Source organism: Nilaparvata lugens, chromosome 5 (assembly GCF_014356525.2).
Source record: "Nilaparvata lugens isolate BPH chromosome 5, ASM1435652v1, whole genome shotgun sequence".
Taxonomy (NCBI): Eukaryota; Metazoa; Arthropoda; class Insecta; order Hemiptera; family Delphacidae; genus Nilaparvata; species Nilaparvata lugens.
The window spans coordinates 21,031,372-21,319,729 of NC_052508.1; the positions used below are offsets into that span (position 1 = coordinate 21,031,372).

Genomic DNA, 288,358 nt, shown 5'->3' on the forward strand with positions numbered 1-288,358 from the left:
TCTGTACCCAACACTTTACCAGGAACAAACTTCATTCCAACCTGATAATATTTGTTTCTATGAGCTTCAAACACGGCTTTTTCTACAGGATATGTTTTCAGAATCCTGTAGAAGTCAGTGGCTTTGATAACAAGCGTCTCAACTATGGTGACCGCTGATACTGCCACTGCTTGTTGCGAGTGTTCACAATCATGCAGATTTCCGAAAAATGCGCCTTTCTCCAGATAGGATGTTCGTCTTTTCATTGTACTCATACAAACAATGCCATCAACCAAAACATAAACATCTCCATGTACAAATCCTTCAATCAATATTTGAGTGCCTTTATTGAAAATCTTTATTTTTGATTCAAAAACTATACTTCTGATGAATGAGTTACTTGATGAAGTGAACACTGAATTGAATTTCATACATGGTCCATAAATTTGAAACATAATATCTCCTTGTAATAGGTCATTCAGTGTGGCCTTGAATAACTCTTCAGGAATTTCACCTCTGTGTTGCTGCCAACTTGACATGAAATGAAGTCGAAATTCATGTTGTAAATCGTCTGGAGCACCGACTCTACTCAGAAACAGCATGGCTGTGTTCACATCTTGTTTGAAGCGATGATTTTCATTTTGCAAGTAAGCAAGAGCGCTCAGTTGACAAGTGATATACAACACTATAGCCATCCCGGTATAAGAAACTGTTATAGTGAACCAGCCTGTTATGTCACATTGCTCGCAGAAATGTATAAAGTTCACTTGCGTCAAAAGTGTGGTAACGAAAAATATAGCATTGAGGTAAATCACGACTGGAGTGACAACACTTCCCAAAATATCCCACTTCCATTCAACTTCCTCACACCTGATGCCTCTTACATAGTATTGGGCTCTTGATAAATATATGTCATCATTTATCTCTTGGCAAAGAATAGACACCCAACAAGATGCTAGGGTATTTATTATAATCATTAGTGCGAGATAATATTTTAGAGCTTTTGGTCGCAAATCAATTTTTAATTTACTGCCTGCAATATAGTCCAAAAGACTAAATAGTCGATGAATTTGTAGGATTCGATTGAATTGTAACATAGTTACGTAATTTTCATCAACAAGATGTCCAAGTAGTTTTTCGAATGGAAAACATGCAAACATGTCAAGAGGAAAACTAGTTTTTGCATAATTTATGAAAGTGTAGAGAGGATGAGTAACGAGGATACCATCCTTGTTGTAAAATGCAACATGGAAACGAAAGTATATGTCAGCATAAGCAAATAAATCTAGTATATCATAGGCCAAATCAATGTCATGTGTGAATTTCCATGTTATAACTCCTCTCTGAGGAAAAACAAGGCTGCAGATGAGAGCAAGACAAGACCTGAAAATCTCCATTGCCCATATGAGTCTCCCTGTTGGCAGAATAGCTATTCGCAAAAGGAAGTATGAAAGGAAGACAGCTGCTCTACCTGCCTTGAAAATTGGATCGAAAAACTCTTTTTCTTCTTTAGATCCCACAACTAGATTGAAACCAAAATAATAGAAAGATTTACTCTTTGGTATATCACTTACCTTGAAAGTATCTCTTCCCTCAATGATGGGCAAATCAACAAGTGGCAAACAATGTTCTTTAGTTGCCTGTATCTGATCTTTGTAGTCAGGGAAATCTTCAAGTATGGTGAAAAAATCGTTCTTGTCTAAATATAATATTTCACAGTAAGTCATTGATCGAACACTTTGAAGCATTGGTATGCCAAGCAACATTTCTAAACCACCAAACTCATAGCCTGGACCTTTGGTGCTTTTTACCACTCCAATTTCTGTATCAATCAATTCACAATAACCTCTGTGGATTATGTACATATATGGACAGAAAACACCACTGAAGCATACAAATTCTTGAGGTTGCAAGATTATCTGTTTTAGTTTTGACACAATCTTTTGGTGGAATTTTTTGTCTGTATCATGAAAAATTGAACACTCACTTAAAAGTTCTCCCCATAGAGAGAGTTTCAAATCTTGGTTCAAAGCTTCTCCAATTCCTTGAAAATCTGATTCACCTTTCAAATAAACTCCACTGTTCTCAACCTGCTTCAAAAGATCCAATCTTCTCAATATTCTATTGTGAAGATTAGATTCAAGTTTATAATTTCTTGATAAGTGTACCAATGTGTACATTTTCTCATACAGATCTCTTTTTGCTATCAGCAATAAATAAGCAAGAATGCTTAGAAATGCAACAAAAAAATTAACAGCAAATAAGCAAGCTAAATTTATAAAAAGAACGAATACGTGCTCATTACGTGTGAAAGGGATGTATCTATCACCACTTGAACCAAACGAGAGTCTTGTCAATATGAAAAACATTGTTGACACAAGAAAAATTGAATCAGTTGACTCTCCAATGTGCACTCCAGCAATTTTTACCCACATGCCTCTTGGGTCACATTTCGTTCTGCTTTCACATGAAAGCATAATAAGCACAACACTGCAATACCACAAAAATGTTGCAATGTAGAACAAAGAAGACATTGTGTACAGCAGCACTCTATAACGAGGTAGTTTGATTATTCTGTCATTGAAAAACTGAACAATACGCCATGCACGTAGCAGATGATTGAATTGTAAGAATCCGTAAATTATTTTTTCATCATCAGCACTTACAAAAAAAATCTGGTATAAATTGAGTGGTATACTGCCCATAACATCAGCCAAAAATGTTTTTGTAGTCAAGCGATAACACAAAATATCCTTGAATGATTTCAAATCCTTATCAGGTGTGAATACAGCAAATGTACATTGTGCAAATAAATCACATATAAATATGATTTCTATGATTCCACAGAGAATTTCAGAGCTTATGTCCGCATGATCCTCTAGTATGTAAAGAGGAACATAGACTACATAAATTGAAATCAATATGAATATCATATTATTCCAAACAGTTATAAATGGTGATCGTGGATGCAATATAGGGGGGAAATCTTGACTCATGAATGTAATATCATCTCGTATGCGTTCAGTATTCTCCGATATGACAAACATATTCAGATAATTTGAATCAGAACTCATGTATTTCTGAATTTCCTGCTCAGCTTTTGAAGTTTTGAAGAACAGATCTTCATAGCTTAAATGGCAGGCAGGTCTCTTATGTATTGACTTGTTTGACACTCGAGCAAGACGTTTTATTTTTTTTAATGAATTGAACTCTTCATGACCTTTTGCATTTGAATAGTAATCAGAATTTTCAATAAGCTTTAGACCATAATCTAGCTGTGCTCTTCTCTTTCTCTCAATAATCTCTTCTCTGATCTCTTTATAATGTGTTGCGAAATCGACTTTTAGTCTGTCAAAACGCTTTCTATGTAGGACTAGAAGTTGACAGTGTGTAGCACATACTACACGGCAGCTACTTCTGTATTGAAATACAATGGATGCCTCGCCCAAGCATGTACCCGGAAATAGAGATAGAATGGGAGTTGAGCTATCAAAGCACGACATTATTTGGATAATTCCTTTCTCCAAATAAATGAAAACTTCTTTTACTTTTCCTTTTGAAAAAAGGATATGGCCAGGAAAATGGAATTCAGTTTTCATATTGAGTGCAACAGCTGACAGGAATGAAGGATCTTTTTGCTTAAATATGTGAGAATGTCTAAAAGCTGGAGCATAGATCTTGAAAGTATAGATTCTGTAAAGTGATGTTGGAAGCAACCGTTTCATCTGTAAATCGACAACTGTACCTTCTTTCTTGTTAGAATCTTTGTAATACAATTCAATTCTTTCAATTATATTTCTATCTCCGTTCATCACCTTTAGCCTTGAACAGAGTGATTCCATTCTAATAGTTGATAAAAGAGTATCAAGTTTCATCTCCAATAATGTGACGACGAATAGGCTTGTCATAATTAAAGTAAAAACCAATGCTGTATACATGTATAGCTCCATAACTAACTGCAGACTCAAACGAGAATCTTGTAGAGCAGCCTGCCCTCTCAACAAGAAGCAGTTGGTTACCAAGTAAAAACACATCAACGAAACATCTCCAAGATTTCGCATAGGCCAGCTCAAAAATACTGTGTTTTCAATCATTGGAACCAAATAAGAGATCTGATCCTCTATGGATCCAGGACTATACTTTCTATTGATAATGGCCTTGAAGAGGAAACATGCGAAAATTGTACAAATCATAAGAATGAAGCTGAAGAACATTGTCACACAAACATAAATGTTCAAGTAAATAGAGTGAATTAAGTATGAGAAAATAGAGCTTACTTTGAGCAGCCTTAACATTATTAACAGTTCAAGGTATTTAAATGTATTATTAGTTGAATCGTTCATAGATTTTTCAAAAGCCTCATTCTCTGGTATGAATAAAATATTGAAAATTGTCAAAAACATAATAATGAAATAAGATTTTTTTACTTTACTATAAGGCATTGTTACTCTATGATTTTCGCAGTATCTGTGCAACAGAAGAAGGATATAATCCAGCCAGAATATTATCTCACTGAAATAAGTAAAGATTTTTTCACTTGTAAAGCTACTAATGCTATAAGGTGACACGCCTTCAAAACTTGACCATGAAAACACTATTTCATACAGAGTCAGTACGGTTTTAGTCATTATTGATACAGCAAGAACTATCTGCCACCGGAAATAAAAAGGTATAAACATGACGTCCCTAAAATTGAGTGCTTTTTCTTTGTAATTGTCTTTGAATAAGTCAAGCTCACCAACTGTGGACCGACTGCGGCTCATCCTTTGTCTTTTCGGATCAGATTTTTTTCTTTTAAAATTAACCATTTTTATAAACTAATCTATGAAATAATTCTGATTTGAATAAAGGACAAATTGACTTGAAAGACTTTTCACACACAAAATACACCAATTAATGACTAATGTTTGTTTGTTACTTGTGATGAACATATGATCCTACTTTTATACAAACAACCAAATCTAAATTGTAACATGAATAATATAGGTAGCCTACTGTGGTAAAGTTATTTGAACATAATAGGTACGACAAATTTCAATTTAAATTTGAATTCTTTATTGCCAAAATTTAACAACGTAACAAATCAAAGGTTAATAAATCAAACACTTATCACAAGAAAATAAAATTAAATTATAAAAAAATATTAATAAGTAGTATAAATATCATGAACAACCTGTATGTCCATCAAATATTATGGGCGATGTAGCCTATAACTTGAAATTTTATTAAACGTGAAACCAAGGTGATTAGAAAATATTTTAATAATTTTTTTTGATGGAGACAACAGGTTTTCCCTTACGGTATATGTATCATAATTAAAAAGAAGTAATATTTGCATAAACCTCTCATTTACTTTAATCTTCACTGCCACTTTCTACACTGTATTTCACTATTAACTAATTTCAATAAAAATAATAATAATTAATTTTCTATTAAAAATATTAAAACTCCTTTCGATTTTATGAACGTTTTCCATTGAACACCTGTAAAGGAAGTCATATTATATTATAAACATGCTCAATGTAGTGATCTTGCAAACATAATGTAAGAAATTTATCGTTGGTACTAAAAAATACTTATTAAGAAATTCTAAAAGCATTCCAAACTATAATATACTAAACTTTATATTGTAACTGTAATATTTATACCAATTCTTAGTTGTAATTTATAATTTTATCTCAAACTTTTACAATAATTCTATACAACATTCAAAGCCGAGACTTACCACTAAACGTTAACTAGTAGATAGAAGACAGTTTAAGCTGTCTAACTTATAGGGTTGGTTTATCTATCTACCTTGGACAGTCTGAGGTCTGAGCCCCATATGTACCATATCTCAGTTTAAACGGAGTTAAATCAGCTATATTGGTTTAAACATGGAATGAAACACATCACAATAAATGCGACCATATAGCTACGATTAAGTTTTCTTATTATTATTCTCGTAGTTTAGCGTTGAATGCCGATATGCAGTGCATATGACGATGTGTCTCCCTGCCGAGTTCCAACATGCAAGAGAAAGGAAATGCTTCCAAAAACGAAAAGTTTTTAATCATTTAACATTTGTGTTTCAATTTTTATTATTTACGCCCAATCCAGTAGAAAATCACAAATACACATAATTATATAGGATTTATAAGTAGGTAATAGATCAAACATGTATAAGATCTGTTCGTCTTGTAGTACTTAACGAACTAGAATGCAATAAGTATTTAACAACAGCCTGAAAGACGCTCATACCTTGGCTTCTTGACTTCTTCAACCTTGATAATATAATTTGAGGATTTCCATGGAAGAAGTTGAAAGAGAAGACAGAAGACATGCCAAACTCGACGCCTGAAAGCCATAACCAGCAACCCGCTTTACAGGTGGGCCTGTAAGGTTCTCTTCACATGAGCTATGCTGCACTGAAAAAATCTGGTGTGGCGCATCACACAACTTTCCTTGCCGTTATGAAAATTGATCACCTGACGCTAGTGTTCATGCGCATCTCAAGTCTACTATTCAAAGATCCAAGCCAGCTAGTGACAGGACGATAATGCTGGAGACACACGAAGTCTGCTATCTCTTCATAGTGAATGATTTAATAGAATTAAACAGTTGCCAACAGTTTGCAATTGCTATAATAGGATTTTCTCGAATTTCGAGCTTATTTTGAATTTTAGGTGAAAATGTTACTGAACATTAATTGTAGAGATTTTTATGCTCAATCTTTTCCACTTGGAATTTTTTGTTTAGATTGTATCTGAAGCCTGATAATTGGGGATCAAAAATCAAACTTTGCATAGATGGGGTGGAGCTCCTAGAATTTTTAGAGCTTATCAATGACTATTTTAGGAATGAATTTGATCAAAATCGTTGGAGCCGTTTTCGAGAAAATCGCGAAAAACCCTGTTTTTACAACATTTTTGCCATTTTATCCGCCATCTTGAATTGCATTAGATCGAAATTGTTCGTGTCGGATCCTTATATAGTAAGGACCTTGAGTTCCAAATTTCAAGTCATTCCGTCAATATTGGGAGATGAGATATCGTGTACACAGACGCACATACACACACACACACACACACACACACACACACACACACACACACACACACACACACACACACACAGACCAATACCCAAAAACCACTTTTTTGGACTCAGGGGACCCTGAAACGTATAGAAATTGGGGTACCTTAATTTTTTTCGGAAAACAATACTTTCCTTATGGTACCTATGGTAATAGGGCAAGGAAAGTAAAAAATATGTCTTCAGAAGACAGTTTTGAAAAGACGGCTTCTCTGATTGGTTCTCGTGGAATTAACCACGTCTAAAATTTAACCGGCTTTTGTGCAACCGGCACATATAGTCTTCCTATCTCCCAATATTGTAAGCTACGCTATGCTGATGTGAATGTGACGGATTCGTAGCTTGGATTTCACATTGGAAGATAGGACGTATAGATAGCGTAGATAAATGTGAAGAGATTCCCATTTTCCATTTTCCACCGCCTTCTATAATAGTTAGGCTGTGATTCAAGCCATCACCCACGGTATATCTGATATAATATTATTAATTGTTGATTCTTGTTAATGAAATGATCAATCACATTCAATTTGTCAGAAAAATAATATTCCATTTACATGATCCCAATTTATGAATGATTATGATTGAGATGAAATATTTTTCTTGTTCATTAAATTTCTTTACATCCAAAAAAGATTTGGCTACCGTACGGAGCTACGACCTAAAGAAAAGGATTGACTTTTTTGAGAGATTTTTTTGTCCAATGACAGAGACAAAAGTAGCAAACTGACTCAAAGGTTATAGTTACTGACTTAATAGCCTGAATCTCACCATAGCACTAGTGTGTCAACGTACAATCGGTAATTCTCATTTGAAGAATAATAAAGGTAAAAAATCCTAAACTTGTCGTGAAATGTCTCTTCATCAAACTCCAATAATAAACAATTCCATGGGTAAACACTATTGAACTACTATTTCCAATTAAAATGCTTCATTTTACATAGGGTATTCTTAAGTTTACCTATGAATAGTTTGTTGTAAATAAGAAATTTGTATTTGAGATTCAATTTTTAGGCAATTTCATCTCCTACAATCTCTCAGTTATAAATGAATTGTTCAAACCTCAAAAATCTTAGGATAACTAGTTAAAAAAACAGTTGAATAGTTGATCAATTATTCCTGTCCACTCCCTGGTGGACAGTGGATTCCTGTCCACTCTCTGTTAGTTTTCGGGTAACACAGGGTTCAATACTGGGGCCAATCATGTTCATCGTGATGATCAACGACCTGGATGACAATGGTGAAACTCTCCTGTTTGCTGATGATACATCATTGCTGTCATCTGGTATTGACCTTCAGTGGGTGTTGGAGAGGTTGGCAGAGCATCTGCGATCATAGTTCCTGGTGAATCGTATCCAGCTAAATTGGAGCAAGACACAAAAATCATCTACAGTTTGTCGCGAAGTCTGCCTCATAATCCTGTGAAGCTGATATATTGGCTTTATATTGGATTCAGAACTCAGCTGGGCCAGCCACACCCAACAAATCACCAAGAGACTGTCTCGAATCTGTTTCAATCTGCTTAAGCTGAGGGGACATGATTGTCTGGTCATGGTGTATCATGCACTTTTCCACTGTCATTCATCTCCTACGGTCTACTCTTGTGGGGTCATTCAGCCAAGGTCGTAGACATACTGAAGCTGTAAAAAAACGGGCTGCAAGGAGCATTACTGCAAGCGAACATCATGCTCATTGCAAGCTCATTTTTTTAAGCTGAATATACTAACAGTATTCAGCCACTTCCTCCTCTGCCTTATGTACGCCAAGAAAAATCAACAAAATTTGTTGACTCGGACTGATGTGCATCACCACAACACAACATTAGGCACCGAGATCTGTTTAATGTCACCAGAGTGTGCCTCCAGTGATTGTGGGTCTGCTATATAGGGGTACGCAACTAGGTGTCACCCTCACTACTTGACACCCCGACTATTTGTCCACTTTTAAAACCGGTTTCTAGGGGACAAGTAGACGTGAGCCATACCCGTCTCCTTGTCTCCTTTCTGAGGAGATGACAACTAGTCGGGGGGACACCCTGTCGCAAGGGTGCGAGGTGTCAAGTTGTCATTTATGGTCATGACTAGTTAGCACCTTTGGTCCAGTAGGTGTCAAGTAGTCGGGGGGACAACTAGACAACAATGGCATATTTTTACGAGGGTACAAGTAGTTGTCTATGGCCAAAATGACCAGGTGTCAAGTAGTCGGGGTGACGACTAGACGGCTACCCCTATATAGGAGTTCAGCACTATGCTACATAAACAGCACCTACAACAACCTATCCCCTCGACTCCACTCCACAAGAAATCACCATTCCAGCTGGCTCTCCATTTGAAAGTTGGAAAATGAAGCCTAACTGTCAAGTTCTATATGAAAAGGCATCAAGATTCCTAATTTTGATATGAGATATATAATAAGACCTCATATAATACCTCAGTTGATAACCAGACTGAAAAGCTTCATCTGCTGTATCATTGATAGATGAAAATTATTGGACTGTCCTAGCATTAGGCTCAATTTACTCGTAAACAGTGCGTCTGACGGGAAAATATAACTGAACAAAATGTGTTTAGAATTGTGTTCTACATCTGGTTCAGTCATCAAAAGGGCTCATCATTCATTTTTTTCTGTTTTCAACCAACTCTGAAAAATTCGTCCTAGAAATAGACAGCGAATATCTCCCGAACCGTGCGTTTGACGGGAAAATGTTACTGAACCGAAAGTGCTTAGAATTTAATTCTTCATCATAAACAGTGATGAAAATTGCATGATCCCTCCTCCCTATGCCGCGGGGATGTAAGTTGTGCCAACTGGTGCTCTGTAGGTGACAAGGGGTAGCCGTCTAGTTGTCACCCCGACTACTTGACACCTGGTCATTTTGACCATAGGCGACTACTTGTACCCTCGTAAAAATATGCCATTACCGTCAAGTTGTCCCCCCGACTACTTGACACCTACTGGACCAAAGGTGCCAACTAGTCATGACCGTAAACGACAACTTGACGCACCCTCGCGACAGAGTGTCCCCTTGACTAGTTGACACCTCCTTAGAAAGGAGACAAGTAGACGGGGATGGCTCAGGTCTACATGACACCTTGCACGCTGGCATCAAGTTGTCACCCCGACCACTTGTCACCTACAGAGCACCAGTTGGCACGACTTACACCCCCGCGGCGTAGAGAGGAGGGATCAAGCAATTTTTATTACTGGTTATGATGTAGAATTGAATTCCAAGCACTTTTGGTTCAGTAACATTTTCCCGTCAAACACACGGTACGGGAGATATTTGCCGTCTTTGCTATTTTTAGGATAAATTTTTTTGAGTTGGTTGAAAACAGAAAAAATGAATAATAAGCCCTTTTGATGACTGAACCAGATGTAGAACACAATTCTAAACACATTTTGTTCAGTTATATTTTCCCATCAGACGCACCACACCGATTACGAGTAAATTGAGCCTAATGCTAGGACAGTCAAATTTTCTTTCATCAATGAATTATATGGCAGATGAATCTATCAGTCTGGTTATCAACTGAGGTATTACATAAAGTCTGGTAATTAATATGTGGATAAATAATAATTATTTATACACACTTGCGCTCAGATTGCAATCAGACCATAAGAAGCCCAATGAGAATCTTCAAGTTGTGTCTGTGTCTTCTACACTCACAGACACTGTTCAAACAAATTTTATGAGTATGATTATTAAAAAGAGTAGCGTTTAAAGATGTGTCATATAAAAATGAAACTGGTTTAAAGTTTATTGATTACTCAAGATTACAAATAACTTGGCACTAATGCTAGACAAATATTTTGAGGCTCTTTCAACATCCAGTCTGTTTCTATACTTATTCTTGATTGCACCATGGTTGCATAACCATGAAGAGCCAGCCGGAATGGTGATTTCTTGTGGAGTGGAGTCGAGAGGATAGGTTTTCATGACCGTAGATGACTACTTGTGCCACTGCCGTCAAGTTGTCCCCCCGACTACTTGACACTTACTGAACCGGAGGTGTCAACTAGTCCTGACCATAAACGACAACTTGACACCTCGCACCCTTACGACATGGTGTCCCCCCGACTAGTTATCACCTTCTCAGAAAGGATACAACTAGACGGGTATGGCTCACGTCTACTTCTCCCCTAAAAACCGGTTTTAAAAGGGGACAACTAGTCGGGGTGTCAAGTAGTCGGGGTGGCACCTAGTCGCGTACCCGTGACAAGTAGTCAGGGTGACACCTTGATGCCAGCGTGCAAGGTGTCATGTAGACGTGAGCCATCCCCGTCTACTTGTCTCCTTTCTAAGGAGGTGACAACTAGTCAAGGGGTCACCCTGACGCGAGGGTGCAAGGTGCCAAGTTGTCGTTTACAGTCATGACTAGTTAGCACCTTTGGTCCAGTAGGTGTCAAGTAGTCGGGGGGACAACTTGACGGCAATGGCATATTTTTACGAGGGTACAAGTAGTCGCCTATGGCCAAAATGACCAGGTGTCAAGTAGTCGGGGTGACGACTAGACGGCTACCCCTATATAGGAGTTCAGCACTATGCTACATAAACAGGCTGCCTGCAGGAGTGAAGCAGTTGGATCTTAGCGTGTTTAAGACCGGTTTGCTGAGAACCAGGGCTTATTATGACGTCCAGGAATTTCTGAATGATGACCTGCCTCAAATGATATCAGGCTAAAGTGCCATCAAGTTGAAGAGCAGGGCCTTGCTCTTCATTTTAATGAATTTAAATTTTTTAATGTTAATTTTCGTTTAGAATTTGATCACTGCCATCTTGATTAATAATTGTTTTCAATTTTTGTTTTTGTTTTTTATTATGACATGACGCCATCAATCCTACAAGTGTGGGTAATGAATGAAGAAGAAGTTATAAGGTAATTTCAATTTTTTAATGTTAATTTTCGTTTAGAATTTGATCACTGTCATCTTGATTAACAATTGTTTTCAATTTCGTTTTTGTTTTTATTATGACATGACGCCATCGATCCTACAAGTGTGGGTAATGGATGAAGAAGAAGGTATAAAGTATAATTCTATCTTTAAGTGGTATACAACCTTTTTAACAAGATCAATCATTCAATATTACATTAGATATACTGGAATTAGCACTCTTCTATAAAAGGCAGAGATAAGGCAAACAATCGGTAACGCTGTGGTTCTATCTTTTCCACTAACATTATAACTTTGACCTCACTATTATGTCAAGAGCCTTGAACCAATCGTACAACTCGTAAACAGTTAATCTCCAGTCGAGCAATTCATATTTTTGAAAACTAGGTGAATCGATATGGGTTGAGCTCACCAACTGATTCTAATCAACATTATCATTATGATAGAAAAACAAAAATAATAGTTAATCACTATAAGTGTATGGTAATTCCTCCAATAAAGTTGAAGATCTGGGTATTCTCAGAAAAAATTTTGAAATAAATATATTATCTTGAGTGCTAATATTTTGAGTAGACCTCTCTATGTATCCATCAGCTGAAACGCGTCCATGTTAATATATCTATACATAAAAAAACAACAGTGCAATGTCAATAAGTCACTGGTCACTGTGATTAAGGTTAGAGAATACTTGATACTTATGATATCAATAGTTTACTGATTAGAATTTTTCTAAATAGGCTACAATCACTTGCTAATGAAGCTGCATTGTATAAGACTTAACCAAGTGCTTGACATTTTTTTTGTATATTATTTTATCTAGTAAGATACCTGAAAAGTGACCATTACTTCAAGTGCAAAAGTAATTATTTAATTTTTGTTTTTCTCCAAAAATTTATTTAACAATATCAGTGATGACGAAAACAGCATTGATTGTTGTGACAAGGCCACATGCAGTCTTACAATATCTCCCAAAAATTAAAAATTGTATAAAAAACAATCTTTACATATTCTTGCTTCCTGAGAACAAGTTGGCAATGACAAGTAACCAAACTAGAAAACTAGGCAGTGGAGCAAGATTTGCACCTTCAATCATCCAGCTCTATAAAGATACCTTACAATTTAATTTAGATGTACGGATTCTCCTTTCTGGTCTCCGTGAATCATTAGTTCCTAAAATTGCTACAAGCAAACGTGTTGAAGTGGTTTATATGGACTCAAATTTAAACAAAGACAAACAAGGTTTACTCTCAACGCTTATAACAAACAAATCCTTGGACTGTGATTTCATTACTACAAGTGAGATGGAGGATGATAGTAATAGACAGAATTACCAAACAACTGAATCATTGAAAGTTTATAATAATGTTGTTCTTGGAGGAACTTTTGATAGACTCCATACAGGTCATAAAATCCTTCTTAGTGAGGCAGTTCTACATTGCCAAAAGAAAATAACAGTTGGTGTTACAGACTCAGAGATGCTCAAAAGTAAGTAGCTATCATTTTTGTTTTGCAAAATTGTCAGATTCCTAGTAGTTCTCTATATTTCTAATCCTCGATAATTTTTATTAGGTTATATTGAACTCAATATCAGCTATTTTTGAGTTTTGAATTTAAAATCAATTTTCAAGTCAGTTACTTAGGCTATAATAAATCATTCATGCAATAATAGTTACCATTTCCATGTTATTTTTCATATTCTGAACTATGAACTGCATCTCATGTAGCTTCTGCATATTAACTGAAAATGACGGTCCCTATCAGGCGCGGTTCGCCTCAATTGCCCCCCTCCTACTTTTCCAAAAAGTGTTTGAAAAAAATGTTGTGGGTGCAGAAATAAGTAGCCTATCATGACCTTGGCATTTGAATGAACAAATCTAAAAATTTGATTAATATTATGTTATGTTTGTAGAGACGGATTCAAGGATCCAAAGGTTCAGAGAACCCCACACGTCAAACGGAGGTTATTGTGTGTCCCAAGCACTTTGGTTGTGCAAACCAAACCCTGTGTCCTTTACAAGCTCCAGAAGTTTTTCCCTATACTAACATCTCATTCATCACCTGTTTGCTTGCAGCCAAACTGACCGCTTCTCCTTGTCCCTAGTTTCTCGCAATCCGGTGCAATGCTTGGCATTCTCTTTAGACTGATTGATCCTCGAGACCTACGTGAGTTCCACTCCCTGCTTCATTGTAGGTCCTTCCGCTGAGGGGTCGCCAAATTGCCTCCAGGGCGCCTGGCCACCCTTGACTCAGTCTCTTGACCCACATTTGTGCCTGGAGTTTCACCCATCTCTGGTCTCTTGGTTTTTTCTTTTTGCCCCTCCGAAACTTGACTTCTTGATTTCTTCTCCTAAGAAATGATGCCTGAATTGCCGCCTTTCTTTGAGCAGTGGTGAGGTTTGGTCTCTCCACCCGTAATCTGCTCGGTTGCTCTAATGCATCCTCATGCATTCCTGCAGATTCTTGTTTTTCTGGACTTTTGAGAAGTTCATCCTCCCTCTCCAGTTAGAATAGTGTGATTGAGCTTGAGTCATCCATGTCGTGATCAGTAGAAGCTTTCTCAATATTGATAGCCTCTACATAAGAGTGCAACGAAACCTCCTGTGGACCCCACCTGGACGATCACCTCAATTTCCCCCCCACAGGTCAGAGTCCTGGATCCGCGCATAGCGGACATTGCCTCTTTTCATCAACAGGGCGATAGACTATTAGGAGTGAATTTGTGTGCACTGTTCAAGTGTCTACATGCGGAAATATTGGCATTATTAATGCAAAAAATGATTTGCATGACCACAAGGTTCGAGATAGTGAGGTTTCGTATATAAGACATTCTGCTTTTGTACAGATAACAGTTATATGTTTCATGGCCTGGTCATTTCGATTATCAATAGCGACTGCCAGTTCGGTCATCTGTTGGGTTATCGGTTTTATAATATTACTGACTTCCAAGGTCATACACCACTGTTATTTTTATTTGGTTTTTAAACTTATTTGGCTTTGCTCTGGTATTGATTAAGAGGAAGGTAATAATGCTCAGCCCCTGAGCATTTTGAAGATCCACAAAATCTAAAAAGCTTTCGGAAGCTTTCACCTACTTACGCGTACTCGGAAAGGCGATGTTATATTAAAGTCTTCTCTCAAGTCTCAAACTCACCTTCCTAAAAAGAAGAATATCTGGGAGGAAATGACAGTGATCGTAAAATATGTCTATAATTATGTAAATTTAATGTAGAAAATTTATGCGTCACGAAGAATTTCTACCTTATAATTATTTACTATTTCAAGGATTTTTAACGCTGTCTTCTACTATTTCAACATACCAGTTTCCATTATTAGATTGATAGATCAAAAAATATTTAAGGTTATTATCTTGTTGCCTTCAAATAGTGAATAATGTTTTGCTCAACCAAATAATGTATGGTGAAATGATTTTCATGCATTCCTAGAGTTGATACTTTCCTACTCCAAGTTATTCGTGATTTACTTCATGCATTAGTCAACCAGTGGAAATGAAATTAATCAACACCAAAGTATGAAATAAACGTTTTAAATTATTGTGATGTGTCATGATGGTCTTTCACAACCTTGGCTATTTTTTGATTTACTGAACTGTATAGTTCCGACTATGAAATTAAATCACTTCATTTTTTAAAGAATGTGCCATTACCTATAATTTATTCGAAATTTTAGAGAATTTCATTCGTCAATTTATTGTACTGTGCGTGTTCGTATTTATCCTATTTTGTGTCAGTTGTACATTTCTCTCTCAAGACCAAAAATTTCATTTTCTAGCAAAAAAACTATGGGAACTGATAGAGCCCACCGAAGTGAGGATTAAAAATGTGCGTGAGTTCCTGCAAGAGATTGAACCACGATTAGAATATGAAGTTGTGTCCATCAGCGATATGTATGGACCAACCAAGGATGATCCCACCTTCGAGGTACTTATTCACATAAATATCTCATCATTTTTCTCATTTGTTTGTTGGGCTGTTGATTTAAAATTGAAAATATGGTTTCCATACGGTGTCGACACGAAATTGAAGATTACAAGGCTTGTTAACCAAAATGCCAAACTTTAGCATGGTAGCCTATTAGGAAACTCAAGACATGTTTTTCATGTTAAATGGCCAATCTAATCACATTTTTATCATGATTGTTTCTCTTTAGTTCCATGTGATTCTTCATTATCAACCAAATTAAAATATTTTCAATGAATTTATAGAATGTATTAATTTTTCTCTACAAGACTACTTGATAATACTATTATATAATTTATAGTAACTTAGATTGCGTCTAGTATGATCATAGTCGATTTCTTCTTGTCACTCGTATCATACCACTGTCACTTCAAAAAAATTAATTTTTTCTCTAAATTTTCATCTCTAGCCTATGCACAGGCCACAGTTGCTCATATACCCTTGTAGCCTACTATTATTTCATTTGGTAAACGGACTGTGATAACGTCTGAAACATTAACGCGGTCAGAGTAGCTGTTGCACGGTCTCCACGACGTTCAGTAGCGAAATGTGCTTTTGCGCTAGCCATTTCTGATCGAAGTGTACGATGAATTCTTCATTCCGACCTGAAATTCCATCCGTATAAGATGATGTTAGTAACTAAATGCAAATGATTGGGCACATCGCAAAGCCGCTTGCGAGATCATTCTCGAAGATGTTCACCAGGATACCATTATCCTTTCAAGTGACGAGGCACATTTTCATCCGTCGAGATTTGTGAATAAACAAAATTACCGTTATTGGGCAGCCAACAATCCACAGAACTAAAGGAAGTAGGAAAGGAACGAATTCAACGAGAAATTGGAGTAAAGGAAGCACTCCACAAGTGATGATTGAGTGAGCAATGGCAAATTTTAGAATAAGGTGGTTAAGTGAGTGTGTGAGAAGTAACGGAGGACATAATCTTCAAATAAAAAAATGTGTGAGTGATCTATGTAATTCATTGTAAATTGCAAAATGTTATCTTTAATTTGATATATCACATGTTTTAATTGTATGAAACATACTTTGATTATTAACCCTAAAAAATCTTCAGGTTTTTATGCCGGACTCTGTACTTGCTGTATCATTGAATAAGCGAGGGTTTTATGGTATAGTTTTGATTTGATTGAATTTTGCAGATGATAGTGGTGAGTGCTGAGACTGTGCGTGGAAGTGCAAAGGTGAACGAAGTGCGCGTGCAGAATGGTCTGAACCAGTTAGAAGTGCACAGTGTTCCTCTTCTGCCTGAAAACCACAAAGATGATGAAATTGAAGAAGATAAAGTCAGTTCTGGAAACAACCGGTTGAGGCTTCTTGGCACCATACTTCAGCCACCGCTGGTTAGTACGCCTACATTCACCATTTTCTACCAAACAATTAATACATATGTTTTAAAGAAATTCCAGACTCCTGACGTTGTCTTTAACTATTGCAATTTTGAACGATAAGAAAATATTTATTTATTATTATTAGAAAGTCGTTCACCAACAGTTCATTGGTTCAAAAAATCTCAATTTCACTCTTGTGATTGTCAGATGAACTCCAACCATTAAAGATACAGTTGATATGTTTAGAAATGATTGTTTTATTAATTGTATATCATTTATCGTACAAATTTCAAATCGGGACAGAATTGGAATTGATATCTTACTATAATGGAACTGATATATTCATCTTTTCAAATGTTGTAGGTACTATTCAAAGTAGAAAAATAACAACCGGTAATCATACAAATACAAAAGACAATACAAGCAAGAGCATTTTGCATTTTATTTATTATTTTTGTTATGAAATAAGAGTGTAATAGCAATTAATTAATAAAACTAATCACAACATTGTTTCTTGAAAACAAATAAGAATGTATGAGGAAATCCAATATTCACTTCTAACGTTTGTATGAGTCTGGTTGAAGCTAATTTAAAACTGATTAAGTCTACATTTATTTACTTCTTATTGATGTATCACTTCATCTAAAAAACAAATAAATTTTTAACTAGTTTATTTCTATTGTATAAAATAAAACTTTATGTTTTTATATAAAAATTTGTGAAATTACAACTTATTTCTTGGAGTGCATTGCAAAGAATTGTCGCCTTAGAACTTGACCAACTCTTCTGCAAATTATCTTGATTCACATTGAATTGAATAATTCAATAATTTTATTGAACTGCATTTCAGCAAAGGCCAAATCTATCTGTGAAGCCTTACATAATTGGTCTAACCGGCGGCATAGCTAGCGGGAAAACTGCTGTGTCAGAATATCTACAAACGTTGGGTGCTCATGTTATCAATGCCGATAAGCTTGGTCATGAAGTCTATCAAGTTGGCAAACCTGCTTATCAGAACATCCTAACAGAATTCGGTGATTCGGTGTGCTGCGATGATGGCAGTATTAACAGGTCTGCCCTGGGATCAATTGTTTTTGAAGATAAGGTTTGTTTAAAAATTATCATGGATCAAATAAATTAAGCTGTTTGTTTCATCCAAGAAATTATTATAAAGCATTACTATATTGGATTACAGGATATCTATTGTATTTAGTTCAGGAAACCGTTAGAAATACGAGGGTTATCTAGAGTGCTCTACATAGTCGTCATATGAATTGCGACATTTGTCATAGCGATTCACCAGCTTTAATATACCCTCGTCGTATTCTTCTGCCGCCAGTTCATTTAGCCATCGATTCACGGCATCTTTAAGTTCGTCATCACCCGCGAATTGCTTACCTCCCAAAAATTCTTTCAATTTGCCAAACAAATGGTAATCTGAAGGTGCTAAATCTGGACTGTATGGTGGGTGACTGAAAATTTCCCATCCAAATCTGTTCAGTAAATCGAGCGTCTTACCAGCCACATGTGGGCGAGCATTATCGTGCAACAGTATGATGCCGTCGGTAAGTCGTCCGCGGCGGCGATTCTGAATGGCACGCCGTAACTTGAAGAGTGTTTCACAGTAATATTCTGCATTTACAGTCGTTCCGCGTGGCGTAAAGTCAATCAATATAATGCCAAATCGACCCCAAAATACCGTGGCCATCAATTTCCTTCCAAACGGCAGTGGCTTGATCTTTTTTGGTTTCGTTGGTGACTGAGGATGACGCCATTCACATGATTGCCGTTTTCTTTCTGGCGTGTAATAAGAAATCCAGGTTTCATCGCCGGTAACTATTGAATTAAGGAATTCATCACCATTTTCTTTGTAGCGCATTAGGAATTCCAAAGCAGATCCCATTCGGATTTGTTTGTGACGTTCCGATAACGCGTTCGGCACCCAACGCGCACAAACTTTTCTGAAGCCTAAATGGTCATGCACAATGCGACCAATAACAGCTCTTGAAACACCAGGGAAAATACGGGTCAATTCAGATATTGTCACGCGACGATTGTTTTTGATTTCTTCATCGACCTTTTTCAACAAGTCCTCGTTGATTATTGAGGGCCTCCCGGAACGTTCTTCATCATGCACGTTAACTATCTTATTTCTAAACCTTTCACACCATTTTCGAACGTTTCTTTCATTCATTACATTTTCACCGTACACAGTAACCAACTGCCTATGAATTTCGACCGGTTTAACGTTTTGATGGTTTAAAAAACGTATCACTCGACGAATTTCACAATCGGCGGCAACATCAATTGTCTCATTCATTTCTAAACGCTATAACTGAAACGTAAATAAAGATAGAACAACGCGACAAATGGCAGACAACAATGCAGTGTGTATATTACGAGACTGGATTCAGCCGACACAGGTTAGCCAACCTCACGGCAAGAAATTTCCCAACGGTCTTTACTTTAGAGATAACATCTCGTATGTTAATTGATATTGACATAAAAATATAGTTCTTCTATAATAAAAATCGTATTAATGAACAGGTATTCAAGATTATTTAAAAATCTCATAAACAGTTAATGAATAGAAAATAGTGATAGTTGAAAATAAATTAATGAGTTATTCAGGATCTCAAATTCTTTACAACAAATCAAACTAAATTCAACCGCATGAATTTTCTATAACTTGAGTGATAAAAATTATGTGGAAAATGAATCTAGTAAGGCCATAATTATCTAATATTTGTCTTGAATGGCAAAGATCACATTAATGTTATTAATATTTATTGATTTCTCTACATATTCAGTCTTCCTTAAAAATAATTAGCCATTCCACAAAACATTTGCCTTCAGATCAAACAACAAACTGAATGTCAAATACTATTTTCTTTTTGTTTAATTATAAAAATAATCAATAGAAATTCATTGAAACCCTATTAAAATTATTATTTTACTTTTTTCACAGGATAAATTATTAAAATTGAACTCAATAGTCTGGCCAGCAATCAGGGATCTTCTCAATGAAAGGATAAAACACTTTGTGGAGAACCATGGCACGCATAATATTATCGTGTTTGAAGCTGCGTTATTGTTGCAAGCAAAATGGGATGATTGCTGCCATGAGGTCTGGACTTGTATTGTTCCACCAGAAGAGGTCAGTAGATAAGTTGATCAATAATAGATACTCCAGATAAATAGCTAGTAATGCTAGTAACAGCTAGTAATTATGTAGGCCTCCTATTGATAAATTTACTAATTTTGACGTCAAAAAAAGGTTGTTTGATATAGATTTTCCATTCTTAAAATATATCAGCAAATCTATATAAATTCAGATTGATTTCTACAATTATGCAGGTTTGATGCCTAGTGAGATCAGACTCCCCATTTTGAAAAATATGTTCGTTTCGTTTTAAAAGAATAACAATGGAAATGATGAAAATAATCCAAAAATAACCAATATAGGCCTACTTAACCAACGGGTACTGGTTTATCCATTTAAAATCTATTGAGTTGCCCTTTTTCCGTAAAGGGCGACAGAATGCATTTACGATATGATGCATAGATATGAGCTTAGCAAGCTTAGCCCATCTTGTGTGAAACTGCCTAACCCTGAGTTGAGAGCCCAGCCATCTCGGGGCTTTAGACCACTACCTCCGTTAACTGAGGAGGTAATGGTTAGACAGACTGGCATCCTCACAGCGAAACTTGCTTCATTCGACAACATTATTATTGAGTAGTCCTGAAAGAGTAATCTTACTTATAAAAAAATTTACTGAATGGTAATTAAAGCTTTTTATCCATTGTAAAATTCTATTGTGTTTCTAATTTATTCAATCGTATGATTTTCATTGTGAATTGTGAGTCAAGTAAGCTTCATACACAGTTATATCAAACTCACTAGATCGGTGAGGTGTTATCAAAATGTTTAGTATTCTGTAAAATATTAGTTGTGAATAATATATTTAACCTTCTCCCACATTATATCAAATCCATAGATAGCAAAAGCTTGTTAATTTAAAAATCGAACACTATCTATTAAAAAACCTTATTATACAATCTCAGAATTTGTTGAACATACTTTCCAATAAGATAAGGCCTATTAAGGTTCAGGTACTATGATCACTTGATCATACTTTGCTCACTCCAGCAAACCACATGGGTGAAGCACCAATATGACAATTCACCAGTCATTAAACTGTGGCGAAGAATAAACTGAACTAAACTGGGCTTAACTATCTTATGGCTCAGATAGAATAGATAGATACATGCGCGTAGTACTCTGGCTGGATGGGTGACCTTTTGAAGCGACTCTAAATATAAGATTTCATGAGGTTGGTTGACCACTTAAAGCTTTCGGTCTTCTGACCACTCATATTAAATATCTTTCCTACGGTATAACCTATGCGCAAAACTTGAGTTTATAAGCTAAAATAACCAATAAATGTAATTATGTTGTCTGATGGTTGAACTTTAATGCTTTGTTGTAGCTCAGGCATTATAAAAATCATTCATTAGTCGTAAATTTAGTGGATTGTAGTGAGTTTATAACTATGTTTGGATGTTTTCAGCCTGTATAAAGATTAACGAAGTTTTACTTGAATGAAGATCCAACAAATATTTGAAATGATTCACCAATTATTATTCACTTTTTTTATGAAAACATGGAACCAGACAGGATTTCTCCAAAAACTTGCTTCTATAACACAATAAAATTACAATGATTTGTTATACATAACAAAGAATTGAAATGCTTTTGAAAATTAGAATATTATACAAAAAAGGAAATATGTAGAATATTACTACCACACTACAAGTTGCAATACTGCAATAAATTTAGATAAACGACAAGGAAAAGAAACAAAAGAAAATCGTTTTAAAGGTATGTATGAAGTAGGTATCAAATTACGGAAGGTGACTTGCATGCTTAACTGTATTAGAAACACAATAATTATTACAGTTGAGCATGCAAGTCACCTTTTTTAAGTTTATACCTACTTCATAAAAATATACCTTTATACGTTTTTTTTAAGATAATTGACTAATTAATGTTTTCAGGCGATTGAACGAATGGCAAAGAGAGATGGCCTGAGTGAAGAGAGAGCGAGACAACGTCTGGACTCGCAAATGAGCAACGTGGAGCAAGTGAGAGCGGCCAACGTGGTGTTCTGCACTCTGTGGACGAAGGCCTACACGAGGAAACAGGTCGATCGCGCCTGGATCGAGCTCCAACAGCGGCTTCCATTTACAAACACTGCACAAGATGACGACCACAACAGCTGACGGTTACAGATCATTTGTAAATAGATAGAAACAGGGTTGATAGTAAGGTCACATAGGCAGTCAACTATCGTAGATCTTCGCAGTAAAATGGGTTAAAAGAAGAATAATAGGAGGTGACCAGACGTGCTGTAAATACACTCACTTCCTGGCAGTAATATCATACATTATATTCATTTCACTGCGAAAATCTGCTACAGTTTTTTGTCCGTCTGGCCATATCCTAAAGCGGCCTCCATACATGCATTAGGCCAGCCAAAACGTAATGTTTCATCGGACATTTTCGACTGACAGGCGAACAGTGTAACAGTTGATCTTCAAGAGCACACAAACTACTGCAGACCTTCGTCGGAAGCTGCTGCTACTAACCTTCAGGTTTTCAACTGTACAATCGTATCATACTTGTGGACCGTTTAGTTATTGGTCAGCTTAATTGACCTCGCAATATAAGGTCAAGTCACTTAGTTCCGTGCTGAGTAATATGTGACTGTGCGCAGCTTTGGTGTGTAGGGTGTTGTGTCGGAGAAGTGGTGGAAGAATGTTGAAAGTCCACACATAGATTTGTATCCATTGTATTTGTAGCTACACTACTTAGAGACTTGCCAGGAGTGTGGTAAGTAAAAACAGCCCATGAAAGACAAACTCAATAACGCCTCGATTATCGTGCAGTTCGATATTGTGTTTCGGAGCGCGCTCCTTAGTGGCCCGTTATTGAGCCTATTAATGCGTGCCTGGGGCCGTTTAAATGTAACCGAAGTGGAAATGACCCATAAAAGATGGAAAATCCTATATAAAAGCACACTGAGAGCAGGTTCTTTTCATCACAATGTTGTTTGGTGTTATTGGAAAGAGTCAATTAATATGTAAAAATTTCTCATTAATATTTTAATTCCGTCTGTGCCAAGTCAGGGTAATTCTTAACAAGCACTTACATAAGTGCGGGACACTAACCTGGAATTTTAATTCACTATCAATAGGATCTCTGGGTTTTTCAAGACTAATCTGCATATTCCCTATACTGCATATAAGTACTCATTGAAAAGTAATAAAGCAACCCGTTCCAGATTCGACATTGATCCTCACCACGTTCACAACGCCGTTAACTAGAAAAAAAGTTCCAAATATGGAATGATGTGAGTACTAGCTACAATCCGTTAAGATCCTTTTCTCACAAAGACAACTTTATAAATGAACATTTCTGATAGTAACTACAAAGTTGTCATCATTAAAAAAAAAAAAAAACTAAGAATTTGCATAGTTACTTGTGTGCCATGCTTAGTCGAGTGGGTACCAATAATTAATATTAAACACTATTTGGAGGTTTTTGTTCTATAGCTACTAGTAGTCTATGGGAGGAACTCTTCGCAATGGACATAAATAAAAATTTCACTTGTGATTTGGGACCGTTTGATTGGTAATTTGCTAGTCAACTCTCCACGTACTAAATTTTGCATGTATAAAATGTATCGTAGCTATTAATCCGCATTGTATTGTATTTGAGGGAAACAACATTTTTTGTAAATTTAAGAGAACCATAACGTTCAAATTTTCTCAAGAAATGTATAGCATTAGGGGTAGAATGCCATAATATTGATGTAATGTTCAATATATTGCACTGTGAATTCGTTGTTAGTATTTTCAAATTTTTATACATTATGTTGAAAAATATAAATGGTTTATTGGATTGGCGTGTGATGTTTCTATTCCAATGTAGAACTTTTTCCCTCTTCATTTATGAAGATGTATGATTCATTTTCAATTTTTGACGGCTAAATCAGACTAAAAACATGGTTAAAAAACCTGCACAAAGAGTCTTGAGTTGTTCCGAATTAGTTTTTTTAACTTTTTTAACCTCCGATTGGCCTTATAGGTCACAAGGTAGTGAAAAAATAGCCGCCTAGGAAATTAATTCCCTACATGCTACATTTTTCATGCAATGATTTTGGAGTATTGGACAGCTCAAATACAACAAGGGTGCAGGGTGCCCTAAAAACCTCTTATTCTCGGTTCCTTTCCCAGTTTTCTGCAATTTTCGCCAAATCAAGCCATCGGACAGAAAAAATCACTGTCTCCTTTCTTTAGGTGATAAAATATCGATAAAAATGAAATAATTCAGAGCTCTCTATCTTGATTGAGTGTTGAGTTATTATTTTTCAAAAAAGAGCCAAATTTACAGAAAAATCGAACTTTGGAAGGATTTTTGTTTTCAATCAACTATATCTTCCGATTTTTACTATCTAAATTTATGATTCAAAATATGAATTCAAATATTTTTTATTCCTTTTCAAGTATGAAGCAAACTCAATATTACGGAATTCCTCCACAAAGACTAATCGTCTGCGTGTGGATGAGATTTCCATAGACAACACAAGGAATCACAAAAATAAAATAATTACAATCGAAAAATAATAATGTGTTGGATACAAATTCAAATAATAATAAAATAAGAAATAAAAAATAATAATTGATAAATAAAAAAAATATTAAGTGAAATTTAGAATGATTATATTTTTTATGCAGGCTAAGAAATGAAACACTCATAATCCCAGGGAATGAAGAATGCAGTGAGTTCGCATCCTACAATATTGTGTTTTATAATTTGATGAATTGATAAAGAAGAAAAATGAAATTAATATAATGAATATTTTAATAGTTCTGACTTTGCATGGGCAAGTTATCGAATATAACGTGAGCGGAGCAGGGCTTCGGCTGCCTTCCAGCCAATGTGATACAGCCACCTGTCCACGCCCCTTCAGTACACGGCTAGACTGTATACCTCCGCCTCTCTTATTTCATTCGGCAAGTTTATATATAAAATCCGAGCCAGGTATAATATTATTATTAGCGCATGGCAAACACATAGACACACACATACACACACATGAATTCACAAAAATATGCAGGTCTTTGACCTTTGTCAGCTTGAAAAATATATATATAAAACAAAATAAAACCATCTATCTAGATTATAGAATACAAACAAAAAATATATGACAAAGAAAAGTCTATATATGCACAAGGAAATAGGAAATAATCAAGTCAAACTTGAATGTCCAGGTTGGTTATGTAGGCTATTGCTTGTGGAGAAGCTGCTATAAAATCATCTGAACCGCCCTGATAGGCTCGAATAGCACAATGCCGGATGATATGATTCATTGTTTGTCTAGCCTCTCCACAATCACAATCAGGGGAGGGCAATCTACCCCAGTTACTAAGAGATGCTCTACATCTTCCGTGCCCAGTTCTAATCCTGTTGAGTGCTGTCAATGTTCGCCTTGGCAGATCAAACCCAGCCACACTCCTCCCAACAGAATACCTCAGACTAACACTGAGAGGTGCTCTATCCATCCACTCCTCCTCCCAGCTATCAGCAACAGAGAAATTCTCACGTTCTAGCTGCTCAGCCAAGCGCATGGGAGGGCGCCTTGACCTCAGCCTGTTACCGAGCTCCAGAAGATCTCTGTGGATTGGGAGTGCTCTGTTTTTATCTTATTATACTCACGAACAAGAGCAAAAGATCTTCGCAGCCCTGGTGGAGCAATGTTGCTGAGAACTGGCAGCCAATATGTGGGGGTGGTTCTAATGGTCCCAGAAATAAGTCGCATGGAATTATTCAGCTGAGTGTTGACTCTATTCACCCCTGTGGGTAGGGGGAAAAAGTAGAGTCGAACAAGGTAGACTCAGTACTCAAGTTAAAGGGAAGAATTCACCCACAGTATCTTCTGCTTGTTGTAAGAGGGCGACTAAAAGGGGACCCTCTTCTTCCAGAGCCCTTACTCCCACTCCCCTCTTCTTCTTCAACATGCTCTGGATCTTAATCTCTTTGGAATGAACGGTTTGACACACTGAACATGTTGCAAAATACATCTGGGCCTAATTTTTTGCTCTACAAACCGAGACCAGGTAAACCGTTCTATCTCAAATATATTTACATGTACATCAGATAGCAAATTTCCTTGCATTTGACCTGTTAGTTTCCATGAGACCACTTGGTGGTAGCCCTACTATTACTTTAATGGACATCAAGTACTGAAAATCGTGCAGATTAACTGGTCAATCACAATCAAGATTGTAGGACATTTGAAAAGTAGTTACTAGTTATATGGTGTATTATAATACACAATTTTGAAGCTTTTGAAACAAGCTTACAACTTTATCAGGAACTTTTTTTCGAAAAACGGAAATAGATTACCCTATACGATAAAATTTTAATATTGACTATTCAACATCAATGAAGATATTCATCATCTATTTATCCTTGGAACGATGAAATTGAATTTGATTCGTTATCTTTATTTGGATTTGGTGAACTTACAAGATATGAAATTGAACAAATGTTATTATTTTTTTAAAAATTGATTGTTCACAACGCCGTTAACTATAATAAAAAAATTGTTAAACTACCTCTACCATATCAAGTTACTGAATGAGGACTTCAATCCTCTATATATTCATTTATTTCAAAGACAACATTGTTATATGTAAAGCAAGAAGACAACAATAGAGTGAAGAGAACTATACAGTTCGGAAAGTGTAATAGCCAGTGTTTTTTGCAACAAAAAATGCCCAGTAAATTTCTCTATATCTATTACCTTTGCTTTCTTGATAAATATAGCCTATGAACTTTTCCATATTTTTTTAAAACGCCAATAACTAGAAAACTATCAGAATCGTATTCCAAGGAAATGGTTGAAAAGAGGAAAACATTTCCATAACAATCATACGGTACTTTGAAATTTCACTTTTTTAACTTTGAGCGCTCATAAAAAGTTCAAAAATGTTGAACAAATGAACATATTATATGAGTATTATTGGAAATTTCTTCTTCTTTCCAACCATATCCTTAGAAATTAATTTTGGCGGATTGTTGCCAAATTATTGGCGTTTTTCAATAATCTATACCTATATCTTGACAACTGAGGTTGATATAGTCTAATAAAATTTTACTTTACAAATTTCATGTGGAATCCATGAATCTCCGACCATTACACTTCACACCTTTTGTGGGACACTTTTTATAAGAATTTGCATAGCGTTGAATTATTATAGGTGTAACTTTCTGAGTAGATCTAGGCTACCAAAAAGATAACAAATACGATCCTTTTGACCAGACTACTTATACTGTCCTTTTAGGAAAATATTGACCAATGACACATTGGTCATTTGTGCCCTCATAGTTGCAAGATTTTTAAATCAATGATAATAAATGTAATTGATAATAAAAAGGATATAAGTTTTAAGAAAAATTTAACAGTCCAGGCAATCTGTTTATCAATTTTTCAGAAAATCCCTAAACAGATAAAATGTTCCCCAATTTATTCATTCCAGCTAATAAAAATTTTAATCTATAATACCAACATACTAATTTGAAATAAACGTGTTAAAACTTATTTATTTATTATATCGTTAAATAAAGAGAACATATGAAGCATTCAAACTCTGAGTGCCGGTTGCACAAAAGCCGGTTAAAGAGGTTGGTTCTTTAATCAAGATTAAAATTTAACCGGATTTTTTGCAACCGGGCCTGAGTAGCTTTTTTGAAAATACGACTTCTCTGATTGGTTCTCGTGGAATATTAATCACGGTTAAAATTTAACCGGTTTTTTGCTCCCGGGCCTGAATTATTTTTGTAATTTCCCGGGAATTGACATTGGAAGGCAGTGGATTGTCGGCACAGCCATTATGATTATTTGAGATTCTGGCTGAGTGTGGCTGTGGCCCTGTGGCTGAGCTGAGTTGCGTTTGCATGCGTTGATTGCGTTCTTCGTTTGTAAATTGCTTGTGAATTGTAAAATTGTCAAGTAGCCTAAATGCTGCTTGGATTTTTGTATTTGTTGTTTGTAACTCAATAACTTTTGCTTATTCTTAAATTAAAAACTTTTTGTGATGGGCTCTGGCAAAAAACATAAGAAGGAATCGAAAAAGAAGAAACACCGTGATCGATCTTCTTCAGTAGAGAGGGAAAAACATCGTCATCACAAACGACACCACAAGAAAAAAGACAAGCATTTAAAAGAACGAGATGAATCAGCAGAAGATAGTGATGGTAAGCTTGAATATATAATTTTAATTTTTCTATCATTCTGGTACAAAAAAATAATTTTTCCGTTGTAATAGCATGATTTGATACTATGGTCGTTTGTTGAACATAACCTCAAACCTTGAAATTTCACAATGATATTATTCAAATTAATTTGTTTTCACGCTATTTTCATTTCAATTAATTTGAGTAAGTTGAGCATCTTATTTCACTATAGTAAATGGATTCATTTATTATTCTGTAGAAGAATGTTCAATAGGATGTAGGTGGTGATTGGACGCTGGATCTCCACTTTTAAAATTAAAAATTTTGTTTAATGTAGGCCTTTTAGGTAGGCTAGTTAGGCACTGTTAGCAAGGGAAAGAAGTATAGAACAGGTTCAGGTGGAGTGTGAGACTCCTTGCTGTAGCTAAATGCTGGTTTAGAAAAAATAGGCTTCAGTTGAACGAGGATAAGACACAGCCTAATCATGTATACTTATTAAAAATATATTAGTCCTGTCATTACATGCTCACTTAAATTACTTGGATTCTGGATAGATCCCAATCTAACATGAAACAAGCATAATAATACTGTTGTGTCACAAGATTTTCAGTCACTTACCTTTTAAGAAAATTTATGACTTCTAAAAAGTCCCTTTGGTTACCGCCTACTATAGCCTATTCCATAGTCATGTAAACTATGAAAGTCTTCTGTGTGCTCATGCAGCAGGGACGAGAAGAATGTTGCTGCTGCAAAAGAAGGAATTTTGTCATCTGTGTAAAGAATTAAGCACTACAGACTAATATTCTCGGCTCTTAACATATTAACCGTCTACAGTCATTATGTATTTGATTCCCTTGTGCATGTAAAGGAAAACATTGGAAGGTATGAACAAATAAATATGTGTGACTCAACACCACCACCAAGATCCTCAACGGCAACGTAGCGGTAATAAGTAATAATAATGCATACTGTTCGCGGATGACAACAATTATGACATAATTTACATTGTAAAGAAGAAGTTTAAGCGACCAGGTTCACATAAGAAATGAAATTCTTACCCAGGATGCAAAGGGATGGTTCCTGACGAAGCGGAAACCTAATAAGGACAAACCCCATATTTCTCATTTTATAATTGAAATAGTGAAAATGAGCCAGTAAAATTATTGGGATTCTAGATTGACAAGAAGTTGAAATGGAACACACACATCACAAAACTGTCAAGGGTACTTAAGAAAACTGAGATAGACCTATGTGGTGACAATGGAATATTTTCTGACAGCATAACATTTATTGTTTAATAGCCATATAGCTTAACCTACGGAATTTTTGATTCGGAGACATGCTTCGACTGCCTCAGACGTGTTGCTGGTTCAAAAAATGGCAATCAGGATTATCACTTCTCGGACCGCCTTGAACACTTGAGGCCACTCTTCAGAAAACTGAAAATCCTGACAATATTCAGCCAGTTCATCTATATTTTAATATATTTTGTAAAATACAAAGTAGACAGTCTGAAGAAAAGGTGCATGTTCTCCAAACTCGAGGTGCAGGGAATTTAGATATACCCCGTAGCAGATTGACTGAAACTCAGACAAGCTTCCATTTAGCAGCATTTGAATTGTTCAATCAGCTCCCCAAGTTTGCAAAGGATGCTAGAAAAAAGATGTTCAAACGCATTATAAAGGAGGAACTCTTCACTGAGAGGCGGTCCATCTCTTCACTGGCTTAACTGGAGGATGAGCCTTTATTCTCCAATTAGATCCACTGCCATACCAGAGTCTGAGGAGAGGTATCCCAAGATTCCCTGACACAGTCTTATCTGGTTTTCCCAGCCAACGACGAAGATATCAAGTACCACTAGGCTATATACTGTAGGTGTAATTGACTATTTCAAACACTGTTATAATAGTGCGATTACTATTTTTGTTAGATCGTTTGTTGAACTGACTGAAATGTCTAAAATTTGCAGTAGCCTATTAGTAAGTAGGCTACGTTAGTGTTAATTGTAATTTATCCAATAATAATTTGAATCTTCCGGATTTTTAACCAACGCTGAAAATGAATGATTTTTAAACTAGCTTGTAACTAGTTTAACTTGTAAATTTGCTTGATGGATTATTAAACTGTACTTGAGTTCACAAATTATTACTGTATAACTTATTCATTGTAAGAAAATGTACCTATGAAAAGATTAATAAAATTGTATTAGAAATCAAGTTTGGTCATTTTATTTGAGAGTTTATGCTTGGCTCATGACAGAAATGATATAAACAATAAATGATCTTGTATTAAATACAGAAATACGTGGATTTGGATTGATATGCCAAAAACACAACGTTTTTAAGGATCAATGATAAAAAGTATGAATGATTAAGTGATTATTTAATTATGTTTAACAACATCATAAACAATGGCCGTTTTCACACTTACCGATTTCTCGACTACATGGCACGACAGGAAACTCACCAATTGGATTATTGGGTTGGCGTATTGAGAATAAAATGATCGGAGAGCTTCCTGCCGTGCCGTTTCATGTAGTCAAGAAATCGGTAAGTGTGAAAATAGCCATCAGTTTATGGTGTTGTTGAACATAATCAAATAATCACTTGATCATTCATACTTAGGCCTAGTATTATTAATCTTTGAAAATGTTGTGTTTTTGGCATATCCAAGTATTTCTGTATTTAATAGAAGATAATCTATTGTTTATAACATTAATGTCATGAGCCAAGCATAAACTCTCAAATCGAATGGTTATCCTTCTTGAAAAATAAAGATTTGATGAATTAAAGAGTACTGGGTCGATTTCTCTGTGTAATTCACATTCTGTATTTGTTAAGATGGAATCCCACATATTAGTATCAGTGAACAAGGTATCGTACAGCTTTATTCAGTGTTATTCAAAAGTTGCAACGCAAGTAACTAAAGATCTGCTCTATGACTTGACTTGGTACTGAATCAAATAGATAGGAATTTGGATAAGGAAATTGACTTGTTGAAGTGAATCGTTTGCTATAATTAAAAAATGGGTATCCTATGGTAAATATAAATAAAAGTAGAGTACAATTTGTTCGCTGAAATTAACCTCCAGAGGTTGTAATTTGCTATCCTCAAATAACAAATGTCAAACATAAAATCATTCTATCAATCTCGCTTATTTAGCTCTAAACGAATTTCAGCTGAAAACTACTTGCTTGATGAGTTATTGTCCTTTCCACTGAAATCGAGTAGGAGGTATTAATAATGCCACATAGTATTGCAAGTTGAAATCTAGCTCAAATCAACATTGAATGCATATTGTTAGATGGTAATATCAGTCCCAAATTAGTGTGTAGTGATGCTCCCTCTATAAACGTCATTCTTCATTATTGACTTGATACACTCATTCTTTGTCAAGACCAGCGGAGCAGGATAGGTTGTGTCAAAAATGAACAAACTTTTCTTGAGTTGTGTCATGTCTTTAAACTTGAGTTTTAAAGATTGCATGATGACTGTGACTTTGAAGAACCCATGTAACTCATAGAAAGGGGTTTCTCAAGTCAACACTTCAACTTTACCCTTAATGCCTGGGTACTGAAGGCTGTTAACTGTCTAGGCAGCTTTTTAATTTGTTTTAGAGCCCTAGTAGGAAATGATTCTCTTGTCCTACTCAGTCGGCAATAAGGCAAGTCGATCATGCAAGCACTCTGTGTGTTATGAGTATGTCAGCCTCTCCTCAAGTTGTCTTGTCAAAATTTACCTTGACATGCAGAACACTTGAATATAACTACTTGAAATTATGCATTATTCAATTTAAGATGAAGAGCGGTCTGCAGTGATGAAGATAACCAACCACTGGAGGTGATGATGCGGACAGCTCTCTTCTGCATTATAAAACTTTTTGGCAATCAGATGCATGACCCCAAAGCTGCAGCCCATACCTTCAACCACAAATATAATTTAATGGAATATTTTAATATAGAAATATTACATCGAGTTCTGACTTGTATGATCTATGATTAATCTACAGTATAGGATTTAGTTGTATTGTAATTTGAGCTCTATAATCTGGCTGCGGTTTTGTCCGTTTTTCAGAGTTTGTCTGAAGTGCACCGCCAGTCAGCCAGAGGGGACAAAGAGGTACAGTATTCCACCAGCTTCCTGGCATTATCTCAATGGAAAACACTACCTTATTCTATTCATCCCATTCATACTGAGCTATTGGTATTGAATAAAATTAGAACCGATAGTTAAATTGGAAAATATAATTTTCTCAGATTTGGTTGTATGGTTGGAGTCCATCATAGATATTACTATGAAAAATTTATCGTTGACGAGCATATTTCAATGAATATGATGTTCTTCAATATTTGTAACTATTAAATGAATTCAATCGTAATGATAGGCACTGTTGTTTTCAAATTGCATTATTATTGAATTTAAAATACTATCGGATATAAACAAATGTCGTCTGATCTTTCAAATACGAATTCATACTTCATAAGCTTTAAATCATATTATGTTATACATTCTAGAATACATTAGATAACATTATACCCGTCAATGAATCATGGAAAATTTTCATGTCCTCTTGTTTTCATGAGGTGTTACAGTAGTTGAGGCCGTTGCTGCTAGGGTTAGTTGTATCAAATACTCCAGATATTTCAAAACAACCAATAAAATGGATAGGATGAGCTTGTTTTTTCACATAATTCTTCAATGGTTAGATAAATATATAGGTATTTTCTTGATAATAGCATGCTTTGCTATGACATTCTTTTTTTATTTTTAATATAATAAAAAATATAGAAGTAACTGTTGAAGCTATTGTGATTGAGAAGTTTGACCTGGACTGAGAACTGGAGAAATTCATCACATGAGATGATGATTCAACTGCACTTGTCCTTTTCTAAGTTTTGGAGACTGTTTCCTTTATTTCCTAGATGGCGTAATTGAATAACTAGTTCACCATCATGAAATGGCTGGATTAAAGCTTTTCTAAGAGTACAAAATAAATTTCAATATCCAGCTTATGCCGTTTGTTAATTTCGTGATTTTTCATTTGCACTAGTGTATAGGCTGTGAGTTATAACATGAACCTCAACCCCTCAAACGGCGGAGGAGTGGCTAGCTTGGTAGGGATATTGGGGTGAGAATGTCTCTCTTAAACATCTTCTCCTCTCACTCTGCATTCATACGATCAGTATAGAAATTGTTGGAAGTGAGGGTACCGGCTGGCGAGAGAAAACTGACCAAACTCTTCCCCCACCCTAAAAAATGCAGAGTTCATGTGGTGAGAGTCGAAGGTTCATAACTCACTGCCTAGAACTACATGAACCTGAATGAGACGATAAGTTAGATGTGAACGTAGAGGCTCATAATCAGAATCTTGAGCTTTGTACTGGCATATCTTGTAATGTACTGGCATAGAACGCTGTTGATCCGTTGTAGTGGGCATAGTTGTTATTTTACGTGCCTGGCATGGTCTGACACGGTCCGTGTCTGGTACGTTCTAGTGGGTACGAACCTTAATGAATCTTTGCCATTGTTTGCTCGCACGCTTACAGGAGCTATTCTTTAAGTTCCACTTCCAATTTCAAGGTATTGATGTCTTCTTATTCCAATATTTCCTCAGTTTGTATGAAGATACCTATGTTTGAAGTTATCCAAGTCATAACTTGATTGATTGGAATAGAGTGGATCTTAGATAATACGACATGGATAATAAACACTTCAACGCTCTTCAATTCGGCCTAAACCACAGAGTTGTAGTCTGTAAGTAGTCTCAAACTGAGAACAACCGGATGAGTTCTTCATCTATCTTGATCAAGAGCTATCACCTGAGAGCCATCTTAAATCCTTACAAAATGCATCTTCAGTTCCTTATCCAACTGACAATGTCCTAACCAGTATTTATTGATGTGCTATCTGCACAGATTTATTATGCAGCATGAACACTGTCTGTCAAATCGTCATTTGCAATCAAGAAAAGCAAAGGTCTAAAAATAAGTCCCTGAGAACTCTAATTCAACCTATTAGTTTCTATTAAAATAAGGCACTAGGCGTTACTGTGACACTCATTACACTAGTGAAACACCACTGGGGTCTGAGAATCATTGAACCGAAATTATACCAACATTGTAACCTAGTGTGATCAAGGTACTCATATTAAATATATTATTATATCGGTTCAAGCTCCGTTGTATCAAAGTCTAAATCGCGTTTCGTGACTCGAACATTTGGTGTGCTTGTATGTCCACTCACTTTTAGAAATATATTAGATATCTATATAATAAGAGAGAGTAGGGTTGTGTTTGCTCGCATCAAAACATGTCAACTTGTGGATTGCATACCGAAAAAACGGGAATGATTCAGATCTCCAAATTTTGCACATAGATTCTAAAAATATCAATCTCGAAGCCCAAATTTTCATTTTCCTTCTAGATTTTTGAGAAGTAGCCTAATGTTCAAATTTCATTTATGCGATATGAAGTTCCATCGGGCATACATTGTTGTAAAATCTGTTTGTATATAAGGAAAGAGGTTATAACATTGTTACTAGACATTAAATTTTGAACGGAGACGCGTTGTAGTGGTAGAGTACTCAACTTCGGAGCGAATGTTTCTCGGATCGAATTCCGATTCTACCATTTTTTTCTTTTCAATTTTTTATCTCGAAACGTATAATCATGAATTATTTTTTTGAAAGAAGTGTTTTCATTATGATTGAACTTGGATTTCATCAAATAATTATTTCATGTAAAATTTTGCAACCAGTACAAATGAAATGGACATGGGCTTCATGCTGTATCATTTGAATTCATAAGTAAAACATGAATAAATCAGAATAAAATTAGTAATAATTTACATTCTTCAGTTATAATGTACCGTACTATCAGACACGAATTCGGAGTGAAACCAATATTGTAGGTATTTTGTTTGGAATTGGGGAAACGAAAGACTGCCTGATTCAAATTGAGAAGGATCTAATCGATACTAAAATTGGTGTATTGAAAGCAATTAATATAATACGGTGAGGTTTTCAAGTATCATGTCTTCTTCAGTTATCTATAATATAATAATGGAAAGGATTGGCTTATACACGTACGGGATAGGAAATACATCAATGACGCATCATCTTGTATGAACTACTGGACCGATTAACTTGAAAATTTGCATATAGATTCATAATTTACCGAGGCCTATTTTAGATTCTTCAAAATTTCAGTAGGTCAAGTTTTCAGTTGTCAAGTTTTTAATTAGACCCTTGCGGAGCATGGGTTACCTTCTAGTTTAAATATACACAGGGTGATTCAAAATGAATGTCCCAATTTCAAAAAATTATACTTATATATAAAAAAACGAAGCACACAAATCAATTCCATATCAAATTACTCACAGAAGAATCAAGTTTATGGTGGTGTAGTAGAAGTGTTCTTTGTGTCCTCTTTTTGAGGCTTGGATGACATCTACAAAAAAGTAGGGTCTACACACCATGGCTTGTGAAAATGTACAGAAAATGTTCACTTAGGCGAATATCGTTCATAGTGAACAGTTCGATGAGGGGGTTCAGTTCACCATGTACGGATATTATGCCGATTGACTTTACCGCTTACATGAAACATTGCATCATTGCTATGCACGTGATTTGCTCAAAGTGACGCTTTCTGTGCAATTTTACAAGATATATGGTTTTTGGACTCTACTTTTTACTTTCCTTGCCCTATTACCATAGGTAAGGAAAGTAATGCTATCCGAAAAAAAAATTAAGGTACCCCAATTTCTAAATTTCTATACGTTTCAAGGTCCCCTGAGTCCAAAAAAGTGGTTTTTGGGTATTGGTCTGTGTGTGTGTGTGTGTGATTGTGTGTGTGTGTGATTGTGTGTGTGTGTGTGTGTGTGTGTGTGTGTGTGTGTGTGTGTATGAGTGTATGTGCGTCTGTGTACACGATATCTCATCTCTCAATTAATGGAATGACTTGGAATTTGGAACGTAAGGTCCTTACAATATAAGGATCCGCACGAACAATTTCGATCAAATGCGATTGAAGATGGCGGCTAAAATGGCGAAAATTTTGTCAAAAACAGGGTTTTTCGCGATTTTCTCGAAAACGGCTCCAACGATTTTGATAAGTTATACCTGAAATAGTCATCGATAAGCTCTTATCAACTGCCACAAGTCCCATATCTGTAAAAATTTCAGGAGCTCCGCCCCATCTATGCAAAGTTTGATTTTAGATTCTCAATTATCAGGCTTCAGATATTTTATTTTATTTAAACAAAAAATTTCGAGTGGAATAGATTGAGCATGAGAATCTCTACAATTAATGTTCAGTAACATTTTCACCTAAAATTAAAAATAAGCTCGAAATTCGAGAGAATGTGATTATCCAATTGCAAACTGTTGGCAACTGTTGATTCTATTAAATGATTCACTATAAAGAGATAGCAGACCTCGTGTGTCTCCAGCGTTATTGCCCTGTCACCAGCTGGCTCGAATCTTTGAATAGTAGACTTGAGATGCGCGGGAACACTAGCGTCAGGTGATCAATTTTCATAACGGCAAGGAAAGTTGTGTGAGTGCGCCACACCAGATTTTTTGTAGATGTCGTCCGAGCCCTAGAAGGAGCGCACATGGGACACTTATAATACACCATCATAAACTTGATGCTTCTGTGATTAATTTGATGTGAGATTGGTTTTTGAGCATAGTTTGTTTTTTAATAAAAATATTGAAGTTTGAAATATTGAGAAATCAATATTGAATCACTCTGTATTTAAACTAAAATATTAAGGGACATTCTGTATTACTAGAATAAAACTTTTATTAAAATACCTCGTATGACAAAATCATGGGAACTCAATTGAATCCTCCACTTATAAGCTGGCCACTGACGAGTGACGAGCCTTTTATTCAGCCAACTCGCCATCCTGAATGTCCTTCAATTGGACATATATTGATGAGAATAAGGCAATCTGAGGACATTGTGTGTGGCCTGGAACGCTCGTCAGTTGCCAGCTATTAATTTAAAAAATTGTGATTTTTTTGATAATTTTATCATAAAGAAAAGATACCGTTAGGAAGATTTCCCATTGGATAGGCATAGCCCCGCTGCTCCTGGTTTGAATGTTATTTCAAATTAGTCACGTAGTTCTGTTAGTTCAAGCTAAGAGGTGCTATAGTCTCGCCGTTAAAACACTGCCTATAAAGCAGGCCATTAACTATCCAATTTGTTGTACAACTTGTGGTCCAACATACAATGTTGTATCTGACATCGTACGTGAATGGGATGGTTGGAAGTCTAGTCGGACAAGTTGAAAACTAGAAATCCAACACAAAGGTCCGGCATTCGACTAGCTTTTGTTTTCCATCGACTAGAGTGCAGTTTTTTCACCATTCACGCTCTGAAGTGTTCTCCTACTTCAGTCAAGTGACTAGATCCGAAAAGATCCGACTAGTAGTCTAACAAGTGGTCCAACAAGTTAAATAACAAATCGGATAGTGAGAGGCATGCTCAACTGTTGAAAATTCCGTTCTCACTCGTTATAACGGGTATAATAATACTACTTTTGAGTGACCCGGCTGGCTCTGGTCTAGTGTCAGAGTGTTGAGGTCGCACCTGATCAATTACAGGGCTTGATCACAGGTCACCTAACGACTGTTATTAGTCTCGTTAACATTGTGGCAAACTTCCTATTCCTGTAAGTTTATTGTATCATTGTAGACATTATGTTTTGAAGGATCTATTATTAGTTAAGATGTATGATGATTGATATAAGCATGACCATTTGAATAGTGCGTCGATATGTGTGTTGGAATGGAATAACAGTTTGTTGTGTGATTGTTTCAGATGACGTCATCATTGTGCCGCCTCCGCCGAAGATATCGCGGCAGATGTCGCCGCCCCCGCCGCCCACCATCTCGGCGGACGACACGCCGCCAGCGCCACCGCCACCCATGGTCTCCTCGGCTGCCGCCTCCGCCGCCTCCTCGGCCGAGCAGAGTCTGTCGATCGCTGAGACCAACAAGCTGCGTGCCAAGCTCGGCCTTAAGCCACTAGCCGTTGGCCCCGCCCAGCCTGTAGCCCCAGCCAATCGGAAGCCCGCCTCTCAGCTCATGTCTGGCACCGATATGGGCGAGTTTGTGCACAGGCCAGCAGGTACGCCTAAGCTTTCCACATTCACACCATCTAATGGGGCTGATGATATTATGTCATTATTGTTTAATTTTTTCAACTCATCGTTATTAAATACACCTTTGCGAACTATATTGAAATTTGAGCTAGTATCGATGGTAATTGATAAACCAGGAAGTACCAGTTTTACAACACTAAACAGGAGAATAGTAGGATTACTTTATAATAATTATTTTAAATATCCAATGAAACCAGTATAAAGGACTTCTGCCACTGCAAATATGGACCGAAGAACTAAATAGCAGAAGTAAATTTGAAGAATGAAACTGTACAAAAAAAGAATAGTAGGAGTTGGAGGAAGAAAATAACTAATCAGTTGCTGCTAATATAATATGCTAGTGTCAACTAGTTTTGTGTTCGAAATTCATTAAGGACTACTGGTTTAGTCGGGTAATAGTGTTTTGCCTTAGCAGATTCAATTCAATTCATTTATTTCTTCTTCGATGATACAAACATGTTTGAATAATATTAATTAGATATAACATACAGAGAATGAATATTCTTCACATGGGCTATAGTGTCTGTGTGCGAAGAAGAGTCTGGGTCGATTTATCTTATTTGTGTAGAGCAAGTAACCTAATTAAAAAATGTAATTACTAAAAAATTATGGAATTATAAAATATATAGCAAAGAAGAAATTAGGTTGAAGTCAATAAGATAAATGTATAAAAAACAAAAAAAAGCAAAACGTTTTATAACTTTGGAGTAAAAAATGGAATGAAAAATTCAATTTTATTTGTTTTATGGATAGATATTATAATGTAAATAATCCAGTAGCTAGAATAATCATAACTCTATTAAGTTGATTATAAGATATTTGTTAGAAATTAATACTCTAAATGGATGTATGCTTGACATTTAATTGAAATACCTTTTCATAATAATCATGTTCACAGATAATATTGCTGCCAAATTGAAAGCTGAAAAACTAAAAGCAAAGCTAACCGAGAAAAAGGAGAGGAGGGCCATCGAGAATAAATTATCCAAAGTTAAAAAGCTCGCTGATGATAGTGACGATGATGATACATCGGCCTGGATTCTGAAATCCAGAAAAATTGAGGAGGAGAGAAAGAAAGCTGAAAAGAAGGTTAGTCATTAATGGTTATTATGTTGATGACTCTTATTGTAAACTTTGCTAGTAAACTCATCTTGTGATATCATGAGATTAGCTATTGCAGAGGAATGGACAGATAAATTTAGTGGAGGCCTGCCGACGATGCGTACAATAATACTCCCGAATTATCCCGATAAAACTATCAAGTACAGATTTTTTATAGAAAATTGTCATATTCAATATTAACATTGATAATGCAAACGAAGAAAGTTTAAAATTGTATTAATAAAAGCATTGAATTTCTTAAATATTGGGAAAAAACGAATATGGAAGTGGTATTATTAGAACAACTACGGAATAGTTTTGGGTTAAGCCTGTTGTTCCTTCTCAATCATATTTATATGATTTGTGATTGTATCTACGAATAAATAAATACATTTGAATTAGGTGGGAAGACGCAGACTATCTGTACACCAGAGGTCGTTTTTCACGAGTAGACTAAGGGCAAGTATATATTAGGCGTTTTCAGAGTCGGCAGGGCAGGAAGCTCTCCGATTGGATTGCCTAATAAGGTCTCGCTCTAAACCAATTACTCCTTTTGAGGATGTCAGAGGCATTCTGCCGTCCTCGAAAAATATTTTCATTAGTTTTCAAAGTAAGAACGGATCAAAACTAGATGATTTTATTAGATTACAGGTCGAATCTACTTCTAACGATTTTTCCAATTATTATAGCTCATACCTTCCGAGTAATATTTAATACTATTCGAGTAATAAAGCACTACTACTTTGAATAATTTCCGCTTTTATAATGCTGCATATACATTTGGCCATTATTTATTCAAAGTGTACCAGCTTCTTGTTTGTAGGCCTAACTGATTTTCATCTACGTCACTCAACTGCAATATTATTGTTAATATTTTGTATTCTTTGTGTTATAGGCAAAGGAACTCGATGATATGGATGCGGTGTTTGGAATTGGAGAGTTGGTTGAAGATGAAATAAGGAATGAGAAGAAGATTGCCTACACCAATAAGGACTTAAGAGGACTGAAAGTTGAGCACGATATTGTAAGTTATTTTTTCAGTTTTTAATAGAACCGTAGTTGATAATGTTTGTCTCTAGCAGTTTACTGGCAGACCCATACTTTTTCGGCCCTGTTTAGTCTTGAAAATTTTCGATTTTACAAGTCACCAGTTTTATGATCCAATTGCTTAATCAATCTTTCGATCTTCGTTTGGTTTTTGATTTTGAGAAAACAACCAAATTATAAGTTCATAAGTCACAATAAACTTAGAATATTAAGTTACAGTGAACTGACTACCCCTAATACTGTCACCTCGTGATCTGACCCTCGACTTGATCAAGTCCGGGTTTTTGGGTGGAGCTTTCACCCATGTAGAGTACAAACTACGTTGGTATAAAGAAGGTTTGGAACAAGTGTCACTGGGGATGAAAATAAAACTACTGGTTGAGAACCAGTGTTGATTGAGGTATAGTTAATATAGTTAATTATATAGACATAGTTAGAGTTGTCAACCTCTCATTCGCAACCCAATATTTTTCCAAAAACTAATAAAGCCTGATTATTGAAGTTTATAAAGATTCATAAAGGTTTTCTGCGCAAACCACATGAAAATATCGATCAAATATGGAAAATGTAATGGATGTCTTTAGTTTCTCAAAGGACTTCTAAAATTTAGGATTCTCACGATAAAATAATTCTCGAATACATCAAATAGGAAACTATATTTTATTTTTCTAGATTTTTTGTTATTTTCTTCATCATCTTTTGGAAACACGATCAACAAAAACAGTTATTACAAATTTGAACAGTTTTGATAAGTTTCGTGAAATGTTTCATCTGTAATCAAATCGTATCATTTGTCTTTATAAATCTAAATAATCTGTTTTATTAATTCGTTTTTCATTGAGGGGGTTCAAGGAAATTGGTTAAATCAAATTTCGAGTTGTTGCATGTTTTGTGGGATCTACGTAATACTGTAATCCTTTATAATATTTTCAAGCTTAAGCCGCCACTAATTTTTTTCTCTCTTCTCCGTATCTCCCTTTTCTCCTCAACGGTAGCGATTATATATTCTATCCAGCGCTTTGTCGACACTATTCGATCCATGACTCTTAACTGGATGCTTTTTCTGATCGCAGGAGAGATTCACAGAAGGCAGAGAAGTAGTTCTGACTTTGAAAGACAGAGGCGTGCTGGACGAAGATGGTGATACTCTGGTGAACGTGAATATGCTGGATGACGAGCACTATCGCAAGAACATCGAGAACCGCAAGAAGAACCCTTTCGACTACAATGCGCTGGACGACGCTGAGGAGGACATGGATGTGGAGGGCAGCAGAGTGCTCACCAAGTATGACGAGGAAATCGACGGCGCTAAAAAGCAGAGCTTCACTTTGGGTCAGTGTTCATCACCTCTATTCTAGGTCGACTTATCTATCAGTATAATATCAACTCAATAGTTTTGAAAAGTTTTTAAATATTCATCAACACAGACTAATAAGTCCATTTGAAGTATATATTCTGTTACAATGTGGTGAGAAAATACAATATTGAAATTGTCTTCCTTCGAAGTCATTTTTCAATAATTTTCAACCAAATCTGAACGTCAAATCGAGTGGTATGGTTTCTCATGGTTCTCAAGTAGTTTCATTATCATAGCTCACAAGCTAATAAAACAAGCTTTATTTGGAATATAATTTTTTTACACTTTGTAAAAGAATGTAGTGAGGTAGATAAATAATAAAAATATTTATTTATACAATAAGCACATTATCAAAATGATAAGGAGAGGAAAAATAAGGTAACCTTGCTATTCCTCTCCCAAATTTAGATAACACATAGTCCGAAATAGGTTAAGTCTTGTAGTTCTTCAATTCACAAAATTTTCAGTACTCAAGTATTTTCACAAAGCATATCCGTAGTAGTCATATCTTTGCAAACTGGTGTTTATGTATTTAATCATGTATAAAAAAACCGTTTAAACTAAAGAACAAAAAGCAGTAATTTTTGTGTTCCGATAAGGTTTGAAGTTTTACTAAGCTAAAATTATTATTCTTTGATGTAGCTAATTCACGATATATTGTAGTTATCTATGAAAAACTTTTATTTGAAATATTTCAAGTTGTAAGTTCTAAGCTTTGCTGACAAAGAAGTCCTTTTCGCATTATTTGAACTGTTATAATTGAATTTATTATTAAATGAACATTCTTTTTATAGGAGTGGATGAAGTGAGAAGAAAGAAATTCATAAAACAAAAGCTGGAAATGGGCAAGAAACTGGTGTCACTGGACATGCCTGCTCCACAACTTGCCTCCGAATACTACACTGATGAAGAATTAATCAAGTTCAAGAAACCAAAGAAAAAGGTAAATGAATGATTTTCTCATATTCTTAGCTTATTTTCTTAGTAAAGCTGTTGCATTCCAAGCAAATCAGTCACGGTTTTTGATATCTTTCAAATATTAATATTTTTCCATTTTTGATATCAATCTCATATCCGTTTAAAAAATATATAATGCCAAGTTTCATAATTTTCCAATATCACAAGTTCCGTTTTTCCAGACTTGGTTATATATACTATATTGCAAGTTTTTAAGATTTTTTATTATTCCTCTCTCTCTCTCTCTCTCTCTCTCTCTCTCTCTCTCTCTCTCTCTCTCTCTCTCTCCTTTAAATTGTTATTGGTTCAATCTCTTATCTTCCCACATTATTTTAATGTATTGTAATTCTGTTCTCAACGATATGAAAGTCACTCTGAATGATAAACTACAGCGTTGCCAAAATTATTGTCTACGTTTCGTCTACTCTCTTTTACGTCATGAACGTTGAACCACCCCTGCCCACATTGCCAGTTCAACTTTGAAGCTTCCCGAACAAAGACGTTTTCGAATAGTCAAGCTTGTTAGAGATATCTTGAAATACGGAAATCCGAACTATTTCAAAGATGATTTCAAATTTGTTTCTGAAGGTAGGAGGATAGATGCTTCACATACTAGAACCGGAGGAAGTACTTTAAGGATACCCATCCATCGAACCACTATTTTCACAAAATCCTTTTTAGTCAGTGCCTGTCGTGCATGGAATGCACTTCCTGTTTCTATCAGGTCCATCGAGAGCCGAGCAAGCTTAATCCTGACTTTAAAAAAACATCTTTTGGAACAAATAACTGAAACTGTCCGGCCCTAGAACGATCACATGACAACCATCCCTCACTCATTCCACCAATACAAAACTATAAACCTGTTATAGAATATACCGGGTGATTACAAATGAAATAGACAACTTCAATAGCCTGTACAAAATTAAACTGGTGTATTTCAACATAGTAAGTGATATAGGTTTGTAGGGAATTTCTTAAAGTTTATGTTGGTAGAACTGTTGCTGGCTATTGTTGGCTGCTCCGTGTTACAACAGCCAGTTTAGTTTAGCAATATGGCCGCTACTCAAGTTGAGAAAGCTTATTGTGTTCTTGAATTAGCCAAAACAAACTCTGTTACTGTTGTGCAGCGTCATTTCAGAACAAAATACGGTAAACCACCACCAACAAGGCAATCAATTTATGACTGGTATGAACGTTTTGAAAGCAGTGGATGTGTGTAAGAAGAAGAGTACTGGAAGACCTTCTGTTACAGAAGAAAAAATTGATAGTGTTCGTGATGTTTTTGTACGAAGTCCAGGAAAATCGACTAGATCAGCGAGTTTAGAATTGCAAATTCCTCAACCTACTGTGTGGAAAATTCTGCGGAAACGTTTGAAAATGACACCTTATAAATTGCAGTTAGTACAAAGTTAAAGTTGTACGTAAAAATTTTTGTCAAGAGATGCAACATTGTCTTGAAAATGACGACACATTGTTTAATCGCCTAATTTTCAGTGATGAATGCACTTTTCACATTAGTGGAAAAGTTAACAGACATAATGTACGAGTATGGGGAACAGAAAACCCAAGAGAGACTGTACAGCATATACGCGATTCTCCTAAAGTGAACGTGTTTTGCGCTTTATCTTGTGAAAAGGTTTACGGGCCTTTCTTCTTCCAAGAACCATCAGTAACCGGAAGAATTTATCTGGACATGTTAACCGAATGGTTAATGCCTCAACTCCATGAAGATAGTTGTAACTTCATTTTTGTACAAGATGGAGCTCCGCCTCACTGGTACTCAGACGTCAGAGGGTATCTGGATGAACATCTTCCTAGACGATGGATCGGAAAACGTTGTGTTTCAGCCGTGGCCACCTCGTAGTCCGGACCTAACGCCCTGCCACTTTTTCTTGTGGGGCTATGTAAAAGACAGAGTTTTCGTACCACCGCTTCCTGTTGATATCGATGATCTTAAACAACGAATCACAAATGCTCTTGCTACAGCTAGCCGTGAGATGCTTAGTCGTGTGTGGTCAGAATTTGACTACCGTGTTGATATCTGTCGTGTTGCAAATGGTGCACACATTGAACATCTGTAAATTTTCAATAAAAACTTCAAGAATTCTTCTATGTAATCATGTAAGTAATGATCTAAACTTTTAAATAATAAATTCTCTACAAGCTATTCAAACTGTCTATTTCATTTGTAATCACCCGGTATAAACTCATGTTATTTTAATTATCCACTGCATACTGCCGTATATTACTGAAAGTTGATTACCCTGATTGATCTACTTTCAGCCTACTCCATTTTATTAATCAATGATTTGATCTTATCAACCTATATAATTATTTTACTTTATTAATTTTCTGGTTTTTTTTCTCTTAAATATTCATATTAATTAAAACTTTTACAATATTTAAATTAATAAATAACCCTTAGTTTAATTAATGAAATTAACGTTTTGGTAGAGTGTTAGTGGGAAGGATATTTTTAATATTCCTTCTGAAGAATGGACATTGATATGTCCAAAGCTCCGTCAATTTATGTAGATGCATAACAATATAATTATCTATAGTTATTATATCACAAATTGCTTTTTCCTACAGTTACGTTGAAAAGTGGCCATTGCTGCACTGATTACAGAACGCAAAGAATCACTTTTCCGCTCTAGTGCGGGAAAATTTTTCTGCACTCCAGATTTGCAACATGGCAACGCAAAATAGTTAGTAGGTTATATGGAGCACCAGTGCAGCAAAATCAAAATTAAGTTGGTAACTGTGACTGGTGCACGTTATAAGAATCTTGATGGGGTGGACAACAGTGGATGACAGCAGTTGACAGCACACAGCCGACCTCCCCCCCCCCCCCGCCATTCAAACACACAAACTACATTCTATTTTTATGTCTTCTCTGTATAGGGCTACTTGTAATATAAATATAAAGCAAATAAAAATCTCAGTACCCTTTTTTTGAAATATTTTATCAAGAATCTTCCAGTAGTACGGTATTTATTTATTTACTTCATATCACTTGAAAATGGCATAAATGTCCGAAACATGTTGTGATAAAATATTTCAAAAAAGGGTACTGAGATTTTTATTTTCTTTATATTACATTCTATTTTATTTATTAATAATAAAATTACACAGATTTACATTTGATGGATTTCAGGCAATTTTACCCATAATTACCCACTTTTCATATTCAATGGTAACTGTAGGAAAAACTTAATGTGAAATACGTGCGCAAAGTTCCTTTGCTGCACTCCTCGTGCCGCCTACAGCTCGGGCGTAAACGTTTCTTTCGGTGCAGCAAACTGTCACTTTGCGCACTAGTTGCACAGATAACTATTTCATATCATATACAGTTCAATAATTATTTTCTTAGTCTATATTATGTAAATTCATCTATAATTTTGCTGTATTGTAAGCTATTGTATATTAGTGTATAAGCCAGTATATATTGTAATCTACATAAATAAAGTACTCAATCAATCTCTCTCTCTCTCTCTTGTAAAATTATAAAGGGAATGGAAAGGGATCCATTTATTTAAACTTTCAAAGACTAGAATTCATTTATGAGTCTATTTTAGAACTGCTTTATTTTAAAATTGGAAAGTTTTTATTAAACATTGTTGCAAGGCTGAAACCGATCGCCACATTTTCATACATTACTATTTAAAAATCATCCATGGCAGAATATGAAAAATTACAGAGTTGTTTTGAAAATATTCATTATTGAATTGCATTGAATTGATGATGATTCAATCATATTTTTTAAAATTTAAAAGATAAAGTCTTAAATAAAAAATGAATTATGTAAAATGAAATGATGATAAATATCATTAATCAGATCATCATAAACTTGTATCCACGCCAGCTTATCTTGTAGTCTATACGAACATGTTAATAACAAAATAATTCATGTAAATGTTCTGGACTGTATTTAATAATGTGACTTGTCATATTCTAGGTACATGCATGACTTGAATAAATGAAATAAAATAATATTACCTTTTCAATGTAATTATTTGCACAGGTGAGAAAACTGAGAGAAAAGAAGAAAATTCTGAAAGCAGACGACCTTCTGCCAGTGGAGGAGGAAGGAAGGCCCCCTGTCAAGTCTGACCCTGACGAATGGGATGTCCTGCCGAGATCTCCAATCAAGGTCGAGCCCGATGACATGGACATTGATGATCCCTGTAAGAATCCCTTGGTTGCAGTGCAACGACACATTTTCCTCAAAACATTTATTATTTTCCATATTGAGGTGGCATTTCAATTATTCTAGTAATGTACAACTCAACTCTACTCAAAATCACTCTGTTATTTTCCACATAATTACAAATTTTCATCGTAATTGTTACCAAATAATCATTCTAAAAACATATTTCAAAAAAATTACAGTCATTAGTATATTGTTGAATTGCTTTTATAATAGCTCATATTATTGTGCCATGATAATTCATGATTCCAGCAATAGATTATTTTGACTTATAAATATAAAAATTGTTCATATTTATAAAGTTTTGAATAAAACTATAAACATTTATTAAATCGGCCTGATTCAAAAAAATGTAATATGAGGCCTAAATATACTAAAAAGAAAAAAGCGCTAGCCTGTAAATGATGTAATTGTTGATGTACTAAGATGTTATCAATTCAAAGAAGATATAACTTCAACAATTTCCAATAAATAATAAAAGTAATATGTGTTCGCAGATCCTGAAGAAGACCTTTCAAGTGTCAAGATAGAAGCTGATGATTCTGAACTGGAAATCGCTTTGAGGAAAGCGCGGAAGCTGAAGCAAAAGGAAGCTTTGGATATGAAATCTAGCGTTGAAAAAGTATGTATTAACGTATTTTGTATGTGGCAAAATCATGCAATTATAAATATAAAACTTCCATCCTTATTACCTGAAAAATGAAAATTGTGTGAAAAATTATTCATCCAATGTTAATTTATTAATATATCTATCAACGTGAACAAATGCAATAATATTCATGTTATATAATGTTTTATTATTTGTGAAGATTGATTTTTTCATAGCAAATTTTAAAAAAATCATAAAATGAAACAAGAGAGTATTGTTTCGGTTATGTGATAATCTGTGTTCAGTATGTATTACGTACAAACCGTTATTTTGTCTTTGTATCGATTACCTTGAAATTGTAATTTTTTGTAAAATAATGGTGTTTGGCGTTGTTGTAGATCGTGGAAAGGGTGAAGACTGAGAGCGGCGATGATTCAGGCATTGGTGGGGCAATAGTGCTCAACTCTACTGCTGAATTCTGTCGAACTCTAGGAGACATACCTACCTATGGCCTTGCTGGCAACCGTGATGAGGAGGCTGAAGAAATATTGGTAACAATAATAATTATACATATAAACAATTTTCAATATTCTCTTATAATTAATGATATATATGGATATATGGAGGGCATTGATATTATTCATAAGGAATACTGCCAGTTCTCACTAAAGAGCAAACTGTCAGCATTGGTAAGATGGGAAACATTGATCTCATTTATAATAATCACGCATAATTATTATAAAAACAATTTTTGTGTAGAACATTTATTATAGGTCTATATATAGCCTAATGAAAACACCATAATGAATTGACCATTATTGCTCTCTTAAAAAAACACAATTCAAAATAAAATCGTATGTAGATTAAATATAATGGCATTTATAGCTAATGCTTTATCATGGTAAACCATAGTCCAATTCCAGACTAATAATGAGGCTTATAGGCATCTTTGTATGATGTTCAATTTATTTCATTCATGAAACCAATAATACAAAAACTTGTTAGTTTATTTAATTTAATAAATTGTTAAAATAGAATGAATATAAATAGTTTCAATAGAATTGACAGATAATGTACTGTAATCGAAATATTATTCTCAAAATGTGTTCTATTCAATTTATTGTGTATCCATTATTACGTTGCATTTGGTTTTACTATTATTTTAGTATTCATTCGTTCATTCATTTCATTGCAGGATTTTGATAAAGAGCTGTTGGACTCCAAATCAAAGTTTGATGAACAGAAAAACTCTGATCGCGGTGGCTGGAACGATGTCGAAATGGGTGAGTATTGCTTTATTGTAGTGTTCCAAAGTAACATCCTTATAAGTGTTACATTATTATTGATGTTGAACGTTACTTCGTTATAACAACGAACTCTCAATCAGTTGTTGAGTCATTCAGTTGTTTAGTTTGTATTCACACCAAAACATCTGTGGGCCGACAGAGCTATTTTCGCTCTGTTCTCAGTTGCACTTTGATTCCAAAATTTTCAATTATTACATTTTTTTTAGCAAAGGCGAGTCAAATTATTCATTTCAAGGCGCTGAATCCGAAACTGAAATTAGAATTTTCCTATCTTCATTTTTACGTGATTTAGGTTTTTGATGAGAGATCTTTAACGAAAGCGTCCGCTCGGATGCCTGGAGAAAATCGCTACCAGAGCGATTCGAAAACATTTGCATACGAGCAGAGTTTTCTTAGAACGTCGGCTGGCAGATACACAGATGTCGGTGTGAACACCTGCATTGTTTAAGCCGGCGACAGATATTTTTATATCCATCCAACCACAGACTGCAGATTTTGGTCTGAACATTACTTTATACTGTTACGCTTCAATCGGTCATCTATCGATTTTGGCAAAACATTTACAATATTTTTTCCAACTCTTAAGTTATTATCACCTCTATATTATTATTAGAAATGGAACTATCATCGATGCTATCGATTGGAATTGTTCGCAAAACAAAATCTTGCTCTTCTACGGATCAGCCATTCCCAGTTCAATAATGTCTAGTTTTTCGATGGAGGTTCGGTAGAAGAAGGTTTACATTCGAGGAAATATAACTTTCCCCATAAAATTGAAAACTCACTGTTGAATTAATTCATTGTTGATATCGTGCAGATTACTGCAAACCTTTTGAAGAAATTTGTCGACTGTTCAAGAAATATAGTATTGATACAATATTTTAATTTGACTAAATTATCTGCTTTTAGACGATGGCACGCCAAAAACAACGCCATATGAAGCGCCTATTCTGGACGCCGAGCCAGACCTAGGTAAGGGGGTGGCGGGGGCGCTACGGCTGGCCGTTAGCAAGGGCTACCTCGAAAAGGAGACGACCAACCGCCCTTCGGCCTCCAGATTCGCCCACCTCCAGGCGCAGAACTACTCCATTGAGGACAAGACGCATGTGTAAGTATGCTTACAACTGTACTATCAACCCTATTAACCACGACACTGATATTAGGCATTTTTTGTCAACCATAAACCCTTTCAATCACGATACTGATAACGGCATTTTTTATTAACTATCAACCACAACACTGACATTAGGTTCAAGATTTCACTCTCTCATGTTAAGAGCATCTCGTTGTTCGTAGAACACCAAATGCTTATTGGTGTTGTACCGTTCAATGAATTTTACGTTCATAAACCAGCATAGGCAATCGTCAAGGTTTGTACTATACACCCGTACAGTATAATAATGGTGTGTTACAAGTATATCAATCAGTTTTTGAAAAATCATTCTTAAAACTATTAAGGCTTATTGGTCTCATTCATGTTAACCTGACATATAGAAATGTTACTGCTTAAATTTATCTAGAGAAACTTCCCATAAAATCATTGAATGCAGTGGGATTCTTTTGTGGAAAATTCACTTATTTTTAAAAAATATTGCTGTCTAGTCTTGGGACCAATAAGCAAAATTGATGCAACCTAACTTATAGAATATATTTATATAAAATTCAGTGAAAATCTAACTAGAATTCTTTCTGCTAATGATAGCTATTATGTACACATATTAACTGACGGCTACTAAAACTGATTCTCTCTCATTCACATTGAACAACTGCTCTGCTTCTTTGCTTGAAATAATTTACACTACTCTTATTTATATGGCTTCCTCCTTTTAAACCTCCGCATCAATCCTCCATTGTCTAGCAGCTAGATTGTCTTAACGTTGTTGTATTGGTGGCTCCTGCTACCTGAGTTTAGTTGTTAGTAGTACTAGGTTAGCCTTTTGATAACTATAGAATAACTATTGTTATTGTTTGTATGCACTGCACAGGGAGGATGACAAGTTTGGTCGTCGAGAAAGGTACTGTGGTCCGACCAGTGATTTCAAAGAGAAGGACAATTACAAGCCAAACGTCAAGCTGGATTACATTGACGACGATGGCCATCTTCTTTGTGCAAAGGAAGCCTTCAGGTCAGTTGCACTGCACTAGATGCAAATATAGCTACTTTTACCATATTTTTAATGTAATTTACTGAGTTTTTTATTATAACTTAATATAGTTCATCACTCATGGCTTGTTTTTAAAAATGTCTTCAGTGTTCAATTAACTAAATACTAATAGAAGATAATATTAAAGACACCCAACAACACCATGATAAAACTTTATATCATTTATTAGGATTGACTTGTGGGCAGTACATTTCAATTCATATAATCGACTTTTACATTTAACATATTAGTCGTATAATTTATATTCTAATGAATTATATTTTATACAGATAAGCTAATATATTACATTATCATCTTATTATATTAAGCAAGCAATTTCTTTATGTCTGTTTATATTTTTTTATCTGGTTATTTTTATATTTTTATATCTGGTTATTTATGGCCAACGGATCTCGAAAACGGCTCTAACGATTTTCACGAAATTTGGAACATAGTAGGTTTATGATATACAAATTTGATTGCACTAGGCTTCATCCTTGGGAAAACTCGCTGAACGACATTAAAACGATAATTCATCCTTGGCTGAAACATCTGAGACTTTTGTTGTCTGTGGATAGTAAAAAGTGAGAGTGATTCTGTGGAAAATTAAAATATCGCATCCCCGAAATTCATAAGCTGACGTATAGCCAGCTGTAAAATATAAACACGATCATTTTTGAGAATTGCGTTCTGTTTATATCAATAAATAAAAATAACGAGCGAAGCTCGGTGCCCCGATTTTGATGAGTTATGGGAATAAACATTCCTGATGAATCAAACTGCAATAAACGTACAGGATTATTCAAATATTCCAAAGTAATTCGTAGAGATTTTAAAAATTATTAAAATGTTAGTAAATGAGTAATTTTGATTCCAGGTACTTATCTCACAAATTCCATGGAAAAGGGCCTGGAAAGAATAAGGTTGAGAAGCGGATGAAGAAGAATGAACAAGAAGTCGTAAGTATATATTTTAGTTTTTAGTCAACTAGAAATTTATTCAGTTTTGCGACCAGTTTCCGGAATGGTCACAATCCTCAACGGGCATCATATTCTAAAATTATTTTGATTTCTGCATTCTTATATCCTCTTCTCAGTAGTGTTTTCAATTTTTTAAAATTGATTTCCTTTCCTCGGGCAACATTACACCTACATATACATTGATAAGGTTGTCAATATGTGTAAGCTGTTAACATGTAATCGCAAATATCTTGTCGCTAGTCTTCCAATAAAATATGTGCATCTGGTCATGATTGAAGGATTTGAAGTTATGTTTATTCTCCTTTAAAATATAACACTCATTCTCAAACGTCTCACATATAATATTAAATGCAAATTATAAGAAACAGATACGGATGTACATGAATTGTGTTACTTTGTCCTCAAATTTAGTTATAATAATATTTAGGTTTAATGAGGCCCTTACTATTATCCAGCTTTTTTGAAATTTTTTTAGCATGTTATTCTATTCAAAAGTCATTTTATGTTGGATTGAAGGTCAAGTAAGCTTCATTATATGTTAACAATCTCAATCATGATAGAGGCCTAAGAAACCATTTTTTTATACCCGAAATTTTTTTAGCATGTTATTCTATTCAAAAGTCCTTTTATGTTGTATTGAAGGTCAAGTAAGCTTCATTATACGTTAACAATCTCAATCATGATTGAGGTCTACGAAACTATTTTTTTATACCTGTTATCAAAGAATGTTGATGTATATGCTATAGTTTATTATTCAATTTAGGTAATTAGTTGAATTTTATCTGATATTAGTTAATTTCATTAAGTTGATAATTATTCTCTTATTAACATTTTCTGGATTTCGCTGAAGTGTATTTTCAAAGTGCTATATAATCCTTTGTTTTTGAGGTATCTGGTTGGTCCAACTGTGTTTTCTACCTGCAGGTAGACAATGCAACAAATTGATGGGATCGAAAATGATTGTTCTATTGTTTATGAAGGTGGCAATATTTCTCCTTCATCCTTTTTCTATTGTTCTATAATAGTTGGAAAGTTTGACCATTTTCTTGATTTTGAGCCTTCCTTGTTGCTGTTGACTATAGAGCGTTCGTTTCGGAGTAGATATTTTGTGGACCCATGAGACGTCCGTACCGGTCATATTATTCAACCCCGTACTGGCCGGTATAAAACTGCTATGAAATTACACTACAAACTCTCATTACACCACAAAATTCTTATTTCGAATCAAACCTTGAGTTTCAGTTACCTAGTATAGTTCATTTGACGAGAAAATAAAGTAAAAGTATTGAGAAACCATACTCTCTAGAGATCTATCTGTCTACGGCACACAGATAATGTTTTACTTTTATCATAGACAGTAGACACACACACTCATAATTGTTTTCTTTTACCATAGACAGATAGACCTCTACAGAGTATGATTTCTCAATGATTTTACTTTATCTTCTCTTCAAATGAACTACAGATAGGTTAGTAGGTAGTTGAACGTCTCATACTTCTCACCGACATGATTCTGAGCCAAATAATTCTCTGGATAAAATGATCTTACTTTTGCTATATTTTCACCCATATAGTAGCTGAAATGTATCAAAATGATAAATGAGATAAGCCTACTATGAATATTGATAGCTTAATGTTGTGATTAAGGCCCGCTTTCCCCATATTACGCTTACAGTCATCACTGATGCAGAATCAACTCAAAAGCATAGTTACTAATCGTCATATTCATAATATTTATATATAATTATATTTAGTTTCGTAAGCTGTGTAATTTCGTAGCAGTGATTAAAGGTAGATAAAGGGGGGCTTTGTAATATTACACTTGTAATAATTATTATCATAGTCATCAAACTCCTAAATCCATAGGTCCACTTGCCAATACGCATTTGTAGCCTAGTACTCCACATTACTCCAAATTATGCTCTCTTTAGATGACAAATCACCTTTGGGTCCAACTTTCATACTAGCCACCAACAATGGGCATTCATAGACCTAGGAACAATGAACCTTTCCAACAACATGTTGCCCTGTCCACTACAGGTAGAAAATAAACTTGGACCCATCACAGACCTTGAAGCCAATCCTTTTTTCAAAACTGATAAATCCAGTTTTTGGATTTACAGTAGTGAATGAATTTAATTGAATTTTCTGTTTTTAGTTGATGAAGCAAATGAGCTCAACTGATACGCCATTAGGAACGTTGAATATGCTGCAACAAAAGCAAAAGGAAACCCAGTCTGCTTTTGTCGTACTCAGCGGCAGCAAACATAATCAAACACCGTAAGTATAGTAATCACAATTTTAGTTTTAGACTCCAAGTTTTACTTTTTTAAGTATAAACTAATGAAGGCGCGAGTAGTTGCTGGTTTACGTAGTCGTTGGAATACCGACTGAGTCGTATTTGAGATTAACTCTTGACGCATTACCCCGCGTCCACCACCCTAAGTGCCCCCTCTTACAGCTGTTGCACTGAACCATTGTTGCACAATAATCCATGTGTATGTATTGTGATCTGCTGCCACGTCATTATGGAATGGAACATAATGACTTCCCATATTTGCTACTTGTTGAGGATGAAATTAGGGGTCAGCCCTCTCTTTCATTTGACGCAAGGTCTATAAAATACAGGTCATGACACAATCCCGTGATGCATTGCAAAATCGCCATTTTATGGGTTATCAGTTCACCAATTTTCAAATTTATCAGCTGTTATCATTATAGATTGAACAACATGATGTGTTATATTGTTCAAGGGATATTGCTTGGCTTTGAATTGTAAAATAAATAATTGTTCTGACAGAATAATAATATTTAGATTCCAACTAGGAACTGAATTGTTGATTTTTAGATTTGATTGATCGGGAACTTAAAACTCTTTTTGAAGTTGGTCTCACATATTATTTCTGTCTTGTCCCAATGTCTTATGAATCATAATCCTTAATTTACAAGAATAAGAACAATTTTTGATAATAAATGAATGAATAATTGAAGCATTTATTATTGAAATATCATTATTTAAAAATTGAATACCTGAATTTACATATTATCTGAACTAGAATATTGTTTTTAAAATGCATAATTTTGTTAAGAGCAAATTGAATTAGATTGGATTTTCAAATGTACCGCCATAAAGACCCCATAAGATGGCCGCTCCATAAGGAACACGAGTGTCATGACCTGTATTTATAGACCTTGACTTGACGTTCAAATAGTCGGATCTTCTAAGTAACCCATTATGGTCTGATCACAATGGTAGAAGTTGACTGCTGGTCTCAAATTGGCAGTTTTCAACCATGCCCAAGTTGAATTTTGGAGACTATCTGCTTTTGTCAAATATGCTGCTTGGATTGATTGTATTTTATTTATTTATTTTTTGTTGCAGTGCTACGATTTCAAAAACAAAGATTTGAATATCTCAACCAATCTCAGGTGGTGATCACTGAATCTAGAAGCAATAACGGTGAAGGCAGAATGATATCCTCTCCATTCATTCTATGTGATGAGGAGATACACAGGTTGTCAAACACCAAGGAAAACTAAAATACTCATTTTAAATATTTATAATGTAAGCATCCCAGTTATAATATTTTAATTATCAATGTTTAGTTCATATAGATAAAAATAAATAACTGTACATAACCGAAACATCTACATTTTATTCAGCGGTACCCCAGTATTCGAGTCCATTGAATACTGAGTTGAATCTTTCCATTAAATACTGACGATTTTTTGAGTCCATTTAATGTGATGTCAGGCTATCCATAAAATAATATTTCCAAGATATTCGTTTTTTTAAAGAATTGATTGGCTGTTGTAAAGTTTTGCTGACCGATGTGCTACAATAACATCAATATGGATATATTTTTATTTGATTTGAAGCACCATTTTTTAATAGGTTTTGTCTGAGAAAGTGTATTCAGAATGAATTGTATTCAATTTGTAGTTCATCGGGAGGATCTGAAATCTATAGAGTCTAAATTCAAGAACTGCCTTGAATTTCAGATGTTCATTTTTATCTCTTTCTCTTGAGTATTTTCCAATGGGTCGCTTCACTCGTCACGCTAACTTAGTCTAGCTTGTTCAAGTTAAATTGAGTTGATAAAGCGACATCGATATCTACGATCTCTCAAGTTTATCCTTGAAAATCTTTTTCATAAAATACTTGGCTCTTATTAGTAATCTTTCTTATAGGATATGTGGGTAAATATAATTTTCTGAAATCAAGATAATTGAAATTCTTTTTATTATCTCAACAAAGTATGCGTGTATACTATAAAAATATTGGTAACAATTTAAAGCAAAACAATAATAATTCATAAATCACTTTTCAATTCGTGAAAAGTGCACCATTAATCTTATTTTAATATTATCACAGTCAGCAACTCAGATTGATGTTAAATAATTGATTTCTGGTGTTACCATAAGTACGAATATTTAAAGGAAAAGTCATTGCTTCTTGACTAGCAATCTATGGCCTTGTTTTAGATTAGGCATGCTTTGATTTTTCATCTGTTTTTTAAATGCGTCAATACTAAAACTACCCGTTCATTAAATCCCATTTTCATCAGTCTTTAAACTTCCTCTGGAATCTTCCTTGACCCTGGAAAAGAAAAATTGTTTAATGGTAAATTATTCTTACACTTTTCCGCGATAGTAAGTTTTTACAATTAGGAGAAAAGTTTTACAATTATTGAAAAAATCTACAAATTCTAACTAGCCTAGCTGAAGAAAATTACTTCCCAAATCTTATGATAATTAATCATTAAAGAGTACCTACTCATGCATTTTCTTAATAATTGAAAGTTGATAGAAAAACTTACTAAGTCTGGCATTGTTAAGATCATGTCGAATATTAAGATACGTTTAGACGTATATTATACAAGTATGAAGGAGTAGCTTGCGATAGAAGTTTAAAATAACATTCATGCAGCTCTTGTCCTCACAGTATTCTATAAAAATCTGCCAGAATTCATGCTTAATTGAAAACATTTGAAATTGGGAACTACCTTTGTGATATCCTTTGAAAATGAGAACATTTTTTATAAATTCTGTAAAATTGCCAACGGATGGAAAAGTACTCATTACTGATCAAACATCTTCGAACTTATAATCTGTCAGAATTAATTAATCTTGAACTTGATATAGTTAGCATATTATCAGCTATTACGAAATATTTTTTAAAAGCTTGGAAATTTTGTTGAAAACTCAAATGTCTCTGTGAGTATGACGTATATGGTTTAGTATTAGGTGGAGTTGAATAACCACGAATATGTTCTCAGAACACATTAATTAAACTTAATTCAAGCTCCTGGTGAGAATAATTTGAAGAATCATATGTTTAGAGTTCAAAATTAGATTAGTATGGCTTTTTGTTGGTGGGTTGTCCATTACAGGAAGGTCAATAATATCATGTGCAAGCCACAATTCTTACCATATTTGTGTGTTGTTTGAGGGGGATTGTGTTGAGTATGGTAAAGTTGAAGGAGGTTGTCAGTGGCGACAAGTATGCGCTTGGCGTCCCAACCAGCAGACGGCGAGCGTCGCTCGTAAGCATCCATCAGAGCGCGAGTGCGCGACTCGAGAAATGGCGGAACGTCGATCGGCAAAAATTGTTTGATGAAGTGCTGACCAGCGCGCCAAATGTTCAATCGCTCATTGTAGCCACTGCATGTTCTGTTAACACAGCTCACTCCATCTATAACTGTTCAAACAAATAATAATATGTTTATGTGATATAGGATTCAATCCTCTCTTATTCATGACTAATGTAATTTATTGTGAAATTCATCAAAATACGGTATGGAAAACGTGATTATTTGAGGTGTAGTCACAGTGACAATAATATACTATATTAAAATATTTTTATTCTAAGAAAAGTATTATTCTAAGAAATACTTTTATTTTATTAAGAAAAAAATTAATTTGCACTCATCTCACAAAGTTTGATATGATCTCTTTTTGATTCTTATTCCTGAACATGGAAAATTTCACTTCATGAAATCGTTTACTATCAGTCTTTATAAGAAGGATCCCACAAAAACAAAACGTACATTGTGATAATTATTTCACTTTTTGTGTAGTTGAGAAGTTGATATTGTGGTAATTATTCATATTGAATGAAAAAGACTAAGAAATTGTCAAAAAACCACAGATTTTGACAATTCAAACTTTTTGAAAACCAAAATCTGTGGATTTTTTTACTATTTCTTAGTCTTTCATTCAATATGATAATTATTTATTCAGCTACGATCAAATAGTGACGGTCAACCTCATGGATACTCTCAACAGAATATGATCTGGAAGTGTGGGTGTAGCCTACGAGAATTCTTCAGAATTCCTCTAAAGGATCCGACCACGTTGGGCCACCATGTTGGATCCACGCTCCGGCTGGTTAGTCCAACATCCCCCACTCACGTTCCAAATCGAACTTGACTAGGCTGCTGACCTTGAGGTCGGACAAGTCAGGGGAACAGATCACAGACTTGTCTGACAGCATTCGCCCCGTCGAATTAATTCACCTCAAGTTGGACAAAATATCGGATGGCCCTCTTTAGAATATCGTAGACTACGGTGCGGGTAATTGCATGTGCATTGCTCACCTGTGTTGTTGTCGGAGCGAATGTGACACTCGTTGTCTCTTGAGCAGTGTGGTTCGGCCATGCCAACATCGTCGACGTCGGACAGTTTGAGCGAATCGTCGACCAGAACGAATTGCTGTCTGCGGAGATCGTTCATTGCCAGCGAGCCGAGTGGGGAGTGTGCTAGCCGCACTAGCATTTCTGCTATACTTTTCGCCAGCTACAGTTTGAATTGTTTACAATAACGGAAAGTAAATTATGCCAGTTACGAAAAAAGGTTGCATTCTTCACAATAGAGGGGAAAAATCTTGATATTCATCAACTTTCCCCATGGATGCTTAAGAGATTTAACTCAGAAAAAAATCCAAAAACGAAAAGTACTTCACTTTAAAAAAACGGCTTTGCCACTGATTTCGTATTTTCTAACAACTTTATTAATTTAATAATTTTCAATTCATGAATTTAATAATCGCCGTCTTTTAGTTCTAGAAGAATGGACATGATTTAATGCATACTTCATAGATAAAATAGTTATGGTTTATTTAGTCTTCCATCTTCTTTTTTCATTTTACCTGCTTCATTGATTGTATTTTGTCTCAATAATAATAATAATATTCATAATATAATATCAATAAATTCATTGATTTTGTCATAAATTTGACAATGATTAGTTTCAATGCATTGAATTTGCTTTTGAATTTTGAACTCATTGAATTGAAGTATCGTTTTACATTGTATGAAATGTGTATAGTAAGTTATTGTATGATTTTCCATAAAAATTCAATTGACATGTCTTGATTTTCTTATTGATTACACTCACTGCTATCAAGACTCATTTGTGTATTAGGCTACATTGTATAGTATACACAACATATATTGTAAACTTTTTATAATATTATTTTAACAGTATTTTTTTAGTGATTTATATTATCACGTATGCTTATAAGCCTTTGGTATTTTTCTGTAAGTTGTGTAATTCTGAATGATTAAATAATTAAATAAAATATCATACACCATCCATTTTTGGTACTGGTAAAATGTGATGTGATCATTTTTTTATTCTTCAACTAACCTTCAGTCTTTTTATCCACGGTAAACGTAGGAGTTGTACTGTATCTAACGGTTCGCCAAGTTCAGTCATCACAATTACGGGCCCCGAAGCATCTGGTACACATGCGCCTAGAACCTAAACAAATAAAATTAACTATTATTTTCTGTTAAGTAATAATACCTTCAATTTTTGTGCATTGAGGCAAAAATATACTTACAGTAGAACTTCGATAGCTCGACCTGAATATTAATCGTTTAATATTATTATATTCGTAGACCCCTTATATTCGTTATTCTTCAGAATTCGTGGTGGAAGCTCGGTCCCTTGAAAAAACTCTATAATTTGTAGTAAGGCATTGTATTTTGGTCCCCTCGATAATTCATAATAAAATAGAGCGCTCCCTTTTCGTCAACCTCTATAATTCGTAGTTTTGTATTCCAGAACTCTTCACAACTCGTATTTTCTGGATTTTCCTATACACCATGGAATGGGAAGTTAATAATTACAGTACGGTACTATGCTATCGCTTACTAATTCTCCAGACATTACATCATTCTGGTTTATGTTCGGCATACAGACTGCCAGACGAAATTATATTGTCTACTGACATGGTAGGCTATTCGGTTCAATTCAGTACAGTAGGCCTATTGGAAGTCAGCGTGAAGAATTCATTTGTGAATGTTAGTTATTGAGTAGTTCTGTGTGCTAGCCTACCAGAAATTAATACCATGTGAGCAATTAAAAATTTCAAATCGGACAAAATTGAATAATTGAACCTGTCAATAACTCAGTGCGTTTTTCACTTGAAATTTATAAAATATGTCAATATTTCTTGAAAATGTCAAATTTCTAATTCTAAGGTTACAAGTGTATTCATATTTTTCCATTGCTATCAATAAAATTTGTGGTTGCTTATCAAATATTCAGCATTCTGCTATAATTCAAATGATTTCTTCATCATCCATAATCAGTCTCCTCCACCTCCTTCTCCTCATCCTACCATTCCTTAATCGTAGCCTCAATTATTTACACCCTCCATGATTCGTAGAAAACGCTTGATCCTGTCAACTACAAATTAAAGTGGTTCTACTGTATTCAACAAAGTGCATATTCTTTAGTTGACCACAACCATTACCTCGGTTATAATAATAGATAATAGGCTTACATAGTTTTATACTTTGGTTAGTTATAACGTTTTTTTGTTATGATGATTTTTAAATGGTGTTTCTAACATCATTCCAGTGAAATTCACTAATTCTATTGAAGTTAAATTTCAATTCCATTGAATTTGCTGAACCACTTCGGCTCAATAACAGTTTATTTCAAGTAAAGCTAATTCAGCAATCGAGCTACCTTTGCGTTCATCATAATGTGTCTTCGCCAAGTTTTTAATGAGTTCATTCTTAGTTCAAACACCACTCTGATTCAGTTCCGTTAAAACTGCTCAATTGTTTTTTTTTTTTTGGCTACCGTATTTCATAAGCATTCCATGACCCCTATGTTATTGTCTACTTTTTAATATTGTGGTACCTATGTGGTTTGTATTAGGTTGAACACTTGAATATGCAAAATTATTTTAGCCTATTTATTTTTACAAAAAAACAGATCGGAAGAGAAAAACAAAGTATTGTGGTTTCAAATACTGAAAATAATTTTACATGCCTATTTGGGAATGGGAGGGCTGCGCCCAAGAGTATCAATGGACGAGCCGCCACTGCCTTGTATACTATTTCTCTCCCAAATTCAGATAACATTAAGAATATCGAAATAGGGTTATGTCTTTCAGGTTTTCAATTTACTATTGTACCTGAATGAAGCTGTGATGGGGAGCTAGCTGTATGAGAATGGCGACCTCTTTGATGATCTTGTTTGCAGCCCGCCGATAGCACTCGGCCGAAGTCGGTCTTTGCCACTGGGCGGCTTCATGCGGCCCTCTACCCAGGCACTGCATCATGTCCCTGCCGTGCATGTTCACCGTTTTGATGGCGACCGCCTGGCCTCGCAGCACCGCCCTGTACACTGCCTTCGTCCACCCGTAGGCCACCGATTGCACCTCCAGCATGTCTTGCAGCGACGAACAGTCCAGTTTTGATCCATCCTGCAGTGCACTCCACCTGCTAACATATTAAACATGGGTTTCACATCTCAAGTTTATGCTAGAGAGGATTTAGATCATTGTTATACTTTATTCTGTCTCATTATTGCAACTCTCTCTATCTGTATTTTCGTATTGCAAGAACCCTACCAAGTGGACTTTGTGAGAAATGTTGTACTTCACTCGTTTATGTGGACTATGTAAATGAAATTGTTGTATATGTTATGTGAGAAACACTTCCTCTACCTAATCTTTGAAAACATTAAGAATGAATGATATGAAATTTACAAAGAAATGTATTATTGTGTAACCTGGCTGGCTCAGGTCTGGAGTCAGAGTCTTCAGGTCGCACCTGATCGATTTCGAGCTTCTGTAATGACCTCACGACGAATAAGATTTAAAGTCTTCTAATTGGAAACGAACAAACGTGGGATCTATTAAAGAACATCATAAATAAATAAATAAAAGCCAAAAAATTGTATTAGCGGACAAAATATTTATTACAAGGAGAGAAAAAATAGAATCTATATCCCTATATAGGGATTCCCCCCCCCCGAAATATTAAGATGACCTACCCCCATCACAATAAAAAGATAATTTATTCTTAATTAAGTAGTCTTTCTATAGTTTCTATAGTTTCCCGGGGGGAGGGGGGCGACCAGATCTTTTTTCTGGAGGGTATACCGCCCTATACCCCCCGGTGGTTATCTGCCCCCGATATGAAATCCTGGAACTACCACTTGATACTAGGGATTCCAAGAGATAGAGATGATAATTATATAGGTACCAATAATGGTGTAACAACCAAAACTAGTCTTTTAAGTACCTACCTGTAACAATTCCAAGTCTTGTTTTTTTAAACTGATGGCTAATTTAATTTTTATTGAATAATAACTCAAGTAGGCCTAACGTATAGGTAGTGAATATAGAACTACCTGTCAGATTTGCTGAGGAAAGAGTCTAGTGTTGGCCACTCAGAACTTTCGGCTGAAAAGTAAGTCCGAGGAGAGAATGAAGTCGATCTGTGCCTGAGTAGGACGACGCCGGCGACCGCGAACAGGCAGACATAGGCCAAGCAGAAAAGTCGCAGGCCAGTCGAACACACGCGGTCGACGCATCTCCAACGGCGCATCGATTACAACGAAAACTGCTCAACTCATCGCGATGACGTCATTGCCAATCGATATACACCCTTCACTCTAACCCCCGATGAGAAACACAAATTACGGACGAAATATCACTGTCACTTCATTGATGAACTAAATAGCTATATAGTAGGTAAATTAATATCACTATAACTCTATTATACTATGATAAACATCACTGTTTTTGTAGTATAATTGCTTCAAACATTCTTATCACAATGACAGTTTCACAAAAAATGTTCCTAAATAATACTTTCTCGATTGAAAACATTTCGCATGCGAACGATACTTTAGCTGCCTTAAAAGATTACCAGTGTCTTAGCTGTCAACTGAATCCCGGTGAAATATAAACTGAACCCGGTTTCAAGTATCTATAGCATACTGTCGTTTGAAAACAGCGGGAGTGCAATGGTGGGGTGAGACAAGGACAGAATGATAAGAATTGCCGCTGCACCCTACTGATGTCGCGACCTTGATCAAGCCATGATCACATCACGAATGTATCACCACTATCAACAGCGAGAACAAAAACTCGTCTCTGCCACTACTGTACAGTACTGTTGTTTACTTTATGTAACCATGTTGTGTACGCATGCTTTTCTTTTTGTACCAACTGCGACTGCGTAGCAATCATCATCATCATCATCATCATCATCATCATCTCTTCATCCTCGCATCAGCAGCAACGGACTCACGACTCTCAAGAGTTCAGCAACAAGTACCAGTATGTTACCTTCTTTGTTCCTTATTCATGCTTGCAAAAAGAACAAAAAAGACGGCCAGCCTATCGTTTTCACGTCCCACCTTCCTAGCCACAAAACGACGACATAACATCCTGTGTGGCTCTCCCATAGTAGATAAGATCAGGGTAGCATAAATTACCTAACTAGTGTCTTCGAGAAGTTTAAAACGTGGGACACACCTTTTCCAAAAAAACTAAACCAATACCTATGATACAAGCGGTATATTGATGCTTGAGAATTCAAAGAGGTGTCTTCAATTATTTTAAAAATAGAATACAGTTTGAACTGATTGCCAAAATTGTCTTCTTTTCTCTTTTAAATTATATTGGGACAAAAAATCATGCGCCTTCCACTACCGTTGGAAGGGTAACCGCTTGAGCCAACTCCTCTGAATTTGATTCATATGAGTTGTAGAATAGCTTCCCTGTGTTTCGGAACCCACCTAAAACTGTAGATTTATCTCTCATGATTATCCGCCTCATTACCCACGTACAAGCCTACTGGAGCTCATGTGGGCATCACACTAAGCAAAAAAAAAATGCAATTTTCTCTGACGTAGCCTACCGGTACTGACAGGTACATGACCTATCAGGTAGGACTACTGTGTAGGATTGTAAAAACCTTGAATTGTTTTCTTATACATTATATTATTTTGTTAGTTTTTATTAGTCTATTAGTTGAAATTCTTCATTGTTTTGTGTTTTATTTGACTTTGATTTCCTCCTTTCCTATTCTACCCTTAATTCTTTTTCCTTCCTTATCTCTCTGGAAAATTTCAGTCTCGAGTTTCGAGAAGAAAAATGTTGGAGAATATAATAATGTTAAAAATAAATATATACGTACGGTACGGCCCTAAAGAGATTGATTGATTGGTTATATTCCTTTATTAGGCGGACTTAGTACTTCAGGACCTCACTGCTCCAACTATAAATTTTCCCTTATAGTTTTTTTAATGTAGATGATGCCCACATGAGCTTGTGCTTGGGTAATGGGAAGTGCGAGGGTGATTTATGAGATGATCAAACGTCCATACCATTCCATGGGATTCGAACCCGCGACCAGGTAGCACTAACAGACTGAAGGATTCAAAGCCTTAGTCGACTGGGCTATCCTCACCGGCATCAGAATATCATTAGTCATCATATAACATCATCATTACACTATTACATAATGTGTAGAGGCTATTGTAATACATTTTATTCTTTTTCATATTTTCTTCTCTAATTCAAAATCCTAAGTTTGAATTTTGAACTTAATATTTCTTCTAAAAATATTATAGTACGGTACCATACTTAAAATTGGTTAATTTTCTATCCAGTGATGAATTTCAAAACAGGCAAATGTGCAAATGAATAATATGATCAAACCAAAAAGCTTTTAAAAATCTGAGGAATTGCATAATCATTCATGACTGGCACATGTTACTTATTGCACTGAGGTCCTGTTGATTTATTTTGAAATTGGAAAAAATCTACTACTTTATGAGTATGGTAATAATAATCATAATTAAGAGATAGGTTTTCTGCCCTTCTGTTGAAATCTGACAAAAAATGATCCCCTAAAATATAGTAGTATAATATTATGTCTTCATTTCTATAACATACTAAGGTGCGTACAGACTTTCGCTTTGCTCCGCCGCAATGGAACGTCACTCGAGCAGATCGATTGATGATCGACCGGGGAGCAAGAGTGGAACGCGAGAAGAGCTAACATCTCCCGTAACGTTCATGATCGGAGCGAAGGCGGAGCGTGTTGGAGGCGCGTATATCTGTACGCACCTCTATATATTTTTTGTGTTAGGGCTAAACGCCTCTCCATCATAATGTATTGCATAAATTGGATAATATATGACAACTATTATTAAGTTATATATTTCATTTCATTTATTTATCGTCACATTACATCAATTTTTGAGTAACACTCATTTGACTGGTGACATGTCAATACTAGAACAAAAAATTATATTTAAAAGACTTACCTAGTTCTAACTTCTTGAAAGTAGAATAAATAAATACACTCTATGATGTATCTCATCATATTAAGTCTAGGTATAATATTAGACCTATTGTAACATACCTAATATATGTTTTAAAATAACAATAACTCTCATATAAGTTTACATTATATTTATATCATGCACCTGCTACTCCCGTTGGACGGGTTGCCACTGCAGAGCTGATCCACTAAACATCATATACAAGTCTAGAAATTATTGCTTTGTTGGTTCCACACTCAACTAAGCTGTAGTATTGCGGTGATTCCAATACGCAGTTATTCCTCATAACCACCGATCAATGCAGTGGGTATGGTGGTATACTGTCATACCATACTTAGCATTTTAGCCCCCTGTGGGTTGGGGGAGCTTTGAGTCGATCATTGTACTTAAGAATGTGTTGAAAAACAGAATTCACCCACAGTATCCATGCTTGTCGTAGGAGACGACCTCAAGGCAACTCCAGAAGTTGCCTTGCCTTCAAACCCACGGGATCTGCCCCATCAGGGCAGTTTCGGAGGGGCAAAAAGATAAACCCAAGAGACCAGAGATGGGTGAAACTCCAAGCACAAATGTGGGTCAAGAGGCTAAGTCGAGGGTGGCCAGGTGCCCTAGAGGCAATTTGGCGGCCCCTCCTTCAGTGGAAGGACCTACAAAGAAGCCAGGAGTGGAACTCACGTAGGTCACGAGTTTGTGGGCACAAATGTGGGTCAAGAGGCTGAGTTGAGGGTGTCCTACCCTTCCTCAGCGGTAGGACCTTCAAAGAAGGCCAGGAGTTGAACTCACGTAGGTCACAAGGACTAATCAGTCTGAAGAAACTGCCATGCATAGCACAATGGATTGCAACAATCAACCGGGTGATGAATGGGATGTTAGTTTAGGGAAAAAAGTCGGTATATGGGCGAAAGTTTTACATGACAACGACTTGAGTGGTAAAATAATTTTAATGTGAATATTCATTCGTATAGTAGGAAGAAGGATGAAATAATAGTAACAATTTAAAACATTTATTTATACAAAGAATTATATTTAAAACATTAATTTATACAAAGAATCTCGCACTGAACCACAACATTGTGATTACTACAACATAACCTATTCACTTATGCATGATTATGTGATTATGCATTATTGTGATTACTACAACATAACCTATTCACTTATTCACCTAAGCAGGTGCAGTCGCAGGAGATTGCTTGCGGCGCCTGCGTTTCACTCTCTCTCCAGGTGAATGCCTTAGGATTGCTGCTGCGTTGCTCGCCACTGCTCCTATTCTCGTGCTCTTTCCAGACTACCGTGAAACGAAACGAATGCTCTCATTGTGAGCGCATAACGTGGGAACGTAATGCAGTCAGTTTCTTGAAGTGTCACCCGGCAAACCAATTTATAAGATGTTGTCACGTCAAAACTCTTGTAAAGAACACAGGTATTGGTTTGCCTAACTAACATACTACTTGGGAACACAATAAGCTTTGGTTGACGTGTGGGGTTTTTTGAACCTTTGGATCCTTGAATCCGTCCCTTCAAAACAATAAACAATACCATACTTCCCATCACCCATTGACAAGTCTGGAGATTATGTGGATATCTTTACCAGGGGAAAAATAAATAAGACGGTTTTAGAATCACTTTCTATTTTAAGAAGCTGGAAATTATTTCTCTCCTGATCCTTATATTTTGGAATGTAATAGTCTGTTTAGAAAGAATGGAAATTTCATTTGAGGCTCTTCAATACTATTATTTGTATGAAACTTGGGGTCGTCGCCAGCATCAGAGTTCAGGAATGATCAGTTTAGCGTATTTTTGGGAGATAATTTTAGCGTAGCGTAGAGACTAAAGACTTTAAAGATGCTTATCTCTTTAGAGGTCAAAGACCTTATCTCTTTAAAGTCTTTGGTAGAGACTTTTACGGCTCAGGTTGCAAACATAATGGAACGACTAATCAGTACTTTCTATATACCTTGCTGTATATGGAAGGTCCTGGTCTAATGCACTGTACCTTCAATGGTGGCGCACACAGGCCAAAAAGAAATTCTGAAAAGAGCCATTGAAACACTTAGTGACTTGTCTGTAGCTGCTCACACTAAACGCAACCAGCAGTGCAAGCTATTTTCAAATTTTGATTCTCATCTGCGCGCTTGGTTATGCATGACCACGTGATCTAATGTGATTATACATACCTTCAAACACTCTCAAACTTGACTACCTACCTTTTTTATTCCGCATTCATATTGTCAATTTTTAAGTAGGTATGTATTCAAAACATTAATGTTTGGTCAAAATGCATGACGTAGAATCCATTATTCAATTTCATGTAAATTTGTATAATGGTGTAAACTGAACAAAGACTTAACAAACCATTGATGAGAAAATTACTTATAAATTAATAGGAAAAAGATCTTCTGGAATATTGATCAATTCCATCTTCTAAGAATATCAAGGCTATTAATATTGTAAAGATGTTTTTTTTTGTTCGATAATCGAACCACTCTATTAACTTACTTCTCTATGCAATATACGTAATCAAAACATAACCTCTTTTTCATTTTCAGATTTCAGATCACTGATCAACGTAAACAGTGCAGTGAATTATTATCTTTATTGTTAGTTTATTTTATTGTATTATTCAAAGTCTACTTAATTCTTGTAATTTCTCTAAATTAATTCTCATTTTCTAATTATTCATAAAAGTTCCCTTTACTTGATTATTGTTTTTAGTAATAGTACCACGTGCGTTATAAGGTAATGTCAAACTCAAAATACATTATTTCTTTGTAAGTAGTTGGCCAAGAATTTTCATACAGTAAGCTAGGGAATGAAATTTTCAATATAATGAAGTTATTCCCATTCTAATAATTTTAAATTCAGTAATTTGTATGATTTTTGTAAATTATTCTACCATTTGAAATGAATACGACAGTTTGTTATTTCCTAACCTCGAATTTATTATTAGTATTACCGGTAAGACAATATTTTACTTTTTTGGAAAAGTTTCAAAATTGATTATTGCAATCCTATAATCACATTGTGATATATATTTTTCATTCTTTTTATCTAAAATTAACCAATGAATGTGAATGGATGTAAAATGAGATTTCACTGATTATGATGTACTGTCTGCTAACTACCCTTTTTGTACTCAACTTCACAGTCTTGAATAATTGAAGGTATTACAGAATAAATTTAATTGTGTCAGCGACTATTGATTATTCATTATGCTTTATATTTCGTTATTTTCTTTACCTACATTTATTTGTTGTTACACATAGGCCCTATTTATAAAAGTGTTTTCTGTAAGTATTGAAGATAAATTTGATTTGATTCTATACGGCCTTGAACTATATGTGTTAATAGATCCGCTGAGAGTAATAGGCGCTCCCTATAATAGACCATGCATTCCTATAGTTGGGCCTACCTATATCGTTCCATGATTTTGATGACTCCTTTTTTCAGATACTTTATTTGAGTATTCAACTTGTCTCAAATCCGGCTAGGAAAAGGTGCAGTGGTAGTAAGCTTTTGAAATACCTTTAAGCGCTGTCTACACGTACAGCCTATCTTCAGTCCTGCTTGATCATGCCAGATTTTACAAATGACATTTACGTGTGAATAGATGATTTGGCATGAGTAAAATCAGATTTCACATGCAGAAGGACTGCATGTTGTTGATGGACTGTTCTATTTTTAAATTTTCATTTAAATGAACGAGGTTTTAAATAGATGTTTTATTCAAACTTTTATTTGGCATCGGTGCCATGTTAGAAATGAATAGAGCTATCGGCATCGTCTTATAACAGAGAAGGGTAGGAAACCAATTTTATTTAATCAGGTGCCAACTTCATAATGTGAATATTACTATATACGTTGCTGTGACCAATTTGAATTAAAAACGCGATATTCAAGGTAGGTGCCCAGGGCTAGGGAGGTACCCAGATCTAGGGAGGTTAGCTGGGGCCTCCAGGGAGGGCAGCTTCATCTACAAACGAATATGCACTTGTAACGCAGCTATAGTCTGTGTAAAATAAGTTGAGACTTCATCCATCCGAAGAAATTATAGAGTTGCAAATTCGTGTAAAATTGCAACTTTCTTAAATTTCCAATTCAATGTCAGAATTGGGTGTAGAATATCATCCCCGATATCCCAATAGTGCTAAACAAGTTTCATGGTTGAAGAATTAAAAGGGAATTCAACTTTTATGATAAAATTGTTAACATTGCGAAGATTTGTTTTTCTTTTGAATATCACTTCTCTCAGAATCATGGGGCGTCGTAATGCATAGTAATTTTATATCAAATTAACGGGTAGAATGTCTCCTTTCTATTGGTCTCTGGATCATTTTTTCCGACCTATAGTAACTTACTTACTTGATACTTGTAGTTATCCCACTGGAAACGCTGCTGCGTTGTGGTCGTCACTCTGTAGATACTCTTCTACCGAGTAGTATGGATTGGCTAACAGATAGCTCTTGAATGCTTTCTTGAATCTGTCCTCTCTCTCTCTCTCTCTCTCTCACTCTCTCTCTCTCTAGCTCTTGAATGCTTTCTTGAATTTGTCCTCTCTCTCTCTTTTGAGCTGAGGAATTCAGGTCCATTCCTGGCTAGCGTTGATGTCACCTGCTCCACGTGGATCATCCGTGTTTGGCGAGTGTTATACTGATGGATTTCCTCATTCCTCACAAACAATTCAGGCTTCCTTTTCACCATCATGGCCGATTCCAGAATGAACATTGCTCGCTTTTGTAATAGAAAAATTCTTTTGGTCAGTGTGCTTCCACCCCACACTGTTATGCCAAAGCTCATAATACTGCTGAAGCATCCGTAGTAAACCTTCATCAAACCGTCAATTTAACTGATACATTTTCAATATGCTGATGCCATCGAAGGTTGCTATTTATTGTGATTCCTAGGTATTTTGTGGATTCACCTACTAGATTACTACCGCCGTCCAGTTAAAGCAGTGGTGAGTGGTCAGGTTTATTTCGATTGTAGAACTGAACTATATTTGTTTTGCCTTTATTTAGTAATAATTGATTACTTGCGCACCATTCCTGCATTTGTTGCAACCCTCTTTGCGTTCTATTTCTAAGCTGTTCTTCAGTTTGATCCTGGATCAGGTGGCTTACATCATCAGCAAACATCCATATCCTTCCTTCCGTAATTGATTCTGGTAGGTCATTTACATAGAGAAGAAATAACACTGGCCCCAAATTCGAACTCGTGAACTTTTGATGGACTCATGCGCTTGAAACATCCAAGGTTTTAGAAATATATTGTTTAGTCAAGCCATCCATACTAGTATGCCTCACACAGATCGCTTATTTTCTGTTCGATAGATAAGTTATAATCCACTTTAATGCCATACCTTCCACGCCCAGAGCCCAGAGTCTGCAGCTTTTTTATCAACTTCTTATGAGGGCGAGGGATAAGATCAAAGGCCTTTGTCATGTCGTAAAATACGCACATTGATTCTCCCTTAGTATTTAAATATTGTAAATGTTGATCAACAGTTCAAAGACTGCGTCTGATCTTGACCGGCCTTCTCTAAATCCAAACTGTTGAGAAGTAAATATATTGTTTCTCGCAATAAAGATAGAAAGTCTTTTCAGAAATATAATTTCAATAATCTTTGAAAATACACTTTGCACTGCAACAGATCTGTAGTTTCTAACATTATTTGTTTCACTATTTTTAGGAATTGGTACAACCTTTGATATCTTTACTTGTCCTGGAAATACCCCAGTCTCAAAGGATTTATTTATAATCATAGTTAGAGGCTTGTCGATTATATGTTTGCAGTGTTTAAGCAGACTACAAGGTATTTCATCTATTCCAGCACCCGTCCTCGTACCAACCTCGTCAATAATCTCTCTTACCTCCCTCTCAGTAGCAGGCCACAGAATCATACTCTTCCCACCACCACAACAGATCCCATCTCCCCCATCATCGTCATCATCAGTTATTTTTCAATTATTGATTATGTTCGTCATTGTCGAGATATTTTGAGCAGAAAACATGAAATTTTCGACATGCTAGTTTCAAAAGATTTAGTAGGTGGTGAAAGCAAGAAAGTTTCTCGGAAATATTTGAATTTATTTTTCCAATTGTCAAACGTACTCGGAAGAACGTATTTTGGCTCTCAGGAGTTTCAAAGTCAAGGATAGCGGCTGAATGGTGTGTCTCCATAATGCTATCAATAGCTGGGATCAACAAATTCAAAATACAGAACGATTGAATAATTCAGCAACTGCAAGCCAGATGATTAACCTATTATATTAAGCGAGCAATTTCTGTAATTATATATCTGGTTATTTATGATTAATGGATCTCGAAAACGGCTCTAACGATTTTCACGAAATTTGGAACATAGTAGGTTTATGATATAAAGATTCGATTGCACTAAGTCTCATCCTTGAGAAAACTCGCTGAACGACATTAAAAGGATCATTCATCCTTGGCTGGAACAGCTGTGGATAGTAAAAAGTGAGTGAGCGAGTGAGTATGTGAAAAAATTCATAAGATGACATATAGCCAGCTGTGAAATATGAACACGATCATTTTAGAGAATTGTGTTCTGTTTATCAATAAATAAAAATAACGAGCGAAGCTCGGTGCCCCGATATTAAATAGGTAGTAAAAATTACTAATCCAAACAGTGTTTCATTACAGCCTTTCTGGAGGCAATCAGCTGCTTGCGTTTGAAATAATTCAGTCAAATAATCTTGTAAATTGCCAGCCTTCAGAATAAAATCTGGTACACAATGCATACCATGCAGCCGCTCTTCTAAATTTAAAATTCATTGGAGACCAAAAAACGATCTTCCGACTACTTTTGACAATTGAAAAAATAATTTCAATTATTTCTGAGAAACTTTCTCACTTTCACCACCCACTTATCTTTCGAAACAAAAAAGTTTCCAGCCTGTCGAAAATTTCATGTTTTCTGCTCGAAATATCTCGACATTGACGAACATAATCATTAATTAAAAAAAAAAAAAACACTTTTTTGGACTCAGGGGACCTTGAAACGTATAGAAATTTAGAAATTAGGGTACCTTAATTTTTTCGGAAAGCAATACTTTCCTTACCTATGGTAATAGGGCAAGGAAAGTAAAAAAATAACTATAGGTCGGATAAAAATGATCCAGAGACCAATAGAAAGGAGACATTCTCCCCGTTAATCTCATATAAAATTATTACGCATTACGACGCCCCATGATTCTGAGAGAAGTGATATTCAAAAGAAAAACAAATCTTCGCGATTTTTCCAATTTTATCATAAAGTTAAATTCCCTTTTAATTCTTCAACCCTGAAACTTTTTTAGCACTACTAGGATATCGGGGATGATATTCTACACTCAATTCTAACGTTGAATTGGAAATTTGAGAAAGTTGCAATTTTACACGAATTGGCAACCCTGTAATTTCTTCGGATGGAGGGCCAAGTCTCAACTTATTTTACACAAACTATAGCCTATGAAGTATTCACAAAACTTGATAAGCCCAACCAACCATATCAGACTAAACAGTCAGATGATTCAATGATTCAACTGGTTGGCCATGGCTCAATGCAATTTCCTCTCCAAATATTTTTTTTATGGGTATTGGGGATGATAAGGAGGAATTCAATTTTGAACATCATCTCAATTATGAGATGAACTTTTTCAACTTTTTCAACATTCATGACTGCATCCATAATATAGCGGACACATTGTTGCTCAGAAGACCCAGACACATTTCTCCTTGACAATACTACTGAATAAATTTTACTTTGACGGTTGATTGAAGGCAGTAAAGATCGTTACACAGCCTATACATGTAGCAACATTTCCTCTGATATTTACCAAATCATTAAGATAGCTAGATTTTTTCTATATAGCAGAGAACATTATTTTTATATAGCCGTGCTATATAGCTTGGCTACATCCCAAATGTCTTTCTGCTTCATAGTGTAATCGCGGCTTCAGTTTTTAATAATCCGATGAAATATTGAATAACAGCGGTGACTATTCATTATTGACATGAAAGTGTATTTATGCATATATTCTCATTTGGTATAGATTGGTTTTAAGATTTTCCTTTAAAGTAATTTTACAAAAAGTTAACTCGTAGTCATAATCATGTTCCCCATAAGTTACAATAATTTATGGATATAGAGCTATCAACATGAATGTTGTATTTTTTACAGGATTCATTGAGCGAATATTAAGGACTTTTTGTCGAATCAATCTTAATTTGGACAAAATGGAGGATGACTTTGTTGGTGATTGGACGGAAATCAATTCACATATAGAAATAGCAAGATGCTCTTATGGAGATATGTTACATGACACAGAAAGGGTGAGTAATATCTTTAAAATACAGTAGGCCTATATGTAATAAGTGTATGTAAAACGAAGGTGTAAAAACCTATTCAAGGTATATGAGTTCCTAATTATTTTTATGATGATTGCAATACACGTAGGCCATATATGCCGTTCTATCACACAGAAAAGCCTCAGCATCGATTCAACAAATTCAAATGAGACAAGCACATTAATCTATCAATTACCTGAATCAGGAAACTTCTCTACAAATTCTATAATTTCCGTAAAATCCTCAACCATGAGACATTAAAAACTGTTTATTTTTCATTAGTGCAATCATTTTTAAGATACGTCATAATTATCTGGGGAGTTACGAATTTTATACATGTTGAACCTCTCTATAGACTTCTAAAACGAATACTAAAAATAATAGGTTTTAAAGCGAATCAATTCTCCACGAACATTCTTTACAAGGACAGTAAAGTACTAAGTGTAAGACAACTCTACATCCAGGCTATCATAACCATCAAACAAGGCAGAGAAACACGAATTTAATAGGACCAAGGATGAACACTACATTTGGGCAAAGAAACTACATATATTTATGACCAAAATTTACAATTCAATACCAAGTAACATTAGGGAAGAATTCAATAGACACAAGTTCAAGAAAAGTATATTTTCCTCGTTAGTTGATATTGGAGTAGAAAATTGTGAAAATTTAGTTAGACTGTAAATATCTAAACTATTCATTCTTCATTCTTTGCCTTTAATAGTTTTTCATTTTTTTAATCAACTTTCTAATTATTATCCTTAATAGAACATTAATAGTTATTATCACTAATTTCATAATTTTGTTTATATTATCAATTTTTACTAATGTCAATAAAAAAACTTCAATCCTATTGCCTAATTGCTATTTCAATCACTAATTGATAACTTCATAAGTTATATTTGAAATTAGATGATTTCGGATTAAACTCTTTCTTTATTTTAAATTAATTGTAATATTAATAGCTGGCCTCTACATCACCCCTCACATCCAAACGGTCCACCACATAGCGCCTACCTCGCCTAGTGACGTAGCATAATAACTATGCTAAGGCCTTTTCTTGCAAAAGAACGGCACATATGGCCTTGATGTATTGCAATCGTCATAAAAATAATTTGGAACTCATATATTACATTTTGAGCGGGTTTTTATACCTTCGTTATACATACACTTTGTTACTGTATTAACTATAGGCCTATTAGTATTCGCTAGTTATTTTTATCTTTATATTTTTTATCTGCTTTAAGTAGTGTATACCATATATGTATGTTTTATATAAATACATGGAATATCCCCATCTTTAATACCAATTAATTTTCATAAATTCACTAGAGAATTAGTTTTGAGCTAAGCATTGGATTTTCCCGATTATCGGATATATTTTATGTAAATGAATAATTCGATTGTTTATTATTAACTTCATCATAAATTCAATGGCGTCTTAATATGCTATTTTTGAAGGATTAATTTATCTCACTAAACTCATTTCAGTTTCATACCTAATTTCTCACTAATTCTTTTCATACCTCACATTTTTAATATTTCATGAACAATCTTTGATTCTAGATTTAATTTTTTTTTGAGTTTATACTTGATGTCGTCGTCCCTGAATTTATTTAGGCTAAGTAAATAATATAATGTATTCATCTGTATAGATGGATTAATGTGAAATATGTTTTATGAATAATGCTTGTGAATTCATGAAGTTGATAGCCTTACCAACGGCGTTGTTTGAAGTTTAAGTTTATTTTTAAATCAACCATTTAAATTTTTGGAATTAACATAGTAGTTTCTATTATTTTTTGTAATTGATCTTGATAATGAATGATTACATTTAATCTTTGTCCACAGAACAACTTGTACTACAAAGCACTTGTTTTGGCTATTAAAAAGATCCACTCGGAAGGAAGAAAAGCAAATGTATTGGACATTGGAACTGGCACAGGGTTATTATCGATGATGGCTGCCACCATTGGAGCCGATACCATCACTGCATGTGAGGTGAGAGAGACAATGTCATAACAGTGACATAGAGAAAACATACACGATAGAAAGTAGACTTACTTGCGTTTCTCTATATATAGTAGGAGCTACATCTAGCGTCAATTGTCACCAATGTGAGACAATGTCATACATCACATTGATCCACGTAATTCTTATTAAAAGTAAATTGGATGCTGAAACGTGAAATCAATCACTTAACGTAGCTGAAAACTGAAAGTTATGCTAAAAGGCTAAACCATATTAAGCGTTTTTCGGGCATTTTTAGAGTTGGCAGGACAGGAAGCTCTCCGATTGGCTGATTGGTTGGTGCCTGAAAAACCCGCATAATATGGTCTCGCCCTTTGACAGTGGCGCATTCTATCGTAGAATACTGTACTTAGTATGTCGTTGACAAGTTAAAAATGGTTTCTAATCACAGATTTTTTTATGAAAATAAAACATGAGGTCCTATTCCTCATTCAAATTGCTCGGTTTGAATAATACTATCAAAGATTTACAGTAAATTGGGAATTATGGAAAAAATTGACACTATTGTTGTTGCTTGTGTGTTTCAGGGTTGTGTACCAATGGCAGGATGTGCTCGTAAAGTGATCAAAGAAAATAATCTTGAAGATAAGATAAAAGTTGTTCCAAAACATTCAACTGATCTGAAAGTCGGTCCAGGAAAAGATATGCCTCAAAGGGCCAATATCCTGGTTACTGAAGTATTCGATTCAGATTTCATCGGTGATGGAGCCATCAGTACTTTCAAACATGCTCACAAAGAACTGTTGGAGGTATGTAGTTCAATACTTACCCTACCTTAGGCTACTTGAACTAAACAACCTACTAATCTAATTACTCAATTATCTATTCCGCTTTCTAAACTTCATCGATTATTACAGATTGTCTTCTAGCTTAACTGTACATTTTGAGCATACTTTTATGCCATCCATTAAATTTTTTGCTTAAACTATATTTTGGCCATAAAGCCGAATAAATTACTCCGTTTCAACGATATTTATTAGATGCAAACAAGACTTATCGCTTAATTTGTTGCTAATATTCAACAATTGACAATATATAGTGTTGTTCAAGTTCTAAATAGTGTTTTTGGTTTATCGGTCGAAATTTTCAGTTTATTAATGGCACCTTCACACTCTAAACAAGTCGCTTGTGAAGCGGCTCTCTCGTTCGTCGTCATTAGTACGCACTTGACAAGAGTATGGAAGCAGCATTAGAGTTTGGACTTTCTGAATATTTTCTCGTTGATTTCATTCAATTCAAATGTTTTTACTAATTAGCCTATTCGTAGATTAAAGATGTATGTTTCGTTTTCTTATTGAATGTATATCGATCAATCGAATGGGAGTGCCTCAGACTGCGAATTTCAATTTGTCTAGTGTATGAACACAACCTAAAAGGTTCTGTTCAATTACGTTTTAAAGATGAAAAGAAAGGTTAGGGAGGTTAGGTTTTGGCTCTGAAATGGCAATATGTTAATATTATTTGAAATGTGTGAATCATTTTATATAATAAACTCAAATAACGAAAAGCTGAACCACTCGCACTTCCAAATGACACCCAATCGAATACATTACCAATATTTTATTATGTGACACATAACCAATATTGTTGGACAGTCTATATTTAGACTGTTGTATTGATTCGAATAGGAACCATTTAGGGATGTGTAAGGGTTCGGCCACACTGAGAGCCATCTGCCATCCTATAGGTTGTTCAATGTATTTAGGTATTAAAGAGCGATTCAAGATATAGCCTAAATAGAGAATAGGATCTCAGATCGCTATTTGTGTGGACGGCACCTGAATTATTGATTAAATTATAGATAAATAAATATTCAGGAATGACTGTATTTGGGAGTAGATTTGGGTTTGATTATTCTTTTGTAGTGATTTTATTCGTTCTTCCCATCAGTCAGAATTGATTCTTGTGATCAATTGTTTTGATACAAGCCCATTACAATATTGTTTTGAAATGTTATTATACATTAATGCATATCATAAAATGCCAGTATTGAAATGCTGTATTATTTTTGTGATTGCAGAAAGACTGCATCGTGATTCCCTGTTCAGGCCGAGTGTACGCTCAGGTTGTGGAAAGCACACTGGCTCGCCGCTGGAACAAACTGGACAATGTCAGCATCAGCAACGGCACACAAATTGAAATGTCAGCCACACTGAACAGCTGTCCGGGCTCCATGTCTGTGCACGACCTCCAGATGAGTCGCCTAGATCAGCGCTCCTACAAAACAATCTTGCCTCCTAAAGTGGTCTTCGAGTAAGCTACCTTTACGTTCACGTTTCTCTCAATGATATATGGCACCAGTATACAGTATTGCTAGTAATATCCAACAAGCCAGCCAGGCTAGCCGAGACAACTAAGGCGGGCGTTTCACTCTTCAGTCTAATAGCTCTATGTGATCGTGGGTTTAAATCCCGCCGGTAGGCATGGTCGTTTGATCATCTCATCAATTCATCCATTCGCTTTCTATTACCCACGCACAAGATTAAAGCTCATGTGGACATCATCCGCAATAAAAAATATACTAGAGATATTCTATCAACATTTGGAAAAGGAACAGTTTTGGGCTTTAAACCTGTTGTTCCTTTCTCAATCATTCATAATGAGTTAAGAATGATATTGTATCTATGAATGTATTAATAAATGAATAAACTACAGATTATAATAATAATCATCATTATATTCTACACAAAACAATGTTTTTGGATTCAGGGGACCTAGAAACTTATAGAAAACTTGAAATTGGGATACCTTACTGTTTTTGGAAAACAGCGCTTTTCTTGCCTATGGTAGGGCAAGAAAAGCAATATTAAATTATCTAAGCGATAATAAATTATTGAACGAGCGTTAGCGAGTTCTCACTTTTGACTTACTGAAGGCCAAAGTCGTTGCCCTCTGTTTGTATGTTCTACAATATCTTTAGAGAGAATCGATCAATCAGCTTCAAATTTTGAACACGTATTTTTCGAACCGTTATTTACAGGTCAAGTTTGTTGGATAACGAAATTGACTCATTCCTTCGTCCTTTTTTAGGATATGAAAATAACATTGTAAGTGCATAAGAAAAAAAATTGTTTTGATTTATCACCTTTCTTATGAGTAGGCATCATTTTAACTTTTTTTAGGCCGTCAGGGAATATGCCAAAGTCTATACATTTATTGAATAAGTGAAAGAAAGAAAGAAAGAAAGAAAGAAATATTTATTGCCAAAATCATTAAACACAACTTTACAAATTTGAAAAATATAAAAATTTTCATATACAATACATTACAAAACTTAAAATTAAAATATTTTCCATTTAAACATCGATTATAATATTATCATTGGCGTTACCAGCAAAACTAAATAGTTTGAGCGATGGCAACGAGTAATCAGTCGGCTATAATTAGTGGCTTGAGATTCAGTCGAAAATAGAAAAAATATAATAAAGAAAAAAGAAACATATGGAATGTATGAAAAACTAGAAAAAAAAAATAATAAAATTTCAATCCGAAAAGAAGAAGTACTAAGAGTGAAATACTAAGAGAGTAGAAAAACTAGAATGAATTCATAATAATTTAAAAACTCAAAAGAAAAAGAGATGATTCATGTAATTATTAATCTACAATTCACTGTACATATGTAATTATAGTAACATTTAGTAACATAATGTAATTCATTTGTAGCATATATGCAATTCCTTTTGTAAGCAAAAAGAGGAAAACAATACAATACAGTACACATGACACAAAAAATAAAACTTAAACTCAGAGAGAGAAAAATTAATCTGGGAGTATAGCCCTACTAATAATAAATTCAGAGGAACTGAGGAAGACAGTATATGTACATCAAATTAAAATATTTTAGGTATAATATCTTCTGTCTTTATCCAGCTTTCAATTTTTAATTTAAGTGCTTTTGTAGGTTTCCTGCAATGAAATGTTCTGGCATAAAATTAATAAGCTTTTTTGTTGTATAGTTGAATTGTCTTCTGCATATAGTTAGATCTGTTCGAGGAACAAAGCATCTATTTACTGATCTAAAACTATAATTAGTTGAATGAGGTGTAAAAAGATGTATATGGTTGCTGATATATTTAACAAGATTCTGATATACAGTTGCCTAACTGACAGAACTCCGAACTCCATAAAAAGTTGCTGGCTAGGGTACCTTCTATGCACTCCTAGTGCTGCCTTGAGTATACTCTTTTGAATAATATTTAGTTTATTGAAATGAGCATTAAAAGCACCACCCCAGACCCTAATTCCATACTGAAAAACTGATTGGGCGTATGCAAGATAGACCATTTTACTTAAAGATTTCTCTTTTAGTAAGCTCAGTTTATAGAATTTATGAATCATGAATTTCATCCTGCTACACATCTTATCTATATGCTTATTCCATCTTAGATTTGGGTCCAAAGTGACACCTAAATACTTTGTTTCAGTTACCCTCTCTAACACAGGACATGGACAACTCATATCATCATTGTTGGGGTCATTCAAGCAAGTCCTTTTATGTACTCTAACTGCATTTACATTATCTATTTTGTCAGTTGGCTGTGTACTCGAGTTCGGAGAAAATGTCATATAAACACTTTTTTTATAATTCAATGTCAAAACATTCTTCACAAGCCAAGACCTCACCCTGCAAAGTCCACTGTTAGCAAGAGATATAACACTGTCCCACGAGGATCCAGTAAAAGCTAATACAGTGTCATCCGCGTAAGACAATATCCTACACCCCTGAATAGGAAGACTCAATAAATCGTCTATGTAAGCTAGAAATAGAATCGGGGATAATACTGTTCCTTGAGGTAGGCCAAATCCTGACAAAGCTATTTTACTCTCCCTTCCATTCAAATTAATCACTTGTGTTCTGTTTTCCAAATAACTAGCAAATAGTCTTAATACTGGACCACGAAAGCCATTTCCTTCAAGTTTCTCAAGCAGGTTTGAATGAGGGATGGTGTCATACGCCTTAGCCAGGTCCAGGAATACAGCTAAAGTTTTTTTATTTGACTTATAGTTATTTGTTATTATATTTACAAGTTCAGCCATGGCATCCTCAGTGCATTTATTTTCTTGAAAACCATATTGATATTTGTTTATTAAATTGAATTTATTCAAGTATGGAACAACCTGTTGTTTTATAATTTTTTCAAAAACTTTGGATATATTACTTATAAGGCTAATTGGACGATAATTGGTTGGGTTTGTTTTATCTCCTGACTTGTGTAATGGAATTATGTTGGCAATTTTAAAATGACTTGGGAAATGCCCTGTTTCCATACATTTATTGAAGATTAAAGTTAGAGGTAGAGCTATGAAGTGGGCTATTCTTTTAAGACAAACGCTACTTAAATTATCGAAACCAGGAGCAGCACTATTTTTTAAACTATTTATCTGATTTATAACTTCATCATAATTTGTGGGACGTATGAAAAATGAATTCAGAAATCGAAAGTTAGAATTATTACCAGTTTCTTGAGGAAAATTTTCATTTTCTTCAAATAGTTTTTCTGCATATGTCTTTCCCACCTGTGAGAAATAATTATTTAATAATTCAGGATCAATATCAGGGGGGAGCTTATGACGTTTAGTGTCTAAAATTTCCTGGATGCAGTTCCATACCTTTTTATTGTTTCCTTCACATGATTTCAGTTTGTTTTTATAGAATTCGAATTTAGCTGATTTAATAAGTTTATTTAATAAGTTTCTATAGGCTCTATACCTCTCTTTCAATGTGACATTAAAAGGTTGTTTTTTCAAGGCATTATGCATTTTGTCTCTTGTTCTTATACAATTTACCAGGCCTGAGCTTATCCATTCTTTTAGGGGTCTATTCCTCCTTTTTAATTCTATTTGACTAGTTGATAATTTTATATAAGATAACAACTTATTTACGAAACGGTCAACTATATTATCTAAGTTAGTAGAGTTATCCAATTCTGAAATCTCATCTATCCAGGTTTCTTTTTTAAAAAATCCAAGAGTTTGTCAAAATTTATTTTTTCAATGAAATTATTGGAGTTATTCGATTTTTCAGATGCCTGTTTTTCTATTCTAATGTGAAAAGTTGTACAATAGTGATCAGTTATAGAAGTCTTTTGAATTACTCCTAGAATGTTTTCTTCACTAATTTTTGCACTTCTATAAAATATATGATCGATACAGGTTTTCGTATTATTCATTACTCTTGTTGGCTTGTTAATAAATGACTTGAGACCGTTTATCTGCATCAAACTTATATATTCATTTGATATTCTACTGTTTTGCAATAGATCTATATTCAAGTCGCCCACCAAGATAATTTTTTCCATTCTGTTAATATCTCTCAGTTGTATATCAAGATCAGATAAGAACCATCAATGTCAGCGGCAGGAGACCTATATACGGCAATCAAATTTATTATTGAACCATTCATTTTTAATTTTATTGTAAGAGTATCCGCTTCTTTGTTTACCCCAGTGACTTCGTTAAATTCTATATTATTCTTTATAAAACGCATATACCATTACTGTTATTCAGTTGCCCTGGTTTGCTTATTGCAGTAAATCCATCCAAACTATAGTCAAAAAACCCATTATCACTTATCCAAGTTTCTGATAATACTATGATATCATAACTCACTTTACAATTATGTAACATATAGACGAATTCATCAAATTTCTTCCTATACTCCGAATATTCATATGAATAATATCAAAAAAATCATTGGATAACTCATTCTCAAACTGATTGGGGTGAAAATTTAATATATTATCAATCTCAGCCGTATTGTAACATTCTAAATCTATAAAATCATCGAAACTATAATTATTATTTGTCATATATCTTGAAAGATACCACTATTTTCCTCCGTTTCCTATGTATGTTGTTCCTGCTGCTTGTCCTCCGATCCGTCATTGTTGTCGGTTGATGTTAACTCCTTCAGTGTGTGGGTGTCGTATATCCGAATCGCTCGTGAAGCTTCATCCTTCTTGACAAATATCTTCCCATTCCTTATCCAGTTGAATTTATAGTTGTTCTTCTTTGCCTCCATCTTAGTTTCGTTGAATAGGTGTCTTGTGTGAGGTGTCAGATTTTCGTTTACAAATACCGGTCCGTCTTCAAATTTTTTATCAATGTGAGTGCTCCGCAATCCATTACTGTTGTTTTGTCTCATTTCTTTTTGGTATGCTTTATAGTTTGTTATCCAATTGTCTCTGGTTTTTCTTGACGCGAAAGCAACAATAATAGGAGGCACCTTTCTCCTATCTCTGACAGGAATTCTATGAGCAGCCTCAATTCCCAGATTTCCTTCATTATTTATTTTTAGGACTCTTGCCGTTTCTTCGATTATTTTTTCAATATTCTCATTATTTGTTACCGGTATTCCATGAATTTCCAGGTTTTTCATTCTTCCATATTGCTGGAGCTCTGTTAGGTCTTTTTCCAGCACGAACAATTTTGTTTTCAATACTTGGTTTTCCTTTTCCAAATTAGAGTGATCCACCTTATACTTTTCAATCATTACATTATATTCATCGATTTTATTAGAGAAAAAATCCACCGAGTTTCTTAGGTCAGAAACGTTTTCATTTGTTTTTTTAATCTCAGCTCTTATCTCTTTCATTTCTTCACTTATTGCATCTCTTATTTCTTTTTTAGTTCAGCGATCAATTCTCTACTTAATGATACCTGGTTGTCTGGCATATTTATTAAATTATTATTCTTAGAACTCTTACATGTATTGCAACGCCACCTACTTGTAGCTTGTTTTGATAGTTTCTTGAAATTACTTTCCGTAAACTTAGCACATAGGTAGTGAAAATGAAGTTTACATGAAGAGCAAATTAATGTAGTTTTTGAATTGAAGACTTTATTACAATTGCACTCGCATCTTTGCATAGCGTGCAATCTTCATGAAACCATTTTTATCTTCTTACTTTTATTTACTATTTGTTAAAGAAAACCCAAAAGTTAAAGGAACACCAATGTTTAACTGCGTTACGGTATAAAGACATCAATTATTAATAAAAGAGGTAAATATTATTTAAGAAAGGTAGAACGTGCGTCAGGAGGGCTATCGAGACGACTTAGGATATTGGAGGCCCCTGAAATACGATGGGATTAAGGAATAGGTGATGACTCAGAAAGGTAATAGACGAGAATTAAAATTTTAATGTAAGTTAATTATTATTGGTAATAATTTATAGAAGAAGAAATTATTTATAGAAGAAGAAAGCTATTGACTGAAGATTATGACATGAAGTAACCTTACTTTTCGTTCAGTCGATAAGCAGAATTCTCACTGGCACTGGTTAAACACAACACAGATAACAAGCACAACCGAACTGTTCGGCGTCCGAACTGATACTGAAAGTGTGTCAATACTTCAGAGACCCTATTAGCAGCTAATTTCACAATAAAAGAGTTTAAGCCATATACATCTAAGCAGTTACTGTTACCTATTCCATTAATAGCAGCAAATACCTCTTCAACTTTAACATGACTGAAGCTGAACTTCGTAACTGGTTGTGGTATTTTCTTGACATAATAGCTGGAATCAAAATTGCTCTTGGGAATGGTTCCTATCTGCTTGTCCACTCTATCTATAAAAAATCTATTTTTGTCATTGATTGGCATATCACATTCAATTTTGGAAGATTTACTATTCCTACAAACATGTCTGTTAACTATTTCCCAAGCCGCTTTAGTTTTGTTTTTACTATCTGAAATAAATTACTGTTAAATTCAAGTTTGGCTTTTTTTATTGCTAATTTATATTGCTTTTTACTATTATTATACTCCTCTTTTATTGTGTCACTAAGGCAGTCTTTATACAAATAGAATAATTGTTCACACTTTATTTTTAACATTTGCAGTTCAGGTGTATACCATTTATAATAATCTCTACTCTGATATATCTTCCTTTTAACTAGCGGATAAGCCATATTAACCGCCCCATAAACAAGCTTTGAAATTTTTGTATTTTATGACTAATATCATCAAGCTCATAGACTGAAATCCAGTTTAAGGATTCTAGATATGCCAGGAATAGGTTTGTCCTATCTGCACTAATTTGTCTTAGTAGTATTGTTTTTTTCTTTTTATCGATACAAGACTTTTTTTCAATTTTAACTTTTAGACTCAAGGCATAATGATCTGAAAAAATTGTATGTAATACTTTACTCTCCCATCGGCTGAAATGTAAATCAGTGGCAATGTTGTCTATACACGATCCTTGTGAATTAATATTATTAATGTTTGGTCTGGTTATTTCCTTAGTTGTAATAGACATATTAAAACTAGCCAACAAGGTACATAGTTCATCTCTGTTCTCTGATTCAACATTGAAATCGACATTAAAATCAGCTCCCAAAATAACATTACAATTAAAATTAAACAAATAACTCAAAATTTCATTAAGCACCTCTAGGAATTTTCTAAAATTGCTCGTTGAAACACTATATGGCCTATAAACAGATACAACAATAATATTCAATTCCGGTATTCTAATAGCGCATGCTTCACATATCATTTCCACTGACAAATCCCTTATTTTCTCTATTTCCCTGAATTCAAGCTCATTTCTCAAAAAGATAGCAGCCCCTCCATGAATTCTATTGTTTCTAACAAAATATGAACCTAACTTGAATCTATCAACACTTACATAGATTATATCATCCTTTTTCAGCCAATGCTCGCTCAACAATACAATTTCAGTATTATTCTCATGCAAAATAGTTTCCAGGTAATCAATTTTATTACCTAGTCCCTGAACATTCCAGGAGAGTAGATTGACATCAGAATCCTGATATCTCACGCTATCTAGAGGTTTAATACTACTTGCATGATAAATTGAAACATTAGAGTGATTCCTTACATTAGTTGAAAAATTAGCCAAATTATCATTTTTGTCAATGTTTACAAGTTTAAATCAAGAGATACATCTTATCAGTTTCATAATTCAAATAGGCTTCCTCTTCATTATCATAATCTGAAGTGACATCAGCATTACTACTCAAACATTGACTTTTTTCCCTATGATTACACGGCTGTACCTGATCGCTGATTGCCTGCTGCTTGATTTGATTGTAAATTAATTTGCTTAGTTCGACCTTTCCCTCAAAATCAAATCAAAATTTTTATTCACCATACAAACAGTTGAGGGTCCTGCCAAACCCAAAGGTTTTTCGGCGGGTGCCCAGTTACAGGAAAAAAATGAGTTACAAAGATAAATAAACTTAGACAAAATAAATATTACACTTCAAAGATTTTAAGTAAAAGTTGAAAGAAAACAAAATGAAAAAATAAAATAAGAAATATACATCAGATTTTGATACAGAATTAATTAAAAAAGGGAAAAATGAAAATTTATTAGAGAGGAATGAAATAATAAGGAAAAGGGAAAAAAATTTTACACAAGTAATAGTACATTTTATCGTTGAGGCAGGCGGCAGTGACAATAAAAGGAAAATTTCAAAACTTCTGCCAGCAAAAATTGAAAAATTCTAATAATGTAAGCATATAGCTGTCATTTTTTTAAATTGACGTTTCTTAAAATTATGTGTACGTTTGTAATATTATTAGTTTTATAAATTGATTGTGCTGTTATTATTGAGATACAACATTACATCCTTCTTAGAGTAATCACGAATATTTGGAGGTAGTCTGTTAAATAAGTAGGGAATTACATGATGTAGGGATCTTCTACCATAAATATTATTGAATCTGGGTACTACATATATTGATGGAGATCTTAAATTGTAGGGTGAGGGAGGAGCAAGGAGTCTATAGTATAAATTTTCTTTGTGGAGTATTACAATTTTGAAAAGGTAGAAATGTTTGGGCGATAAGGTATGATAGAATTTTTGTAAGCTACGTGGGTTGTATGGATCAATATTATTAACATTATTAACATCAATATTATTAACATACGGAATTCTGGTAGTTATACATTTTAATGTTCTTGATTGTATTCGTTCAACTCTAGATAAAAGATAATCGGCTGCACTTCCCCATGATTCAATGCCATATCTAATTATTGGTTCCATCAAGGACTTATAAATTAGATATAGGCAATCAGGGGTGATATTTTTATGCAAATAAAATACTTTTGCGTTAAGCGCTTGAAGTTTTTTTGAAATGTAGTCTATGTGAGGACACCATCTCAGGCTGCTATCGATTATAATGCCAAGGTAACGGGTACTATTTACTAAAGTAAGAGGCGGACAAGTGCAGATCTGAGAAACATTCGCATGAAGGCAATGACAGTCGTGGCTTAATACAGTTGGATTTACGTTGCATCTTAGATGTGGAGATTTAAAGTGCATTAGTACAGTTTTTTTCCTGTTGATTATAAGATTTCTGTCATGGGACCATTTCAGAATTCTGTTGTAATCAAACTGTATTAATTGTTCAGCCACTTTTAAATTCTTATGTCCAACAATCAGAGCAGTATCGTCAGCATACATCAATACTTCTCCATGTCTGATTACTTTGGAAATTGAATTCACATAAATATTGTACAAAATGGGACCTAAAATGCTTCCCTGCGGAACTCCAAAATTGTCACATTTATATAACCCACTGTGATTGCCCCCTAGGTTAACCATGAAGTGTCTATCACTCAAATAGCTCTCAAACAATTTCAATACATTGCCAGTAATTCCAATATTAAGTAATTCTTCAAGAAGTATCCTATGATTAAGTGTATCAAATGCTTTTGAATAATCTATGAATAGCGCAAGAACATGATATCTGTCATTCAGGAGAGTATTATTTTATGTGTAAAATTTACTAGAAGTGATTCAGTGCATTTTCCTTTTTGGAATCCATACTGATAATTAGATATAATATTGTTCTGGAGTATGTATTTATTTAATTGTGTTAATAAATATTTTTCAAAAATTTTTTCTGGTACTGACAATTTAGAGATTGGTCTGTAGTTATTGAAGTTATCACGTGCACCAGATTTATGAATGGTTTAACTATTGAATTTTTCAGGGAGTCGGGGAAAATGCCTTTTAGAATAGATAGGTTGATCATGCGGCAAAGAGGAGTGCAAAGATAGTCTTCAAGGATTTGCAATTCCAATACTCCTATACCATCAAATCCAGGAGATTTGTTTTTATCCATTTCATGAACTATTTGTTTAATGTCTTGAATAGTAGCTTGTCTTAGATAAAAGTTGTGATTAGGTGGGATTGAAACAGAGTCATCAAGAATTATTGGACATAAATGGGAAGTATTTCTAATATTTGTTATGAAAGAATCCGCGAAGGCTGAGCAAATTTGGTCTGGATTTGAGAATTTGTGAGAGAAGTCTTTAAGGATTCTATTATCTGAGACGTCAGATGATCGACCTAAAATACCATTTATACACTTCCATTTCTTCCTGATATTGTTTTTTGAATCATTGAAGCTTTTTATTATATAAGTTCGTTTAGCAAGTGTGATATCTTTATTGAGTTTGTTCCTATAAACTTGATAATCATTTTTGTACACAGTATTCGTAGGGTTGCTTTTGGAACGCCTGAATAAGATATCTCTTATTTTAAGCTTATTATATAGTTCATATGTCATCCAATTATTTTTAAAATCATTGGAATGATTGGTTTTAATACGAATAATTTTCTCAGATTGTTTTGTTGCACTATCAAAATTTAATTTAATCATTTCATATACCAAATTGGGAGAGGAAAGTAATTGACAACTATTCCATTCACTTTGTTTTAATAAAGATATACGTTTTTTCTTATCTATGATAGTTTTGAATAATTTTTGGTCATGATTGGGTTTCGATTGTGGGTTGCAATGAATTTTGCAACCAATGATATAATGATCGGAGATCTTTACATTGATGACTCCGGTATGAGCAATAAAATTACTATTTAGACGTAGGAATAAATGATCAATACAAGTTTGAGTGAGCAAACTTTGCCTGAGCTCTTCTCTAGTGACAGCAGAAATACCTTTTTTGCAACCATAAGAAAAAAGCATTGATTCATATAACTGTACAAATTGATCATTGGATTTAAGAATATCTAGGTTCGCATCACCGATAATGATAAGATTAGCTGTATTATCAACCTCAAGAATTAACTGCTCTAGATCAGTAATGAAATTATCTTTATGAAAACTGTGTGGTCTATACAAACTTATTATATTAAGAGTCAGGTTATTAACATTGAAATTCAGCATAATATATTCTAGATTTTCTGAACTGAAATTGACAGGTACTTCCCTGAAATTAATATTTTTTTTTATAAAAGCAACAAGGCCATGATAAAATCTGCTTGGAGCACACTTGTATACAGCTTTATAACCATTTATTTGAAAAAGGCTACTTAGGTCAGGATCGATATTGATTTCTGATAACAAAATAATATCGATATTCGCATTATAGATAGATACAGTAAGTTCGTCAAAATTCTGTCGCAATGATCTAATATTAAGGTAAATAATTTTGAACGGATAACTAATCTGTTGAGCTAACAAGGAAGGGACGCTCTTATCAGCAAGCCATCTATCGATTGTCGGAAACGTTTTGCATGGCAAAACCATCTCCTCAATTTGAAAATCATTGTCAATCCCTTTATTCGTTCTTCTCATCAGTCAGAATTGATTCTTGTGATCAATTGTTTTGATACAAGCCCATTACAATATTGTTTTGAAATGTTATTATACACTAGCAGTTACCCGTGCTTCGCTACGGGGAACATGACAGAATAGGATTTTTTTATTGGACTGATATTGGTATTGGCTTCTGATGAATAAAAAGTGTATGTTGTAAAAAAATTGATATATTATCTTTACTATAAGTCAAACAGGCTTTTCATTTGATAATTGAGTGAATGAGACAGCAATCGGACATCTGGTCGGAGGAAAAATATACAATGAATAATAATAATAATAATAATAATAATACATTATATTTCCATTAATATACAAATAAGAAATCTGATCAATAAAATTTACACAATATTCAATTACAATTTATGAAATTTTTTTACAAATATAAATAAATTTCATTTTTTCGGAAATTAACCTACTCAACTATGGAAAACCCATATTCTAGAGCAGGTGTAATAGTAATACATTAAGTTTAGAGTGGGGGTGCAAATAACCCCTGAGAAAGTGAGCTTACAAATATTGTTCGAAATTTATGTTTCCTATATTATGCCTTCCAGTTGTTTGATCCAGTTTTTAATGGCGCATTTAAATTTTCTTGAGTTTTCTATTATCTTGATGTGCACAGGAAGTAAATTGTGGTATTTTGGTGCTAGGTGGTTGAAGTAGTGTTGTTGGTATGTTGCCTTCCTAGCCACGTTCGTGATGAGAAGGCTTCTTATTCCTTGTGTTATGACAGTGGTTTCTGTTTTGAAAGCTTTCTGGGTTTTGTGTAGTCTGCAAATAATTCCTAGGGAGTAGAGTTGTCTTGCGTCCATCACACCAAACTCATTGTAGAGCTGGTCTGACGGATAACGAAGAAAGTGGCTTCTGCTTGATGATTTTGATTATTAGTTTTTGCACTTTTATAAGGGGGTCGAGGTGAACGTAGTTTGTTCCTCCCCATCCTACAATTTTATAGGTACGCAAAAACTGAACTAATGTGTTTGTCCATCAGTTCGCCGTGCAGCTCGCCATACAATATTTGGCTATCCATCACAAGTGGAAAACATGCGAACATGAATACAGAAGTATGAGCCATTTTTTATTTGATTAAATTCATGTTTTGAACAATTCATTGTTACGAATGACAAATTGATAGGAGCTTATAAATATTTTCTAATTCAAATGAAATAACTTCTGGGAAAATAATGATTGGATAAATACCATATTAAATTATTGTTGACCAAGAACTCAGTACATCGACAATTCATTCAACTAATTCGGTACTGATAAAATTATAATCATTTTTTTTTATTGATAATCAATTTCATCAACTAATCATAAACTGACTGAAAAAAGTACTTCAATTTCCATGAATTCAATTAATATAATTATATAAATCTAAAGTGTAGGTCATAGTTTATCTAAATTCACAAAGAGTTCGATTCTTGTTGGCAAGAAATCATTGTTATTTCACTAAAAGATAGGATAAAATGAATAGTTTCCCTTCCAGGGGGAGCTTTGACAACCCACAAGACTCATTTTTCATTAAAATTAATATCGAAAAATCTGGTGTGGTACACTCACACAACTTTCCTTGCTCATTGAACTATAAGCCTCATTCTTAAACGAGAATGATTTAGGGGAATAACATAATGACGATTGGCGGCAACATATTTGAAACTACGATCAGACTTCTGTATATGTTGTGGAGCGTGATTTGAAGGCTTCACACATGTAGAGTGAATCTTGTACTGAGTCAATGGTGTAGCGGCTATAAATTTTGTAATTGCGTGTGTGGACGCTGAGTGTACACCAGACTGATTGATTCACTACAAGATTCAATACAATTGTCGGAATCGCGGGAGGCCTAAACGCTCGCTCACCCTTGATTCTTCTAATGACAAATTGTATTGTGATGAAATTTTTATAAGTAGTGTAGCGATCGCTAAACACTGAATACGGATACCTTAAAATTATTACCTGTGAAGAATGAGCATACAAAATCATACAGGTCGAGCAAAAATCCCGATGTAGATAATTTACGGGACTGCGTCTCTAATAAGTTCTGAAGGATTAAAATACGGTATTTGGACCAAATATCGTTCAGAATATATTCTGAGAACAGAGTCTTGTCGGGTTTTAAGCTCTATTGTAGGAATTTATATGATCTATGGCTGCATCTGCTGTACAATTGATGTGTTCGCTCCAAAGTCGAGGTAGGTAACAGATAAAAGCTGATATATGAGCAGGTAAGGACAAAGAATAAATATCTCGATCTGACCCCACTCGCTACATCCACTTAGACCTGTTCCAGTATCCAGCTTAATTCAATTATTCCAATGATCGTATTCGATCGGTTCTTGATGATGATAGAACGTATCAGACACAATAATTGACAGGCTTAAGAAATAATCGAACTCAGAAAGCGAATTAACAAAACTGAAATATATTATAATAAAATATGTAATCATACAGTGCAGGTTCAGAATTTGATTTACAGGTTGATAATAATTTGGCATTAACAGAATAGTTAAAAATTTTCTTGTGCTTGCATGATACCATGCGTGATTCAACAGAATTTTACGATTGATAAAATTGAACAATTTTGAAAAAATAGTGAAAAAATGAATTATAAAATATTTTTAAAAATGCTCGGGGTCGTGGTTCAGGCAGCGGAGGATAGTTAATCAACCACAAATTCTTATAAATTTAATATGAATAAATTCTAGACTCTTAAATGCTAAAGCGCTTGTCGGCGTGGCCAATAATTTAACGAAGAAAATTTTATATCTTTCTGCACTGAAATATTTTCGAAGCGTAGATTGGGGCCCCTTATAACTTATAACTCACGTGAAATTCCTTGGTAATCGTGGTTTTCTTCTTTAGATCAAAAATCGTTTGATCGGCGGCAATCCAGGCTTCGGTTTCAGCACGTGGGGAATTTTAATTTAAATATCTCCTTCACCGAATTAATTAAGGGATAATTTACTTTAAGCTTTTAAATTTATCGATTGATGAGAACAGAAATTTACGAATAACAAATAAATTGGCCTAAAATATCGGCTCACAAATAGAACATTTAAAATCGAACAAGAAGTTTTCACAAATAGGTCTTTGGTAACTATAAAAAGAGATCTGCACGGTGAGGATTTCAAAAGGGAAGTGCTGCTCTTTTCTCTAAGCTTTTAGGCTAGACCTTGCTTCTCAGAATCTCAATGTAATAATTTGCATAAAAATTTGCCATTGGTAGAACGCTTGTGACGTAAACATGACGTCAGTGGCAAGTAGTAGAATACAATTCCTTTAATTACAATAATAATTTAATTTATGTAATTCTTAAAACTGCTTAATCTTCTAGACATAGTTCCTCTCATACAATGTACACGTGCTAGTGTAACTGATAAGGCAGGGTTGTGTCTGATAATAGATTAACATGTGTTGCTTTCAAACGATCACCGTCTTGGTGCTATTTCTATGCACTGTGATTGGCTTAGACCTGCCATAGAGATTTAATTACCATGTGGTTCAGTTGAATTAAATTATTAATAATTAATATTCTTGTACAATTTTTATTAGGTTTGAGATTATTATAATTAATTTCTGCCATTTTATCAATAATATAATTTCATGCTATGACCTATTTAGTTACAATAAGACCTGACGCATAATATAATTTCTTAAATAATAAATAATTTCAACAATAATACATACATTTTATTTTTATTTTGAAATTCTTGATCCTTTATTGATAGTTTTATAATTTTTAGGAATGATATTTTACCTTGCATGAAAACCGGCATGACATTTGCCAATGCTTTGAATCAGTCAGCTGCGTTCGAACTGTTTTAAAAACATCTGATCGATAGTAAACAAAGTGTAACCTCAAAATCAGTGAGCGATTCATAAATAATTTGTGCTTTATTCGCAAAATAATTATAATTTTATTGAATAATTTTCCTAAAAAATATTCAGTACAGAACGGTACTCTTATCTAATATACAGTTATTGATAAGTAAGCTTTATCGCTCGGTCGCTAACTATTCCTTTAGCAAATTCTTTCATTTTAAAAGGTAATCACAATTTTTCTCTCTTTTCATGAGATCTATTTGAAAGATTCATCACACAAAAGCCCCCAGGATATTTTAAATAGGTAATTGGGAGACGAGTCGAAACAATGACTATTTGAAAAATCCGATATTGTGATGAATACACTATTTCATCTCCTTACTTCTACAAAAACTCAACACTTAACACTAAAAACAATATATCGAGCACTTTTGGCCACGAGAAAATAAATAATTGATTGTTCCTTTCATTGGATACAATCGAAATACAATAATTAATGAGGTCTCTTAGGATCCTTCATTAAAAACAACTCCACAACTTCCATTCATGGGTGGCTTATGAGCAGACCCATAACTATAACAAATATACAAGATTTCACATATTACTTCTTAAGATTGAACAGTATTTGCAACAATATAGACTTTCATCATTTTTTCATAGTTATTACAGGTTTCGACTCTTTGGTTTGGCTTTTACATAAATTGGGTGAGTGTGATTTTACTTCGGTGACTTGACAATCATCTACCGTTTGACTCGAGCAATTTCTTATTTGCGCTTAGTACGTTGCGTACAAACAGGGTTACACTTGAAATGGCTTTCTTGATTTTTATCAATGTTGGTTACAAATATTAAGTCCTTAAGATTATATTTATCAATTTGAATTTCAATTCATGATCTTTTGATGCAACAGTAATAAATTTCACATTTGAAGGTAAGAATTTCATTTTCTTTGGAGTTTTTTTAGAGATACATTCATATAACACAGAACATGCGCATTTCGTGCAAATTAACATAAATATATATTTTTTTGTTTGTGTTTTTTACTTATAATTCCACATTAAATAATGGGTTACAATAATTAACTAACGATATTGCTTTGATTCTATTAACATTGACTCTAGGATTTCGTACACATTGGTTGGTGGGACGAAGAAAATTATCGAACAGGCGTTGGTTCTGAATAGATTTTTCTATTGATTCTGTATTTCAAGGTTAGGTTTACACATTTTTTCAAATAAACTTTGTTTATTTTCTTTCCTCTTATTCACTACTAATTTCATGTTATTTCTAATTTATAATTATTTTCGTGGATACTATAATTCTTGTTTCTATTTTTCAGTTGTGCAGATGATATTAGACGATTGTTTCGGTGATGACTGTAGCACGAGACTGATGGCTTGATCAGGTTGGTAAATTTTTAGAGTTGTTTTCAGTTTTATTTTCTTCTGTTATTAAAGTTGATTTCGGTTTCTTCATTTGAAGTGAATTAATAATATTTCCTTATTGGCTGAGATGCGGCGAAGTTTAGGCTATTTGATTAGGCTGCAGTAAAAGATGCTAGTCTGCAAAGTAATGATTCGGTAGGTAGGCTGTGACCATGAAGTGTTTGATAACTGGTGTATTCCACAAATGTAGTTTCTAGTTGATTAAAACATTATTTCTTTCTTAAGCCCCCATCTAAATTTGATTTCTCTATTGTTCCAAGTTTCCATTCCAATTTGCAACTATCCGTTTTATCTAAACTTTGCTTAAAACGAATGTGCCTATGGTGTAAATCACTTCTTACATACGTGTCTCCTCTTTGTCGGCCGGTAACATGCAGTTTGCTATTCTTAAACCTTACATGCCGGTGGTGTCTGTAGGTTTTTTCAAATAATCTTTTTCTTTTTTGCATGCTGGTGTACAGTCGGCTTGGTTTTAACCGGACATGACTGCGGTGTGAATAGATTCTTCCTGAGACTATTTTTCTTTTTTCTTGCATGTTGGTACAATGTTTGATGTGGGATTTCAGCCTTATATGACGGCGGTGTAAATGAACTCTATTAATGCTTCTTCTTTTCTGTTGAACTACTATTTTGCTTGTATGTTGTTTTGTTTTGTAGGTTTTTACTTTCACTTGTGATTTCGATTATTGTGGGTTTCTGTTTCATTTCTATTGTTTAGGTGACTATCTTCATGAATGCTGGTTTATATGTTGCAGGCGCTGTCCTCGGTGGATGGATGGTGATGTGGGCGGTCGGCGGTCCGGGCTGCTCTTCCACTCGGCGGGCAGCGTCCTTGGATTCCTGGTGTCCGGCGCGCGGTGGTACGGGATGTCCCTCTATGCCCTGGATGACGTCCTCAGCTTGGCGGGCGATGTCGTCTGGCTCTTCTTGGCATTCTGCGGGGTGCGGCGCGACTCCATCTTGACATTCTCGGTGGGTTGGTTTTCCATACATGTGTTATGTTCGCTTGCTTGTTTGACTTTAACCACCTTTATTGTATCCTTCTCCACATGTATATGTTTCTTAATGCTGACTTCGACGCTGATTTTTCCCATATGCATATCTTCAGATATCCTATCCATCGGTTATTTGTTTCTAAAATTGATTTATCCAGACACTCAGCTAATTTTTTGATGGTTTTATCTGTGTCACGGAATGCTACATCCATCCGCTGACTCAATTTCTCCAAACCCTGTTCGTTTACCTTCTTTGCTTCTTGAACTTCCTTTTTTAATTCTTCCTTTGCCTGTTTGTTATCTTCCTTTAGTTGTTTGTTGTCTTCCTTTAATTCTTCCTTTGTTTGGTCGCTTTTTTCATTCAAGTTTTTTATTTCTGCATTTGTTTTATTTATTGCTTCATTGGTTTTCCTTATTTCTTTCAGGATGAGACTCATCTGTAACACGGAGGGGTGGGTGTGTGGTCTTCGGATGGCGGCAATGGTTCTATGACATGAGATGCGGGCGTCCGGACCTCTGGAACGGCAATGCATGGGCGTTTATCCCGCGCGACATCTTCCGTCCTTGAAGTCGCCGATGTGGGTTCCAGGATGCGGTGTGGTACTTCCATAATTTATTGGATGATGTGAAGGTGCAAGTGCGTTGAAACGACCACAAACATGTGGGGTTATGTGCAAGATTACAAATGAATGATGATCAAAAGTTGAGATAGTGTAAAAAATTCGTTCAATGAAGAAATACAAAAGTGTGATTCAATAATATGTTCAGTGATGAAGTGAATCAAATTAGCAATATCGTTAACATAAAAATGACACGAACATACAGGATACACAGTGAACACTTATGCGGTAATACAGGTACGCCTCTTATAATTTATTATTACTATTATTATAAATATTTTACTCTTATAATTTCTCGCCGCAATTCTATATATAGGCTAGTATTCTTCACAAATTTATATAAAAGCTGCAGCGTCTACTTGAATTATTCCGCAATATATCCGTGATTTAATTTTACTTCCCTCTTTATGTTTTAAAAATTTTTAAAAATGTAAATAACTTCAATCCTCTTTTCTGTAAATATTTATAAATTGTTTCAATATAGACCTAATATTCTTCATAATATGACCTTTCTTATGATATCTCTTATACCTATGACTTATAGTATGACCAATTTTCGAATAACACAATAATAAAATTCTGAGTTCGATTTTTTCTCTAAAAATTCATCAATCGATAAATTTCTTTTCTGTTCAAAAATTGGTATGGTACGACTTGTTATTTTATATAACAGTGAACAGTTAATACTAAATTCGAAGAAATTCACAACCATGAATTTTTCACAAATTTTCCCGTTGTCAGCGCTATAGTATACTGAGCAACTAAATATCCTCGTAGTCGATTATCCACCTCTTCAATGCCTATCACTGTTGGGCGCCAAAATCATGTGGTGCGTTTTTTAACGGCTTCACATGATTTAGAGTGAATCTTGTACTGAGTCAATGGTGTAGCGGCTATAAATTTTGTAATTGCGTGCGTGGACGCTGATTGTACACCAGACTGATTGATTCACTACAAGATTCAATACAATTGTCGGAATCGCGGGAGGCCTAAACGCTCGCTCACCCTTGATTCTCTCTAATGACAATTGTATTGTGATGAAATTTTTTAAGTAGTGTAGCGATCGCTAACACTGAATACGGATACCTTAAAATTATTACCTGTGAAGAATGAGCATACAAAATCATACAGGTCGAGCAAAAATCCCGATGTAGATATTACGGGACTGCGTCTCTAATAAATTCTGAAGGATTAAAATACGGTATTTGGACCAAATATCGTTCAGAATATATTTCGAGAACAGAGTCTTGTCGGTTTTAAGCTCTATTGTAGAATTTATATGATCTATGGCTGCATCTGCTGTACAATTGATGTGTTCGCTCCAAAGTCGAGGTAGGTAACAGATAAAAGCTGATATATGAGCAGTAAGACAAAGAATAAATATCTCGATCTGACCCCACTCGCTACATCCACTTAGACCTGTTCCAGTATCCAGCTTAATTCAATTATTCCAATGATCGTATTCGATCGGTTCTTGATGATGATAGAACGTATCAGACACATAATTGACAGGCTTAAGAAATATCGAACTCAGAAAGCGAATTAACAAAACTGTGGGTGATGTGGGCGGTCGGCGGTCCGGGCTGCTCTTCCACTCGGCGGGCAGCGTCCTTGGATTCCTGGTGTCCGCGCGCGTGGTACGGGATGTCCCTCTATGCCCTGGATGACGTCCTCAGCTTGGCGGGCGATGTCGTTCGGCTCTTCTTGGCATTCTGCGGGGTGCGGCGCGACTCCAGTCTTGACATTCTCGGTGGGTTGGTTTTCCATACATGTGTTATGTTCGCTTGCTTGTTTGACTTTAACCACCTTTATTGTATCCTTCTCCACATGTATATGTTTCTTAATGCTGACTTCGACGCTGATTTTTCCCATATGCATATCTTCAGATATCCTATCCAATCGGTTATTTGTTTCTAAAATTGATTTATCCAGACACTCAGCTAATTTTTTGATGGTTTTATCTGTGTCACGGAATGCTACATCCATCCGCTGACTCAATTTCTCCAAACCCTGTTCGTTTACCTTCTTTGCTTCTTGAACTTCCTTTTTTAATTCTTCCTTTGCCTGTTTGTTATCTTCCTTTAGTTGTTTGTTGTCTTCCTTTAATTCTTCCTTTGTTTGGTCGCTTTTTTCATTCAAGTTTTTTATTTCTGCATTTGTTTTATTTATTGCTTCATTGGTTTTCCTTATTTCTTTCAGGATGAGACTCATCTGTAACACGGAAGGGGTGGGTGTGTGGTCTTCGGATGGCGGCAATGGTTCTATGACATGAGATGCGGGCGTCCGGACCTCTGGAACGGCAATGCATGGGCGTTTATCCCGCGCGACATCTTCCGTCCTTGAAGTCGCCGATGTGGGTTCCAGGATGCGGTGTGGTACTTCCATAATTTATTGGATGATGTGAAGGTGCAAGTGCGTTGAAACGACCACAAACATGTGGGGTTATGTGCAAGATTACAAATGAATGATGATCAAAAGTTGAGATAGTGTAAAAATTCGTTCAATGAAGAAATACAAAAGTGTGATTCAATATATGTTCAGTGATGAAGTGAATCAAATTAGCAATATCGTTAACATAAAAATGACACGAACATACAGGATACACAGTGAACACTTATGCGGTAATACAGGTACGCCTCTTATAATTTATTATTACTATTATTATAAATATTTTACTCTTATAATTTCTCGCCGCAATTCTATATATAGGGCTAGTATTCTTCACAAAATTTTATATAAAAGCTGCAGCGTTCTACTTGAATTATTCCGCAATATATCCGTGATTTAATTTTACTTCCCTCTTTATGTTTTAAAAATTTTTAAAAATGTAAATAACTTCAATCCTCTTTTCTGTAAATATTTATAAATTGTTTCAATATAGACCTAATATTCTTCAAATAATATGACCTTTCTTATGATATCTCTTATACCTATGACTTATAGTATGACCAATTTTCGAATAACACAATAATAAAATTCTGAGTTCGATTTTTTCTCTAAAAATTCATCAATCGATAAATTTCTTTTCTGTTCAAAATTGGGTATGGTACGACTTGTTATTTTATATAACAGTGAACAGTTAATACTAATTCGAAGAAATTCACAACCATGAATTTTTCACAAATTTTCCCGTTGTCAGCGCTATAGTATACTGAGCAACTAATAATCCTCGTAGTCGATTATCCACCTCTTCAATGCCTATCACTGTTGGGCGCCAAAATCATGTGGTGCGTTTTTTAACGGCTTCACATGATTTAGAGTGAATCTTGTACTGAGTCAATGGTGTAGCGGCTATAAATTTTGTAATTGCGTGCGTGGACGCTGATTGTACACCAGACTGATTGATTCACTACAAGATTCAATACAATTGTCGGAATCGCGGGAGGCCTAAACGCTCGCTCACCCTTGATTCTTCTAATGACAATTGTATTGTGATGAAATTTTTATAAGTAGTGTAGCGATCGCTAAACACTGATACGGATACCTTAAAATTATTACCTGTGAAGAATGAGCATACAAAATCATACAGGTCGAGCAAAAATCCCGATGTAGATAATTTACGGGACTGCGTCTCTAATAAATTCTGAAGGATTAAAATACGGTATTTGGACCAAATATCGTTCAGAATATATTTCGAGAACAGAGTCTTGTCGGTTTTAAGCTCTATTGTAGGAATTTATATGATCTATGGCTGCATCTGCTGTACAATTGATGTGTTCGCTCCAAAGTCGAGGTAGGTAACAGATAAAAGCTGATATATGAGCAGGTAAGGACAAAGAATAATATCTCGATCTGACCCCACTCGCTACATCCACTTAGACCTGTTCCAGTATCCAGCTTAATTCAATTATTCCAATGATCGTATTCGATCGTTCTTGATGATGATAGAACGTATCAGACACAATAATTGACAGGCTTAAGAAATAATCGAACTCAGAAAGCGAATTAACAAAACTGAAATATATTATAATAAAATATGTAATCATACAGTGCAGGTTCAGAATTTGATTTACAGGTTGATAATAATTTGCATTAACAGAATAGTTAAAAATTTTCTTGTCCTTGCATGATACCATGCGTGATTCAACAGAATTTTACGATTGATAAAATGAACAATTTTGAAAAAATAGTGAAAAAATGAATTATAAAATATTTTTAAAAATGCTCGGGGTCGTGGTTCAGGCAGCGGAGGATAGTTAATCAACCACAAATTCTTATAAATTTAATATGAATAAATTCTAGACTCTTAAATGCTAAAGCGCTTGTCGGCGTGGCCAATAATTTAACGAAGAAAATTTTATATCTTTCTGCACTGAAATATTTTCGAAGCGTAGATTGGGGCCCCTTATAACTTATAACTCACGTGAAATTCCTTGGTAATCGTGGTTTTCTTCTTTAGATCAAAAATCGTTTGATCGGCGGCAATCCAGGCTTCGGTTTCAGCACGTGGGGAATTTTAATTTAAATATCTCCTTCACCGAATTAATTAAGGGATAATTTACTTTAAGCTTTTAAATTTATCGATTGATGAGAACAGAAATTTACGAATAACAAATAAATTGGCCTAAAATATCGGCTCACAAATAGAACATTTAAAATCGAACAAGAAATTTTCACAAATAGGTCTTTGGTAACTATAAAAAGAGATCTGCACGGTGAGGATTTCAAAGGGAAGTGCTGCTCTTTTCTCTAAGCTTTTAGGCTAGACCTTGCTTCTCAGAATCTCAATGTAATAATTTGCATAAAAATTTGCCATTGGTAGAACGCTTGTGACGTAAACATGACGTCAGTGGCAAGTAGTAGAATACAATTCCTTTAATTACAATAATAATTTAATTTATGTAATTCTTAAACTGCTTAATCTTCTAGACATAGTTCCTCTCATACAATGTACACGTGCTAGTGTAACTGATAAGGCAGGGTTGGTGTCTGATAATAGATTAACATGTGTTGCTTTCAAACGATCACCGTCTTGGTGCTATTTCTATGCACTGTGATTGGCTTAGACCTGCCATAGAGATTTAATTACCATGTGGTTCAGTTGAATTAAATTATTAATAAATTAATATTCTTGTACAATTTTTATTAGGTTTGAGATTATTATAATTAATTTCTGCCATTTTATCAATAATATAATTTCATGCTATGACCTATTTAGTTACAATAAGACCTGACGCATAATATAATTTCTTAATAATAAATAATTTCAACAATAATACATACATTTTATTTTTTATTTTGAAATTCTTGATCCTTTATTGATAGTTTTATAATTTTTAGGAATGATATTTTACCTTGCATGAAAACCGGCATGACATTTGCCAATGCTTTGAATCAGTCAGCTGCGTTCGAACTGTTTTAAAAACATCTGATCGATAGTAAACAAAGTGTAACCTCAAAATCAGTGAGCGATTCATAAATAATTTGTGCTTTATTCGCAAAATAATTATAATTTTATTGAATAATTTTCCTAAAAAATATTCAGTACAGAACGGTACTCTTATCTAATATACAGTTATTGATAAGTAAGCTTTATCGCTCGGTCGCTAACTATTCCTTTAGCAATTCTTTCATTTTAAAAGGTAATCACAATTTTTCTCTCTTTTCATGAGATCTATTTGAAAGATTCATCACAATGTGTATAGTTGTTTTCAGAATACTTTTTCCTTTGTGTAAATTGTGAAATTCTATATTTTTTAAAAGTCGTCAAAACAGCTGTTCTACAGATGAAATATCTCGACTATGTGTTCTTTTTATGAACTGCTCTACCTACCTACCTCATGAACGAGATGGAGGCTACAAAGTCCATTTCTCAAAGATGGGGTGGACCCCCCATTAGTTTCTCAGAAAGGAGACTCATTCCAGTTAATAGAGCCGATAAATAACTATACAGGGTATGAATTTGAAAAAAATCGGTCAAGTCATTTTTGAGAAAATCGTGAAACACATGTTTTTTAGTGATTATCCGCCATTTTTCTCAATAATATTACGGAGCTCCTGAAATTTTCCCAGAAATGAGACTCATGTCAGTTGATAGGGCTATAATAGCTATCCATGGTATAATTTGAAGAAAATCGTTAAAGCCGTTTCCGAGAAAACCGTAAAAAAACATGGTTTTTTAGTGATTATCCGCCATTTTTCTCAATAATATTACGGAGCTCCTGAAATTTTCCCAGAAATGGGACTCATGTCAGTTGATAGAGCTTATGAATAGCTATCCATGGTATGAATTTTAGAAAATCGTTCGAGCCGTTTTCGAGAAAACCGTGAAAAACATGGTTTTTTAGTGATTATCCGCCATTTTTCTCAATAATATTACGGAGCTCCTGGAATTTTTCCAGAAATGAGACTCATGTCAGTTGATAGGGCTTATAAATAGCTATCCATGGTATAAATCTGAAGAAAATCGTTAGAGCCATTTTCGAGAAAAACGTGAAAAACATGGTTTTTTAGTAATTATCCGCCATTTTTTTCCGCCATCTTGAATTGAATTTTATTGAATTTCTTATTGTCGGGTCCTCATGGTATAAGGACCTTGAAATTTCAAGTCAATCGGTCAATCAGGAATGGAGTTATCGTGTTCACAGACATACACACACACATACACACACACACACACACACACACACACACATACACACACACAGACCAATACCCAAAAATCATGTTTTTGACTCAGGGGACCTTGAAACGTATAGAAAACTTGAAATTGGGGTACCTTAATTTTTTTTGGAAAGCAATACTTTCCTTACCTATGGTAATAGGGCAAGGAAAGTAAAAGAGCATAGGACCTTATTTTTACTTTCCTTGCCCTATTACCATAGGTAAGGAAAGTATTGCTTTCCAAAAAAATTAAGGTACCCTGATTTCAAGTTTTCTATACGTTTCAAGTCCCCCTGAGTCCAAAAACATGATTTTTGGGTGTTGGTCTGTGTGTGTGTATGTGTGTGTGTGTGTTGTGTGTGTGTGTGTGTGTGTATGTGTGTATGTCTGTGAACACGATAACTCCATTCCTAATCAACCGATTGACTTGAAATTTTAAACTTAAGGTCCTTATACCATGAGGATCCGACAATAAGAAATTCAATAAAATTCAATTCAAGATGGCGGAAAAAATGGCGGATTATTACTAAAAAACCATGTTTTTCACGGTTTTCTCGAAAACGGCTCTAACGATTTTCTTCAAATTTATACCATGGATAGCTATTTATAAGCCCTATCAACTGGCATGAGTCTCATTTCTGGGATAATTTCAGGAGCTCTGTAATATTCTTGAGAAAAATGGCGGATAATGACGAAAAAACCATGTTTTTCACGGTTTTCTCGAAAACGGCTCTAACGATTTTCTTCAAATTCATATCATAGATAGCTATCTATAAGCCCTATCAACTGGCATGAGTCTCATTTCCGGGAAAATTTCAGGAGCTCCGTAATATTATTGAGAAAAATGGCGGATAATGACTAAAAACCATGTTTTTCACGATTTTCTCAAAAACGGCTCTAACGATTTTTTTCAAATTCATACCCTGTATAGTTATTTATCAGATCTATCAACTGGCATGAGTCTTTTTCCTGGGAAACTAATGGGGGGTCCACCCTATCCTTGAGAAATGGACTTTGTAACCTCCATCTCGTGCATGAGGTAGGTAGGTAGGTAGAGCAGTTTTTAAAAGTACACAGTCATAGTCAAGATAATTCATCTGTAGAACAGCTGTTTTGACGACTTTAAAAAAAAAAATCATCTAATTTCACAATTTACACGAAGGAAAAAGTACTCTGAAAACAATAATTATATATACACATATACAGTAGTCTGATCGTAGTTGCAAATAATATGTTGCCGCCAATAATTGTCATGATGTGACCCTATTTTATTCCCCCCCCCCCTAAATTATTGTGACCCCTAAATTATTCTCGTTTGAGAATGAGGCTTACAGTTCAATGAGCAAGGAAAGTTGTGTGAGTGTACCACACCAGATTTTTTTTGTTTAGCTTGCCAAAATACCCCTCATTTCAATATTAAAATTTTCGACTGACTGTACAGTGAGTCAATCATTCCATCAAGGCTTGAATAATTTTGAAATTGTAATTAAATAAAAATGGCAGAAAATTATTATCATGTGAATATCAACACCTTTAATTAAAGACATATTAACTGCATGCGTTTTCATATTGCCGATACAGCATTGATAAAACTGCAGACGTTTATTTAGCAGTTTCAAAAAACTGTTCTAGCTGAAAAATTGATAATCCAAGCCACGTGTAGGCCTAAAGTTCAAAACTATGGTTTTCCTAAACATATGTTTTTGAGATAATTTCTTTGATGCAGCTGTTTCACATTCACCAGAGTTTATACAGAGTTTATGAAAATAAAAATATTTATTGATTACCAAAACAATACTATTATTATATTAATCATAATAATTGATCATCAAAATAATACTTTTATTATATTAGTAATAATAATATTATTAAACATATTTATCAATTATCAGAACAATATTATTGAGGTTAAGTGGAATCAGGTAGAAAGCAATAGTAGAACAGATGTTCTTTTTTGAATTTCTATCATAATTTTATTATTTTGTTATTTTCAATGACTACAACATATGTTAGAATATCACATGTCAATAAATAAATTATCCCATTTCCATGTGGCGTTCACCTTACCATGTTCATAACCTTACTTAATAGGATCCTTTTTCATCCTTTGAAATCCTTAGAGGCAAAATATCTAAAAATCCGTTCTTAGTGCGCGTCTAGCATGTTTGAAGAATATTTGTGCAAAGTTTCAAGTCTGTAGGACAATTAGTTTGAGCTGTAGTGTGATTTTACATAAAAATTTTCGAAAAATGCCCTCTCCTGGACCCCCCTGTGCTCCTGATCGAAATTTTTCTGCATAGATCTAATTTTTTTTCGTAGCCGAACAAAAAAGTTCCTCATGACTTTGCTGTGCAATGAGCGGTTAAAAAGTACAACATTTTGGGGGGGGCCCAGCTCCCTCAGGGGGGCAAATTTCTGAAAATCCTTTCTTAGTGGATGTTTTCAGGCTACCATAAACAATTGTGCAAAATTTCAAGTTTTTAGGCTCAGTAGTTTGGGCTGTGGTGTGATTTCAGTCTGTCGGGGCTTAGCCTTTTATAAGTATAGAGATTAATGCATATTATAAAATGCCAGTATTGAAATGCTGTATTATTTTTGTGATTGCAGAAAGACTGCATCGTGATTCCCTGTTCAGGCCGAGTGTACGCTCAGGTTGTGGAAAGCACACTGGCTCGCCGCTGGAACAAACTGGACAATGTCAGCATCAGTAACGGCACACAAATTGAAATGTCAGCCACTCTGAACAGCTGTCCGGGCTCCATGTCTGTGCACGACCTCCAGATGAGTCGCCTAGATCAGCGCTCCTACAAAACAATCTTGCCTCCTAAAGTGGTCTTCGAGTAAGCTACCTTTACGTTCACGTTTCTCTCAATGATATATGGCACCAGTATACAGTATTGCTAGTAATATCCAACAAGCCAGCCAGGCTAGCCGAGACAACTAAGGCGTTTCACTCTTCAGTCTAATAGCTCTATGTGATCGTGGGTTTAAATCCCGCCGGTAGGCATGGTCGTTTGATCATCTCATCAATTCACCCATTCACTTTCTATTACCCACGCACAAGATTAAAGCTCATGTGGACATCATCCGCAATAAAAAATATACTAGAGATATTCTATCAACATTTGGAAAAGGAACAGTTTTGGGCTTTAAACCTGTTGTTCCTTTCTCAATCATTCATAATGAGTTAAGAATGATATTGTATCTATGAATGTATTAATAAATGAATAAACTGCAGATTATAATAATAATGATCATTATCTTCTACACAAAACAATGTTTTTGGATTCAGGGGACCTAGAAACTTATAGAAAACTTGAAATTGGGATACCTTACTGTTTTTGGAAAACAGCGCTTTTCTTGCCTATGGTAGGGCAAGAAAAGCAATATTAAATTATCTAAGCGATAATAAATTATTGAACGAGCGTTAGCGAGTTCTCACTTTTGACTTACTGGAGGCCAAAGTCGTTGCCCTCTGTTTGTATGTTCTACAATATCTTTAGAGAGAATCGATCAATCAGCTTCAAATTTTGAACACGTATTTTTCGAACCGTTATTTACAGGTCAAGTTTGTTGGATAACGAAATTGACTCATTCCTTCGTCCTTTTTTAGGATATGAAAATAACATTGTAAGTGCATAAGAAAAAAAATTGTTTTGATCTATCATTTAGTCAGCAGAAGAATTCAATGCTTGTAATTACAACAGTTTTTCCATTAATTCATTTATAACATCAGCTGAGGCTCTTTGAAAGCTATCACACAGACAGTCCTTCATGTGCTGACTTATAATTTCAGCAGGTTAATTTGCAAGATAATTTACAACAACTTTTACATCGACGAACTGATACGGGTTGAGATATCAATATGCGGTTTTTGCCACTCATTTTCTCTTGGAACTCTGTTGAAATCATGACCACATGACCATCTTCTCATTTGAAAAATTGAATTTGAATTGATATGAGGGACAAAATTGATAAAGCGAATGATTAATTTTCCATTTCAAATAGGATCCCCAATAAAACATACAGTAGAAGCTCTCTTAACCGACCTCGGATCAACCGCCTGTCGGATTAACCGACCGTTTCCAGGAATATACAAACTTCCGCTGCTGCTGCGATAACGATCCAAAAATAACTTTCATGTTTCAACAGGTCGAACAATTGACTTGCTATTCCGTAGCAAGTCAAAATTCAGTCAGTTGCTCTCAATGTCATGTGCGGGCAGTTTCTAGTGTGCTAACTGTGTTTGCAAACTTTGATATTTAACAGTTTTTGATACCGTAATTGTTTTTTAATTGTTTATGTAATTGACTTTGTTAGTGTAAAGAACAGTAGTGTAAAATGAGTGATGTTAAACGTAAGAGACTGGTTGTGACGATGGAACAAAAACTAAAAGCAATAGAACGGCTTGATAAAGGGGAATCTGTTAAAAGCATTAGCGATGAACTCGGTGTCGGTGTTACAACGGTCAAGGACTGGAAGCGTAATAAAAAATCCATTCAGGACTACTGCACCCAAATTGAATCCGAGAAAATCTTAACCTCTCGTTGCAATTTAAAGAAACCTACAAACGAGATTGTTGACGATGTATTATGGCTGTGGTTTACTCAAGAGCGGCGGAAAGGTACACCGATTAGTGGGCCAATTTTGAAGGAAAATGCGATGGCGTTACACGCTAAAATTGAAAACTGCGGGACTTTCACGGCGAGTGACGGTTGGCTAGCACGATGGAAGAAACGTCATGGTATCCATTTTCTGAGTATATGCGGTGAAAAACTGTCAGCCGACCCAGGTGCATCTGCAGGAACAGTTTTTAAAAGCTTTTTTTCACGTGTTTGAATGATTTTAACACCTATTACGACTATTTACAATATTATTCGGTTTAACCGACCTTTTTCGTTGTCCGACCGCGGTCCGGTCCCGTAGAGGTCGGTTAAGAGAGCTTCTACTGTACTGTCAAATTATTCATGTGAAATAAATATTTAGCTGTTTCCATAATTTTCACCAATAAAACCTACTGTCAAATTATTCTTGTAAAATAAATATTTAGCTGTTTCCATAATTTTCACCAATTCTGTATAATTCAAAGATGCTGGTTTAAACGATTACAATAGACAATACAACAGTTCATGAGCGATTTCTCCAACCCAGGGTGTCAATAGTTTTAAGTAATCATTGAAAGCATTGAACAATTTAAATAAGAGGAATTATTTAACTGTAGCTCCATGTTATAATGGCAGTGAAGAAATATAGAAGAAATATATATCATATTTCATTCGCCAAGAAAAATATTCTCAATGATTCAATAATACATTTTAATAACTGAGATATAATATTATGTTAATTATATTTCTATATTTTTCAAAAACGATCTGTCAACGTTGCGGAGCTAGAAAAGGATTGCGCTATCTGCTTTGTTGAATAATAGGCATGGATAGCAATTAGTGCTGCTAATCAAATACTACCATCATAACGTGGACCTCACTATAGAACTTGGAAAACCTTGTACTAGAGACCATCATGATTATAACAAAATATTGATTAATCAATTCATATGATGAATTATTTGTAGATATATTATTGAAAGCATCCATAATTTATAATTCATATTGATTCAATGATACACAATGATTACTGAGCATTGGTCAATCTAATATATTATTGAAAGACGAATTATTCAACTAGTGTTACTCATTTCACTTTGATGACAGTTGAACATTGATGGGTGCTTGCAGATTCGACTGGTCGGGCCGTGAGGAGATAGTGGAGTGTCGACAGGCACGCGTGGACGGACGTGCGGTGACGGCTGGTGTGGCAAACGCAGTGTTGATGTGGTGGGATCTGAGCATGAACGCTGAATGTGACATGCGCCTGAGCTGCGCGCCCGCCTGGCTGCAGCCGACAGGCGGAGCCAACTGGCGCGACCACTGGATCCAGGAGATCTACCACCTGCCGCGCAGTCTCGCCGTCGCCCAGAACCAGCCCGTCTCGTTGCTCACCTGTCACGACGAGTACTCGTTCTGGTTCAGCTTTGACTCCACTGACAGGTTAGTATTCTCACCAACAATCTTTCTCTCTCTATTCACTTTACACATGGTGTCCCACCAAATGTACAACAGCCGAAGACCATAGATTCTACATGAAATAAATATGAAAATCTTAGTACCCTTTTTTACTTTCCTTGCCCTACTACCATAGGTAAGGAAAGTATTGCTTTCCAAAAAAAATTAAGGTACCCCAATTTCAAGTTTTCTATACGTTTCAAGGTCCCCTGAGTCCAAAAACATGATTTTTGGGTATTGGTCTGTGTGTGTGTATGTGTGTATGTCTGTGAACACGATAACTCCATTCCTAATTAACCGATTGACTTGAAATTTTAAACTTAAGGTCCTTATACCATGAGGACCCGACAATAAGAAATTCAATAAAATTCAATTCAAGATGGCGGAAAAAATGGCGGATAATCACTAAAAAACCATGTTTTTCACGTTTTTCTCGAAAATGGCTCTAACGATTTTCTTCAAATTTATACCATGGATAGCTATTTATAAGCCCTATCAACTGAAATGAGTCTCATTTCAGGGAAAATTTCAGGAGCTCCGTAATATTATTGAGAAAAATGGCGGATAATGACTGAAAAACCATGTTTTTCACGGTTTTCTCGAAAACGGCTTCAACGATTTTCTTCAAATTTATACCATAGCTAGCTATTCATAAGCCCTATCAACTGGCATGAGTCTCATTTCTGGGAAAATTTCAGGAGCTCCGTAATATTCTTGAGAAAAATGGCGGATAATGACTAAAAAGCCATGTTTTTCACGGTTTTTATGAAAACGGCTCTAACGATTTCTTTCAAATTATACCATGGATAGCTATTTATAAGCCCTATCAACTGACATGAGTCTCATTTCTGTGAAAATTGCAGGAGCTCCGTAATATTCTTGAGAAAAATGACAGTTACTAAAAAACCATGTTTTTCACGATTTTCTCAAAAACGGCTCTAACGATTTTTTTCAAATCCATACCCTGTATAGTTATTTATTAGCTCTATCAACTGACATGAGTCTTTTTCCTGGGGTACTAATGGGGGGTCCACCCAATCCTTGAGAAATGGACTTTGTAACCTCCTTCTCGTGCATGAGGTAGGTAGGAACACGGTTTTTACTTTTTCTTCTTCCATATACCGTGGGTAGGTAGAGCAGTTTATAAAAAGAACACAGTCATAGTCAAGATATTTCATCTGTAGAACATCTGTTTTGACGAATTTCAAAAAAAAACATCGAATTTCACAATATTTACATAAAGGAAAAGTACTCTGAAAACAATTGTATATACACATATACAGTAGTCTGATCGTAGTTGCAAATATGTTGCCGTCAATCGTCATTATGTTTTTCTCCTAAATTATTCTCGTTTGATATTGAGGCTTAGGTTTATTTAGCGAACTATATTGGAAATTTCAAGGTAGGGTTATAAAAAGGGCACTTTGTTCCGTGGATGTTTTTTTTACAAGAGAAATATTTGATCAAAATAAGGGGAAAGGTTTTTAAGCGAAAATAGATGTAAAATTTTAAATAGTTCAATGAGCAAGGAAAGTTGTGTGAGTGTACCACACCAGATTTTTACTTTCCTTGCCCTATTACCATAGGTTAGGAAAGTATTGCTTTCCAAAAAAAATTAAGGTACCCTAATTTCATGTTTTCTATACGTTTCAAGGTCCCCTGAGTCAAAAAAAAAAAATGATTTTTGGGTGTTGGTCTGTGTGTGTGTATGTGTGTGTGTGTGTGTATGTGTGTGTGTGTGTGTGTGTGTGTGTGTGTGTGTGTGTGTGTGTGTGTGTGTGTGTGTGTGTGTGTGTATGTCTGTGAACACGATAACTCCATTCCTAATTAACCGATTGACTTGAAATTTTAAACTTAAGGTCCTTATACCATGAGGATCCGACAATAAGAAATTCAATAAAATTAATCCAAGATGGCGGAAAAAATGGCTGATAATTACTAAAAAAACATGTTTTTCACGTTTTTCTCGAAAACGGCTCTAACGATTTTCTTCAAATTTATAACATGGATAGCTATTTATAAGCCCTATCAACTGACATGAGTCTCATTTCTGGGAAAATTTCAGGAGCTCCGTAATATTCTTGAGAAAAATGGCGGATAATGACTAAAAATCCATGTTTTTCACGGTTTTCTCGAAAACGGCTCTAACGATTTTCTTCAAATTTATAACATGGATAGCTATTTATAAGCCCTATCAACTGACATGAGTCTCATTTCTGGGAAAATTTCAGGAGCTCCGTAATATTCTTGAGAAAAATGGCGGATAATGACTAAAAATCCATGTTTTTCACGATTTTCTCAAAAATAACTTGACCGATTTTTTTCAAATTCATACCTTGTATAGTTATTTATCAGCTCTATCAACTGGCATGAGTCTCCTTTCTGGGAAACCAATGGGGGGTCAACCCCATCCTTGGGAAATGGACTTAGTAACCTCCTTCTCGTGCATGAGATAGGTAGGTAGCGCAGTTCATAAAAAGAACACTTATATGGGCTGAACACTAAAAGGGATAGTCGAGATATTTCATCTGTAGAACAGCTGTTTTGACGACTTTTACGACTGAAAAAATCATCGAATTTCACAATTCACACGAAGAAAAAGTACTCTGAAAACAATTATATATACACATATACAGAAGTCTGATCGTAGTTTCAAATATGAGCAAAGAAAGTTGTGTGAGTGTACCACACCAGATTTTTATAATTGTTTGCTCACATGTGGTAATCCCGTCCTGTCCCCAAACCTATGGATTGGGGTACAGTTAAGATTTAATTCACGAAAACGTCGACAGCCCCAAAAGTAAGCCTTTAATTTGCACTAACCTTGGAACTGGCGAGGAAGTGGACTGTATCTCGTGTGTAGAAGTTACTGCTGACGATATCCTGTCTTTATGCGTAGGCCTATATGATATTGTACATATATCACGAAACGAGACGAGGTAATTGCGTTCAGCTCGAACGCCACGGAACAGGAGAAACGGAACGAAACGATGTTGACTTCTCGAGCACGCTTCTTGAAGTGCTGGGTTGAAAGATAAACGGGGAGGATGAAAGAGGGGTGAGGGAGAGAGGTTATCTTGCCTCTTTGTGAGAGGGGGAAGGGGAGGAAAGCACAAACCAATCAACCCACAATCAAGGCTGCCGATCCTCCGTGAATCCACCAACATGTTTCGGATATGATGCCATTATCAACCTTTTTTAAAATTGTTTCTTTACAACATGTTTCAGCTATGATGCATGTTGTGAGCAAACATATTTCGGCATCATAGCCGAAACATGTTGTGTGCAAACAATTTTAAAAATCTGGAGTGGCGCACTCACACAACTTTCCTTGCCCATATTTGAAACTGCGATCAGACTTCTGTAATTCTATATGTGTATATAAAATTGTTTTCAAAGTACTTTTTCCTCCACCTACTATCAAAAGTCTCATTTTACACCCTGGAATCGAATACTAAAGTACTACTTTTCCTCCCATGGGACTAAAAATAATTCCCAGCGGGAAAAGTGATCACTTTTACTCCCAAGGGAGTAAAAATAAACCCATAAGATTAACATGGGAAGAAGTCCGACAACGCCGCGATTGAAGAATGAGGAATGTGGCAACACTGTCGTGGTCGTTAGAGGAAAAGTAAAAGAGCTCTATTTCGATCTTTGGAATATTTTAGCTCTAGGAAATAAGTAGCTCTATTTCGATTGTTAGGTTATGTTCAACCGTTGGTGGATATGAAAAAGTACACACCTCTAATGACGTTAGAGGTGTGTACTTTTTCATATCCACCAACGGTTGAACATAACCTAACAATCGAAATAGAGCTGAAATAGTGTGAAAGCGTGAAGATGTAGTAAAATTATTCATTGTTATAGGTATTGGTGTAGGTGGAGGAAAAATGTTGTGTGCATCACGGGACTAAAGTACTTATTCTCCCTCAGGGAAATTGTCGCCCTCGGCTACGCCATCGGGCGACAACAGTTTCCCTCAGGGAGAAAAAGTTGCACTTTAGTCCCTAGATGCACAAATAACTATTTCTTCGTGTGAATTGTGAAATTCGATGATTTTTTCAGTCGTAAAAGTCGTCAAAACAGCTGTTCTACAGATGAAATATCTCGACTATCCCTTTTAGTGTTCAGCCCATAAAAGTGTTCTTTTTATGAACAGCGCTACCTACCTACCTCATGCACGAGAAGGAGGTTACTAAGTCCATTTCCCAAGGATGGGATGGACCCCCCATTGGTTTCCCAGAAAGGAGACTCATGCCAGTTGATAGAGCTGATAAATAACTATACAGGGTATGAATTTGAAAAAAATCGGTCAAGTTATTTTTGAGAAAATCGTGAAAAACATGGTTTTTTAGTAATTATCCGCCATTTTTCTCAAGAATATTACGGAGCTCCTGCAATTTTCCCAGAAAAAACTCATGTCATTTGATAGAGCTTATGAATAGCTATCCATGGTATAAATTTGAAGAAAATCGTTAGTGCCGTTTTCGAGAAAACCGTGAAAAACATGGTTTTTTAGTCATTATCCGCCATTTTTCTCAAGAATATTATGAAGCTCCTGCAATTTTTCCCAGAAAAAAATCATGTCATTTGATAGAGCTTATGAATAGCTATCCATGGTATAAATTTGAAGAAAATCGTTAGTGCCGTTTTCGAGAAAACCGTGAAAAACATGGTTTTTTAGTCATTATCCGCCATTTTTCTCAAGAATATTACCGAGCTCATGGAATTTTCCCAGAAATGAGACTCATGAGACTCAAAAACATGGTTTTTTAGTAATTATCCGCCATTTTTTCCGCCATCTTGAATTGGATTTTATTGAATTTCTTATTGTCGGATCCTCATGGTATAAGGACCTTAAGTTTAAAATTTCAAGTCAATCGGTTAATTAGGAATGGAGTTATCGTGTTCACAGACATACACACATACACACACACACACACACACATACACACACACAGACCAACACCCAAAAATCATTTTTTTTTTACTCAGGGGACCTTGAAACGTATAGAAAACATGAAATTAGGGTACCTTAATTTTTTTTGGAAAGCAATACTTTCCTTACCTATGGTAATAGGGCAAGGAAAGTAAAAAAGGGTACTAAGATTTTTATTTGTATTTTTATGATTAAAGAGTAGCCCTTACCGAAAAAAGACAATCTACATGAAATTTTTAACAACAAATGTTAAGTAAAATTCTCTTATATCGACCTCAGTTTCTGAGATATAACTAGAAAACTTACAGTCAAAGGCCCGGTTGTACAAAAGCCGCTTAAATTTTAATCGTGATTAATTTCACGAGAACCAATCAGAGAAGGCTTTCTTGAATATACGGCTTCTCTGAGTGGTTCTCGTGGAATTAATTACGATTAAAATTTAACCGGCATTTGTGCAACCGGTACAATATCTGTCAGTTGGACCATTGATTGATTCTCTATAACAAGGGCCAGATAAACACAATATTTTCCTGTTCTAAGAATAGAATGATAGTTCTCGTCTTTGGGCTTCAAATTATTTTATTAATTTCAATTTTTCAATTTATTAAAAACACACAAAACAAGACAAAACAAAATTACAAAGATTTACGAAACAAATTAAACACAATAAAATGTTACAAATATAAAAAAAATCTATCATTTAATAGAATAGAATAGAATTTTATTAGTCATTCAATATTTACAAAAAATACATCGACTTCGTCAAAATACATCTTTTTTAAATCACTATTATTAATTAGTCAGTCTTGAAAATACAATTAACAAGTAATGTAAAGCATAGATCACAAGTTACTCATTATATCATAAGAGAAATGGTACCCAGTTTATAGAAAAGAAATCATTTACTGTGTACAAACATTCATTAACTAATACATATTTAATCTTATTTTTAAATCGAGTGAATGCTAGTAACTTTAATTTTTCTGGTGTGGAGTTATATTTAATTTTATTGACATGTAGTGCCAGTTTCTCTGAGATTTGGAATGGCTATATTGCGGAATTTTAAGTCTATGTCTATTTCGTGTATTTAAATTATGGTGTTGGTTTGTATCATATTTATCCAATTTTTTTTGTACATGACATAAAATATTAAAAACATACAGTGATGGCAATGTCAGCAATCCAAGTTCTATGAAATGTGGTCTACAATGAGCATTGAAAGGCAAATCACATATGATTCTAATAGCCTTCTTCTGAAGGACAAAGATTGAATTGGCTTTAACACTATTAGCCCAAAGCATAATTCCATATGATAGGAGACTCTGAATGTGTGCGTAATAGATATTCATCAGCACAGGCCTATCAACAGTTACACATAGTCTGCGAAGCATATACAGGCCTTTGGAGAGTTTAACTGACAAAAAATCAATGTGCGCCTCCCATGACAGACATGAATCAATCATAACACCTAGAAACTTGAGTGGTGTAGCATCCTTCTGCTTTCTGAAATTGAAAATTATATCAGAGGTTTTTTCATCATTAAGAGACAGATTATTAGCTGCACACCAGTCCTTTAGAATAAAATAACTATGGTTTCGTTCTCTTTCAAGATCAAACTCGGATGGGCAATTAATTTTTAAGCCAAAGTCATCAGCAAAAAGGTAACCATCCAGACTGTTTCCATCAATATTAATCGGCAAATCATTTATATAGATATTGAAGAAAATAGGGCCTAAAATAGAGCCCTGAGGCACGCCAAACTCTACCAATCTGCCATTTGACAAAACCCCATCCTTGTATACAAACTGATTCCTGTCAGTCAAATATGATAAAACAAGTTGCACTGCGCCTGGTGTAAAGCCATAGAAACCCAGTTTATCTCCCAATATGTGGTGCTGAACAGTGTCGAAAGCTCTTGAAAAATCGCATGACCTCAGACCCACAGAATCACCCGACTCCATGTTGCTTATAACCCCACTAACAACACCAACAATAGGATCATTTGTGCTTCTACCAGCCCTGAAACCAAATTGCTTATGTGTGAATATATTGTTGGGCTCAAAATAAGATGACATCTGTTCATGAATCAAAGTCTCAAAAACCTTGGAGAAAACGGGTACAATAGCAATTGGTTTGAAGTTACTTTTCTCCTTTCTAGAACCCTTTTTATGTGTAGGCAAAACTTTTACATTTTTCAACTTTTCAGGATACATACAACCAGCAATAATACAATCATTAAATAAAAAAGCCAGTACCTCACTTATTTTATCAGCTGCTATTTTCAGAATCGAAGCATTAAGTCCATAAATATCCATACACTTACTATTACTTAAACCTAAAATTGTATGGAAAACTTTTCCCACAGTCACTGGCTTGAAAGAGAAATTCACACTTGGTCTTGTCAAATTACTATAATAAAAAGCTGTATTTTCAACACTAACAGGTATATCTTGGCTCAACTGCGAAATATGTTCAACAAAGAAATTGTTAAAGTCCTCAGAGGTTATATCATCAACTTAAGTTCTATTACTACATTTATTTTTTGTGAAACTATTTACAATTTTCCATATAGCCCTACTCTTATTAATAGAACTACTTATAATTGCATTATGATACAAAATTCTTGTCTTCTTTATTTCAAGCCTGTACAACTTTTTAGATTCTTTTAGAGGGAGAGCAACTCAGGTGTTCTGAAGGTTTTATACAAATGATAAAGGCCATCGCATTTGACCTTTAATGCTTTAAGACTACTATCATACCACTTACTGTTTTGTTTGCAATTATTAGATTTTACAGATTTCAATTGAAAAGAACCATTCACAGCTCTCATGAAAAGTTCGAAAAATTTATTGTATCTATCATTATAATTAAGTGTGGAGTAGACCTCCAGCCAATTTATGGAATTCAGATAACTGACAAATATTCTAGCATTATCATCATTTATTAATCTAAACTTATTATTTGCAGTAGTTTTAACATTCCTATCATTTAAATTAAGCCTTAACAGAATTCCATCATGATCAGAAAAAAAAGTCTGAATGATTTCAGATGACCATAGACTATTATGAATATCAGTTAAAATGTTATCTATATACGATCCATTTGAAACTCCATCAAGACCAGGTCTAGTAATATCCCTTATTGTTACACTCAAACCAAAGCATTCAAACAAGTTCAGTAAGTCGTTTTTGAAACAATCGTGACCTATCAAATTTACATTAAAATCACCGCCAATCACCAGATTGTAACCATTTTTAAACACAACACTTAATACATTATAAAAGCACGTTAAAAATCATTAAAATAATTCACACTTCTATTATAGGGCTTATAATTGACAAAATTATCATTTTATTTCTTATAAGTTCAATTGCGGCAACTTCGCATACCATTTCAATTGACATGTCTCTAATATGATCAAGAGTCCTAAATTCTAGTTGATCATAAACAAAAATTGCTGCCCCACCCCTTGTACGATCTGATCTACAAAAAACAGAGGCAGTTTTAAATCCAGGCATATATGTGAAATCCAAATCAGTATTATCAATCCAATGCTCGGATATCATAAGAATTTTTATATTGTAATTAGTACAAATTAGAGACAAATAGTCAAACTTATTACAAATATCCTGTACATTCCAGGAAAAACAATGAACTTTTTCGTTGTTATAATCATCATACCTAGTTATATTACAGGAACTATTAGCAACAGAATTTGAAATCATAACAATATCAGACCCTCTGTCAATAATATTCGTTTGAGTAGGATTCTTCAATTGTAAATCTACAGCAGATATGCTTGAAGCATCTTTGCCATGTGCTACTAATTTAAATGCTCCACTAATGACGAATTTAGAGCAACAGGAGCGTTGTCAACGTTACTAGAATCGTTAGCAGATCCTAAAGTTTCATCAATTATCAGAGAAGATTGCACATTGCTCTGACTGTCAATAGATTTTCCTGTAGAATGCTTTTCATGACTAAGTGCACGATTAATAATTTTAGGGACAACAAAGTTATTCATGTTTGGTTTTACTCTGTCTCACTCTCCAATTAATGCAGCTATTTTTTTGCTCAAATTCTGTTTTCTTTTTTATTGATATGCAGTCCATGTTTAGTATAGTTGGAAGGATCAAGATACCATATATCTATTAGATGGATATTATTTTTATTACACAATGAACGAATTTCATTGTTAAGTGAATCAATCATTTCATTCTCAACCGAATTGAAACTTAAATCATACCTATACGGTACAGTTGACAGTATTAAATTACAATTCCCTACTAGTTTACTAGATTACTCAACTTACAAATGTAACTTTCAATATCGCTATTTTTGAACCTGTTAGACACACTATTAGTGCCCGCCATAACTATTACCCAATCGTTTACACCCAGATTATGACGTCTACTACAAGAAAGCATTTCATTCGAAATTATTTCAAATGTTGCTCCTGGTGCAACGTATGCCTCACATGTGTAGCCCACCGGCAGTCTCTCCCAAATCAGATCTCTCATTTTTCTCCCCTGACTATCAGCCCACAAATAGACACTACCCCGTGAATTATTCACAATATTTCTTCGAAATGTTCTATTTTTTCCAGTTACTGAGGCATACGATCTATTTGATATTGGTTTGATCTTGGGACCCAAGCGATTTAGTCTTGAAGAATTTTGAGATATTATGTTTTGAAGAGGAAGATTATATTCTTCCAAAGTTTCAATTGAAATTAACATTCTCTTTATTTGATCATTTAAACCTTCAATTTCTAACTTCTGATGTTTAATTTTCTCTTTTAGGGAAAAAGCATTTTCATCAACAGAAAATTTTACAGATGTACTTTCAGTATTGCAAGAAACGTCAACCTGAGATTCTCCACACCTACATTTCACTCTAAAATTATTTAGGCTACTCTCCATGTCAGCAGCACGATCCACAGCTGCCTCCCACTTTATTAAACGTTTGTCGAGAACCTCCCGAAGTTTATGAATCTCCTGCCTTAGATGTGGACAGCACTCCGAAGAGGAGTCCTTCACTTTTAGTTCAGTAGCCGCTGATTTTATCACTCTCAGGCTGTTATCCAATGCAGTCTCCTCCTCCAGTAACGACTCAGGAAGCTTGCCATCTGATTTTGCTGATACATCCAAATGTGGAGTCAAATTTTCTGGTAGACTGTTCATTGAACTTGTAGGAGTTTTACTTGTGATTGACGAATTTAGTGTTCTTACGCTTTGTAATCTAGATGCAGAAGGAGGCGTATCCATGACCATTTTCTCGTGATTATGTGTTCCCATTCTACTCTTAAGAATAACAATTTCAGCGTCCGTCCTTACACTAGCATTGCAATTTCTAGCTAAGCATCTCCAAACAATTTCACCCGAGGATACAGGTCCCGCTTTTCGGTATTTGAACGAGTCAACTAATAGCGCCGGGTTGCCCTTGCTCGTCGTTGTTTTAATCGTACTGAATTTCCCCTCTCCGTACCACAGGGAAGAATTCAGTAGCTTGAGATTTTTATATTATACAGTTCATAATAGAAATTATACTGTACATTCTTCAACTATACTACGAGATAGAAGAAATAAACAATGCCGTTAGTTAAGTTATCAGCCGTTCCACGTGGAAGTGACAGGTGGATAAGATAAGGCGATGCCTTCACCTTCAACTTATCATCAACAGATTAATAGCACAACACGAAAAACAGCGATAGAACAGCTGGCTCATTCCCGCGCAAAAAAGATTCTCCAACAATTGGACACTTGCACAGTTGATATTGAGGTTACCTTAACTTGACAATATCATCAAAACAATAAATAGTTATCAATTTTGAAGACTATACACTCAGTGACTCGCCAGATTCACACCTTTACGTAAAAACTCAACTTGAAACACTTTAGTCATGAAAAACTATTCAAACTTCAAAAAACTACTAGACGACTCTTCTAACAACCAACACAGGCCTGACAACCAACCTGGCCTGCCATTTGCTTGGTGTTAAGTCTTCTAGTTTATACAGTGTCACACGAAAGTTGTAACAGCCGAAGACCATAATTTCTACATGAAATATGCAAAAAAATGTCCAGTAAAGTATTCTTGTATCGACCACAGTTTTCGAGATATAATATATTATAGATTATTCGTTATTTTTGAAAAAAACGTCGATAACTAAGGAAACTATCAGTCAAGATTCAATTCTAAGGATATGGTTGGAAAGACGAAAACATTTCCAATGAGAAATATATAATTTGTTCCTTTGTTTGACTTGATATAGTTCTTAATTTTGTATATACCGTATATTATAAATGCTTTTGGTAAATAAATTTAAAAAATATTATTTTCAATGTACAGTTTAGTGGAGGACTTGCCCCAACCAATGTGCACGTGCAATCTGCATTACGTTTGCTCACGCCAGCGCATGGGCGAACTGAACGATCCCCACAGGAAACTCAAGTACAACGCTGTCTTGAAGAAGAAGGTGAATCCGGACTCTGTTGTGCTGGCGACTGGAGACAGCTCCCTCATGGGTCTCGTGGCTGCCAAACTCGGTGCTCAAATGGTTGGTAATTAGTTTTGCTGATCAATATCAAATTTATCAACTAGTAAGTAGGATTTTCAGGGGGCACAAACGTGATCAGACAAAAATGGATGCTGATGTATGTCAAATAATTAACCGAATATGATAAAATCTGATGAGGAAATTCCTTGACAATCTGAAAGATATCTCATGCTTGTATCTAATGCAATTGTCATGCTTGTATAAGAGTATAAGCATACTTAATTTTAGGTTTAAACTGAGTTCATACGTTATGTTCACTGACTCGATGTGGGAGTGGAACTCTTGAAGCTTGATAATTAAATATTGCTCTTTGATTACCTATTTTGTGTAAGTATCATGAAAAACTGAAAGTTTACCATGTACGTGGCTCAAATAGTGAAATGAAGCTGATTCAGGAGGTTTTTTTAATCAAATTTCAAATCAAATGAAGTTTTATTCAATTATATAGCTTACATAATATATCACAAGTCATTGAATACTGTCTGCTTAAGAATTTATTTGTCACAGTAGTGAAATACAATTAGAACTCAAATGCTTTAAAATAAACTCAAAATACTTATGTAAATTAAGTTAAATTATCTTAATTTATTCCACTCACGCACACACACATACCACGGAGGAATCTTTACCATTATCAAGATAGTGAGAATATAGAATTAAATCGTTGAAATGTTTTGAAACACAATGGTTATTCCGCCGAAGAATTTCGATGATTTTATTTTTTGTGACCTGAATATTTTGTTTTTTTAGGTTTACTGTTACGAGGATAAAAAGTTGGCGGTACCTGTCTATGAAGATCTAATTGAGCATAACAAGCTCTCTGATAAAGTAAAAATGGTGACAACACAGGGTGAATTGGATGAAATAATGGGCAAGGTAATACTCGTTGTAATTTATTATCCAACTAAGAATAAATTCTAACATTATCATTTAATAACTTGACTAATGACTTCAATTATTCAAATTCAATCTTTGAAGTTCAAAATACTTATATCTACCCTATATTTATTTTTTCTTGAACTGATTTCCCTGAACGTTCTCTTCTTCACATGATTCTTTTCTTCATTGCAGCTTCACCCGATCAATTATTCGATATTATTCTGAGTGTGCAACATAATATATTTCCAAGAAGTGTGATGTGACGTCAGAGTACAAATTGTTTAACGAAATGCAGATAAAGGGTGTTTTAGTGAGTCTGGAACGTAACAACCTTCAGTCTGCTAACACAGTCTTCCTACCTGCTAAGACCTTCAGTCTGTCTGGTTGTGGGTCCGATTCCTGTCGATAGGCGTGGACGTTTGATCACAGAATACATACAGAATGGAAAGTATCAATCCAAACAATGCATTTTACATGATGCCAAGACTTGAGTGCATCAAGACCACATCACGTGACTGTGCCATCTTGTTAGAAATTGAAATTACCGCTATCCGGGTCTTTTGAACGGGTCGCGGCAGTGAACGAGAACGTTTGACCCGGATCGGTAAGGTTAGGTGGGCCGTCCACTAGAACCGTTTTCGTTCGAACTAGCATCGGCCGAAAACTACCGAACGCGACCGAACGATCCCCAACAAACAAAGGAATAGATGCTTGTCCATTGCAACAGGTTCATACGGCTGTGCACGGCCGTCTCCGGCCGATCAATTTTTTGATCCGAATTGAATGGAATTTTCCGGCTCTATCCAGTCGAATTAACTAGTCGAGCTGAGACAAAAAAGTATTCCGAACCTAAAATTGTTTCTCAGTCTTGTTTGTTTTGTTTTTGATGTTGTTCTGTTTTATAAAGATGTAACTATGGACAATGAAAAGTTTATAAGTTTGGTTCAAGAGCATGTTCCATTGTGGGATGTGCGAGACAAAAGATATCATCGTCTTGATGTTCAAAGGAATCTGTGGACAAAGATTACTGAACAAATAGGATCTGAAGGTAAAATTTTTGTAATGAATTACAAATTTAGTGGATATTTGTTTATTCAATTTTTAAAATCTCAATACAATCATTGTTTTTGAAAAATGTTGGTGGCTATGATAGTAGTTAATTCAATATTCAATAGTTCAGCCAACTACTGAACTAGACTGACGTAAACGGTTACAATGGACGACCATATTCGGCCGAATTAACGGCCGGCAGATTTGTCAGGATCGGTTGAATAAGGTTCCAGTGGACGGTTATCCTAATCCGAACTTCCCATCTCTACTACTATTAAATGCTGAACTTTCTTTCAAGATGGCGAATTTTGGCGTCAGTATACTAGCCGACTTTCATTTCTGTATTGTATTCTGTGGTTTGAACATATCTCATCAATCATCCACGCACTCATTTCATTGCTCACGTACAGGCAAATAAGGTTATGTTGGCTTCATCCGCGATAAAAAAAATCCTCATACCTCTCCAGGAACTCACTATCGTTGTTAAGTGATAGACATTATTGTCCAAACTCTACCATCACATCAAATAAATGAATTAGAATAGTTTCTGAATAAGTTCAATAAAGTTCATTGAAAGTCTTGAGCTGATTACATGTTAGAATCCTATTTTACTTGCGATATCTCATTGCAGTTGAATCAACTTCATAATTCAGTGATTCTTGCATGCTTTACTCTTTGCTTTAGGTGAATTTGTGCATTAATGAGCCATTCTTCAGAACTTCGAAACTTCCCTGGGAGAATATTCGCTTCCGCACAGAAGGCTCTTGCAGCAATGTGATTCCTTGCTCTGCCTCGATCCAAGGCGTTGTTGTGCAATTTGAACATCTTCACAAAATTAGAGTACCTGTCGATGAAGTAATGGGATTCAAAATGACAGATTACAACGAAATGATTCACGTAAGTTTGATTCTCATTCGATCTAATGCTTTTAGTGTTGTATTGTGTTTCTCATTCATTTAGTTCTATACAAATCTAGTATTGTAACAAAGCTTGTGATAGTATGTAAAGTGGAAGGTAGAGTGGAAAAGTCTATTATCAAACGTTTTAGAAGGAATTTACCTTGTTGTGATATATCAAAATCCAACATTTTCAACAATTATTTTTCAGAATGCTATCCTGAAAGCTGATAATCCAATGGAAGTGCATCCTCTATGGGAGTACAAGACCAAAGCTCTCTCGAAGCCATTCACATTGTTCGAACTGAATATGTGTGACACAGCACCTCAAAAACCAGTCTTCTTTGAAACAAGTTTTGAACTTGAAGTGTGAGTCAATTTTTCGAATATTTCATCTAGATATGACGCTACAAGCTAATGTAACATCAATATATTATTAACATAATATTTAATTATTAATATTATCAATATCATACGACTTGATATTAATTCATTACAAGAATGTGATTCTTCTTAATATTGTGGTTAAATACCTCAAACCTCAAAATAACATTTCTCAAGTAAATACATTACTGGATATAATAGGTCTATAGAAAACAAATAATCGTATAATCACTTTACGTCTCTCGACAGAAATACCCAAACATTAAAATAAAAAACAAATTATGAGAATAATTATAATCCTCAATCGTGTGGACACACGCCTCGGCATTCATTGTACGTCTGCCTGTACGCGTTCCACGCATGCCCCGGCATTCAAAAAGCTTGCCATCTGATTTTGCTGATACATCCAAATGTGGAGTCAAATTTTCTGGTAGACTGTTCATTGAACTTGTAGGAGTTTTACTTGTGATTGACGAATTTAGTGTTCTTACGCTTTGTAATCTAGATGCAAAAGGAGGCGTATCCATGACCATTTTCTCGTGATTATGTGTTCCCATTCTACTCTTAAGAATAACAATTTCAGCGTCCGTCCTTACACTAGCATTGCAATTTCTAGCTAAGCATCTCCAAACAATTTCACCCGAGGATACAGGTCCCGCTTTTCGGTATTTGAACGAGTCAACTAATAGCGCCGGGTTGCCCTTGCTCGTCGTTGTTTTAATCGTACTGAATTTCCCCTCTCCGTACCACAGGGAAGAATTCAGTAGCTTGAGATTTTTATATTATACAGTTCATAATAGAAATTATACTGTACATTCTTCAACTATACTACGAGATAGAAGAAATAAACAATGCCGTTAGTTAAGTTATCAGCCGTTCCACGTGGAAGTGACAGGTGGATAAGATAAGGCGATGCCTTCACCTTCAACTTATCATCAACAGATTAATAGCACAACACGAAAAACAGCGATAGAACAGCTGGCTCATTCCCGCGCAAAAAAGATTCTCCAACAATTGGACACTTGCACAGTTGATATTGAGGTTACCTTAACTTGACAATATCATCAAAACAATAAATAGTTATCAATTTTGAAGACTATACACTCAGTGACTCGCCAGATTCACACCTTTACGTAATAACTCAACTTGAAACACTTTAGTCATGAAAAACTACTTAAACTTCAAAAAAACTAATAGACGACTCTTCTAACAACCAACACAGGCAGATCAGGCTTGACAACCAACCTGGCCTGCCATTTGCTTGGTGTTAAGTCTTCTAGTTTATACAGTGTCACACGAAAGTTGTAACAGCCGAAGACCATAATTTCTACATGAAATTTTCAAAAAAATGTCCAGTAAAGTTTTCTTGTATCGACCACAGTTTTCGAGTTATAATATAATATAATATCTATAATATATTATAAATTATTCGCTATTTTTGAAAAAACGTCGATAACTAAGGAAACTATCAGTCAAGATTCAATTCTAAGGATATGGTAGGAAAGACGAAAACATTTCCAATGAGAAATATATAATCTGTTCCTTTGTTTGACTTGATATAGTTCTTAATTTTGTATATACCGTATATTATAAATGCTTTTGGTAAATAAATTTAAAAAATATTATTTTCAATGTACAGTTTAGTGGAGGACTTGCCCCAACCAATGTGCACGTGCAATCTGCATTACGTTTGCTCACGCCAGCGCATGGGCGAACTGAACGATCCCCACAGGAAACTCAAGTACAACGCTGTCTTGAAGAAGAAGGTGAATCCGGACTCTGTTGTGCTGGCGACTGGAGACAGCTCCCTCATGGGTCTCGTGGCTGCCAAACTCGGTGCTCAAATGGTTGGTAATTAGTTTTGCTGATCAATATCAAATTTATCAACTAGTAAGTAGGATTTTCAGGGGACATACGCATGATCAGGCAAAAATGGATGCTGATGTATGTCAAATAATTAACCGAATATGATAAAATCTGATGAGGAATTCCTTGACAATCTGAAAGATATCTCATGCTTGTATCTAATGCAATTGTCATGCTTGTATAAGAGTATAAGCATACTTAATTTTAGGTTTAAACTGAGTTCATACGTTATGTTCACTGACTCGATGTGGGAGTGGAACTCTTGAAGCTTGATAATTAAATATTGCTCTTTGATTACCTATTTTGTGTAAGTATCATGAAAAACTGAAAGTTTACCATGTACGTGGCTCAAATAGTGAAATGAAGCTGATTCAGGAGGTTTTTTTAATCAAATTTCAAATCAAATGAAGTTTTATTCAATTATATAGCTTACATAATATATCACAAGTCATTGAATACTGTCTGCTTAAGAATTTATTTGTCACAGTAGTGAAATACAATTAGAACTCAAATGCTTTAAAATAAACTCAAAATACTTATGTAAATTAAGTTAAATTATCTTAATTTATTCCACTCACGCACACACACATACCACGGAGGAATCTTTACCATTATCAAGATAGTGAGAATATAGAATTAAATCGTTGAAGTTCAAAATACTTATATCTACCCTATATTTATTTTTTCTTGAACTGATTTCCCTGAACGTTCTCTTCTTCACATGATTCTTTTCTTCATTGCAGCTTCACCCGATCAATTATTCGATATTATTCTGAGTGTGCAACATAATATATTTCCAAGAAGTGTGATGTGACGTCAGAGTACAAATTGTTTAACGAAATGCAGATAAAGGGTGTTTTAGTGAGTCTGGAACGTAACAACCTTCAGTCTGCTAACACAGTCTTCCTACCTGCTAAGACCTTCAGTCTGTCTGGTTGTGGGTCCGATTCCTGTCGATAGGCGTGGACGTTTGATCACAGAATACATACAGAATGGAAAGTATCAATCCAAACAATGCATTTTACATGATGCCAAGACTTGAGTGCATCAAGACCACATCACGTGACTGTGCCATCTTGTTAGAAATTGAAATTACCGCTATCCGGGTCTTTTGAACGGGTCGCGGCAGTGAACGAGAACGTTTGACCCGGATCGGTAAGGTTAGGTGGGCCGTCCACTAGAACCGTTTTCGTTCGAACTAGCATCGGCCGAAAACTACCGAACGCGACCGAACGATCCCCAACAAACAAAGGAATAGATGCTTGTCCATTGCAACAGGTTCATACGGCTGTGCACGGCCGTCTCCGGCCGATCAATTTTTTGATCCGAATTGAATGGAATTTTCCGGCTCTATCCAGTCGAATTAACTAGTCGAGCTGAGACAAAAAAGTATTCCGAACCTAAAATTGTTTCTCAGTCTTGTTTGTTTTGTTTTTGATGTTGTTCTGTTTTATAAAGATGTAACTATGGACAATGAAAAGTTTATAAGTTTGGTTCAAGAGCATGTTCCATTGTGGGATGTGCGAGACAAAAGATATCATCGTCTTGATGTTCAAAGGAATCTGTGGACAAAGATTACTGAACAAATAGGATCTGAAGGTAAAATTTTTGTAATGAATTACAAATTTAGTGGATATTTGTTTATTCAATTTTTAAAATCTCAATACAATCATTGTTTTTGAAAAATGTTGGTGGCTATGATAGTAGTTAATTCAATATTCAATAGTTCAGCCAACTACTGAACTAGACTGACGTAAACGGTTACAATGGACGACCATATTCGGCCGAATTAACGGCCGGCAGATTTGTCAGGATCGGTTGAATAAGGTTCCAGTGGACGGTTATCCTAATCCGAACTTCCCATCTCTACTACTATTAAATGCTGAACTTTCTTTCAAGATGGCGAATTTTGGCGTCAGTATACTAGCCGACTTTCATTTCTGTATTGTATTCTGTGGTTTGAACATATCTCATCAATCATCCACGCACTCATTTCATTGCTCACGTACAGGCAAATAAGGTTATGTTGGCTTCATCCGCGATAAAAAAATCCTCATACCTCTCCAGGAACTCACTATCGTTGTTAAGTGATAGACATTATTGTCCAAACTCTACCATCACATCAAATAAATGAATTAGAATAGTTTCTGAATAAGTTCAATAAAGTTCATTGAAAGTCTTGAGCTGATTACATGTTAGAATCCTATTTTACTTGCGATATCTCATTGCAGTTGAATCAACTTCATAATTCAGTGATTCTTGCATGCTTTACTCTTTGCTTTAGGTGAATTTGTGCATTAATGAGCCATTCTTCAGAACTTCGAAACTTCCCTGGGAGAATATTCGCTTCCGCACAGAAGGCTCTTGCAGCAATGTGATTCCTTGCTCTGCCTCGATCCAAGGCGTTGTTGTGCAATTTGAACATCTTCACAAAATTAGAGTACCTGTCGATGAAGTAATGGGATTCAAAATGACAGATTACAACGAAATGATTCACGTAAGTTTGATTCTCATTCGATCTAATGCTTTTAGTGTTGTATTGTGTTTCTCATTCATTTAGTTCTATACAAATCTAGTATTGTAACAAAGCTTGCGATAGTATGTAAAGTGGAAGGTAGAGTGGAAAAGTCTATTATCAAAGTTTTAGAAGGAATTTACCTTGTTGTGATATATCAAAATTCAACATTTTCAACAATTATTTTTCAGAATGCTATCCTGAAAGCTGATAATCCAATGGAAGTGCATCCTCTATGGGAGTACAAGACCAAAGCTCTCTCGAAGCCATTCACATTGTTCGAACTGAATATGTGTGACACAGCACCTCAAAAACCAGTCTTCTTTGAAACAAGTTTTGAACTTGAAGTGTGAGTCAATTTTTCGAATATTTCATCTAGATATGACGCTACAAGCTAATGTAACATCAATATATTATTAACATAATATTTAATTATTAATATTATCAATATCATACGACTTGATATTAATTCATTACAAGAATGTGATTCTTCTTAATATTGTGGTTAAATACCTCAAACCTCAAAATAACATTTCTCAAGTAAATACATTACTGGATATAATAGGTCTATAGAAAACAAATAATCGTATAATCACTTTACGTCTCTCGACAGAAATACCCCAACATTAAAATAAAAAAACAAATTATGAGAATAATTATAATCCTCAATCGTGTGGACACACGCCTCGGCATTCATTGTACGTCTGCCTGTACGCGTTCCACGCATGCCCCGGCATTCAAAAAGCTATCCGATTTGCAGACGACAGGAAGACATGGTAGATGTAAATTTTCCACATCATGACAACCATGGCGTCATGGAAGAAATTTACAAATTGCAGCTGCATAATTCTATTTTAATAGCTAGTATAATGAAATCGAAAATAAAACGTAACAAACGAAGTTGGTGGGTTTAAAGATTATACAAGATAGATTCAAGTATGGAAATAAATTGCTACGACATCAGATATGAGATTGACGATCCCAACTTTATTAGGATATTAAAACATGATTTTGATAATTCACTGAATCTAATTCAACCAGTAAATGATACCATAATGAGGGGAAGCAATCACTTCACAAGAGCGATTGGCCCTAACTTTGAGATTCTTGGCATCGGTTGATTCATTTGTTAGTTTAAAATATATATTCCGAATTTCAAAAATTATTCCGAATTTCCGAATGAGGGGAAAATTCTGCGCCACAGAATTGACAGTAACTACTGAATGATTGCCCATTTTCAACTATCTCTGCTCATAAACAATGATAAAACAAGATAAAGTATTTTCTAAACGATTAGCCCTATAAGGAATACTAAAAGTTTGTATAAATCTCACTATAGCCTAGCTATCTAAAACCCATAATAGCGTATTAAAAATTACAAATTTAATTACCAACTCTGATCGATATCATAAAACAAACAAGTTACAGTGAATTCAAGCTTCAATAAAATATGTGTTCTATACTTTTTTGTAGGAACCCAATAGGAAAACTATTTCTACTTGAATCTTAAAGTTCTAAATTTGTTGATTTTGGTACAAATATACTTCACGCATGTTTCCATTTAAATATTTGAGACTTCAAATATCCCCAAAAAATTACAAAAAATCCTTCAATCTATAATTTGTTGTTATTGGATCACAATTTGATTTGTCATTCATTAACTTTCCAAGAACAATAATTTGCGTCAATAATAAAGCGTCCACACGTGCAAACAAGGCTCGCCCGAGGCTTGCCTTTGAGCACGACAAAATACCGACAGCTTTCTGGTTCGCCCACACGCCTCGGCGAACAGCTTGTAAGTGTGAAAACGGCCATTCGCGTAGAAATTTGGGTCACAATGTTTTCCTACAGCCTACTGGTCTTCTCCCATCGATCGCGTCTTGATTTAATCGCTCTTTTGGGTGTCATTCCTAAGTGCGATATCTCAAACATGCGAGTATTTCAACTTACCTTCACTTGTGTTCAGTATTAAAATTATCATTACATTTCGAATAATATTAATATATTGATATTCATAAGCCAAAACTTAACCCCCCCCCCTAACCTTTCCTTTAAAACCTAATTGAACATAATATCTTAGTCTATGTTATACCAGACAAATTGAAATTTCACAGTATTGAGGCACTCCCTTCTGGGCGAGCTGCTACAATATCTACGTAAATATTATACTGAAGAACTCTTTACATTTTTGAGGAATTTTTCTTCAACCCTGTTCCAATTAATGAACAAAATCGATCATTCTAATTTGGTATTTTTTCTTTGTTTCATTCTTCTAGCGAAGATTTGCAATCATCATTGCAATCTGAACTTTACAGAGTGAGAGGGACAATCTGTTGAGTTCTCTTTTTCTCCTTAACAATATAAAATAAGGGCTATGATGGTTTCATTCGACCTGCTGATTTTTTCTCATCGATCTTTCTTGAATATCGTTTTCGATCACTCCTTTTCAGCTTTATTTCATTTTTATGCATGTTGTCTGCATGTTATTGACCGAGCGAAGTGAGGTTCAAGAATCAAGTCGACGGTTTGGCATTTCTCTTAATGTTTAAATGTTTTAATGTTGCGCATTTACGGCGAAACGCGGTAATAGATTTTCATGAAATTTGACAGGTATGTTCCTTTTTTAATTGCGCGTCGACGTTTATACACGGTTTTTGGAAATTTTGCATTTCAAGGATAATATAAAAGGAGAAAGGAGCCTCCTTCATACGCCAATATTAGAGTAAAATCAGACCATAGAATTATTCATCATAAATCAGCTGACAAGTGATTACACAGATGTGAGGAGAAGCCAGTCTATTGCTGTATTTCCATAAGGTCTATAGTTTCAATCAGGTACTTGTGGATGAGAATACTGCGTGAGGTCTACTGTTCACAGTACTACTAGTTAACGTTATACCAATTTCACTTACAATTTTTTTATTAATCTGAACATACTGTGTATTGTTTTGAAGGGCGGGCCGCATAGATGGTGTTGTGTTGTGGGTGGACTACATGCTGGATGAGGTGACTCGGATCAGCGAAGGTGGCACGCGACTCATCTGGCCGGGAGAGTCGGTGGCCTGGGACATCCACGGCCGGCAGGCGGTCTGCTTCAGTCGGCACCGCCGCACCCTCAACGCCAAGAAAGGCGGCACTGTCAACCTCAAATCCACCTACCTCTCCAACTATCTCAACCTGTTCTTCAGTTACACCGGTAGGTTGCGGTTGGGGTACATAACTTAATAGATCTCATTTCTGACTTGCAAAAAGTGAATTTATATTTTTTAATTACTCGAATTTGAATACTAATGCCCCGGTTTCTAGGACACTCATTAAATTGTTCATTGTTTATGGACCTTGAAAGTTAATGCTCCATTTAACTTCATTATGGAGTGTATGACGATTTTAATGCCCAACTTGACAGTAAATATTTATTTCGCCAAAATACAAAATCACTAGAAATATTTCCAAATTAATAATACAATTTGTTTCGTATTGAAATTGTCATAAATTATCCTAGTTAGTTGCATGATTGCATCAGTTGTAGAATTTCCTTGTTGGAAGCCAAATTGATTTTTCTCAATAAAGTTATTATCATTCAGGTAATTTAAGATTCTTTTTTATAATTTTCTCCATAATTTTAGAAAAACTATTCAAGATACTTATCTTCTTCTTCCTCCTTGCCTTTTCCCATTATTTGGGGTCGGCTCTCCTCGATCTAAGTCTCCAGTTGGAACGATCCTGGGTCGTCTGATTTGTCAGGTCCAACTGCTTCATATTTTTATGAACTAAACCTAGCCATGTGAGACGGGGTCTGCCTCTGCCCCTCGGCTGTGTCTCCATATCAAGTACTTTCCTTGTCATATGATTGGGTGAACGTCTATTTACATGTCCATACCAGCGTAATCTTCCTTCCATTATCTTCTCATAGACCGGTGCCACCCGGAAACTGCCCCGAACATGCGTGTTTCGAATATGGTCCAGTCTAGTCACGCCCCCTGCCCATCTTAGCATTTTCATTTCAGCAGAATGGAGTTTCTCTTCCTGCTATTTTTTCAGGGGCCAACACTCATTACCATATAGCATTGCTGGTCGCACTGCAGCTTTATACACTTTTCCCTTGATGGGCACAGGCATTCTTTCGTCGCAAAGTACCCCCGTTAGCTCTCTCCATTTCATCCATCCAGTGTTTATACGGCTTGAGATGTCCGCATCTATGCTTCCATCATGGCTGATTATGGAGCCTAAATATTTGCATTGACTAACTACTGGGAGTGGAGTACCTTGCAAGTGTATGTGTGCCTGTGCCTGATCATCATTGTCTCCAAAGCTGCAGTGCCTATAGACCGTCTTCTCTCTGCTAATTCTTAGGCCAGCTGCTTCCAGGCTGGCACGCCACAAATCAAGAGTCTGTTGCAATTCTTCTGGCGTTTTTCTTATGAGAACAATGTCATCCGCATACAAAATGTCCCAAGGTGCTGGATGCTGAATTTTTTTAGTGAGGTAGTCCATGACAAGATTGAAGAGGAGTGGGCTGAACCCTGATGAACCCCAACCTCTACACTGAACTCCTCCCCAATTCCAGCGGGGCTCCTGACCTTTGTCTTAGCTCCATGGTACATATCTTTTACCACATGTACGTAGTACTCTGGGACTCCTTGTGCTCTCATTGCTTGCCAGATTAGCTCTCTTGGCACTCTATCGAATGCTTTCTCTAGGTCAATAAAAACTAAATGCAAGTCTGCTTTATTTTCTTTGTGTTTTTCTATTAGGATTCTAACAGAGTGCATTGCATCAGTAGTAGACCTACCACTATCAAAGCCGCACTGATTCTCTGTCACAGATGTAACTCCAAGCAGGCGTCTGTTTATCACTCTTTTCCAAATTTTAAATGTAAGAGAGAGGAGTTTAACTGCTCTGAAGTTCTTACATTCAAGATACTTATCGGTCGATAATTTTCTGGTTTGGTTTTATCACCTGATTTATGCAATGCAATTTTACCTTTGCAGATTTAAAAGCCCTTTGGGAAATAGCCCTCCGTAAAACATTTATTAATAATATGTTCCAATGGGCGTACGATATAATCTCTTATTAGTTCAAGACAAAATGGACTGATTTTATCCAAACTTGGAGATGCATTTTTTTCAATTCAATAACTTCATAAATTTCTGTCACATTAGTTGTATTTAGAAACAAGCTATTTACTGGAGGTGTGTTCACTCAGGAAATCTGGTATCATTGTATGCTGAGCAGAGTTTAACAATTTCTTTGCATGAACTGGTAACAAAGTCTGACATACACTCATCACTCATCAGTTTTTGATTTGTTTCGCAATATATGGTTGATACTGAAATGTGCAACAAGATCAATGTTTTTTGCCATTCAAAAATATTAAATCACTCAAGTTGCCCTGTTTAAAAATAGTTTGTTGTTTGTTAATTTCTTACTATTTAACTATTACCATTTAAATACTATTAAAAATGTATGCCTTCCTCCTATTTTTTTCAGATCCTGATGGTGGAGATCCAGTTGTTCTTTGTTCATTTTGAAAGCACCAATTTCCAGAAGAATTCATCCGTCTCTCAACCTGACTTTGTTAAGAATTCAAAACACCAGAATACATTTATTATCAAAAAATTGGTGTTCGCGTGTAAATATTTTAATTTGCATGAAACTTTTAATAAAAAAAGTTGAACAATTCACAAATGACTATTCGTGTATTATAGAACCGACCAGTCCCTCATGCCTAAAGCTGCGTTTACACAAAAGTTATCAACAAAATGTTAACTTAATCCTTATAGATTCTATTAGATTGAATATAACTTATCATACACATGATGAACATAATAATTATGTGTTTGTCAAGTTCAGTTTAATCTAATAGAATCTATGAGGATTAAGCTATCAACATTTTCCTAATAACTTTGGAGTAAACCCAGCTTATGGGTGTGTACAAACAGAGAGCGGACATGCTTTAATTATGAACAAATTATCTAATCAAATACTAGCGTTCTTGTTGGATTTCGTACTGTAATCGAAGAAAATCAAGATACTATCGAATAAGAATATGTACCTTATTTAAAAATAAATAATCTGTATCTTCAGTATAAATTTGATAAAAATAATATATTAATAATTAACTTCAGCTTCCAAGAACGTTGAACTCGTAACACCTAACCGATCTCTGTTTTGCACTCACCCTAAAATCACTAGATAATATCGGGTCGCAGCCAACCTGTCTCCCTGACAACTAAGCTCCTCGCAATTTTGATTACAGGCGTCAGCAAATCCCCTGGCAAAATATACCATTGCCGTCAACTAGTCTCCCAGACAGCTAATCCCCTACTGGAACGAAGGTTCCAGGCTCCTCACACGCTCACGACAACCAAGCTCCCCGTCCAGCTGATCCCCTGCTGGATATGATCGTACCCGACAACCAACCTCCTCGCACAATAACGACAAACAAGCTTCCCGACAGCCGATCCCCTATTGAGCATTGAAACCAGCTTGAAGCGGGCGGGAGAGTAGTACAATCACAGACACTGTGATTATTAGAAGAAAATCTTGTTAATGTTATCACTTCTATCACTACAAACATTAAACTCTTTTGCAGAAAATTTTCAATAATGCTGCTTTGCACCAAGCGAGATCAATTCTGATCCATGATTAGCTCTGTGATTTATCACGTGCCTTCGACTGTGTCTCGCACAATATTCTATTGGGAAAGCTGGAGAAGTATGGCCTTGGAGTCGGTGCTGTCAGACTGATGAAATCATACCTGAGTGATAGGTTGCAGGTTGTGGACTGGAATGGTGAACTATCAAGTCCTGCACCCTTGAAACATGGAGTCCCACAGGGATCAGTTTTGGGACCTTTGCTCTTTCTCATCTCAATAAATGATATATATTATTCAGTAGATGGTGGTGTTCTGTTATTCGCAGATGACACATCACTATTTGCGGATCATAAGAGCGTAGATTCTGCCAGGCTTGCTGTGAGGGAGCTGTATCATAGTGCGTCTCAATGGTTTGATCTAAATAAGCTGGCTCTTAACAGTGACAAGACTCAGGAGCTATCATTCAGCCTCAATTCTGGGATTGCCACGGGTACTGTGAAGCTCTTGGGGTTTTCCCTGGATAGTAGGTTGACCTGGGAGGCTCACATCAGCCAGCTCTGCAAAAGGCTAAGTAGGGTCATTTTTCTGCTTAGAAGGCTTGTATCATGTGTGCCTGACGGTTTTGTGCGTCAAGCTTACTTTGCTTTTTTCCAGAGCCATATTGCATATGGTACAAGGCTGTGGGGGCACGCTGCGAGTGTGAATAGGGTGCTATTAATGCAAAAAAGAGCCATTAGAATTGTGATGAGAGCTGGTTGGATTAATCACTGCAAACCATTGTTTGTACATTTACGAGTGATGACAGTTTACAGCCTGTACATATACGAGTGCTTGGTTTCGGTTAGAGAGAATATTCATTTGTACACCAGGGCCAATCAGATCCACAGTCACGCTACACGGGGAAATGGAAACCTGGTCCTGCCCGGGGTGAGATTGGAAAGATCCAGGAAAAGTTTTCCCATATCTGGCATCAGATTTTTCAATAGGCTACCTGATGAAGTAAGAGAGCTGCCTCTGGTGAGCTTTAAGAAGCGGGTCAAGTCATGGCTGGTCGCCAACCCGTTCTATTCCATTCATGAGTTTGACGAGTCTGACCCAAGCACTATGTAAATTGACTGTGTAAAGCACCAAGTAAATTGCCGACTGTGATAATAGAGTTTCTATGGTTTTAGTTTGTTCACGATTTATTGTAAAAGTAGGTATAGATTAAAATTAGAATAGGCTGTATAGACTGTGATAGAATTGAAGTTTAGTAATTGTTTATTGATATTTCTGTATTATTATTTATTATTTTCTTGTGAGAAACCGAATAGCTTTGAAGCCTGCTCTTGCACTGCATGTTGTGTATTATCTTTATTTATGTATTGCTATTGTAATTCTGTTAGAAATTTTATTGTAATGACATGGCCTAGTGTACTGTATGTATTTTCTGGCTGTAATAAAATCATTGAATCATACCATTGCCGTCAACTAGTCTCCCAGACAGCTAATCCCCTACTGGAACGAAGGTTCCAGGCTCCTCACACGCTCACGACAACCAAGCTCCCCGTCCAGCTGATCCCCTGCTGGATATGATCGTACCCGACAACCAACCTCCTCGCACAATAACGACAAACAAGCTTCCCGACAGCCGATCCCCTATTGAGCATTGAAACCAGCTTGAAGCGGGCGGGAGAGTAGTACAATCACAGACACTGTGATTATTAGAAGAAAATCTTGTTAATGTTATCACTTCTATCACTACAAACATTAAACTCTTTTGCAGAAAATTTTCAATAATGCTGCTTTGCACCAAGCGAGATCAATTCTGATCCATGATTAGCTCAACGACAAGTGGTTATGGTCAATTATTGATCCAGTATATTTTGAACCTTGTTGCTTCCAAGTAAATATTTTCATCAGCTAACACTGTAATCAAGAAAAATTATAAATAATCAGAAATAAAATAATAAAAATGGATAAATTTCAAAACAGACAGTGTGTTGGAAAATGGATAGTTTATTTACAAGTTGAAAAATCGTACCTATATACACACATAATATAAATTATACCTCTATGTTAACATGGGCCAGATGAACTCAATATTTCCCTCTCTAAGAATCAAATGAAGGTTCTCATATTTGAACTTCGAATTATTGGCTTGATGTTAACAAGTCTCTTAGTTTATATTATATAGTAAAGAATATTTATCCTAATTTTTAGAAAGTCAGTTAACTAACATGGGTGAAGAAAAAATGTAAAATTTTCAAACACTTGTAACTGTAAAAAGTTATAATTAATTTTTTGTATGAAATCAATAGGTACATTAGCTCTAGGGTCACTTGGTTGCAAACCACTAGATGTCAATAAAAATATGTACCTATAATTTAAACTTATTGAATGTATGTATTTATCTACTTCATGTAGCCTACCATTAATTTATGTTATGTACAAAGTCAAAACAAAGAATTATTCGGCTTCTTCATCAAGAAGGTGATTTAATTGAATTTGATTGTGTGAACTTTCGGTTTTAGCTTTATGGTTACTCTTATTTTTCTTAACAGGCTTTTTGCCGACAACATATTCTGGCATTACCAATTTGCTGCCCCGGAAGTGAGTTGTGTCATTTTCTGTGACGGTGACACTGCTTGAAGTTTCGACAACAGTTTTGGAGATACTATTCCTACTCTTAGGTGGCCGTTTAAAAACGATTTTATCTTCAGACTTATCTTCCATTTCGACATTCCTCCTGGATTCCATTTCTTGGAGAAACGACATGGCGGCTGCAGTATTGCTCCTTTCTGACATATCATCCTCGGAAACATCATTCAACGAATATTTTGTCCATTTGTGTGGATTACGTCTGAAGTCAGGAAGGTTGTGGTTACGTCTGACAGGAGAAGGAAGATCAGGTCTCTTGAAAATACTTTCTTGGCCTCTCAAATGTTTTGTTTCAGCTCGTTTACGCTTTTTAGATGATATATCTGGTTGATTATCTATTTCCATCACTAGATTATGAGTATTAGTATTATCAACTCCATTCTTACTGATGACTGCATCTAGTTGGTCAAAGACGGTTTTCTGGCGATTTGTAAATTCTTGATCACCACTTTCAATCAAATAATTATTCCCTTCAAGCCGTAACATTATTATTAAAATTAAATGTTTATAAAGTCCAATTTTGATTAAACAAATTAGGTTATGTTTACAAGTTCCAGTACTATTGTGTTCACTCACTTAGCCTCTGCACTGTCTTCAACCAATAAATGGCCGCAATTTATGTACTGTGTATATAAGTTGTGAAAAATTATAATACTATTCTTTTTAAGAATATAATAATCCAGTATAAAGAAAGTTGAATTATTATTTTCAAGACAAGTCAAACATAACATAAAACGATCAATGAACAATGATATGTCGATATCGATAACTGTATTATGTCGATAATTCAAATTGAAATGATAGTAGTCGATCTAAGGAAAACTATTTGCTTTTCTAAAATTTTGCTAGAAATTTCCTTTCCGAGATATACGGTACTTAAATTCAAAAGCTTGTTGACCTTTATAACTTTCAAGCTGGAAAGTTAATAATTGTTATAGGGTGAGTTTGCATTAGCAAATAATAGAGTTTAAAGCATCTAATTTTGATCAATCCTTATTACTCTTAAAGTACATGTTTCAAACAACCGATGACCGGATAATCCTTATTCAAGCAATTTATCTTATCAAAGTGTGCATCCAAAAATCTTCACTTAGAAGCAATCTATCAAAAAACGGAAACATTTCAGAAATCTTCCAATTGTAAAATAAATTGAAAAAACTACATAACTTGATCTTCCATCACAATAAGGTCAATTACTAATTTTTAATTATTATTTTTTCAGTGTTGAAATTTCGAAATTTATTGTGTGTTCGATTTTTAAAATATCGATGTTAATAACATCGATTTTTTTAACCTAGTGAACATTTTGAAATTAAACAGCTGTTTCATTTCTTGACTTCTTGTTGACTGCTGTCGTAATATTCTCTTGCTTGTTCTTTTTGTAAAGATTTATATAGTATTTATTTACAATTTGCAAATTGAATAAAAATATTGCATCAAATTAAACAATTTTGCCAATTATGGCAGAAACTAGTTCAGACGATAGCTCTGCACCTGTAGAATTTCAATTGTCATCATCTTTAGACGACAACAGTAAAATAAGTTATCCAGTGGAGTGTCCACTTTGTAGTAAATATAGAAAATTGTTCTACTGTAAATTGTGTATTCGAAATGGTGACTTCTTCAATTCATCTTCAATACGAGCTGAAAGGTAAAAATATTTTCTTTTTTATACAATCTTTTAAATTGAAAAAATCAGTTCATAAGAAAAACTAATTCGACTATTTATGCACCCGTTTAGTATAGTCTACCGTAATCTTAGTTAGGTACAAATTTTTTTGCATTATGAAGCTGCTGACTTATAAGCTTCATTAAAAAATAGACGTGATGATGCTAACAAGACAACTAATAGTATTTTTTAACCAATAAGTTAATTTACTGACATCAATATGTTGTGTGTTAACTTATTGGTTTATTTAACATTAACAACATAATATTTTTTTACTTGAGAGCCAGAGCTCTTTAGTAATACTAGGGCTATACGAGCCGCAGGTCACAAAATACTGCAATGCTACCTATAAGTATCTTAATTGAGAAGATCAACTTGAGGTCAAAAAGGCCCATTTCTAACTTTTGACAGATTAGCGGAAAGTTAATAAATATTTATTTGCTCTAACGTGCTTAAAAATTGTTGAATATTACATACTGTACTGTTGAATTCAACTTGGAATACCATGTAACAACTATGAATTTTTTCTTGTCTCTGTTATCAAGAAGTAAGTATGCTGCTGATTTCATCTTATGTTTTAAAATGTAGATAGAGCATTTTATTGCTACTACTTCTGAGTTCTTCAGAGACAATACATTTGTAAAAATGTAGGATTAATATATTATTACATTATAATATAGAAGAATATGGTTATGAATCAATATCAAAGCTCTTATGTCCTATATTATATCATGTACTTTCCTCTATATTTAAGTCACTTATATTGTAGGCCTATGTCTAGATTCAGACTATTTCACAATTAAAAAAAAAAACATTAGTTCACAATTAAATAAATAAAAAATTTAAGTCAAATAGATCAATTGTAAATACTAATAACAGGATATAAGGAAAAGAAAGAAAGCATTTTATGTCACTTAACTTAGTTCCCTTTAAGACACAGTTTGTCAAGACAAAGCAACACAATCTCGAATATAATTAAATAACCTTAGCCAACTCATAAAACTCTTCCAAATTATACAAGGAGTTATCTACCAAGAATCCTCTGAACAGAAGTGAAGCTGTTTGGGTTCACTCTAAATACCAGACTTAGTTGGAGTAGTCACATCAACAATGTCTGCTTGAATCTCTTCAGGATAATAATTGTTCTCAGACGACTTAGATCTTAGAACCGATGGATGTATATGTTGTTAATTATTATGGTGTTCAGTTGTGCGGACATGGACTTTGCTTTAGAGAGGTACTACTCCTGCAGAAAATGCATTATCTTGAGGACAACTAAAATACCATCTGAGTAATGCTTTTACAGACAACACTATCTTACAAAAAGTTGAAAATAATCTTATTTTTAAAGGTTTTATATGTTTGACTAAGTTAAAAAAAACTTGCATTAGTGTCAGCATCAGCTCGTTGTTGGTAAACCACTGCTTGGCCTCTTCAAGAAGCTGCAACTGCTGCTAAGATTTCAGACAGATCTAGAATCTCAGAGAACCTTGGTCGTCAATCATTACCAGAAAAGAAGAGGATCTATCACTGAACCTTTAGGAACTCCATGGTGAACTTGCAGTCAAGCAATATGAATATTTACTTACCGGAATCCATGCTGAGCATCTGTGAATAATTTACTTCTCTCAAATGTAGTGCACCAGTTTTTTCCATGAATGCTTCAAATATCTTAGCCCGTGCTGGAGTTATGGAAATTTTTGGGATAGGTTGGAATGTTATTTAGGTAGCTTATAACAGGTCAAGGGAGTATGATTGTGAATGTGTTCTTGAATTGTTCTATTTTCTTGTTCTTGTAAAGAGGTCTACATTCCGCTTTGAGGAACTCGTTTTGATCGTAATAAAATTATTTAGATGGTAATGCGGGATCTCCTAGTGCTACCTTTACGTTATCCTGGTACAACACTCAAACAGTTCCTACATTAGTTTAGGTCGTTATGTCAAATACAGTATCTCCAAAAATGAAGAAATCTGTAATATCCAAAAGAAGCATCCTACAATAATAATTCTACGAAGAAGAAGAATTAAACAAGGAATTTGTCCAACTCCAATTCGAGCTCTCAAGGAAGAATTCCAATTCAAGGAAGTTATTTTTAAATAACTAGTTGTTTCAGCAAAATTAAAAAAAATGGAAATATATTCAAAGGTTTAACTATAAGCTATATATATATATAGCTTAACTCAAATTACTCAATTTAAAACATACTTTTCAAATTTCAACAGTTTTATATTGACGTAAAAATCCATAAGTTTATTTTTACTGTTTTTTTTTTGTATTAGATAGCTGGATGTTGCAAATTGGTTTGTGGCTTGGGTGAAATTTGTGTACTTCAATAGGTGGAGTGCAATCTTATTCTCATCACTGAATTTTGTAATAGGATTTTAGACGCAAAGTTGCAGCCCAGTTTACGGTTGTATATCAAGAAATACTACGGTATCTTATTTTACATTGGTAGATAATATTTATATTTTAAACAAAAATTAATTGGCATTATGTGAATGATACATGAATCGAGAGAGCTTATGAATGAATCCTTGTAAAGAGCTTATTTTGCTAAATTCTCTTTCTCATAATATAATATGACCTCTGACTTTGTTGAACCTTTCCTATATAATTACTATTATTGGAGTGAAGAGTTGAAAGTTAGTTATAAAAAATTGATAATCTGCCAATTTTCTCTCAAAAAGATAGTCAAAATGGACCAAAACTTGATATGTAACTTGGGCCTACTATCAAGAAAAAATGATCAACTATCAAGAGAAATGTTGTAAAATACTAAAGTTGAAACGATTTAATTTCCGGATTTCTCAACATTTTAGAAGTAAACTCATTTCAATTTTATGCATACAAAGTTTCTTGTCAAGTAGATAATAAAATCGAAATTTCACAATTGGTGGAACCTAAGTATTTGGAATTGATAATTATTAGAAATGATCCATTACTTGTTTTTGTCTTTGATATAAAAGATGAATTTAATTTTTCAATTAACTTAGACATTTTTTAAGTTCCATTGGTTTTAAATTATTGAAATTTTACTGTTGTAACTAATAAACATTAATGTATCTCACTTGGGAAATTGTTATTAATGATTCAACTGTCCATTTTGTTCATCAATTGTTCAAGCATCGTCACTCAATCATTTTTTTATTTAAATATACAACAATAATTATTTGGTGTTAAAATTTATGTAAAATATTTCTTAGATTCATTCCGTAGATGAATAAGGTAGGAGATCCAGATAAATATACAACGTAACTGATTGTAAAATTATGCCGAAAATTTCTATTTATATCATTAGGCTATAATATTTTATTTCATTTTCAGGTTCTCTGAAAAACGCTCTCGATTGAATCGTTTGAAGGAAGATAGAAAACAGGTGCAAACCCTTTGTGAGGATAAACTGGTTCACAGACAGAAGATATATAAAGTTGTAAGTCTTCCATTTTCAGAAACTACTGAATTATTGAAATTTAATTATCTAGTTTAGTTCAGCTACAGTTGTAACCCTCGTTTCATTTTTGGTACAATGAGTAATATTCCTAAACACTAATTATTATTACACTAATCTGAAAGTTTATTCTTCTAATAATTTCTACTCAGTTTCAAATAGAAAATTATGTAATTAATATTTTAATAGCCTACCTCACCTCATTGTCAATACACGGCTGCCATCTGGTTCTGAAGTTCAACATAATTTTTTAAAATGCATTTGTTGTGAACTCTTGTCATTTCAAGAGTGACTTACTCAAACATAGATCCTGTATGCCCTGAAGTATTCAGCTCGCCACAGAGTTGATCATATTCTGATCAAATCCTGTATTATGAAAAATTAAATGGGTATCAGACTGTTTCAAGAAAAAATCCCTGTACAGTGAACAATATTAACGCAGCCTGTATGGTATGACTTTCTGTTCTTTTTAATAGCAATACTAGACTAGGCTACTTAGCTATAGAATTGGAAAATAGAATAAGTACATGAGTTGTATTTCATGGGCTACATCTTACTACTAAATGTGTAAATTAAACTTATGCAATCCATTTATATTTTTTAATATTAATATTTTTTTCAGGCAGGTGAAATAGATAGTCACAAAGAACGTATTAAGCTTCTCAAGTTACTCATCCAGGAGAAAGAAAAGAAAGTTAATGACAGTAAGTGATTTTTAGAATAATACTTTTTAATAAGTTGCATGTTCATACTCTGAAGCTTCTTTGAGGAAGTAATTTGTAGTCGGAATGACATGTGTTTTCAATGAAAACTATGCATAATTTTCTAATTGAAAGTGTTTCTTTCTCTATTCTATCAAAAAAGCTTCATGTGCGATTTCATATTGATAGCTTGCAGTCTCGCCCGATAAGGCGACATTATCGATCAACTGCATTGATCAAATTCATTTTCTCATATTTCATAATATTCGAACATGAATGTTTCATTCATCCAAGAATCCAAGTAACCTTTCACTATGTAAATATACAATAATCCAGTGGCGGCTCGTGGATTTCAAACTAAGGGAAGCCTAAAGACCATAATGCTCCAAAAATAAGATATTTTCATACAATATTTATAATGAACACATAATTCAAAATTTAAACTTCAAGAATAATTCCAAATAAAGCATATTTAATTGAGTTTTCAGGCTACTCACATAATTTATGAAGAATCCTATTTTTAGTCACTTTCTTTCCACTTACTAAATGGAGTTTCAAGAACTAAATAAGTGAATATTCACTAAATCTATTGATGTTTCCATAATTAGACTTTTCACTTTCAACTCACGTCACTAAAAGCATTTATACACTCTGACAAATAACTTTCATAAGGACACGCGCGATACAGCAGTAAAACTGAACACATAACCTCTTCAACAAAGCAGTAGCCTATACCAAAGAGAAAATGAAATTAAATAATTATATTAAAATTTTTTGATAATATTCTTATTCATCCCATATTTTCATTTATTGTATACTTTTGTAGTTATCCCATTTTCATTTATGTAAATATTAATATTCTATTATTCTCTGGTGCAAAACAAACTGAGGTGCTGAGGTATGCCTCCTTCTTCATCTTAGTTTATGATGCGTACGCGACGGACTCAGATTCGAGCCAGGCTTCCTCTAGAACTGTATGTGTCTGCCTATATTCTATTATATAAACATGCGTTGTCATGGCAACCGCGTTTTTCACTGTACTATTCTATTCCTGTCGGACTCAGCGTTCAAGCAGGCTTTCTTTGGCCATCTATATGCCTTCTTTGCTATGCGTTCTATATACCATCACGCTTCCCGCCATCATTTAAATCTTGTTTTCTACATTCTCCCATTAATGATATGTTATGAAATCTTCTCAATACCAATAAATTATTCATTAATAATAATTAATATTCTAAATTTGAGAATCAACAATATCAGCTGAATAATAGGCCAGTAGGCCTAACAACAATAAAATATTAGGAAAATACGAGCAAATATCAGAGGAAGCCCGGCTTCCCTTGCTTCCTCTGGCGGGCCGCCACTGCAATAATCTATACGCATCCAATAATCATAACATCCAACAATAATTATCACAGTGAATATCAATAACAACAGATCTGAAATCTGAGATGATTGTAGTTCATGTGATTTTACTAAAAAAATTGATTCCATACTGTGCAAGATTTGAATCATTGATACTGTGAAAGTGAATAAATGATTGTCGCTCCAGCAATTCAAGTAACCTATTCCCATATTAATCGATAAATAAACGTATCTTAATGTTTCAACTTGGCCGACACAGTTTGTTATTTGTGAAGTGTGCAAATAAAATCATCATTTACGAAAAAATGCAATTTATTGGAAGTCTGGACTTTACGTTACAAAATCTCAAGGAGTTCAGTGTTTTTTCATGCTAACATTATAATAAAAAAAAATTTCATTTGATACTGTAATATTACTAATACTGGTCCAGTAATCCATGACTATAGAAGTCAGTTCCATATTAAGGGCCGGTTTCCAAGCTCGGGATCTATAGAATAGAATAGAATAGAATTGTTTATTGATCAACAAATATAACATAATATATATGGATCGTGTCAAGTTAAAAACTACAAATAAAAAATAAATAGGCTATAATAGGTACAGTCATGCCATGAGAAAATGTCTTAAATTAGTCGCGACAATAAGTTATTCCGTACAAGCAGGCAAAACAAGGTGAGTAGTTCATTCTCATTTTAAAGTTAACATGTGTACATTTAACATTGCAATATTTGACTATCGAGATATTCCTCTATTGTATAGAATGCGTTACGTCTCAGCAGTTCTTTTACTATTCTCTTGAATTTGCTGCTTGGAAGACTTCTAAATGTTAAGGGAAGTTTATTGAAAAGAATAACCTGCTGGTATTTATGGCTTTTATAAGTCTTGTGCAGCCTTATAGAAGGTTTTATCAAGTCAAATTTATTTCTTGTGTTGTGATCATGATTTTCTTGCTGTTTCATAAAGTTATCTTCATTTTCCTTCATGTAAATTAGATTTACATAAATATACATACTAGCAAGGGTTGGGACGCTAAGTTTCTTGAAAGCATCTCTACATGACTCGTTGAATTTGAGTCCTGCAATGCATCTTATGGCTTTTTTCTGCCATAGAAACACTCTGCTGGCAGAAGAGCAGTTGCCCCATAAACGGAGACCATAATTAAATGTGAATGGAAGAGACCGTAGTATGCCATCATCAAAACTCCAGGGCTGACTGATAGTTTAAGTTTACGTAGAAGAAAGGTGACTCTTGATAGTTTTTTACAAAGAAACTCGATATGGTCTTCCCAGCATAGCTTACTGTCCAGCATTAAGCCCAGCAATTTGACCGGCTTCGTGTAGTTTTTTAGGCTAGGATCTATTCTGCTCTTCAAGGAAAATAATATCCTCTCAGTTTTGGTCTCATTAAGACGGAGGCTGTTGGCATTGTACCATATTTTTGAGGTTTTTGTTGAAACGTCAAGGTCATGAATAAGATTTTCCGCATTCGCACCAGAATTGAGAATTGTAGTGTCGTCGGCATACAATATTGAAAAGCATGGTATATTACAACTGAAATCATTTACGAACACTAGAAATAAAAACGGCCCCAAAACAGACCCTTGAGGGACGCCTGTTTTCACGGCTTTTGGGCTAGATAGTTTATTATTTACTTTTACCACCTGTTGTCTATTGCTCAAGAAGCTTTGAATCAGAGTCAGCTCGCTACCTTCAATACCATAGTATCTCAACTTTTCAAACAATATTGAATGTGACATGGAGTCAAACGCACGACTCAGGTCCAGTAGATCACCAGCAACCATACATTGGCTTTCAAAGCTCTCAAGAATGTAGTTGACAACCTTTTCAATCGCCATAGTTGTTGAATGATTTGGTCTAAATCCAAATTGATTGGGGTTGAGCAAATTATTTTCTACAAAGTACTCATACAGCTGTTTCAGTAGACATGCCTCAATGATTTTACCTACGATCGAGACTATTGCTATTGGTCTGTAGCTTTCTGGCAGTTCCTTTTCACCTTTTTTATAGATTGGATTTATTATCGACATTTTCAAGCATTCAGGAAAAGCTCCAAGTATCATAATCAAATTAATTACACATGTCAGTGGACGGAGAATCGAATCGATAATGTTCTTCACCGTATAATTTGAAAGACCAAAGGTATCCTCACTTCTTGAGGAACTGAGATTTCCCACTATGGACTTCACCGTTTCAATGTCAACCTCTTTCCATGCAAATCTTGGTGCAGCCACATTTTTTAAATTGATGAGATTACATTTTTCCAGCATATCTTCCATTGTAACTGATGTAGAGATAGACATATCCTGAGCATGAACTCCTGCACTAAGAAAAAAATCATTCAGTTTCTCAGGAGGAATGTTGATTGTAGTTGATGACTTATTCTTGTGTTTAGATTCATTGTTGATGATTTTCCATGCTGTTTTACATTTATTGTTAGATTCTGTCAACAGCTTGTCGTTGAGTGACAACTTTGCCCTAGCAATCGCTTCAGTGTAAAGTTTTTTGAAATCTTTGAATCTCTCTTTGTCTTCATTGGCACCTCGGATCTTCCAAATTTTATACAAGACTAACAGGTGGTTCTTCATGGTCTTGAGTTCAGGAGTGTACCAACTATTAACATGCATGTTTGAGTCCTTGGCTCTATTTTTGTGGGTTTTCATAGGGCAAAACGTCGTCAGGTATTGAGACAGTATATTCATAACTGATACTTGCCGCCATCCATAACAAGTGAGGCCTCATCATTTAGAACAGTTTCAGTTGCTTGTCTAAAAGAGGCAGCTTTCAGCGAAGCCTTGTCGTTTATTTCAAGTTTAAAGGTATTGAATCTTCCACTTCATTGATTGCCTGCATGGATGCTCCACTTATAAAATCATATATGTAGCGCTTTCCCAGCGAGTTGAGGTGTAGCCCGTGTCGTGTATGGAAACGCCGACCTATGTTACTAATATCTAAAAGCCTAACATTTTTGAATTGTCGACAAATTCTAGCTATCTCTAAGTTTGTTCTCTCTATTTGATGATGAATGTTAGAAGAAATTGGAAGATCATATCTACGAGGCACATTCATGAGTATGATATTCACATGCGACAGGTCATATAAACATTTTTTTAAAGAACTTAGAATTTTTTTGCACCAAATTTTTCCATATCATTTCCTCCTCCCATCAGGACGACCAAGTCGCGATCTGACATATTTTTGCTCTCATGCTCACAGCTTGAAGCAACATCTTCGAATTTAGCACCTGGTTTTATCATTCCTGTCACCTTACAGTCTACTCTTTTTGCCGTGAGATTCACTATATTTTTACCATGACTGTCCGCAAATATTGTTATTTTCTCGAAATTTATTGACTTGAGCTGTTTCTAATTGCTACTGGGGGTGACGTAGTTTTGTGAGACAAGAAACTTGAATTTTTGAAGTCTCTAACCCGGTTTTTCACAAGACGATGAACTTTGGCCTGATCCGGACGTGAGTTTGACACATTAAATAAACTTCTTCTATTTTGCGAGATACTAATCATATGGAGCTGCGCCTCGTCCGCTTCTTCACACTCAGTCAACACCTCACATCCCTTCCTAGAAGTCGCAAAAGAACTGGAGAGACTCCCAGGAGCTGGAGTAGCTCCTCCTCTGTTGTTTCCAATGCTCGACGAATCATTCATGAGATTATCAGATTATAAGTTCTGGACTTACAGAGTCTAGGACTTGAGGCTGTGCAAAGGCTAAAAGTAAACTCTCTACTGATGATATTTTTCAAAGTTTTTCTATTTGTATTATCATCGAGCTATCAAAATGAAAAAAGTTTTCTTAGAAAAACATTTTTCCCTGATCATGACTTTTTGAGATATAAGCGCCTAAAAATTAAATTTTTGGGACAACATTTCAAATTCGGTAAGAGATAAATCCATGAGATTTAGAGGATAAATTCTTTATGTTATTGTTGATTGAATAAAACTTAAAATTTCTGAAAATATAAATTTTTGAAAAAGTTATTCAATTTACCAAAAATAACTCAAATAAAAGTTATTTTTCCATGACATCTATCTGACTATTCATCTACTTCAAAACAATAAATGAAATGTGTTTGCTCAGTTTAAGTACAGAACTTAATTTTAGGTCCAGAACCTACCTCAGTCGAGGGTTTAAAATCACGCAGTTTTTAGTTTTGGACTTGAAGATTTTTGATAAATCCTTGACTTGGAAAGAGGCGAGAATCTAATTCAACTCCTGGACTTATAAGCCCTTCACTCAGAAAGTGAAATTATAAAATCCAGGGTCTAACGTGATCTCTAAACTCCAGGGTCTATTTGAGTCCTCGACTACGTTAACGCTCTGTCTCGGAAAGCCAATTTTCTGACTCCAGAGTTTAAAGCCAGTTAAAGTCTAGAACTTAGCTAAATGCCGAGCTCGGAAACCGGCCCATAGTATTCTACTTTTTGGTCAGATAGTTATGTTCAATGTTTGTGAAAATATCCTGTTTTTTATATATAAACTGCCTTATGTTAAGAACGGGGAAATCTTGAAACAGTAAGTTTGTGGGATATCTTGCACTCTTCTTGAGGATTTTTTCCATAATAGCCTTCTGTGAGATAGAAAGAGGTTTCAAAACAGCTGAATATGAACCACCCCATGCTAGGATGCCATATTCCAGCTGGGACTGAACATACGCATAATAAACGGTTCTGCACTGAGTCACAGTCAACACCCGACTAATTTGACCGAATGCGTACAGTAATCTTCTTATTTTAATTTTGACTTGCTGGATATGAGGTACCCAATTTAATTTATTATTTAAGATAACCTCCAAATATCTGAATATCTGAATACGTTCAACAATACGGCAGTTACAGGTAGTCGACCGCGGCTCACCACACACATGCAATCGCAGTTCATGCCCCCCTGGTTCGGCCTCCCTTCTGGTGAAAATAGGCAGACATTTTGTCTTATTAATATTTAGGGTAAGAATATTCATGTCTAACCACTTTTTAATTTCTAATAGGTCGGTAGATGCCTTATTGTATACTTCTTCCCAGGAACTCCCATAGGTGACGAGGGCCATGTCATCAGCAAAGAGATAAAGTTTACCTTCCAATTTCAACTTTGATACATCATTTATGTAAATTATGAAGAGAAGGGGACCAAGGTTACTGCCCTGCACCACTCCATAATCCACATTTATTGAATTGCTTTCAATACCATTAATGGATATTTTCTGTTGTCTATTAGTGAAATAGCTCTTGAACCAATCCAGGGACCTGTTCAGAACTCCAATTGCTTTCAGCTTATCAATTGATTTATTCCTGTCAACCGAATCGAACGCTTTGGCAAGATCAAGGAATGACAAAAGGATACGTTTCTTCAATCCTACTTGTTGAGTTACAAATTTCATGACATCAAACAGGGCATCTGATGTATTCCTGTTGGATCGGAAACCATACTGTATACTGTCAATGATATGGTTATGCTCCAAGTAATTTGATAGTTGGACTTTAACACATTTATCTAAAATTTTTGCTAAGACTGTAAGGAGAGAAATTGGTCTATAGTTTGCCATAGATGATTTGGAGTTGAATTTATGAATAGGAATAACCCTGGCCACCTTTAGAGCATCTGTAAATTCACCACTGCGTATTCTCAAGTTGACAATATGTAATAAAGGAATAATAAGTGTATTTATGTGGTCTTTAATCAATCGTGCAGGGATAGAGTCACAGCCCGGAGCAGACGCCCCTCTTATGCTCATTATTATCCTAATTAGTTCTTGCTGAGTAACGGGTCTGAGGACAAATTCGGATTGTGTTGGAAGGTCAGATACCTCATCCACAACATCAACTGGATCAATCGCTTCAGCCAGTTGTCGCCCTACAGAGGCAAAGTAATTATTAACGTTTTGGGCAATGTTGTGAATTTGATTGTTATCTGTGAAGGCACCAGCACCGCCACCACAGAAGCTCTTGACCGGGAAGGCCTCCCTGCTGGAGGGTCGTCCCGCTAACTCGCTGATTACTGACCAGAATTTTCTAGGATTTCCATGCGCCTCGGTAACTTTTTGTTTGTAGTAGTTATTTTAACATGTTTCAGTAGGTATTGCAATTTGTTCCTATAATGTATAAATCTATTTCGAAGGTTGTCATTGAAAGGTTGTCTACTCAGTTGTTTTTTCAAGTTTATCCCTATATCTAATTGATTTTACCAGGCCTGATGTTATCCAGGGCTTGATTTTAGTTGTTCTTGCATTAACTGTAGTTTGGGATGTATTACGCCGTATTATTCCATTAATAGTACTAATGAAGTTATCAACTGATATACTTATGTCATGTGTTTCTGTGACATGATTCCAGTTTTGTGTGGATAATGAGTTATTGATGTTTGTCCAGTTTTTCTTATAGGTAATTCTTACGTTATCAGGAATGGAGTATCTAGATCCGGAATGATGAGTCCTGAAAATATTAAAACCGTCAATGCTCAAAAGGTTGCTGTCTCTATTACCAAGCCAAGCTTCTGTTGGGAGCATGAAATCAAAATTAACATTTAGTCCCTCTAGGGTTACTAAAAACTCATCAATATTTCTACTGTAGCTCCGAATGTTCTGCTGGATAAAACTAAGTGATTCATTTTTGCCTGGATTAAGGTTCGAGAGTAAATTTTTATAATCATAGATATCACTACATTTCCTGCACTCAACAAGTGTTTCGTAATTTTCGCCAAATACAGTGTGAAACTACTCACAGTTTTAATAGCCACCTAGCGTGCCACCAACAATAATTATACAAGTACAGGATTTCAAAGGAAATTGTCTTTCAAGTGAATCTATTGAGTATTCAATTAGTAATAGCTGAATTAATATTAATTTGTTCAACTAGAATTGATAATATAGTCATAATGTATTGATTGATATGATTGAATTTTATGAACATAATCTTCAAAGCTGTTATTTATTGTGTTGCTTTGTTAATTTCAGTAGGTTGAGCTTCATTATAAAATAAGTTAAATATTACTGAGATTAATAATGCCTACTTAATAGAATGAATTCAGGGTAGACTAGAAAAGGGGTTATTGATGGATCAGTTATAATATAGTAATTACATAAGTTGAGATATGTTGAATACAAATAACTTATGAAACAAAAGTACGCTATCACAAAAACGTTCCTTCGTAAACTTATTAAAAGATGTCGCTTTTGAGGTTCATTTGAATAATGTCACTTATAATCATTTATATGCAGTGGGTCAAAAATTAATAAAGCAGAATTCTTATTAGAGTACATAATTTGACAAGGTATTAAGAAATGTATATGTAAAAAATTAACATTTAACAAGGTGGAAGTAATGAGGAAGATTAGATAAGACCATTGAGAGAAAAGGAAAGCCCTTTACTATACATAACGTAATAAGAAATCAGCGTCGGTATACTGATTAATTGACAACATTGTACAATTAATTTCGAATTTTCGATGGAAATAATGCGCAACTTTTGCTCATATTTACGAGTAATAGATTATGTAATTACGAGATTCATGTCCTATTAGAATGCTGCAACGTTAGTACTGCAAATACGTTATCGCTATTTCAGGAGTTTAACAAACAACGTAGGCTTCTCTCCAATTCAATGATTACTTTCGTTAAAACAAACTAATTATTTTTATTGTACAGAATGATACAATAATAATATGGAAACAGCGTTTGTGAAATAATTACTTATCATCAACATTAATGTCTTCCTCTCCCTGTTCGCAATATATGAGTCTTGGTTATAAACAAATAAAATAAAAATAAATTCATGAAAAAAATATTAAAAAATTCTCACAATGGCACTCAATAATGCTTCTCTCTCAACACGATCTTGACCTTTATAATACTTCACCTTTTTATGGGAAAGTCTATTGGATATACCGGGTGCTTCAAAAAAATGTATACACACTTTGAACTTTCAATGAAAATTTATTTACCGTTCTACAAAGTTAAATTTCAGGAAAATAGAAAGCTGAAAGTCCAATGTAAATGAAACATAAATAACAAATGTTAATACTGTTCAAATTGGTGACCTGCAGCATCAATACAATTCTGAGTACGAGTCACCACTGATTCTGTACATCGTATCAAAACGTCCAATGAGATTTCTCTACACACTGCTTGAATCTCATTCCAAAGAATGTCTAGGTTACGTGGTTTACGTTTGTACACCTCATCTTTTACTGTGCCCCACAAGAAGAAATCCAGTGGTGTAAGGTCTGGAGAGCGTGCTGGAAACTCGATTGGCCCCCTGCGTCCTATCCACTGGCCTGGCAAATTTTGATCCAGGTAAGCTCGTACGTCCCTGTGATAGTGCGGCAGAGCACCATCTTGTTGAAAATAAAAATTATCATTACCGTATAATGCACGAATGGCAGGAAATATGGAATCAGCAAGCATTGTTAGGTAATTAATACCAGTTACAGTGCCTTCAAATCGAAAAGGTCCAATGAGTCCCCTTGAAGACAAACCGCACCACTCATTTACACCAGGCAAATTTACAGCTTTTTCAATTGTAATGTGAGGATTTTCTCCATCCCAGTAAACACAATTGTGCCTATTGACAGTTCCATTAAGTTTGAATTGGGCTTCATCCGACCAAATGATGCTACCCATAAATCCTGGTTCACGTATCACCATCTCCTGAATCCATTCACAAAATTGCAACCTTCGATCTGGATCGTCGTCATTTAGCTGTTGCACCAGCCTTGGAATGTAAACACGATACTTGCATCACTTTCACGTGCCTCTTGCCTTGAAGATTTGTTAGGAGACCGTTGAAACAGTTCCAAGATTGCCGTTGATGACTCATCACTTGTAGCTGTTCGAGGCCGACCTGAATGACCTTTATGCACATCACACACTGTTCCATGAACTTCGAATTTGTCTCGTATGCGTGTAATTGTTAATCTTGAAGGTGGTTCTGTATCATACTCCCTTCTCCACTGTCTTTGAACTTAATTTACATTCTCAAACTTCCAGTACCACTTAATAACCTGCTTACGTTCTTCAAAACTCAAACGTACGTCCGCCATGTTGATATTACAAATTCCAACTAACAATATAACATAGAGGGACGATTATGCTGCCACCTGGCGAAGAAATATAACATTAGCTTTGTAGAGCGGTAAAACTACGATTGTTTAAAGTGTGTATACATTTTTTTGAAGCACCCGGTATATCCACTAAGAATAATTGAAAAAAAATATTTCAACTAATAATTATGTGAGTTTGATTCATACTATCTTTTCAAATTAGAAAAATTGAAATAATTATTGTGTGGGATAAGCTGAGGAGTTATTAGTCAGCATTGTACTGAAACGTTCAGGGTTTGATTTGAAGGATTTGATTGACTGGGTAACTCAAACTATACTATATAGGTAACACGGTACATAAGGTTACTAAATCATATTTAATGCACCTTTGAGATAAATCATTCTATTCCTTTTTGTCTACAATCGGTTCGCCTCCTGATATTGAACTCCTCCAGCTGATCAATGATTCGAAGTGGGTTGCCTGCTTCATTTTTCTTGATCATCACTCGATAGTCTCTGGTCCAGGCCGCTGTTAATTTGCTGGCTTTGACCATCGCCCTGGCCGCGTTAAAGATGAGTCGGGTGTGCGGCGTCAGCTGCTCGTTCAGATATACTTGCGAATCCGGCCATGAGGTGTTGACTTCTTTGGCGTATAGATTTCTCCTCACTTTACGGGCCACAATCCATGCATTCTTAGTAGCACGTTGCACGAATGCGACTATGATAATGGGCGGACGGTTTTCGCCACGTTTTTGCTGTAGCCTATGGACTGCCGAGATATCATATGTATATCATAATGAACGTCCAGTAGTCTAGAGATCTTGTCAAGTATAGAGTACAAATTCTCTTTGGGAGTTACTGGGATATTCTTTATTTTCTTTTGTAAGACTCGCAATAGTATTTCTATCTGTTTCGGATTTGGATTTGATTTTTCGATTTCGGCTTTGATATGAATATTATCTTTAGCTATATTGTCCATATCTGTTTGTAATTTGTCTAACTTAATGTTCGTGTGGTCCAAACGTTGTTTGACGTCCTCTCTTAGAGCAGAGTTGGCGTCGAAAATGCGAGCTATTTCCGAACTAAGTTTATCTTCTTTTTTAGCACTTCCAGTTGCCACGTAGAGAGTTTTTCTTATTGGGATCACTTTGTAAGTTCTTTATACACGAAGTATGAAATGATGTACTACATTTTGAACACTTGAAATAATTTTCCTTTGAGGTACCCAGTTCTGTATTACACTGGTTACAGTTTTTTTTTTCAGCCATGACCGTAACAATTAAAAGTTCAGAGTTACCGAACACGAGATAATTATCGAGAGACTGTTACATGCACCGAAAGTAATAAATTATATAAAATAATTGAATAATTTTTAGGTATTCACTGTACTAAACACAATACTAAGCACGCCAGGCAGCCGTAGACAGGTTTAACGATAAATCGATAAGCGCTCGGGCAAACGATGTTTCTTCATCGGCTGACTGACTACGACTGATCAGGAGAGGAAACATAACTAATATAATAGATTGAATTTGATTATAGTGAGCCATTTATAATGTTGCAGGAAAGAAACGTTCGATGGAGCTGCATGCGTCGAATGAGACACTGAGGCAGCGCTTGCCGAAGTACAGAGACCGCGTTAGGAAGCTGGAGGAGTTGGTTCGCGGCTCGTCGAGTGACGCAATCAGCCAGCGCCGCAAACTGACGCAGCTACAGCTCGACATCAAGCAGCGCGTGCGCACCAACCTTCAGCATCTCGTCGAATACATTTTCCCCATTTCGGTCGTCCAACCGCAAAACAGAAGGTCAGTTCAACGAAAAAGAAAATGAGTTTATTTTAATCATCATCTTCCGCTGTTCACTTGCTGATAGGATTTTCTACACAAAACATATTATGGCCCGGTTGCACAAATTCCGGTTGAATTTTTATCCTGTTCACGAGAACCAATCAGAAGTTTTTTTCGAAAAAAGGCTCCTCTGATTGATTCTCGTGAAATTAATCACTATGAAAATTTAACCGTCTTTTGTGCAACCGGCACTATTTCGGATATGATTTTAGTCTAGTAAGATGCTGTTCTAGGAACAGTGTTGTGAATTAACAGCAGATCTCTATAAGATCGCCAAAAATGAAAATTTCATGCATAGAAAGTGACCACTTTTCGTTTACTTTCTGTCTATTAGATCATTTGACCACATTTCTTCATTGCACGACAAAAATACACCTGCATTTCATTGGTTCAGGGTCCTTCTTATCGCGCGCTACCTATATAGTTGATGAGAGGCTACAAATCCTATTGGAGGACAGCCTTCAGCGCTCCAGTGGGCGGGATTATGAAAAAAATCTTGAATCGAAATTTGAAAATTATCAAATAATTTTTGAATAACACTAGCTTACTACCATTTAAAAGCAAAAACTCAACCTTCAACTAACTTCTCTCTAATCATTATCCTAACGTCATTTAAAGGTGCGTGCAGACTGATGCGCTACGAACACGTGCATTCCACTTTTCATCAGTTTGATTCTGTACAAATATCGATATAATGAGAATAGCATCAGCTTATGAAAAGTGAAATGAGCGTGTTCGTGGCGCATTAGTTTGTATACACCTAAATATGACGTCCAATTATTAGCCGTTTATTATAATTATATCTCTGGCAATATCACTTCTTGCTGATAAGCTGTTTTTATTCACCGATTTTATAGTGTTGTGAATGTAGGTTATGTTTCAGATATGCATTTATTTTTTTTACTCATTTGCACTGGATTTGTGGCGAAAAATATTGTACGTGACATAACTGTGAACATCTGCTACGAACCACGGGACTCGCATGATATTCCAGTCTCGGCTAGCCTTGACTGCAAACTATCATCCTTGTCCCGTAAACTTATACTTCCCGACCTAGTTATGTACTATACTATTCCATGGTATCAAAATAATATTATCACAAAAGCCACTTTTCAATGTTCATTTTGATTTACATTGTCTATTTCAAAGCATCAGTGTCAGAGCATCAATCTTTTTAAAGTAACAAGTGTAATTTTCCACGTTACATGTTCTTTGACGTACACAAACGTTTTCATAACAATCAATGTATTGAATAACCTTTCTTTTGCTTACTTGGAATAATGCCGGGACAAACTTGTAGGCTATAGCTTTCCGATCCGACTTTGGTCATAGAACCGGGCCACTGAATGACAGCAGATCAGGCAACGGCCAAGAATGCTGCCAGCCACACCTGTCCGTCATATGATTTGTCCTACCACCACCCCTCCACTGCAAAGAAATATCGGATATGAGTTATCGGATATGAGATCGGAACGCTGCTTGACAGGCTTTACTCATGGCTAAGGCTAAGTGATAGATTAAAATTACAATCCAAAATTCGTCGTTCATCAAATGAAAAAGTAATTCTATTATATTCAACAATAGGCCTAATAACGTTTCTACTATATTTATAATATTGTTAATAGTTATTTTATTGAATGTGTGTATAGCCAAGAAGACTGTGATACAGTGAGTGCGCTGGCAGAGGCGTCTCGCACAGCGTACATGGGTGGCCGTTGGGTGTACACTGACAGTTCAGGTGAATTGCAGCACTGCATCGTCGCACCCACGCTGCCTGGTTCCGGCGATTATTCCTCTTACAATAGTTGGGGTCAGTTATCATCGCTTTTTAAATACTCATTTTGTATAGAAAAACATTGCTAATTAGCTGATTTGGTGGTAGATTGGAATTAGAATAATACTAGAAGAAACTTATCGGTACTTATTAGCAGGATAAGGAAAGAATATTATAATTATTTAGAACGGTTAAATAAGCTAGATTTGGATTTTCTATCAAAATTAGATCGAATAAAGTTTAGGCCTTGTCGGCTTCTTGCGTCCTACTACACTGATTTGCTATAGCCTATAACGATAGCTATATTAGCCAACATTAACAATATTCGTATTGCTTTCTGTTGGAGGAGGGTCCCTTACAGGAATGTCCTACTTAGCCTTAACATATAATTTGAGCCTTCAATTGGTCTTTCACATATATATTAAATGAAAACGAAAAGGTATTAGTCCATTAAATACAACTATATATTAATAGTAGGCTATACCTACTGTATTTTTGTAACTAGTGTACAAAGATCATCTTTGCTTTATTCAAATTCTTTAATTGTTGTGAACATTGATGCATTGTATAACAAAGTCATAGAAACATAGTATAATAAAATATAAAAATATGAGAACAATACATAGATAATGAGATCAACATAATAAAATATAAAATATACATAAAAGACATATCACATCACATATTCAAAAATAATTCATTCCTGTTATAAGGACATTTTTCAACAAGATAGGTTTTTATTTTACTTTTAAAACATTCAAAATCGTCAACCTTAAGACTATCTGGCAGGTAATTATAAAGCCTTGAACCAAATTCAATAAATCAGTTCAATGTATAGGAATAATTACACTGATTCAGTCTGAGTGAAGAGGCATTTCTTGTTTGATGAACCTATAGTAGGGGCCATCGAATCATTCTGCTCTGTTGTCAGAAGTTGAACGCGTGAATAGGATTTCCAGCAATGATATCTTGCTGTGATAGTGATTCTCAAATAACAATTGTTATATTTTCTTCTCTAGATGATTTTTCATTTCCTAGATTACATAATAATCTATTCATAAATGAGCTCTTCCAAATTCTAAATCATTTGCTAAATTATTCCACTGTCATAAAAAAGGTACCATATAACAAGTAAAATGGCAGTAGCTTGCAATTCCCACCAGTATTGGCAATGATTTCAGTATTCTTTTTCATACCTTACTGCTATTATTCTTCATGATTGAAATGACAAATTGAGAAGACTTTTCTGTTTTGTTGTTAATGTTGGTGTTTATTTTGCGGTTTCCAGTTGCTGCCAACAAGGACGGTGGAGTCCCAGGCAGTCACAGCGAAATAGTGAACGACAACCAAGCGTATAACATAAGTGCCGCTCTCACCTACACCACTCAGCTCATAAATGTACTCGCCTTCTACCTCGACGTCAGATTGCCTTCTAAATTGTGCTACAGGTCAGTTTTACTATAGCCATCGTCATTGGTGCCATCTTATATATTATTCATTTTCCCTCTCTTTGTAAATTGGTAAATGAAAAATGAGAAAACAATACACACTAAAATAAAACAGCCCACCCAAAAGGCTATAAATGATGAAAGGTTTCTATCAAAGTTCAATTTGAAAAACCTCAAAACTGGTTTCAAAACATGAAACTGGTTATGTGATTATCAGTTAACGGTTGGCGGTTTCTCATTCTTGAATGAAGGAGAAGAAAGTGCTCACTATTAAAATGTATTGGAAATGTACTCTCCCTTGAATATAACCATTAAAAAATATCATACGACCTTACGAAGCATGATGTTGAAGTGGGCGGGGTTAATTTATTGGCAGTAATTTGTCATTCAATTCATTCACGTCCTTGTAAAAATTATTTTGGAGACTTTATTCGAGTCTGTTTATTGTTTATAAATTCAATCATTTTGCATTTTCACAAAACGCCGTTTACAAGTACAGGGACACATAAATTTTTTTACAATAAATATTCAAATTAAACACTCATAGCGATTTGTTACTAAAATAAATAACAAAATAACTAATGTGGCAACACAAATTTTAAACTTAGTTCAGTACATGGCTTGCTATAGTTGAGTAGGTCGATTTCCTAGCATCAATTACACATTTTTAACTGCCTTCTATTTGAGGGGCCTAGATGCAAAAGTCACATTCTCCATTTTTTTGAGAAATTGAGTTATTTATTTATATAGTTATTCCATAGCTTTTTTTGGAGATTCGTATTAGCTTGTTTTTAGAGGAAATGTACCTATAAATCTTCATCCATAAATCTAGAAATAAATAATTGTGTATAGTTAGTCCAGTCACTATATACATTGGTGCTTGCAATTTTTATTGTAGTTCTGATTTTTGAACATATTATTTGGATAGGCCTACATGAGAGAAGTCCAGAACTAATTTCTTCATGCAAAATTTCCTTGTGCTAGATTCAGGTTGGTCCAAAAACCTCGTATTTTCGGTTCATTTTCCAGTTTTCAGTTATTTCTGCCAAATCCAGTAATCGGACAGAATATTTGCTTCCGCCTTTTTTTAGATTATAAAATTCTGAATAAAATGAGGTCATTTGGAACTCTCTATCTCCAATGAGTATTGAGTTATGATTTTTCAAAAATGAGTAAAATTTTAAGAAAAAATCAATTCTGTTGAATTTTTGTTTTTGATCAACAATATCTTCCGATTGTTACCATTTAGATGTATAATTTAAAATCCCTCTTGGCGTATTTTTGTGCTCTACAATCTGAGATCAGGTAGAGCGCTCTATCTCATATAGATTTCCAGGTACACCTGACAACAATGCTCCTTGTATTGTGAAAAACTCCTAATTTTTAGCTTCAACCATCATCACCAACTACATTGTCCTCACATTGATATTTCGCACAATGACATAAGTTCATGAGATTATGTTCTATGAGAATCACCCGTTAGATGCACTTCATTTCAGTATTTCCTAGTGAAGAGGCGCGCATAAGGACACCTCAAGGATCAAAATTTCAAACACTTATAGCTTTTGACACAATGCTCAGATTTCATCGTACTACACTTCATTCTACTCGGCTCGTCAAGGCGGTCCAAAATCATGCATCATAATTCAACTTCGGTCGAAAAATGGAAAATTTATAGTTAAGTGTACTTGAGCCCATATTCCAATACACAAAAAATTGCCAATTTCTATATTCAAATCTCTGTATATCGGTAACCCGTTATTATAAAAAACATTACTTTATCTTGAAATGTCCAATAGAATCTTCTCCTTCATTTGCTGTAAACGTTTTAAAAAAATATGTAAAGTATATAAAAATATGTATGTTCGTAAAGTAAGATTCGGTTGTTGAAAAAAATCTGGAAATTGTAGATATTATTCTTATATCAACGGTTCTGGCAGTTCTATGATAGGAAAAAGTGATTCAAGATGAATTTTAGGCAACTGAGTTCGTTTCTGTCCGATTTTTGGATTTGGCAGAAATAGCTGAAAACCGGAAAATTAACGCAAAGTACGAGGTTTTTTGGCCACTCTGTATCATCCTTATCATCCTGTATCATTGGGTCACCCTCTCATGTATCCAAATAATATATTAAATAATCAGAACTGCAATATAATTGCAAGCACGCCCCCTTTTTTATGTCTATTTTGACTGGACTATATATAGGTACCGCACAACGAGATGGGCCCTGGCTGACATTTGAATCAATGAAAACCAGGAGCCATCTCGTTGTGCGGAACCTACTTTTGCAATAATTAACCATATGAATAAATGATTTATGTTGTGATTTGTTGGTGTGTGTGCAGTGAGTTCTGCGGCTCGGAGGTGAGCGAGCATAAGTTTGCGCGGCGTGTGGCGCGACTCAACTGGAACGTGCTGCATCTGTGCTTCTCGCAACGCGTCGACGCGCGCCACCTCCAGCCCACGCACACGCTACACAACCTCCTCCTCCTGCTCGACACCTCCTTCAGCGATCTCGGCAGGTCAGACAACAATAGACAAGACAACATAGACTAAGCCTGCGCCATTTCTCTTCGAAATTTTGATGAAATATAGAATTACTTTTTTGAAGAATAAGATGTTGTCAATACCACTATATTTGTGCAAACTCAATTTAAATTACAGAACCAGGTTGCATGGCAACAACACCTGCCACATTCTCAGCTGAAAGTAGCAATATAAAAATAAAGAGGACATCAACGTCTTATTCTTTCAATTATGGAGAAATACCACATCATCTTCTAATTTTCAAATTTTTCATTTGTTGATATGGCGCAGCTTGAAAAGAAATGTCCACTCTACCTCTTAGCAGTACATACAAGTACTTTATATTCGATATACAAGTCTTGTTTTCCCTGTAAAGGTAGGCGCACACAGATCGTCATTGGACGGATCGGACGAATAGATTTGATGCATTGTTTTCAATTGGAGTGTGCATACCTATACGATGTGGATAGGTATACGCAATCCAATTGAAAACAATGCATCAAGTCCGATGCGTGCCGTCCGTCCGATACGATCTGTGTGCGCCTACCTTAAGAATTACAAAGATTTATTCTGTTATTCACCTTCAAAAACGTTTAGATATGTTTCTCGGAAACCTATGCTTTCCAACTTACAGATCACACAGTCCATCTATTCAAATGAACAGGCCATTTATATTGATTTTTGAGATTCCATTTTTGTTGATTTGAAAGATATTGGTGAGAGAATTGTTGTCTGAGAAAAACCAAACTCAGACACTCAGGCAATGTTCATTTGGAGTATGTTTTTCATTTGGAGTAAGAATCTGATATCTATTTTGCAATTCACTTTCAAAAAGGTTGGATCTGTTCCTCGAAAACCTGTATTTACACATATTCTAAACACACACATATTATCCAACTTATTCATAGTATCATGGGTTTTTATGCTTATTTATCAGCATAATTTGGGAAGCGGATTGACTAAGTGGTCGAGCTGATGAGCTATCGCTTAGATAAGTTAAGAATCATGCGCCTGCTACTCCACTGGAGTAGGTAACCACTTGGACCAACTCCTCTGAATATTATTCATGAGTTGTAAAATCGCTTCATGGTGGTTTGGAACCCACTTTACACTGTAGGTTCATTTATCTTAGGCATCGTAGGTTCATAATCATTCGCCTCATCACCCACCACAAGCCTAGAGCTCACGTGAGCATCACCCTCAGCAAAAAAATTGATAGTCTAAAATCAAAATTTATTGCTGTGAACTACTCTGAAGACTGCAATAAGTATTGGCAACAGGGAGAACAGCTAGAAGGAGAATAATGAGAGCTAATGTTCAAAAATTATTTGTCCTTGCGGGAATCGAACCCCCAGCACTTCCTGTTTGCCGAACAGGTATGCAATATCACATTTCTTTCAATCTGTATGTAAAAGGGTTTCGTTGAGTCTAGAAATAATGCCAACGTTTTCTGTTTTTTTTTTAATTATATGTAATATATCTAGCCGAATTATTTAAAGCTTCGTTTTCTAAAATCAGTCTTTTTCCTTTTTATATTAGAATATGTTGGCATAAAAATGATTATGTGTAATGTATCAATTGGAAGAATAAATGAATTTATTATTTATTATTATTATTATTATTATTCCTTGGAGGTTTTCTATCCTATACACAGGATAGGTGGTCCAATCACGAGAAAAAAACATGGTTACCATTAAGCAGCTGCAATTTAAAGCTCTCGTAATTGAACTATATTTACCTACCATTCCTTTGAACTAAATTTAGGAAGAGAAGAAGTTTTGGCTAGAACCTGTTTTTCTTTCAAATATTTTAATATTTTGACCTAACAAATAATTATTGATTCTGTGGCTCTGCAAAATATTTGTCATAAGGATGTTTTCATTCGTATATTTATTTATTTGAATTAATGAATTGAATTGAATAGTGTTTTGTGACTTTGTGTCAGGATGGGAGCGGTGGAGGTGGACTCGGCGATAGCGTGCTCTCTGGAGGACAAACTGCGTGAGCAGCTGGAGGCCAACACAGATGACTCGAGCTCCGAGGAGGACAGCGACCACTTGCCCAACGAATGGGAGGCGGTCAGTCACATTTATATGTCTAATATTTCCTCAGGGGAAGTCAAGGCACCAATTTCTCCCAGGGAGAAAATGAACTTTTGTGCCGTGATGTACATAACATTTCACATTTTTTGTCAAAATATTGTTGTAAATGTGCTTTTTTAACTAACATTTTATTCATTAAAAGTTTACATTTATGAACAAGATAAAAAAAATCTGGTGTGGTACTGCACTCACACAACTTTCCTTGCTCATATTTGAAACTACGATCAGACTTCTGTATATGTGTATATATAATTGTTTTCAGAGTACTTTTTCTTTGTGTGAATTGTGAAATTCTATTATTTTTTTAGTCGTCATTTTTTTAAAGTCGTCAAAACAGCTGTTCTACAGATGAAATATCTCAACTATGTGTTCTTTTTATGAACTGCGCTACCTACCCACCTCATGCACGAGAAGGAGGTTACTAAGTCCATTTCCCAAGGATGGGGTGGACCCCCATTGGTTTCCCAGAAAGAAGACTCATGCCTGTTGATAGAGCTGATGAATAAACTATACAGGGTATGAATTTGAAAAAAATCGGTCAAGTTATTTTTGAGAAAATTGTGGAAAACATGGTTTTTTAGTACGCCGCCATTTTTCTCAAGAATATTACGGAGCTCCTGCAATTTTCCCAGAAAAAAAACTCATGTCATTTGATAGGGCTTATAAATAGCTATCCATGGTATAAATTTGAAGAAAATCGTTAGAGCCGTTTTCGAGAAAACCGTGAAAAACATGGTTTTTTAGTAATTATCCGCCATTTTTCTCAAGAATATTACGGAGCTCCTGGAATTTTCCCAGAAATGAGACTCATGCCAGTTGATAGGGCTTATAAATAGCTATCTATGGTATAAATTTAAAGGAAATCGTTAAAACCGTTTTCGAGAAAACCGTGAAAAACATGGTTTTTTAGTCATTATCCGCCATTTTTCTCAAGAATATTACGGAGCTCCTGAAATTTTCCCAGAAAAGAGACTAATGTCAGTCGATAGGGCTTATAAATAGCTATCCATGGTATAAATTTGAAGAAAATCGTTAGAGCCGTTTTCAAGAAAAAAATGAAAAACACGGTTTTTTAGTAATTATCCGTCATTTTTTCCGCCATCTTGAATTGAATTTTATTGAATTTCTTATTGTCGGATCCTCATGGTATAAGGATTTCAAGTTTAAAATTTCAACTCAATCGGTTAATTAGGAATGGAGTTATCGTGTTCACAGACATACACACATACACACACACACACATACACATACACACACACAAACCAACACCCAAAAATCATGTTTTTGGACTCAGGGGATCTTGAAACATATAGAAAACATGAAATTAGGGTACCTTAATTTTTTTTGGAAAGCAATACTTTCCTTACCTATGGTAATAGGGCAAGGAAAGTAATAAAATACTACATCATCTTTGAACGTAACTCATCAAACTCCAACTTGCTATTTACTTGTAAATATTCGTTGCTAAAACAGTCACCTTGACAACCGTGCTCACATGATAAGTAGTGCTAGCCTACATCATTATCCCCCCCTTAGGGGTGTTGGTCTCCAATATCCAGATTTCCTTGATAAGAAGGTAGACAACTAATGTCTACAACCTTTGGTTTGATTCTTCATTCAGTTTTCTTAATCCTGTACACAATATCCTCTTCACAATGTAGTACGGGCCTTCTCTTGAGCAAACACATTTTTTTCTAAATTGCCAAATTTAATTCGTGCTAATAACAAACTTAAACAATTACATATAACAGCATTTGATCCTCTACTATACTTTGTGGGCTTCATCGCGTCCCCACCAACGATGTCTCAAACCTCTAAATCGAACAATACTCTGCTCAGTCAAACCTCAGCACAGACACACTTCCTCCCTGGCAGATAGTCATGCTTCTGCAGTTCCGGACAGTTGTGCTTCCTCTCAGCTACATGCTGAGGACTGAGGAGTCCCATTCGAGCTAGTGACACCCTTACTTGCATCTGATTTTCTCACTTATTCATACCCTAGTCGTAATCTGCACCTACGATAAGCATCCGTTTTTATGTTACATTGTTAGAGAGTTATGAGCCCTAAAAGAGCAAAACATTGGTTAAAAAACCTGCTATTTCAACAATTACACACCTTCAAGAGCGAATATTTCGAGAACTGTTGGGAATATCACAAAATTCCACTGATCAAAAAGTGTAGAGAATTTATCAAGCTTAATTTTTGAATAGTTATTTATGTCGGTTGAACGCATTGTTCTCAAGATATGAGCGTGGAAGCAAAACGCTGAAAATGCAACTTTTAAACCACCCTCATCCCCTTAGCACATGAGCTATGAATGGGGACTTTCGATATGCTCTCCTAAATAGTCTCAACAATGCTGCAAAGTCAAAAATTTTGTTTAAAACATTCTCTCCAAATTCCTTTGTCAATTGGTCTATTGTTGCAAAAATTGAGATTTCACACTCAAAACTAAAGCTGCTGCAAAAGGAGTAGGGAAATTCGTAAAAGTGTGAAATTATACATCAAATTGAATAGAATTCCCGTCGATTTTTAAAAAGTTATAAGAGCAAAAATAGAAACAAATTGGTGGTAAACGTGTTTTTTCAAAAATTTCACACCTTCAAGAGCGGATATCTCGAAAAATAGAGGAGATATAAAAAAATGTGGAATGAATATTGTAGGAAATTATGTAAGCTTCAATTTGTTATATGACAATCAAGTCCTTGGGATGCATAGTTTTTGAGTTTTATGCGAGAAACAAAAAAATTGTACCTTGAAACCACCCCCACCCCCTTAGCACAGTGAGTAGGGGTGGGGACTTTTGATATGTTTACCTCCTTACTACCCTAAACAGAACTGTGGGGTCAAAAATTATCTTCCAAACATTTCTCTCTATACCAGTTTTTGAGCATTCATTGCCTGGACTACTCCAGCTGTTTAAAGTCTAGAACTTAGCTAAATTCCGAGCTCGGAAACCGGCGCTTAGTGTTGCTTCTCATGTTATTCAAATGCAGTTTTACTTTTACACGTGAATTCACTACTTCTCTCACTCGAGAGAAAAAAGTAACGCTCGAGTATTCTGTTATAGAGAATAAACTGAGACTTTAAGGCCTTATTACATAGTCATACAGATCAAAGATATTTGACCAACTTTTATCAAATATTAGACCCGTGTTAAGATCATAAAATGTTTCATTACTATCAAATACCTATGATTATGTCTATGATATAGCCTAATCATGAATATAAATTTGTAATGAGGTTCTTAATTGTTGTAATTATAGGAAAAATTTATTATACAACTTACCTTCATCGATATTTTGTCCACCAGATCCCTGTTGCATGAGAGAATACAAGCTAATATTCTCGTCATTTCCTATTTTGTCCATTCAACAAAAGATTATAGAGGGAAATGTTTGGAACACAATTTTTGACACCACAGCTCATTTAGTGATAGTAAGGGGGTAAACATATCAAAAGTCCTCACTCCTACCCACTGTGCTAAGGGGGTACGGGTGGTTTGAAAGTATCATATTTTGGTTTTTTACATAATATCTCGAACAATATGCGTCTTTCGAAAATTTCATTATAATACAAAATGAAAGCTTATAAATTAGCCTACAAGTTTCATTTGTAATATTTTTCCATATCTCTCATAGTTTTCTAGATATGAGCTCTCGAAGGTGTCACATTTTTAAGAAAACCCTCCCTGCTCCGATTTCTTCATCTTTTTGGTCTCATAACTTTCCAACGATTAATTTATGAAATCTGTGCTAATCATGAACTTATAGAGCATCATATTCTCTTCGATTAAATGTATTATTTCATTATTTTGCGCATCTCCCTACGATTGCTGCAGCTCTTATAGTGTTGAGCGTAAAATCTTCATTTCAACAACAATAGTTCGATTGACAGGGAAATTTGGAGGGAATGTTTGGAACACAATATTTGATTTTAGAGCTTCGTTTGGACTAGTAGTTTTTGAGATATTAACTTTTGAAAGAGTAAAATGTTTGAAAAGACAGTGTTTCTTTCAACTTTTTAAATTTTCAGGGCTTATTACTCAACAATGCATTGAAGAAATAAGTACTGAACGTTAGGTTGTAGAGGATTTAATTCTCTTCAATTTGATGTATTTTTTCAAAATTGTATGTATTCCATCAATTGTTATAGCATCTTGCAGTGTTGAGTGTGAAGTTTTCAATACAGTTAGTCAACAACTGTCAACTTGTGGGTATCCCACCTTTAGCACAAGGGTTAGGGATGAGGATTTTCAATATGTTCCGTTCTCAACTAGTCTCAATGAAGCTACATAGTAAAATATTGTGTTTTAGATATTGTATCCAAATTACATTGTCAAATGATCTATTGTTTTGAAACTAATGATTTTACACTCGACACTGCAAGATGTTATAACAATTGATGGAAAACATAAAATGGTGAAAAATACATCAAATTGAAGATGATTAAATCCTTTACAACCTAACGTTCAGTACTTATTTTTTCGATTGATGGTTGTTGAGTAATAAGCCCTTAAAGTTCAAAAAGTTTGAAGAAAAACTGTTTTTTTAAATTATTAATATCGGGGCACCGAGCTTCGCTCGTTATTTTTACTTCCCTTGCCCTATTACCATAGGTAAGGAAAGTATTGCTTTTCGAAAAAAATTAAGGTACCCCAATTTCTAAATTTCTATACGTTTCAAGGTCCCCTGAGTCCAAAAAAGTGGTTTTTGGGTATTGGTCTGTATGTGTGTGTGTGTGTGTGTGTGTGTGTGTGTGTGTGTGTGTGTGTGTGTGTGTGTGTGTGTGTGTATGAGTGTATGTGCGTCTGTGTACATGACATCTCATCACCCAATTAACGGAATGACTTGAAATTTGGAACGTAAGGCTCTTACAATATAAGGATCCGACCCGAACAATTTCGATGAAATGCGATTCAAGATGGCGGCTAAAATGGCGAAAATGTTGTCAGAAACAGGGGTTTTCGCGATTTTCTCGAAAACGGCTCCAACGATTTTGATTAAAGTTATACCTGAAATAGTCATCGATAAGCTCTATCAACTGCCACAAGTCCCATATCTGTAAAAATTTCAGGAGCTCCGCCCCATCTATGCAAAGTTTGATTTCAGATTCTCAATTATCAAGCTTCAGATACAATTTAAACAAAAAATTTTGAGTGGAAAAGATTCAGCATGAGAATCTCTACAACTAATGTTCAGTAACATTTTCACCTAAAATTGAAAATAAGCTCGAAATTCGAGAAAATGTGATCCAATTGCAAACTGTTGGCAACTGTTGATTCTATTAAATGATTCACTATGAAGAGATAGCAGACCTCGTATGTCTCCAGCGTTATTGTCCTGTCACCAGCTGGCTCAGATCTTTGTTTATAAGTAGACTTGAGATGCGCTTGCACACTAGCGTCAGGTGATCAATTTTCATAACGGCAAGGAAAGTTGTGTGAGTGCGCCACAAAAATACAGAAATTACTCGCTTAATATAATAGGATACTACATTTGCAAAGGCCAACCAACAGCTGTGTGCATCTGCTAAAAGAAGTTTTAGTGTTGAAGAAATTAAAAGGAAATTTAACTATTTAATGAATTTGGAAACATCACGAAAATATGTTTCTATTTTGAATATGATTATTATTTTTGATTAATTATAATTAATTAATTTCACCTTTCAAACCTTCAAGGTTTCTTCATCGTTTAGGTCGTGTTTATATTTCACAATTTGGCTGTCAGCTTGTGAATTTCGGGGATGAGATATTTTGATTTTCCACAGATGCTTTCGCTCACTCATTTTCATATCAAAAAACGACGAAAATCTCAGCTGTTTTCCAAATATGAATTATCCTTTTAATGTGGTTCAGCGAGTTTTCCTAGGGATGAGACCTAGTGCAATCGAATTTCTATATCATAAACCTACTATGTTCCAAATTTCGTGAGAATCGTTAGAGCCGTTTTCGAGATACGATCACATACAGATATATATAAACATAAAAACATCTAAACATATAAACAGAAATTGCTCGTTAAATAGTAAAGGATAACTTCTCTGTGATAGTTATAAGGTACAGTGATTTGCAAAAAAAAATATCTACTGTGAAAATCACTTGATACACTGAAATTTTCGTTCCGTAATGGTGGAATAAGAATAAATATCTTGGACCGAGCAAGCTTCGCTCTGGAGTACAAAAGCATGAAAAATTTATTACGAAAGAAGAAATTATAATAACATTCATGGTTCATACAGAAATGTTCTATCTAATCACAGTAAATTGAGATTAATTCCCAGAGGATTGCAAAAATTTCCATCACAAAGGCCCGGTTGCACAAAAGCTAGTTAATTTTTTATCCTGATTAATTTCACGTGAACCAAATCAGAGAAGACCATTTCAAAAATATGGATCTACTGGAATTAATCAGGATTGAAAATAACCCGACTTTTTTGCAACCGGCACTAAGTACCTGATTATTATAATAATTTTGACAGTCCCACACACATGAACTCGCTCACTCACTTCCATAATCAACAGACGACAAAATAATTATTATCAGCTGTTTTTCAAAGGATGAATAATAATAATTATCTTTTTAATGTCCTTCAGCGAGTTTCCCCAGGGATGAGACCTAGTGCAATCGAATTTTATATTATAAATCTACTATGTTCTGAATTTCGTGAAAATCTTTAGAGCCGTTTTCGAGATCCGGTGAAATACAAACATATAAACAGAAATTGCTCGATTAATAGTATAGGATTAATTCATTAGCATTTGAATAATTGCAATGGGCCATATGAATAAAGTTGAGCATTTGCTTATACTTCTAAAATATGGAGCATTTGCTTCATTTTCTAAGAATAAACGTGAGCAAAGCCTTTTGCTCATGCTCATCAAAAAAATAGTTTGAGCATTTGCTCAAAAGTAAAAGCTTATACTCAAAATTGTATAAAGTAGAGCATTTGCTCAACTTTTGAAGCAAATGCTTCAAAAAAGGTGAGTCTAGGCTAGAGCAGCTTTTCACCTTTTGCTCATAGTAAAATGGCTCAACTAATTCGTATGAGGAAGAGGAAACTATACCAGATACGATCACAACTAATAGTTGAGAACTATAAAACTCTTTTTAGATTCAACCATGATATTATATATCATCATGATTCCTACAAAAGAATAAATACAAAAGATAGCCATCACAAAATAGGAAATAGGCATTTAAGAAGATGAGAGTGTAGACGATTGTAAGAAGGCTATTGATTTTAGAAGATTATGCTGAAGATTATTATAGAGATGACATTTTTTGACGCTATTATTTCAAAATTCTAAACTCAACTAACCTAAAACTCAATTCATAAATAGAAAACATAGCAGACGAAGCAAACAGAAGCGGTGTCTCCTACTTGCATATTTAGCGCTTACGTGAGCTATTGAAACGAAGTAAAGGCCATTCAGCTGATGAAAAATCTTTAAAATACGTGAGCATTTGCTCCAGAGTTCAGGAGCATAAGGTAAGAGTATAAGGTAAAGCTTATTCATATAAAAATGAGGAAATAATTATGCTTCCACCTAATGCTCATGAGCAAAACCTTATGCTCCATGGTCTTGCTCATTTGAGCATTTGCTCTGATTTTATTCATATGGGCCAATATCTCAGTAATTTCCACCTGTGTCTTTTCAAACATTTTACACTTTTAAAAGTTAATATCTCGAAAACTAAAGAAGATACCAAAAACCTTTACTAAACAAAACTTGTAGGAAATTTATCTAGCACAATTTTTGTTTAGTTAGTCATGTCGCTGAAATGCATTGTTCTCAAGAGATACATGCGTATACTTTTCCCTCTTTACCTTTTTTTGTGCATTCGTTGCTGCTGACTGCTAATACTATTAGTTTGTATTTTCTCATGTAAAAGGTCCCAGGGGCTTGTAAGTTGGCTTTGGTCAAGGCTTCTATGGACTAACATTAGTTTTTGAAACATTAGTTCTTGAAATATTTATAAATAGTAATAGTGTGTGTGTTGTGCGCTGGCAGGTTCCGCACACATGTCTGCCGGAGGCGGGCACTGGCGGCGGTGTGGCGGGGGCGGTCGGGGGTGGCATGGTAGGCCTGGGAGGGCTGTCGTCGCAGCAGCAGTGGGGAGGAGGTGTGGGCGGGGGAGGACAGGCCACCAGTGTGGCAGGCGGACTTGTCAACTCGGCCTCTGCACGCATCGCTTCCTTCTGGAAGGGCTGGACCCAACACAGATAACAGGTAAACTGTCGTTCACATTGGTCAAGTTAACTTGAATTCAGGTTTTTAAACGTTTGATTTAAATGGACGATTTTGAAAACTTGAATTCAAGTTCACATAACCTCAAAAGTATATGATGATGAAGTAAAAAATCTAATTAATTTCAATGTTTTGTCTTTTCTTGCATCAATATAATATTCTAAATTGATGGACAACTGTTTTTATCTCATTTTCCCATGTGTAGGTTGGATTGTACCTTCAAGTTGGATCCAATAGTCAAACATGTTCAACATCTACTTGAATCAACAACATTCTTGAAGAAGGGTCTACATTGGTATAGTGGATTCAAGTTTCTGTTCTTGTAAATTTCACTTCAAGCTTGCAAAATACATTCATTTTACACACAACTTGAATTCAAGTAAACTTGACTAATGTAGACACCCCTTGAATGGGAAAAGTTAATGTTATTTGTAGAGAATGACCTTTTATATTCTTGTATTTTCAATGTTTTTTTACTACACTTTTGTGAACTTGTAATAAATCGACACCTATTGGAAACCGTAAATAATCTAGAAAGTGAGTTTAAATTACAAAATAGTTGAATAATCTGTTGGGCAGATGATAATTCAGACAGATAATTCATTGGGCAGATGGATTTATGTAACGAATGTTTTTACTAAATTGTCCAATGTAAGAAAATAGGCAATATTAGTAATCCAATTAATGTCAGTTACTTTGTTCAGTAACCCAATCATAATCCAAATATTTTCTCATATTTTTCACAAGCTTAGAATCATGTAGACAAAAAATTACTGTGTCTGTTTACCTAGAATATTATTCAAATACTGTATTCATCTATTGTATTCTAATTTTCAGGCTCTGTGTCCATGACTGTGAACAGATCCTACGGTTTCAACAGAATCATATTTATCATTATTCTCTGCAAATGAAATTCTTTCAGATTGTGTACGAAGCTGATATTTTTGATACATCATAATTTTTTCGGTATGTTATAGTTTCCTACTTGTATTTTAAGACTTTCATACGGAAAAATCAAGAATTTCATCAATTGAATGTATTTCTGAAAATGTTAATTGTTACAATGGAACTTCTGATACATTTTTATAGGTACTGTATTTGATTGTTTGTTGCCATACTATACTTCCAGTTATCTGTAATTATTATAGTTCTTTTACACATAATAATTATTTTACTCATGTTTACTGAGTATACAAATGAAATTGTCCCAAGTTCGAGGGGTTTATTTGTTAACATAAATATCATGTATAATAAATTATGCTTGAGTAGTGAGATGTTGATTGGAGGATATGTATAACAGATGTTGGGTGAATTTTTCAAATGTATGACGTAATTTTTTATTATTCAAGTGACCATAATTCTCAAAATACAGTATGTGAGAAACAATTGTAAACTTGAAAATCCATAGCAATAATTCACCTTGAGTGCACATTTTGTAGTAAAAGAATTATAAACCATTTGTCTCATTCTATGAAGGTGTTTTTAATTTTCCTGTATGTTGAATTATCAAGAATAATGATTTTTGGGACCGTATTATACAGTATTTCAATCCTACACTATTTCTATATTGTGTCTTCCTAAAACTTCTGACAAGAGTACTCTCAATTACAACTTCTAGGATATAATCGTTGAAAACATCTCTCACTTTAAATCGGAAAATCCAAGAAACTTTTGATTGTTTGATTTCTCGCGGTTGAACCAAACAACTTGAATGTTATGTTGACATTTTGCTTTTCCTTCTGATTAACATAACATCGATAACTGATTAATAAACTCGATTAACCGAGATGCAACTTGTTTTCCCCTACCTACTATTTAAAGTTGTATTCTCTTAAATTAAATATTGCATTTTCTCTCGAACTGACTACTAGAATACTAATTTTTTATCCCATGGAACTAAAAGAGACACTGTCGATTAATTCAGTAGCGTGGGAAGAAATCGTCCAACGTGTGCGATTTAAAAGATTATCATATAATAAGTAGGTAGAAGCGTGTCCCTTTGTAAGTGGAGGAAAAATGTGTACTATTTACTATTTTTTATTCCCCGTGGAATAAAATGGAAGTGGATAAAATAAAAATGAATAATATGGAAGTGGAAACCTCTCCATGGCTTTACTTCCCTGGATTTCCTCCAGGAAAAAAGTTGCTCAACAGCGCAATACGTTATTTCTAATAAAATAAATACTAACAGGAAAATTATGGGAAAAGGCTGAGAAAAAGAAGACTAACATGAAAAATATCTACCAATAATATATAAAGTATTCGTAAAATTGAACAGATAAAACTTTTGTTTGCAATATAGCTTTTGATTTAATTTAGATTCAAATAATAGATTCATGATTCCTCTAGAATAATTTAAATACAAATCAATTTATGATGACGACGAAGAAAACATAAAGTCAACTTTTCATTCATCCTGTTCAAATTATCATGTTATGGAATGAACAAACAACTTGAAGTACGTTATGAGTTCTAAAACCTGGAAAAATCAATTGGATTACTAGTTTATCGAAAATTACTGAAATATATTAAAAAATGATGAAATAGTTTAGGAACAAAAATATGAAATGCAAATAAACATCTTTAGAACAATTCATTACTTCCTCAAGAAAATATTCCACCAATGCTGGTGTTGAATAATGAAATCAGTGTGCCATTCAACTTTCTGACCTGTATTATGTTGAGACACCAACTTAATACATGCCAAAATTCAGCTGAATATACAGATTAAATAGACAATTATATAATTTGTCTCAAGCTTTGTTAAGTTTTTCAATTATTAATTATATTTATTCTTAAATTATCTATAATTAAGGAGTTGGATGTTAGAAGGGTGTGAGACGTGAATAATAAAGATTGACTTCCATAGAAACAGTTCAATGTTTTTTTAACATTTTAACTTCCAATCAGCTATTTGCAATGAAAAATGTCAATTTATATTATCGATTATCAATATACTCTTATTTAATTTATTCTCAAAACGGTATTTAACTATCTTAGGTCATCTCACCCAGTATTTGGCTATATTAATTCTCAAAATTTTGTCAATCTTTGGTGAAGTGACACACTGTATTGTGCACTCAAAAAAAAAAAAAATGAATGGAGCTGGTATTTTCTACCAACGTTATTGTTATTTCTTGCATCGAGCTCCTCAATTCAACTACATTAACTTTAGCTGACGTGCAGAGCTCCTCTAGCTCTTCAACTGTATTAATATTTAGGTTATAATCTTATTACCTAATAAGAATATCTGCCAAGGCAGCAGCTTCATTTGTGATGAGAAAAGGAGAATAGCATAAGTCAAATGAAGTGTCACTGTCGGCATCTCTACTATAAGATAAACCAAGTAGAATGCTAATATGTCCTGAAATCAAAAAATAATCTTTCTTATGCACGGAATAAACATTAGCGATGGTTTGAATGAACTGAGTACTCATTCATAAAAAGGTAAACTATGTGCTCATTATTTATAATAATACAGCCAAGTGAATACTGCGTACCGATATGCACTTTGGCAGTTTCCAAGTCTGAATAGCCGTATAATATTATCACATGTCTGTACCAATTTGTGTTAATATACTATCACCAATAGTGAATTATTTATTATCATATACATAGCTTCATAATAAATTAAGCTAGGATAACATTTTAGCACGAATAGAAATTGTATTATTACAAATCCTCAGATTAATACTTATATACTACATAAATAATGTAATAGAATATTTTTAATTGAAAATTGAAGCAAGTGTTAACTATGCAGGCAGATTTCAACTGAATCAAAAGGCTGATGATGCCTTCAATAAGGTGATGATGCAATGAAATGCTTTTAATAGATATCCTTTCTATATAAATAATGTGGTAAGGATTTGAAATATATATTATTTAATTATTTATAATTATTATTTAACTATTTCAATATTATGCAAATTATTGACTTTAAGAATGACAAAACAGATATCTACGGTATGAATTATTTTCCATTCTCTACTCATTCCAATATAAAATTATCACTTACATATTTTACTCCAGCAAGTAGAAGAATATTTATCTGCAAATTCAAGAGTGACATGCAGAACTTCATGTCTCTTTCAATATGTGGAGAAACTGTTGAATCGGAAGGCATTGATTAACATTCTTAATTTTTTTCTTTCAGATAAAATACTATATTAATTCAATAGTTCTTAGCTACAATCAATGTTTCTAGTTGAAAAAGTTCATCTCATCATTGAGATGATGTTCAAAATCGAATTCCCTCTTATCATCCCCAATACCCATAAAAATAAATTAAAAAATACATTTGAAGAGAAAATTGGATTGAGCCATGGCCAACCAGTTAAGTCATTATATGACTGTTTAGTCTGATATGGTTGGGCTTATCAAGTTTTGTGAATGCTTCATAGGCTAGTATGTTCTGGGTAGCTCCTAGCTTCGTAAGACTCTTCGATAACTCGTACAAGATATCGAGTTTTCTTCGATCCCAGACTATCTCTCTACAACTACTCTGAAAAGTCCACAAAAACCTCATATTTTGTTACATAGATCTATTGAGTGCGACTGCATTGATGCACTAATTTTCAAGAAATCAAATTTCAATATAATGCTCTACTCACTTCTTAATACTAAGATAGTACGGTACGGCCGTACTGCTTGCTTTCATATCTTGAAAAAAGAAAATTGTGAAATAATAAATTTTATATGTTCTTACTGATGAACATTGATTGAGAGAGGATATTAATTTATCTCTGGATTATTGTGATGGTGCATAAATTAAGGTTGTTGAATTCCAATTGAGAGCTGAATATTATGCTATATGGTAGGCCTACCGGTAATGAGTGTAGTGAGTAGCTTGTTTAGTTGAAATAATATGTGTGACTGAATTACTAACAGTGGCTTTTCATGCTGAGGCTTGATGATTTCCAGATTTTCTTCAAAGCCAATCCAGACCTTGAAATTTGTAGAATATCTATTAAAGCAATAATCTGCAAAATATAAGTGAGTAAAGAACAGGTGAATCTATTGGTAATGTTATTGGCTAATCAATTTTAAAATAGACTAGGCCTATTGAATTTTCATAGTATGATGTCTAATACCCGTTGATAGATGCCTTTACTTGTGGTTAATTAATGAAATGAAATAATTAAATATCCGAGTAGGCCTACACGGGTGGATGCAAACCGACAACCAGGATGAAGAAGTGAACAAATAGACTGCTGTGTCACCATCACCAACAATGACAACACCACTACTGGACAACAACCGTAGTGCTTTCCAAAATGGAGTCCTCATGAAGATGGTTGCCAGGTGGCTCCACCACTCTTCAATTTATTTATCAAAATAAATTCTCCTTGTCTTACCCTTCTCATTATGAGTTTTGACAGATAAGGTGAAATTATACGGATATTTAAATCTATAAGTTTCATCAGTTAATTTCTGTGTAATTAGATCAATAAATAAATAAAACTTTTTATATCTAGTTACCCTGTGTAAACCATGAAACACAATAATTCTAAAATATAAGATAACAAATGAGTGAATATAGTTTTATAAAAAAGAGATGACAAATCATCAACTTGATGAGTTTATCTAACAAGGAAAAAATATAAATTTTAAAGAATTTATGTGACACATAAATAGCTGAAAGTTCTTAAGATACTCACCATCCCAAAGACAGCAAGCGCTTTGATGTAGTCGTCATTACCAAGAACATTACAAAGACATTTGCTTCCATTTCTGTATTCCTGGGATAAAATACTGTATTAGAGTATAAGCCTGATACTTAAATCAAAAGTCTCTTTATTAAAAAAACGTATGAAAAAGGGGTTTATAGTGTTGTAGATATTAATTATATGTCTGTCTCTTTGTTATCATTTCGGCGATACTAATGTAAAAAATTTATTTGTCCAATCTTCAAATTTGTTAATATTAGATCTGAAGATTCTATTATTTGTTATTTTGTTTGGAGTGTTTATTTTTTGATCATAGTATAGCAAAATATGCCCATTATGGTGGAGTTATCCAGGTGGAGTTAAGAGAGGTTTTCAAATGCAGGAGACCTGGTAGGTCTGTCTATAGTGAGGCGGTCCACTTTATAATGGCAGTTTTTGATTAGCAATGGTAGGCCTATTGCTATTCTTGTCTACCATTCAGCAAAGCAGATAGCGCTTTCTCTTTCTCGCTTTGCTTTGTTTTTTTTGCCAGATCATCTTCTAACAACGTGAAATTGATAGTTCATTAACAAAATATTCATCTTAATTATAAAAATTCATTATGAAATTATTAAAAATTATAATTAATATAACAGTTAATAAACCTGTATTAGCTACCGTCTATAGAAGACATTGACAAGACAGAGGATTGGCAACGTTGTTCCCCTATCTTTTTCCACTGCCATTATAACGTGGACCACACTTATTATTTTTTGTAGGCTTGCACTATCGATATTCATCATTGAGTGGTAAAGTAGTGGTTTTAGAGTTAAACTTGAGGGTTGTGTTGACAGTAAGTTGAACTAAAAATTGAGATATTTTAATAAATTAAATTGCTGAAAGTTAGGTTTTGTAGTTGGATGCATGATAGATCTATAGATACTAGGCTAAAAAACTACTTGTAAATTTATTATTTTAAATATCAGCAGTAAAAATAGAAATATACTTACCTTGAAAAGATGTTTGAAGAAATTAGCAATTGGTTTGTTTATAGATGTTTTCATTTTAATGAATTACATAAAAATATTTTAATTATCTTCAAAAAATTCTCGATACTATAATTTATAAAAAAAATTCTTCATAATATCACTATGGCAACCTTGACTTGAAATAACTTTGTTTTGGAATTCTACATAAACATACAATATATAAGTTAATACAAACCAAATTCAACCTATCATCAGTGGGTATGATGGCCATGGATCCTCTACCTAGTAGTCATTCCCACCAGTTTTAACTAGGATGGATATACCTTTGGTAGTTTTGTGAACAGTAGACCTGGCTCAGTTATAAACCACAGCCTCCTCTAAAGCTGCGTTTACACCAAAGTTATTAACAAAATGTTAATAACTCAATCCTTATAGATTCTATTAGATTGAACGGAACTTGACAAACACATTCATATGTTCATCATGTGTGTGATAAGTTATGTTTGAATCTAATAGAATCTATAAGGATTAAGTTATTAACATTTTGTTGATAACTTTGGTGTAAACGCAGCTTTAAACTGTCAATCAGAGTAAATTATGTCCTGCCCTGTCGTGTCGGCGAGATATTGGTGTGTAAAAAACTATTTGGGATGTTGCATCGACAATAATTTGTTGTAAACAACTATGCTCGCTATAGCCCTACTATCATCAAAATAAGCTTACCGAGTTGAAAGCAGAGAAAAGTCGGGAGAGTAGTATACTATGCTATTTCGAGTTCTCAATTGCATGACTCATTGAATGCAATTAATAGTCCACACACAGTTGATTTTTTATTAAGTTACATTGATATATTAATTGCATGCAATTTATAATCCACTCGACAGCTGGTTCATGATGGATAATTCTATAGTCTGATTCTTACTCCAATATTGGTGTATGAAGGAGGCTCCTTTTCTTTTCAAATTATCCTTGAAATGCAAAATTTCCAAAAACATTGTATATACGACGACGCGCAATTTAAAAAGAAACATACCTGTCAAATTTCATGGGAATCTATTTCTGCGTTTCGCCGTAAATGCGCAACATATAAACATTTAAACATTAAGAGAAATGCCAAACCGTTGACTTGAATCTTAGACCTCACTTCGCTCGGTCAAAAATGTGAAGTTGCTTGATTATTATAGAAAGGCATGGAATAAACTAGTAGTTCTGTGAACAGTAGACTTCGCGTTCAGTAAGTTACATTGCTGTTGTTATGTTTTCTCAAAAATTAATAAATAATTTATCAATTTAAAATGTCTAAAAAAAATCCTAGATAAACATAGAGCTTTCTGTTCTATCGTACCGTGATGTGTCTTCCCGGAATGCAATAGACTCGATATGCTATTTTAAATACCGTACGGTATTTGTCAGAACGTTTGTCAGAACCGCTCACCATTTCAATTCCTACCTAAATAGAACACTAGACTAAACCCATTCCTTGACCCCTTCTATGACCACTACAATACATTTAAAAAATCTTGTGAATGATTATGATGCTCAATTGATGATTTAATTTTATTATTTTTGAGCTCCACTGTCTCTTTATTTTTTCTATTGTTTCTTCTTTCTTTGTATATACACATAGACTATTTTCCATACCCCTTCACTAACTTTCCTGAATCAACTCAAATATCGTACTCTTCTAATCTTATTAGTTATACTGAATCGATGTGAATATTTCATGAAGTGCGATATTATTTTATTTTGCTTTTCTTTTCAATTGTAAAGTTATAACATCAAATATGTCATTATAGTCCAGTCAAGAAAAGGTTACAGAGGGAAAAGTTGGGAAGACAATTTTTGACACCGCAGTTCTGTTTAGGGTAGTAAGGTGATAAACATATCAAAAGTCCCCACCACTACCCGCTCTGCTAAGGGGGTGGGGTGGTTTAAAGGTACCATTTTTTTGGTTTCTCGCATAAAACTCAAAAACTATGTATCTTAAGGACTTGACTGTTATATAACGAATTGAAGCTCACGGTACATAATTTATCTCAATACTCATTGCACAACTTTTTTTTATCTCCTCTAGTTTTCGAGATATCCGCTCTTGAAGGTGTGACATTTTTGAAAAATCCACGTTTGCTACCAATTTTATTCTATTTTTACTCTTATAACTTTTTAAAATCGACGGGAAAAATCCATGCTGATTATGAGCTTGTAAATTCTCTTCAATTTGATGTATAATTTTACGCTTTTACAAATTTCCCTACACCTTTTGCAGCAGCTTTAAGCAGGGAACCCACTATGCCGTCACCGTCAGGCACCGTCCAGCACCGACCGTCACCGTCAGTCGCCGCCTTCACCGTCATTTTTCCGGCGATAACCCACTTGCCCGTCTGGTTAGCTCCGTCAGAAACCGGAGCTCAATGCATCAGTTGCTATGGAGAGTTCATCAGACGAGGAATTGCTAGTAATAGCCGCAGCATGTGCTGAAAAAGAAGAGATACAGAAACGGAGGAAGCGTACTGGGTGCACGAAATCTTCAGAAGAAGAAACGAATATGGTGAATTTCACCATTTGTTTGACGACTTGAAAAAAGACGATGCTAAGTTATTTTTATATTTCAGCATGACTCCAAAGAAGTTCTACGAATTGCTCGAGTTACTGAAATTCCCAGTGAAACACAGTAACTTCCGTGAGGTCATTGGTCCTGAGGAGCGGCTGGCCTTGACACTGAAGTAAGTAAATTTATAAATGTCATGTTACTTTTTCATTTGATTTTTTTAGTGATTCCATTTACGTTTGTCGTGATAACTATTATCACAAGTATTATACAGGAAGGGATACTCCCTAATAGCCTCTATCAACATTTCGTCCGTACTCATCGCTCACAGAACAAAGGCGCACTACAACAAAACACTGGCGATGTGACTTCAATGATAGTTGAATGTCGACTGGAAGAATGATAAAAAAACGGACCGGCTATCCGGCAAGAATGCCCCAAACAGCAATGGTGGCCGACGGTGACTCACGGACACGGTCGTAGCAGGTGACGGACGGGTATTATAGTGGGTTGCCGTTCGTCTAAACAATGCGAAGCAAACGGTGACGGTCGGTGCCGGACGGCGCCTGACGGTGACGGCATAGTGGGTTTCCTGCTTTAGTGTTGAGTGTGAAATCTCCAGAACTTCTAGTAATGAATAATCATGTCTGATTCAACCAAGTTTAATCAAGATAATTTTTTTGTCAATCAGGCAAACTTCCAAACAAGTGCTCTGAAAAATGAATTATTTCCATGACAGTAGATCATAGATACTATTGATGCACTCTTGTAAATCGTAACCGGCTTGACTATGATCAAATTTCGGGGTCACAGAAAACCACCAGCCCTGAAAACCTGCACAACCCAAAAAAATACGCGAGGCTCGCTGTAGAAATGAGCAGCTTCTCTTTGTCTCAGAAACAGAGTAACGGCCAGCAACAGTCACAGTTATAACATAGTTAATCAAAAGTATTCTTTGAGTATCTATAGTGAGGTCCACGTTATAATGGTAGTGTACGATTTGCAATGGTGTTGCTATCCTTGTCTATCGCTCAACAAATTAATGTGAAAGAGTTGGGGGTTAGGTTTTATTTAGGTTATATTTAATAATGTTTCATTAGGATAGGTTAGGTTTTTGCTTAAAAATTGCAATATGCTAGAAGGGGCTAGGGTCTAGGTAGAGTTATGTTTTTTGATGTTCCAAAGGTAAAAGGATTGGTTAGGGGGTTAGGATTTTGCTTTGAACCACATGTTTGTGAACATGTTCATGAAATGAACCACATGTTTATGTTTTGTTCTAAAGATGACGAATAAATCCAAAGTATTAAATGTGAAAGGGTTAGAGGTTAGGTTTAATTCAGGTTATATTTAATAATGTGTTATTAGGATAGGTTAGGTTTTTGCTTTTGCAATCTGGTTTTTGGTTTAGGAAATTGCAATATGCTAGAAGGGGCTAGGGTGCAGTTGGAGTTATGTTTTTTTATGTTTCAAATGTGAAAGGATAGGTTAGGGGGTTAGGATTTTGCTTTGAAATCTAAATATTATTAAATGTGAAGGGGTTAGGGGTTAGTTTTTTTGGATTATATTCAATAATGTTTCATAAGGTTAGGTTAGGTTTTTGCTTTAAAATTGCAATATGCTAGAAAGGGCTAGGGTCCAGGTAGAATTATGCTTTTTGATTTATCAAAGGTGGAAAGATAGGTTAGGATTTTGCATTGAAATTGCAATATGCTGGAAGGGATTAGAGGTTTTTCAAATAGTTATGTTTATTGATGTTTTAAATGTAGAAGGGGAGGTTGAGGATTCGGTTTTTGTATTGAAATGACAATAATTATGCTGACTTGGTTATAGTGTTTTTTAACATCAGTTAAATAACAACTGTTATATTTTAGACTATTAATTATATTTTTCAAAAGTACTCTTTCTTTTATTAAATAAGATGATAATATATTGATTATTATATTGGATTTAATGATAAATCATCATCATTGGATAATAATATCTTCATCAAATAGAATGACGATTGGCTCCAGTTACAGTGCTCGGTAACCATCATCACAAAGAACGTTACATTCAAAGAACTGACTGAATGGAACGGGAAAATCCCGTTGCTAACGCATGCGCGATACGGTGCTGTCTGTGACAGAGTGCACAGAGAAGAGGACAAAGAACTCATCTAATGTTGCGCTTAATGGGTGACCAGCAGTGTGGAGTGGGTGTGGAGGGGGGTAAAATGGGTGACTAACAGTTAGTTCTTCAACTCACTACGAGAGATCAGTACCATCGACAGGCCTTCCCCGCTAATTCAGTAATCCCCCTCCAACAGTTGTAGTACTCTGTCACCTACTCCCCTTGCTCCGCTATTGTCATTCCACATCCACATTCAACAAAAGAAAAACAAGTCACGATTAGCAATTATCCAATATTACTAGTAGATGATCGATCGGCTTGCTCTGCTCTGCTGTACAAGGCTGTACAAGGCTTTAAGCCTTGTACACACGTCCGTACAGATTCGCGCGAACAATCGTATGTACATATGCCTCAACATTCACTGTACGTCCTTGTGGACGCGATCCACGTATGCCTCAGCATTCAAAAAGCTATCTGATTTGCAGACGACACGAAGACATGGTAGATGTAGATTTTCCACATGACAACAATGGCGTCATTCCATCATTGAAGATAGTTATCACAAATTGCAGCAGTATCATTTTATTTCAATGACTTATATAATAAAATCAAAAATAAAACTTGACAAACGATGTTGGTGGGTTGAACGATTGTAGGTTGAAGTAAGGAAATAAATTGCTACATGACATAAGATTGACAGTTCAAACTTTATTAGGTTGTCAAAACATTGTCTTGTTAATAATACTGAATCTAATTCAACTAGCTATCTAAACAATAATGATATCATCATGAGGGAATCAATAACTCCACTAGAACGATTGGCTCTAACTTTGAGATTCTTGACATTAGGCGATTCATTTGTTGGTTTCCAATATCTATTCTGAATCTCAAAAAAATAAAATTTCTATAATAATTCCAGAAGTTTTGATGTCCTAATCAAAGCACTTAACACTGTCTCACAAAATTGACAGTCTTCTTCAAGGAAATTAGCCATAAATTGAATCAAATACTAAATTGCTGCCCATTTTAAACTAACTCTGCTCATACACATGACAAAACAAGATTCTCCAAAAGATTAGCTTCAAGATTTAGTTTAAGGGAATACTAGTGTTCAAAGTTTGAATAAATCTCTCTATAGATAGCCTAGCTATCTAAAACGTATAATATCATATTGAAGATTACAATTTTAATTAACAACTGAAAAAAATATTTCATGCTTTTTCTATTTGACTACTTGCTAGACAGCCATATTTATTTCTGAGTACAAAATTCATAGACTCAAATAATGAATAGATCACGAAGAAAACAGAAACCTCCATAATTTATTTCCTTTCAATAATATATTTTATAGAAAAGAAATATAAAGTAATAAATTTGTTGACAGTGTGTGACATAATACGGTATATCCCAGAATGACAATTCAATGGAATTGATGAATGCAAATTCTATAAAAATCTGCATAATAAATAATTTACACATTCTATGAAACTTATTTAGTAATAGGCTATATCAAATAATAAATAGTCTATTATTTTTGCAATTACTATAACCCACTATTAGCTATCACTATATGAAAAATTACTAATAACTACTGATACTATTCTAGCATATTATGATAATATACGGTTAAAAGAATTTATCTTTTTTCTATCTGTATGAACTTGTGACCCCCGTGGTTCAGAGAACTCGCTCAAGAACTGTTTTGCATTGTAATCTTTGAAACCCTCAACTTTTGATTATACAGAGTTTATGAAAATTACTAAAGCTGCTAAATATTTCTCCTACAATAATAATTTGACAGCAGTTTCCATTGGGAATGTTATTTGAAATGAAAAATTACTCTAAAAATATTACTCTGTTGCATGTAACATATTGAAATTTGGATAGATAAATAAGAATCCCTAGCTAAAATATTTATAGGTCTGAGTAAAGTAACTGGCTAATATCGCCAAAGAGATAACATAAAGATTAGATAACATCAGCTTGTCCTGGCTAAACTGTACAACAGCCTAAGAGGAATTGGAATAATTTTTGCTAATATATAATATTATATAAAATATTGAAGGTTGAGGTTAGGCATAAACATTTAGTGATCGGCGACCTAACGATCGACCGAGCCATGCAACATAGAATCTGACCAAACACCTTGGCAGAAATCTATTGCGGCAAAACGGTATGCATTTTGAGGAACCAAAAGGTCACGTGACTAACTATTATGATGCATGAAACAAATAGTAATGTATAGAAAATTAACTAGCATGTAGAGGGCATATTTAAAAAACCTAATAAAAATAATTAAATGTATCCAGGAAATAGGAGGTTACCAAGCGCATGAATACTGAAACAATTTGCCTTGCACCAATCACATAATGGCAATTGATAGGTGGCAATAGTATGCCAATTCAAAAATATTTATATATATTTCTACAAATGATTGGGATTTATATAAAATTGTTGTATAGTCTATGTTATGGATATGGCCCGAAGGCAAAGAAATTATTAAACATACAACATAAGTAATAATTTAATATTTCAGTATGGTCTATTTGAACCTTGAATGGCGGAGGACTAGGATATTCAAATTTTATGTAAATTTGAAAGTCGGAAACGAGAATTGTAAAATTGAGAAAGGAGAACCAACACTCGCCTGCCAAATGCCACCATGAGAGGTCCCTAAATATTATAGAGCATAATACCTTGCTATAACTTGTAAATTTAAAGTTAGTTTGAATTATTAAATTTCTTAATGGACTTTGTGATGCTCTTATAAAGCAAAAGTCACTTTCATTTCAAATAATTTTTTAACCCCTTGGAAAAGACGACTCCGGCTACCATAGTCCAGGACCACCAGGAGTTGGATCGACATCAGCAGCGCATAAGAAAATTTCGACACGTGAGTGAGAAATATTGAAATAGTGACAGGGCGCCCTCAGTGCTTCGAAAATACATAATAATCAAAGCTAGCTTGTCGAAAGGGTCTTCTTATAAATTAAGAATTTAGTAAAAAATACTTGCGCAAGTAAATATAGTATTTAAAGTATTTTATTAGAGGAGCAATGAGTCAGTACATTTCAGAAATTCTATAAAACAAAGAAGTATAAAATCTAGGCCAGTAATACATATTCATATGATCTTTAATTTTTGCAATATAATTTGCGATAGTTTGTTGTAGCTCTGATTCACTAGATGAATGGCTCTATTTATTCCGTCAGGTGCCAAATCTTGCACCCTGAGATAAAATATATATTCATTGCAAAGAAATCTATTAGAGACCATAGAATTTAATATATATATATTTGGATTATTGGTTGTCAATTTATCAAGCTGATCTCAAGGAATCTATTTTTAATGGAATTGTCCAAGTCGACAAGTATTAGCAAGCTAATATCGCAGCTACATGCAAAAGGATGCATATGATTATAAAATAAAAGCACATGGTAACGTTTCGTGCTATAAATTTAGAGAATAGTATTTAGCCTGTGATATTTTACTGATTTCGATTATTGCTCTATTTTTATATTATATATTTTTTATCACTCTTTATATTTTTTGCCCTGATCTATTTTTGCAATATTTGTTAATATATGTATCAAATTGTTTATGGTGTGCAATTTATTTTAATTCCTCAATACTATAGGATAAGTACCATATATATATATATATATATATATATTATATATATATATATATATATATATTTTTTTATATTTTTTTTTTTTAATGAATTATCAGAATTATAGTGGAAGCTTATATCTGGGCCTATAAAGATTTTTATGAGACTGTATCCTATTAAAAACCACGACCTAATTTTTATAATTATATTAAAATATTTCATGCTCTACTGACTGATGCCAAGCAGGAGGCTAATCGTTATTTAAATATAAAAAATAACGTGACACGCTTCAACATCTTTGACACTCAAAGATTTTTTTAAATGTTTGATACATGATTTCGATACATAGTTCCAAGAGAAAATAAATAGCCAAAACCGCAAATTGATAATTATATCAACCCATATCATTTTGTTGATACAAAAGTTGTAAAGTATAATGAACCAGCTAAAATCATATTATGTCAGTGTGCGTGATAGCTCCCAAATCAATGTTAGTAGACAGTCTACTAACTTTGCTCCCAAATAACCTCAGATGATGTTACAAATGAATGAATGAATGGAAAAACTGTAGTAATTGCATGCAAAGAATTCTTCAGCTGACCAAATGATAGATCATAACAATTTTTTTCTAATGCATTGTAATAGAATTGGACTCAACACGAGCTTTATTCGACATTAAATATGTGTCTTAGTAACAGAGATAACAGATTATAAATATTACAGCTGTTTTATCATCACAATCTTCCCCCCTTAATATCAATCGGCACTCGTGGGGTATGGGGCGAGCTGGCGAAGTGAGACTGTCGATTCTCTGCCGTCGTTGTGGCGAACAAACGCATATTCAGGGTTACTCTCGATTAATTCAACTTTTTCAACTTGCGATTCTTGTTTTGAGTTTTTTTTTATCTTCTTCAACCATAAGATGACTGTTGTTCTTCCCAGTGACTGTTGTTCAAACCTCTCGATTTTAGGGCTAGCATCACACTTTTCCATATAACTCCATTGTACCGTTCGACTTGCCCATTACTGGCTGGATTATAGGGTGATGTTCTGCTGCTGGCAATTCCTTTTGATAGTAGGAAATTTTTCAAAGCTGATGACATAAACGATGTTCCTCTATCGGAATGTATGTAAGACGGTACACCAAAAAGAGAGAATAGTGATGTAAGGTGTTTTATTACTGTATTAGTAGTCATGTCAGGACAGGGGAAGGCAAATGGGAATCTGGAATATTCGTCTATAAGAACTAAAATATACTTGTTCCTTGAACTTGATTGTAGTGGGCCTTTGAAATCCATATTAAGACGTTCAAATGGTCGAGTTGCTTTGATGAGGCGGCCAGTTCCTTTGGCATAGCGTGGTTTCATTTCAGAACATGTAATACATTTGGAACATACTTCTTTTACATCATCTATTGAATATGGTAAGTTCTTTGTTTTGGTCTAATGATGGAGTCGAGTAACTCCTTGATGACACAGGTCCTCATGAATTTTTATCAGTTTCTTTATATCTGTATGGCATCCAACAGTGGCACAGACTCTTGATAGTGTATCTGCTGGTATATTCTCTTTTCCAACTCTATAAATTATATTGAACTTATATTCTGACAATTCAAGGCGCCATCGTTGGATTTTGTCATTCTTAATCTTGCTGGTTTGTTTATTACTAAACATGAATGAAACTGATTTCTGGTCTGTGATAAGTGTAAATTCTCGTCCAAGTAAGTAATGTCGCCATTTCCTGATTGATTCCACAATGGCATAAGCTTCTTTTTCCACTGCAGAGTGCCTAGTTTCAGATGTGGAAAGAGTTCTTGAGAAAAACGCCACTGGTCTCTCATTCTGTGTTAATACTGCTCCAATAGCGTAATCTGAGGCATCAGTTTCCAAAGTGAACGGGACTTTTTCATCAATGTGCACTAGAACTGCAGATCCTATTTCTTTCTTTAATGATTCAAATATATTTCTGCATTCTTCATTCAACGGGAAGTGAGTATTATGCACAAGTGGATGGATCTTTTTTGAAAATTCTTTTATCCATTTGGAGTAGTGTGCAAGCATTCCAAGGACACGCTTCAATTCTTTCTGATTTTTTGGAGCTGGTAAGTCAAGGAGTGGTTTCAATCGATCTGGATCGGGCTTAATCATACCCTGACCAATTTCGAATCCCAGAAAGGTTAAATTCTCCATAGATATTTTACACTTTTCTTCATTAATCGTGAGGCCATATTTTTCTGTTGCTCTCCAGAAATTTTCAAAATTTTCATCATGTTCTTCTTGGGTCCTTCCGCATACAATAATATCATCTAAATAGGCATAACATGATGTCAAATTTTCTTGTTCTATGATTTGATCAATCACTTTCTGGAAAGCAGCTACTCCATTCGTGACTCTGAACGGAATTCTTTTGAATTGATACAGTTTGTGTCCAACTTCAAATGCGGTGAAATGCCTTTCCTCAGGCAAGATTGGTATCTGGTGATAGGCAGATTTCAGGTCAATAGATGAGAATATTTTATATTGCGCTACCTTATTGACTAATTCTTCCATTAGTGGTAGTGGATAGGCATCCAAATTCGTGAATTTGTTGATGGTCTGTGAATAGTCAATCACCATACGTTTCTTTTGGTTCTCTCTTGAAGTAACAAATGCTTGAGCTCTCCAAGAAGAATGACTATTTTCTATAATATCAGCATCTTTAAGCCGTTTGACTTCATTCATCATAAACAAGTAATCCTCTTCTGAATGTCGTCTCGATTTAGTTATTATAGGCCGACAGTCCGGTTGAAGATCACGAAACAATGAGACAGGTTCTACTGTAGCTTGGGCTAGAGCACACTTCATAAGTAGGCCTTCTTGCGTCATTGTCTTCATTCAGTTGTAGTGCTGCTTTAGATCCACCGAAATCAAAAGTGATGGATGAAAAGTTCTTTAGAAAATCGTGTCCCAAAATTACACTAGCGCAACATTTGTTCAATACGATCAAAGGAAAATCATTATATTCTTCGTTCTGGAAATATATTTCACTCAAAGCGCACTCAGTTGTTTTAGTGTTGCAGGCACTTGAAGCAAATGTAATCAAATTGGAATATGGCATAGTTTTCATCTTCGATTGTACTACTAGTTTCTTATCTATAAAACTTGCTGTGCTCCCAGTGTCTAATAGTGCCAATGTATCTATTCCATTAACACGTATAGGAACAAGACATTTTGAGAGGTCAGTGCTGGTATTTGCTGCTGAAATTACTGTGGCAGATACCATTTGGTTTTTTTTATTGTTTCGTGCTCTGCATACTTTTGAAAAATGGCCTATTCGATTACAAGTTAGGCATGGTTGTCCTTTTGCTGGGCATTGGCTATTATCAGTATGATTATTATAGCCACAAAATCTGCATTGAATCTTCTTTTGGTAAGAATTATGGACTAAAGTCGTTTTCTCGGTATTTTTATTCTCGTTTGCTAGGACTGTGTTAACATATTCTGAACTGGTTTCGTATTCTTTAGCAATGTTTTCAGCATTCTCTAACATTCGTGCTTGTGAGATAGCGTCTTGCAAAGTTAGCGATTTCATTTCGAAAAGATGTTGTCTGATTTTCGATGATTCTAATCCGGAGATGAACGCGTCTCGGATATATTCACTTTTGTTATCGTCAGCCGTGACTGCTTGAAAGTTACATGGTAAACTTAGCCGTTTTAGTTTATTATAGAATTGATCAATTGATTCTCCATGGGTTTGTTTTGCTTTAGATAAGCAGTAACGTGCATGTACTACATTTTGAGGTTTTATAAAGCTTTCTTCAAGAGTTGTTATAGCTTCTTCAAATGATATACAATTGCAAATACTTTCAAAAATATTCGGTGACACATAATTGATCAAAACATTCAATTCATCCTTTTTCGGGATTGAACTGTTTTTTAAGAAGTTTAAAAATGTTACCTTCCAATGTCTCCACGTTTTCGGTGCTTCATCTGAATCTTGGTCAATCGATAAAACTGTTGGTTTCAGTATTTTTCCAAGCATTTGGTTTTGCGAATCGTTTTCTCCTTCACTGACTAAATCTTGACGTTTACTCGTTTTTCTTTTCAGACCCATTTATTTTATATATTTAATGTCGAATAAATTGTAATAGAATTGGACTCAACACGAGCTTTATTCGACATTAAATATGTGTCTTAGTAACAGAGATAACAGATTATAAATATTACAGCTGTTTTATCATCACATGCACTTTCAATGTTATTTTTATATCCTGAAAAAGGACAAAAGAGTGAGTCAATTTGTTGTCCAACAAACTTGACCTGTAAAAGGGTTCGGAGAATACATGTTCATAATTTGAGAAGATTGATCAATTCTTTCTAAAGTTATTGTAGAACATACAAACAGATGGACAACGACTTTGTGTTTGTCCTTCAGTAAGTCAAAAGTTAAAACTCACGCTAGTTCAATAATATTATTCTATACAAAACCACTATAAATGAACAAAATATATTTACCAAGCTTAATTTATCCTGAATACCAATAGAATATATGAGCCCAAAGTTAAACAATAATATTCAACATTCCATAATAACATCTATATTCACAACCAGAATAGAAAATACTTCGAAATTCATCAGTCCTTTAATGTTACGAAAAGCAATACTATGAAAATGAAAATACAGTCGAACCTCTGTATAACGAAGTCGATTATCCCGAGAAAAAATTCGCTGCTTAGAGGTATTCGTTATTGAGAGGTTCTGTCAAGAAAACTGCCACGATCCTATAGATCTTATAATATCGTATCACAGCAGTAAATAAATGAATATGGTACATAAAACATATCATCGCGAACGTAGGTAGGGTACCTATTAGGCCAATATTAATATAAAAAATTAAAAATTTATGCTGTTGAAAAAACATGTTTTTTAATATTTGTAGAATCTAATAAGTAAACTCACCAATTTATTTCCAGAAAGCTTGATTTGTACTATTAGTAGATCTTAATCAAAGTACATACTCTGTAGCAATATTTTTCAACTTTTTACACTACTATTTAGATGGAACGCAAAATATGGTTATTTTGTCAATAACTACACTATAAATACTATAATAACTCAAATTTCCTATTTTTTTTGTTTTATATTTGAAAAAGTGAGTAATATCGGTTGAATTTTGCATTTGAATAAAACATCATGTTCAATAAACGACTCACATCTATTCAAACAGTCGGACATGTCTGGTACACTATTTTTCAGTTTTAATCCTTGCCTGATAATTTTGAAAGCCTCTAGAACTTCATGATCTGACGGATTCTTCTCCTCAGGTTCGTCACAGTCATCATCATCATCATCATCATAGTCAGTTCGAAGAATTGTGAATGTGTGACAAAAGCAAGAATGGGAAAGTCCAGTCGTTCACCTGCCTGGTCTACAATAATGACAAGCTCTTGGAATTCAATTTCCGACATGTGTTTCACCCTCTATTGACTGTCTACCACCCTATCTTCTTCCTACCTGAATTGCCATTATTTTTAGTCTATTGACCTTTCTGCTGAAACTAAAGAATTCCTTGAAAATGACCGTCTGCTTCCTATACACACTACACTTTGTATGTTGAAGTCAAGAAAAAACTTTGTTGTTGAGAGGTCCGAAATTCGTTAAATAGAGGTAAATAAGCAGCCAAAACTCCAAAATGTCATGGGACCAGGTAAAAATTCGTTGTGTAGAGGATTTCGTTAGGTGGAGGTTTGTTATAGAGAGGTTCAACTGTATATTAGTTTGTTCAACATCCTACAGTTTATAATAGACAGGCCCTTATTGACAATTACTCGTGAAAAGCTCCTCGAATAACAATGTTTTGAAATACTATTGTTCACGTAGGCTTCAGCAACACCTTTCTGCAAGAAGGGCGTTGGCAGTTGTGCGTGTGTCAAACTGGTTGGAATCTACAATCTACAAATTGACACCCTGGCTCACTAGAGCAACTGTTCAAAGGTAGTTTACAAAGAATAGCTGTCACGAAAGGCAATTCATTCATTTTAAACAAAGACAGCTCATTATTTGACATTGCAGTTGAGAGCGTATTGGAATATCAACATACAATATGATAAACAATATAAAACTAAATTTCGTATTAGGTGGATAAAATAATTCTTTTAGACTCAGTATGAGAAGCAGAAGGTGATATAATTGAAAAAAATAAAATATCCCTAATTCCATGTGCTAAGAATTTTTGTTGGAGAAGATGGAGATGAAGCCCTACCAGACTGTTCTAGGGTCCCAAACTTTGTCCAGGTATTTTATTGTCTAGGCCTACTAGGGGTGGATGCGTTTGTAATCGTGTTATCATGGTTCACTGCAGTTATCCTACAAACTTGTCCTGCACACTCGCACAAGCGCCAATTACAGAGCGGAGGTGCTCAATAATTAAATTATTAATTAATTAATTAATTCACACCTAATTTACTAATTATTAATCAATTATTTATAATCAATTAATTAAATTGAGGTGACATGGTCAATCACTTTATTATACAATTTTCGTTTGGAAAACTATTTATAAACCATGAAGATAACAGTAAATCTTTTAATTACCATTGTATCATAAAATCAGGAAACGGGTATTCTACTTTATATGGTTATGAAATGTTTCATAACTATTAGTTCGGAGAACAGTAGAACTCGCTACACTCACTAACATTTATACTCATACACGTCTGCCTATTCACACACAAACACACATACAAATTGGATTTATGATGATAATTATATGCAATAGGATCGGTGGAGAACGCTGAGAAATAGAAGTTCTCTACACTTTTGAGCTTAGAAGCACGATTGGAAAGATAAAAAATCTTACAAATAGACGAACGCTGATTGACTTGAAACATAGAATTCGCTTCGCTCATTCAATAAACATACCTCAATCTGGTCTCCAACCCATTCCAGCATATTGCAATTCCAAACAAAAACCTAACCCCCTAAGCTACCCAACTCTAATTTTTCAACACAAAAATCTGTAACATCAACATGCATGAGCATAACGCCCACACAGCCGCACACAATCATGAATGTTCTATTCTATCTGGTACGATTTGTAAGGTGAAAAAACATACTGTAATACCTATATCACGATAAATATGAAGTATTAAATCACTTATTTGAAATATGAAAATATAAAGATAAAACTAAGTGAAAAACATCAGTGAACAACAATATTTACAAAAAATATGCACATACTCTATCACTACGCTTGGCCCTTGATGGAAAAGCTTCCTTCTGACTTGACGGTCTTTGGCCAAACCAAAAACCTATAAACCCTATAACCCCATTTTTTAGGGTTTGTATGCATAAAAGAAGTCCAGAACCAATTTTCGCATGCAAAATTTCCTTGTACAGAGTGGCCCAAATACCTAATATGTCTGGTTCATTCTCCAGTTCTGAGCTATTACAATCAAATCCAGTCATTGGACAAAAAAATCCTCTCTCTCCTTTTTTACTGTATATAAAATTCAGAATAAAATGGAATCATTCAGACCTCTATAACTTCAATCAGTTCTATCCTACAGTTTTTACAAAACGAGTAGAATTTCATGGAAAATCAATTTTGATAAATCCTATAGTACCTATTCAATCAACAATATCTTCCGATTGTCACAATTCAAAAATGTATAATTCAACATCCTACTAGGCGTAATTTTGTGCTCTACAATCTGAGAACGCTCTATCTCAAAGATTTTCAGGACACCTCAAGGATCGAAATTTCATTCATAACTTTTGATACAATTTTCGGATCTTCCCGTACGCTCTTTCTTTTTGGCTTGTCAAGGTAGTTGGAAATCATATATCATGAGTCAAGTTCCTAAGAGAAATGGGAAATTTTTTGTTGAGTGTACATTGTACTTCAACCCATATTCCATACACAGAATAACGACAATTTATTTATTCAATGCTGCATATCTTATGAAATAATACAGATATAAAATCAAAATCTAGTCAAGGATGTGAGGAATTTCCTCCTCTTCTCACTCCAATCAACAATACTTTCGATTTCAATACCATTAGAAAGTTACAACCGATTGAAAAAGTGACGATTGAAGTTTTACCATTTTTTCGCAATTCCACTGTTAATCAAGAGTCTCTTAAACGAGGATCATACATCATAGAAACTCATGATTGGTTCTAAATTTTATTCTATAGGAGCTCAGTTACCATAAATATTTATCTTCAACTACTGTTTTCCATCTTAGAAATACCGAGATCGTGAATATGAGGAGAATATCTTCAATCTCTTGATATTTTCAAGTGATTGAATCGTACCGTGCGTCCAAGTGAACTATGAATAAAAATGATAAAATCAACAGCATTTTTTGTGTTTCAAGTTTATCAACATGGTCGGAATTGATTAGCAGATTCAGCCACAAAGTTTCTTCTAAAAGGTCATGAAGATTATTTCAAAATCGATTTACGATTTTAGTTTTGCTCTTTATTGCTCTACTTATAATTTTGTATTATATCAAGCAAAGGAAATACATTTACGACAAAAATACACATACATAATAACAGGGGTAGGTAAATCTTTTTAAAGAGTATCAATCAATTTCCTCCTTATAATATACAATGAAACTGGATGTTATTTTACTGAATGCTAAGAAGATAGTGGCTCTTATAAGTTTATAATGAGAGAAATTCATTGAATTTTCAAATTACTCCCTCTTCCCCAATCTCCCGCTAGACAGCTAGCCTAACAGCATTTAGCTCATATGCAAAATTAGAACTTTCCACTATGGGTACAGTCCATGAAAAAGGTTGACAACCATTGGCTATTCAATGAAAACAAGAAGCAACTAAAATAATATTATTAAGGTTAACAATCTTTGGCTATTCAATGAAAAAAAGTAACTGAAACAATATTATTGTTAATGAGCAGTTTTGACATCATTTATTAAAATAATTTTAGAACAATAATAGAGAAATATAATGCTGCATTACACAGCACCTCAAGAACATGTGATGATTAAAATTATTCCATGCTCTTTCTCAATTTTTAAGTTCAAAATCGCAATATTGTGGATTAAATTAGATTGATTTAAATTTTTTCAATTATTGAATTGAAGTACATAATGTAATAAAGTTACAAAATCTGGCCACTCATTCACTTATTGTTTTCTAGTTCTTGTTGATTAGAAATAAAAATTAATCCTCTTTGTCACTGGAGAAGCAGCGTTCATGCGATCTGGAGAGTTGAGAGTAGCAAGTGATTAGAATAAGAAAAATGAATGTCCAGTCTATGTACTATTAGCAAAACAATGACATACATGCCTCAAGCCACAAATGCTGTCAGCAGTTGTTTTGCTGGGGGGAGAGAGTGGTGTGAACTGGTTTGTTGGAGAGGGAAGTGTAGGATGCCAATGACTCCCCACTACGTCCCCCTTCTACAGTACTAACTCAGCTCAGACAGAAATCGTCATTTACGTATACAAGCGCTTTCTACCGGTATAAGTGATACTACACATTAGGCGAAACAATAGTCGGTAAGAATGTTCCCTCTGATCTCTTCTCTGTGCAGAGTGGTTTGTGTAGAAATGCTCCTCCAGAATAGTGGAGTATGCGCATGCGCTGATAACGTATTTGTTAGAACAGTTCCGTTCACTGTGATAGCTGCTACTGAGCTGTGACTGGCATTCAGTGGAACTGCAACTGATTCGCCAATGCATGAAAACACACCGTAACCTCTTTATGTCCAAATCGAAACCACTGAACTCTATACTAACAGTTAGTTAGTATACTAACAGTTAGTATAGAGTTCACTGATCGAAACTTGTAACATAACCTCTAGTCCAGTCAAATAGTTGTTTTTAAGGAAACAGCCCCAAAAGAATTTTTCTCGACAGTTCTATACGTATTTTGGGTCGCTGAATTCAAATCTGAAATAAGCTGACATGCCAGAGGGCGGCTTCACCCCCAAAACCTCCCAAAATTTCGGACTTTTCCAATTTTGCCATTAATCTCGAGAGCCTCAAGTTTTTCGAGAGAAAGCATACTCTAAGAAATTAAAGATAATAAGATTAAATAAATTGAGTGGTTGCACAGGATTCTACCATTTTTGGTTCTGGAGCTACAGATTTAAAAAAAGGGAAATTTTTCTCGTTTTTAAAATTATTCAATCCTACAACTTCCACCCTATACAACTTGTATATTTTCCTAGCAATGATTGAAAAAATCACACATCATGTGAAAGAACAATCACATAAGTGTGGCAATGTAATTTACTCTTCATCTCTAGCACCATCATCATCATCGATAATATTATAACTAACCCATAACATAGGAAACGCAAATTTACTACCTTTTCTGATCTGAACACATAGCCTATGAATATCTTAGTTCTGTTTTCAATACAATTACATCTTTCTAATGTACTAGAAGGAGATTTGACGAAAAATATGATATTTAACATTATGTTTTCATAAATTTGATTCCTCAAATATCATGGAATTCCCCAATATAAGAAGATCACTTAAAATAATAATAATGAACACTTTTGATAGGCCTATTTACCTATCACCCTTTTTCATGTTACTATAAACAAACAGGAATTCAGGTTCAGTGCTGCCAAAAAATGATAGATGTAAATGATAGACCCAGTTTGTCTTCCACTATTCCACTTTGGGGCGTCCGTAAAAACTGACATTTTTTTTGTGAGTGGTGGTTTTCAAGGCTGGCGGAACTTCGGCGACTCCAAATTTCTTGACCAAGCTCAGTAAAACCGTGAATCAGTGATAAAGCCCCAATAGTCATTGGAGGTTTTTCTTAGTGAGAAAAAATGAAACAAGGAATCTACTCAAATACCAGTCAATATGTTTTGATTCAAATCAGTTTTAATCTATTTTATCGGAAAAGCAGGGGCAAAATAGCATGATTACTGCTGCTTTGATAACCGACCTTTGAAACTATCAATAAATTGTGTCATCTAAGTTTCGCCCTATAATCTCGTAATAATTCCATTGTAATTTCTATCTCACAGGGCAGGTACAATACTCTCATTATACCATGAACAATAGTATAATTTTTTTTTCACCATGAAATAACTTTTCCGGTTGGCAGGACGCTCAGCTGTAGCTCTGTATGTAAACATAATTTCAAAAACATTATTTCTTGATCAACACACATAACGTAGAATTAACTTTTTTAAAATTGATGATCTCAGACAAGGTACACTAAGAATGACTCTTATCATTTTACTTTATTTTGCTTCAAATATTGATCATGATATAACGTTTCATAAAAATTTGAAATAAATGTTTGATCTGCTTTAGTTCACTTTTGAATGTTATGTTTATTATTCAATTTCAATTAATTGCATTTCTGTGTAGAAAATTCAAAGTTTGCAGTTGGTAAACTGCTAACTGTTATTGTAATGTTGATTGTTGAAGTGGTTGAATCATAAATTTTCAGTTCATAATAATTTGCGTTTTCGTACTCAGCTAAGTTTGCTTCAGAAACTTTTGAATATTGATCTATTCAGAAAGTAATTTGCCAACAGAATTTTCAAGTTCTTTCCTTGGAAATCTTAGATTTTTGCTTATTTGAATAATACAAGAGAGTTTCAGTTTGTATACATTACATGAAGATTTGATGTTCCCTCCAAAATGGTAAGTGAACTCAATAAATTATGTTTCTTATATTACTGTGCCACCAACTTTATTAATTTTACCACTTACATTATTATTGGCAAGTAAAATGAATACATCGATATTTTGTTGAAATATTGAATTATTGAATAATAGTGTCATGGAACGGTTTCCATCTTTTGTTCACACCTTTTTGATACTTTATTATGAACCGCCTTGACGAACTGAGAACCTGAGAAGACAAAATGAGCTGTAGTACAAGAAGATTTGATCATTGTGTCAACAATAACTATCATTATTTCTCAAAATTTTGATCCTTTAGGTGTCCTTATAAGCGCCTCCCCACTAGGTAATCTTGAAAGTAAGTGCAATGGGTGTTTCTAGTCTAGTAAAACAATTGTATAAAGTATGATTTCAAAATATTGGTTTGATCCGTTAGGAAGGCCTTAAAAGTTATCAATAAAAGTTAGTCAATAAAAAAATGAATTTTGGCTGGGACATGGTTTTCAATTTCAACTAGTATTCCTCCTTTTCCCTTTACTTGATTTTTTAATTTCTGAGGAATCCTTTCAGAATCAGCCTAATTGTTATTTCACATAGTATGTGATTTTTCATCATCACTTTTTCACTCCAAATTGTATACGTTATATATGTACAGTAAAAGTAGTGAGTTTTCAGAATTTTCAAAAAATCTTTAAAAGTAGCCTACTTCTTTATTGAAAATTTGTATCTCTAAAACCAGAAATTGTAGATCGAACGCAATTTTTTTGGAAATTCTATTGTCTTTAATTTTGTGTAGATTGCTTTATTCAAAGATCTCAAAGTTTTCAAAATAAAATGAAAAATTGAGATGAAGGGGTGAGGCAAATCGCCCTCTGGCTTGTCAGCAACTTTCAGATCCGAATTTTGTGCTCCAAAATACATATGTAAGAAGCTGGTTGCTCTACATTCACGCTTCTTCTTTCTAATCATATGAACCATATGACTTGTTAATAATTTACTAATGTTGTTTATCAAACTAACAGCAGAGCTGATGAGAGAATCATTGAATGTTCATATTTGTACAGTTTAAGATTTATTGAGATTTATATTATAATTGATATTAAAATCGATTTTCCAAAGTAAATGAAAATCTTTCGTCAATTATTCATTTTAAGTAATATGTGCGAAGTAAGATCATTATAAATCGATTTTTTTGTTCAACATGCCGAAAAAAGGTAAGAGTGAATTTTTAATTGATATTGATAGGAAGTTTGTTTTGGAAAAATTCTCTGAGAAAATTGGACAAAATGCAAAATTATGGCTGGAAGATTTTGAGAAAGAATGTATCCGTTACAATATCCACAACGATGAAGAAAAAATAACATGTTTAAGACTATTTTTAGAAGGGAGTTCTGAAGATTGGTATACTTCCAACAAATATAAATTAGGATTGAAAAATTGGAATTTGTGGTCAAAAACATTTCTCCAAACTTTTTCTAATAAAGGCTGGTCAAATGTGAGATATGCATATTCATTCAAATACATTGAAAATTTTGGATCTATGCTTGATTATGCTTTGAAGAAGGAACGATTATTGTTTGAATGTGAGAGAACTATGACAGATGAATCTAGAATCTCACATATTGTTGTGGGACTACCAGTTCATATTCAGAATAGATTAGATAAGGAAAATATCGAGACCACAGAAGATCTGATGAATGAGATTCAAAAATATGATTCATTCACAAACTCAAACGGACATAGTCATATAAATAGCCAGAAAAAAGACTCAACCAAGATGGAAGAGATAAGAAGAAAGAAGACTCCTTGTTCTGTATGTACAGCCTTGGGAAAACCAAATCGCTTTCATCCTGCAGAGATCTGTAGGAATAAAAATAAAACAGTGAATTTCACAACCTGTGAGGAAAATACACTCGATGTTGATAACTCAAAAAACTGAATAAGCCGGCGTGTAAGTTCATTCCATTGATTACAGTTAATGTACTAGTTGATAAAAAGAAGATTGTAAAAGGGGTTTATGACAGTGGCTCAAATATCACTCTAATAAATCAGAAAATTGTTGATGAGCTGAAAACAAAACTTATGAACGACCATAACCTTTTTCGAACTATTAGTGGTGTGAATTTTACAAATCGCCGGGCCAAAATTCCAATGAAAATCAATAAAATCGAAGAAATATTAGATGTATATGTTGTGAAGAACAATAATTTCTCTTATGACTTACTTCTTGGATTGGATGCAATAAAAAAGTTCAAATTGATACAGAATGAAAACTGCATTTGTGACCCACGAAGGCCATTATCAATGGTTACGGATACCATTTGGTTTGAAGACCGCGCCTGCAATTTTTCAAAGAATATTGGGTAACACTTTACAAAAAAATAAGTTGACTGATTTTTGTACTTGCTACATTGATGATATTTTAATATTTTCAAAGACATTTGAGGAACACTTGAAACATATAAACCTCGTACTTGATGCGGTTTATAAAGAAGGGTTCAAGCTGAAATTGGAAAAATGTAACTTTGCAAGGAGTTCAATTAAATATTTGGGACACATAATTGAAAATAACTCAGTCCGTCCACTCACTGACAATCTCAAAGCAATTGAAAAGAGACAAACAACCGAAAACCAAGAAGAATGTACGCCAGTCTAAGGGCAAAATAAATGTCTATTATAAATCAATTCAATTCAATTCAATTTATTATTATTAAAAACACACATAACAAGACAAAACAAAATTACAAAGAATTTGAAACAAATAAAACACAATAAAATGTTACAAATATAAAAAACCATGGGCTTTGTGGTTGGGTGTGTTGGAGAAGAGAAAAAAAGAGAGGAAGATACCTAGCCAACTATGGTTTCCCATGTAATAGGCCGGCAAAGAAGAGAAGAGAAGTAATGAGGGAAAAATGTAAGGGAGAAATGGGGGGAAGGAAGAAAACAGAGGAATAGGTACTCAAAATAAAGGTAAGCGAGTCCACTGAAAAATGAAAAAACAATGCTGGAGCAGAAATCTCGAGTCATATATCTAAATGGAAGAAGAAATTACTGTATGTCCAGTTTTTTATATCCAGTTTAATTTTTCCGCTGATCTTATTGTCCATGAGAAAGTGATTTGGAATGAGGTTTATTATTTTAGTACCTATGTAAATTAACTGCCTCCTTATACATTCAATATTAGTGTTATAGGTTACATATTTGTTAGCAGTGGCCCTTAGATTATAATAATTAAGTGTAGAGTTTATTGTGAGAGGAAAATCGGATCTATATTTTATCAAGTACTCAATTACGGTTTTTATGTATAATTGACGTATAGTCATGACCTCAAAATCACTAAAAACCATATCCGTTGGATAGAGCCTGGGTTTGCTTAATATAGTTTTAATTATCAGTTTTTGTGCTACAAATAATTCAGCAATATGACAGTTGAAACAGCCTCCCCAAACAACTATGCCATACTGCAGAATTGACTTGACTAGAGCATGATACATCATTTTCAGGTGGTTCTTATTAAGAATTCTGTTAACTTGGTAAAATTTAAAAGATAAATATCTAATTTTTCTACATATGTATTTAATATGAACATCCCATTTAAGGTTTTCATCAATTATGATTCCCAAGTACTTAGTATTATTGACTTTTTTAATGGTGGGACAATCACAATTACCCAAGTTTAAATTGCACTGAGAATGGAGTCTCAAATCTTGATTCTCGTTGGGCTGTCCTACTCTATTTGCAGAGAAAGTTATGTAATTCGTTTTTTCAATATTTAAACTCAAGGTATTCTTATCTAACCACTTCTTGATTAAAAGCATATTATTTTCAGCTATGGTATGAACTTCATTCCATGAATTACCGTGAAAAATAGCTGCAGTATCATCTGCAAAGGATATCACAGTTGAGTTTAGAAGTCTTAAATTTAAAAAGTCATTTACATAGAGTATGAAAAGGATGGGAGAAAGTACAGTACCTTGAGGAAGACCATAAGAAGTTAAGTTAGTTACACTAGATTGATCATTTATGGTTAGGGACTGGGTTCTATTACTCAGATAGCTTTTGAACAATTTAAGCGAGACTCCTCTGAAACCATAGGACTCCAGTTTATTGAACAAAGTATTATGAGGTATTGTATCAAAAGCTTTGCGTATATCCAGGAAGACTGCAATAGTTTTCTTATTGGAGTTTATTTTATCAGATAAAGTATTGACGAATTTTATTAGAGCGTCAGATGTACTTTTACCATTTTGGAAACCGAATTGGTTCTTGTTGATTATTTTGTTAAGATTCAAGAAAGAAACAACTCTTGACTTTATAAGTTTCTCCATTATTTTAGCAAGGTTGCTGATAAGACTAATTGGTCTATAATTACAGGGATTAGTCGGGTCACCTTGTTTGAATAGAGGTTTTATTTTGGCTGACTTGAGGTGCTCAGGAAAATATCCCTATTGATAGTTTGAGCTTGTAATTTACCCACATTTGTGAAATAATTGTTGAGGGATTGAGCATCAAGTTCAGTACTCTTGTCGTTGATACTGTCCTCACCTATAACTTCGTTTATGCACTTCCACAACTTCATGCTGTTGTTATTACAATTTTCAATTTTCCCTTTATAGTAGACTTCCTTTGCATGATTTATGATCTTATTCAAACCATTACGATAAACTTTATATTCATTCTTTGATATATTGTTATTAGGATCTCTTCTGAGTCTAGAATGCATTTTGTCCCGCGTGATTATTGATCTTATGATGCCTTCAGATATCCAGGGCTTCAGGGGACGAAGTCTGTTAGGTATCTCTTTTACCTTTCTGCATTGGTTGATGAGACTGGTCAAACGATCGACAAATTTATTCATAATAGTGTCAATGCTTCCATTCACGGTATAGATTTCTTCCCAATCTTCATTCCTTATGCGTTCCAATAGTGCATGATAGTTGGTTCTAGTTAATGTGTTTATCAATACTTTTCTATTATTCTTATTGATAGGAACCTTCACCAAGTTCAGTACAACCGCGTAGTGGTCAGTTATGGTTGTCCTAAATATTGCTCCTTTAATGGACATAGGATGGTTGCCTGAATTTTTATAAAAAATGTGGTCAATGCAAGAATTTGTTGTGGTTGTTACTCTGGTATCACCAGTTATGTAAGACTTATAGCCATTACTATTGAAAATATGCAGATAATCTTGAACAGGAACACTAGTTGAATGTGTATTTATATTCATGTCTCCCGCCACACATACATTTATTCCATTAGGAATATTACTGATTTCATTACTCAGACTATTAAGAAAATTATCAATATTTTGATTACTTGGTGATCTATAAACCCCAATCACCTTCACAATAAAATCATCAATTCTTAGGTCAGCACTAACTACATTAGCATCAGTAATATCGAGTGAAACTTCATTGAATCTTATACAATCTTTTATGTACATGCATAATCCATCACATTTATTCTGTTTAGTGAACTTATTTATTGCCGTATATCCAGGAATGCTGAAAATGAACGGCATATCTGCAGTCAACCAGGTCTCCGTTAATATTATAATGTGAATATCAGTTTTCAATTCATTGAGGCAGCAAATGAACTGATCGAAATTAGCATTCAAACTACGTATATTCATAGACATAATATTGAAACACTCAGCATCTTTATTTCTGTACTCGAGAAAATGATAGTTCAAATAATCGTCGATTACATCTGTTTCATTTTCTGTTTCTAAAATATTCAGAACTTCTTCAGTGTCACTCATAACTTATATCATCAGGTCCACTTCTCTTTTCCTTGTTCCATTTAACAAGCCCCTCACTATCTATGAATTTAAGTTTCTTAATTAGTTTGTCCACAGCATCATCTACTAGACTGGTTGTTAAATACCTGAAAGTTTCAGTGTGTCTAGACAAAGCGACAATCGCATGGGGCATGCTGTTATAGATTTCATTCTCCTTGTACTTAATTCTGATTAGAATAACATTTTTATGAGTTAGCCCTTGTGCTTCATGGATTGTGTGAAGTGCAACATCCTCTCTCCACTTTATAGTATCACCCACCATAAGTTTTTCCTCTTGGGTGAATGTCAATATCAAAGTGTCGGGTTGTATCAGATGGTATTCCCCATTTCTGTAAGTAGGCAGAATTGAGATAGCTCTTTCATTAATCGTCGTAATATTTTCATAGACAGTGGAAAGGACAAAACAAACATCGATAGGACATCTACGAGTTACCGTTTGCTTTGTAAAAGGTTCGCAGAATTCTGAAATTTTATGCCATCTTGTGGCATAATTACTTCTCTCAATATAGGGTATTTGGTTTGCGTCACCAACAACAATCATTTCTGAGGCCTTACTCAAGTTAGCAATAAACCCGATGTAACCCGCATGCATAAGTAGAGCTTCATCAATAAAAACTCTATCGTATGTTTTATTCTGATTATGATTTATTATATATGAGCCAACTGTTCTGTAATCAAGCTTAAGACGATTACAATGTTTTCGACCATACCTTTCAATGACAGTTTCACGGATTGCTTTAATACCTGCCCGTGTTTGAGTGAGTACTAGATCCTTGCCAGGCTCATGATGCGAGACTATAAAGTAAGATTTACCACAGCCGGGAACACCGTCATACCACTTTATTTTAGGAAGTTTACACTCATGAAGAGTTATTCTATTTATAGTTTTTATTAATTCGCTATTCAGCATAAGTGTAGTATTACGTGTGACTAAAACATATCGTTCTTTAGTAGAGAATTTTAAAGTATCCTCTTGAAATTCTACGTAACTTCCACCCTGCTCCAAGCAATATCCCATTCGGTATTTAGAGTTTGTTTTGAATAGGAATCTTTTCAAATTATTATCATAGATGTTCATATTGTTATTCAGGACGCTTATTAGTTCATCACCTGATATTGACATGTTTCTATGCGTGATCCTAAGAAGAATATTTTTATATATTTTAGCATTTTCGTTATCAGTGTTTTGAAGTAGAGTCCGTAATTCAATCATAGAGTTTATGAATGCTTCACGTTTATTATTACCTTCAAAGAATCCTACAGGGTACTCAACTCCCGGACTATCAGATAGCTTAGGTATATTAAGAAAATTAATTTCACAATAACCTCGATAATAAAAAATAAACTTCAAATCTCTAGCTCCTATGACAGTACTCAAGAGTTCAGTGGCAGGAATATCAAAATAAGTTTCACCAAGATTGTTAAAAGAATCAATTCCTATAATCAAAGGGTAATTGAATTTACTCCAATCATTTATTCTATTCAAAAGATCAATAAGTACCCCATTTTCACCATCATTTAATATGAAAATAGGAATGTTTTTATCAGAAAACAAAACTCTTATACAATTAGAATCTCGTAACACATTCAGGTGATTCCATTCTTCAAGAGAGAAATATTTTTTATTTCTAAGCAGAGAGAGTCCTTTGGATGTTTTAATACTATTTCCTATTTTTGTAAAAGATATCATAACATCAACCCTCTCACCAAAATTATAAACCAGACTTATCTTACTTTTATCAGTATTAGTTGTTACGTAGAAACTATCAATTTTGTTAAGGATGGAATTTAAAGTAATCATTTTGTGTTGGGTTGATTGCTTGATTTTACTATCACTTTTATTTTTATTTATCCTCAGTATATTGAATATTTTTCTTTCAGATTCCATAATCAGTTCTATCAATTATTTGTTGTAACGCTTTTTGATAGGAAGGGCACTCTCTGTCACCTACTTTGTGATCGAAAGCTTTTTTATCATTGCGGCAATTTAAACATGAGGGCTTTTTGTCTCTATTAGGGCACTCTTTAACATCATGTCCTGTAGTGGAACAGTGAGCACAGGTGTTTTGTGCTTGAGTGCAATGCTTACTGATATGTCCAATTTTTTGGCACTTGAAGCAACGAGAGACGGCAACATAGTCTCCAACTCGGCACACCCTCCAATCAATACCAATCCGCGATTTGTTAATAAATTCTTTTCTTAATTCACCAGTGCACTCCACTACCCAGTGCACGGTGTTTTTGTTTTTCGGTCCTATTTTAAAAATCGGCCTAAAGTTTTTCAAGAAATTTTCCCTACTCAGTGACGATGACTCGAGATTTCTCTCATACACATCGTTTGCCAATTCAGCAGCAGTTATATCTGCAGCGACTTGGCAATTTGGATTGTGGCTCGCTTACCTTTATGTTTGGATGTTGCAGGACCTTATCACCCAAAACATTTTCCTTATTGGCCCTTGGGTGAAGCACCAACAGCACACCCCCACCACGGACATCAACAGCTTTTTTAATGTTCAAATTTTGTTCACGGGTGATGTTCTTCTTTATTGTTTCTCGAATTTTTCCGCTTTGTTCCTTTTCCGTTCCATTTATTTTTGCTGGCTTCAGGATGATCACATTCTCCTTGGGCGACAGCTTCTTGGTCCGGGGCGGAGACTCCCTGGCTGCAGCAGTGGAGGAGGCACTCGATAATGCAGAAGGTGCGGTCCTCTTCTTTGGCAGTTGCACGGCCTCAGCAAATGAGATCGGCTTGTTGTGGCTTTTTGCAACTTCACTTGCTAGTTTATTCACACTCTGCTCCAGAGTGTGAATTTTTCCAAACATTTCCGCGTTGTTATCTTGTATATGTTGCTTAACGTCTATTCTTTCGATACTTATGTTAAGTTCATTGCACATATTTAAAAACGAATCATAGTCCTCTCTGGATACTTTCTTTTTCAAGATAATTTCACTCCCCCATTTCAGAAATTTCTCTTGTATATTTTTAAGAGAACGTACCTCGAAACGTATTCCGCTATCGTTTTTACTTTTCGGTGGCAATTCGGGAGGCATATTCATTTCATCCTTTTCCTCCTCTTCCTCGTATTCTAGTTGCGCGGATGGTGGTAGTTTTGTTGGCGTATTATTGGCGAATGGATCATCTTAAGGCTGATAGATCCAAAACACCATAATTTATTGATAGTTTGATAATGTTTTTTTAAAGAAACAGAACCTAATTTTTAAAGAGAGCAATGTTCAAACGAAAAATTTGGTGACACACTTTTCACTCAGAAAAAAAAACGTTGAGTAGTTTTCACTGTGAAAAACTGCTGAGTAGACTGCTGGTTGTTGGTGTTGACACAACTTGTTCCACTTTCACTACTAATACTACTCTACACTAATTATTCGCTACGATCTGCACTCTACGGAGGTCTGATTACGACTGACCAAATACATAGAGAATGCAGTGAAAGTTCTAGAACCTTTACACGATCTACTGAGGAAGGACATACCTTTTATCTGGTCAGAGACATGTGATAAAGCTTTCCAAAACGTGAAGAAATACTTATGTTCTAGTCCCGTATTACAAATTTATGATTATGAAAAACCAGTATTCATTTTCACCGATGCCAGTGGAGAGGGATTTGGAGCTGTACTGAAACAACCAAAAGAAAATAATGAGCTTCATCCAGTAGCATATTTTTCAAAAAAACTGAGCCCTGCTCAAAAGAAGAAAAAAGCTATTTATCTGGAATGTATGGCTATAAAAGAGACAATTATGTATTGGCAATATTGGTTGATAGGACGGAAGTTTACAGTGATCACAGACCACAAACCATTGGAGAATTTCAGAGTGAAAGCACGAACCGATGAAGAATTGGGAGATCTTGTATACTACCTATCGCAATATGATTTCACATTGATATATAGCCCAGGAAAAGGAAATGTTGAAGCAGATACTTTATCAAGAAATCCAGTTTTAGAGCACTTTGAAGGAAATGAAGACATTTTAACAGTTGTGAATTTGATATCTATACAAGAAATAAAAGACGATCAAGAAAAAAGCAAAGAAGCAATAATGAATAATAGGAATGTTGAATATAAAGAGGAAATATTCTACAAATGTATGAAAGGAAACAAAAGAATCTTCCTTTCTCAAGAAAAGGGTAAAGAATTGATTGAGAAAATTCATTTTCAACTAGGACATATCGGAACTCACCACACACTATTACACATACGTCCACATTACTACTTTTCCAACATGGATGAAATGGTCAAGCGCTATTGTGATTCGAGTCATATATGTAAGAAGAATAAAACAAGAAGAGGTCGCTCAATAGGATTACTTTCACAATTGGGTCCAGCTAGTGAACCGTATGAGATCATGTCGATAGATACTGTTGGAGGGTTTGGTGGAAACAACTCAACAAAACGATACCTACACATATTGGTCGATCACTTCTCTAGATATGCATTCACTTCAAGCTCTAGCGGTCAAACTACTAAAGAATACATTCGTTTGCTAGATCCTATCTTACAAAACCATTCTGTCAAGATCCTATTAGCTGATCAATATGCGTCTATCAAATCAAAAAAGTTTAGAGATTACCTACTCGAAAAAGGTGTTACAATGGTGTTCACATCGGTAGATTGCCCACAATCAAATGGTCTTAATGAGCGGCTAAACCAGACATTGGTGAATCGTATTAGATGCAAAGTGAATAGTCCAGAAGGAAGAACGCAGACGTGGTCGAAAATAGCGGAAAGTTGCACATCAGAATACAACAAGACAATCCATAGCACTACTAAATTTACACCAAGATATCTGCTATTGGGAGAGGATTTGGAAATAATACCATCACAACTGAGGAAAAAACGAAACTTACAAATAGACAGAGAAGAAGCAATAAAAAATTCCAATTTAAACCACAAACGGAACAAACTGAGATGTGATAAGAACAGAAGAATATATGGTTTCAAGGAAAAAGAACTAGTGTATATAGAAAAAGGGAACAAGTTGAATAGAAATAAATTAGATGAAGTTAGAAGTGGACCGTTCCCCATTATAAGAAGAATATCAAACTCAATGTATGAAGTGGCCTGCGGAATCAATGGGAGTGAACCAATCATCTGTCACTCAAGCAAATTGACACCTTCGAGGAAGTTTCTTGTTCAAAGGGGGGAGATGTAAGAAGCTGGTTGCTCTACATTCACGCTTCTTCTTTCTAATCATATGAACCATATGACTTGTTAATAATTTACTAATGTTGTTTATCAAACTAACAGCAGAGCTGATGAGAGAATCATTGAATGTTCATATTTGTACAGTTTAAGATTTATTGAGATTTATATTATAATTGACATTAAAATCGATTTTCTAAAGTAAATGAAAATCTTTCGTCAATTATTCATTTTAAGTAATATGTGCGAAGTAAGATCATTATACATATAAAACCGGCAAGAGAATTTATTTTCGAACTGTTTCCTGAAAAATTCTCTTTAAAATTTAAAAAACTTCTTGTATTGAAATTGTTCTTTGTATTAATCATTTTCAGCAAGAAAAACCATTTGTTTTGAAACTGTCCGTATTCGACGAAGGGCGTCTGCCATTCTTTCTTGGAGGTAATATCAATACAACTTTACTGAAAAAGTTCACTCATGAAGCCAATGAGGAGTTAAAAGCTGTGAAGAAAGTAGGCAGAGACTATGCGAACAAATCAAAGAATTTGTTGAAATCGACAATCAAATCCACTTGTAAGTATACTTTTCTTCATATGCTTACATCAAGATTTATTTATTTATTTATATTTTTTACAAAGAAGCACTGATTGGGAAAGAATAACTAAGGATACTCCTTGTACTATTTCTTTCCCAAATTTAGATAACACTCTAAAAGTCCAAAATAGGGTTATGATTTCACTTTACTAAAATTTAGTCCATTTTCACTCAAAAACAACGAAAACTAAGATTTTTAAATTTTGACGGTTGAAAACAATAAAAAACAAAAATATCACACTCAAATCATCATTAATTGGAAAATTGGAGTTATTTTACAAAATTTAGAGCCAGAAAAAACACAACTCACTATTCAGCACAGCTGATTATAAATCAACGGCATTCAAACTATTATCTCCTTCTTATATTATTGCATTATTGTTGCTATAAATAACTAGTTGTACTGTGAACAGTAGACCTTACGCAGTTTTCTCATCCACAAGTTTCTAATGTCACCTGTTCTAGTTGATTCAGTTGAATCACAATTCACAGTTGAATCATAATTTACTCTTAAAAACTGTTATCTGTTTTATCCTAGATCAAAAACTCACTCATGTTAATAAACTCAGTTCACGTTTGAATTTCTATCCCATATGATGATTTATCCAGTTTCGTGATAACGAAATATTTTGAAATTAATCTTTTTCAATCAATAATATTTATAATTTCTTCGGCATTATCCAGTTCATTTAATCATTTTTTTTATTTTTAATCACCTAGGTATTAAATTTGTTTTTCAAATGTGAGAATATTGATACTAATGGGCAAGCATCATGAAAAATATTGAAACCCTACCTTATTGACCGAGCGAAGTGAGGTCTAAGATTCAAATCGACGGTTTTGCATTTCTCTTTATGTTTAAATGTTTATATATGTTGCGCATTTACAGCCAAACGCAGCAATAGATTTTTATGAAATTTGACAAGTATGTTCCTTTTTGAATTTAGCGTCGACGTATACATAAGGTTTTTTTAAAATTTTGCATTTTAAGGATAATACAAAAGAGGAATGAGTTTTCTTCGAACATCAATATTACCGTAAAAATCAGACTATAGAAATTATTCATCATAAATCAGGTGTCTAGTGGACTATAATAGGTATTATCCGTTCAAAAACATCAAACATCTTGAAAATGTATCTTTCCATCAACGTTAGTAGTCTAACTAACGTTGTCTACTAACTTTGTCTTTCTATAAGCTAATGCCATGATTCTAGTTTGGAGTTATTGATAGAAAACATTTTTTTTACATTTTTACTTTCCTTGCCCTATTACCATAGGTAAGGAAAGTATTGCTTTCCGAAAAAAATTAAGGTACCCAAATTTGTAAATTTCTATACGTTTCAAGGTCCCCTGAGTCCAAAAAACTGGTTTTTGGGTATTGGTCTATATATATATATATATATATATATATATATATATAATATATATATATATATATATATATATATATATATATATTATATGTGTGTGTGTGTGTATGTGCGTCTGCGTACACGATATCTCATCTCCCAATTAACGGAATGACTTGACATTTGGAACTTAAGGTCCTTACATCCGACACGAACAATTTCGATCAAATTCAATTAATGATAACTGCTAAAAAAGCAAAAATGTTGTCAAAAACAGGGTTTTTCGCGATTTTCTCGAAAACGGCTCCAAAGATTTTGATCAAATCCATACCTAAATTAGTCATTGATAAGCTCCATCAACTGCCATAAGTCTCATATCTGTAAAAATTTCAGGAACTCCGCCCCATCTATGCAAAGTTTGATTTTAGATTCCCAATTATTAGGCTTCAGATACAATTTAAACAAAAAAAAAAAACAAAAATTAGTGGAAAATATTGAGCATGAAAATCTATACAATTAATGCTCAGTAACATTTTCACCTAAAATTGAAAATAAGGAAATGTGATTATTTCAATTGCAAACTGTTGATTCTATTAAATTATTCACTATGAAGAGATGGCAGACCTCGTGTGTTTCCAGCGTTATTGTCCTGTCACCAGCTGGCTCAGATCTTTGAATAGTAGTAGACTTGAGATGCGCGGGAACACTAGCGTCAGGTGATCAATTTTCATAACGACAAGGAAAGTTGTGTGAGTGCGCCACTCACTTCTTTTTTAATCTGATGGTTAAAATTCCAACAAATATTATTGAAAAGAAATTGATTTTTAAAATCATGAAAAGTGAGAAATGAAGTTTGTAGGAAATCAGCATTATGGTAGTTTATTTTGTTAATTTCAACACACCGATTTTCCGCCAACACGACATTACAGAATGTTCTCTGATGGGTTGATTGGATTGGCGTATCGACGGCAGCCAGACCTGATAACAGCGCTCACACTCACATTCCGGGACGACACGTCACGTACGATAGGACAGAAAGCTCTATGTTTATTTAGGATTTTTTCTAGACATTTTAAATTGATAAATGATTTATTAATTTTTGAGTAAACATAACAGGTCAATGTAACTTACTGAGCGCGAGGTCTTCTGTTCACAGAACTACTAGTATAAATAGACACGGTCAGACTTCTGTGTAATGCATGCAATGAATAACTTATCACTTGTCAGCTGATTGATTATGAATAGTAGTCTGATTTATCCTATCTTCAAAGTAGATGATAATATATAGTGACTAGCCGTCAGGCTCGCTTCGCTCGCCATATCCGTCTAGCCAGGGGGCTCTGCCCCCTGGACCCCCAGGAATGGGATCAGCAGGCTCGCTTCGCTCGCCTGCATTTTTCATTTAGGCATTTTTATCATATGTTAGGACAATACAGTCGGGGGTCCAGACTAAACGGCTGGCAAAACGGATATGGCGAGAGAAGCGAGCCTGACTGCTAGTAACATAATATTCCCAGGATTGAAGTAGCAGTGCCCAATCAATTTTTCCGCGATAAATGCATTTAAATCTTCAACTTGGTGCCAACCTAACAAAGTCAACTCAACTTAATGCCAACCTGACAAAATTATTAATTTAGTTGCCAGTTAACAACTGTTTCGAAGAGGTACTCTATCTAGATTATAGTTCTATAGTAACATATGCTATGGAAATTTCAATTATAATTAAGAGATTGAGAGAAGAAGAATACACATGCTAAAAGACGATCTTTAAACCCTTAAAAACAACCCTTAGAGTTAAAATATTGCCAAAAGATTTCTTAGTGCGCCTCTAAAGGGCCAACTGAACATACCTACCAAATTTGAACGTTTTTGGTCAGGTAGATTTCTAGTTGTGCGAGTGAGTGAGTGAGTGAGTGCCATTTCGCTTTTATATATATAGATATCAGAGTATGGAGGAATTCCTTTTCTTTTCATATTATCCTTAAAATGCAACATTTAAAAAAACCTTTCAAAAAATTGTGTATACATCGACGCGCAGTTGAAAAAGGAATATTCCTGCCAAATCTCATCGAATTCTATCAACGCGTTTGGCCGTAATCGCGTTACATACAGACAGACAAAAGCAAATCGAGTTGAAACAAAGGCCTCACTACGTTCGGTCAATAAGAGTAATAAAGAGAGAGAATGAGAGACATTGTGGGTTTTTTTTTGCTGAGAGTGATGCCCGCATATGAGCTTGACATTATTTTTTATCAAGTTGGGTGTCAAAGCTTGCTTTAAGAAAGTCAACTTGAAGTTGAATAATTTGGATACAACTTTATCCAGATTCTCCACTTCCTTGCTGTTCTCCAAAATCATCGCCTTGAGGCCATGTCACACTGAGTACCGCTAGCACGTGCTAAAGAAGGTTTTTCGCAAGTTTTTTTTACACACTGAGCTCTCACCCGCGGTGGTACTCGCTTCTATTATCATTATTAGTGTGCGTGAGATTTCATATCATTTGAAGTATCTATAATACATTACACCACATGCTAGTTGAGAAACTACACCCCAGAAATTGTGAGTGCTGGGAAAGTTATCAAATGAAATGATTTTCTTGATTATAAACAATATTGGAAATGTTATTTATGTAGAAAGAAATTAAGTTGATATGCTAGCGATCGCTAAGCGAATAAAGTTGTTTTGGTTCACTTGCGCCTATTAGGTTTCACGCAGAACATTCATTGCGATTCTCGCCGTATGGGCGGTGGCACCAAACCACATTTTATGTCTTTGAAAGTCATTCAGTTTCGGTAGCAGAAATTCATTAATCATGTTTACTTATCAATGAGATGTTACTGTTTCTCTGCGATTCAAGTCTTCAGAAAAATAGCTTCAATCACAAACGCTCGATGTTCACTTGACCACGACATACTGGCTACTGAAATGGCAAAAATAGACCTGTCGATGTACAAAAATCCTGCCTTTTTAAAGCCAATATAACAAATTCTACTAAATCGTCAGATTAATATGCTGATCCCTGTATAAAACTTGTTCTGAATAACCTGTAAAATAATTATTGATTTCATTGGCTTTCCAGCTTCAAAAACAGACGAAGAAAAATCTCTACAACTGAGATATAATGAGCTGAATGTTAAGTATGAAAGCTTGGTCAACAACAACCTGCAGATCGAAGCTCAATGCGCTGCTAAGAAAGCTCTTGTTGAAGAAGAGTCTAAGAACAAAAATTTCAATTCGAAAAAAGCTGAACTAAAAGAGAACCTCGCGGTCTTGGAGAAAGGTAAATTCTTAGCCTGCTTTAAAATCATCCACCTCAAAACTCTTCAAGCAAGTTTCGATTTATTTTTATTTCATATTTGAGATTTTATTTTTATTGATCACATAATGTAAATTTCTTTGTGTTAACCAAAACCACTTCTATATAATATGAGGTTTACATTTCTCAAAGTAGTCCAAAGCTTTTTCAAAATTCGACTTATAATTTACATTGAATACAAACCCAACTTTAATAAGATATAACTTGAAATTAAACTTACCCATTTTACCACCAAATAAAATGTAAAAGCATCAAATTATCCATTTCATCTCTGATACAATGTTGTTTTCTCATCAATTAGTTTTCTTTTGGAATTGATTGTCTTACATAGGTCCGTGTTTAAAAATATTAGTGAGAAATAACTGTTTGGATTGAAAAACGTTTTTATGTACTTCTTCGAAGTTAGTAACTGTTCTTGTTCCTATCACTGGCTCAGTCAAGAAAAAAATATCTGATGCATTCGTCTGTCAGACAGTCACCTATCATGCAATGATCACCTATGTTGCAATGTTTTCAAGCAATAAAGGGTCTTGAAAGCTTTAGTAAAATGAAAAGTTGAACTGCCAAATTTAAATCTTCCAATATATTGGCTGTCCAAAATGCATAGACAATGAAGGTTTCACTTTTTGTTTTAGTAAAACTAAAATTACTTCCTTGAAAACAAAATAATAAGTTACAGGTCGTATTTGGTAGCAATTAATTTTTTTAACTCACTATTTTTGCGGAATTTAGAAAAATTTAATCCTCCAGAGAGTTGAAAATGCAATATTACAATATTCAAATCACATAATAATACAAATTATAAATTTTGTTTATTCATTTAATTTATCTAATTTTTCGTTTCAGAATGGATTATTCAAAAAGAAGCTATTGGAAGAAGTCATCTTCAAAATCTTTATGAGTGCAAATTTTATGAAAAGTATTTGAACTGCAAGTTGTTAGTGAAGAGCCCGTTATCACTTGAAGTTCAGTTTCACCCTGGTTACCACTTTACCTTGAGCCTTACCGGACAAAACAAATGGACTTGTAAGTATATTTGATTTTTATGAGTTGAGTAGAACCTCTATAACCCGGACTAACTGGGACCGAAGCAGCTTCTCCATTCGGGACACACAGAACTTTCACAATTACATGAAAACAATTTTTAAACTTTATAATGCATACACAAAACTAAACTAAAAATGTCTTCAAAAATTACCTCGGTTTAAGCTCGGGACACATATAACCGCACCGAGCCCGTGCCGAGCTACGTCCGCGACACGGTGATGATGGTAGGAGAACACACATATCCGTGCGACAGCCGAGCGGCAGCAGTGTCTCAGTTCTGTAGTGCTTCTTTGGTCTGATTTCTGAATGTGTTAAACTATTATTAATAATATAGGCCTAACACTATTTAAGCTTGTTACATCCGATTTAAATTTATATTTTTCAATTTCAAACTAATTACCTGTAGACGATGAGAATCATAGTGCTGGTATATATTTCGGTGCATAACAATACCACAATCAGTCATGTAGCCTATAGGAAGTATATATGAGCAATAAAATTGTTATCTTCTGCCTTATGTATCTAAACGTAATTAGTTTTAAATTAAAAATTTAAGACACGGTCACGGGTTCCTTCTTTTATACTTTTTGTTGTTTATTTTATTATTTATTATATTATGTCTATCATACCTTTGGCTTGACTTATTATTTGATTACACTTTTGGTTTAACTTATTTTCCATTCAACCATATTTATCATCACTTTGATCATAAAAAAAACTGGAAAATACCGTATCTCATCAATAAGTTTTTCACTCTCCATGTTAAACGAGCCCGCACAGTCTCCGTCAAAAGTAAACTGAACTAGTCGGTGTCGCGCGGGCACGCAACAAATACGGTGACGGTGTTGACGCGGTGCGGTAGTATGTGTCCCTGCACGTTTGAAAGCATTTGTTTTCTCACGCGCCGTGGCACGGCCGTGTGACGGATTCCGAGTGTGTAATCCAACTGTCCATCATTTCCAACTGTGTAATCTAGTGCTGAATGTCTATAGATTTAATTTCTAGGTCTTCTGATAAATATAATAAATTTCATAATGGTTATTCTCACCACTTTCATGAATATTTATAATGATCAGAACAATATTTAGATTTGCGTGTAAAATTTTAAGTTAAATTGTCATTACACTATTGATAGTTTTGAAATAGGATTTAATTTCTAGTTTTTGTTTTCATTTAAATCTTATATTTGTTTCCAGTGGTCGAGATCTCACCAAAAACCTTTCCGATTGAAAAATATTCTAGAAAGTTTGAAAATAATGAAAACTTGCCATTTTGTGTTGCTTCGCTACGAAAGCGATTAGAAACGAATTGGTCTACCTCGGAACAGCACCATGGAGATAAAGAGTAACAACGACGAGATTGCTGGACAACTGACACTTTTCAAGTAACAAGTGATGAGAAATAGAAGATGCATTCTGTGAAAGGGTAAATTGAACGGATTCTATTTTTTTGTATTTTGATCAATTTATACCGAACTATCCATTTTTAACATAATATTACTCCTTTTCTAGAGGTATTTTATTGTATACTAATGTAACAAAAATTGATTGGAACTTACCCAATTAGCCTTTAATTAACTTTATTAGATTAGCGTTACTTGATGACAAGAGTCAAACAAGTAGCGGTGCTGGAATATTAACTCTATGTATTGTAACTGATGAATTTTATGGATATCGTAGATTTATCATCTAGATAAATGTTACCAAAGCCTACTATTACATTTTCTGTTTAATCGACCAACACAAGTACCTCCCAATAGCTCTGATACTGGTAACGCCATAATTTTGAACAAGTGGTCTGTAAGAAAATTGAAATTATTTAAGTTTGAAAATAGAATAATTAATATGAAATTTATAGGTATCTAGTCAGAACAAACTATATCGAAATAATACATAATAGGCTAATTTGAATGCAACTCACCATAAAATCCTGTCGGAATCTCTTACCAACTGATCTGGTTTTATCGGAATTTGGGTTGAATGAGGTGGGATGGGATGAGTAACAGGATTTGACAGGTTTCAGTTGGTTCCACGATACCGACTGCGCTGCCCCACTCGATATCCCCCAATATTTTGTTGCAAATTATTTATTGAAATGTCTATTTTCAAACCGATAGCTGAATATGCATTGTACACTTCTGAGATAAATTTTCAGTTAACACGCGTAACTGAAACTCCCACCCACAACTATCGAGTGGAAATCAAGCCGGTTGTTAATTAAACAATAATAGCTCATTGTTAATCTATTCCAAGAGTCACTCTAAACGTTTCCAAATATCATTAAAAAGCGATTCTCCTGTTTTTTCACATCAAGTGATATTATGAGTGGAAGTGTTCATTGTGTCTTTTGCTACAGGAGCTTCCTCTTTTTTATCAGTCTCTTCCTCATCGGCTTTGAATTTCTTGATCTACTGATAACAACTTTTGCCGGACTTATGAGAAGTTGCTTGATTTTTTGCTTAATAATGAATGACAACGTATTGCGGCCTTTCGTATTTTTTAGCCTACTTTTTAAAAAATGTGGCCATCAACGAATGTTTTTCTGTGCCTTGGACAGACATCGGCTCCTTTTTAAAATTCTAATAAAATGAAACTATGATTTAAAACAGAATTAACGAAACTTCCATCTTGTGTTTATTCCTCTTCAATATAATCACAATTCAAACAATTTTGATTACCTTTTTTTGTGATCTCACTTCACTCTTTTACAAAGTCCAAATTGAAAACGTTTTTATCAAACAACAAACTTTTTTTTTATTTATCATCTGCTTTTTTAAAAACAGTTGAGATAGAAAATGAATGGTCAACCTCAATTATTTTATAAATTAGTTCAGCTTATCATTTCTATTCTTATAAAATTCTTATCTCACTCACTCACACATTGATTACGATTTCTGGAAAACTACTGGACGAATTGCAACAAAACTTGAAATATAGTATACTTATAAATAAGTATTATACTTTAAGTAAATACTTAAATAAGTATACTTAAACTTGAAATATATATACTTATAAGTCCTAGGTGCTCACTAAAAACTAAGAAATCTTTTGGCGATATTTTAACTCTAAAGCTGGGTTTACACAAAAGTTATTAACAAAATGTTAATAACTTAATCCTATTAGATTCTATTAGATTGAACGGAACTTGACAAACACATATGCTCATTATGATTGTGTATGATAAGTTATATTCAATCTAATAGTATTTATAAGGATTACGTTATTAACATTTTGTTAATAACTTTGGTGTAAACCTAGCTGAAGGGTGGTTTTTAAGGGTTAAAGTACCTCTTTCAGCAAGTATATTCTTATTGACCGAGCGGAGTGAGGTCCAAGATTCAAGTCGACGGTTTGGCAATTCTCTTAATGTTTAAATGTTTATATGTTGCGCATTTACGGCGAAACGCGGTAGTAGATTTTCGTTAAATTTGACAGGTATGTTCCTTTTTTAATTGCGCGTCGACGTATATACAAGGTTTTTGGAAATTTTGCATTTCAAGGAAAATATAAAAGGAAAAAGGAGAAGCCTCCTTCATACGTCAATATTAGAGTAAAAATCAGACTATAGAATTATTCATCATAAATCAGCTGACTGTGTAAGTGATTAAACAGATGTGTGGAGAAGCCAGTCTATTGCTGTATTTCCATAAGATCTATAGTTTCAATCAGGTACTTGTGGATGAGAATACAGCGTGAGGTCTACTGTTCACAGAACTACTAGTATAGAACTATAATCTAGAGAGAAAACCTCTTCGAAACAGTTGTTAACTGGTAACTAAATTAATAATTTTGTCAGGTTGGTATAAAGTCGAGTTGACTTTGTTAGGTTGGCACCAAGTTGAAGATTAAAACGCACCAAAGACCTTGAAGATGCATAGACTCGCATGCAGCGCTAGTGTCGTACTTGGAATTGAAATCGGCCATTGAGGGGGCAACCTATAAGATTATTACATACCAATGCCTTTGTAATCTATAGTATTACGAATATATAGATATGATATCTCGTGCTAAAATACCCCAATGGCGGCATTCAATTTCAATTAAGAGCTATCATTGGGAAGGCATAGGCATTGTGGGTCTATATCTCTTTAAAGTCTTTGAAATGCACTTATCGCGGAAAAATTGATTGGACACTGCTACTTCAATCAGAGCTATTCCTGGGAATATACTAGTAGTTCTGTGAACAGTAGACCTCATGCAGTTTTCTCATCCACAACTATCTGATGTCACCTGTTCTAGTTGTTTCAGTTGAATCACAAATTGAGGCCGTAGCTAGAATAAGGGCCTATAGTCCAAAACGTAGTTTTGAGGTACAGGAGTTCAAAGTTCTAACAGCTGTATAAAAACATATCATATTTTTGCTAAGCAATGAAATATATTTTTTAATGAATTCTATTGGAATGTGTTGAATTCAATTCAATGTGTTGAATTGGAATCATGAATTCATGAGAAGAATAGTGTATCCAAAGTGACAGAAGAATCCAATAATAATTTTTGTTTTCAATTTTTTCTAATGTCATGTCATGAGCCCTTTTTGAATAGACCAAAAAGTTTGCCTTTTTTACCGTCTATTGAAAAAGGGCCCCCATAATAAATGTTTGATTGCCACTTGTATTATTAGACTTTTCAGCATTATTATGAACAGAAAATCAAAATTATTATAATATATTATGTTTTAAAAAGGCTGATTTCTTGAATTAAATTAGGCTACTATATTTCATGGTAAAACTTAATAAAATCACTGTATAATGAATACTATTTATTGAAAACGTTGAATGCAATAATAAAAATGTGTACAGTAGGCTACATTGAATTAGAAAGTTGAATCTTATTTTCTTATTTTTAATTTTCCTCCATGATGCAATCGTCTGCCAAATCAAAGTCTTCATCGGAGTTATTAACATCTTGATCTTCAGAAACCACAATATTCTGAGGTTGTTGAAAGGCGAATATATCTTGGTAAAAGCGTCTTCCTTCTTGGGATAGGTATGGGAAGAGGTCAGTAATGTCCTTGATTTTTGATAGTTTTAATGGTTTCTTTGGAAGGGGATTGAGTGACAGATCTTCAGGGAAAGATTTACGAAATTTGAAAGGTTGAAAGATTTCAGAGCTGTAGTTCTGTGAAACTGCCAAAGATCCACAGGTTTTATATTTTATGATTCAATATTTTTGTATCCCAAATGTAGTTCCCTTTGTTCTTGGAGATTTCTTGAAGTGTGGGATTAATGCTTCATCCCAGTTGAAAAGAATAGTAGAATCGTTTTTTACTTCAAAAGGAGAAGGATTTTTCCGGCAAGTCTCCATGTTCTCCAGATATGGTGTAACGACTTCAATAGTTTCTTTTTTTGTTATGTTTGACTTCATCACTCCAAAGTTTCTGTCACACTGACTAAACGAATGCCCTCTAATAGGAAACAAATGAAGAATAGTAACATTGAACAGCTTTTATAACCATGAGCAAAATCTTAACATGGTGGCATTTTTATTCCAACCGCCTGCGGCATCAGATAACAAAACAATTTCCTTGATTCCCGGGTTCAATAAATCTTATCATGGATGAAGTTGAATAAAATTATGCAACTGTATTTGGACCCTTCTTAGCAACATGTTTAAGAAATGTGTAGAGTCTCGATGAATCATCATTATGACAGTGTACATTGAATACAAACAACCACATCAGTCTCTTGTAAAATTGTTTAGTCACATTAATTTTAGGCAAAGGAAGATTTTGAGCATAGTCAAATTCTAGAACAAGAAGTTCATTGTTCTCTTTACACTTTCTGATATATTCATTCTTCACTGATAAGTACTTTTCTGCCTTTTTGTGTAACTTGTACTTAACTAGGCAAGGATGGTTTCCAAATGTTTCTCACACTCAGTGCAATAGTCGCACAGGTCCGTCTTGGGCTTTCTTACCGTAAAATTGGTGTCTCGGTAGAACTTGAAATAAGTTTTATATGCCATTTTCAAAGGTTTATTACATTTCTCCTTATAAAAGTCTTGAAACATTGAAAAAATCACTTTTGGGCTGAGATTTGGGTTATCAAAGTAAAGTCTATTTGTACGTGGTGTATAGTGGCTTCCACGATGCGGGATACTCTGCAAATGGTCCATTGCTAACTGCCAAACATCCTCTTCCAGTTTTCGTTGTTTACCATGCTTGACTTTTTGTTCAGAAAACAAGTTTTGTAATATTTTTTGTTGTAAAACCCGAACCCTCTTTACACTAACTCTATGGACTTGTATAAAAAATGCTCTACAAACAAGAATTTCAACACCATTTCTTTTAATAGTATATACCCATGAATGTTCTCTCACCACCTTTGGATCAGTAGTAACCTTCCTGTTCTCAGAATGCTGCAATAATCCCATGCAACCAGCAAGGAATGTGTCTTGAAATTCTTTGCTTCTGCCATCGTAGAATGCAGTGAAGATATCATTCTGGTCACAACGTTCAAAACTTTCAAAACACTTTCTTAGACAACATTTATTTACTTTTTCAAACTTCTTAGCAGGAACAGTCATTTTAGAATTCTTCGATTCATAACATAAACCACTTTGCCGATTCGTTTTTCGCACATTGTCCTTCCACTTATCAGAGTTCATTCAATCTTCTTCGTTTAGCACCTTTTATCACTGATTTTAGTACAACTATTAGATTTTAGTACTACAGCTATTCTTGAGTAAAATTACTTAATTAGGTACAAAAATATCACATCAAATGAATACGGGAAACTAGCTTCAGCGTGAAGAACGTAAACATTGCATACTGCGTTGTTTACTCGTCTATTGAAGAAGGGCCCATGACATCAGCTGACTGAAACTGCTGTACCAACCTCAAAAAACTTAATATCGTTACAAAATTTTGTAGGACATGTAGAAAAATATACAGAGAATCGATTTATAACATCTCCACAAAAAGGGCCCATAGCACTATGGGCCCTTATTCTAGCTACGGCCTCAATCCACAGTTAAATAATAATAATATTATTATAGTATATTATACTCTTAAAAACTACTACAGTATTTGTTTTCTCCAAGATCAAAAACTCACTTGAAAATGGCATAAATGTTGAAACATGTTGTGATAAAATATTTCAAACAATGGTGCTGAGATTTCTATTTCTATTTATACTACAAGTAGCCCTAAACAAAAAAGAGTCAAAAACTCACATAAAACATGTTGATAAACTCTGTCAGTTCACGTTTGAATTTGCACGGTATCCCATATGATGATTTATCAATTTTCGTGATAATCTTTTTATCTGATGAAAATATTTCTCAACTATTTTAAAATTATTTTTTTCAATCAAGAATACTAGTAGTTCTGTGAACAGTAGACCTCACACAGTATTCTCATCCACAAGACCTGATTGAAACTATAGACCTTATGGAAATACATCAATAGACTGGCTTCTCCACACATCTGTGTAATCACTTGTCAGCTGATTTATGATGAATAATTCTATAGTCTGATTTTCACTCTAATATTGGCTTATGAAGGAGGCTCCTTTTTCCTTTTATATTATCCTTGAAATGCAAAATTTCCAAAAACCTTGTATATACGTCGACGCGTAATTAACATCGAGCGTTTAGCTCTAGGGACAAACTAATTCCGCTAGATCGCTCCAGCTGTACTATTCACTTGTTGCCCGAGCATAGCAGGCGTAAAACCGTGCTTTAAAGGTACACATACCAGCGGCTATTATTGTGTCTATAAAATAAGTTTAAGCATCAACTTTATTCATCATGAACAGCGCTACAAGTTGCTATGAATTTGAAGTTCATAGAACAAACATTGAATGTGAAAAAGGAGTTTAAAATGCATAAAAATCTAATTTTTTCAGATTTTCAAAAACAAAGTTGACATAATTTTTGCTATATTGAAGAGGAGACTTGCATATTTTTCTCAAATTTTTCTGACCAGTAGCTTTTGTGGGGTATGTGTACCATCTGCCTCAAAAAAGTGACTTTCGAAGCCCTATTGTTAGCTAACAGAAGCTGATAAAAATATTTCAATTGCATAGATTATGTCCTAAGAACCTGTCCAATAGATACGAAAAAGAAAAAAAAAATGAAAAAAATTATTGAATGCACAACCTTAAAAAAGAAACGTACCTGTCAAATTTCATGAAAATCTATTACCGCGTTTCGCCGTAAATGTGCAACATATAAACATTCAAACATTTAAACATTAAGAGAAATGCCAAACCGCCGACTTGAATCTTAGATCTCACTTCGCTCGGTCAATTATAATTTTTTCGGCATTATTCAGTTCATTTAATCATTTTTAATTTCATTTTCAATCACCTATTAAATTTGTTTTTCAAATGTGAGAATATTGATACTGATTGGCACGCATAAAAAAATATTGAAACCCTACCTTATAGAAATAGACATGGCCAGACATCTGTGTAATGCATACGAATAAGTTAATCCACTTGTCAGCTGATTGATTATGTATAATTCTATAGCCTGATTGATCCTATCTTCAAAGTGGATGATATAAAATATAATATAGTGAAGTATGGAGGAATTCCTTTTCTTTTCATATTATCCTTAAAATTCAAAATTTTACAAAACCTTGTGTATCAACGCGCAGGTGAAAAAGGAATATTCCTGCCAAATCTCATCGAATTCTATCAACGCGTTCGGCTTTAATCGCGTTACATACAGACAGACACACAGTGCAGAGTTAGTCCGACCGCGCCCAAAAGCGCCAGTGCCACACAAATTATAGGCTCAGCTTACTTGATACTGTATTACAATATTATTTCATTGTTAATATAAAATATAATTAATAATAAAAATGCGAAAAGTAAACATGATCTTAAAACTATTTTATTTCAAATTTTCAACACTCCCACTCTTTGAGCATTTTACATGTAACTTATTAAATCTATTTCAAACCAATCTGCTTACATAGATAACAAAATTTTTCTCTTGGCAAAGCCTTAGTGAACAAATCAGCTAATTGATTATTTGTATTAATATATTCAACAGAGATCTCTTTAGCTTCAAATTTTTCTCGAATGAAATGATAACGCACATCGATATGCTTGGTTCTTTTGTGGAACTCTGGATTTGAAACAAGTTTTATGGAACTTTGATTATCAATATTAATTACTGTTGGATCAATACACTTAATACCCAAATCATTTAAAAGTTTGCGAATCCAAATTGCTTCTTTGGCAGCTGCAGAAGCAGCAATATATTCTGCTTCTGTAGTGCTCAAACTTACAGTATCTTGGCGTTTTGAACACCATGTAATTGGACCATTACTCAATTTAAAGACATAACCAGTGGTCGATCTACGAGTGTCAAGATCGCCAGCAAAATCAGAATCTGAAAAACCTTCTAGGTTGAAATTGCTCCCACTGCTTCTATACATTATTCCAAGATTCTTGGTGTTTTTCAAATATTTCATTATTCTCTTAACTGCTTGCCAATGGCTATTGTTGAATCTATTCAAAAATCTACTTGTAATACTCACAGCATATGCTATATCTGGCCTAGATACCATTGCTACAAATAAAAGAGAGCCTACTGCTTCTCTGTAGGGTACTGAATCAAGGGTCTCATTTTCATTGTCAGATTTCATTAAATTTACATTTGGATCAGCAGGGACACTCAAAGGATTTGCATCAATCATATTAAACTTATGAATTATTTTGTCAATATAAGTACTTTGATGAATAAGAATGGTTTTATTCATTTTGTCATGGATCAATTCCATACCAACGAAACATTCTGGTTTCAGAACTGTTGCCTTGAAAGTTGTACACAGAGTGTTCATGAATTCATCAATTATGCGTTTGGAACTACCTAATACAAGTCCATCATCAACATACAGAGCTAAATACAATTTTTCATTATTGAATGTTCCAAAATAAACACATGGATCAGCATTAGTCTTGATTAATTTGAATTTTTGTAAGAAAGAATCAAAAGTTACATTCCAGCATCTTGAAGCTTGTTTCAGACCATACAACGATTTATTCAACTTACAAACTAATTTTTCATCACTTACAACTAGACCTTCAGGTATTTTCATATAAATATCATTATCAATCTTACCATTCAAAAACGCTGTTTTTATGTCAAACTGTGCAATTTCTAAGTCCTCATTAGCAGCAATAGCTAATAAAACTCTAATCGAATCATACCTAACTACAGGAGAAAATATCTCTTGGTAATCCTCACCAGCTTTTTGAGAAAAACCTTTTGCACAAAGTCTTGCTTTAAATCGGGGATTAACTGATTCATGAGACTTTTTAATCTTAAAAACCCATTTACAATTGATAGCTTTCTTATTTTCAGGTAAAGTAACAATATCCCAAGTATTATTATCAGAATGAGCTTGCAGCTCCTCATCAATTGCAATTTTCCATTTATCAGCATTTACATCAGAAATTGCCTGACTATAAGTTTTAGGCTCATCACAATATGCAAGGCAAAGATCAAATCTTACTGGAGGTTTAATTGAACTCCTATCTCTTAAATTATAGTTATCAGAATTCGAACTATTTGTACTAGTAGTGGGACCAGAACTCTCATTATTCTCAACATCATTGAAATTTACATTATCCTCAGCATTATTTACATTTTCTTGATTTTCATCAGCATTTTCAGGATTTTCGTTTACATTTTCAAAGTTACCTACATCAAAGTCAATAAGTATTGAATTTTGTTCATTTTTATCCATGGAATTTGAATTTTCATTGAATGTTACATCTCGAGAAATTTTTATTTTATTTGTTTTCAAGTCAAGAAGTCTGTAATTAGTAGAATCTTTATCATACCCAACAAATAGAAATTTCTTAGATTTTGCATCCCATTTATTTCTGAATTGTTTAGGAATATGAGCAAAAGCCTCACATCCAAAGATTTTCAAATGGGAAATTTGGGGTTTCTTATTATACCAATTTTCAAAAGCAGTTGAATCAGTTTGAGAAGATGGAACCCTATTCAAGATATAAACAGCAGTACTAACTGCTTCAGCCCATAACTTCTTGGGCAAGTTCTTAGCAATAATCATTGATCTTGCACTCTCAACAATTGTTCTGATTTCTCTCTCAGACCTACCATTCTGTTGAGGAGTGTAAGGAGCAGAAGTTTGTAGTTGAATACCTCTGGATGAGAGATAATTTTTCATGGCTAAATTTGTGTATTCAGTTCCATTGTCTGAACGAATTATCTTAATTCTCTGTTTGAACTTATTGTAAATCATGGCTTCATACTCTTTGAAAATTTCAAAAGTATCACTCTTATTTTTCAAGAAATAAACATGTCGAAAACTTGAATTATCATCCTTAAATAGCAAGAAATATCTAGCACCTCCTACTGAAGTTTCAGACATTGGACCACAAATGTCCGTATGAATCATTTCACCAGGTTTCATATTTCTGTCATATTTAGTTGTTTTGAATGGCATTCTAGACTGTTTACCATACAGACAAGGTTCACACAAAAAGTTTTCATTATCAACAGATTTTACGTTAGGTATCAAATCATTTTTGATTGCATTTTTAATCGAATTACAATTAATATGTCCTAGGCGAGCATGCCACAGTTTCAGATTGTTACATGAAGCTACATTTAACTCATTAGTTTTTACTTTAAATAGTAAACGGAACAGATTGTTACTTTGTTTCAATCCAGTAGCAACTAATTTAGAATCATTAGTGAATATGTCAACTCTGTTGGAGTGGAATTTCAATTCTAGACCTTTCTCAGTACAAGCGCCTATTGAAAATAGATTTTTACACAAAGTGGGGATATACAAGACATTATCTAGCCTACCATCAAGCCATTCACCATTTACAAATCGTTTAATGAAAATAGTACCTCTACCTTTAATTTCGCAAGTTGAGTCATCACCCAACCTGACTGATTCTGAATGACATTCAACAAATTCATGAAACCATTCTCTGCGGAAACTCATGTGTTGAGAGGCACCACTATCAGAAAGCCAAACATCATTTGATTCTAAATTCATCATATGAGATTGAATATTTTCATAATTTACATTGAAAGCTACATGACCTGCTTTATCAGAATCATTCTTATTTTTCATCTCATTTTGTTTCTTAAAGCAATTACGGGCTATGTGGCCTAATTTGCCACAAAAATGACATTTGAAATTTTTGTAAGACTTATTCGAAAAATTGTTCTTAGATTGTTGTTTGTTACCTTGATTGTGGTTATTGCTATTGAAAGGATACTTTTGATGAACGCTTGAAGTGAATGCACCAGGAACCTCTTCTGTAGCTGTGTTTCTGCTTTCTTCTTTGATAAGACGTTCGGTGAGATATTGAATCGTCTGTTTGCTCTCATCGACGCTGTCCCAGGCCGTTATAAAATGGTTGAACTTCACAGGAAGACTTCCTAATATCTTCGCCATAATCATCGTCTCGGAAATATTTTCACCTATGTCCTTTAGTTGACGTGCCAGGTTTTCAATTTTTGTAATGTGTTGCACCACGGTATCACCAACAGTCATTTTATATTCATGGAACTTAGTCATCATAGATAACTTATTCGCTGCACTCTTCTGTTCATGGATAGCACTTAATTTTGACCACATTTCAGCTGCAGTTTCACAAGTCAGAAGTTGTTCGAGCTGTTGATAGTCCATTGACGAGGATAATATAAACATTGCTCTTGCGTTTTGTTTAGTCCATGCAGTTAAATCAGCTCCCTCTGATTCAGGCTTATTACTTAAGCCACTAACTATTTCTAGGAGTCCATTTGCAACAAAAATATTTCTCATTTGAAATTTCCAAAGGTGGAAATTTTCACCATTGAATTTGTTAATATTTCGAAAATCAGCTTCAGCCATGGTTAAATAGGTTGATTGTTCAAACACGAAACTCGTTACTAACCTCAAAGTCCAAAATCAGGTATCAAAGTCCAAATCAAAAATCAGTTATCACTTATCAGGTAATTCAGCATTCAGGTTACCGGTTGAATTCACAGAGTTCATCATATTCATCAGACAATCCAGTCAGAATAAAAACTCATGAAGAAACTTACAAAGAAACACAATCATGTCACAGGAAAATCAGACATTCAGAACACAGAGCCAATTGTTGACTGGGCCCATAACCTGTTGGAAGTTTGGCAGAAAAATTAACTCAAGAGTCATTTCTGTGTTAGTTTAATTTCCAATAAGAATAATAATTCACATTTCACAATAACAAAATAGAAATTCATATTATTACAGGACTTCATGTTCATCAGCGATACACAGTACAGACACACACACAGTGCAGAGTTAGTCCGACCGCGCCCAAAAGCGCCAGTGCCACACAAATTATAGGCTCAGCTTACTTGATACTGTATTACAATATTATTTCATTGTTAATATAAAATATAATTAATAATAAAAATGCGAAAAGTAAACATAATCTTAAAACTATTTTATTTCAAATTTTCAACACAAATTAACATTAATATGTCCATTTAAAAATTCCCACTTTAATATTTATGATAGTAAAGTTTAGGACATGAGAAATCAGCCACATTAAATGTTGAACTAACCATTATGAATGGACCCTCATATATAAATGGACTTCCATGGAAGAAAGAAACAGTGGATTGGCTGCTTTTACACTTTTGAATAAGTGAAACGAAGAGTAAAGCTGCATTTACACCAAAGTTATTAACAAAATGTAAACATTTGATGAACATATATGTGTTTGTCAAGCTCCGTTCAATCTAATAGAAGCTATAAGGATTAAATTATTAACATTTTTTTAATAACTTTGGAGTAAACCAGCTTAAGCGATAGGCTATGCCAGGAATTCCAGAATAAGCAAGAGTTCCATGGATATGGAAATAAACAACTATTTAAATAAACAGCTTGCCTCCAAAGATAGCGTCATTGACATTCTCAATATGCAAATAAATGAACTTGAATAGTATGGTAGGAGAAATAATTTGGAAATTCATTGCCTTGAAACGTCTAGCAGGTCTCCAATCGAAGATTTGCAAGTAATTGCTGAAAAGATTGATGTTAATTTCCACATAAGTGATGTTAGTGGAGTCCACAGGCTACCAGTGCGCAAACCTGCTGATACTCACGGCGAAAAATCTCCAGTTTTAATTGTTCAATTCGTTTCGAAACTAGTTCGCTCTGATTGGCTTACCAAAGGTCGTGCTGCAAAATTAACAAACAAATTGGTGGGGAATACAACTGAAAAAAGGATTTATTTCAACGAAAATCTAACAGCCTTCAACAAAAAACTGTTTATGCAAGCCAAGCTCAGAGCTATGCCTCTTAAATATAAATATGTATGGACTTCGCAGGGCAGAATCCTCGTTAGGAGGGAGGATCACGCACAGATTATTAGAATCAAGTCTTTCGTGGATCTTGATAAAATTATTTAGTGATCTACCCGATTGTTAAGATCTAGTACAGTATTCTCAGTAACATTTCTCATAGTACCAATATAATAACTTTAATAATAACAGAAACTAGCACTATCTAATCTCTGTTATGATCGAAGAGGATTTTCAATTTGACGATATGATTCTGCCTTGCAGGCCTTATCCAACTATTGATAACTGACTTCTTGATACTGATTATTATAGTAATTTTCATTCAACTCTTTCGCCGTTTCAAATAAAAATAATCTATCTCAATATAAGATCATTAAGAAAACATTTCAATGAACTCACACTAGCTATCCGTCATTCAAATATTGATATTATATTCTTGTCTGAAATCAATATTGATAATAATTTGAGTGGTATCTTTGAGATGGCCGGCTATAGATCTGTTTTCAAATACGCTTCTAATAGGTTTCAACACGGACTTGCTGCTTATGTGAAAGACAATATTTCCTTTGTTCAAATAGATTTCGATTTCAATATTGTTAATATTGAATTCATTTTTCTGGAACTTAAGTTTCAAAATATTCGTATCTATGTAATCAGTTTGTACAGACCTCACAGTACTCTAAAGTCAGATTTCATCAATGATCTTGAAAACGTAATCTCTAAACTAGAAAATAAATCTAATCTAATCATTGTAGGAGATACAAACATTGATCTTCTGAAACGGGACGATCAATTTGTTCAATTATATGAATCTATGCTCTTATCTTACGGTTGTAAGAAGGGTGTCTCTATTGTTACTAGGGAAGAATTCAGACAGGATCTGCTTACCCAGTCCTGTATTGATCACTTATTTATTCGACTTACTGATAATAGCCTTACTTGTCATACAGGTGTGATCAACTTGAAAATATCGGATCACTATATCATCAGTTGTAAAATCCTTCACAATTATTTATCAAAAGAAAATCAAAAGTCAGATACTTATAAAGAAATCATAGATAAAAATAAACTTATTGATATGTTGAAACAAAGTGAGTGGAATAGCTGCTTTTCACTCCTTCCACCTAATTTAATTTATGATAAGATTAAGCTGAACTTTGACATAGCAAGTAAACAATGTAAGAAAATAATTCACGTTAAAAACATAAAACTCAATTTCAAAAATAATTGGATGACTGAATCGCTTCATAATAAACTCAAAATTAGAGACAGACTGTTTAGGCGCAGTAAGAGTAATCCGTCCAACATCCAGTATAGAAACGAATATCAAAGTTATCGTAACAAACTTAATAAAGAAATCTCTTTAACAAAACGTGAACACATAATAAAAAAATTTGCCAACTCAAAAAATGACAAAATCGAAATGGAAATGTATTAATGGAATTTTGGGTAGGGCTTCAGACGATTCTGGTAGCCGAATTCTAAGAGATTTATCCAATAAATTCAACTGTGCATCTGAACTCTGCTCAGCGTTTGCGAAATCTTTCATTAATAATATTAGAAACACGTCACACCTTTGTCCACTCATTCTTAACGACACTGTCCACATTCCACCTAACTCCAGCTTCTATTTAAGGAAGGCCCGGGTTCATGATATAGCAAAAATAGTTGACAATATGGACAAAAATAAATCGCCAGGTATTGATGGTATTGGAGTACTGGAGCTACAACTCTTGAAAGATCATTTGTGTGCTCCACTGTGTCGTATGATCAATTTGTCTATTTCTAAGGGTATATTTCCTGACTCCTTGAAAATCTCAATTATCAATCCAATTTTTAAATCCGGGAAAAGAGACAATCTAGATAATTACAGACCAAATTCAAATTCAAAATGTTTTTATTGCCGTGAACAAATAGATGTATTAAAAAGTCATCAGGTAAACATATACATTATACATACATTTCACGTAGGTACTCAAAACAGAGAAATACTATCACAGCCAACAGTCCCGCGTACTTAGTATCTTCACAGTTATATACAGTCATATTTCTAATTGCTAATAAAATGTTTATTTGGCAATAACAATATTATAATAGAGGTCAAATATTAACATGAAATATCAGCTGCCAACATCTCCTCAATCAAATAAAAAGCCCTATTTTTGAATAGTTTGGAAATTGCGTACCTGAACGATCTAGAGTTTTTATCACGGATACTTTCAGGCAGTTTATTAAATAATTTTATACCGATATATACATACATATTTTGTGTTTTGGAAAGTCGTACCCGTCCGGTATTTATTTGTTTACGCTCTCTTGTAAAGTGCTGATGTACATCGCATCTTAGATCGAATTGCCTCAGATTATCTTTGACAAATGTCAGAGCTTGCAGCATAAATATACAGGGCAGAGTCAATATGCCGTTTCTTTTAAAGAATGGCCTGCAGGAATCCATTCTACCAAGATTAAAAATGGTTCGCAGAGCTCTTTTCTGACACAAAAAATTATTTATTTTTTTTTATTTTTATTTATTTATTCAAGGTGATACACATACTATAATTAGGAAAGAAAAAACAGGCAATTGCCCAAAACTTCTTCAGTTCCTGGATTTTCACATATTAAAAATAGTCCAAACAATTAGGTTAAGTTCAAATTTTGATTTCTGCCAAAGTTTCCGCACCATCCGAGGGTGCCATACTGTAAATGAGAGTGGAAAAGAGCAAAATATGCCATCAACGTTAAACCAGCACTAGTATACAATTTCAACCTCTTCAATAAAAATATTACTCTGGATAGGCGACTGCAAAGAGCTTCAGTGTGGGTACTCCAAGTGAGTTTGGAATCAAGGTTAATCCCTAGTAGTTTTACTGATCTTTTTTCACAATTTCTACTCAAACCAAACAATATAGATTCTGTTTTGCTCTCGTTCACCATAAGCTTATTTGCAGAGAACCAAATATTGGCTCTGTTGGTCATAAATGTTGTGATAATTTTATTTATTTCAGAAGACTTATTTGAACACAGAAGCGTCGTGTCGTCTGCATAGAGAACAGTTTTATAAGGGATGTATGAGGGTAGATCATTCATATATACTATAAACAGGAAAGGACCCAGTACAGAGCCCTGAGGGACTCCTCCTGAGACCTTCTTACAATCAGATTTCTGCTCACCCATTTTCACATACTGGAATCTATCAGAGAGATATGACTTGAAAAGTGACAACTCATTACCATTCAATCCATAGTAGTGCAGTTTTTCTATAAGTTGCTTGTGTGGGACAATATCAAAGGCTTTGCTAAGGTCCAAAAGCAGAGCACTAACCTCTTCACCATTTTCAAAGCCATCAATAATAAAAGACACAACGCTTTCAACTGCTTTAGTAGTGTTCAAATTACGTCTGAAAGCAAACTGCGCCGACTGAAACAATCTATTCTGCTCAAAATATTTCTCAATTTGAATTTTTATTGCGCTTTCCATTATCTTGGATATGACAGGTACCAGAGAAATTGGCCTATAATTATTAATGTTGTTCTTATCTCCTTTTTTATATACTGGTACTGTCACAGTGACTTTCAAGCAGTCCGGATACACCCCTACTCCAAGAGCCCAATTTATAAGGAATGTTAAAGGTTCTATGATGGCATCTATAATTTTCCTCAAAACAAAATTGGATAATCCAAAAACATCCTCTGCCCTGGAATTATTAAGTCTTGAAACAATCGTACAAATAACGTCTGGTTCAACCACACACCACACAAACGGCTGTTGATTTGTCTGAGGCTTCAACCCAGATGCAGATAGAATATCAATAGAACCAATATTGTTGCAACTATCACTCTTTACCGAAATCGTATTAGAAATTCCTGCGAAAAAATCATTAAACTCTGTAGCAGATAAAAGTGGTTCAGATTGTGACTTATTCTTTGGCAGTCGCCCTGTTTCATCATTTATAACCCTCCAGGATGCTTTGCACATATTATTAGATTTCAATATAAAATCATCATTTGCCTTTCTCTTAGCCAAATCTATTTGATCTCTATAGAACTGTTTCAATCTTCTATGATTTTCTAATAGTTCAGGATTGGTCTTGCATTTCATATGGCTAAAATCTAATAGAGTTCTAATATTATTCAACTGAGGAGTGTACCAGTTCCTTGCACTGCTATTTTTTTGACCATTTTTATTGAGGCTGATTTTTCTAGTTTTAAGAGGACAACATCTTTTGAAATTATTAGACAGAACCTGCATAAAATTATTGAATGCTAAATTTACATTATCTGTACAGATTGTTGCAAACCAATAAACTTCATTCAAACAACGTTTTAACTTGTATATACTGGTATCATTCAACACTCTATACTTATAGCTAGTTTTCGCACTTCCATCATCTACTTCTCCAGTGCTGAAGGGAGTCAGGCTAGAAATCGTCAACACTATCCCTAAGTGGTCAGATAGATGCGGTTGATTTGTAGCACAAGTATACGTTGTAGGGTGAAGGTTTGAGATGTAGTTATCTAGAATATCTATGTTAATTCCATATCAAGTGTAATAAGACATGGAGAAATTTTTATGTATGCTGATGACACGGCTCTACTAGTCGCGCATAGAGATCCAAGGGCGGCGGAGCAATTACTCCAATCAGATTTCAATCGAATTCTCAGATGGTCTCATGATAGAAACTTGGTAATTAACAAGAAAAAAACAATGTTAATGCATTTCAAATCACCCCATATTAGATGTGAAGGAACTCCAAAAATCTTTGTTCACAACTGTAAGTGCCTCTTCACTAACTCTTTTGAAAACTGTAGTTGTCCATCTCTGTCTTTGGTCAGTGATACACGTTACCTTGGAATAATGATAGATTGTAGCATGAGATGGCATTCTCAAATTGACAATATATCCAAGAAACTCCAGGCATTAAGCGCTAAAATATTTTATTTACATAAAAACATCACTGTTGATTGCCTGTATTTAATTTATAAGTCGTTAGTAGAATCCATTATACGATATGGAGTTCAATCATGGGGCTGTGCTGCAAATTACTTATTATTGAGAGTAGAGAAAATACAGTTGAGGATCCTAAAAGTTATTTCGTCTAGAATACCCCATCTAAACTTAAATTTGAACAACCTTCAAACCCTACAAATTTTTTATCAAACTCTGACACCAAGAAATTTTTACACCTTCAAAATAATAGTATTTTTCAAAGATAATTTCCACTGTAGACTTCTAGCTCCTCCTGCCCATTACAATTTCAGGTCACCAATAATATACCAAATTCCCCGGTTCAATAATATTTATGGAAAAAGATCTCTGCTCTACATAATACCTTTCCTTTTCAACAAACTACCTGCAAACATAAGAGACTACTCAAAAACGGATGTAATGATCTATGTAATAAACAATCCCAACTTGATTTCAACCCAGTGAAATCGAAATGAGAATAAAACACAGTGATAATAGTACTCTAAATTCTGAAATAAACAATAAATATTTATTATCATTATTTGAATAATAATTTCTAATATGCCTGCGTACGATGAATTTTCTTTTTCATCTTTCAAATAGCCTATTCCGCTGGTTTTAAATTATTATATATATGTTGTAAAGTCACTGCCGCCAGCCTGAACTACTAATAATTTAGTAATATTAATATTGTATAAAATACTTCCTACTTTATTCCTTCTTTTATTCCTTTTAGTTCTTAATTAACTCCTTATTTATCATGCTTATAATAATGTTATTTATTAACTCTATTACTCTTACTTCTGATTATTATGTTCTTTTTTATTTTCTCATTATTATTGTAATTCCTTTTTTTTCATTTCTTGTATTCATGACAAATAGCCTAATTTTATTTTATTTGTACTTTATTTTAATTTAAAGTTGTGAAAATTTTGTTTTGATATGGCACCTGCTGAAAAACCCATGGGTTTAGCAGGACCCAACATTGTAAAAATTATTTTCCAATAAAATTGATTGAAATTAAAAAATTATACCAGAGTCAACAAATTCTAAATAAACTTGATTTGGAATTTAATTTTCAGTTGCATCAAGCAAAAGCAAAAATAACATGATCACTGCTAATTTGATAACTGTCAATGGGAAATATTAATTGCCAATAGATAAAGTCGAGGTCGATTCACTGCAATTAGTCCACTATTCCACAGAGCACTTCCAACACATCAATTAATTATTCAAATGATTAGACGCAATAATTTTCATGCCAAGCTGTGGCCTAATTTATTTATTGCTGATAGAGGGCAGATCATAAGATGCACCTAGCAAATAGTAGCTCTGTGATACAAAAATTTGAACTGAGTCTCATCTCTGAGATAACGTGAGAGGAAAAATTGATCATCCAAGTGGCAGCTGATTGAAACAGAAATTCCCATAGTTTGTTTTTTTTTTTGAAGAGAGACTTACTTAACTTACTTTCTCGTGTCCGGACATTCTCAAAGTTTTCCAGCCCAGAAGTGGGCTAGGTCTTCTGCAGGTACATTCCCCCTCCAGAGGTCGTCAGCTGTGCAGTGAACAGGGCACAGTGGGCACTGTGTGAGGTGGCCAATGTCCCGTGCCTCTCCACAGTCACAGTAGATGTCATCCTCTGCTATGTAGCCTCACCTGACTAGGTTGGTATTTACAGGGGCCACTCCAGTTCGGATCCTATTCAGCACCCTCCAGGATCTCCATGGCAGACTGGTTCCAGTGGTCTCAGGTTCCCGGAGTGGGTACCAGTCTGGAGGTTCTGGCTATATGAACCTCATGAAACTTCTGTACTTGAGTCGGCTGCGCGATGGCTCCAGCTGAACGTACATCACGTGTCTCTAATCAAAAGTCTGTTTGAACCTCTCCAAGTATTCGTGGTTGGCGAGTCTGATCTTGGGAGTGTTCATTCCTGCAGCCCTGTAGAGTTTGTCGATGGGAGTTGGTTTCATGCAACCAGTTGCAATGCAAAATGTCTCATTAAGGGAAGTATCAACCTTCTTTGTGTGGCCTGATCGACACCAGACAGGACAGGCGTATTCCCCAACAGAGAAGTAGAGAGCCTTTCCTGATGTCAGGAGCACGCTGGGGTTTGCTCCCCATTGGCTGCTGCATAGCTTCCTGAGGGCGATGATTATGTATGATTTGAATGAGAAACTTGGTAGTCAGATTAAATTATCGGCGGAAATCCGATGTCTGGACATCCTGATGTCAGAAGCACGCTGGGGTTTGCTAGCCAGATCATCGGCATACAGGAAGTGGTAAGCATTGGGCGTGATGGGCTGGTCATTAGTGTACACATTGAATAGCAGCGGTGCCAGAACGCTCCCTTGGGGGAGGCCATTCTTTTCAATTCTCCATCGGCTCTTTTTTCCATTCAAGGAGACATAGAATCTTCGGTTCTGAAGTAGGGTACGGATGGTACTGTGAGATGCATGTCTCCAGTCATCTTGTAAACCCTGGAGAGCAAGAGATTATGGTTGACCGTGGCGTATGCTGCTGTTAGGTCTATTAAAGGTAGGCCAACCATGCCTGTGACGACACCTTCCTCAAGCCCATTCTCAATTTGCTCAGGAAGAGAGAAAATTAACAACTGTGATAACATTTTCAGCAATATAATTTGAAAACATTGCATGATTCAATAAAAATATTACCTGATGTCAAGATGAGTGCATAAGAGCAACTGGGTGACACCATAAGGCATCACTAACTTGATTGTTTTTTAAAATACGCAGTTGAATGTGAATTTCAACAGTGTTGAATGTGTTTTTCAAAGCGAGTTGATAGCAACATCAAACTTACTGACAACGATTTTTTAGTAACTAAGTATTATAGAAATGTATTTGAATGAAACTTGAAACGGTCCTATTATATAATAACATTTTCATCTTGGGAGAGCATCTTTTCAGATACAAAATCCTATGACAGTGACGAGACTATATTAATTTATTATTTAATTTACATTCAGCAAGCAATTTTTGGTGGTATGATGGATCTCAAAAACAATTATAACGACTTTGGTAGAATTTAGGTTATACCTAAATATTTTACAAAAATAATCTGATCTTTCAATTTCCGTACCGAAGGACGGGTACCCTGCTAGTAGTATCATGAATAATATCGATAATAGAGTTTCATCTTTGTGAAATCCAGTGTAGCTGGTATATATTTGTAATATTGCAACTACCCCTCCTGAATTGAATTGAATTTCATTGTTTTCGAAAAAAATACAATGTAGCATACAAATGTAAAAAATACATGTACACAAACTTAAAATAACAAACTTAAAAAACGCTCACATGAACCTAGAAGGTTTGTTCGTGAGTCGTGAGTTGAATTATAAATTAAATATTGAAATGAAAGAAAGGAGTTCTGAATTTTTAGCCGACTATAAACAAAATAAAACATCTTATAATAGAAAGTAATTATTAAAAGAAGAATTACAGTTTAAAAGACATATTGAAATTATGTGATTGTTTATAGAGAAAAAAATGAAATAATAAACAGGGCACTCATACCATCACATACACACAGGAGGGGCACAAGCACTCACACATACACACACAAACACAGCACACTCACACAACACACACACCAACACGCACAAAGCACATAGTACAGTACTATGAATGCAAGGATGAGCACTATCATAAGTACAACGATCTGAGGAGACTGGAGCAATCGTCATCGTTTAAAGTGGCTAACCACGATTGGATTGCTCTCTTATAAACTTGAATGGAGCAGTTCCCAGGTCGACTGATGCTAGGAGGCGCATTACGAATTAATAAATGTATTAAATATGTTACATTCCTGTCACATGCAACCCGAGAATTACGTTCAAGCCTTGACTGATGTAGTAGAGAGCCTCTTGTAGGGTAAGGATGAGAAGTGGAATTATTGAAATGAATTTTTTTTTGAAAGCAAAGGAAAGTGCGGATTTAATAAAAAAGTTTTTTTTTATAGTGAGAACATTGAAAAGGAGAAAAAGACGATTAGAAGAGTATGTTCTAGCCAGGCTCAACCCGGCCTCAATTATGGCTTTTTGACTTATTGAAAGTTCTTTAATCAAAGTATCAAATGCACCTCTCCAGGCAATAATTCCGTAAGACAAAATTGATTGCACATACGCGTGATAAACTGTTCTCATTACATTAATATTGAGAATTCCCTGTAGTTTTGAGAATACATACATAAGTTTACGGAGTTTTTTCTTGAGGTAGAATATATGAGGAGACCATTACAGACTATTATCTATTATTATACCAAGGTATTTAAATTCGTTTACTGACTCAATGATTTGACAATTACAATTCACATTCCACGCTTCGCCGCACGTATGTAATTTTAGACAGAGATTTGCCGGAGGGGCTCTGGTTTTGTGGAGAAAAATTGGAAGAATTTTTGTTTTATTTGTGTTCATGCTCAAAATATTAGTATCGAACCATTTTTTAAGTTTAATGATGTCATGGGAGGCCGCCCGGTAAACGTCTTCCCAGCTGTCAGCTTCAAAATATACAGCTGTATCATCAGCGAATAGGAGCATATTTCCTGTAATGTTACATTTGGTGATATCGTTGATATATACTTATACTTAGATGCCTTTATTTCCTTCTTGATCAATTTTGGAGTCAGTGGGGGCATTACTGTTGGAATTATGCCAATAGTTTTTGCTCTCATTTTGTACTCACAAAAAAGCAAGTCTTCATTGAAATTGGACTTATGGAATAAACTCCATGGTTCTTCTTTCCTGAACTGGAGCCACTGCATATTCCTAATTCCTTTCACCCCTTTTACAAAGTAATCATTAATTGGATCCAGTGTAAGAATGCCTTCATCCAATATCTTCTTCACTACAAACTTCTTGCTGGTGGCAGTTATAATATCCACCCAGTCGTCGGGGACAAAAAATACCTCTCTTCATGTTTCTCTTTGTAGTTTCAACCTTACCAAAATCCCGGTCACAATGATTGTAAGAATGACCAGAGAGCTAAAATGTAATGTCAACCGTCTCAATGTGTGTTGTGTCAACAACATACAACCAAAACTTAACTGTAAGTTGGCTCTTGTTTTGTCCCCCACAATTATCACAAAAAGCAGTAAGGTGGGTGACTGTTGAGGGCAAAGATTAATTGTACTGCATCAAACATGAAATCATTTCTTCACATCCTCTTGATGCTTGTCCTTCGTGCCAAAGATACATGAATGCATCATCTGTTCCAATGTCATGGACATTGAAATTGTATGTCCATAACTGCCTTGCATAATAGACTTTTGTACACGTCAAGACCGGTGTGGGTAACATTTTTTGGAGGTCAAAACCAACTGCTCTATGTGTAGGATCCTTTCCTACATCTTCCTTTGCCCTACTCATTTCGTTTTTGACATTTTCAGCCTTACGCAGGTGAAGTTCTTTAGCAATTGTTACAGCATGTTTGGCTTCCTGATCTCCATGCTCAATAGCTGATTTGAATTTATCGCAATCATTACAAGTGTCACTATGTGGCCGATGGAATGTAAGATTCATAGGCGCCGACTTGTCAAAATTATTGGGGGGGCCCTAACCGGGGTGGTCCGCCAACCCCCCCCCCCAACAAATTTTTTTTTAAATTTATAAGGCCTAGAAATGCTTTATTTAACTACTGGTATAAAATATTTTTCAAAAAGTCAAATTTATGGAAGAAAAAAGCTTACTTCTTTCTATTTATTAAAAATACAGAGAGTATGAAGAATAAATTACTGTATTTAACCCAATATGTATATATACATATTGATTGGTTGGCCAATGTCCCTAAATCATGGACCAATTTTGAATTTATAAGACCTAAAACGCTGTATTTAATTATGCAGTATAAAGAATATAGGCAGAAACAAATCACATTTTACTCTTTCACACTAAAATAAAATAAAAATGAGCAAAATTAATGAACTAAAAATAGCATAAAGAATATCTAATATTACTCGAAAAGCCAAATTTTCAGAAGATAAAAAGCCTAGGTCTACTTACTTAAAATACAGAGAGTATGAAGAATAAAATAATTACTGTATTTAATTCAGTTTAACTTACATACATATCCATTGATTGGCCAATGTCCTTCTCCTTATACCATTGAAAAAGTATGCCTTCTGAGTTCATTGCTGCTTATAAACTCGTTCATCACCGTGCTCAAGTGAACTTCGTCCAGGACATCACGGTGGGCGTGAAGGACTGCTAAATTGTTCAGCCGTTTCTGTCCCATTGTTGATCTCAGATACGTCTTCAGTCGACGGAGTGCACTAAAAGAGCGTTCTGCCGTTGCCGACGAAATTGGCACTACTTGAAGAAGCTTGATCACTTTAACCACTTCTGACAGCATTTTTTTAATGGCTGGCTCTTGTGAAAGATATTTCCTTACATCACGCATTGATTTCATTTTTAAATTATTTTGCCTATTAATATCGGCTAACATGTTTAGATGTATTTGCAACCTTTCAACATCCAGGTCATTTTTAAAAAAATCTTTCGACTGTTCGAAACTTGAACCTTCTTCGTTCGCCACTAACACACTCAAAAACTCTTTTTCGACCGCAACGAGCCGCGACAAGCCCGTGGACTCAAAGCGTTCTTTGATGCAAGATCGCACCGTTTCACACACCTCGATGTAGAGAGCTTTGAAGTAGTCCTTTGGGGTGTTGAAGTTATGTGGTGAGCTGGCTCCGTCGTTTTCATATCTATTTGGAACGCGCCGTTTCCTTGGAATCACAGGCTCTTCTACTTGTGAAAATTTGTTTTTTAAGCACGACTTCCAAAACTCCTCAAAGCCATCTCGCTTATCATCTAAAATGCTAATCAATCCTTTAAACATGCCTTCCACTTCAGTTACACTTAGATGAGGGCTCTGAATGTTTTCGTTAACTTCTTCTACTACGTTCATTACATGGCAATATAAATTCAAAAATAAATAAGTCCTGAACAGTATCATAGATTCAAGAAAACCCGCACATTTATAACCTGCTTCAGTTTTGTCTGTTGAGGAAAATATCTCAAAAAACTGTAGGAGATCTTCATAGTTTTTCAAAATCCTCTGTATACTTGAAGCTCGCATTGTCCATCGGGTCGGGCAAAGTGGTCGAAGATTGGCTTGATCATTTTCACTTTCGAGGCGTATGTTTCTAAATAAATTGATTCTTTTGTTAGATTCCTTAACTGTATTTATTAGATCTTTGGCTAAGGCCATAACATCCCTCATGCATGGGAGGCAAGAAAGGCTGTCCTGCACTGCTAAGTTCAAACTATGGGCTGTACAGTGCACGTAGTGTGCCTGGGGCTGAATATCCAAAAGTAACTTTTGCAGGCCTTTAAATCTTCCTCTCATGTTTGCCGCTCCATCATAGCACTGTCCTCTCAATTTTTCAATAGGTAAATTAAGCCGCGCAAAAATGTCCTTAACAATTTTGAAAAGAGTTTGTGCTTCGGTATTAGGAGTCTCATATAAACCAATAAAGTCTTCATTGATTATTAAATCGTCACTTACAGTTCGAACACAAAATGACACTTGCTCATGAATCGATATATCACTTGTTTCGTCCACAATAATTGAAAAGTGTTCACTATTCTTGATTTTATCTAGCACTGAGCGCACAACAGATTTGCCCAATATATCAATTATCTCATTTTGAACGTCATGTGAGATCCATTTATACCCAGAACGCCCCAACCAGTCTTTTAACTCAGGAACGTCTTTTTTCCTAAGTTCTAGCAATTGCAAAAAATTTGAGTTAATATCTTCATGTCCTCTTATGGCCAAACCTTGCCGGCAAAGGTACTTAACTGTTGTAAAAATAATTTCAAGAGCCAAACGGGCTTTCTTCATGTCACTGTTCAATTGATCATTTAATTGAGCGGCTACACTTGGTTTTGCTAAAGATGAAAGTTTTAAAACTCCTTCCTTATGCACAGACGTATTTTCATGAGTACGAAATTTGTCCAATCCCTTTTTCCAGTTAGAAAAACCAACAGTAGTAAACGCATCTTCTTTCTTGGTAGTCAATTGGAGAAGGCCCTTGGCCTCTGCCTCTTTGCAGGTCTGACAAAAAACTTTATCCATTGTTGCGTCATATTGTAACCATTTATATTTAGTCACCCAAGACTTCTGGAACGATCTTCCTCCAATAGGCTTGTCATTAGGTTTTGTATTTTGCTGTGAAAAGCTCACGCCTGATGTTGAAGCAGTTGTTTCGACATTTGCCGGGGTTGCAGTGTCAATGCGAGGCTTCTTAGTGATGAATTTATCCATTATAGGCTACAAAAAAAATCACTAATGCAGAAGCCGACAAAATAAACACTTACTCTAAAAACACTACATACTGTGCACAATTCTAACAATTGCAGCCCTAACAACACGTCAACACATGAAATTAGGTTATACGCGAACGCGACCGTGTCATAACTCACTTGACAAGCAAGAAGCAACTAGCCAACTATCACAACTACACAACACAAGACAGACTAGAATGCAGTGTGTCCAGCCCGGGAAAAATTAAGTACTAATTATCAAAATATCCCTCGCAAAATGTACTACGGCTGGACACACTGCTAGAGTGAGTGCAGGAGCAGTGGCGCAATTTTTGGCATGAGTGTGCGGGGAGGGGTGGGTTGTTTGACTTACCGGGTCGTCGCCCTCTACGCCTTCTAGACAATAACAATAACAAGTAGACAATAACAATAACAGTGGTTCGCGTCGCAGCACAGTTCCAAATTCTTATAACTATCTATGACTCCCCTTACCCTCATGCTTCAACACTCATCTCTTTGGCTAAACTTACTCAGTTTTACATCGTATTAAGTTCGTAAAAGCACAACACAGTATGACATTGTGTTGAGAGTAATTGGTTTAGTACTGTTTAAAGAGTTTATAGTAGCGTATCACGCGATGCTTTAAACTTACAAGCAAAATGTAATAATTTGAAACATTAAATTGCCTTTTTCTCAAAACTTGGATTTTTGAGTTGTGGCACTGTTGAACTGGGCCAGCGATATTACTATGTTTCCCAGACATAGTAGTTAGTTCGTTCAGTCACTAAATACATTGGTGCATGCAATTTATATTGTAGTTCTGATTTTTTAATATATTATTTGGGTACATAAGAGCAGTCCAGAACCAATTTCTTCATGCAAAATTTCCTTGTGCTAGATACAGGGTGGCCCAAAAACCTCGTATTTTCGGCTCATTTTCGAGTTTTCAGCTATTTCTGACAAATCTCGTAATCGGACAGAAAAATTTGTTCTCGTCTTTTTTCTATAATATAAAATTCTGAATAAAATGAGATCATTCGAAACTCTCTATCTCCAATGAGTACTGAGTTATGATTTTCAAAAATGAGTGAAATTTGAAGAGAAAATCAATTTTTGATGAATTTTAGATTTTGATCAACAATATCTTCCGATTTTTACCATTTAGATGTATAATTCGAAATCCCTCTGGGCGTAATTTTGTGCTCTACAATCTGAGATCAGGTAGAGCGCTCTATCTCATATAGATTTCCATGTAAACCTGACAACAATGCTCCTTCTATTGTGAAAAACACAATACTGAAAATTTATCCAAAATTTAACACACGCATTATATAAATCAATATTTTTTTATTTAATTAGAAAAGATTTATGTAATATTGACATAAAATCAAATAAAAATTCAGTCATAAATGTATTTTTATTAATGTATTTCATCATTCTTTTAATTAATGGGAAAAGATTTATGAAATATTGACATAAAATCAAATCAAAAATTCAGTCATAAACATATTTTTATACATGTATTTTTATTTATGTATTCCATATATTTTTTTAATAGGAAAATACTTATGAAATCTTGACATAAGATCAAATCAAAAATGTATAAATGTAGTCATATATTATGTAGTACATTAAATCGGTAGGAAACAAATTTAAAACTAAGGTAAGTCTATCATCTCATTTCTTGATGGACTCATTTCTTGTCGGTATCCAGACTTGAGGGGGCTAGAATCAAAAGTTACATAATCCAAAAAGCTAATTTTTGGGAATAAGCAAAAAACTATTTCATCACAATACTGTTACCAAGCAACCATGGAAATATGTTTAAATTTCAGTTATTATCTTTTAAACTATCTGTAGACAATACAAATACAATTTTATTCACTCACATAATAATTATGTAGACTTGAAGCTTGGATTATGTCACTTTTGACTCCAACACTAGGATTTAGTCTATTTTGATCCTGATCAAAGTGGATTATGTCATTTTTGACTCTGGTTTCATAATGAGTTACAGGCATGTCACTGCAGTCTATAATAGCAGGGAACGTGATAAGGCAACCATTGAAGAGGAATATAATTATTGCAAATAATATTATTTTATTTTCAAATCATAAATCAATAAATCTAAATTTAATTCTACATTTCAAATTATTTTGAACAATGTACATAATTTTGTACTGTTTTGTACGAATTAAATTTATTGTAGATCATTTTAATTGACAAGAAGATTTTGAAGATGACTTTTGTGAACAACATTGATGTGACATATTAAAGAATAAAAGTTAAATCTCTCTCTTGTTGTTCGCACAAGTCATCTTGGAGATCTCCTTGACAATTTGAATGATCTACAACAAATTTGTAGAATTCTAATTCGGGCATGTCTCGCCATAGGTCACCATAATGTTTCTTTAGCAGTTTATCAACATCCTTCTTTTTGTTTGCATTCAGCTCATTTTTCTTTAGCACCTCTTCTGGCACAAAGTGCTTCATTGTCTTTCCCAATCTTGTAATTTTTGTAGGATCCAATATCACTTTTATAAGCAATTTCTCCTCTTACTGTGCAGTTATTTCCAATTCTATTTATATACACTCTTTTTATTTTTGAAATCTGAAAGTGCCATTTCTGAACCTCTTTTATGATAGTTTCTTTTGCTTTTTTGAAATCATACACTTTCACATCTGTTCCTACCAACTTAATCTTTTCATATTTTTCAATGATATCATACACCTCTTTAGGATTTACTAGGACTTCCTTTCTCTTGAGTTCTTTTTCAATATTCCCAAATACTCGATCCGCAGGTAGGAAACTGTGGCCAGTTACTGGGAACACAATCTCTACTTCTTTTATTGATTGATTCGCGTTCTGAGACACAAGCCAAGTGCTTACCATTGTCATTAAAGTTGAGTTTTTGTTTTGGCCCGAGCAGCCATCTGATACTAGACGTAGTGTACTGTATCCGGTCATATCAGTTGTTTCAAGTGTATCCAAAAGGCAGGAGGCAATCAAATTTGAGTCTTTACAATATTCATTTTCTGTCCAGCAGTACGTCGTTACATTGTCCTGGCCAAGCTCTGATTTGCTATTACCCTTGACAACAGTAAAGTTATGAACGTATACTTGACGGCTGTAGTAAGTAGATTAGTCAGGTACTTTTGGTGGGGCAGATTTTTTTGACAGTCAAACGATAGTATTAAAGTATTGGGATTGGGATCTTTCAGTTTGTCATAAAAGGCCTTATACTTCAACTTATGAACTCTCTTCTATGTTATTAAAACGTTCTTTTTGCAGGATCATCTCTTTTTAGTTTCTCTGAAAGTTCAATACAAAGTGAACAAACGTCAGTTCGAGGTGTACCAAATCCTAAATTGTATTTATTATTAAAAATGCTTCTGAAATAAGAGAGTTTTACAGGCAGGTTGGTCGGTTCGGAGGAGTATATTTTCCACAATCGTTTTATGTTCAGACTGGAACTTGAGTACTTTCTTTGATTACCCCCTCTACAGTAGTGTGACTCTATGCATTTCAAGCTATTTATGAATTTCATAACTCACTCATTTTTTGGCTGGTAAATGGCATGCTTCTTGAATCCACCTCTCCTATCTTCAATAAAACCTTTTTCATGAAACTGAGCAGTAACATTATTAATTCTGGGTCGAGAAACTTGAAGAATATTTTTGAATGTTTCTAAGCACACTGGAATCTCTTCCTTATCAACATTACCAACAAATTATTTTGTTGTTCGGAGTTTTGAGCCGTAGCACTTGGAGTTGTCTAAATTTTTAGATTGTCCAGGCCTTCTACGTTTACAGTTGAAAATTTTTACGTGTTTCAGTATGGAGTGGTCTTGATATCGTTTTTCCGATTTCTTGTTGTATAGCTTGTGGAAACTCATGACATCTCGCATTTTCAGTTGTTTGCATCTGTAAACTCCTTCTATGTGGTTGCAAGTGGGGTATTTAGGTGGGTGTTTTGCAGAGTACCTAAAACAGAGAAAAGATTCTAATGAGATTCACTGTTATGTAAATCAATAGAATTTTCCTCTGTTTTAGACTAACAGTGACAGGTGTAGCCAAAGAGAATCAGAAAAACCAGGCACATTATACCTATCCTATCCTAATCAAGGCTTACATTTACAAACACTGAAACCTTTTTACAAGTTAGTATTAAGTTACACCTCCAAAATTCATCATAGAAGTTTTTAAAATCACATTCACACACTCATACTAAGAACTGAACCTAAAACTTAGGCTAGGTTTACCTTGCAGTCTTTTCCTTATTTTTCTTCCAGTTGGAAGGATTACGACTTCTTTTTCGACTTCGCTGTCCATCTTCAGTTGGTGTTACATTCAACTCCATTTTGTTGTCACAATAATACTTCAATTAAACTTTAAATTCGATAAAACAACAGAACAAAAAGCTTCATACGCTAAACACTACTTGTCTATCTTGTAGCTGAAGTGAAACAAAACAAACATAACCTCAAAAGCTGGTTCAAACAGAGCACCTGATTGGATGAAAACAGTCAGTCTCAAAAGTGACAAGATCCAGAGGATTATGTCAGTTTTTTAACCAACCTTCGTACCTCTAGAGTAATACTGCCACATCTCCAAACACCTGATTTTTCAGGAGAGCGTTTTTAAAGTTTGTTCGATCATTTTAAAATAAAATATCCATAATCATCTTAGAACAATAAATTATGACATTTCATAATTCAAATATAATTTTACAGCGAGCTTTTAGTCTCTTTGAAATCTAAATTTATAACAGATTTGATTGTTTCTTCATCATAGAAGTAATCTCCTGCACCAACGCACCATGGCAATCAGTGTTATTGGTGAATGGAATTCAAGCAATTGAATGTTTTAACTAACTTACATTACGTAAGTTAGATAAATCTTGAAAGTGAATAATATTATGAGTATAGTTGATGATGATGGTTATATTATTATTATTATTATTATTAATAATAATAATAATCCTTCCTTCCTTTCCTTTTTCCTTCGTCCTGGTACCCCCAGAAGAAGGGAGTTTATTATAGAAAATATAACAAACAAAAATGAAAAATACACTACTTATAAAAAGAAATCTTACAAACAAAACAAATGAAGAATAATAAAAAAAGCAAGAATGACAAAAGATAAGAAGATTCCCTTTCAGTAGAACATTTCAAATATTATAAACCAGACGAATTATAAGACGAATTACTTTTGAGAGTATCTCAAATATTTGAGAGTATCAATATCTATAATAATAATAATAATAATAATAATAATAATAATAATAATAATAATAATAATAGTAACACTAAATAAAAGTTGACCTTGAACTTCTTACAGAACAAACATAACCTATTTTTGGACATGTAATCAAAATTTGGGAATGGAATAGTTTTGGGCCAAGCCTGTTGTTCCTTTCCAATCATATTTATATGATTTGTTATTGTATCCACGTATAAATAAATAAATAAATGAGACATTCAATTACATACTGTGGGATTATTCTTCAACAATTTACATTCTTATTATTATTATTCTTATTATTATTATAGATGTTGATACTCTCAAATACTTGAGATACTTTCAAAAGTAACTAAAATTGGTGATTGTTTTTCAATCATAGAAGTTACTTCTGCACTAATGCATGTTAATAATAACAGTACTGTTTTAATTAAGTATAGTAAGTTTTAATTATGAAGTCAACTCTACTAGGATAAAAAATGATAAAAGCAGTGTTTTAAAAGATAAATAATTGGAAATTTATTAAAAATATTTCTTTTACAAATCACTTTCATCAATGAAAATGTCATCAGTTTCCTCAACCAGTAGTTGTTGATAATCAGCTTGATCATTAGCTGGTGCACATGACTTAAAATAATTGTGATGCACTATTGGAATTGCCAAGCTTTCACAAAGTTCAAGTAGGTCCCTGTACTTTTTTCTTGAAATTCTCGGTGCTTCATAGTAGGCATTTTTTAGAGAAGTGGTTGCTTGACGTCCTCTCTGTCGTCTTCTCAGATTCACCTCCTTGAAATGTTGTTGATCATAATCGGTTTTGTAAAAAAATCTATTCGGTTTGTCTTTTTTGACATGAATTACCTTGATGTCATTCCATCTCACTTTCTCATTATCATCATTTATCCCCCAATTGCTTCCTGCTTGTTTTGCAAGATCTTTGAAGTCTTTGATATCCTCAGTGTTGGGTTCATTCACAATAAAAGGTTTGCCCGTTTTTTCGCCCCTTTTATGATGCCAGTCCACTGAGCTGGTACATAGATAGGCCCAGATTTCAGCAATCTCTTTTTCTCCTTCTCATTAACTGAGTGCATGCAATCACCCTCGTTCTGCGTATGACCCACAACCAAAAACTTATGTGTGATCTCATCTATATCTAGATGAGCCACTGCATGACAATACAGAGCCACCATTGCTTTATTTTTATTCTGCCCTGCACAGTTATCAGAGTAGAATATTATATTATTTTTCTGGCAGAAATTTGTTAGATAAGATAACACAAAAGAGACTATTTCATTGACCCAGAAATAGCAGTGTCCTTGTTTCTCTTTTATATCAAAGATTGTAAAATTGTAGCAATTCAGTTTCCTTTTGTAATAAAAAACCGACACCTCCCCACAAGGAACAGGAGGTACTGCCTGCAGATCATAAACAAGATACAATGGTATCTGCATTTGTAGATTTGATGTCTAACTCTTTCTCCTTTCTACTCAAGGTTTTATTTTTCTCATGAGTTTCAAATTTCTCCAATAAATTGTCCTTTTCTCTCTCATCAGCATTTTTCAATCTCTCACATAACGAACACAAGTCCTTCTTTGGAACGAAAAATGAGAGATTAAATTCGGTGTTGAAAATCTGACTATACATTGACTCGGAGATTTTTGTTTCTTTGTGTGTTTCAATGAACAGTCTGTACATCTCACTAATACTCAGGCTACCATCCAGTAACTCCTTCTGTGTTCCATTCCTCAAATATAGTGAGATTCTATTTTTGGAAAACTTCTTATGTGATTTCTCACAAATTCCTTCTCAGCTTCCTCAATGCAATGTTTAGTGTGCATTCCTTGTTTCGATTTGAGGAGGGCCCCGGTAAGGTCCACTCGTTTGTAGCAATTTCTTATAACTTTTTCAGAAATACTGATTGTTTTCAAAAAAAAAATCTTTACAAACCCTTATTTTGTCACAAGTCAGGAAGTAGGCAATATTGTTTGATCTATTTTTCCTAGCTACAACAAGCTTCGATTTCTGTTGAAGTTTCTCCGTGTACATCATAATGAAGTTGTGCTGGCGTTCACGATCATGAAGTTCCCAGTAGCCCCTATTGATTTCACTCTGTTTATCCACAGAAATCTTGCTGGGACATTTAATATGACATTTCACACCACAGGTTCCTTTGACAACCTTAGCTGGTACAGTTCTATTAGATTTTGTCTTATAAGACTGGCCGCTGTTCACTTTATTTCTCTTTATAACTGCTTTCCATGTTGACTCATCTCTTTTCCGTTTTCTAGTGAGTTTTGGGGTTGAATCAGAGAATTCGGAGACAGTTCGACTAGTTTCACATTCACTTTCTTCCACATTCACTTCTATTTCTTGAGAAATTTCACTGGAGGGAATTGAAGTAGTTCGACCATCTGATGCAACTGCGTTGTAGGCTCCTTCGTCTTCCGAGTAATCAGAGCTGGATGGAAGATAGTCGTTGTCTTTGGACTTATCTTCTTCTTCGTCAGATGAATTGAAAGCATCATCGAGGTATGAATTGGTGCTCACGTCGATAACATCTTTTTCATTCTGGGAATAGAAGAGAAAACATTTTTTTTCAGATTAACATTCCATAAAACGAACGAAGTTCTAGGTTCTTCACAAATAATTATTATGATGACTTAGTTGATTGAAATTATTTTCCTCGAACATGAGATTCGATTCGGAACAGATTCTCAAAGGCACAACCAATTTCAATGTACCCAGCTTATAGACAGAGTTTTACAAGTTCACCATAATTATTAGTATTAAAAATATTATCAAATTCAAGACAGTGAGTTTGCATTTGATTGTAATAACTTTGAAATAGATATAACTGTGTCTCTATTACAAAACTCTGCATTCACCTCTTCTTGTGAGTGAAAAAAGAAGTTGTACTAGTTAATTTGAAATCAAATAAAAAATTCAGTCATAAACATATTTTTATACATGTATTTTTATTTATGTATTCTATATATTTTTTTAATTAATAGGAAAATACTTATGAAATCTTGACATAAGATCGAATCAAAAATCTATAAATGTAGTCATATATTATGTAGTACATTAAATCGGTAGAAAACAAATTTAAAACTAAGGTAAGTCTATCCTCTCATTTCTTGATGGATTCATTTCTTGTCGGTATCCAGACTTATGCTGTTCTGAAAAAGAAAGAAAAAAAATAATAATCATGGATTTAGAATTTGAATATTACACTCTGTGTGAGTGTTTCAATTATTGCTCTTTCCAGATTTAGTTTCTCATCTGCACGCTTGATCATGTATAACCAAGCGTGCAATTGGGCTACACATGCAATGGCATCACCCACTAAAGCAAGTTTGAAGAATAACAAATCAATAAGATAATAGTGAGAAACAATATAATATAACAGTCTAAAAGATTTTAGTGATTAAGATTAATAATAAGTAGTATTACTTCTTACTATTCTGTAGTTTTCAAATTCTCACATCGATTATAATAATAATCATCGAATGAAAATGAATCAAGGGAAAGAGAATCAAGAAAATCAAGAGAAAATCTTCTCAAATAACTAATAAGTGTATTATTTATAATTAATTTAATCGAACTTTCAAAAGCAATTTCATGCAGTGGCTACAGATATATAAAATATTTAAAGACAAAACAATTGTATATGTATTGTAAAGCTTTCCCTGGGGGAGTCACTCTCACCTCCAAGGATAAGTCGATACACATATAAAGAATCAGATGTGGAATGTAAATAGTCCCACGTTACTGGCCAAATCATGTAGTGCTGTATCTAAATGCTTCACGTTGGGCCGGCAAATCATGTAAAGCGGTATTTAAATGCCTCACGTTCGTAGAGTGAATCTTGCACTGAATCAACGGTGTTGAGGTTATAAATTTTGTAACTGCGTGCGTGGACGCTAAGTATACACCAGACTGATTGGTTCACTACCAGATTCAATACAATTGTCGGAATCGCAGGAGGCCTAAACGCTCGCTCACCCTTGATTCTTCTTATGACAGATTGTATGGTGATGAAATTTTTATAAGTAGTGTAGCGATCGCTAAACACTGAATACGGATACTTTAAAATTATTACCTGTGATGAAAGAGCATACAAAATCATACAGGTCGAGCAAAAATCCCGATGTAGATAATTTACAGGACTGCGTCTCTAACAAATTCCGAAGATTAAGATAGGGTACAAGGACCAGATATCGTTCGGAATATACTTCGAGAACAGAGTCTTGTCGGGTTTTAAGCTCTATTGTAGGAAATTATATGATCTCTGGCTGCATCTGTTATACAGTTGATGTATTCGCTCCTAAGTCGAGGTTGGTAACAGATAAAAGCTGATATATGAGCAGGTAAGGACAGAGAATAAGTACCTCGATCTGACCCCACACAATACATCCACTTAGACCTGTTCCAATATCCAGCTTAATTCAATTATTTCAATGATCGTATTCGATCGATTCTTGATAGTATAGAACGTATCAGACACAATAATTGACAGGCTTAAGAAATAATCGAACTCAAAAGACGAATTAACAAAATTGAAATATATTATAATAAAATATATGATTTCACAGTGCAGATTCAGAATTTGATTTACAGATTGATAATAATTTAGCATTAACAAAAGAGTTAAAAATATTCTTGTACTTGCATGACACCATGCATGATTCGACAGAATTTTACAATTGATAAAATTTAACAGTTTGTGAAAAAATGGTGAAAATAAATTATAAAATATTTTAAAAGATTTGCTCGGGGTCGTGGTTCTGGCAGCGGAGGATAGTTAATCAACTACAAGTTTTTATAAATTCTATATGAATAATTCTAGGCTCTTAATAGTTAATAAGCGCTTGTCGGCGTGGCCAATAATTTAACGAAGAAAATTTTATATCTTTCTGCACTGTAATATTTTTCGAAGCGTAGATTGGGGCCCCTTTAACTTATAACTCACGTGAAACTCCTTGGCGGTCGTGGTTTTCTTCTTTAGATCAAATTCGTTTGATCAGCAGCGGGTCCAGGCTTTGGTCTCAGCACGTGTGGAATTTTGATTTAATATCTCCTTCACCAAATTAATTAAGGGATAATTTAACTTTAAACTTTTGATTTATCGATTGATGAACATAGATTTACGAATAACAATTAGAATAGCCTAAAATATTGGCTCACAAATAAAACATATAAAATCGAACGAAAATTTTTACGAATAGGTCTTGGTAACTTTAACGAGGTCTGAACGGTGAGGATTTCAAAAGGGAAGTGAAGTCTTTTTCTCAGCTTCTTGGCTAGAATCTTTTTTCTGAGAATCTCGGTGTAATAAATTTGCATGAAATTTTGCCATTGGTAGAACGATCATGACGTAGACGTGACGTCAGTGGCAAGCAATAGAATATAATTCCTTTAATTACGATAATAATTCAATTTGTATAATTCTTAAAACTGCTTAATCTCCTAGACATAGTTCCTCTTATACAATGTACATGTGCTAGCGCATATGATAAGGCAGGTTTGTTGTCTGATAGCAGATTAACATATGTTGTTTTCAAACGATCACCTTTTTGGTGCTATTTCTATGCACTATGATTGGCTTAGACTTGCCAAAGAGATTCAATCACCATGTGGTTCAGTTGAAATAATAATTAATAAATGAATATTCTTATACAATTCTTATTATGTTTGAGACTGTTATAATTAATTTCTGCCGTTTTTATCAATAATATAATGTTCATGCTATGACCTAGTTAGTTACAATAATACTTGACATTATAATATAATTTCTTAAATAATAAATAATTTCAACAATAATACACACATTTTATTTTTTATCCGAAATTCTTGGTCCTTTATTGATAGTTTTTTACTTTTTAGAAATAATATTATAGCTTGCATGAATCTAGCATGACATTGTGTTGAATCAGTCAGCTGTGTTTGAGCTGCTTCAAAACATCTGATCACTAGTAAACAAAGTGTAACCTCAAAATTCAATGAGCAATTCATAAATGGTTCGTGCTTTATTTGCAGAATAATTATAATTTTATTAAATAATTCTTTAGAAAATATGCAGTACAGAACGGTACTCTTATCTAATATACAGTTACTGATAAGGAAGCTTTATCGCTCGGTCACTAACTATTCCTTTAGCAAATTCTTTCCTTTTAAGAAGGGTAATTACAATTTTTCTCTCTTCTCATGAGATTTATTTGAAAAATTCATCACACAAAATATTATATACTTGATTCATTTATATAATTATAAATACATAAGTCTTGTATTTGTGTTGTACTTGATTGGAAGAGAGAGAACTTTTGCTAATCTCAAAAATGCTCAATAAGCTCTCAATATTAAATTTTGATTAATAGTTTAATAGGCTTATGTTCCTACATTGATGCTATTTATTTTAATTCAGAATCATGCCGTTAAAAGTTAGTAGAAAAAGGGTCAAGTTTGAAGTAAATTGATGTTAAGTACATTTCGATTTGATCTTCTGGTCATGCTTGACCAACTACGTCTTCTTTTGGAGATCAATCATACAAAATGCCAGAAGTTCCAGTTTTGACGCATGATGTCTAATGTTTTTGTGTCCAATGTAAAGCCCCTGCATCATATATAGGGATGTCAATCCCGGGACTGATTTCCAATCCCAGTATTTCGGGATTATCCAATATCAATATCAGTCCCGGGATCCCGGGATTGGCAAAAATTATTTTTATGCATTTTTGAAATTGTTCCTCAATTACATGTTCAGTAACAGTGTGTGGAGATGAAAAAGGACTAGTAAAGCCATGTGTTTTTATAAAATTCGACAATTTACAGAAAAAAACTTTTAGGATTAATGATAAAAATATATTCAAGAACTGCTTCAGTTAATAATTATTTTTTAAAACAACTTTTATCCTAAGTCAATGTTATGAGAAATATGCTTGAATCATTTTCTGGTGCATCATTCTTTGTCATACTTTCATTACTGTGCATGTCATCATCTCCTTGCTGCAAACAAGATGGGGGTTGTTGATAAACTGAACTTGACTGATATGATGATTGTGTACTGTATGGTGTACTATAACCTGCTTGGCTGGTGTACAATCCCATTTCGGCATTGAAAAGTATTTTATTGTTTTAAATTTAGCATATGCAGCTGAAACCTTGCACCACTGTCAAGTTACAACAACTGCCAAGCAGCTGATGATTCAGCTACTTCCCCAACCACCTATTTCAACCCCATTCTATAACTTGTAGAAAGTTTATACATATTTCTTATTAATAGCATCAATGCTCCCCATTCAAATAATACTGACACATTGATGTGAATCGTCATAGTTTGTAATGGTTCCTAGCATGTTTTAAAGCTGTTAATATGTATTGGCTGTGAACAGTCAATAATTTCAGTTTAATAAAAAGAGGTCGACAATACTCTCTGCGACCTTTTCATAACATAGCTCTTACAGCCTGCTTTTGTCACAGTAGCCACTGTAGTATTTCTTTTACAGAGAGAGAGAGAGCGAGCTTAACCCCATAGTTTAAGACAATATTCTATGTGACACTGAAAAAGAGCTAAGTACACAGTTCTCAATTTATCCAGAGGAATTGTGTCTCTAAACCTAGTGCCGCAGTACAGGATGGTTTCTCACAGCTTGGCGTTGTTGTCATTCGAGATGGGTGTCTGGCTTGGAAGTGTTTCGGCCGCATTGCAGGATGACTGTTAATGGTTGCCGGAAGATCAACAGCTGGATTTTTTTCGTTATTTTTCGTGATAGAGAAATTCTGATTGCAGATTCGTTCTCAGCGACCCCAAGTTTAGCCTAAAGGCTCAGAATGTCAACAATGTTTTTTAATAATTAAAAATCATCATGAAAAGTCATTAATATGGTAGTACACCACGTTTCTGGGTGACTGTTTACTGGTGACTGGAGTTATTATTGACACACAAAAATCAAAATAATCGTGAGAAAGAAAACTGCTGATGAACGCAAATAAGACCGCCACTCCATTGTTCTATTGTCTCGACTGCTTGGCTGAGCCTGGCTGGAGGGACCAAATAACCGACTGGTTTGATCTTTCGTCTGTCCGCTAGGCGGAACTACGCCGACCATTGCTGGGTGGAAGGTGTTACTGCGGCCGCTCGTATTCCCACCAACGCTGCTATTATTTGCTGTCTCAGCGCCTAGTCCGATTCAGCCAAGCAACCAGCCTGCACTGAGGAGCTAGGTTTAGTTCTTGGAACCGATCAGATTAGCCAAGCAAGTAGCCCTAATTATTGCTTATTCCAATCTCATTAATATTTTTAAATCAAAAATCTTGTTTGTTAATAATAAATTAATATCAATTTCATTAATTATTATTCTTTACACTAGTAATCTTGTTTTTTTTTAATTGTTAAATCATAAATTTATATGTTTTAAAGTAGTGGGAAAGTGAGAGTACTGGAGAAAAGCTGCCCCAAAGCTGGTGTAAACTCTAAGGTTCAACTTTACGAAATTTAGATTGATTTTAAATTGGTAATCAATAATTTTGATGTAAAGTGGACTGTATTGAATAGAAAAGAAACAAGTGATATCTCTACAGAAACAAGTACATGCAATGAATATATAAAAGAACAACTCACCGAAAATCTGCAGAGTACCTAATGTAATATTTATATTATTGAGCTTACAACTCCCAGGTAAGGTATTCAGGTGTCCCCGAGGTAGGAGATGAATCAAGGATGGTGAAAAGGCAAGCTTAATTGTCATCTACTGTTGGTAAATTCAGCTTCCATCATATAACGCTGCACATATATTTCTGATGAGATATTTACACTGTCTTTAAAGACTATAGATCGGTGAACTTTCCAATCGAAAAATAATAGTTTAAACTTTCAACTAAAGGGAGTTTGGCAAACACTCTTCCAAACGTAGGTTTATGGTGTACGATTTAACATTAACGAAAAAAAATAATAATTTGAAGAACGATTTCCTTCTGGGAATGATCGACGAATAATAATTATCAATTCCCGACTCGAGGCAAGCTATTACAAAGCGAGACTGAACTGAAAGAAAACAGCCTACCGGCTAGTGAGCGCGACGCACTCAAGTGAAAGAAATACGAACTGAACGAGGAGCGCGCGTCCAATTCAAAAACAAAAAATGAAAACTAGAGCTGGCTCCAACATCCCCCCCCGGCTGAAAAGCTATTTTCAGACAAGGCTAGAGAACAAAGAAACGAAAAAACAATGAATAAACGACGAAAGAAATAAAAATAAAACAAAACGAGAATAAAACAAAAAATGCAAAAGGAAAATTATTGAGTAGGCAACGGATACAACTTTGTAGCCGGCCTTTTGAAGCGACCATTGGCGCACCGCACCATAGCCACTCGAACGACACCGTCAGCACCGGGAAATACTTCCTCAATCACCCCCAGAGGCCATTTCAACAGTGCGACATTTGGTTGATCCACTAGGACGATTGTACCAACCGTGAGAGGGGTGGAATCCTTACACCATTTCACACGGGTTTGTAATTCGTGTAAGTATTCTTTGCGCCAACGACTCCAGAAAGACTGAACCATTTGATTGACTAATTCAAACCGATCCAAGCGATTCATTGGACGATCTTCCACATTTAACATAGGAAGGTACTTAAGAGGTGTCAAAGTGAGAAAATGAGCCGGTGTGAGGGCGAGGGGTTCACTCGGATCCGCGCTCATTTGACATAACGGGCGTGAGTTAAGTACAGCCTCAATTTGAACTAAGACAGTGTTCAATTCTTCGTAAGTCAACAACTGGTTACCAATAACTCGAAACAGGTGTGACTTTACTGATTTTATATTCGCCTCCCAAAGACCGCCGAAGTGAGGTGAACCTGGCGGGATGAAATTCCACTCAATGCTATGATCAGCAAGTTCATTCTGGAGCAGGTTTTGATATTCCTTGGAGTTCAGCATCCGTGACAATTTTATTAGCTCATCATAGGCGCCGACGAAGTTGGTACCATTATCGGAATACATGACCTTACAAGGACCTCGTCGAGCAAGGAAACAGCAAAAAGCTGATAAGAACATTTGGGTCGATAAGTCCGAAACTAATTCAATGTGAACGGCTTTAGTTGCCATACAGGCAAAAAGACAAATGTACGATTTAAATATGAAAGGATTCCGACGCCTGGCCTTGGTGATTCGAATGGGTCCACCATAATCAACTCCACATTGGACGAATGGTTTAGACGACAGAGTTCTACAGGCTGGCAGATTGCCCATTTTCGGCGGTGTAAGAGTGGGACGATAGTGAAAATACTTGTTACATTTTCGTACATGACTCCTTATAAGGACACGGGCTGATAAAATCCAATATTTTTGTCTCAAAATAGACGCCAATAAATGAGGTCCAGCGTGACAGTGCTTTTCATGAAAATAATCAATCAAAAGCGTGACCAATGGATCATTTTTCGGTAATATAATCGGATGACAGCTGTCATAATTCAACTCAGAATTTTGTAAACGTCCACCCACACGAATAATATCATGATCAAGAAAGGGTGACAGTTGTTGAAGATGAGAAGTACATTCTTTCCCAGCTTTCAATTCCAGTAATTCTTTCGAAAAATGAATTTTTTGTACAACTTTACACAAATGTTTTTCCGCCAAATCGAAATCTAATTCATGAGGTTTAGGCAATAGACGAAGTACTTTCAATATTAACACCATGATACGCAATAGACGTTGGTAGTTGGAACAACGAGCAATTAAAGGATGAATCGAATTAATAGATGAATTCTCCGACTGTACTACAGTGACAATTGAGTGAACCTTGACCTCAGGTAGACACTCTATAGGTTCCAGATCGACCTTGACGGGCCAATCACTCTCTTCTAACATTAGCCAAGAGGGGCCAGACCACCACAAATCATGACTAATTATTTCAGAAGGGGATAAACCTCTCGAAATGGGATCAGCTGGGTTTGAATTTCCTGTCACGTGTAACCAGTCGTTGATAGGACAGTCTTGAATTTTCGTAACTCGATTAGCGACGAAAGATTTCCATCTAGATGGACAGCCCCTGATCCAATGTAAGACAACAGTTGAATCCGATAATGCAACAACGCGAGTCACGTGACAATGAAGGCTCAAAACAGAGACAACAACCTGTATTAATTCAGCGAGCAAGAGCGCCGCGCATAATTCAAGCCTAGGTATGGATAAAGTCTTAGATGGCGCGACTTTTGATTTAGCGCACAACAATGTGATAGTTGCAGGTTGCATATCCATTTGAGATTTTATGTAGATCACACCACCATAACCTAAAGTCGATGCATCACAGAAACCAATGACAGTAATTTTCGAATCATTCATCACTCCTAAATGACATGGTATGAAGAGATTGGACAATAAAGGGAACTCCCTCTGACATGTCTCCCATTGAAGCGCAATAGAGGGAGGTACTGAATCGTCCCAATCAAGACCAGCATTCCATAATTGTTTAATTAAACATTTAAGAAACAAAGTTAGGGGTGACAAGAGTCCCAAAGGATCGAAAATGCGTGCTACTACCGATAAAATGTGACGTTTGGTAGGAACAGACTGATTAGGATTCATTGAAAAACAAAACGAATCACTACCAGGTTGCCATTTCAAACCTAGGACAGCCAACAAATTTCCCATCTCGAAATCTTTAGACAAGGTCGATTTTTCATCTTCCGAGAAATCATTCATCAATTCAGGTGAATTGGAACTCCATTTAGTAAGTTCGAATCCGCCTCTCTCGAACAATTCTTTAGCCTGACTACAAAGACGATTTGCTTCACCTAAAGAAGACACACTTGTCACCAAATCATCCATAAACATGTCACTCGGAATACGAGCTTTAGCATCAGGGAAATTTCCACCTTCTTCTTGAACAAGTTGATGGACAGTTCTGAGAGCTAGAAACGGTGACTCACTCAGACCAAATACGACAGTTTTTAATTCAAAAATTTGTATGGGATCATTGGACGAAAATCTCCATAACAAACGCTGAAATTTGCGACACGATTCATCGACAAGAATCTGTCTATACATCTGCTTTATATCAGCAGTTACAGCGATAGAAAATAACCGAAAATTGACTAACAGAACGAAAATATCCATTTGCAACTTGGGGCCGATATGAAGTATATCATTCAATGATACTCCAGTAGTAGTTTTCGCGCCTGCGTCAAAGACAATACGCAAAGACGTTGATTGACTCTGAGTTTTGATTACAGCATGATGAGGTATAAAATAACCACTTTTATCACTCTGATTTTTTATCAATTCCATGTGTCCTTGTTTGAGATAATCCAAGAGGACATCGTGATACACTAAACGCATGTTTGGATCACGTGCCAGTCGTTTCTCCAAACTGATGAGTCGACGTTCTGACATAGCATAAGAATCACCAAGACAATCAGGGGATTTTGAAAACGATAATGAGACAACGAATCTACCCGAATTTTCACGACGAACGGACGATGCAAAATTCTTCTCGCATTCCAACTCATCAGCAGTGAGTTGTTTTCCTACATCTGGAACGCTTTCCACTTCCCAAAATTTTCGAACTAACTTATCCAACAGTGATGTTAGACAAGTCATCAAACACGTTGAATTTTCTGAAGATTGAGTTGAAATAGGGGCTCTACCCATCAAAATATAACCGAAAACACTTTCCAAGGCCATCAAATAATTCGAATCAATTTCCACACAACCATTTCGGAAAATATGGGGCACTAATTCAGCTCCTATAATAGCGTCAATTTCGCTGGGAATGTGATAACTTTCATCAGCAAGTCGAAGACCAAACAAATTTGATAATTTAGAATTATCAATTTTACTAGTGGGAAGCTGTTCCATGATTTTTTCGACAACTAATGGTTCAATGGAAAATTTAACACTAGAATCGAGTCGAGATTGAAGCGTGACAAAAGTACGACCAAAAACTGATTGCGAATTTCCGCCAAAACCATTCACAATTAATTGGAAAGGAGAAATCGATAGTTGCAATTTACGACAAAGTTTACGAGTAATGAAATGACTTTGACTAGCTGAATCAACTAAAACTCTTATTTTGTGCAATCTACCTCTCTTATCAGGTACCTTGACTTGAGCAGTTGATAGTAGAACACTATACGGTGCCGACTTCGAATCGATAGAACAACAGGTAATAGTATTATTTTCTACCTTTTTCGCATCCAATTTGATGACGAATTTGAAGCATTTCCGAAATGTAAAAGCGAATTATGCTTCTGACTACATTCCTCGCAGTTGGAAGAAGTACAATCTTTACTACGATGGGCTGGCGAGAAACATTTCAAACAGCAACCCTTCTCCTTAACAAAACGAAAACGGTCCCAAGGTGATAACTGACGAAAAAGACGACAATTGATCAATTTATGATTTGTCATCGAACATTTCAGACATTCTGATATTTTTACCGGTGATTTGGTCACTTGCGAATTCGATTGAACAACCAACACTTTGGATTTTGGTATTGGTTTCACTACTGGCTTGCATTGTTTAGACGATTCGTCATGTGGTAACGATTTAATCTGCCTTTCGATGAATGAAACAAAATCAGTATATGTGGGATCATCCTTAGTATGAACTGAAGCTTCAAATGCCTTTCGAGAAACAGGATCTAAAATTTTCAACGCTTGGAACAGAAATATTGCATCAGATACATCTTCACCTCGTAGGCGTTTTAAAGCAGTAATTGAACCACAGAACTGATCGACTATAGAAACTAAACCTGCACAAGACTCAGATTTTAGACAATTGAATTCGAAAATTTGTTTCAAGTACACATTTGAGAGTGAGCGGGGGTCATTGAACCGCTTAATTAATGCATCCCAAATAATTTCATAATTATTAGCAATAGGTGGTAGATGACGTGAAATATTAGCCGCTTCTCCAGATAGTTTGGACACCAGATATTGGACCTTTTGTTGATTTGGAATCGATTTGTTGTCATGAATCATGCATTTAAACATTTCGTAGAATACCGCCCATTTTGATTGATCTCCGTCGAACACAGGAATTTCAATTTTCGGTAAAATATTAGACGAATCCTTATTGGAAGATACAGGTTGAGCCGGGGTAGAAACACTAGGTACAACCTGACTGCGTTTTTTCAATTCACTAGCAATTGCTTCCATATGTTCGAACATTTCCATATGTGAACTACTAAATTTGGGTACAAATTCCGGGTCTTTTTCCATTTCAAGCTCCTGTATTTCCATTTCAACAGCTTCATAATCCTGAACAGTTTTAAGAGTGGAACTATAGAGAATTAGAAATTGTTTAGCACTAGCTTCTTCTTTTAAAGCCTTTTTCGACAAATCGAAAGTACGTTGAATACGATAGAAATATTGCTCAAGTTTAGCTCGTTTGAGCTTTAACTTCTTTTCACTCATGATTGGATATTGGAAAGGTCTTAATGATTTTCATTTACTAATTTTCGAATAAAATTACGAATGCAACAATGAACGATTTTCATTGATGATTCAAGCAAGCAAAATGATAATGTTAGTACAAATTGAACAGAGAAAGCTCAATAGACGAAGCAAGCTAAGTGATAACGTTATCAGCATTGCAAAGTAACGGTTCCGATCGGACAATAGAGATAAGAGTGAACCAACTTGATCGGCTCAATTCATAATGTACAAACAGGTTTGAACCCTAGCATGCACAAACGATTTACAATAAAATTGGATAAGTGCTTGCCAAATATTTGAATAAAAAATAGCCAATAAAATTCGACCTGGATGACCAATGTAAACTCTAAGGTTCAACTTTACAAAATTTAGATTGATTTTAAATTGGTAATCAATAATTTTGATGTAAAGTGGACTGTATTGAATAGAAAAGAAACAAGTGATATCTCTACAGAAACAAGTACATGCAATGAATATATAAAAGAACAACTCACCGAAAATCTGCAGAGTACCTAATGTAATATTTATATTATTGAGCTTACAACTCCCAGGTAAGGTATTCAGGTGTCCCCGAGGTAGGAGATGAATCAAGGATGGTGAAAAGGCAAGCTTAATTGTCATCTACTGTTGGTAAATTCGGCTTCCATCATATAACGTTGCACATATATTTCTGACGAGATATTTACAATGTCTTTAAAGACTATAGATCGGTGAACTTTCCAATCGAAAAATAATAGTTTAAACTTTCAACTAAAGGGAGTTTGGCAAACACTCTTCCAAACGTAGGTTTATGGTGTACGATTTAACATTAACGAAAAAAAATAATAATTTGAAGAACGATTTCCTTCTGGGAATGATCGACGAATAATAATTATCAATTCCCGACTCGAGGCAAGCTATTACAAAGCGAGACTGAACTGAAAGAAAACAGCCTACCGGCTAGTGAGCGCGACGCACTCAAGTGAAAGAAATACGAACTGAACGAGGAGCGCGCGTCCAATTCAAAAACGAAAAATGAAAACTAGAGCTGGCTCCAACAGCTGGCTCAAAGCTGCCCCAAAGCTGGCTCAAGGCTGGCTCAAATCTGATTCTCAGTTCTAACCTTGCCCAATCCAATGTAATCTGAACTAACTTAACCTAGCTATACCCCTAATCTCATAATAAACCTCAAATGAAGATCCCCATTTCCACTTTTTTGGAAAAACTAGATCCAGTTTTTTTTTTATTTCTTGAGTAACTAAGAAACCGTTAATTTTACAAAAAAATACAAGAATATCTTTTTCCAGTAAATCTAATTACAAATCCATTGACACCCCATTTGTTAAGATTGAACAGAAAATAAGGATCTTATTGGAAAATTAGATACAATTTCTTGAATAACTAAGAAACCATTAATTTTATCAAAAACTACAAGAATAATTTTTCTCAGTAAATCCATTTGTCAAGGGATCTCTAACCTAACTCAACTTTTTCTGAAACTGAGCAACATGCACACAGAATCTCCAATGATATGATATTTTTATGTTGAGACCCTTTCTTAAGGAACACCAACCTCAGCACTAACCCCCCCCCCCACAGGGGGTGGGGGTGACCCTCTGTCTTCAACCAGCTAAGTTTGAACTACTTGAAAACTCACCTCAGGTTTTATTGAGAAGAAAAAATATATAATAAAAATGTATAAGAAAGAAGTCAAGTCAGATATATTACTTGTTGATCAGAGTGTACACCTTGATGAGAGTATTACTAAATATGAGTATATCACTCACACACCATATATTTATATTCAACAGACATTCAATTACAATGATGAAATTCGAATTAGTTTAAAACAAGAAGATATTTATACACTTCTGAGTAGAAGTTTTCTTATAATTGAAGGTGAAATCAAAGTGAAAGATAAGGATGATGTGGAAACCAAAGACTATTCGCTTATCAGTAATGGAGTTGCATACCTATTTGATGAAATCAGATATGAATTGGGAAGGGTTGAGGTTGATTGCACACGTAATGTAGGATTGACAACAACCATGAAAAACTATCTACATCAATCAAAACTCAATGAAAAAAATATGGAGAATGCAGGATGGAAGCTGACTGGATTGAAAAGTTTAGATAAATTCTGCTTTTGCATTCCTTTGGATATGTGGTTAGGTGTAATGGAAGACTATAGAAAAGTTCTATTAAATGTTCATCAGGAAATTGCTCTATTAAGATCATCATCAGACTTGAATTGTATTGAATCAGAGGCAGCAAAATCAGTGAAAATTGATATTACAAAACTACAATGGAAAGTACCCTCCTACATACATGCTTCTGACACTGTTCGTCTTGATCTGCTGAGTTTAGCACATAGTGATATACCAATTAGCATTCCATTCAGGTCAAGGGAATTGCATGAATTTCCACAATTACCTGAATTTCCAATCTTCAATGGACAGTTAAGACAACTTCGAACATATTGAAACCTAGATTCAATATTCTTGGATTTCAAAAGAATAGGAAAAATGTTATAACTGCTAACAGGTCACATTTTGATTTCTGTAATCTGAACAATGTTAATCTCTATTTAAATGCTCAATCATTCCCCTATGAAAATATTGCTGGTAATAAACATTTATTGTATCACATGTTCTCTGAATTCCAACATGAATACTATCTTTATAACAGCAGTACATCAATTGAGTATAAAACATTATTTGATGAATATGTACCATTGGTTGTCATAGACTAGTAAGCAAAATGAACTATTGAAATCTGGAGCATTTGATGAATATGCACCATTGGTTGTTATAGACTGTAGTAAGCAAAATGAACTATTGAAATCTGGAGCAATAGACATAAAGTTGATATTGGAAACAACAAATAATTTTTCAGCAAAAACCAGTGCCTACTGTTTAATCCTCTATGATAATGAGTTTGAATATACACCACTGAGTGGAACAGTAGAAAGAGTATTATAAATTTGAAAAAATCTTCTATAAAATAACAAAAAATTTGGTTGAAAACTAGACAATATTCAAATCAAAAGTATTAATTAATCTCCCAACCACTTCCACACTCTACAAATGTATCAATATTTTACCTTCAGTATCATCCTATTGATTACTAAACATTATCATTAATTTGTAGAATTGTTCTTGTCCTCCCATAGAATGATCTCCAACCATTTTCTCCAAATTTAATTTTAAAGCAACATACCATTTTATATTATTATTCAATTTATCAGCTTCTTTCAAAGCACAAGATATTCAAATACTGACTGTGATGATATAGTGTCAAATTTGCGCCATCTATATGAGCTTAGATTTTTCAAATGAATTTATTTTATTCAAGTTGAATTATGTTCTTGGTCTGGGTAACCAAACCTACATTTTTTTCTGGGTGTACTCACCTACATCTACAATTTCTTTCTGGGTGTACTCACCTAAACCTAAGATTTTCCACCTATATTTATTAAATTTTTTCATACCATTCTTTAAGAGATTCCAGAAGAAAGTGAGAATTGTTGGATTAAGTTTGGATCAGTCATATACTTCCACTCTTTTTCATTATTGAGATTGATGTTTGGTATGAAAGTTGCGGCTAATGGTATGCATTGTAAAAAATAGAAAAAATTCTGAATAAAATTTTTGATATCAACATTAATATCACTATTATTATCTTTATCATACAAATATTGACTGAATCTATCAACACTCATGATCTATTTTTATAATAAATATTTAATAAAACCTGAGGTGAGTTTTCAAGTAGTTCAAACTTAGCTGGTTGAAGACAGAGGGTCACCCCCCCCCCTGTGGGGGGGGGGTTAGTGCTGAGGTTGGTGTTCCTTAAGGGTCTCAACATAAAAATATCATTGGAGATTCTGTGTGCTTGTTGCTCAGTTTCAGAAAAAGTTGAGTTAGGTTAGAGATCCCTTGACAAATGGATTTACTGAAAAAAATTATTCTTGTAGTTTTTGATAAAATTAATGGTTTTTTAGTTATTCAAGAAATTGGATCCAATTTTCCAATAAGATCCTTATTTTCTGTTCAATCCTAACAAATGGGGTGTCAATGGATTTGTAATTAGATTTACTAGAAAAAGTTATTCTTGTAATTTTTTTTGTAAAATTAACGGTTTCTTAGTTAGTGCTGAGGTTGGTGTTCCTTAAGAATTTTTGGAGATTCTGTGTGCTTGTTGCTCAGTTTCAGAAAAAGTTAAGGGTGACTGATCCCTTGACAAATGGATTTACTGAAAAAAATTATTCTTGTAGCTTTTTGATAAAATAAAATTAATGGTTTCTTAGTTATTCAAGAAATTGGATCTACTTTTTTTCTATAAGATCCTTATTTTCTGTTCAATCTTAACAAATGGATTTACTGGAAAAAGTTATTCTTGCAATTTTTTGTAAAATCAAAGGTTTCTCAGTTATTCAAGAAATTGGATCTACTTTTCCCATAAGACCCTTATTTTCTGTTCAATCTTAAGAAATGGGATGTCAATGGATTCGTAATTAGATATACTGCCAATAGTTATTCTTGTATTTTTTTTTGTAAAATTAACGGTTTCTTAGTTATTCAAGAAATAAAAAAAGCTGGATCTAGTTTTTTCCAAAAAAGTGGGAATGAGGATCTTCATTTGAGGTTTATTGTGAGATTAGGGGTATGGCTAGGTTAAGTTAGTTCAGATTACATTGGATTGGGCAAGGTTAGAACCAAGAATCAGATTTGGGGCAGCTTCGAACCAGCTTTGGGGCAGCTTTTCTTCAGTACTCTCACTTTCCCACTACTTTTTAATCAACTTATATAGTAATACTGTTCACGTTGGTTTATCAATCATACCCACCAATATATTTATTAGTTTATCTTTCTCTCCCACCAATTACGTATTTGGTTTCTTTCCCACCATTATCAATATTAACTCCTACTACTCCTATTCTATTTCTACTCTCTTATTGTTTACAGAGCATGAGTGACTATATACAATTTTGCTCATACACTATTCACATAGGATTTCCAGTCCAATTTTGAGTCAATATGGATCCCAAAAAGTTACATAGATGAGTCCTCCTCATGGACCACAGATAATTCGTTGGGTTTTATTTTCATTGAGAAACAGCTTGTTTGCAGAAAACCACACTGCTGTTTGTTGAAAGGAATCATCTTCAATCTGTTTCAACATCAGTAGATCAGCATGTCTTGAGCTGAGCGTAGTAGTCAGCAAAGAGTACTGTTTTACAGGGGACACTTGATGACAGTTCATACAGAGGAAGAAAAAGACCCCTGCAGAGTGCCGAATTTAACTGCCCTTGTGTCAGATGTGCTGCTGCAGTATACAAACTGTTGTCTACCATTTATATAGGATTCAAGTAGCCTCAACAATAATTTCAGATTCCATATTTCCTCTATTTGGACAATAGCCCAGTCAATGAAGGTCCAAAAAAGCAGTTTCGATCCGAAAATTAAATAAAAGCTGAATCTCCCACCATCGATAGAACCCTCCCAGAGGGTCATTCTCCCAAAAGTCCCAAGAAATCCCCTTGGAGCTTTCCGCCCCAACCCCCTAAAACATTAAAAATGCAGATGAACATGGGAAATCAATTATCTCTGTAACCATTGATCGGAAACAGTTCTATTATATGCCATTCGATTTGTTACATTATGGACTACAATATTAGTTATATTCATTTTTCCAATAAAATCAACAGTTTTCTTGATAAAATGAGATATATGTAAAAATTTAGGGGGTTTGTGATTTGATTTTTTTGTTTTCTTCGATTAACTTCAAAACAAGTATTTTTAAAGAAAAATTAGCCGGATAATTAATGTAGCCACTGTCATTGCAAATCCATTGATGTATATTGTTTTGTATTTGCGATTCGATTTGACGCTGTAGAAGGGGAAACAGTCGACGCAAAACGGCGCGGCTGACTCTCTTAGCCATAGTAATCAGCAAACTGGATATCAATTATCTCTGTAACCATTAATCGGAAAAAAATCTATCATATGTCATTCGATTCGTTACATTATGGACTGAAATATTAGTCGTATTCATTTCCTCAATAAATCAAACAGTTTCCTTGATAAAATAGTATATATGTAAAAATTCAGGGGTTTTTCGATTTGATTTTTGTTTTCTCCGATTAACTTCGAAGCAAATAATCTAAAGAAAATTAGACAAATAATCAATGTAGCCACATTCATTGCGAATCCATTGATGTATATTGTTATTTATTTGCGATTCGATTTGATGCTGTGGAAGGGGAAACAGTCGACGCGGTACGGCGTGGCTGACTCTCTTCATCATAGTAAACAGTAAAATACAGTAGTAGGCCTACTGCTTTCTAAGTTGCATCTTATTCACACTATGGAGCTCGAAACAATCAATTTTGTCTGTTGTTTTGACATGCGATGAAACTAATTTTTCACATTTTAATTCTCTAAATTCTCTAAAATCATTTTGTTGTTATATATGTGCTAAATCATGCATTCTATGACAGACAAAGATATTGTTAGCAACCGATAAAGTATTCATACTATTACATAATACAATACATATTTAAAATATGTGTGTATGATCATAATTCTATGCTAAATATATCATGGAAGTTATGAATGTCAAAAACTGAGATAAATCATAGATTACAATAGTGTTAACAGTGGCAATTTCCTGAAAAATCATAGCGTGCAGTGTTTGCTGTTTCCTACAGTTAATATTCTCCAAGCCAGGTTGATAATATACCTTTAGTTGAGCCAAATATATGACGGCTTAGACATAAAAAAATTTATACATTGGGCTTGTGAGTTGAAACGTTCTATGATTCTCTCTGTAAAGTAGCTTATCTTCCGTTCTTACTAGTTGAATCTACATTATTTAGACAGTCCAATATGAAAATTCAGTAGATTCTAAAGATGAAAGCCATGCAAAAATACAAATTAAGGAAGAGTAAGCATGCATAAAAGGTAGGAAAATCATGAAAGTGTTTCACATTTAACCACAAAGTACCCTACCGTATAAGATTAATTGAAAGATGATTCATCATCTTCTATTATTTTTGTTAACATATCGATTTTTCACCTCCACTCGCATCTTGTCATTCATTACACAAGGTTGGCAGAAGTTCTTCTTTATGTCGATTAATGTTGATTGAAATTGATTTTGATTAGGGCACCAAAAGAATATAGATCATTTTCTATTTGAAGCATTCAAATTAAATGTATTGAACATGATTTCTTATGACTTAGCATTCACAGATTTAGTTGGGTGAAGCTATTTGAAAAATGTACTTGATTATCAATTTCATGGTTTTTATACCATTCCAGTTCATTGTGATCATTGAAGGGTTGAAGTGATGAGTTAGTTGTGAATTCTAGTACACAAGTATATTGTGCTTATAATGGGCTCTTCTTTATTTTCTATCGATGTTTTGCTCCAGTAGAGAAAATTAATAATGTTGGTTTTACATTTTATAAGCTTTATAAATAATATAAATTAACGGTAATATAAATTTGATAAGTCCAGTATTAAATTAATCTATGTTGATTTTCATTGTATCGCTTTGTATCAATGTTACTTGCACTGTTTGCAATTCATCACTATTCTCTCAAAAATTAGTTTTTTATGAATTTCATGATCTGAAAATTGAAATTCAAATGCTATTTGGATGACGTTCGCATTCCACTGGTTTTTTTACAATAATTGTTACGTTGAAGAGTGAGGCAATTCAATCCATTTGGAAGTAAAAGGAAATCACAGTGCAATTTGAACAGTGGATAGTAACTTTGAAATTCAATTGCTCAATTCATTTCGGCTTGATACTATCATTTGTAATTATAGTTGATCAGAAATATAAGCATTGTATATAATGTTTATATTTCAGTTTGACTAATCTTCTATCACAGTCTCGCTTTCATTCATAAACATGATAATGCTAAATACGTTGATTACCTTAAAGATGTAGCTTATCTTACGTTAAACAATGTTCAATACAAACAATTTTCATCAAATTACTATTATGATGATCATTGGAATTTCTGCCTGTGATTGAGAAAAAGTCAATTTATGGGCCTTGGAATTCGTACCTAGAAAAAGTTGCATTATTACTAGAAATTTTGTTATTTTTACTATTATTATTATAGGTACTGTACATTGATTTTTGTGATTATAGAAATCAACTACTTTATTATGAATCAGGATAAGGATAAATAGGGAAATTGTGAGATGGGGATAACATCCATAGTTAAATTTACATAGCATCAATTTGAAAGCTCTGATAATAATGATTTGAACGGAACTGCGATTCTGGGTTGGTATTGCCTCTTCATGTTCAGTGAGAATAGAAAGCTTCAGAGTAATTCGTTCTCACTATATGTGATAATATTGGTAATATTTGGTAAAATTTGTTAATATTTGAACCGAATGTGCAACAAATTAATCTACTTTCAGCTTGAAAATTTTCAACTTATCAGGAGAACAGTGTTATCATATAGTATCTCAGGTAGGCCCACCCTTTTATTTTTTTTGTTCACGTGATCTTATGATATTCATTCCATTATCTAGTGTTTAAATTATAAAGAGTGATGAAACAAGAAAAACACAAGAAAAGCTATGAAAAGAAATTTTGAATCTTCATTTTTCACAAAATAAGGATAAGATGAAGGAGTCGGACACATATTATATCATGAAACTTCGTTGAAAAACATCAATATCTGAAACTAGAGTTATCAAATTGTGTTACTCTGACTCGTATGGAGAAGGCACACTTAATATAATAAATTCTGTGAGCAAACAACGAAATCCTGATTTTTATCATGAGCATGGTTAAATCAAGAAAATTGAAATATTTTTTTATAGTACTGAGAAGTGAAAATCTATATACAGCGCATGTCAAAACAATAGACAAAATTAATTGTTTCGAGCGCCATAGTGTAAATGAGATGCAATGTAGACAGCAGTAAATTATTCTGTTTACTATGGTGAAGGGAGTCAGCCGCGTCGGCTGTTTCCCCTTCCACAGCGTCAACTTGAACCGCAAATACATAACAATTTACATCAATGGATTCGCAATGAATGTGACTACAATAATTATTCGTCAAATTGTTCTTTAAAATCACTTGCTTCGAAGTTAATCGGAGAAAACAAAAAAATCAAATCGAAAAACCCTTAAATTTTTACATTATATTATTTTATCAAGGAAACTGTTCGATTTATTGAGGAAATGAATCAGAGTAATATTGTAGTCTTAAATTTAACAAATCGAATGACATATGATAAATTTTTTTCCGATTAATGGATACAGAGATAATTGATTTCCAGTTTGCTGTTTACTATGGTTAAGAGAGTCAGCCGCGCCGTTCCGCGTCGACTGTTTCCCCTTCCACGGCGTCAAATCGTATCGCAAATACATAACAATATACATCAATGGATTTGCAATGAAAGTGACTACATTAATTATTCGGCTCATTTTTCTTTAAAACTACTTGCTTTGAAGTTAAACGAAGAAAACAAAAAAATCAAATCGCAAACCCCCTAAATGTTGACATATATATTATTTTATCAAAAAAACTGTTGATTTTATTCAAAAAATGAATATAACTAATATTGTAGTCCATAATGTAATGAATCGAATGGCATATAAAAGAACTGTTTCCGATCAATGGGTACAGAGATAATTGATTTTACGTGATTACCTGCATTTTTCAACTTTGAGGGTGGCTAGGGGGGAAAGCTCCAAGGGGATTTCTTGGGACTTTTGGGAGAATGACCCTCTGGGAGGGTTCTATCGATGGTAAAAGATTCAGCTTTTATTTAATTTTCGGATCGAAAAAACCTTTATTGACTGGGCTACAATAAAATATGATGTGACATGCAGTCAATTGATTGAATTCACTTCTTTCAAACAATGACAGGATGCACTCGACAATGTCCTCAACAGTCATTATTGTAGAATTTTCCCATCGAAAACCTAACTCTCTGATACCAAGTTATTCACTTCAAAATAGTCAACCAATTGCAGAAACAAGATATACTCGAATAATGATGAATGAATTGGGGCTGTGCTAATTGGTCTGTAGTTCTCAACCTCTGATCTGGCCCCTTTTTTCGTGAACTGGTATCACTTTCAATGATTTTAAGACAATCTGGGTAGTGGCCATCCTGTAAACATTGATTGAATAACATTGTAAGTGGTGTAACAATAAAAATAGATTATGTTTTTCAGAAGAAAATTAGAAAACCTATATCGTCAGTCTAAAAGTGCTCCCTCATAAGTAAAAAACTATAATTTTTCAGCTGGTTCAAAAAACTTACTGTAAACTCGAATAATCACTCCTTTGTCAATTTTATCAGTGATAATATTTTGAAAATGTCAAATTAATGTTATAAAAACAGATTTCAAAGTTTAAAAAATTATATGTATTTTTTGTGACTTACGAGATTTTACTACTATAAAATCCTGAACATAATATGAGGTATCACAATAACAATATTACTGCTAATAATATTAAGCTAGAATGAATAAAAACAAACAAAGATGTTTTCAATTTTTTTAATACAATCAATAAAAAAATGAATAGTTAGCAATGAAGTTCTTGATTTTGTTTTTAATTCTAATCGTATGGCTGGTGATCATAGAAGAGATGACAGTCAGAGGGTATAACACTCTTAAGCTGTGTTTACACCAAAGTTAATAACAAAATGTTAATAACTTAATCCTTATAGATTCTATTAGATTGAACATATCTTATCATATACATGATGAACATTTATGTGTTTGTCAAGTTCTGTTCAATCTAATAGAATCTATAAGCATTAAGTTATTAACATTTTGTTAACTTTGGTGTAAACCCAGCTTTAAGCTTCTGAAGATCTTGTTATTTTCTTATTATACTACCAGACCTGAGCCTAGAAAAAACAAAATGGCCGCCATATGTGGTGGTCTTATAGAAATTCCTACTGAGAAAAAAATCACTAATCAGTTGTTGGAGAGCATCTCAGTTCGTCTAGTTCCCATTTAAAATATCAATGCGAGCCACCACATACAGCGGCCATTTATTTTGTAGGCGCAGGTCCGGTATATAGGAAGTCCTGTTTCGACCCATCACAGTTTTCTGAAAGGTAATCAATGATACAGCTGGCAAATGTGCTGACTGAGAGATCTGTTTGGGTTTCATTAAACCAGTAACAAGTTGCTGCATTGGAGGCCAAATAATAATAAATTGTGAAATAATGACAGCATAACTTAGTCTTGCAGTAGAGAGCACTAGCATTTAAACCTGGGCAAAACTTCACTGCTTGAACATCCATTAATAGAACTGTAGCACTTCCTTCAATTGCTTTCTTCTTATCATTACGGTATCCTTCTCTTCACGAGCTCTGTTTTAGCGGCTATGTGCTTTTTATATTGCTCTTCTGTTAAGCTACTACCTTCAAACATGATGCACTTATCACATCTATTCTTTTTTGGTTGTTGAAAAGATAAATTCAATTCTGAAATTAACTTATCGAAAATACATCTTGAAACAGGATGAACAGGACCAGCTTTTTTCTGCTTACATAATCATTTATATTCATTGAGTACTTCTAACATGTTGTCTCCATATACAGGTTCAAGGTATACTTTGCTTGTATTTTTCCTGCAATAGTGTGAGGGTAACTTGGGTAATGGCTCAATGGAACTTATAAGAACTTCTTTCCCATCATTATTTTTGAATCACTTACCAGGATTTTACCTCATTTCTACTAGGTGTCATTCCATTGTTACTTTTTTAAAATTTAGACTTCTGGATCAGAGATCCAGTTCAGCACTGTCCACTCACCCAAACTGAATGTGCTCAAAAATAATTTTTCGCACACCTGAACATTTCTTTCATCATTACACTTAAAATGATAGGTGACATTAGCTTGCCTCCTTGATTCTTCTCCATGTTTCTTGTTGAATTCTTTTCAGAGAACTTCAGCAATGATATAATGTAAATTATTTTTAGGTCCCAATTTAGAGTTTCCCAAAATTCCTTATACAATAATTTTCTGTCATCCTCAGTCACCTCATTAGATTTCCTAGTACTTGATTTCAAACAAAAATTACTCTTGCAGGGTCCACCCATTTTTTGTCCTTCTCTTTCAGATCCACGCTTTTTTTCTGACTATCCTTCCTAATTAATAATAATAATAATTTTTATTTACATTAAGATGTGTACAAAAGAACAAAAAACAAAATTATATAAAATGATATTAATTACACTGTCTGAATAGTTTAGTGATACAAAAGTCTGTTCACAGCTAATTTGAAAAAGAAAAAAACAAAATATCACTTCTACACACACAAACATCTGAAAGGAAATAATTAGGTACTAACGAGGCAAAGGCCCATATGGGAGTCCCAGCATAAAGAAATAAACCAGAAACACACTTATAATTTGTATAAGAATGAAAAGATAATAATAAACTGAGGTAAACTTATGTATTATTTACATTAAAATATTACAGTAAATGTTTGATTTAATTTGTTATTTTGTGGTAATGGTGCTTTGTCGGGCTACAACTTACTAGTAGTTCTGTGAACAGTAGACCTCACGCAGTATTCTCATCCACAAGTACCTGATTGAAACTATAGACCTTATGGAAATACAGCAATAGACTGGCTTCTCCACACATCTGTGTAATGACTTGTCAGCTGTTTTATGATGAATAATTCTATAGTCTGATTTTTACTCAAATATTGGTGTATGAAGGAGGCTCCTTTTTCCTTTTATATTATCCTTGAAATGCAAAATTTCCAAAAACCTTGTATATACGTCGACGCGCAATTAAAATCTAATTCTTTTAAAACATGCCAAAAATCTAAAACCCAATCCTTATACATTCTATTAGATTGGACATAACTTATCATACACATAATGAACATTATGTCAAGTTCCATTCAATCTATAAGGATAACAAAATGTCAATAACTTAATCCTTTTAGATTCTATTAGATTGAACATAACTTATCATACACATGATGAACATAATATGTTTGTCAAGCTCCGTTCAATCTGATACAATCTATAAGGATTAGGTTATTAACATTTTGTTAATAACTTTGGTGTGAACACAGCTTTAATCTCATGGATTTATCTATTACTGAATTTGAAATGTTCTGTCCCAAAAATTTAAACTTCAGCGCTCATATCTCAAAAGTAATGATCGGAAAAAAGTTTTCCTGAGAAAACTTTTACATTTTGATAGCTTGATGATATGAATTGGTTTTTTTTGAAAGGGCGTATGTCACTAATTATGAATTTTCCAGAAATTGAGAAAAACATTTCTATACAATTAATTTTTCAAATATGTTTCAAATTTCAATTGATTACAATTATTACTATTATATCACATTATATTACAGAGTTTCATGACATTTTGAATATTGGCTACAATTCTATGAACAAAATAAAATCATAGAATATCGCCCTTTTAAAAAAAATCGGGTTTCAGGTAAAAAAAATAGTTCAAAAAGAGTATTGAAAATTGATATTTATTCAAATTGTTGACTAAAATGTATTACTAAAATGTATTTGAGTGTACAATTGCTGTAAAACTTATTTATTTGATTATTCAATGTCTTTGATTCATTATTTATCAAAAATGTCTTCCTCAATGTCACTGTCAGGTACACTGTTGGCATCTGTTGTTGGCCAGCTACAATCTCTTCGTAAAGATCTATAAACTCATGAGGAATTTAAGGTCTCAGCTTGATTATGTCGTCTATCTTACATTTCTTCAAGGGCCATTTCCCAGCTGGACATGCAAGTTCGGCTGGTGGGAGAACTGGACCTCTAGTTTTGCCTATATAAAAGTTGTGGGAGAATAGTCCCTGGATATTTGGGTATGCTCTCACATATCCTTTCATTGCACTTTTATATTCAAAATGGAAAAGTGTACTAATTTGAAAAAACACCTTATCTTCTTTGCACACATTTTTACCCATTGTTTCTTTGGAAATGGATGATGCTTTATAGTAGATCTTCTGCCACTTCTTAAAATCTAATACATCATCAGCCTTAACTTCATGTACAGTAAATTTGTTTTGAATAGAAGAACTTTTTAATATGTGTTCGATAATCTCATGAACAGTGAATATCCGTTCATGATTCTTAAGGGCTTTAGAAATTATTCCAAAATCCCTGTCACAAGGTAGAAAGCTGTGTCCACGTTGAGGAAAATACTGTACAACTTTATCAAAACGGCCAGAGTCTGTCAAGTAAAGACAAAATCGGGAAAGCATTTGATTCTTATTCTGCCCTCCGCAGTTGTCACAGAAGAGTCGTAATTCAGTGATGTGTTCTGGTACTGATTTCAGGTATTCATACAAAAAAGAGCATACTTCGTTTGGACCTTTCTTCCCTAACCCCTCATGATAGAGGAAAATAGATGTTTTATTGGTTCTAATATTATGGATACCAAATAAATTTACAGAGAGCTGTCTAGAATAATACAACTCTTGTACTCTTGTGCCTGCCCTTTGGCAGGCTAATGGTCTTCATGTAATCAAACGCAAGTGACAACACATTAGTCTCCTTTTGACCATCCTCCGAATTTTCATGTTTCAATGCAGCATAAAATTTCTTAGCCTTTCTCTTGTGTACTAAGAGTTTAGCCACAGCTGTTCTCTTGGCTATCTCATTGAGGTGAGGGGATTTAATCTTAACTTTCAATTCTTCACATAGACAGCATGCATCAACTTGAGGACGTCCAAATTTATAATTGAAGTTATCACGGAATATTCTCCAGTAAGTAGTGTGACTCACTTTCAAATGAGCATGCTCTTCTGTGAAAAGGCTCCGATTGAGCATCAATTTAACACCAAGGTCAAGGTCAAGGTCGAATTCAAGGTCAAGGTTGAGAGATGTTATCTCAACCACCACCCCGCCCCGACTGTATTTATAGACCAGGGAGGAGATGTTTACAGCAAGAATTTCTATTAAACACTGAGGAAAATATTTTTATTAGGGGGGGGGCGTGGCCTAATTCAATTCCCTCCCCCACACCCCTAAAAGGTGTGGCCTAATTAAATTTCCCCCCCTTCCTAAGATGTGTGGCCTAATACCATTATTATTTCCCACTAGGTATACAACCAAAAGTCAAATTCAAGTCAAATTCAAGGTCAAGATCAAGGTCAAATTCAAGGTCAAATTCAAGGTCAAGGTCAAGGTCAATGATGATCCCCACTTGTATGAAAATGTGAACCTAGTTTTTTTATTACAAAAATAACGAAGAACCTGTTGATGTTATAAAAAAATACAGGAATAACTTTTTTTAGTAAATTTAATAACAAATCAATAAACATATCATTTATCAAGATATAATGAATATTAAGTGAGATATGACATCTTTAGTGATTGGAGATCTCAGATTTCTTCAAGCAGAGATCGGAGATTGGAGATTAACAAAGATTTGATACTGTATGAATCAATCAATAAATAGATGAATAAATAAATATATACATGTTGAAAAAATGTACTTAATAAAAATGATCAAGAAGAAAATACCATTGTTGAAGAAAATAAAACGGAAGAAGGTTGTGTCTGGATCTGGAATAATCGGATCTATATTGAACAAAGCAATTGACTTACTACCTGTTGAACTTCATATCCCTGGCTACAATTTTTGTGGCCCTGGCACAAAACTTGAAAAAAGATTGAAGAGAGGTGATAAAGGAATAAATAAACTTGATGATGCATGCCGGGAACATGATATAGCTTATAGCAATCCTAATCAGAATAGAACAGAAGCTGATAAGAAACTAGCTGCCCTGGCTTGGGAAAGAGTCAAATCACCTGATGCTAGCCTTGGAGAGCGCTCATCAGCATACTTGGTAACAAACTTATTGAATGCCAAGACTAAATTTGGTGGTGGGTTGTTTCTGAGACCCTACAAAGGGTGTGGGTTGTTTCTGAAACCCTACAAAGGGTGTGGGTTGCAAAAGAATAAGAATAAAACAATAAAGAAGAAGGTGAATCAGAAGAGGATACAAGAGACATTGAGGAAAATTCTAAAAAAAAAACACCATTCACAAACATTGAAATAATAGATTATGCAAGAAAGCTTGAATTACCACTACGAGGTGTCTACATGAGAGATAGTCTACCAGAAATACCACTCAAAGATCTAGAAATTGGTGTAATCAATTTGGATGATGAAAGCAGTACAGGAAGTCATTGGACATGTTATATTAAATGTAACAATACATGTGACTATTTCGATAGTTTTGGAAATTTGAGTCCTCCACTTGAATTTATGGCTTATATGAAAGATATAAAAATACATTACAACTATAAGAAGTATCAAGAAATCGATGACAATTCAATAGTATGTGGTCATTTATGTTTATTGTGGTTGTATAAAAAATATGTTCTCATTAACAGCAAATCAAAATCCACTGGTAAGTGATATTTTCCCACCAGTACAACTGGAAACATCTAGCAAATATGAAGTAGCCCTAATAGATCTATATACATACAATACAATTCCAAATATTGAAAACAATATCAATGATAAGTTTAGCTATAATGGAAAACAAGTGAAAATACCAGTAGGGTCATATGAATTGGATGATATAGTAGATTATATACGAAATAAATTATCTCTTACAAGTGGTCAACTGAAAATCAAAGCTAATAATAATACACTACAGTGTGAGTTATATGCAGATAGAGAAATTGATATCAGTATGAAAGATAGTGTTGCTCCAATTCTTGGATTCCAACACATGAAGCTAGAAGCTAATAAATGGCACATATCTACAAAACCAGTTCACATTATGCGTGTGAATAGCATCAGAGTAGAATGTAATATTGCAAAAGGATCTTATGATAATGGTAGTGAAGGTCACATACTGTATGAGTTCTATACAACTGTACCACCAGGTTTCAAAATAATTGTATCTCCAAAACTGTAGTGTACCTACCAATCAATACAAACCGAATAGATCACATTCGTGTAAAACTAATAGATCAAAATAATGAATTGATCAATTTCCGAGGAGAAACTATAACTGTTCGTTTACATGTAAGAAAATCACCAACTATATAAAAATAATGTTGATATTCTCAAGTAGTGGAAATAATAATAATACAATGATAAATCAACATAAACTCACACCCAAAAATGTTGAACTATTACAAGATTAGGATTTATTGTATATAATAAAAATAAGAATAGAAATAATTATAATGTCTCATCCAAAAGATATGAATACTATTGATACAATATTCAATGTCTCAGAAAAACCAAACTTTGATGAGAGTATAACAAAGTTTGAATATCATACACACACTCCTTATGCATCTCAAACATTCAACCACAATGATGAAATACGTATAAATTTGAATCAACAAGATGTCTATACACTACCCAGTAAAAGTTTCCTTCTAATTGAAGGACAAGTTGAGGTTAAGAAAGCAGATGATACTAAAACTGAAAATTATTCACTAATTAATAATGGAGTAGCTTATTTATTTGATGAAATCAGATATGAACTTGGTGGTGTGGAAGTTGATCGTACACGTAATCTTGGTATTACAACTACAATGAAAAATCTTCTAAGTGAAACAGCACTCAATACAAAAGTGTGGGAGAATGCAGGATGGAAATTGGATGGATGGAATAAAATTGACAAATTCAGTTTTTGTATACCTTTGGAGATGTGGTTGGGTGTAATGGAAGACTACAAGAAAGTTATATTGAATGTTCGTCAGGAAATTATTCTATTAAGATCTTCAACAGATGCAGATGCAGTGACTACCACTGATGGAGCTACAGTTAAAATTAATATTACAAAGATACAATGGAAAGTACCCTATATACATGTTTCTGACCACATTCGGCTTGATTTGTTGAACCTATCACATACAGATAAACCAATTAATTACCTTTTAGATCATGGCAGATACATGAGTATCCAACACTTCCTCAAACTACTACTCATCAATGGACAGTTAAAACAGCTTCACAAATGGAGAAGCCTAGATTTATTATTCTAGGCTTTCAAACTGATAAGAAAAATAAACTGAGTGCAAACAAGTCATGTTTTGATCTATGTAAACTACACAATGTTCGTCTCTATTTGAATGCACAATACTTCCCCTATGACAATATAATGGGAAGCAAACACTTGCTCTATCATATGTTTAGTAGCTTCCCACATGCTTACTATCCACATAATAACAGTAACAATCTTACTTCAATATCATATAATACATTCATTGAAAAGGCTGCACTAATAGTAATAGATTGCAGTCGTCAAAATGAATTGTTGAAATCTGGTGCACTAGATGTTAAACTTACATTTGAAACTAATGAAAATATACCTGATAAAACCTCTGCCTACTGTCTAATTCTTTATGATAATGTGTATGAATACACACCATTGAGTGGTATGGTTAGGAAAGTAATGTAGAAGATTACAATAATTATAAAACCTTATAATTGAGAATTAATTACAGCATCAAAGTGGAAAATTTGTCATAAAAATTAATAGAGAGAATAATTAATTTTAAGCCTCTACAAGGTTTTAATATTATAACTGAAGAAATACAGGAATAATTGATAATTCTAAATATTTTTTTTACAAATACACACCTACCTACCTACCAACCTACCTACCAACCTACCTACCAACCTACCTACCAACCTACCTACCTACCTACCTACCTACCTACCTACCTACCTAGCTAGATAGTGATCTCACCCTTTTGGTAGCAGCATGCTCATCATCACACCTCCTTTTACTGTTCTGAATATCTTTATGTCCCCAAGCCAATGTATTTATACAATCATTTCTTATGAATCTTTTATCATCATAGGGCCTAAGAGCAACCTTCTCCTGGTTTTCAGTTGTGACAATATGTAGTTTACTTACAATATGTACAGATTTTATTGTATGCTCAACACCTTCAAACAAACATTTTTTGTACAACTTGAATTGTAATTGGTTTCTTTGAGCACTCTTTGGAACACCCTTGGCCACCTTCTTTTCTTCACAGTTAGAGAATATAAATGAGTACATTTTGGCTTGTAATCCTATAAATTCAGTTATAATTCTGCCACCATTCTCATCTTTGAATTTACCAATTACTTTTTTATTCTCCTCATTATAACATGGGTGATTTTTAGGAAAGTTTGATGTGTCAAATAAATGTTTATATTTCCTAATATCTTCATAAATATCTTCAGTCTGTATCACATACATAAAACTATCAGTATCAGACATCAAAACTTCACATTTGTCTTTGAATATATTCTTGATTTGATTGTAATGGAAATCGTACATAACATTTTTGCTGTGTTCCAATATTACAGCACCAACAAAAATTGGTTTGTTCAATACAACTTTAATTTTATTCAAGCACACACCAGTAACATTCTCATTATATGGAAACCAATTTTTTACTCTTGGCTTGGAGATGATTCTGTCTAGTTTCTCTTCATCCATTACAATTTCAAAGTCTGTATGGTTTTTAACATTCATGAGAGTGCGGCCATAACAACTATTATTAATCAACTTGTAAAGGGTTCGATCAAATTCATTATCTGCTACTGTCCTTAATTGTGTATTCATATCAATGAAAGGTTTCATCCATCTACTTTGTTCAAATTTTATACCTCTGTGTACTTTTTTCAACACCATACCCAATTCTAAGTAGAGTTTTAGATTATCAGAATATATTACATATTTTTCTTTGTTTGTGAATGTTGTTATTAGTTTCTCATATCTACCAGTAGGTGGTGTTTCTTTCAAGGGTGCTAGAGGGAAACAATTGTGTGTGCTTTGAAGGTGAGAGGGGTATTCCAAGTCCACTTCCAACATGTACCCTAAACTTGAATCAGTTATTTTTGAGGATCAAATTCTTCTATTTCTCTTTCACTCATCCATTCAAATTTTGAATGTGGAAGATTTCCAGACATACCCACGGCATACAAATTATTACAATCCCAATAGATTATGTATGTTTCTGGCTCATTTATGTTGAAATTACTCATATATCTATTGTTTGCTTTTGCATATCTCTTAGGAATGACACTTATCCCCCCTCTTATTCCTTTTTCAAAGAATAGGTGCATATCAATATCAGTCAAGAGTTTGAGCTCTACTCCTGTAATTTTCAACATAGCAAACCAAGAATAATGTGGAAGAGAGAAGAAGTGAGGGTCTAGATTATAGGTACACATGAAACTTGTTCGAAAATTCTGAAAAATGTCTGCTAATAGAAGAATGTCTGTTTTTAAGTAAAGGTCATGGTATTCAGCAAGATTTTTTATGTTGAAATGCTTCCAAATGTTCTGTGCATGCTGATATTCTGTTTCAGTGATTTGACTGTCGGTTAGTCTACTGTAGAATTTATCAATAGTAGGTAATTTCGTTTCTTGGAATCGCTCAAAACTATTCATATATTCGTATGGGTAAAATTGTTTTGTTTTCAATAGGTCTGCTTTATTTGAGGAGAAATGTTTTGATAGAAGATCAAATTTTGAATTGATCTCAGCCAATTTCTCAAGAGATGAATTCAAGAAATTGAGAGAATCAATAAATCTTAGTGTATCATTCAATGTTATAGAGATAATTTTCTCACTAGTCTTGGCAATACAGCTTATTTTTTTCTTATAATTAGTCAATGCTTGTATTATAAAATGTGAATCATATCCTGAAAAATTATGAAACACTACTGGTATCTTTTCAACTTTTTCTGCATTTAAATTACAATTGTTGTGGGCTGCACCCAGGTACATCCCATTTGAATGTGAGTGGTGCCTAACCCTATCAAACAGTAAACGTTTATTACATAAGCAACACAATGTTTCCTCTAAGAATTTTCTATTCTCTTCAGAATTAATGGTCATGGGGATATTTTGTTTTAATTTATCTTTCAGAATAATACCATATTCATCTAATTCACCTATAAATTTCTCAATTAAGGTTTCAGATTCTGTAAGGGAATTTGCTCTTACAATTTTAGGACCACAGTGAATATTTCCACTTTCATTTACAATAACATATCCATATCCACAAGGAATGTGTTCTCCATTGATGATTAGACACTCAAGGTCTGCATAAATGATATAGGGAACTCTAAGTGTATAGGAGAAATTTTTGAATGTTAAAATTTCATGTCCTTTTTGTGGCATTTCTACTCTCTGAGTTTTCTCCAGAGAGCATGATTCAATATGATTGTTCAATTTTTGTAGGGCTTTTTTTCTAGTAAATCGATGAAAACAGTGTGGACATATTTCTACTTTATGTCCATGTTTAGTGTAATTGGACAATAATCTTGATAGATTTTTTACAAGAGTATAATATTTTTTATCTTTACTTGATAATAATAATAGTGTAATCTTGTGCTGCCGATCTTTATTTTTTGATATAAGTAATGGATAGAAGGTATGATTTTCATGAGCAATAACATTTATACATATGGTTGGGTTTTGTTTTTCGAATTTTGAAATATCTTCCAGACTAAGTGGGAATTTAGATCATTGATATTGATTAGATTCAATAATTTTTTCAAGTCTCCAACTCTATTAGTCCTCTTATTATGGAAGAAAGCTAAGACAGACCAAATAAATGAAAGACTATCATCACTTTTCACATTCACTATAGCTTTCTTATCTGTTATGAACTTCGGTATAGGAATGAACGATGATTCGCTTGAATTTAAGGAACAAAGTCTAAACAAATTCCTCACCAGAGTATAGTGTTTCTTACCATTTGATTCTAAAAGTAAAAGTGTAATTTTATGCTCTCTATGTTGATTTTCTGATGTAAGTAATGGATAGACAATTTCATTTTCATATCCAACAACATTTATAGATATAGTTGGGTTTTGTTTTTCGAATTTTGAAATATCTTCCAAAATAAGTGGGAAATTTAGATCATTGATATTAATTAGATTTAATAATTTTTTCAAGTCACTAACTCTATTATGTGTTCTATTATTATGAGAATAATCTAGAACAGACCAGACAAAACATAAATCATCTTCATTCCTGATATTTAAAATGACTCTTTTAACTGCTATTCTTTTGGGTGTCAAGACATATGAACCTGTTCCATGTATGGGTGAATATTTCACTATATTCAAATCAAATCTTTGAAACTCATCAATTACCCACCCACTACCATTTTGAATGAATTTATCAAACTTTTCATTTATTATATTTTCAGCCTCCTCCCATTGCTTATGAAATTCATTGACATTATTATGAATATTGATAATTGATCTTGATTTTCCATGAAATGTAGGTGTGATTTCCAATTGATCAACATCAGTTACAATTTTTCTTAATTTCACATGTAAACTAACAAACCATTTAACATTTCCATTAAATTTTTTCGATTTTGAAAGCATTATTTCCAGAATAATTGGTCTAAATTGTTCAAATAGTATCTTAATATCAGTAGTCAAGAATTCTGTCCATTTATATAAGATAACATTACCATTAATACTTGTCACCATTTTTTTATATAGAGAGGAAAGCAATCTGGCTTGTGGCTTGTGGTCCATTGTAAATCTGGTACTGAAATGAGAATAAAGTTGTTATACAACTATTTATATAGGTTAAATTGCAATCTAAAACAATGTTTGAGGAATATAACAAATTGAACTCTCAAACCTACAAAATAATCTCCTAATTGTTTTTGAACCTATTTGATTGTGAGATTAAAAAAACACATGAAAAAAGTTAGATTTGCTCCTGAAAAAAGATTGGTTTCAATGAATATTTTACACACCTATAACTATGCAATGAAACGATCCAGGGATGGGACAATCTGGCAACAATCTTGCATGGATCAATTACGTTTTCAAGATAAAATTGATAGAATTGGTAGAATTGTAGAAAGTATACTAACAGAAAGCCATCGAACAAAAATGTATAATCAATTAAAAAATAATGTCAACAAGAAAGAAACTTGCACATGAGCTGCATGGTAGAGTCAGACGTAATTTCCTAACACGTCGCACTGAGATAAAAGGTCTAACAGATTTATTATTCAAAGCAGTACCTGATGAACATATTTACAAGAGAACTGATTTGCAAACCTATAAAAATATACTTCAAATAACATCAGTTCATCTTGATAGTTTGGGTCGAGTTAAGAGAAATACCAGTTACAAATATGTTAATATTATTAAGAAATTATTCCCACCTAAAAAAGGAGTTACTCGAGGTAGAGGTGCTGGTGATAGTAGTTTAGAACAAGAAGATATGCAAATTGTAGTACCAAGAAAAAAAATGTAAAAGCAATATGTTTATTGGGATAACCCAAACGAGTTATGTGAAAGATTGAATCTATTGGTAAATTCAAAAATAGCTGGGCACACTGGACATGATGCAGAGATTATGAGTATCGTAGAAGAGTTGCGTGAAATTGGAATAATTATTGGTGGTAATTTAGTATTATAGAAAAATATACTCTAGTATAATGTCTATTGATAAATTTGGTCGATATTTACATAATAATAAGAAGAATAATAATATTAATGTTGAAATTAGAAATTTGATTCAGAATTTTATAAGGATTATACAATTCATCCCATTAGTTGCTCATATATCCCAGAAATTGATCATAATGATAATGAACAATTCAAAGCAATGTCAGATCCACAATTATTATCAAAGTATGAAAAGTATGCTGCTGAAACAGCACAACCCTGGTTCTTTAGAGCATGGTTTGATGAAAAATTCATATACAAACATGAAGTATAATAAAAAAACATGAGTATTGATAAATTTGGATGTCATTTGAGTAGAAAACAAGAGAAATCAAGTAGAAATCAAGAGGCTGAAGAATTAATTAATATATTACAGAATATCGTTAGTTTAGCAAAAAAATTCGGTTCTTATTATCTACCAAAGAATGTTGATCTTAATAATATGAAACAATGGATGTATTTAACTGATCCAAACTTACTTCATGATTTCCCTCCCACTTCAAAAAATAAATTCAAATTTTGGTATGAATATAATGTTGAATCCACCTGATAAGAGAATTTTTTAACACCTATGTAATGTCCAACATTCCTTCTAAAATAAATTATAAACTGGAACTGAAAAATGCTCAGATTTGTAATTCAATCAAGAATACAATTTATTTGTTGAAATTCATTTTCAAATTAATAAAAAAACCTGTAAAAAGGTACTGAGCTTAATTTAGAAAATTATAAAACAATAATCTTTCCTGCTTAAATCTAAGGTTATAAAGATCTTTCCTACCAAGAAAATCAAGTTCAGTTTAGATTTTGATGAGTAGTTTTGTTCAACAAAATTCAAAAGTTGTTTCAAAGAGTCAAAAAACTATTCATACTGTGGGGACTCGAACCTGGGGCCCCATATGTATCAGACCGCGGAAACATGCTTGATCTCATTAGTTTGCTATCACTAAATCCATCAATTTAAATCATTTTATTTATTAATTAGATTGAACTTACAATAGAAATATTATTTAATAACAAGCTATGCAATAACAAGCAATTAGTTGAGCCAATAATAAAGTTTTTAAAATTATGAAAACAATATCAAATTCACAATGCATTTTAGGAGATTCATTTAAAATATCTACATTACTTAAAAGTAGCTCTTGGTAATCTACCACATAATAATGATAAATTATTACTGATTAGTGAAGTTGTGAATAATATCATTACAGTATCTATTCTTGTGATAACAAACTTATGAGTTCGTTTTGATCAATTAATTTCAAATCTTGTTTAGTGGCTTAGTTGATAGCATTGCGGCTTACCAATCTCAGGTTCAAATCCCGGTGATTAGAGAACTTTTTTGTAACTTGATCTGAAGGTCATTCATACTTACATTGAACTAGGTCACACCTCACAATGAAGAATTGTTGTAGCATTCAGTCTAGTGTAGAAAAATCTTGTTATATGAGATGTTATCTCCACCACTACCCCACCGTGACTGAAATTTCTGTTGGAATGAGCCCGGTATTTATAGTAATTTTATCAGCATCAAAATCCAGTTCCCACGGTTTTTGTATACTGTCTTCCAAACATGTTTGAACAGGTCTAAATATTAAATAATAATTTAATTTATTTAATTTATTTATTTAATTTATTTATTTAATTTAATTTATTTAATTAATTTATTTTATTTTTTATTATTTAATATTATTCAATTATTGAATAATTATTTTTTGTTTGAAATTATTTAATAATAAATTAAATTAAATTAATTAAATAATTATTTCATAATTGAATAATATTAAATAAT

The 288,358-nt window shown here is 34.4% G+C and overlaps 10 protein-coding genes across 22 annotated transcripts; 6 read left to right on the plus strand and 4 right to left on the minus strand.

The window, feature by feature from the left end:
- Positions 1 to 12,584: 12,584 nt before the first annotated feature.
- Positions 12,585 to 24,233, plus strand: LOC111053869 (bifunctional coenzyme A synthase). Its single transcript, XM_022340802.2, has 6 exons — positions 12,585 to 13,428; positions 15,733 to 15,881; positions 17,081 to 17,281; positions 18,120 to 18,374; positions 20,238 to 20,426; positions 22,328 to 24,233. The coding sequence occupies exons 1-6, from the start codon at positions 12,855 to 12,857 to the stop codon at positions 22,550 to 22,552; spliced, it is 1,593 nt and encodes a 530-aa protein (XP_022196494.1). The 5' UTR covers positions 12,585 to 12,854; the 3' UTR covers positions 22,553 to 24,233.
- A 4,016-nt stretch (positions 24,234 to 28,249) lies between these two features.
- LOC111060457 (U4/U6.U5 tri-snRNP-associated protein 1-like) lies at positions 28,250 to 56,084 on the plus strand. Of its 3 annotated transcripts, none has more exons than XM_039427928.1 (16): positions 28,250 to 28,595; positions 32,649 to 32,693; positions 38,405 to 38,713; positions 39,646 to 39,836; positions 40,744 to 40,872; positions 41,969 to 42,227; positions 43,047 to 43,195; positions 47,234 to 47,396; positions 47,917 to 48,041; positions 48,407 to 48,559; positions 49,204 to 49,291; positions 50,225 to 50,423; positions 51,301 to 51,441; positions 52,337 to 52,418; positions 54,598 to 54,719; positions 55,822 to 56,084. In XM_039427928.1, exons 3-16 carry the CDS (start codon positions 38,449 to 38,451, stop codon positions 55,847 to 55,849), a joined length of 2,094 nt encoding a protein of 697 aa, XP_039283862.1. In that variant the 5' UTR covers positions 28,250 to 28,595; positions 32,649 to 32,693; positions 38,405 to 38,448; the 3' UTR covers positions 55,850 to 56,084. The 3 variants fall into 3 exon arrangements, with proteins under 3 accessions (XP_039283862.1, XP_039283860.1, XP_039283861.1); XM_039427927.1 differs by lacking the exon at positions 32,649 to 32,693 and having other exon boundaries at positions 28,263 to 28,324; positions 28,373 to 28,595; XM_039427926.1 differs by lacking the exon at positions 32,649 to 32,693 and having other exon boundaries at positions 28,254 to 28,595.
- Positions 56,085 to 56,665: 581 nt separating this feature from the next.
- On the minus strand, positions 56,666 to 63,895 carry LOC111060456 (extracellular tyrosine-protein kinase PKDCC). Of its 2 annotated transcripts, none has more exons than XM_039427932.1 (6): positions 63,099 to 63,895; positions 61,876 to 62,182; positions 60,090 to 60,203; positions 59,039 to 59,237; positions 57,871 to 58,140; positions 56,666 to 57,039 (listed from the first exon to the last, which is right to left on the minus strand). In XM_039427932.1, exons 1-6 carry the CDS (start codon positions 63,293 to 63,295, stop codon positions 57,011 to 57,013), a joined length of 1,116 nt encoding a protein of 371 aa, XP_039283866.1. In that variant the 5' UTR covers positions 63,296 to 63,895; the 3' UTR covers positions 56,666 to 57,010. The 2 variants fall into 2 exon arrangements, with proteins under 2 accessions (XP_039283866.1, XP_039283865.1); XM_039427931.1 differs by having other exon boundaries at positions 61,876 to 62,185.
- Positions 63,896 to 68,581: 4,686 nt separating this feature from the next.
- Positions 68,582 to 134,352, plus strand: LOC111053872 (protein arginine N-methyltransferase 7). Of its 2 annotated transcripts, none has more exons than XM_039427930.1 (12): positions 68,582 to 68,786; positions 74,230 to 74,381; positions 76,251 to 76,400; positions 76,958 to 77,179; positions 78,451 to 78,683; positions 109,256 to 109,567; positions 120,873 to 121,080; positions 121,831 to 121,956; positions 123,694 to 123,906; positions 124,117 to 124,274; positions 131,625 to 131,866; positions 134,161 to 134,352. In XM_039427930.1, the coding sequence occupies exons 2-12, from the start codon at positions 74,286 to 74,288 to the stop codon at positions 134,199 to 134,201; spliced, it is 2,001 nt and encodes a 666-aa protein (XP_039283864.1). In that variant the 5' UTR covers positions 68,582 to 68,786; positions 74,230 to 74,285; the 3' UTR covers positions 134,202 to 134,352. The 2 variants fall into 2 exon arrangements, with proteins under 2 accessions (XP_039283864.1, XP_039283863.1); XM_039427929.1 differs by lacking the exon at positions 78,451 to 78,683 and adding an exon at positions 106,128 to 106,360 and having other exon boundaries at positions 68,583 to 68,786.
- Positions 107,717 to 108,665, plus strand: LOC120351273 (jerky protein homolog-like). Its single transcript, XM_039427934.1, has one exon. The coding sequence runs from the start codon at positions 107,862 to 107,864 to the stop codon at positions 108,357 to 108,359; it is 498 nt and encodes a 165-aa protein (XP_039283868.1). The 5' UTR covers positions 107,717 to 107,861; the 3' UTR covers positions 108,360 to 108,665.
- Positions 134,353 to 137,248: 2,896 nt separating the features above from the next.
- On the minus strand, positions 137,249 to 138,665 carry LOC111053864 (protein TSSC4). The gene has a single exon (XM_022340797.2). It carries the CDS (start codon positions 138,392 to 138,394, stop codon positions 137,717 to 137,719), a length of 678 nt encoding a protein of 225 aa, XP_022196489.2. The 5' UTR covers positions 138,395 to 138,665; the 3' UTR covers positions 137,249 to 137,716.
- A 554-nt stretch (positions 138,666 to 139,219) lies between these two features.
- On the plus strand, positions 139,220 to 173,577 carry LOC111053873 (beclin 1-associated autophagy-related key regulator). Its single transcript, XM_022340806.2, has 10 exons — positions 139,220 to 139,559; positions 142,903 to 143,008; positions 143,649 to 143,730; positions 155,722 to 155,962; positions 157,654 to 157,814; positions 159,067 to 159,226; positions 161,572 to 161,748; positions 163,698 to 163,830; positions 171,870 to 172,088; positions 172,944 to 173,577. The coding sequence occupies exons 1-9, from the start codon at positions 139,369 to 139,371 to the stop codon at positions 172,083 to 172,085; spliced, it is 1,467 nt and encodes a 488-aa protein (XP_022196498.2). The 5' UTR covers positions 139,220 to 139,368; the 3' UTR covers positions 172,086 to 172,088; positions 172,944 to 173,577.
- Positions 173,578 to 174,228: 651 nt separating this feature from the next.
- On the minus strand, positions 174,229 to 179,114 carry LOC111053866. 5 transcript variants are annotated; one of them, XM_039427937.1, is made up of 6 exons: positions 178,979 to 179,114; positions 177,767 to 177,847; positions 176,933 to 177,053; positions 176,125 to 176,213; positions 175,344 to 175,470; positions 174,229 to 174,585 (listed from the first exon to the last, which is right to left on the minus strand). In XM_039427937.1, exons 1-6 carry the CDS (start codon positions 179,012 to 179,014, stop codon positions 174,527 to 174,529), a joined length of 513 nt encoding a protein of 170 aa, XP_039283871.1. In that variant the 5' UTR covers positions 179,015 to 179,114; the 3' UTR covers positions 174,229 to 174,526. The 5 variants fall into 5 exon arrangements, with proteins under 5 accessions (XP_039283871.1, XP_039283870.1, XP_039283872.1 ...); XM_039427936.1 differs by lacking the exon at positions 178,979 to 179,114 and adding an exon at positions 178,765 to 178,934 and having other exon boundaries at positions 174,256 to 174,585; XM_039427938.1 differs by lacking the exon at positions 178,979 to 179,114 and adding an exon at positions 178,765 to 178,897 and having other exon boundaries at positions 174,276 to 174,585; positions 176,995 to 177,053.
- A 19,288-nt stretch (positions 179,115 to 198,402) lies between these two features.
- On the plus strand, positions 198,403 to 251,633 carry LOC111046050. 4 transcript variants are annotated; one of them, XR_005571274.1, is made up of 6 exons: positions 198,403 to 198,645; positions 209,965 to 210,163; positions 214,614 to 214,814; positions 215,697 to 215,876; positions 217,094 to 217,322; positions 250,964 to 251,633. XR_005571274.1 is itself a non-coding variant. In XM_022331538.2 (5 exons), exons 1-5 carry the CDS (start codon positions 198,643 to 198,645, stop codon positions 217,243 to 217,245), a joined length of 735 nt encoding a protein of 244 aa, XP_022187230.2. In that variant the 5' UTR covers positions 198,403 to 198,642; the 3' UTR covers positions 217,246 to 217,614. The 4 variants fall into 4 exon arrangements, 1 of the variants encoding a protein (XP_022187230.2); XR_005571276.1 differs by lacking the exon at positions 250,964 to 251,633 and adding an exon at positions 245,455 to 250,347; XR_005571273.1 differs by lacking the exon at positions 250,964 to 251,633 and adding an exon at positions 229,122 to 229,305.
- A 29,376-nt stretch (positions 251,634 to 281,009) lies between these two features.
- Positions 281,010 to 284,587, minus strand: LOC120351274. Of its 2 annotated transcripts, none has more exons than XM_039427939.1 (2): positions 281,802 to 284,587; positions 281,010 to 281,733 (listed from the first exon to the last, which is right to left on the minus strand). In XM_039427939.1, exon 1 carries the CDS (start codon positions 282,939 to 282,941, stop codon positions 281,802 to 281,804), a length of 1,140 nt encoding a protein of 379 aa, XP_039283873.1. In that variant the 5' UTR covers positions 282,942 to 284,587; the 3' UTR covers positions 281,010 to 281,733. Both variants share the same exon structure in this region; 1 of them encodes a protein (XP_039283873.1).
- Positions 284,588 to 288,358: the final 3,771 nt, after the last annotated feature.

What these genes read in the sequence shown, in the direction of transcription:
- LOC111053869 (XM_022340802.2), top strand. Translation starts at nt 12,855, where the DNA reads ATGACGAAAACAGCATTGATTGTTGTGACAAGGCCACATGCAGTCTTA. An exon ending in AGGATGATCCCACCTTCGAG is followed by an intron (nt 15,882 to 17,080) that starts GTACTTATTCAC and finishes TGAATTTTGCAG; the next exon opens with ATGATAGTGGTGAGTGCTGA. An exon ending in CAATTGTTTTTGAAGATAAG is followed by an intron (nt 18,375 to 20,237) that starts GTTTGTTTAAAA and finishes CTTTTTTCACAG; the next exon opens with GATAAATTATTAAAATTGAA.
- LOC111060457 (XM_039427926.1), top strand. Translation starts at nt 28,436, where the DNA reads ATGGGCTCTGGCAAAAAACATAAGAAGGAATCGAAAAAGAAGAAACAC. An exon ending in ATCAGCAGAAGATAGTGATG is followed by an intron (nt 28,596 to 38,404) that starts GTAAGCTTGAAT and finishes TGATTGTTTCAG; the next exon opens with ATGACGTCATCATTGTGCCG. An exon ending in GTTTGTGCACAGGCCAGCAG is followed by an intron (nt 38,714 to 39,645) that starts GTACGCCTAAGC and finishes TCATGTTCACAG; the next exon opens with ATAATATTGCTGCCAAATTG.
- LOC111060456 (XM_039427931.1), bottom strand. Translation starts at nt 63,295, where the DNA reads ATGCGCCGTTGGAGATGCGTCGACCGCGTGTGTTCGACTGGCCTGCGA. An exon ending in CCCATCACAGCTTCATTCAG is followed by an intron (nt 60,204 to 61,875) that starts GTACAATAGTAA and finishes TTATTTGTTTAG; the next exon opens with GTTCTAGGCGCATGTGTACC. An exon ending in TCGCTCCGACAACAACACAG is followed by an intron (nt 58,141 to 59,038) that starts GTGAGCAATGCA and finishes TTGTTTGAACAG; the next exon opens with TTATAGATGGAGTGAGCTGT.
- LOC111053872 (XM_039427930.1), top strand. Translation starts at nt 74,286, where the DNA reads ATGGAGGATGACTTTGTTGGTGATTGGACGGAAATCAATTCACATATA. An exon ending in ATACCATCACTGCATGTGAG is followed by an intron (nt 76,401 to 76,957) that starts GTGAGAGAGACA and finishes TGTGTGTTTCAG; the next exon opens with GGTTGTGTACCAATGGCAGG. An exon ending in CCAAACTCGGTGCTCAAATG is followed by an intron (nt 121,081 to 121,830) that starts GTTGGTAATTAG and finishes TTGTTTTTTTAG; the next exon opens with GTTTACTGTTACGAGGATAA.
- LOC120351273 (XM_039427934.1), top strand. Translation starts at nt 107,862, where the DNA reads ATGAGTGATGTTAAACGTAAGAGACTGGTTGTGACGATGGAACAAAAA.
- LOC111053864 (XM_022340797.2), bottom strand. Translation starts at nt 138,394, where the DNA reads ATGTTACGGCTTGAAGGGAATAATTATTTGATTGAAAGTGGTGATCAA.
- LOC111053873 (XM_022340806.2), top strand. Translation starts at nt 139,369, where the DNA reads ATGGCAGAAACTAGTTCAGACGATAGCTCTGCACCTGTAGAATTTCAA. An exon ending in CCTTCTAAATTGTGCTACAG is followed by an intron (nt 159,227 to 161,571) that starts GTCAGTTTTACT and finishes GTGTGTGTGCAG; the next exon opens with TGAGTTCTGCGGCTCGGAGG. An exon ending in TCCTTCAGCGATCTCGGCAG is followed by an intron (nt 161,749 to 163,697) that starts GTCAGACAACAA and finishes ACTTTGTGTCAG; the next exon opens with GATGGGAGCGGTGGAGGTGG.
- LOC111053866 (XM_039427936.1), bottom strand. Translation starts at nt 178,818, where the DNA reads ATGAAAACATCTATAAACAAACCAATTGCTAATTTCTTCAAACATCTT. An exon ending in CGCTTGCTGTCTTTGGGATG is followed by an intron (nt 177,054 to 177,766) that starts GTGAGTATCTTA and finishes ACAAATTTCAAG; the next exon opens with GTCTGGATTGGCTTTGAAGA. An exon ending in TTGGCAGATATTCTTATTAG is followed by an intron (nt 174,586 to 175,343) that starts GTAATAAGATTA and finishes TGATTTTTCCAG; the next exon opens with GTTTTAGAACTCATAACGTA.
- LOC111046050 (XM_022331538.2), top strand. An exon ending in CCTCGCGGTCTTGGAGAAAG is followed by an intron (nt 214,815 to 215,696) that starts GTAAATTCTTAG and finishes TTTTCGTTTCAG; the next exon opens with AATGGATTATTCAAAAAGAA. An exon ending in CGGACAAAACAAATGGACTT is followed by an intron (nt 215,877 to 217,093) that starts GTAAGTATATTT and finishes ATTTGTTTCCAG; the next exon opens with TGGTCGAGATCTCACCAAAA.
- LOC120351274 (XM_039427939.1), bottom strand. Translation starts at nt 282,941, where the DNA reads ATGTTGGAAGTGGACTTGGAATACCCCTCTCACCTTCAAAGCACACAC.